The sequence below is a fragment of the Zootoca vivipara genome, chromosome 3 (genome assembly GCF_963506605.1).
Source record: "Zootoca vivipara chromosome 3, rZooViv1.1, whole genome shotgun sequence".
NCBI lineage: Eukaryota > Metazoa > Chordata > Lepidosauria > Squamata > Lacertidae > Zootoca > Zootoca vivipara.
In genome coordinates this window covers 86,385,449-86,659,246 of record NC_083278.1, presented here as the reverse complement: position 1 = coordinate 86,659,246, position 273,798 = coordinate 86,385,449, and the positions used below count along the sequence as shown (strand labels likewise).

General features: G+C 42.5%; 3 protein-coding genes across 6 annotated transcripts; 1 reads left to right on the top strand and 2 right to left on the bottom strand.

Moving 5' to 3' along the window:
• Positions 1-50,761: 50,761 nt before the first annotated feature.
• On the bottom strand, positions 50,762-182,990 carry BABAM2 (BRISC and BRCA1 A complex member 2). Its single transcript, XM_035111504.2, has 12 exons — positions 182,883-182,990; positions 180,681-180,833; positions 173,407-173,483; positions 167,273-167,367; positions 156,578-156,772; positions 155,166-155,240; positions 138,549-138,658; positions 106,266-106,365; positions 102,406-102,476; positions 100,681-100,763; positions 77,123-77,276; positions 50,762-54,730 (listed from the first exon to the last, which is right to left on the bottom strand). The coding sequence occupies exons 2-12, from the start codon at positions 180,806-180,808 to the stop codon at positions 54,667-54,669; spliced, it is 1,152 nt and encodes a 383-aa protein (XP_034967395.1). The 5' UTR covers positions 180,809-180,833; positions 182,883-182,990; the 3' UTR covers positions 50,762-54,666.
• Positions 182,991-183,122: 132 nt separating this feature from the next.
• Positions 183,123-259,566, top strand: RBKS (ribokinase). Of its 4 annotated transcripts, XR_009557383.1 has the most exons (9): positions 183,123-183,393; positions 200,227-200,359; positions 204,364-204,427; positions 208,454-208,516; positions 217,210-217,374; positions 221,644-221,735; positions 227,624-227,812; positions 249,981-253,495; positions 258,516-258,640. XR_009557383.1 is itself a non-coding variant. In XM_035111508.2 (8 exons), the coding sequence occupies exons 2-8, from the start codon at positions 200,348-200,350 to the stop codon at positions 258,687-258,689; spliced, it is 759 nt and encodes a 252-aa protein (XP_034967399.2). In that variant the 5' UTR covers positions 183,125-183,290; positions 200,227-200,347; the 3' UTR covers positions 258,690-259,566. The 4 variants fall into 4 exon arrangements, 3 of the variants coding, with proteins under 3 accessions (XP_034967399.2, XP_060128938.1, XP_034967396.2); XM_035111508.2 differs by lacking the exon at positions 249,981-253,495 and having other exon boundaries at positions 183,125-183,290; positions 258,516-259,566; XM_060272955.1 differs by lacking the exons at positions 249,981-253,495; positions 258,516-258,640 and adding an exon at positions 233,288-240,299 and having other exon boundaries at positions 183,125-183,393.
• Positions 259,567-259,612: 46 nt separating this feature from the next.
• MRPL33 (mitochondrial ribosomal protein L33) lies at positions 259,613-266,853 on the bottom strand. The gene is made up of 4 exons (XM_035111509.2): positions 266,701-266,853; positions 264,866-264,884; positions 261,896-262,002; positions 259,613-259,905 (listed from the first exon to the last, which is right to left on the bottom strand). Exons 1-4 carry the CDS (start codon positions 266,720-266,722, stop codon positions 259,856-259,858), a joined length of 198 nt encoding a protein of 65 aa, XP_034967400.1. The 5' UTR covers positions 266,723-266,853; the 3' UTR covers positions 259,613-259,855.
• Between the last annotated feature and the right edge of the window lie 6,945 nt (positions 266,854-273,798).

Here is a 273,798-nt window from a genome sequence, read left to right as displayed (position 1 = left end):
TTCCTACTTTATGCAGCAGTGTTGTCTGCCAGAGCACAACTGCTGAGTCCCATAATAACTGCTCTTTATTCTGACTCCATTGTAGCTGTATATTAGATACCTCCTTTATTGCAAAAAGTCTCTGGATAATAAACATGTGATCATTGATCCTAGAATCAAAGGATTAATCGACAGCCTTGGAGCAAAGTGTGGTGCTGATTAGCTACACAAAGACAGCATGTTCTCAGATGTCCTGAGGAAGGGAGGCCCGAGCGACGTGGACTTAAAAACAAGAGCCTGGAACTTGTTGGCACAATGGAAGCTGCAGGACAACATGCTTGCAGTTATTGTTCATTTAATTAGCAGCACTTGACTGGCAATATTTTTTTATTAACCTTAGCGACAGAGCAGAGCTGGTCTTTAACATCTCTGTATTCTAGGCAAGAGAAAGTGGCTTGCCCAAGGCCACCCAGTGAATTCTTGAACCAGCAGCTTTTCAGTATAGCAGACGAGTCTTAGGAGTAATCTGCTGCTCAAAGTTGTCAGGGTTCGATTTGGATTGGTCCAGTTTTCTCATTGTGAAAACCTTATGGGTAAAGGGGTGTAGCTCAGTGTAGGGGTTTGCAGGCAGATGGTCCCAGGTTCAGTCAACAGCATCTCCATCCAGGTAGTCTGGACCCGTCTGAAATTCTGGAGAGCCACTTGCCAGATAGTGAACAGTACTGATGAGCTTAGACTGGATCAGCAGTTGGGCCCCGTATAGAGCAATTTCCTATTTTAAGGATTACTATCAGATTAGATGCATGCTCTCGGTACAGTATGTTTTTTTGCCTGTGGGAGGTCCCAGGTTCAGTCGCTGATATCTCCAGGCAGGGCTATAAAAGGCTCCTGTCTAAAATCTCAGCAAGTCGCTGCCAATTAGTGCAGACAATACTGAACTAGATAGACACTGTATGAGTCAGCTTCCTATGCAAGGCTAAGGCCTTAAAACTGTTTGGGGCTTCCTGTTCTGTTGAATCCTAGCATGTTCCCCTTGGCTAGCCCAGACTTACAAATATTTACTTAGAAGGCGGTTGCCTGTGGCTCTGAGCACAGCTGTACCTTTCCTAGCCTCAAGAGGGAGGGGAAACTCTTGCCTGGAGCCAACTAGAACGGCTATCTTCGATTCCTGCCACTCAAGAGGCTGATTCTGGGCCAGCTGCTCTGTGCTCCAGGCAGCTTAGTGGCAATTCTATGCATAAAGGTAGCTATGTCTTTACTTAGGGTATCTACTCAAGAGTAGACCCATTGAAGTTAATGGACATGACTCACTTAGTTTCATTCATTTCAGTTGGTCGGCTCTTGAGGAGTTGAAAACAACCCTTGAGATTCCGTTTCCATTCTCCTCATTAAAACGTTTACATCCTGCTCGTCCACAACAAGCTCACAGCAGCAGCTAACAAAATTGGTGAGAAGAAGAGTAAGATAGCCATTTAGAAAGCAAACAAACCACTAAAACAGCATAAAACACTAAAACGGCAGAGAGGTGCGATTTAAAAAATAGAAACGGTTACTGCAATGGTTTGCCTAGCCAAGCTGAAAACCGTGCCAGGAGGGAGCACCCATCGTCTCTGGAAAGCCTTTTGGTTGGAAGCTGCCTAGAGTTTCTGGGGCAACCCAGTCAGATGGGCAGGGTTTAAGTAATAACTTTATTATTATGGTTAAACCAGCCTTAGAATGTAGGAATAGCCCTGCTAGATCCCACAGAGATAACCCAAAGCAGCGCGTAAGAGAAATAGCCCTCTCCCTGTGCTGTTTTCCAGTGACTGGCTTTCAGGAGTGTACTTCTCATGCTCAAGGCAGCATACAGCCTTTGCGACTAGCCAGGGGTGTTGTGTGGAGGGGGCTGGGGGGCCATGACCCCAGGTGCATTTTTGAGAGGTGGCGCAACCAGGTGCCTCCCTCCCAGTCTCCCTCATTGGAGTCTGGCTCCAGCGGGCAAGGCTCCAGCGCGCAACTAAATCCTTGCACCCAGCCACAGCTCTGCTCCTGGGTCAGGTCTGACCCAGGAGGTGGAGAAAAGGAGGAGAATTGCAGTTCCCTCTTCTCGGCTGGGCAGCGCCATACCCAACCTGGGCAGCAGGAGCCTCTGCAACTAGCAGCTGTGTCTTGCCCCTTTCATATAAAGCTGTCCAAGTTGGTGTCCATCACTAAATCCCGTGGTAGCAGATTCCATCATTTATTGAGGGAGTGCGCCCTTTTGCCTCTCCTTAATCGTTCACCATTCATCGGCCGATTCCATGCTCTAGGAACATGAGAGACGGAGATATAAGCCTTGGTCAATATCATGCATCTCTACCACATCTCACCTTTACCCCCCTGTGCTTTCCAGGCACAGGACAAGCGGAAGTGTGGATGGGCCTCAGTAGAAGGCAGCTTCCTCTGTTCCTAAGCCTAGGTCAGCCAGCCAGCCAGGACTTCCTGATAGGGTCTCCCTTGTGTTAAATGAACATGTACAATTCACACAGAACAGCGATCAGCAATGAAAGACTCCTGAGGTCCCCACCCCCACCCCAGTTGTCAAACTAGAAAGGAAAAAGTAATAGCAACTGGCAGCTATGGCAATGGCTCGCCGCTCCAAAAGGGTGTGGGAGAATGTGATGCTAACAAACAAAACCAAGATGACGATCTACCAGGCTTGTTCTGTTGAGCATGTTGCTTTATGGAAGCGAGTCTTTGGCAACTTAGAACTGCCAGGAGCAACGCCCCAACACCTGCCAAGGTTCAGGGAATCCTACCCCTCCCCCGGTGGCAGCAAAAAAAGCAGGTAACAAGAAGAGCCCTCACCACGTAATTTTTTCAGGATTTACAGAGAGAGAGAAAGGAATGTGTTGTCGTTTAGTCGTGTCCGACTCTTCATGACCCCATGGACCATAGCACGCCAGGCACTCCTGTCTTCCACTGCCTCCCGCAGTTTGGTCAGACTCACGTTGGTGGCTTCGAGAACACTGTCCAACCATCTTGTCCTCTGTCGTCCCCTTCTCCTTGTGCCCTCCATCTTTCCCAACATCAAGGTCTTTTCCAAGGATTCTTCTCTTCTGATGAGATGGCCAAAGTATTGGAGCCTCAGCTTCACGATCTGTCCTTCCTGTGAGCACTCTGCTGATTTCCTTCAGAATGGTTTGATCTTCTTGCAGTCCATGGGACTCTCAAGAGCAGGCATCCCCAAACTTCGGCCCTCCAGATGTTTTGGACTACAATTCCCATCATCCCTGACCACTGGTCCTGTTAGCTAGGGATCATGGGAGTTGTAAGCCAAAACATCTGGAGGGCTGCAGTTTGGGGATGCCTGCTCAAGAGTCTCCTCCAGCACCATAATTCAAAAGCATCAATTTTTCAGCGATCAGCCTTCTTTATGGTCCAGCTCTCACTTCCAGCTCTCACTTCTCACTTCCCTATTAATTAATGTAGTCCCTATTTATTAATGGTGTTGCTCTGAGTAATCCCCCCCCTTTTACTCTCTGCCATCTGCAGCTCCACCCCTCATACGGTGGCTGTGTAAGGCCCTTTTTCGCTTTCTGCTCTTCCACTTTAACAGCCCTCCTGGTTCTAGGAGAAGGGGGGTCGGGAATGCTTTCTAATGATAATGTGTCAAGCAGCTGTTCTGGCTCTGCTGTTTTCCCTGCCTCCCCTTCCATTATCTCCCAGCTCTGTCCTTCTTCTGTCTCAGAGTAATGACCTTCTGCAAACCACCGTTGTAAATCTATGCTGTACTGTCCTCCTCTTTTCGGGAAGGTTGGGGGGGGGGCGGCAGCCTCCACCATTCCTCTTCAGTCCCTGACAACACCTTATACATGCACTGCATCACATTCCCAGCATGTTCGCACTCCTGTCTCAGCAGCATCTACGCTGGCTTGGTCACGTCCACAGAATGGAAAATGGCAGGATCCCCAAAGATGCTGGGGAGCTGGCTTCAGGCACAAGGTCCGTTGGCCGGCCAACTCTTGTGTTACAAAGATGCCTGCAAATGAGATGTGAGGGCTGACAACATCAACCCTGCCATGTGGGAATCCCTTTCAGGTGACTGCAGTGCCTGGAGGCAGGTCATGCATCCACATCAGTAACCAGAGGAGGAACAAATGCTGGGAGGAGCGCAGAAAGAAGAAAAACCATGATACAGAAACCTGCATCAGCACAACCGGATGCCTTCATCTGCCCCAGCTGCAACAAAACATCCTTCTCCTGTATCAGTCACTGCAACCACAGCAGGCGCAGTAACCTTCCAATAGTTTGACTTCACCCCCAAAGGCACACTCCATTGTCTCTCCGAGACAGACAGATGCCAACAACAATGGAGAATTGGTGGCCCTCTAGTAACCCCTGGGAGAGTTTCAGTATCTTCATCTCCATGTAAAACTACCTCCTCCTCCACAGACCTCCAGAGCAGATGATGTTTCTGAGCTTTACAAACAGGTAATTCATCCGAGCAGGTCTCATTTAAAAGCTAAGAAGTAGAGTTTTATTGGTAAATTCTATATTTCCCTATAACCACCAGTAAACCACCCAGGCCAGAAGCATAGATCAGGGTGTACATTTAATTAACCAAGTAATAAGCTCTTTGTGTGGGGTTCCATAAATTCAAAATCTGGTGGATCAAATTAATCCCCATTTTACCCTGCGGATTGAGCAGGGAGCTGGGAATTGGATCCCACTTAATATTTCTGTCTCTTGTGCCCGGGGTTACCCTTCTGCTGGATTGGTGTATCTGTATCACCACATGAAGGTGGAGTGCCACTTAATTAATTTTTCAAAGAGCTCTGAGCAAAGGGACCCATTAGAGCACAAAGCTGTGTTAATTACGCATCTCTCATCTTAAGTATTTTAATAAACTCTCTTTCGCAGTAACAATTAACAGCATTCCTCTCGACAGACACCGCCGATTTGTTAAGAGTCGGCAAGTACAGGTCACTGCAGCATGTGGTGTGTCTGAATAGGAACCTAAAAATCAGCATTTCCCCTTCACAGCTTGGATAACAAATATAGAAACACTTGTGACACCCCCCATTAACTTTAGATGTGACTAAATCCCACAGTTTCCTGCATGTGACACGGTGCGTTGAGTACATGGATTCTGTAGGGGGAAAATATTTTCCTAAAAAGTTCTAAGCAATCAGCTGCTTTTGAACCTTTTAACAGCTTAGCATGAATATAGTAGCATTCAGTTAATCTTTCTTTCATAACATTTGTACGCTACTTGATTGTAAAAACACACACACAACCTCAAAGAGGTTTACCAAACATAAAACAGTAAAATTGATGGAGGGGGGAATCAAAAACATACTTTAAAACATACAAAAGTTAAAATACTAAAACAAATTAGAATTACCTCAACTTGTGAGGTGAGTTTGGGGAAATAATTTTAATAACAAAGAGGAATTGTTAGGCAGGTAATAATAATAAAAATTATTTATACCCTGCCCATCTAGCTGGGTTTCCCCAGCCACTCTGTGCATCTCCCAACAGAATATTAAAACCACGAGAAAACATCAAACATTGAAAGCTTCCCTAAACAGGGCTGCCTTCAGATGCCTTCTAAAAATCAGGTAGTTGCTTATTGCCTTGACCTGATGGGAGGGCGTTCCACAGGGCGGGCGCCACCATCGAGAAGGCCCTCTGCCTGGTTCCCTGTAACCTCACTTCTTGCAGGGAGGGAACCGCCGGAAGGCCCTCAGAGGAGGCCCTCAGCGTCCAGGCTGCATACCTGCCAAGTTGCTGTCCAAGAAATAAGGGTCTGGGCCGGAAGTAGCAGACCGGAAGTAGCGCTGCTGCCATTTTGGAACTGGGCGGAGCATGCTCAGAAGTGACTTTTGATGCTGCTTTGCCCAGTTCCAAAATGGCCGCCACGCGAGAAGTCACACTGCAGCCATTTTGGAACTGGGCAGAGCAGCATCAAAAGTCACTTCTGAGCATGCTCCGCCCAGTTTCAAAATGGCCGCCACGACAGAATAAACCAGGGGGGGGGGAATCCGTTTTTTCAGCTAGGAACAGCTGGAAAAACGGGGATTTCCCGGGGAATACGGGAGACTTGGCAGCTATGCCAGGCTGAATGTTGGGGGTGGAGATGCTTATCTAAACAATGTTTTTAGCAGGTGCTCCAAAAAGAGTACAGTGAAGGCACCTGCTTGATCTCAATAGTCCCCATCTCTTAACAGATGCATACCTGTTCCATTGCACATCCTATTGAGTTCAATTGACTTGACTTGCAGGAAGGTTGGCTAAGAGTGCAAGCTAAAATGAGGGTGACGTGGGGTTATTCCCTCTTACGGTTATTACTTAGAGCCTCCGTGTTAGTAGTTAATAATAAACTCAAAACTGTATGGTTCTTGAAAGCATGCCAGTTGAGAATCAAGTCTAAATCAAGTGCAGCAAATGATTAATTTTTTTTTTAAAAAAAACCCCAACAATTTGTTAAATACAAGTTCTCATAAAAACTGCAGAAAGCAAGCATCATCTTGGAAAAAAGCAGCATTCTAGGGTAAAAATAAAATAAAATGTATTTACCCAGGAGGGAAGAAAAATAAATTTGGGAAAATAACAAGTGGAAATGCAGCAGCGCTGCTACTTTGGAGACTATTAAAAAGGCCTATTAAGATGGGATGTGTATGTTTCTTAGACTTCCCCTAGAGAATCCAACTAGCACTTTGCACATCTCCTTTAACTGCTGTGCAAATTGAGAGAAGCTTAAATTCCAATGATCAAATCCCATTAGGCTGTCCTCTTCAGATGTATGGTACTTTTTCTCTGTGAGTGGAAGAAAGCAAGGTCTTTTGCCTGTTTGTTTCTATTTCTGGTGATCGCCAAAGAAAGCAACCAAGCCCGTTTGGGGAAGGCTGGTAAGAAATAGCATAAAAGCCCAAAACTTTTTAACACCTGAGGAGCCAGGCGTCCATAAGCAAAGCTCCTCCTCCTCCTCCTGCTGTCAGTTGCTTTGTTTTCCAAACCACTGAAGAAGAAGAAAGTGCCTTGGTCCAAAAGTAGCTGGCCTGTTTCATGCAGTGCCTATCTTTAGAGGAGGTGTTGGTAGAACTACAAAAATAGACCATTTTCAGCAGCCAGTTTGTGTTATATTTAGGCAGTGGGATGGTGGTGGTGGCGCTCTTAACAGGCACAGTGAGTCAGTGGCTCTTCCCCCTTTGGACTGTACATTAAACAGATAAGAGACGCATGTGCTTCAGCTATCCTAGTGGGAAAAAGAATTGGTCCAAGATGCAAAAGAAATTGGCCTGCAGTGCTTACGAGGTGCATGGGAAGAAGCATTGGGGTAAAAGTAATCTCCTTTGCAAACGCTTCTTGTTTTGGTTATCTCCTGCCTTCAGCTGTCAGTTTAATCACCGAGCTGGAAAAACTGCCTTGGAGAGAAAGTGGGGGGGGGGTGTTTATGCCAGGTGACTTCAATTGGGGCTGGCATAACGATGTTTCAGAATTCTGCTTAGAATTTGTCAGGGCTTTTAAAGAAGGGGTCTAGCCTCTGGCATTTTGGCACTCAAGGCAAAGCAGTGAAATTCTTCCCAATAGGAGAATGTGGAACTATTGAATGGTCATCCTGGGGACTGGGGTGGCACACATCATTTGCTTTCCAGCACTGCAAACCGATCACAACTTGATGGCCGTCAAGTGTCGGGCAGACAATTCCAGCAATTGGTTTAGAGCAGTGTTTCCCAACCTTGGGTCTCCAGCTGTTTTCAGACTACATTTCCCACCATCCCTAACCACTGGTCTTTCTAGCTAGGGATGGTGGGAGTTGTAGTTCCAAAAACAGCTGGAGACCCAAGGTTGGGGGATACTGGTTTAGAGCACCCACAGAGTTGCGGAGGTAGAGTGGGGTCCACAGCTGGTTGAACAGCAGTCCCCAGTGTGTGCTCACTGAAAATAAGTGCCAGGGTGTGGTTGTAGGCAGGATGAGGACCAATAAGCTGAAGCTACATCCTTTGTAGATAGAGACACTGTGGTGGCCAGGTCTGAGAATTGGGGGTTGTTCCTGTTCTGCATGGAGTTGCACTCCTTCTGAACGAACAGGTACATGGCTTGGAACTTTGTCTATGGAGGTCCAGGTAACCCTCACAAAAAAGAGTGCCTGCCACCAGCTTTGGCTGGTGCATCAACTGTGCCCCTTCCTGGACAGGGTTGGTTTAGCCTCTGTGATACATGTGCTGGTAATCTCACACTGAGACTACAGCAATGCACTCAATGTGGGACTTTCCTTATGGGTGTTCTAGAAGCTGCAGCTGTACCAGAATGCTGCAGCCTGGGTGGAAGGTGGTCCCCACTTCTAGGCACATATCACACCCATGCTAAGGGATCTGCAGCAGCTGCCTGTAAGTCACCAAGTCAGCAGTTTTAAGGTCTTCTTGTTTTACATAGGAAGCCCTAAACCACTCTGAACCAGACTACCTGACTTTGCCTGCATTGCCCAGTAAGAGCATTTAGATAAATGGAACACAGTTAGCCTTGCCATGGGCTAAGGCTTATTATCGGTTTGCAGTGATGTGAGGCAGGCCTTTTCACTGGTGCTATGGAAAGCCCTCCCTGCTGAAATATGAGAGACATTCTGCTAGCTTGGGAAGATGAACCTGCTTACATAGGCATTCCCCATCGCCTCTCAACCCAAATCTCCGGTTTCAATTACTGGGTTGTTTTATTGTGTGTGCGGTATAATTGTGTGTTTTAATGGTAGGTTTTTATATTTTAATGCTTGTGTAATTGTTTTTTAAATGTGTAAATTACTTAGAAGCCTATTTCAGCATCAAGTGATAGATAGATAGATAGATAGATAGATAGATAGATAGATAGATAGATAGATAGATAGGCTTCATACCAACCTGGGGAAGGTTCAAAGTGGAGGGTATTTTTGCTTTTCAACTTTGGTATAAATTATTTGGATGAGGGCATAGAGGGAATGCTTTTTAGATTTGCAGATGCTGTGAGGCAGGTATGGGTGGTTAATGCCATAGAAGACAGAATCTATATTCAATACAGTTTCTGACAGTCTGGAACCCTGGGCCATGAAATTCAACAGAGATAAATGTAATGTCTTGCATTTAGATTTTTGAAAAAAATCAAAGGCATGTTTAGGAATGAGGTAGACACCTCTGTAATCCAATCAGTGTTGGATTCTGCTTTGAAGCTAGAAAAAAACTGTTGTATCCATAGATGGCCTAAGATGTCTGCTATGTCAATAGGCAAAGGATATGGTTGGTATTGTGTGGGGAGCTGTGTGGCTTGCAGGCTTCCAGTGTACAGTGGTACCTCGGGTTACAGACGCTTCAGGTTACAGACTCTGCTAACCCAGATATAGTATCTCGGGTTAAGAACTTTGCTTCAGGATGAGAACAGAAATCGTGTGGCGGCGGCAGCGGGAGGCCCCACTAGCTGAAGTGGTACCTCAGGTTAAGAACAGTTTCAGGTTAAGAATGGACCTCCAGAACGAATTAAGTTCTTAACCCGAGGTACCACTGTATTGAGTGAGTGAGATCCAGGAAAAAATGCTTTCTAGAAACACCTTTAAACATGACTGTTTTCCTGCACAGGTATCATGTCTGTATCATGTATCAGAGAATATGTGCTTTTCTTCCACATGGAAATGTAGTAATGTAAGAAAATTGCAGTTGGGACGAGCCATCGGGTTACTCCTCCTCCTCTCAATTGGCACTTAAATACTATCTTGGCACTAAGCAGTTATAAATTAATAAATAGCAAAAACAGAAATATAAATTAATGCAGATGCGCTAATTGCTATCAAAAAGCTTACTAACCAGGTTTTCAAAAGAGCACTCAAAACACTGATGGCTTTTTGTTAACTGGGCGGACATGTCCTCTATAGCTATCACAGTTTTAGGGAGTGACTCTTATGGACTAGAACCACCCTTGAAAAATTGCATCGGTTTCAGCCGTTTTTGATGTATGAGCCGAAGTGGACTGTCTTACCCAATAACCAGTGCTCTTGCACGTACACACACACACACACAGAGAGAGAGAGAGAGAGAGAGAGAGAGAGAGAGAGAGAGAGAGAGAGAGAGCGCAAAATCCATTCATCCCATGAGAAAATAACCAGCAGCATGTAACATTTGAGATCTGGTGGCGATAAAGTACTTTTGCAATAAACTGCTTGGCCAAAGTAACTTTAAACAAGCCTGGTTTACAGTGCCCCAGACATACATCCAGAGCTGCTGGCATTGAGCAATAAAACAATCTGTTTCTAAAAAAATAAATAAAAAACAAGAGATAACATGCATGCTTGCTAAGTCCATTCTTGCCTGAGCATTAAGCAAGTTAAGACCAAACCAAGTTGCAGGGCAAGGGAGGATCATTGACAGGCAAATGAGCAAGGTTTTGGTGCTTCGTGTTCCAGGGACTCAGTGGCACTTTGCAGAACCGAGCAAATAACTAAAATAACACCCTCACTTTAATTTATACTCATCCCTAGGAACCAAGGACCTCGGGCCATTGGTGGGTCAGACTCTTTTTGACTATAGTAACAGAGCCAGGAATGGCAGCAGAAGCTAAACTCCCACACCCCAATGCTCTGTTATGGCAATGGTAGTTTTATGGTTCTGTGGTGCCAGGAGCAGATTACCATGCAATGCTGCAATGTAGAAATGCACAAAGGCAGATGGAAGTCCCTGTCCCCGATGAACCTTAACAGAATTTCATTTGTGTATATATTTTAGGGTCATACCTGCCAAGTTCGGGACGTAAAGATCCGGGATCGGCAGCGCGCGCATGACCGGAAGTTGCGTGACGCAACTTCTGGTGGCGCTTCGCCCTTCTATGGGTACCAGAAAATGGCGGCGCCAGCGCCGGAAGTCGCTTCCGCGCATGACCGGAAACACGTAAAAGCGACTTCCTGCGCCGCCATTTTCTGATGCCCATAGAAGGGCAAAGCGGCACCAGAAAAATGGCCGCCAGGCAGAAGCCGATTTAAGGGACAATACCGGGATTTTTCACTAAACGGGAGACCGCCAGGAAACGGTAAGACAAAAGGGGTTTTCCCGGCGGAAACGGGATACTTGGCAGCTATGTTTAGGGTGCAAATAGGCATGGAGTGTTCCAGTGGTCTTATGGGATTTGTTTTTCAGAAACATGAAAACCTTCCCCCCCTTTTTAAGGAGTTAAAAATGTGCAAGAACCCTGGCCTTAACTCGGAACCGCTGCAAAGGTAGCATCAGAAGCAACCAATTAGTTCAGCACACGGAGAGACTTGCTGAAAACATATTGTGAGCCAGAGGGCCGTACCTAATTTGCACAGCTTATTTACGTACTCCAAATATAATTCACATAATATTTGCACGAACTTGGTGGACTCCGCACTGCTGGTGGACATATGGCAACACTTCTGTGATGCCATTTGTGCAATTTCGTACGACAAGCGAGAAGTTGCAGCTATTGGGGTGGAATCCGTTGTTATATTTACACCAAAGGTTCGGCAATTAACATTTTCCTCGTAAATATATGGACAGGTGGAGACAGTAGCAGACAAAGGAAGTCCTAATGTGTGTTAGAATTAGAGCATATGTCTTCTCTTCAGCTGCGGCTGGCTGATCATCAGCGTCCTGGGATGGCTATGCCCAAATGAGCAAAGTTATCGCCAAGAAAACAGGTTGGACTAAGAAATGATGAAATGTGAAAGCATAAACAAGGAGCCTTTGAGTAGTGCAAGTTAGGGAAATTTAGACCCTGGACTTGATAGTCTTACAGGGACTCTGCTTTAGACAGCCATGTGTATTACTTCAGTTGTTATTCTCTGTACTGCAACTGCTTCTCTATTCCTGGTATGTTGGAGCAAAAACCCCTGGGAATTTTTGGTTTGTGAGGGGAATAAGGGACTCCTAATAACTCTCATCTCCTGCCCACCTAGCAGTTCGAAAGCACATCAAAGTGCAAATAGATAAATAGGGACCGCTCCGGCGGGAAGGTAAACAGCATTTCCGTGTGCTGCTCTGGTTCACCAGAAGCAGCTTTGTCATGCTGGCCACATGACCCGGAAGCTGTCTGCAGACAAACGCCGGCTCCCTCGGCCTATAGAGCGAGATGAGCGCCGCAACCCCAGAGTTGGACACGACTGGACCTGATGGTCAGGGGCCCCTTTACCTTTACCTTTAATAACTCTCAGCACCCTTAGCAAACTTCAGTTCCCAGGATTCTTTGGCAGAAGCCATGACTATTTAAAGTGGCATAATACTGCCTGAAACATACGGAACCTTAGAAATGAGGGAGAGTTAACAACAAACCATTTTCTCTTGTTGTTGTTTAGTCATTTAGTCGTGTCCAACTCTTCATGACCCCATGGACCATAGCACCATTTTCTCTAGCCACTATTATTTATTCTGTAGATTTATATCCCACTTTTCAACTCACAACATTTATAAAACACAACAAATATGCCAAGAAGAGCCACATGCACACTAAACAAAACACCGAGCCAGCACTAGATGTTTCTTCCCACAGGGCAGATGGTATCAACAGGCCCTGATGTTGTCTTCACCTGCCTCCAACTTAAGAACGTGATGACATAAAAATAGCCTGCTGGGTCATGTCAGTGGCCTATCTAGTCCAGCATCCAGTTCTCACAGTGGCCAACCAGTTGCCTGTGGGAAGCCATGGAGCAGAAGAAAAGCCCTCTCCCCTCCCGTGGCTTCCAGCAACTGGTCTTCAGAAGCATTTCTGCCATCAACTGTAGAGGCAAGAGCATAGTCATCATGACTTGTGGGCACTGATAGGTTCATCCTCCATGAAATTAGATTCATCCTCCATGAATTTGTCCAATCCTCTCTTAAAGCCATTCAAGTTGGCCGATTTTGCCCTCGACTCACTAAGACTATTTTAATGCACTGGATCATCCCAAATGACCCAAGAATTAGACAAATCTATGAAGGTTGTACTGCAGCAAAACTTTCCTGTGTAGGTGGGAAATAATGTGGACACTTCAGTAGCAAATATTGACTTTTATCTGGAACTGAGCAGAAGGGAAGGAACAAAATTAAAATTAAATTATATACATTATATATATAATGTAAGTGCTTGTCCAACCCAGTATTCTAGTTTAATAAGTATAAACCTTCCAGGTGAGAACTTTGTGCTGCTATTTAGAGATAATTTGGGGTATTGCAATAAAAAAGCCTGTTCTCTTTTGTTCAGATTTCCTGAAAAGTAAGAGTAAAATGATAAACCAACATCTTTGCCTGTGACACACCTGTTAAGGAATTGAAGGAATTTTTTTATTTTACTTCGATCCAGACCAACACGGCTACCTACCTGTAACCACACCTGTTAAAGGTACAGAAACCCTATCCGGGGGGGGGGTATTCTTGCTCTGACCAAAGGAGAGGAGCAGCCCTTTCAACTGGACCAGAAATGATGCCAACATCTCTTAGTACTGAAACACATGGTTGCTTGCCTGCTTTGTGCCAAACTAGTTGTCTGACTTTTTCTCCAAGAACAGAAGTTGACATATTTTTTTCCACCACTGCCAACTATCTAAATATGGCTTGAAGTTGCATGTTGGTACAAATGCTGCAGATTCTGCTTTTGGTGAGCAAGTCAGATGACCTGCTCCTGACTTGTAGGCAGACTCTAGTCAGCATAGGGGGGGCAGGGGGAGAGAAGCTGTCAGAAGCAGGGGGAGCAACACACATTATGAATACAGTGGCTGTATGCACACTCTTGTATCCTGCAGCAATGTGGAGAACATAGGTGCATGTATATGAATCTTTAAACAACTGGGTACACTCTGCTCAGAATTGGCTGGCCCAGTCTGGGTTCCCGGGCTGATGTGTATAGCCATCTAAAGTTGTGTCTGAACACACAAGTTTGTTGTCCATGCTGCTGTGAGAAACCCCAAAGACCACAGGAAGCTGCCTCGTACCAAGTCAGACTATTGATCCATCAGGTTTAGTGTTTCTCAAACTTGGGTCTCTGGCTGTTGTTGGACTACAACTCCCATCATCCCTCGCTAGCAGGACCAGTGGTCAAGGATGATGGGAGTTGTAGTCCAACAATAGCTGGAGACCCAAGTTTGAGAAATGCTGGCCTACACGGACTGGCAGGGGCTATCCAGGATATCAGAGAGGGTATGTTTCCTAGTGCTACCTGGCCATACTGGGAATGCCCCACCATCTAGCTATATGGCCCTTCTCCCAACTGTACACATAGCAGCCATGTTTGTTGTCACTGTGTAAGATGCATAGCTGTCAGCTCAAGACATTTCAGTGCCTCAGGTGGAGCATCAAATGGTCACAACCCGGTCAAGGGGCAGAAGGACGTGGGTGGTATTGTGGGCTAAACCACTGAGCCTCTTGGGCTTGCCGATCAGGAGGTCGGCGGTTCAAATCCCTGCAGCGGGGTGAGCTCCCATTGCTCTGTCCCAGCTTCTGCCAACCTAGCAGTTTGAAAGCATGCCAGTGCAGGTAGATAAATAGGTACCGCTGTGACAGGAAGGGAAACAGAGTTTCTCTGCGCTTTGGCACTTGTTACGGTCCTCCGTGTGCCAGAAGCGGTTTAGTCATGCTGGCCACATGACCCAGAAAGCTGTCTATGGACAAACGCTGGCTCCCTCAGCCTGAAAAGCAGATGAGCACTGCACCCCATAGTCGCCTTTGACTGGACTAACCGTCCAGGGGTCCTTTATCTTTTACCTTTACCAAGGGGCAGAGTACTCAGTCACCTCTCTCTCCTCCTAGTGGTAAAAACCCCCAATAATAATGAAATTCAAAAAGAAACAATGCACAAAATCAGCTGCTTCACTCAGCTTATTGTAGCGCCTAGCAGCTGCCCTTCATCTTGAGCGATGATTCATAGTGGGACCATGTGCAAAGCAGGGCAGGGCTCTGTGTTTTTAAACCTTTGTTTGCTTAGAAGGTAACTTACAGCACTCTTCAAACACGGGGTTATCAGAGCAAGGCAGTGGCATTACTGAGGGATTTCCTCCCAAAGCAAATACCATCTTCAGAGAAGGCACTTCCCTCAGGACTACAACAGGAAATGAAAGGGTTAATACCCACCCACCCCTCTATCTGGCTGCTTTGCCAGATGGGTCTTTGGGCTGAGGCTCGTCTTTTATTTCATTTATTTATTTCATTTATTGGATCTATATACCGTCCTTCCATCATAAGATCATAGCTGCCAAGTTATCCCCTTTTTTAAGGGATTTTCCCTTATGCTGAATAGGCTTCCTCGCGAGAAAAGGGAAAACTTGGCAGCTATGCATAAGATCTCAGGGCGGTTCACAGAATAAAACACAGGATAAGAACCAAGTAAATAATTCAAAACAAAACATGCAAAACAATACCCGGCCCCCTTCCCACAGGCACATGTAAAATGCTGCAGAATACAAATCAGCTAAAGGTCTGGTTGAAGAGGAACATTTTCTCCTGGCGCCTAAAGGTGTATAATGAAGGCGCCAGGCAGACCTCCCTGGGAAGAGCATTCCTGAAATGGGGAGCCATGGTAGAGAAGGCTGGTTCTTGTGTTGCCACCTTCCGGACCTCACATGGAGGACGCACACAAAGAAGGGCCTCAGATGATGATCACAGAGTCTGGGGTGGTTTATATGGGGGGGGGCGCTCCTTTTATCCTTACAGCTGTCATTTTTTAAAAAAAACCGTCACCAGGTATATAAGGATGCTTTTTCACCAATGGCATTTTATTAGTTTCATTTCATTTTAACCCCATCTTTTCTGCAAGGAGCTCAAGGTTGATTTACACCAGCAAGGGCGTACCCACCATGCGGCAAGTTAGGGCAGCTGCCCTACTCTAGAAGCAGGGCTGGTGGGCAGAGGCGGAGCACAGCCCGGCGGAGCGCGAGTTCGCCATTCCCGCCGCACCGCGCTGCGCCCTCCCTCCAGCTCCCCGTCGCGCCCTCTGGCAAGGCCAAGCGCGGCGGGGAACCAGAGAGCGCGGCGCGGCGGGCGGGAACGCTGAACTCGCGCTCCGCTGGGCTGGGCTCCGCCTCCGCCTACCAGCCCTGCTGCTAGGGAGGGGCACAGCCCGGCGGAGCGCGAGTTCGCCGTTCCCGCCCACTTTGTGGCCCCTCCCCTTCCGTGCCTTGGCCCCTCCCCTTGCCCCCCCCTAGTTTTGATCCTGGGTACGCCCATGCACACCAGACATCCCCTTCCCCAAACTTCGGCCCTCCAGATGTTTTGGACTACAATTCCCATCTTCCCCGACCACTGGTCCTGTTAGCTAGGGATCATGGGAATTGTAGGCCAAAATATCTGGAGGGCCGCAGTTTGGGGGTGCCTGATTTACACGATTCACCCTCTTCCCATTTTATCCTCACAACAACCCTGTGAGGTAGGCTAGGCTGGGAGACATTTAGGTCAGTATTGTCTGCACTGATTGGCAGCAGCTCCCCGGGTTTCAGTCAGGAGGCCTTCCTGGCCCCATTTGCAGACGCCAGCAGTTGAACCTGGGGCTTTTTGCATGCAAAACCACTGAGCTACTCCTCTCCCCCCAGTGATTGCTTTTCAGATAACTCAAGGTTTACTCTTCCAAGTGTGAACCAATTAAAAACCACCAGCACAAAACTTGATTATCTTCCTCACTGGTGATATTGGGTTGTGCAGTGGGAGCCCAAGAAATGTTTGCTAACTTCCTCCCACATGTCAGTGTGGCTATTAGCCACAGCCTGTTCACCCACAAAGAGCAAGTATGCATGGAATTGTTTTCGTCTATTCCTTGGCAGTGGCTCCTTGCATGACCTGCTTCTTTGACTCAGTCAACAACCATTCTAAAACCTGGAGCAAGAAAAGGCATTGCTGCTGCTGCTGTTGTTTTTGTTGCTGCTGCTGCCCTTTGTCAGGTCCCGCTAGCGAACCATACTGGGAGCTCCTGCCAGAGGATAATGTGAAAAGAGAGCCCAGTGGCGCATGCAGATCTATTCCGCACAAAGCTCAATATTTCAGGCAGTGGCTTCAAGCTATTAATTGATTGCCGCTGTCTGTTTCTGCTGGGAGCCATCCTAAGCGAGAAGCCTTGGGACAGGCAAAAAGCTCACCGATTAAACTTTTTTAAGAGTTGAAAGATGCTTACTCTACTGCCAGACTTCTCAGCATGCAGAGTCAAGATCACTTAGCAGGCATTGCCAGAAGAGAAGCTGTGCTCATCTTTCGTTGCAAAAAAATGTCAAGCTTATGCCATAATAAATTTGTTTGTCTTAAAAGATGCCACAAAACTCTTGGTTGTTTTTGCATGGATAGTACTTCTTGAGCGCTAATCTATTACACAGATATCCCGGCTTTTCTCCAAAGAGCTCAAAGTGGCACCCATGATTCTCTGCACCCCTTTCTACAGCAACACAGAGAGGTGTTACTGATTGGTCCAAGGTCCAGTTGAACAGAGATTTGAACCTGGATCTCCTTGGTACTAGTTCAGTTCTCTAACCTCTGAACCTCTGAACCAAGTGGTTCTCTTTAACCACTATGCTTTCATTATCATTTTATATTTCCAATCAGGATGGCTAAAGGGCTGAATTATTTCTACTTTTCTAACACATGTTTCTGATCTAGACTGATCAGTCTACATCCCAATCCCAAAGAAGGGCAGTGCCAAAGAATGCTCCAACTACAGCACAATTGCGCTCATTTCACACGCTAGCAAGGTTATGCTTAAAATTCTACAAGGCAGGCTTAGGCAGTATGTGGACCGAGAACTCCCAGAAGTGCAAGCTGGATTTCGAAGGGGCAGAGGAACCAGAGACCAAATAGCAAACATGCGCTGGATTATGGAGAAAGCTAGAGAGTTCCAGAAAAACATCTACTTCTGCTTCATTGACTATGCAAAAGCCTTTGACTGTGTCGACCACAGCAAACTATGGCAAGTTCTTAAAGAAATGGGAGTGCCTGATCACCTCATCTGTCTCCTGAGAAATCTCTATGTGGGACAAGAAGCTACAGTTAGAACTGGATATGGAACAACTGATTGGTTCAAAATTGGGAAAGGAGTACGACAAGGTTGTATATTGTCTCCCTACTTATTTAACTTATATGCAGAATTCATCATTCGAAAGGCTGGACTAGATGAATCCCAAGCCGGAATTAAGATTGCCGGAAGAAATATCAACAACCTCAGATATGCAGATGACACAACCTTGATGGCAGAAAGTGAGGAGGAATTAAAGAACCTTAGTGATGTATGGAAGTGAGAGCTGGACCATAAAGAAGGCTGATCGCCGAAGAATTGATGCTTTTGAATTATGGTGCTGGAGGAGACTCTTGAGAGTCCCATGGACTGCAAGAAGATCAAACCTATCCATTCTTAAGGAAATCAGCCCTGAGTGCTCACTGGAAGGACAGATCGTGAAGCTGAGGCTCCAATACTTTGGCCACCTCATGAGAAGAGAAGAATCCTTGGAAAAGACCTTGATGTTGGGAAAGATGGAGGGCACTAGGAGAAGGGGACGACAGAGGACAAGATGGTTGGACAGTGTTCTCGAAGCTACGAACATGAGTTTGACCAAACTGCGGGAGGCAGTGGAAGACAGGAGTGCCTGGCGTGCTATGGTCCATGGGGTCACGAAGAGTCGGACACGACTAAACGACTAAACAACAACAACAACACATGTTTCTAACACAGTATTGTCGACAATGCCTGGCAGCCCCTGTCAAGGTTTTTTGCCAGACTTTATTCCAATGCTACCTGGAGATGTTAAGGACTGAACCTGGGAACTTGAGTATATGCTTTATTGTCGACCTACAAAATTTTGTCCATTGCAACTAAAAGGCCTGGGAGAACAAAAGGGTCTTCAGCTGGAGCCTAAAAGACAGCAGCCAGATTTCTCTGGGGAGGGCATTTGGTAAGTGGGGTGCCACCACTGAAAAGGCCCTGCCTGTAGTAACCATCCACCATCCACCTCACATCAGTAGGCAGAGGAACTTGGAAAAGGTCCTCCACTGAGGATCTCAAGGACCAGGCGGGTATATATGGGACAAGGGAATCCTTTTATGCTGCAATATGAGTTCCTTCTCAAGGCTGGAGATTGCCAAGAGAATTCTGATGAAGATGGAAAGGGAAGTGGAAATTGTCTTTGGTCAGGAATGGAAACCAGTCCCGTGAATATGATTTGTATTAGTTCACACTGTTGTTTTCTTCTAAATCTGCAAATGATATGCAGTTAATAACTTTTAAAAACATTATTTTGACATTTCTTTTACATTGAAATGAATGTAAATCATGTAAATTGTTGCATAAGTTATGCAGTTGCCATAACACATGTTAAATAGCAGGCAGCAACACAAACAACTTAGCATTTGGTGGACCCTGAACTGCAGCAGAAACAGTGCTGATTGCGATTAACGCAGGTTGGAATAGAAATTGTGATGCCATGTTGCATCCCTAATCAAGGTTGCTTCAATTCATACATTACTATGTCTTTTTTTAGCAGAACTGCTTGATCTTTTCTCTCACATCATGCAAAAACTCTGTGCTACATTTCACATTTTATACATCTGTAGTAGCCTTTCTAGGCAGAAGCTGGAGCATTCTTCCCAAATGAAAACAAACATTCTGCATCAAGGAAAACCAGAATTGGGGCTGAAAGTAACAGATCGTACACATTTATGGTTTTTCCCCCCTGATGAGAATCAAGGATGAAGTAAACGTGCAATAATCTCGAAGAAACAAAGCTGGACAGGTTCAAAAGTGGCCAGAGGCAAGCCTAATTACACTTCATTTGCATAGATCTTAAAGCCCACACAAGATGCAAGGCGGCACAGATAATAATACCTTAGCTTAGTCCACACGTACAGTACTTACTTTCTCAGGCATTGCCACCTCCATGGATAATACCAGCAGTTAGTTAGAAACATTCTGGTTGCACTTCATTGTCCTATTTATATGATTCTTGAATTCACCATTCCTGGCTTTTGCTCTTGTTTTTCTCTTCTAAAAGCAAGGCATGGGGGTGTTGTGGTTTGTTTGTTTTTCTCAACACTTTGCCCCAATGAAAAAGAATGATTGGATGAATGCATACGACAATTTACCAAGTCCATGTAAAACCTCGTGGCAAGGCAGTCATGATATTGAGCTAACAGGATTGTCCTTTCATGGGCAGCATGTACACCATTTTTGCTTCCCCCAAAGAATCCTGGGAATTGTAGTTTACCCCCACAGAGCCACAATTCCCAACACCCTTAAGCTACATTTCCCAGGATTCTTTGGGGGAAGTCACATGGCGTATCCACCATCCTAAAGTCTGAACTTTGGGCTCCTTGAACACCAGCCTTGCCTTTGGGAAATCAGAAAGAATCCATGCCTCGCTGAAGGAGGCTCCCACATTTTCTGCAAATTTGTTCCCACACTGCCTAGGGATGCTCTCACACCCTCCGCCCAAGCTGCTTACGTCCCGATGGCGCTGGCCACAAGTGGATAATGTGAATGCAACGTCTGCCAAGGACATTGGGTAACAGAGCAGAAGGTTTCCAGCCAAATGGCACAGTGTAACTAGATCAGCTACATGCAGTGCTATCCCAACTGGGTTGCCTCTGGCTGACCCATTCCTCCTCCTATTATTTAATTTTGTTTTGCCCCTGTTGCAGGCTAGGTACTGTAGGCACAGGGACAACATGGTCCCTGCTCAGCTGGTTTGCAGAATTACACAACCTGACTCAAGTCGCGGCCTTTCCTGCATTCAGTTACATCTAATGGCTGGACGCAACCTCTGGACCAACTCTGAAAGCACCCAGAGACCTCTTAAAATCAAAGGTGCCATCAGAAGAGGACCTTGGGACAGAAGTCCAGGGCTCCTCCAAGCAGAAGGGGAAGTAATGCGCATTAGCTCATCCCTGCCCCCCCCCCCAATATCTAGTCTCTGAAATTACCTAACCACATCACTGCTTACACGTTGCAAAACAAAGTTCCAGGGGCCATAAACTTCCAGCTCTATGCTTCTATGACAACTTCCTACACCTGCAACTTTTGAAAATTCATTCTGTAATAATTTAGAATTTTTAAAATAAAAATAAAAATTGCATGCACACGAAAGCTCATACCTATGACAAACTTAGTTGGTCTCTAAGGTGCTACTGGAAGGATTTTTTATTTTTATTTTGACTGTGTCAGACCAACACGGCTACCTACCTGTAATTAGAATTTTTAGTTGGGCATCGAAGGTGAGTTGATTCTTTTTGGTTTTGTTTTGAGTTGTTGTTTTTAATAAAAAAACCATTTTTTCTGATTCCTAGTTGACAGGAGAAAATATGACACATAGACCCAGGGAACTTAAACAAAACTTATCTCTTCTGGCAAATTATATTGATTAATAGCTGAGAAATCCCTTTACAAAGGCACCTGGAGAGAGGAGACTGTAGGATTTAATACAATGAAGCCCGTTGTAAGGTAGCAGCAAAATGAAAAGGATGCTGAAAATCAGCATACAGTACTCCACTTGTGCTTTTGACAGAAGTGCCATGCTTCTTGGTATTGTAGCTCAATATTTCCATCTTTTGCACTCCAAAATTCTTCTGTAGCTATTATGTATTATTTATATTTACTCATTGCCTCGTGATAGAGATTCCTTGGGTGGCATGCAGTAGCCAAGACTGCGCCCCCCTCCCCATGAATGTAAAGGGGAAGTTAGCATGAGGCTGGGGAACCCATGGCCCCAGTTGTTGTTAGACTCCAATTCCCATCATCTCCAGCCAGCCTGGCCAATGGTCAGCCATTAACGGAGTTGTAGTCCAACCATATCTGGAAGGCCACATCCCTGCATTGGCACTAATACTATAGAGCCAACTCTACAAGTGAAGCTGGTACATTTTTTTCCAGGTGTTGAGTGGATGGCTGGCCTGTGACTGGCACATCCCGGTTCTTAAAACCCAGGCAGTCTCTCAGCTTTCCTGCCTCTAAACCTGGCCCTGTGGAGCAATATGAGGAGATCAGAAAAGCTGGACCTCAGGTGCCTCAGATGCCTTCAATCCCATTCCTACACCTGTATAGTTACTTGGATTTGTAATACACAGGTACAGTGGTACCTCGACTTACGAACGGCTTGACAACCGAATTTTTCGACTTACGAATGGGGGTAATGGCTGCGCGCTTACGAATGTCTCGACGTCTGGAAAAAAACCGCGGCAGTTTTAGATAGGGGTTTTTCGACTTACGAATTTTTAGATAGGGTTGCTTCGACTTGCGAATTTTTCCATTTTCAAGGCATTCCTATGGGAAATTTCCAATGGCGTTTTTCGACTTACGAATTTTTCAACTTATGAAGGTGCCTTCGGAACGGATTAAATTCATAAATCAAGGCACTTGTTCTCATGCTCTGCAATTTGGTTCTCAAGTTACATATGCTCTCTCACTCAGTCTGGCTGCGGTTGAAGAGTTTCAGATTTATGCTGCTGCTGTCGAGACACTAGCCAGACCCACAGGTTATAGATTTGCCTAGAATCCCACCATTCATCTTGCAAATGTCATGTAAACTGGAAATGCAAGGTGCAAACTCCAACTCTCCAACTGTTTACTTCACTGGATGTATGAAACCATCACAGCAAAAGATCCGACTTAATTTCTTAGAAAGTTAGAAAAGAAAACCCACCTATTGAATCTGTGACAGCACAAAGATTCTCTGTCTGGCTTCCACCCATCCTGCAAGGAGGAACCTGCTATCACATCCACAAGCAAAAGGGCTTTCAAACTGGTGGATTCACATTGACTTATTATTCATATTATTATATAATTTCTATTAAATTTTCTGTTTTACATTTTAGAATATTCATTTAAACAACCTTAAAATATCAGTGACCTCCCTTCTTCTCTTTCCATGGTTCATTTTGCACAACATAAATCCTTACATAAACTAAATCATTCAGTATTCCATTACTACATCCATCAAAACTTATTTACACTGTTGAATTTATCTTAATGCTGCGAACGTTTTCAAGTGTACACAACCCCCCCCAATATATTCAATAAACATTTTCCTATCTTCTTTAAACGTATGTTCTTCTTGTTCTCTTATATGTTAGTAACCCACATTGACTTAAAGTGGGTTGAACCAGTGGTAACAACACCATTATATTCTTATTTGTTTGAGGTTATTTTCACACTTCTTAAGTGAGGGAGTGGCGAAAAACACCAGAGATTTGGCCAGATACAAATGTAGGCAGGGCTCCTGAACCTTACATAGTTGCGTAGGAGAGGGGATTTTGAACTTCTTTCACTCCTCCGTGACAAGTTGCACCTGCATGAAAAGCCTCTTCTATTCAACTTTGAAAGATACAGGCCAGGACTCGGCCAGGACTCTGCCAGGAATGGTATCTTTGGGCACCAGCTGGTGCTCCAGGACTCTGGCAGGGTCTTGGACCTCCTTTAAAACAATCTGGCCGGGGGTTCCGGGTCCTGACAGGCTGCCCCGTCCTCTCTCAGGGGATGCTTACTTACTGGCTCCTCTACTAGGTTAGAGGGGTCAGATCTGTCCCAGGCGGGGGACAGATGGCTGGGGAACCAATGACTAAGCAACCACTCACATTTTATTTGTATTTTAATAAAGTTGTGGCCAAAATTAATGCCAAAAACCCTTAAACAAAATTTATGGTGTATTGTGTGAGTTATTGGGGGGACATCTTGGTACCTCGGCACGCAAGAGGACAGTAAGTGAGTTCCAGGAGGCAGCTTCCACCTCCACCTCCACCACCAACACACCTTCCTCTGGAATTGAAAAGCTGGTGAACACCTGCTTAGCTGGCCCCGCGCTGGAGTTAACCTGCCCCAGGCACAAATTGGCCAGGCTGGTTCAGAGAGGCATAATTTAGATCGCTCCACGTCTGTGGGTGAGGCTTTCTGTTTTATGGAACATGTACACCCCACACCACCCCCGCTCTCCCCCTGCTGTCTCCATGCAATTTTCAATCCCGCTATGCCTCTTTCATGGACTGAAAGCGCGCGCGCGCACACACACACACACACACACACAAACACACTGCTCTCTTTTTTACTCCTTTAACAGAAACAGGCCTTTTATTTCTTTACCTCTTTTTCTGCAGGAGCTGCTTGACAATGAGAAGTCTGAGGCCTTCGCGAGGCTACAGAAACCTGTTCTCACCCATGTGGTTGTCTGCTGCTCGCTCACGCTGCGCTGGCAATTTTCAAAGCTGTCTATTATCAGCACGTTAATAACCTTTCATAATGTTTAATTACTTGGAAAGGTAATCAGTCCTGGGGTAATTATTTAAGAGGCATGCCCACTTTGTTCGCTCCTGGCAAAGACTTCTGTTCTCTTTTCTCTTTCTCCCATTCTTCAGATGACTGGCGGTGCTTCGCGGCGGCATCCATTTGTGTACGGAGCAGGCCCAGGGAATTTCTGGCTGTAACCCTTCCCCTAACTGGCCTCCCCACTCCCACAAGCCTCCTCAAATCTACAAGCCAGCTTAACCGTAACGTCTGGACGTCTTAGCTCCTGCGGTACTGGGTTTCCGAAAAGCAGACCAAGTCAATTTTGTTTCAGTCTGGTTCTGACCTTGTGCCTCGCAAACGAAGACACCTTCCGCTGGGCCTGATCCTTCCACAGAGCCCAGCAGCTTCTATGAGGTGGTTAGGCATCAACTAACACTAAACCCAGACTTGGAGCTAAGCATGCAAAATGGGAGATGGATGCCTGCAAACACCAGGAGTCATTAATCAAAATTAATATTATATTTCACTTTTAAATGCTATATAACTACTTTGCAAGCCTTAGCTCACCCACAAGCAATAAAAAAAATTAAAACTACCCATAATTGGATAAGCCATTGTTATTTGTATTTTTTAACAGACTGGAAACTCAGGATATGTTTATTTATTTGCTTACTATTTTTTTAATCCTGCCTGTTGGAAAATTATTTTTCCCCTAAGGGGTGGGGGGTGGGGGGGAGAAGTCCTGTAATCAAGCAAAGGAGATGGGGATGAGACTCTGGCAACGTACATACCATGCATTTAAAGCACATAACTTGACCCGAAGAAGCCAGGGAACTGTAGTTTACCCGTTGACACACTACAGTTCCCAAGCTTCTTTCGGGGAAATAATGTGCTTAAATGTGTAGTGTGCGCACAGCCAGAGAGAGAGAGAAAGAGGAAGAGGAAGAGAGAGGTCATACCATCAGGCATACAAAAAATATACATACAAGCTAAGGGGAGTGGAAGAAAAAGTTAAGAGTGCCATCAGTTCTGAGAGACGGCTGAGGTACAGGGGGAAGCCAGGCTGATCTGATGGCCTTCCTTGAATAGCAGGTGGAGGCCCTTGTTCATTTGGCCAATGGATGGGGCCAGAGTCCTTTCCCCTTTGGTTCCACAATCCCAGAGTTAATGGTGGTTGCAGCAGGGTCTTCTTTGTGGAAGGGATGGGGAAGCTCCCTGCAGCTGCAACCCCGTCTGCTGATGGAGGGAGAGAAGATTGGTCTTGCCTTTCCTATGATGATCTTTCTTGGACGGAGTGGGTGCCCTTCAGATGTTTTGGACTACCATTCCCATCGGGCCCAATAGAAATTGTATTCCAAAACATCTGGTGCGCACCAGGCTGGCGAAATCTGCCGCATGGTCTTTATTTGATATCCTCGGTAGAGCTAAACCAAAAAATTGGAGAGTGCTCTGAACAACAGATCTTGGGGAAGAGCTGAATTCACAGTCAAAAGCATCATAACTTGCCGGCACAGTAGCAGCATCCAAATGAATACAGGTATTGTGAAGCATAATCCATACTGCTTAACTTTGGCTTACTCTGGGTTTTGTGGGGCAATTCTTTGCAGTCCTACCTGTAGCTGTTTTTCACTTTTGAGGACAATGTTGCCGTTGTTATTAAGGTGTTGTCTCCATGAAGGAAAGTCATTTCTTGGGAGCGATGAAATGCAGGGGTATAGATAACTCAGTCATGAGAATGAACTTGTTGGCTGTGTTTTCTTTCTCCTAGTTGTTTCACATCTGCAAGGATTTCTGTGATCCTAGAAAATGTATTTCCTCGCACAAATGTGCAAGGTTGCTGCTTATGATGGTGCCAGATTTTTTTTATGTTCATGTCAGGGGATCTCTGAAGTAATTGCCTTTGTGATTTTTCTTTAAACGTAAAGGTAAAGGTACCCCTGACCATTAGGTCCAGTCGCAGACGACTCTGGGGTTGCGGCGCTCATCTCGCTCTATAGGCTGAGGGAGCCGGCGTTTGTCCACAGACAGCTTCTGGGTCATGTGGCCAGCTCATGACTAAGCCGCTTCTGGCGAACCAGAGCAGTGCATGGAAACGGCGTCTACCTTCCCGACAGAGAGGTACCTATTTATCTACTTGCACTTTGACGTGCTTTCGAACTGTAATTGAATTAAACACTGGAATTGCTACTGTTCAAAGAGCAAATTTGGCTGGTGTTTTGGTTGCCAATTAAGTGATTAATCTGCTGCTCCCAATGAGTCCATCAATATATACTACCTATGAAAACTGAGTATGAATCTGTGTTGCAGATTAAAGTTTTCCACTGCTATCACCAAATGACTCTCACCTATTCTATGCAAGAAAAAACTGGTGCAGAAGTGTAAGATAGAGAACACACACACACACACACAGCAGACAATAAATATATAAAACAGACAACACTCGTAATTTACAGATTTATATAACAATTACCGGTATGTGGATTTATACAACTGTTTATAAAAACTTGGAAAAGTTTAGGAAAACTTTTCTTTCCTATTCCTGTGTGTTTAACATGTGTTCCACACAGCTATAATGGTTTAGAGTTTTAAGAATTCCTTTTCAATATTATAACAGTAAAAATAGCCACTCTTTCACACATATCCAGTTACAAAGCTTGGATCAAAGTTGATAAATAGCTGAACAATGAGCAAGAAGTGTGATGCTACTACAAAGAATGCTAATGCAATCTTAACAGTAACATAGCAACCAAATTATGAGAAGTGCTGGTTCTGTTTTGTTCTATTCTTGGGAGTGTAGTGTCCAGCTCTGGGTACCACATTTTAAGAAGGACATTGAAAAACTGGACTATGTCCAAGGATGATGAGGCATCTGGAATCCAAGTCCTAATAGAAATTGGTGGGAGCAGCTGGGCATGCTTAGCTTAGAGAAGATAAGATTAAAGAGAGATGTGATAGCCTTCTTCAAATATCTAAAGGCTAGGCTCATGCCAAGGATGCCAAGGTATCATTGCTTCAGCAGGCAGGACAAGGCGGAAGTGGCAAGAGAGTGGATTTCCACTAAACATCAGGACAAACTTCCTAATGCTAAAAGTTGTTTCACAGACTGGCCCTGGAGGTGATACACTTTGCTTCATGACAGGCATCGAAGTAGAAGCTGAATAGCCATCTGACATGGTTGCCATTCTCTCCTCTTTTTTCCAGGACACGTCCTCTTTTGCAAGGGTAAAATTTGAGACAATTTGCATTTATTTGCTTTGAACAGCCATCATAGCGTCCTCCTTTTTGCTCTTCAAAATATGGCACCCCTAATGGTCGCTATAGGTGCACCCTACATTAGAGGGCTGGACTAGATGACCCCTAAGATCTCTTGGAAGTTCCAATTCTAAAATTATACGATCCAACTTGCATTTCATGACCTGTGCCTGTCCTCGACTATCTATTTTTTGCATGGAAAATCGTGCTTCTTGTTGAATAGGTACAAATGTTCCTATGTAATTAGTGCAAAATAATAATAATAATAATAATAATCATCATCATCATCTTGTGTGGTGCTTCCTATCTCATCCTTCCTTCTATACACTCTCTGGAAAAGGTGCTAATATTCTCTGCTATTAAAAAACATAAAATCTGGATTCAGGATTTGCTACACTGTGATCCTGAACACTGTCTGTTTTCTCATCCTCTCAAAATCACACCCAATACAATGACATCTTGGGGTACTTCAGGATCTCTCCTCCCTCTCTTCCCCATTTCCTTTTTTTCTTTTTTTACACACTGCATGTAACTCATTAGAAAAGTGCATGAATGGAATTGCAGGAGTTGAGAGTTGCATGTAATTCCCAGGAGGGGGGGGAGCACCTGTGGACAGAGAACGCACAATTATTTCAGCCAGCAAGACACTAAAAACTGACAAGAGTGATGATGCAGACAGACACAGGCCAAGACAGGTAGATGAGAAACTGAAATCCCAGTCCTTTCGACTCCACAAAGTCTGAAGGGATCTGAAAAGGAACCTCAAATTTAGTCAAGAAAAGGCTGTATAAGCCAAATTCCCATACCATAGATTTCCAGCCAGCCTCTGCTGTAAAACGGCTGGATCAAGTTGCTTCGGGGAAAGGAAACGACAACCTTTCCCCAAAGCAACTTGATCCAGGCCTTTTCATGACTTGCAAAGGATGCCAATGTGCTGTCAATAAATGAAGTAAGCAGTTTTGCTCCACCTTCATACTAGTTCCCACTATTCTGATTGGTTCATTACAGATTTGTTACATTTTTATTCCAACTTTCCAGGAGGAGGAGGAGGAGGAGGAAAAACAAAGACACAAAGACACCAAAAAAACAAGACACATTAGAAAATAACCAATCCACATAACATAGTAAGCAGCGACATAATAAAGCCAAGTAACCGTGTTAAGGGAAAAGAAGCCAAAATAGAGTCAAGAGGGGGAGGAGCTTAAGAGGAAGCTCAGCATGCAAACTTTGCTCCATCTCCAGATAATGCAGGCTCTTTTTGTTTTCTCCCTGTAATCCAGGAAAGGCAAACATGTGGCCCTCCAGATGTTGTTGGACTCTAGCTCCCACCATCCCTGACCATTGACCATGCTGGCTGGGACTGATGGGAGTTGGAGTTCAACAGCATCTAGAGGACCACAGCTTACCCACCCTTCCCAATACAATAGGCTGCTGCAGACCAGATATCTAGGGCCATTAAAGATTGGGTGGCTGCTGAGTCATTAATATGTTCTGTTTGTGGGCTTCCCGGAGACACTTGGCTATCCACTGTGGGATACAAGATGCAGGGCTCCACAAGCCTTTGCTCTGCTGCTGCAGGGCTTGCCTTGTGTTCAAGTCAAACTTGGGGCTCACCTACATATTTACCGCTGAATTTGAACAAACATCAGTCCGCAGAAAGCCTAATCGGTGTTTGTTCCAGTTCGGTGGCAAACAGCGGGTTTCCCCAGGGAAAGCAGTGCAACAAAAGAAAAACCTCTCAGAGGAAAACATGAGGCAAATGCAGGTGTGGATGAGCCCTTAGTCACACATACACCGTGTTCCGTTTTTACAATCCTCCGCCAGGAAACAAAAATAAAATGCTTATCAATTCCCAGGGCTGGTCCACCCATCATACAAGCAGACTTCAACTGGGCACATCAGGAGTTGTGCAGAACTTTCACCTAGACCCTGGCTTCAGTTTTGCTCCGTGGCTCTGAACATTCGAGTCTACAGTATATACAAAGCAGCAACAACCCACTGCTATTTCGTTTGCCTACTTGAGCAATCTGCAGCATGTGTGCGCGCACGTGTGTTTATTAGAAGTCGTCAATTTGCAAAATAGCCCTGGGGGGGTGAGGATCACACTTTTTAAAGCGTAATGTTCACCCCATGGAAATGTAGGGACTTGCCTGTGAATGGGAACTGGCTGTCTTTGCTCTTCTTTTTGAGCTGCTGCCAGAGCCCTTGGAAAACAACATTGCTGGGTTCAGCTCCTTAATATTCGTACGCAGGAGAAGATAACCTGCACTTACATATTCAGATCCAGTTTTCTCGTGGGAGTTATTCCACCTAGAAATTCATCAAGCAGCATCAGAAAGAACCTTCTAGTCCCCTCTCTCCTTTGAATGGCAGTAGCTTTCCACACCCCTGGTTGTGGGGGGGGGCATTCCTAAACCCCCCACCTGAAAGAGTTCATTTTTAACTGAAGATACCAGGGAATGAACCTGCATGTAAAGCACCTGTTCTGTTTTGGAGCTATATATGGACCATCCCATATCCTGCACCTGGGGTTAGTCCACTAGATGCGTTCCTCTTATGAATTCTGGATTCATTGGGACCATGGTAGGATTAAACTTCCCTTCCTTACCCCTTCTGGCCTTGATGCTGTTCAACTCTTGATGCTGCTCAATTCCAAGGCTACTATTTAGTAACATAACTAAAGTGTTTGCTGTAACTGCAGTCACACAGTTAACATCAAGTTGTTTATTGGCTGCATGAACTATAGCTTCGATCTCACCCAATGTCCACGTGTTCACCGAAAATATGAAGGCAAGACCAGGGGAGCAGGATCATGTCTACAGTCCCTGTCCCCAACCTCTGTCCATCTCTGGCTTCTCCAACCTGCTTGAGTCACTGGTTTATGTCGGAACCAGAGGTCGATGGATCTTCGCAGCGGCATGGTTGAGGAGACGATCCAGCTGGGGGCTAGCCAGCTGGTCTTTCGTCCCCCGGGTGCCGATTGCAAATTGCAGGCACATTGCAAAGGGAAGCACCAGCTGAAGCTATAGCTGCCTGCCAACTTCTTTCCCCCAGAAGGCCACTGGGATCTGACACACTGGGGGCCACAGTCATTGTGGGGAAATGAAGACGAGCAGTCGCTGTGGCCTTGGCCGGCATGTTATTTCACTGTGCCTGTCAACCATTTGAGTACAAATATTGGGGGTGGGAGGGGGAAACAGAGCAAAAGGATGCTAGTGACTGCTATCAGCCTTGGTGGGCTCTCTTGGGCCCCAGCATTTGCCTGACCATGCCAGGTGACGACAGAGGGAACCCTCAACAAATGCTGGACTCTGAGGCCCTTCTAGCGGTTCCCTCACTGCAAGAAGTGAAGCTACAGGGAACCAGGCAGAGGGCCTTCTTGGTAGTGGTGCCCACCCCGTGGAACGCCCAGCCATCAGATGTCAAGGAAATAAGCAACTATCTGACTTTTAGAAGACATCTGAAGGCAGCCCTGTTTAGGGAAGTTTTTAATGTTTGATGTGGTCCCAGCTCCTGCCAACCTAGCAGTTCGAAAGCACGTCAAAATGCAAGTAGATAAATAAGTACCACTCCAAGCGTGAAGGTAAACGGCATTTCCATGCGCTGCTCTGGTTCACCAGAAGCGGCTTTGTCATGCTGGCCACATGACCCGGAAATTGTACGCCAGCTCTCTCGGCCAATAATGTGAGATGAGTGCCGCAACCCCAGAGTCGGTCACAACTGGACGTAATGGTCAGGGGTCCCTTTACCTTTAATGCAAAAGACAATGATGCTGGGAGATCACTCATTATATTCAGTTTGGGCCTGATTCAATATTCTACGAGAGCCTTAACCGCACACACTTCAGTCTAGCAAGGCCGCTAGCTGTCCAAGCATTTGTTCAACCACTTCCCCCCCCCCCCATAAAGCAGTTCCCTTTTTAAGAAACACAATAACCCTACCATTAATCTGTGTGTGATGGAGAGATGGGATTCTCTGCATGCCTGGTGCATGACATTCGCTCAGAGAAGGACTGAACAAATTCTCTTGTCAGAGTCTTTCTATTTATCACCCTCGCTTTCTGTTTCCTTGTGGTTGTTCTCCCTCGGCTTCAGAGAGTGAAGTTTGCTGCACAGCAAAGAAGATGTTGATGTACCAATGTGTGTGCGCTTTAAAATCCCACACTATGAATATACCCTTTTGTGTGCATGCACACTTCTTCAGATACTAGTGTGCATGCACACGAAAGCTCATACCAATAACAAACTTAGTTGGTCTCTAAGGTGCTACTGGAAGGAATTTTTTTTATACTACGGCAGACCAACACGGCTACCTACCTGTAACTATGAATATACCCTGTTTCTCTGCATGTGTCTGTGCTTATTTGAGGTTAGTTGGTTAGTTGGCTAGTTGGCTAGTTGGCTAGTTAGCTAGCTAGCTAGTTAGCTAGTTTGTTGCATTTATATCCCACCTTTTTTTCTCCAAGGGGCTCAATGTGGTGTACATGATTCTCCCCCATCTCATTTAATCCTCAAATGAGGATTAGGTTAGGCTGAGAGGCATTGACTGACCCACTGAGCTTCATGGCAGAGTGGGGATTTGAACCCTAGAGCCCCAGGTCCTAGTCTGACACTCTAACCCAGGCATCCCCAAACTGCGGCCCTCCAGATGTTTTGGCCTACAACTCCCATGATCCCTAGCTAACAGGACCAGTGGTCAGGGATGATGGGAATTGTAGTCCAAAACATCTGGAGGGCTGAGGTTTGGGGGTGCCTGCTCTAACCACTACACCACACTGGATCTCAAAATCCACCAGACACCTTGACTTTGCACATGCACAGGAACATAGGCAGCTGCCTTGTACTGAGTCAGACTCTTGGTCCATTTAGCTTAGTGTTGCCTACATTGGCCGGCAGCAGCTCCCCAGGATTTCAGACAGGGATTCTCTCCCAACCCTACCTGGAGATGCCAGGGTTCGAACCTGCGACCTTCTGCATGCAGAGCATATGCTCTAGCACTCAGACTCTTCTTATGTTCTTATGTTCTTCTCATAAATCTCTTTCCACAAACTCAGAACTAGGGATAGGCTTCTCTGCTTCCAGGCTGGTTTTACTGCTTAGATATTATCAGATTACTCGGAGCAGAGAGAGGCTGCATATCTTCTCCTTGGCAGTGCTACAAGGTTGAGATGACCTGGAACTTGCTCTGACTTGGAGTTCAGCCATTAAAAAAAGCAATCTGAACGCTTAAAAGCTGGGCTGAACTGCAAGCAACAGTTGATTGTCCTTAGATTTTTTTCGTGGGGAGGGGAATATTTGATTTTAGGCAGGTGTGGGTAGCCTGTGGCCCTCCTGATTATTGTTGGACTGCAACTCCCATCAGCCTCAGCCAGCATTCTCAGTGGGCTAGATTGCAAGAACATCAGGGGGGGCACATGTTCCCCACCCCAAATCTCACAGTTGCAAAACCTTTCAGGATGAAGAACCAGAACTACTCATTTGCACCCGCTGTCTCTTTTCACACTGCCCTTTAGAATTGGCCACAATGACTACCATTGAGGGAAACTAAGAATATTTATTTTTTTTAAAAAAACTGATAAAGTTAAGACTCCACCTGCTTATTTATATACACCAAGTGAAAACTATTTAAACCCATTCGGGCTCGAAATGCCTTTGCAGTGAGCTTCTTCGTCTAGAGTGCAACAGGGAATTTATGGTGCACTAAATACCAACTTGGCTGGAAACATATTATATTATTTTATTTATTCACCATCTATTATCAATTCTGAGCACAGGAAAGTTGGCAATCCAACATGGTCTCCCCTCTCCCAAGCCACTTTTTGCCTATGGAATCCCAAACACAGATTCATACAAATGTATTCGTGTTCGTAACTTCACAGCAGGATAAGAGCAGGGGATTTCCAAGCAGAGTAGCTGTGAGTGAGGAAAGGGTTAAACAAGCCCACCCCCACCTGCTGCTGCTGCTTCTCTATTCCAGATTTTCCCTCTTGGATTTATATATAATTTATATCTCACCCTTCTGCACTACCTTCTACTAAAGGCAGTTTACAATAACATACATATAATACATTCTGTTCCTGAGCTACGTTCTTGGATATCTTACCCAATACATATTTCCCTAAGGATGTCGCCATGCTGCAGTTTGCATGATGGCAAAATGAATGACAGCATGACGACAAACTGGGCTTTCAGAGCTGCTGGGCCATTGCAACAGCATCAGAGGGGAAGGGGAATGGAGACAGGGACAGGCAGGTGTTGCAGGGCAGAAAAGAAAAGAGTGGGTAGCCCAAGCTGGCAAGCGAAAAGCCAGGCAGTCCAGGCTAGTGAGTGGAAGCTTGGAAAGGTCTAAGGGGGAGGGGTGGAATGATTTTGGTGGGTTCGGGGGTGGTTTGGGCGAGATGTAAGGGGAAGGATAGCTTTGGCAAGGAGTGAGGGGAGGGGTGGCTTTGGTGAGAAGAGGGGAGAGAGGGTGGCTTTGACAAGAAGGTATGGGGAGGGGCTAGTTTTGGTGAGGAGGAAGGAGATGAGGCTTTGAAAGGGGGCTCACCCCCTAATACAGTGGGACCTCGACTTACGAGCTCCTCGACATCCGACGTTTTCGACTTACGAGCGGAGAAAGTGGCCGCGCGCTTATGATTTTCTCGACATCTGAACGGAAAACCCGTTCACGGCTAGATGCGGTTTCCTCAACTTACGAGTTTTTAGATGCGGTTTCCTCGACTTACTAATTTTTCCGTTTCCAATGCATTCCTATGGGAAACCGCTTTTCCTATGGGAAACTCGACTTACGAAGTTTTCGACCTACAACTGTGCATTCGGAATGAATTAAATTCGTAAGTCGAGGTCCCACTGTACACTTAAAAATATTTTAGGCGTGCACCTGAAGACAAAAATAGTGGAGAAAATTCATCCTCCTTAGGTCATGCCTCTAAATGAAGAATGGTTTGTAAATGAACTTTTAAAATTCAAAGACTCCCCTCTCCCCCTGGTGACTTTCCACATAATAATTGTGTTTTATGAACTACTAAAAAAAGAGAGAGAGCCTTTGATCGTAATTTGCTGACGTCTTTCCTCAGTCTCTCTCTTTTTCTAAATTATCAGTGACTCTTCTTCCTTTTGGTGCCCAGTCCCTGAATGACTGGAAATGATGTTCTCAGGAAAATGTACACATTTTGCTGAAAAGCAACCCTACAGCTTCTTTAGAGGAAGGTCATATAAACAACACAGCAATAATGGTTACAGGTTTTGTGTGGTTTACCTCAAGACGTCACATCTGTTAACCGAGGAAAATCAGGAAGTCTGTTGCAGTAACTCAGCTCTGTTTGTAAGAAGGGGAAAACATTACTACCTCTTGACTTTCACTGTCAGTTCAAAGAAACTTTCAGTCTTCCTTTTTGGCTGTACCATATAAGTGGAGAGAGACAAATACAACTTCGAAAGCAACTTTCCTCAGTTTGGTGCCCTCCGGATAGTTTGCACTATAACAACAGATGGTGGAATAATTTGATTCAGGTTGAATTTATGGTGAACCTACTCAGTTCTCACTTTCTGAAGCAATAAGTGAAACAAAACACAACTGTCCTTCAAAATTCGCACTTCTCTGAATTTTGCACTGTAGTTCTCCAGCCAAGTAATGTGCACAAAAGTGCAAATCCTGGCTTAAAGTGTTTATAGACATGCATATAATACAGTAGTGAAAATAGCATACAAAAATGCATTATATGAGAAGAAACTGCTTTGCAGAAATGTGTATACTAATTAAATTTCTATACAGTGGTACCTCGGTTTACAAACTTAATCCGTTCTGGAAGTCCGTTCTTAAACCGAAACTGTTCTTAAACTGAGGCGCGTTTTCCCTAATGAGGCCTCCTTATATATAAATCCTGCTGCTGGTGTCCTTCTAACATGCTTTTAGGAGACATCTGAAGGCAGCCCTGTTTAGGGATGCTTTTAATGGTTAATAGATATTTGTATTTTAATGTCTGTTCAAAGCCGCCCAGAGTGGCTGGGTAAAGCCAGCCAGATGGGCAGGGTATAAATAATAATTTTTTATTATTATTACAGTTGTGACATCCTGCAGAATTTGTTTTCAGTCAAGATATGTGTGCATGTGGGGGGGGGGACACGACACTTCCACCAGATTTAGGACATATGTCTCTGAAGAGACACTTATAGCCAGAGTGGGCAGCACTAGGGTAGATGGGCCAGTGATCTGACCCTTAATAGGGCAGTTCATATTAGTGGATTTTCTCTATTCCGTTTGTAATAATGCAATGTTATTTGATAAGAAAACGTAGGGCCACCTCCTGAAGGCAGCAGAAACTGAACAAAGCACTTATGCTCCCTGATTTACATTTCTCTTGTTATTTCAGAATGCACAGTCCCTACGGAAGGGATGGGGAATCTGTGGTCTTCCAGATGTTGGACTACAGTTCCCACAATCCCTGACTGTAGCCATGCTGGCTGGGACTGATGGGAGTTGGAGTCCGAAAACACCTGGAGATAGTGGAAAGAGATATAGCTGAAGGAACTGAAGGCTAAGAGCCACTGATTGTGAGCTAGAGTGAGAAAACAGCCCTTCCAGCTGGCTGGTTGATGTCACGTCTCTGGTTTTCTCCTCCCTCCCCTCCCTCCTTCACCAGGGGCTGGGTGTGTTTGGGGACTACAACTCCCATCATCCCTAGCTAACAGGACCAGTGGTCAGGGATGGTGGGAATTGTAGTCCCAAAAAATCTGGAGGGCTGAGTTTGGGGGTGCCTGCCTTAGAGCATCCTTCCCTAGGCTCATGGACTCTAACACCCATCAGCTCCAGCCAGTGTGTGCTGACAGAAGCTGCAGCCCAAAACTTCAGGAGGGCACCTACTTGGGGAAGGATGGGTGTGTGTTTGGCTCCTAATCCAGCACTACTGTACTTCACTGGGAAGCACTTCAGGCTCAGCCCATTCTCATGCTTCTCTGCACCACGCGTTCCTCTGTTTGATTAGTTAACCATTCTGGCTCTTTCCCACATGGTGATACTGATGTCATGTTGGGTGAGGTCCTGTACGATACCTCTCTGGAACTCTTTTCTCTCTGTTGGTCTTCTGCCCAGTACATACCCACTAAGCAACAAACATGCCTCCAGTGTCTGCCTTTCACCGATCAAAGGATGATGCATGTCCCCAATGCAGGGGGGATGTACAGCTCAACAAGGCCATTTAAAAAATAAACAACAAACCCTGCTTTAGTTGTGCAATCTAAGTGCAGAATTTCTTGATTTGTGATTTCATCTTGCTCTGTACTGTGCTAATAGCTCGGAGGTATTGCCTGATTACATTTTCCCAGTTCATTGATGTGCCAGCAATAACTTGTCCTCGTTTTCCAGCCTCCAAATAAGATGGAAAGCCGAACAGTTTAGTAAACGTGGGCACCTCTACAAGTTCATGTCTTTCCACAATGGGGGCACAGGGGCCTTGCATCACAAATGGGTGTGCAGATACGTACATTCTGTACATGCCTATTCCCCGCCCACAAAGTCATGGATATTGATTGCTATTCCCTGGCTTGCTGTCCACACCACAGAGTTCAACAGATTGTATCCAGAAGTCCTCCCCAGCTTAATCACTCCTTCTTCCACTGTCTTCTTCAGTTCTGGGCAGGGACACAGGTATTGCTCTACCTGTATGCACACACCTTTTAAAGAAAGAAATTCCCAGGAAGTGTACAAGAACGCAAGAGCAAATATTACCAGCCTTATCCAGATGGTTACCAAGATTCGCAATAAGCAAAATGGAAGCTTGTGCTTTTGCCGGGGTGGGGGTGCAGTATCCATTTCTATTTTTTGGATACCTCCAATAAAGGGTTTTGTATTTTTTATTATTATTATTCCTTTCTGTTATTTTCTTTCTTTTTATTTAGACGAATCTGTTTTTTAAGATTTTATTCTATGCTGAAAAGTTTCAAGAAGAAACAAATTTTAAAAAGAAAAAGCATCATACAGCATCAGACCAAAGGTCTCTCAGTGAATCTAGTTGGGGGGATGGATCCTGAACACTCTCTGTGAGCCACCTGACAGGTGGGTGGGGTCATCCTGTTGTTATCAATCACCTAATGTCACCATAACATCAGGTGATTCGACTTCAAAGGAAAACTAAGTGTGCTCCCAATTCTGGCTTTCGTGCATTGTAGGCAGGGCTTGCATTTAAAGCTGTACCTACAAAGGAAGGCAATGCATTATTATTATTATTATTTCGGGGGGGGGGGCAATGACACATTTGGTATCAGTGCCTTTGGCCTAGTTTTCACTGAAGCTGTAACCCAGTGGGCTAGGCTGTACCAAATGTCAACTCACACAAAATAACTTCCCCCAAAGAAATTGGGCACCTCAGAGGCTGAAGTCCCGTAAAGTCGAATCCATCTCGCTGGCATGCAGTTCTCTATGTGGAGGGGCTTTTATGTTTAGTACTGAGCAACATTTAGTTACGTGAGTTCCCATCTGCAATCTGAGACAGTGGAGTCCACCATCTCAACTTTCATTGGCTCTGTGTGCATATGTTTGTAATGTATAGATGTATAACCTACAGATACCCGGTATCTAAAACATTTTTAGCTTCTCACGGCCTGTTTCTGGGTGGGACTATTCCTGATCATCTGGATTTAATCTTATTTCATTCTCAAGGAAAAAAAATGCTATTTTAGTGTTTTTGCGTCTAGTGTAATGGAATCTGTGTTCCTTCATTCTGTTTCTTTTTCCACGCTCCTTTTGCTGATCAAAGGACTTTGATCCAAAACCATTCCATGACATAAAAACCAGCTTGTTTAGCCTGTAAGATGTATTATGTAAATGAGCACTCCTACTCTTCCCTTCACCCACATTTTTAAAACCTTTTTGCAGCGGGCAAAGGAAAGAACACATTTCTTTTGGATTACGTGAACATAGAGGAGGCCTGCTGGATCAGACCAAGGGAAAAATGCTATAAATCACCTTGTACACAGAGAAAACTCAATTCATGAGCTGGAACAGACCAATGAGAACTACAGCCAATGACCTGGCTCACATTTCACCTAATCACAGTTTGTATGAATTTGTGGACCTATCCAGCAGACTATAGTTTGTTTGCTGCCAGCAAACTGTGATGTGAAGCAATGGTTTGTTGTTGGTTTTCAAACTATGTCTTAGTCCAACCATAGATTGCAGTTATGTCTGAACCCAACAGCCTTGCTTAGCCATGTTTGGCAACCCAGCCCCAAACTACACAGGCACGAGGCAAAAGCAGCTGGAAAACAAAATGAGTGCCGGAGATAGAAGCCACGGCTTGTTTGCTCATTTGAGAGGTGATTTGTGGGTTGTTGAACACACCACTGTTAAAACAAAACATGCCTTAGCATTATGCACAAATGGAGCTATTAGAGAGCAATCACAATGCTTGACCCAGGAGAGGTTATAGCTGCAGGTGAAACCAGAGCGAGGGATGCCTGGAGAGATTAATCATCATAAAATGACATGAGACACATCTCTTGGACTATTGAGTAGACCGGAACAGAGCGCTCCACCAAATTTCCCACTTCTCTGAACATTGCAAGATGCAATTCTTGAAAACATATCACAATAGTTGAAAACATGGCACAAAAAGCATTTGAATGCACATTTTTAGAGAAAAAAGAGATGCAAGGTGATTGTACGCACACACACGTCTTATGGGCAGAAATAGTAACAGAGATAAGAAACAAGCAATTCACCCATCCCCTAACCATAGCTCAGTATATTATTTGCACACAGAAGGTCATTAACAGGATCTCTGGGTGGGAAAGATCTTTGCCTAGGACCCTGGAGACTCACATCCAGGTAGCTTGACCTATAATGAGGCTGGTCTTAGGATGTGGGTGTGGTCCTGTGGTTAGACAGAAGGAATTCTTTGCTCTCTTCCAATCTTAGGATTCTGTTCCCAGCTCTGCTGTTGATTAGTTCTTGTTGATGGCTTCTGGATGACTTCCCAGAGGGATTCTTTTGTTCCCCTGCATGTACAACAGGCCTGTTGGCTGCTTTGCAGGGCTGTTGTGAACTTTAATTAATCAAGGCTTGCAAAGTGCTTTGATGCTCCTGGATGAAAGGTGCTGTGTAATTGCAAAGTGTTATTAATATAATCCAGAACTTCGCACGCTGTCTTCACCTGGCAGGAGGGGTGATGAGATAGGATCAGCTTGTGATGCATACATTAACGGAAGCTGCCCAAACATGACTTTCTTCATGCTTATTAACAGCTGCTGCAGTTACTATCCATCCAAGCAGAGTCCCACCCAAATGCCCACTTCTTGTTATTGCGAGACAAGGATGAAGTTGGTCCCATGGAAAGTCAGCAACAACAATCCTCTAGCATTTCTTCAAAGTATAATGAGATACTGATATGGTGAAATTATGAGTAGTTTTCATTCAAAATTGTACCACAGTATTTTGACCTCAAATCAAACAGCATTTTAAAAATAATGATCATGCATTAAAAAACCGTTTATCCCCATGTCTGATTTTATGAACTGGGGTTTCCCTGCAATGCCCTTTCTCTTATCCGTCAGAATATGTTGGTGGGGAGAAGCCTTGATCACAACAAGAATCACAGAATTGTGGAGCTGGAAGGGACTCCAGCAGTCATCTAGTCCAGTGTTTCCCAACCTTGGGTCTCCAGCTGTTCTGGGACTACAACTCCCATCATTCCTAGCTAGTAAGACTAGTGGTCAGGGATGATGGGAACTGTAGTCTGAAAACAGCTGGAGACCCAAGGTTGGGAAACACTGATCTAGTCTAATCTCCTGCAATGCAGAAATCACAGATAAAGATGAAGGCTGGCTCCACTCCCTGTCTGTATCAATGAAGTTCATGTTTGATGTTTCACTATGTTTTATATATGCTGTAAGCCATCCAGAGTGGCAGGGGAAACCCAGCCAGATTGGCAGGGCAATAATAATAATAGTAGTAATAGTAGTAGTAGTAGTAGTAGTAGTAATTTATTATTTATACCCCGCCCATCTGGATGAGTTTCCCCAGCCACTCTGGGCGGCTTCCAACAGAACAGAACATTAAAATGCAATAATCTATTAAACATTAAAAGCTTCCCTAAACAGGGCTGCCTTCAGATGTCTTCTAAAAGCCTGGTAGTTGTTTTTCTCTTTAACATCTGGTGGGAGGGCATTCCACAGGGCGGGTGCCACTACCGAGAAGGCCCTCTGCCTAGTTCCCTGTATAATACATCATCTGTGTATTATAATATTTACGTATCGCCAATTCATACAATTCATACAATAAAACATGGCGGTGTACATTAGTACATACAACTAAGGATAAAACACAATAAAAACAACACAAAAATTATAAAAAATGACTGGCTGATCAAAAATATCAAACCACTGAACAGGCCTGCCTGTGGTGCAAGATCAGAACATGCCACAGCTTTGAGGCAAAAGCCCCCCCCCCAATAAAGGGACACAGTAGTCAAGGCTGTCCAAGTTATTTTGACACCTGTGGCTGGAAATCCCACAAGTGCGTCTCCCTGGGAATCATCATCTTCAATAAATTCATGCCCTTGCATGACACCTCAAATCAGCTCCTAAAAATAGCTGCCTCACTCTGCCTAATATTAGCGTTGGCTTGTGGTTGCCAGTCTTTATTCCCCCAGCCAGGTTAATACTTGGGTTGGAGCAAGGTGAGTTTGACTGGGGAGGCAGAAGGCTGCTGTTCTAATAAAGAATCAATCAGGCGATATGATTGCAGCTCTCTTGCATCACATATATATGTCAGCCTTAAATTCTCTAGGTTTCACAATCAGGCACCCTTCAGATGTTTTGGACCACAACTCCCACAAACCGTCTGAGGCTGATGGGAATCGTAGCCCCAAACATCTGCTGAACGTCATGGCCGTGTTCAGTTGCTGCCGTTCTTGTAGTGATTCAGAGATGTACTGTTTTTTAAAATTATTTTATTGCACGTTGCCCTGAGAATTATTACTGAATGATGTGACATATGCACCTTCAAAACAGACCCACCAAGTGCCCCTATTTTCCAGGGGTGTCTCTGATTTCGAGAAGCCACCCCAGTTCTTGATTTGATCCTGGAATGTCCTGCTTTTCCTTTGGATGTCCCTATTTTCATTGGAGAAATGTTGGAGGGGATAGAATTATCCAATCCCTGAGCTGTCTGAAGGCAGTCCTGTTTTTTTTTTAATGTTTAATGTTCTATTATGTTTTTACATATGTTGGAAGCTGCCCAGAGTGCTGGGGCAACCCAATAAGATTTGCGGGTATAAATAGTAAAATTATCATTATGGAATGGGGCATCCCTATTTTCATCAGGGAATGTTAGAGGGTATATCCAAATTCTAGGCATTGCTTGGGAATTCATGCATGGTGTTGTTTGGGTGTTCTAAGACCTAAAAAATAACAACTTCAGGTTTGAAATCACTGCTTAAAATCAGCACAGTTCTGAAAGATTCAGTCTGCCACTTCGATTCAAAATGGCGGCCAACTTTACCCAAACATAGGTAAAAACCCGCTCCTTAATCTCAGATACCATAATGCACAATTTGGTTACGGCACCTTGAGAGGTGACCAAAGGCATAGCAAGCAAAGAGAAATATGTAGTAGATATTGCTGTATTAGGAAAAGGCAATGGAAGCATGCAAAGAACGATTAATTTTGCAATAGCACTGAGCCAAGTCAGGAGATACATATAGATAGGATTGAGATCAAACTTCACCTCAGCTTTTCTTTATTGCTTTTACCTCCCAGGCCTAAGCTGAAAGACGCTGTCCCTCTAATTAATAAAAGATAAATATGTTAATTCATGTTTTGTTACGTGCGAGCGAAGGATTCATGGCAAGCGGCCAGGCAGGCAGGTGTCACAGAGTTCTGAGGTACCTGTACAGTGAGCTCCTTAGGACTGTTTACACACAGAGAGAGATCTTCGGGAAGATGCCAGCCTTCGTGTTGTGTGCAGAGGATGAGGCCTCTGTCTGCGTGCCAGTGGAAATGAGCAGCAGCATTGGCAAGGGCAAAGCCCAGAGTAAGCACTTTTTCATGGCTTCTGCCCACACACTTCTGGAAGCTGTTCAAAGGACCAGAGCAGCAGCCCTCGTAGGCTGGGTTAGTGGCGAGGAAGTGGTGAATGCAGGGCCAGCGCCCAGACCCAGCCTTACTGGCGTGCTAGGCCTGGAGAAAAAGAAAGGGAGAGGGAAGGCATGAGAGAGGGAGGGGAAGGAAGCAAAACTGGCTAGCTTCAGGTGCAAGCAGCTGGGCACAGGAATCCACCACACAATGAGAGGAAAGGACGCAGAGGCTGCTTTTGTTGTTGTTGTGTTTTTGTTTTTTTTGAGACTCGAGAGAACGCTCCAGAAAAACAAAGCACTGCTCAAGAAAGTGGGCCCTGTTTGGCCAAGCAGTTGGGCAGCAGGACAGCAGAGGCAACTTCAGGCCTACCCAAACAAGAATATTGGTTGCAGATGGCTCAGACAAATCCTTGCGAGTTACGTAGCTGCTCCAGGAATTTGTGTAGTCACCAGTCAGTGGGATCTAGAGAAGAACTCTAATGACTGACAGCGGAGAACTGGGCGTATTCACTCAGAATGAGTCCCACTGAGGGGTGCAATCTAGGACAAAGCTGGGCTCCGCATCTGGCACTCTTAGGCAGCTGTTGAGACACAGCACCCTAGCAGGGCCCGGGGCACACAGACACCTTTCCTTGGAGCGAGTGGGTCTGCCTCATGCCTTCTTAAATTTTCCACGGTGCCCCTGTGGCTGCAGGGTATTGTGGGAAATTCTAAATAGTGGTTTATTGCTGCCCACTGCTGCCATCAGTTAGACTGAGCCACAGTCAAGGCCCTACCAGCATATGAGGAGAACTCATCAGCGTTACATTGCTGAAGACCCTCCTTAAGTTGGATATAGGGCATACTTGGGAGTGCAGCACACTGATAAATAAGTAAACAAAAGGAATTTCCTAGTATGGGCGGGAAGGCTTTGCTTTTTGTCTCCTGGCAAATTAAGGTGGCTGGTAGCTGGGACCCCACCATTGCCACACTTTGTAAAAGCCCCCACAAACAAGTTATCACTTTGTTAAGTTATAAAAAGGAGGCAGAAGTGATAGAGGGCTTGCTGCCCCCCCCCCGGGCAACCTGGGCTTTAGCTGAGCCATCCTATAAGACCCAACAGTCCTATATCCACTCCCCTGGGAGTAAGCGCCATTGAACTCAACTAGGATTTACTTATGAGTAGACACATCTAGGCTTGCACAGTTATTGTAACAAGAGAACTTAATTATCATCTCATCAGAATGGATCGCATGAATAAGAAACAGGGCTGCTTTGAATTAGGGTTGCCATATTTCAAGAATCAAGAATTTCAATTTCAAGAATTTCAAGAATCAGAACAACGTGGGTAGTTGCCTCCAAATGGTCCATGGGGTCAGCACAAATATATTTTTCCTTCCACAAGCTGATGCACCATGTCATATCCTCCAACATCTTGAGTCCCAAAACTGGGAAGTGCATCTTCCCACCTCTGTTCCAGTGTGAGTCACATAACCCACACAAGATCAAGGAGTCCAAAATATGTGGGTTTTTTCCAGAGTGTGTTAGCATGGCACCCGAAAATGCACATTTTGGGGTGCTGGGTGATATCATGGCCCCAGATTTTTTTTGGGGGGGGGAGTGCTTTTTTCATGGCACCTAAAATGGCCATGAGAGAAAATGATATGTCCCTTTTTTCTGAGACACTTATGGGGTATACCATGTGATCAGGGAGAAGATATTTTGCTATGGTGCAGGAGAACCTGGGTCACACCTCTGGGGTGATTGTGAACAAGAGAGAGTATCGCAGCATCCTCGACACTGCTGAAAGTACTTCTCCAAACCCACCTGCTTCACTGGGCCTCCTTAAAAACATGCTGACTTGCTACAGAAACTGCTTGGGCATGTGTTGGTGGCTTGACTCTGCCCATTTGCACAGCAAAAGAGGACAATAACAAGTCCAAATCACACAGGCCAAAGAGGGATGTTGCTCTTGGGACTTCTGGATATCCTGGCTGACTGAAAAATGCCACATTGTAAAGAGCAGATAATAAAGTCCCCAAATGTTTATGCCTTCTGCCACTGTTGTTTTGGTCAGCCTGCTTCCTAAACAGCTGTTTTGTCTGTGCGATTAAATCTTGATACATAAAACTGAGCACACGCAGACACAAAGCTTGAAAACTAAGCATTTTAATAGAGCAAAGTGATGGAATGGCAGAAAACAAACTTGGGAGCAGAGGTGCAGCTCTGGACCCCTGACGTTTATTAGTATCTGAGGCATAGCTGCCAAGTACCCCGTTTTCCCCGGGAAACCCCCGTTTTTACTTACCTTTTCCCGGAGGCCCCCCGTATCACTTTTCGTCTCCCGTTTTTCTCCGTTATTTTCTCCTGCCGGTGGCCATTTCCCCCCCTTTCTGATTTGCCTTTCTATGGGCACAAAAATGGCCGCCAGCGGCTTCAAAAGTCGCATCTACACATGACCGGAAGTGCGTAGACGCGACTTCCGGTGTCGGCGGCGGCCATTTTTGGTGCCCATAGATGGGCAGGCCGACACCGGAAGTTGCGCAATCTCTTGTTCACAATCACCCCAGAGGTGTGACCCAGGTTCTCCTGCACCATAGCAAAATATCTTCTCCCTGATCACATGGTAGACCCCATAAGTGTCCCAGAAAAAAGGGACATATCATTTTCTCTCATGGCCATTTTAGGTGCCATGAAAAAAGCACTCCCCCCCAAAAAAAAACTTTTTCTGGGGCCATGATAACACCCAGCACCCCAAAATGTGAATTTATACATTATGTATATTATGTATATTTTGCCAATACTACAGATTTTGGTGTCAGATCAACATCTCTTTAACCAGGGTGAGTGGATGTTTCCCCTTACTTTGTTTTGCTGCTCTTGTGATTTCCTTTAGTTCTGTGGCTTTAACTTAATGGTTTTAATTAATCATACACTGTTTTAAATTTGAGTTATTCTCTGTAACGGAACAAATTAGTGACTGGCAGAATGTTTGTATAAACTCACATAATATAAGTAATATCACAGTATTTACTTATATACTATCAAGTGTGCATGGTACTTTGATTTGTGCTTGTTTTACTTTTCAGTCTGAGAGAGAGGAAATAAAGATTCTGCAGAAAAAGTAAGGGGCAAACCAGTGTTGCTGCTTTACAGAACGCAAGACGGCAGGTCTCTGCCCCCAAGAAGCCCACAATTCTAGATTTCTATACCGTTTTATTCCCTGGAGGAAGGAGAGGGAGCAGCAAACAGCAAATATGAGGTTTTAGTTACATATGCTTAGGCTGAGTTCCGGAAAAGTAGGTGAACTAGAGGGTTGTGCCAAAGGCATCGCCGAAAAGGTGAGTTTGGGGAAATAATTTTAATAACAAAGAGCAATCGTTAGGCTGGTAATAATAATAATTATTATTTATACCCTGCCCATCTGGCTGGGTTTTCCCAGCCACTCTGGACTCTCAACAAAATATTAAAAACACGATAAAACATCAAACATTCAAAACTTCCCTAAACAGGGCTGCCTTCAGATGTCTTCTAAAAGTCAAATAGTTGCTTATTTCCTTGACATCTGATGGGAGGGCGCCACTACCAAAAAGGCCCTTTGCCTGGTTCCCTGTAACCTCAGTTCTCGCAGCGAGGGAACCGCCAGAAGGCCCTCAGAGCTGGACCTCAGTCCGGGCTGAACGATGGAGGTGGAGATGCTCCTTCAGGTATACTGGGCCGAGGCCATTTAGGGCTTTAAAGGTCAGCACCAGCACTTTGAATTGTGCAATCAGGATGGGCATTCCAAGAAAATGGAGCAGCAAGGAAGAAAATACAGCCTTTTGAGGGAGCAGGACATCTTGATGGTACACAGAGCCTCTATGGTGTTTTGAGTCTTAACTTAAAAAACAAAACAAAACCCATGTTCAGTTCTGTTGAATTATTTCGGCACATCTTGATCACCTGAAAGTGTGTTCAAATTGCATTTGGTGTTGCAAAAAATGACCTCACAAACAGCCTAGCTGCCCTCAAAGCAGATTAATATGGGTTAAGAGGGAGTGTCCATTTCTGCATAAAGTGCCGCATGATTGGCTAACTAGCACCACACACAGGAAATGGAACTTGGTAGACTGACGTTGAAGTTGGCAAATCCGGTGCTTCAGTTCATTGACGAAGTAATTTTTAATTTCATTATGTTTTACATTCTCCTTTGTGCTCCATCTACATAACCAGATGTTTATATAGCTCTGCAGTGGCCAGTCTGCATGGCAATAAATGCCACTCCATTGGAAGTTGCACAGGAAGATCCAGTTACTTTGCTTTTACCTTCAAGTAGCCCATAATTAGGCTCACGCACAGGGTGAGTCATTTATCAAAACCAGTCCAAGGTGCTATTACAGCCAGACACGCCAAGGCCCGGCGTATAATTATATAATCCACCACCATGTGGAAATTGCCCTGTTAAGCCACCTGACCCCATTAGAATAAAGATGTCTTTTTTCCTTGTTGGCTAGAAGTACTGTTAGTGCTCGGCAGGAAGACGTCTCCTTTTTACTCAATACTCACCTTGTTCTTGCTGAAACCAGAAAATGCCACCCCGTTTCCCTGGTTCATCAGCAGGTTAAGGGAAACTGGGATGGGGCACCCAAGGCAAGCGGAAGATGCAGAGAGATAGTGTGAGGTCTTTTCAGATGAGGCTTTTCTGATAATGCTGCCTTGCACCACTAGAAGTGTAGCCAGAACATTAGTGTCGATGTCTTGAGCTGGACAGACTGATTGACAGTGACTCTCCAGGGTGCCTCTCTCCCAGCCATTCCTGGAGATGCTGGGGATTGAACCTGGGACCTTCTGCATGCAAAGCGGAGGTTTTACCACTGAGCCATGCCTCAGATGATATTTCTCAAATCAGCATCTCTACTGCATCAAGGGAATCCAAACTCTTTCCTCTACAGAACATGGCAGTTGTAAGGAAACCGGTTTCCCCAGGATCTAAACCTATGTTGCAGCTGCAGCTGCTGCAGGGAAAATGCAATTATTCCTCCAACGCGAGGTATATTCTGGCATATATGCCTGAGTTGCAGGCACCTACTGGATAGCGACCATGAAGTCAAAGGCGTGTTTCCCACTCTAACAGAACCTGGCTACTAACCCAATGATATGTTCTACATCTACATGTTCTACATGCCCCATGCTGTTGGGGGCAGCAAGTTTCTGAATGTCAGCTGCCAGAAACTGAAAGAGGGAGAAAGTTCTAGTGCGCTAAGGTCCTGCATGTGTGCTTCCCATAAAGGTCTGTTTGGCCATTGTGAGAACAGGATGCTGGACTAGATTGACCACTGCCCAGAGTCTCTTCTAAAGTTTGTACTATTTCCCCCAATGCCTGCATTGTTTTAATTCTGCCATAAAAAAATAAAACAATCAAATGCAGTAAACCTTTTCTCTACAAAGATGTGGGGCATATTTGGGTGTCATTTGAACATTTTGAACCCCAGCCCAGGGAGACAGAAGTTCAAATCCCTGCTGAACTCTGAACCACCCTTGACCATTTACCTGCAGCCCTGCCTACCTTCTTTGGAGGTCTTTAAGTGGAGGCTTGACAGCCATCTGTCAGGAATGCTTTGATGGTGTTTCCTGCTTGGCAGGGGGTTGGACTGGATGGCCCTTGTGGTCTCTTCCAACTCTATGATTCTACCACACAAAGCTGTTGTGAGGATAAAATGAGGAGGTGGAAGAACCATTTATGCAACTTTGGGGGATGTGGCACAGTATAACCTTTTGGGAGGAAGTGTGGGATAAAAGTGAACCAACCGAATAAGACCACCCTTTGCCAACTGCCAGCCATATTCCACCACTGATGGGACTGGTTTGTTTTCTAAATGTAACCTAATGGGGATTGGCCCATGAATGTGACAACTTTTCCTATTGACTACACCACGACCTATATCCACAGAGGCAAATTTCAAGGCATTTCTGGACGGAGCATTTTCTACATGTAGCATTTTACGAGCAGTGACTCAGAGCACTGGTCAACCACAACCCCCATGTTCTGGATTAAAATCCCCGTGCCAGCAACTGCTAAGCTGGACATGTCATCATATTCAGCACAGGTGGCATTAACTGTTGTTGCACCAAAACACTCACCATAGACCTAACCTTCCCTCCCCAGTGAGATAAACAGGAGTCCTAGCTGTAGATGTGTTAATAAGATACCTTATGCAAGCTAGCACTGCAATCTTTCCAGACACACAAACCCCCAATGTGTTTTTTTTCTTTTTCAAGGCAATTATTAACAATCTTTTAGCTGTAGGGGATGGTGGGTGAAAAGAAACAACATGTCAAACTGAAATCCAGCTCGAATTGTCATGAACAGATCCAGAGGCACGACAAAGGTATCCTGGCTCACTGGCAGACTTAACCAGTTTGCAGAAATGACTTGTCGCACTGCAATTCGAGGACTTTTACAGCTCTGCACAGTTGGAGCAGAACACCAGAGCTCTGCATTTCATTGGCACGGCTTTGCAATCCGCACAGGTGGAAACATTACGGCTTCAATACACTTTGATGAAAACATGTAGCGACCCAGAGATCAATTTTCGCTGCAGGTGGCTTGCAAAGGACATTTATTCAACAAGAACGCATTAATTCTTCAGCCAGTTCTGGAAACAAGTGCGCTCAAGAGAGCTACCCGCGTGAATAATGTTAGACTTTTGCTCTCTATTTATTCTGAAGGCACCTGCAATTAAGCACTTGCTTCCTTTCCAGCTATTTAAGATGGCGTCTATTCTTTATTGACTTATGAAAGCCCTCACATTTAGATGTTTTATTTCTTTTTAAGCGGTGCCGGGGACTCATTTGAGGGTTTGGATGGTGGCCTCGGCAAATCAGCGGGGCACCCGCTAAATATTCTATGCCTGCTTTCATTGTCCATTTTTTTGACACTTCAAACATTACGCTCAGCAATTGAACTTGGCTTCCCCTCTTGCCCACATGCCTTCTCCACAATTAGTTGCTGGGCAAATAAAACTGCTGTTTGGTGGTGGAAAAGAGTGGCGCGTGTGAACACAGGTGAACGGGAGGCTTCATAAGCCCCAAAGGCCTTGCAGCACAAGGCACGGCGAGATGTGACGGCAACAGCAGCCAACCTGCATCCTGTTGATTGTCTGTAGAACAGGGATGGGGAGCAGGAGCCACAAGGCTGGGAGGGAGGAGGAACTGATCCTCCAGTAGCCTGCGCTTTTTTCACAAGAAAACAACTGCTTGAAACTTTTCTGCTTTTCTCTCTCCACTGTAAGAATTACTGTACTTTTCCGTATATAAGACTAGGGTTTTTTTACTCAAAAAGAGAGAGAAAGGTTTAAAAAACGGGGAGCGTCTTATACATGGGTAGGGGTGACGGGTGATTGGTTGCAGCTGCGAGCTGCAGATTGTCACTGGCGATTTGTAGTGTGATTGGTGGCTGAGGCAAGGGTTTCTTTGTATTGGCTGTGGGAAATGGGTGTGTGATTGGCTGCTGTGTCAAGGGCCGCAGAGGATTGGCTGCCGCTGTGGCAGTTAGGCTTGCTATTTACTTCCGCTGTTGGCGATTGGGCAGACACTTGTAGCAGACACGAGCATTGTTAGCGAATGGCGCGAGCAATTGCAATCGTCAGGTTAGTGATTTACTGCACTCCCCCCTCCAAAAAAAGCTCAACAACCCTGGGCAATCCTCCCCCCCCCAAAAGCTCAACAACTGTGGGCCATTTTCTGAAATTGGAGTTCCCCCAAATAGTGGGCGTGTTATACACGGAAAAGTATGGTACTTGGGTGTAGTTGGGGGATGGGATGAGGAACACAGCAAAGAAAGGGCTTTCTCTTGTCCTGCTGTTTCCCCCCAGGGGCAAACAGCAATTCGGGTTTTCTCTAGTTAGACGTCTGCTCCGATTTAGCACTGAAGAGCAGGTTTCCTCTGGGAAAGGAGCAGGGTAAGGGTGAAACCACTCAGACCTGTGCCTAGAAAGCATGAATCAAGCGGAAGACTGCTTGGGCTCGTGCTTTCTAGGTGCAGGTCAATTGGAAGTATGGACGAGCTCAGAGGGATCAGCTGCCACCAGCCCATTTTATAAACTGCTCCATCCTAGGCAGGCTTAGATTTAGGGGGAGATGGGACCTGGGGTGCCAACTTTGGAGGTGCTCGTCACATACCATCCACTCATAGATGAAACAATGTGTGCAGTTTGTTTTCACTGGCAAAGCTGGAAACAACAATATGCACACTGAGTTTTCTCTTTCATTATTGTCCTCACCTGGGGGTGGGGGTGGGGAATTGACAACGTTGGTATCCTTTCAACAAACAAGGTGAATGAGAGGAATTGCAATCGGATCCCTGCATGGAAATATACGATTTTAATGACAAGAGATAAATCAAGCATGTAGATCATTCTCAAACTTGTGAAATCGGGTTACAAATCCAGCAAGAAGGTATTCAAAAATTGAACCAAGAGAGGGAGGGGGCATGGCATAGAAACTTCCTGCCAATCTTTTGGTCTCTGCAGCAGATCCAATCCTGTACAGTGCTCTGCCACCACCACACCACATATGTTTGGGCTCATAATGTACATTTAGCAATATGTATCTCCTATATTTGCATCCTTCTGACTGCTCAGAATAGCCGAGTCACCTCAATTTCTAGTTTCACAAGCCTTTGAAGGAGGTTAGGCTTAGAGATAGTGACTTCTGAAGGGGACCGCAATAGCTTCATGGCTCAAGGGTGATTTGAAACCAGTCCAATTTATTTTCCTGCAAGTCTTTTTCTTTTTTATGCATCCATGTAAATATAAAGTATAAGAGGAATATTGGCACACATGTCAAAGCATCTTATAGCTCTTCCGGTTAATAACAATAAAAGCATTTCCCCCCCATGACCTATTACTAGTGATAAACTTGATCAGCAGAGGCTGTGTATGATCAAGTTCCCACATGCTAACAATAGGCTTCTGGTTTTTATAGCCATAAGCCAAAACTTCCCTTTCACCAGGCTTTGGGAAAGAGGAGGGCAGCCTAGTCAGAAAAAGTAAAGACATGTGTGCATCAATAGTGGAGCCCACAGTACTAATTTAATGAAAAGAAATTACATGGCAGAAGTGAACCGACAAGATTTCCCTTTCACACACACTGTTGTCAGGTTCATCGGAAAACAGAAGCGAAGGTAATAAGTGAGTAGCTGCATCTGGAATAGAAGTACTTTAGGGGTGTTTTTTTTTATTAAAAAAACCCCACCGTAAACCAGCTATGAAAAAGTGATGATGCAATAGTTTGGGAGAAGGTTGTCTATCTTCGCAGTAATAAACGAGTGGCTGAATGGTGTCACTAAAAGGAGAAAAGAATAAATGTAGAAGCATGCTTGCTGGCACCTGCAGTTTACAAGTGAGACAGTTTATTTTGCAAAGAAGCAGATGGAGGTGATTAGCTTCTCACACTTATTATTCATCCGATTCTATGCATGCATAGAACTGAGAACCTGCCAATTTGTGGTTTCTTAAATGCTCATTAATGCTTGGCCGTGCCAACTCCCTGGAAAAGACCCTGATGTTGGGAAAGATTGAGGGCACAAGGAGAAGGGGATGGCAGAGGACGAGATGGTTGGACAGTGTTCTCGAAGCTACGAACATGAGTTTGACCAAAATGCGGGAAGCAGTGGAAGACAGGAGTGCCTGGCATGCTCTGGTCCATGGGGTCACGAAGTCGGACTAAACAACAACAATAATGCCAACTTGTTTTTAGACACTGATCCATCACTGATGGAACTGAACCAGAAGGAAGATGTAACCTTGCTCACTTTGGTAAGTTCTAAGCATAGGCCACGATGGGACTAAAGTTGCACTGGAGCAAATCACAAAACACATTTCCTACATGGAACTAGTCCACTGCACTTGCTATGGGAAGCAAGGGTCTCTTTGTGATCTTATATGGTACCCTGGAAAGCTTCTGGGAAGAAATGGACTTTTGAGTTCTAGATGACAATTTTTTATGTTCAGCATTGTCTTTTTCTAACTTTTTTTTTAAAAAAACCCACCCCTATATATTTGAATATTTGACCATGTAATTGACCGTTATTGGCCAACACTGACCAATCCTACCTAGAAGCAACTTCAATAGAATGTTGACTACATGCAGGATTCGTGTACGATGTAGGAAAATTGGCCTTGTGTGCACATGCCTCAAAAGATTTGAGCCCAACTTGCTGGTGTGGAGGTAGAAGGCCCTGTAAGCCACCTAGCCTGGGCGAGAAGACCTCTGCCCTCTGAGCTGTATTTAAACAAGGCTGCTCTGGACCGTGGAAGTCCTTCAGATACTTGGGACTACAATTCCCATCAGTCCCAGGTAACACAACCAGCTGTTAGGGGTGATGGGAATGGTAAGCCAGAACACTTGGAGGGCACCAGGATGGGGAAAGCAGACCTAGTCTGGTAAGAAGACCTTGCCCGCTCCAAATTGTATTTTAGCCAGCCCCTTGGAATGCATAGTTATGTGGGTTAGCATTTATTTTACCTGTCTGTTAATTTTGTTCTGAATTTGTCCCACATTAAGTCTAGATTGCTTCATTGTAATCATTTATCCTATGATTTTGGAATTGTTGACGTTGTCTTGTTTGAATTTGCTGGTGCTTTTTTTTTTTAATGTTCCGTTCCGCATTTTAATTTTTTTTATTTCAATCTGCTTTGGGCACGGTTTACAATGGAAAAATGGCATATTTTTGTTTTCGTCAGCTAACAATATCTTCTGTTAGACAGCACTAATGCACAATTGGGAGCCTTAAAGTACAAATCCTGGTAGAGCAATGGCAAGGGGAAGCAGGCTCTATCTCTACTAATGGGCAGTAGGGACAAAGCCTGGTGGATCAAGCAGCAAGATTCCCTTGTGCACACAATGCCTGCAGAAAGAGGCCTGCTGACCTGGGACAAAGTAATTGGGTTGTAATAATAAAGAGTACTGTCCACTAACATTCTAAGAATGATGTTTTATGGGTTCTATCCCACTAAGCAGCCATTCAAAGTATGACTTAGATACAACCCTATAATGTTAGTTACATTTCAAGGTATAGTGTCATACTAGGCAACTTGAGGTGTTCTGGATACAACAGCAGAAATTATTCAGTTTTGTTCTGTGAATCACAATGGAACTAAAGTATGTTTTCCACATACTATTTACGAACGTTTGATTCCCTGTTGGAAAGCACCCTGAGCTATTTACAAAATATGGGAAGTTAGTCCACGGCTAGTCAGACAAGCGGCCTCCCGGAATGCATCACAGGAAAGGAACAACAAATGGCTCAGACACTGAATGTACAATTCCTGTATAAGAAAGAATGATGCATCCAACTATGTTTTCTCATAAAGTCATCTAGATGTGAACTAAACCATACATTTTAGGTTGAAAGACTATGCATTATAAATTATTAAAGGTACTAATGACACTGTTGACGTTAAAGCCTGTTTCAACAGTGGCATTTGCGTTTCTCATCAGAGCTGTGCCGTGAAATGTGAATTCATCATAACTTACACATTTAATTTTTAGACACTACTGGTATTCAAATGGTAGACATTTGTTGGTAATAGTGACAAGATAGCTCATCTCAGATTTGGTACTGATAACAAGAGTACAAAGCAGAATTCTACAACATGGGGGACTTCCAGTTAGAAGCACTAAGAGTTATATGCCATCATACTCCCTTCTGTAGCAATTAAAATGTTTCTCTTTGTTTTGTTCTTTCAGACTTAATTGGAGATAAATCTCGAATACAAATAATTACAAAGGCATAATATGGCAGTGCTTCATCTAACAACAAGACTTATTGCTCAGCTATTTTCTGTTTACTTCTAATATGTCAAAAAGTTGAAATTCATCACAGAAAAGTTCACAGGAAAGCCTGAAACACTGGCATAGGAAAAAAAAAACATAAATAAGGCATCACTGGGGGGGGCACATATCTATGCAAATTCTTTTTAATTTCGGTCACACAGATAAAATAAGAAATGTGATTGCATGTAGGAAAAATGAGCAAAATATAGCAAAAAAATGTTTAGTCAGCCAAGGTCCTCATTATATATATGTAGAGAAGAGTAAATTCAATCTGTGGTGATCACAACAGCACCCCAGAGGCAAAACACACCAAGAGACTGAAGTCCAAACTACTTGCGGGAAGCCATCTTGCAATTTGTTGACAGGCAATGACATAAGACTCTGTTTGGCATCCTTGCAGGATGAGGTTGTCTCCCCCTTTTATGATCTTAGAGTTTTCCATTGGCAAATGCTGCCTCCTGGAACTGAGGGACAAATGTTCTGAAATGAGCCCTAGTGGAGGAAAGAAAAGGGTTGAAGTTAGTAAAGAACAAAATTATTATTATTATTAAGAACTTTTCTCAGTTAAAAATCTCCTTGTGTAACACCGGTGCCTGCCTCAGATCAAGTCTAGCAGCACGATCTCTCAGCTCCAAATAATGTATAAGGGATCTCCTTGCTACATCAGAGGGCTCTACTCCTGTTCATTAAAAAAAGAAAAAGAAACAGCATATGTCTCTCAGGTCTTGAACCATGACCAGTTTGCACACTTCAATCTTACTCTCACTGAGTTTCCCTATTATTTATACCCCAGCCACTCTTTATTGTGATTCTTTATTGGTGTTTTGTCACGGAATCTGTTACCATTCCCAATGAAATAGATTTTGCAGGCAGCTAAGTATCACTGACAATGGCTCTCTCTCCTGTCTCCCTCAGCCCAGATATAAGAACTCGAATTCTTTTAAACTAAGCAGAGCAGTATTTTGCAGCAATCAGCATGAAAAATGTGCTCCCCTCCAAAGAACCTCAAGAAATGGACATGCCTGCCATTGTCTGTCATACCATTTGCTTCAGTGTAAGGTGGTAGAGCATCTTTGATTGTCACGTTTCTGGGTTAATTGGATTCATCCATGATAATAGGGCACAGATACTTAGTAGAGCAGCCAATGGAGATAATAAATACCGTGTTTCCCCTTTTTTAAGACACCGTCTTATAACTTTTTTTCCTCAAAAAAAGACAGGTGGTGTCTTATTTTTTTATTACCACATAAGTACCGGTATGGTAAAGCAATCTACAGTACATTTATCCAGGGCTGTCTTAAGGCTGCTGCCGGCGGGGCTGGAGCTGTTGCTTGGAGGCGCAGTGTCCAGCCTCGCCTCTTCCTTGGTGCCCTCCAGAACTGCGCCTATCACTATATCTTATTGCCAAGTCTTGCGGGGGGCGGCGCGGAAGTGACACCACCCGCTTGGCCACCTCCTGCGATGCCAGAATGTTCCCAATCAGAGGGGAGGCAAAGCGTGGTGTCCAAAAGTCCCCCCCCCCAAGAGCTGGGTCTCTGAAGGTTTGTAAGTCCTACACACCAGATCCTCCTCCAGGAGAAAGGGAGAGAGAGAGAGATTATTCAGAGCCCACCAGAGCCACTCCTCCTCCAGATTTGCAGTGGGTCTGTTGGCAAAACGAGACGGGGAGGGGATGTCAGTTTTTTAAAAAGCCAGAAGGTGAAGCCATTCTGAACCACCCTATGGCCGTAGAACATCTGTAAGCAGCATTGCCCAGGAAGATACCATTACCTTCCCCATTGGGCAAATGTACACCCAACTGGAGCCACTTTATGCTTCCAAAAGCATGAGAGAAAGAGAGAGAGAGAGAGAGAGAGAGAGAGAGAGAGAGAGAGAGAGAGAGAGAGAGAGAGATGTGCACACGGGGGGGGGGGGGAGAGATACGCGCGCGCAAACACAGAGAGACAGACGTGCACACGGGGGGGGGGGGAGAGACGCGCGCGCAAACACACACACACACAGAGAGACGCGCACGCACACAGAGAGAGACAGAGAGAGACGCAAGGGGAGAGAGAGACGTGCGTGCGCACAGAGACAGAGAGACAGAGAGAGACGCAAGGGGAGAGAGACGTGCGCGCGCACAGAGACGGACGTGCACACACACACACACACACACACAGAGTGCGGCGCTGCTTTGCGCTTTGTCGGAAGCGGTGGTGGCTGCAGCGTTGACAAAGCACGAAGCAGCACCGCACTTAGGGGAAGATGCCCAGGGAGGGGTCTGCGGGGCCGAGGCAATGTGTGAAAGGGACAGATGGCGAGGAGGAAGCAGGGAGTGAACCGATTGGGGCTTTAACACGCCCGCACGCGCAAAAGGGAGGCTCGGAATGTGGAGATCGTTTCTCTTAAAGTGCCGCAAGTAACGAGCCCCTCTCTCTTTCCTCCTGCCGCTCGTGCCCTTGGTGCTCCGTGCGGCGCTGCTTCGCGCTTTGTTAGCGCTGCAGTCGCCGCCGCTTCCGGGCGCCGACCTGACCCGGCAGGCTTCCTCCTCCTGCCGCAGCCGGCATTGCAGGAGCTGGGTCCTGCTGGCTTGTGCCCTCGGTGCTCCGTGCAGCTGCTGCACGCTTTATCGGCTGCTGCGCAGCCGCTTCCAGGCACTGACCCGACCGGGCAGGCTTCCACCTCCTGTAGCGGCCGCCGTGCTGGGTCCCACTAGCTGGCTGGGGCACTTGGTGGTCTTGCTCCGCGTGGCACTGAAGTATGGCTTATTTTCAGGGTATGCCTTATATGTCTCAAATGCTTAAAAACCCTGCCCTGGCTTACTTTTTGACTATGTATTAAAAAAGGGGAAACACGGTACTGCAGCTGGTCATAAACTAAAACCTGCTTTCAGGTAAGTAGCAGAGCAGGGCTGCCAGAGGCAGTCAGAGTTGATCTTACGGGGATCAGTTAATTCAGGTTTTTGAGAAAAAACATGGCATTTTAAAGTAACTTAAAATCAGAATATTTTTTGTATGTTCTGGAACTGATGAGTGCATTAACTGAACATTTTTAAAAGGTTTAGGTTAAGAATCCTCTATTGTTCCAATAATGGACAGAGAATGTCACGTTTACTCCCAAGTTTAATAAATTCAAATAGTTTCATGATAATCTGCATCTTGTTATTGAATAAGAAGAGCAAATGTCCTCCACTACTGCTCACTTGCTAGGCTAAAATTTAAATTTGAGCAGACAGTAGCCTCCCTTTCTTTTTGTGTAGAAGAGTTATTCTACAGATTAATATTTCTATTTCCTATCATGCCCTTCTGGGTAAATTTCTGGAGAGAAGGTAGCTGTAAATTATATCCTTTGCTTTATTACAATGATTATTATGAATAAAGTTGCCAAAATCCCAGGCATTTCTTAATACAAATTCTATGCCAAGCATCCCTAAAGCAAGTAAAGGGGGGGGGGAGGGAATAGCTCTGAATGTCACAATCTGGATAGAGGCATTGGCAGCTTCTGAACTCCAATTATTCCTCTGAATGGTGGAGGTTGAAGAACCTGAGTAACCATAGAATAACAAAACTGTAATACGTCAAAAACAAAGCAGCCCACTTCCCAGCAATTCAAAACTTCCCTTGACCTAAAACAGACTCAAGAAACACTATTGACGTTATCACAAAGACACCTGACTGTATCATAGAAATGCAAATGGGATCTAGCTGTACAAACAAGCTAGCTCCTTTTGAACATTCTGCAGAAGGGGAATCCAGAAGGATGCCGTGCAAATTTCCTCATTGTCCGACGGTGTAAACAATTTGCCACCAGTTCCCTGAATGTTCACATATGTGTTGCTTGACACAAAATGAACCCAATGCTTAGACGACCCCGTTGTCCACTAGGCTTAATCAGAGCTAAGCACAATGTGTTTCTTCTTCCTTTCCTTGTTTACACAAAGCTCTGATTTTTTGTAACTTGCAGAAACTAGCTCACCAATCTTCTAATAGAGGTCCTAACCAAAACAGAATAAAATGATACCTCTGTTTACAATGTCTTGCATGCAATATACCCCGCCTTTTTTTGCAACAGCATAATATTGGCCACTTCTTGTGTTCATAATTTTCTGTAAGAGTCAGGAAGATTCAAGGTAGTGTTTTATAGAGTCATTGTATCCCCCACCCGTTCTTGGACCTGTGGGAACCATTAACAGAGACAAAGCCTTGGGCAAATTATGCCGTTGCTCACAACATTGGCTTGGTATGTAAAACAAAATATGCCACACTGCACTCTACTATCATCTTGAGGGATGGAACACAGTAAAAATCAATGTACCCCCCCCCAATTCCCTGCCTCAAACTGGCTGTTGGAACCCAATGGTACTGTCTAGGAGCAAAAGGGTAGACTGCAGAATAAAAAAAAATAAATGCAACAGGAATATCAATAAGAAACGAGGGAGTGATGCACATGTTATATCCTCCATCACCATTGCTGAAAACATAGACTCAGATTTGTCATGGTTGCCTTAAAACAGGAATACTCTGATCTGCTTTATCAGAGATACTACATTTGCAGTTAAATGTACCTGAGACGAAATAAAAGAAATGATTAAGAGAATGACAACAGCGGAGAGTGGAACTGTCAAAATGATACGCAAACTCTGTATCTTTCCTACCATGTCTCATTATATTGGTATGTCATATGGAATTGTTTGAAGATACTTTTGCTTTCAAGGAGAAGATTTTAAATAAATAAATAAATAAAATCATAGTTTAAAAACCAAACTGGATATCTGTGGAAAGGGGCACAAACCACTCTATTGGTTAAAGGTCTACAAAGTCATCTCTCTGTGTGCAGTGACCTCCACAAGAAGTGCTGAAAGCTCTTGACTGCTGTCAGTGCAGTTACCACAGGCTGGATATCAACCGAAATAGAAAAGGTGTGATCCTACAAACCCTTATGGTTGCAAAGAAACTATCCTTCCAGCCATGAGGTATAAAACACCCAGCTCCCACTGTTCAGTGGTCTGAAGAGCTCCTGCCCTTTCTACATTTGAATGTATATCTTCTAATTGTCAATCTAATTTGGATATTTATTTGGACATATGGACTCTGTGTGTGTCTGGTGTGTGTGTGTGTGTGTGTGTGTGTGTGTGAGAGAGAGAGAGAGAGAGAGAGAGAAATGATGTGCTAATGTGAGCTGAGGATGTTTAATGTTATATTTGCCAAATAAAAATAAAAGAGGAAATAAGGTGTACGCAGGAAGTAGGGCCAGGAGGAAAGAAGTGTGTGTGTGCGCGCACAAACAAGTTCAGGAAGAAGCATGCAAAGTGTAAGTGCTAATTGCACACGTGCCAGTCCAGAAGCCAAAATGTGTATGTGAAAGATTTAGTCAACTTACAACTGGGGTGCAATTTCATAAGAGTTTTAAAAATCATGCTGCAGAATATGCAAACAAGATACAGATCACCATTAAAAACAACAACAACAACAGGATTAACTGCATAATGTTATAAATGTAAAGAGAAGTTGTGTTGAGAGTTTCTTTATGGAAAAGGAGTGGGGGGGGAGCACAATTATAAACTAATTTACAGCAACTTGAGGGCAAGGGAAGGAGATGGCAGTTCACCTCCATACCATCTGGCATGCATGAAATGTGGGTAGCTGATACCAGAGTCTTACTGCTACTACGAAAGAGAGAGAGATTGAAGAAGCTATTGCCCTGCAACAGATGGAAATAGCATTCAAATGGATAAACAGTTTCACCATAATTTACAAAAGACTGCGGTGAAAGAAACAAAAAAAACCAAGTTAATCTTGAGAGGCAGCAAAACAAAAAAACGTTTCTGTACATGTGAAACGTGGAACAGAACAATTTCTATTCACATGAAGCACAGTTCTCTTTTTAGTTGTTCTAGTTTTATCTGTAAGCAGCCTTGAGTCCCTATCAGGGGGAAAGGCGGGGTATAGATAAATATAAAACAACAACAACAACAGAGACAGACGGATGCCAACAACAACAACAAAGAATGACGTGATGAAACTTAAAGAAAATGTTACACTTGCCCTATTATTAAATTAGCTTTGCAGGTGCTGCTTATATTCGCTCCTAATGTCTATCATATGCCACTGGCACTCTGGATCTTCCACTCTCACCTCCTGAACTCTGTAATAATTTGTCAAGGTACATTTCCTCCCACATGTTTTGAGCAGCTTTGCTAGGCTTGTATGCGGTGTTGATTTAAGTCACGTTATGTGTCTTCCCAGGTACCATAGCATGGGGGTGGCTGCAGATTATCTAGCATTTAGTTTTCTGTTGTGCTTGGCAGTACTAGAGTGGATAAAAGTGTCTTTGTCCTTCAAACTGGTGATAGTGTGCAGTCGGTTGTACACAAGATATGTAAATTTGTTCAGTTTGCACCAACTAGTGCAACATTTGTGCTTGGGAGTCCCCCCCCCCCAAGTTAGGGTCAACAGAGGGTATAATACTGTATGTTTCACATCCCCTTCCTTCACAAAAGAGGCACCAGCTGCTTTGGATAGTTAGAGGGAGGTATTTAAGGAACTCTTCCTATGAAACAACCCATTGTGAGGATGTTGGACCATAACCGCAGTGGAGCTCAAGGCGGGGAAAGAAAGGCACTGCATTTCAACCTATGCAGCTTACAGTGGTACCTTGGTTTACAACCATAATCCGTTCCGTAGGTCCGTTTGTAAACCAAAACAGGTTGTAACCCAAGGCGCGCTTTTGCCAATGGGACCTCCAAAAAAAATTGTTCATAATCCCCCCCGAAAAAGAAAAAGAGAAAAGAAAAAGGGTTGTAATCCAAAAATAGGTTGCAAACAGGGACATGCACTTCCGGGTTTGACGTGTTTGTAATCCAAAACGTATGCAAACCAAGGTACCACTGTATTTTTGTAATTTCGTTGTTCCCGCAAGGGGACAATGACAATAAAGATATCTTATCTTATTTAATATATTTATTTCGAATCCTCCCAAGACAGCTGACAAATGATACCTTGTTGTCACCATTTTATTAGTGTAACAATTCATTAGGATCCTTCTCACATGCTTCAGCTGCTGTTTATCCTAGTTTATAGTCAATCCTAGTTCTCATCACAGTCTAAATCCATGCAGCAAAGTTTTGTGAATTTGCAGTTAGAGGTGATGGGTGGGGGGGACTGATAGAAATGAGGTATGTCACACTCCTGTGTGTTCAACAAAATCTGTTGCAAAGGAAGAGGAAATAAAAGAAAGAAGAAATATGAATTGGGTTGGTTTTTTAAAAAAATGACCCTGTGTGGAGGAAAATACTGACTAGGTTAGCCAAATTGTGAGTCAGGGCCCTAGAGTTGTGCTATCTCCTCTTCATAATGTTCTAAGGACTGATTTTGATCCAGCAAGCAGGGGGTTCAAAGTCTCAATAAATACACTATAAGGACATATCAATACAAGGCAAATAATTAATTTATTTCACCATCCATACTCTAGAAGCTATCAAGGAAAACTTCACATTTCCCTTGTTTAAGAAGCACATTGATGCCATGCCATTTGACAGTGAGAGCCTCAAAGCCTTCTTTCCATGATGTAACTATTCATGTTGACGTACTTCTATCTGTTAATACTCTGGCTATAGTTGCCCCAGTGCCTTAAATGTCAAGAAGTGTCTTCAAGAAGAAAAAGCAAACACCAGTTGATGGTCCAAAGATGGTTGAAAGTATGAAGTGTAAAGTCAGCACCTAGAGTAGACAATTCATCGCCAGTACAGAATGGTTTGACTTAACCCCAATTTTCAATAGCAAGTGACAGGCCTTTAAGAGAAAGAAAATAAATTGCAGAGTAGTCATCAACATTATGTAATGTGCCATTTCCTTCTACAAGACCACTGAATGCTCTACAGTTATTCTTACTTGGGGGCAGTGTCAACTAATCTCACTCGTGCTTCTCTTTATTGGTGGCTTTCAAGAGATGTGCCAGTTATTTCTGGTGTGCTTACCCCTGCTAATTAGTGTTTTAGTATCAATCACTCTAAAAAAAACACACAAGCTAAAATCACAAATATTTTAGCTGCTGGGAGGGGGATAGTAAGCTATATGGATATACATCAATGAAAATGAAGGATCACAGTGGAGATTAGGGTTCGAAATTAGCAGGGCGCCAGGAGCATTTTGTGCCTAAAGATTCTCCATTTGCAAGCACCTCCAAAAGTCTGGGTGCCATTTTTTGCACCTGGCTGAAATTCAGGGATTATAGAAATGTATGGGCTTTGAAGCCTCAAAGTATATGTTAAGGATAGACAATATATCAAGGAGTTTAACAATAAAGAGTAAAGTGTTTTGAAAACTGAAGCATTGACCAATATTTTTTATTGCCAACACCAAATTAAAAATGCACTAACAATTTATGCTAAAAATGTGATATTAACAATGTATGCTAAAAATGTGATATGAACAATGTAATACTTATGTGAACTGCATATTAATTCATGCTTATCAAAATAATAAATAACAAGTATTGCTGATCTCCCCCACCCCCCAGTGGTGACTAGACATTCTGTTTTGGCGCCCACACCCCAGATCCCATAATAAACCATTTGGCTCTTAGCTTTTCTATCTGAGTTTCTAACACTGGTAGAGATTAGGAACACTGTGGCCAGTAGGCAGAGAAACAGGCAATTGGAAAGAGCCCAAAGGGCAGTTATGAGGAGTCCAGAGGCAGGAGGCATTGGATTACAAATTTGGGATGTATGGGAAGCATAGGCAAAGGGTTGCAGAGATGATAGACATATCAGGCTGGAAGATTCACATGTCTGAATAGAACCATGAATTCGAGGGCAATTCTGCATTTTTTAAAAAAAGGTTTCAGGAGAATTGGCATGGTTTCCAAAATGCATTTTAAGGTATTTATTGACCTGTTTCTTCTCTTCATCTGCACGTAGCCCAGAGTAACACTAAACTTATACAGGCCAAACTAAGAATCATAATATTAATTACAACTTCTCTTCTTACGTTTGTCTCGGCACTGCAATAAAAGGCCAAGTGATAAACGGAAAAAGGTGGAAGAAAATGCCTTTCAGAAATATTAACATGAGAACCTCATAGTAATGTGGCTTTTATCAAGCATTTCTGTTTATCTTATTAGGAGTCACTTCATCTCAACAGTGCCCAAGCATCGTGATTTATGCAAGCAGGCCAAGAGTAGACTTTCAGTATCAAAGGCTTTGCAATCCAGATCAAATCCCTTCTAATCAAAATAATTCAGACCAGGGAAAATCTGGAGAGCGTTCCACTCTCTTCCATAGACGAGATGAAAGCTAGAGCTAAACTCAAGAAAGACCAGGACAAAGATCATATGACTTTGTGTCTTTGACCTATTCATCTCAGACTGTAATTATGATGTTGCCAATTCATAATAATGTCATGTTACATAAAGGATGTCAACAGTGTGGCCACAAAGTGCATCCAAGTTCTTGTAAATCCCTCTGACTATACACTTTTTGAAGCTCAGACTGGTAATTCTAAAGGCTTTATAGTTCCCTGTTCTTGCAGCAACTTGTCCTGAAACAAAGAAAACTTGTTTTGAAAATGCTTGCCACCCACAGCAGTCTGTTCTTGGGCATTTGACGAGGAGAGGGCCAACCCTTCCCTGACCACAGATAGTCTGGCTGGCTCTTTTTGTGCAACTCCCAGTAATTAACCTTTAAAAGCACAAAAGACAGATAATAGGATGCTCTCAGAGACAGGGTTACTACCTTTCCAGATGCACTGACCCAGAGACATGCACTAGGGGTGGGGATGGTTATAAAAAACACAAGTGATTTCAAGATATTTAGTTTTATTACTACTTATATAACTGAAGTGATCAAGGCAAAAAGGTGAAATTTAAGAACGCATAGAAACTGATCCCAAAGAGGTATTTTAGCCATAGCAGTGGACAGACATCTCTGCATGACTGTTGTGGAAAGTGAAACAGAGTCACTGCATCCCGTGCCATGGGAAAACGCTTCAAAACTTTTTGGCTCCTTGTGGTTTTGGTGCAATGCCTCGTTGGAGACTGCTTTGGAATAACACACAAGGAGCTATGGGCTTTTTGGAGGAGTGGCAGAGTATTGATGTATAAAATAAAAACCACGCGCACCTTCATGTCTGAAGTTCAAACACAACACAGCATCTTTTGCCACTAGTCACTTAACTCAAAAAGTGATAGGGCGAACGTCTTTCCTAATCAACTGATTACTGCAGTGTGGCAGGAAAGAAAACTGCCTATGAAATGCTCCCCTCAAATGGTATGTTTCTAGATCACTCGGGAACAGTAACATACCCCTGCCTCCATTTCCTCCTTTCCTCTGTTTCCGTGTGTCAATTTTATATTGTAAGCCCACTGAAGTAGGGATCTGCCCTGTAAACATCATGGGGCATAGATGCCAATAAGAGGATAAATATGATGGATGATTTTTGTTCTCTGAATAAAAAAATTCAGAGAATTATTGACCTGCGCCGCAGCTCAAATGGATTATTTCAAAGCTCATGTGCAAGGTCTATGCTGGGCTTCTGCACAGCCCCACAGAGGACATACAGACTGACAGATGGACACACCCTCTTTTATTCACACATACAAGCAAGCAACACATTGAGACAGATCCTCTCACACATGTAAAGGCCCCCATCCAGAGATACTTGCTCACATGGGGGACCCTGATCCTGATCATAGACAGGCTGCTATTTCACTGCTGTACAATTTTTGAGACTGTTGTCGCCTTCTGGGACCAACCTCCATGCACTGCTCCTGTCAGACTGGTGAGCTTATCTGGTTTCTGGCAAGCTGATTCTGCCATATATGCTGGCAGTCAAGCACTGAAACTGCTGGGGGGCGGATCAGAGGCGACTGCCAGAGTTCAAAATTGCTACTTGCTGCTAGGAGCATGAGAGGGTACAGCAGGCAGGAGCTTAAGTTCTGTGAATCAGACCTTGAGCTCCTACACAGCAATGCATGAAGTCTCAATGGTGTAGCTTGTGGGATTCTTCAATTTCTGCAACAAATGGACTCAGGGGAGCCAGCTTGAGAGGAAGTAACCCACTCTACCACTGGACAATCAGACTGCATGGCTCTGGGATCCTTGGTCTCCCTCACCTCCATATCTGCCACCTCCATAGGCAGCCGCGGCATGTGCACACAGATCCTCCACTATGTGTTTATTCTAAAGTTCAGCAGCAATTTGTTGGATGTCCAATTAGCAGTACACACCTTTCTAATGCATGGTCTCTGGAAGTTGCCCAACTTTGCCAATGGCTAATGGGAGAACCTGATCATGTGTCCCCAGGTCACAGCTGGTGTGACAGTCACTCTAACTAAAAGTGGGACAAAAGAATACAATGAAATGTTTATGGACTTGTCTCATTTTAACTTATGTATGCCTAGCAGTTTTAAAGTTCTGTTTATTCAGACAAACAACGCGAATTTAAAACTGCAAATAGTTATTGTTTCAAGTGTGGTTCGGTATGTAGGTCACATTTCATAACAGGATTAGATGGAACTGTAATGTATCATTATACTCAGAAGTATCCTTATGATCTAGAAAAGAAAGTCCTACGTTAAGCATTTGCTCAATAAACAAAGTTTATGAACATCCCAAGGTCACGTAAAACATTTCAATTATGCTTAATGAAAGACGCAGGCCTTATTAAAAATAAACTTCCATTCAAATTAAGCTCTGTTTACATTCAAATGAACATTCTAAAATCTTTTTCTATTTCTAATTACTGTCATCTACAATACTTTTGTTCCAAAAACGTAAAGGAAAATTCCATGTATTTTGTTTCCTACAAAGTAGTTGTGTTTGACTGTCCTCATGGGACATAAAAGTTTACATTAAGAGATGAAAAGTTTAGTGTGTTCCAAGAGAGCATCTTGTTGTGTTGGTCCATCAAACACACTATTTTAAAATCAGACTAAATGTGTTTGTTTTTCTAAATCATTATACATGTGCCTTCCAGAATGGGCAATTATTTGTCATAAATCTAGACAGTAAGGTATTATTGACAAAGCCGCTTCTGGCGAACCAGAGCAGCACACAGAAACGCTGTTTACCTTCCCGCTGTAGTGGTACCTATTTATCTACTTGCACTTTGACGTGCTTTCGAACTGCTAGGTTGGCAGGAGCTGGGACCGAGCAACGGGAGCTCACCCCGTCGCAGGGATTCGAACCGCTGACCTTCTGATCGGCAAGCTCTAGGCTTTGTGGTTTAACCCACAGCGCCACCTGCGTCCCCAAGACAGTATCAGTTTCCAAATTCAAATGCAGAGATCAACTCATCATTTCCATTTGGTTGTGTGACGAGCTCCTATGGAATTCCAAAAAGGAACTTTCCCAATCATTTTTGGTTGGTAAACTGGTTAAAAGGGGACTAAGTATTACCATATTGGCCTGAATATAAGCCTCACTTCCCCCCCAAATTCCGACCATGGAAAGTTAAAGTGCGGCTTATATTAGCAAAACTTATGGTATGCAGCCAGGAGTGTGGGGCAAAAAGTGCCAGGAGCGTGGCAAACGGAAACAGAATACAGCATCACATCCGCTCCCGTGATTCCAACAATCTTTGCTGGAATGTGTAAACACAGTCTTCTGACTGCTGTGATTGCACAGTGAGAGGAATATAAACCCAACAAGTCCCCTGTCCTCTCCCCCAAGGCCTGGAAGGGAAAGAGTGAGGAAGGGGAAAGGTCGACAGCAACGCAGCGCGGCTCCCCCCACCCCCAGTATGGAGTCAGGAGCAGCGAGGAATGCATCGGCTTATATTTGGGATATTTTTCTTTTTTCTCTCCCCCCCCTCCAATTTTAAAGGTGTGGCTTATATTTGGGCCAATACGGTATTTCTCTCAGGTGGATCCATGGGTAGTTGTGCAACTGTACTCAAAAACTCTCTATGAAGACGGGAGTCATTGAAAGCACTGCTGCTGTTCAAGTATTTTACTGCTGGATCATATAAAATATACCAAATATTTAGCATGGCAGTATTCTAGTTTAGCATATTCTACTGCAATAGAAACCAACATTAGTTAGCAACAATTCTTCAGCTTCTTTTGGATTTCTTTCCCTCTTCCTTCAGGCCAAAAGATGCATGCTCATTTTCAAGGTGTCCACACACATATTTAGGGTGCAGAAGGAAATAGCAGAGAAGTATCTCTCACCAGATATTCAGTTCACATTCTGGAGAGCAGAAATTGTCTTGTGAAGAATTCCACTATATAGATCAATACATAATTAAAGAGTACTCATTTCTGGGCATTGGGGGGAAGCTACACTTAAAATAAAAAGTACTGTCTGTCATAAGAGATCCTATACTTTCATTGAATAAAATAATCTAAATGTAATTATATCCCTCATTTAATACTTGAAATTTGGCTATATACAACAATGCTGAGATGGAATGCTTCAATACTGCATATTCGTTATTTAGAAAACCCTGTATTCCATCAAGAATTTCACATATGCTTATCTCCCGCCATGGCATTACATCTTTAATCATTGTTTTTCCTTTGCCAAAGTCAAAGATTTAATGAGAAGTGACCAGAAATAAGTTTCCCAACCCTCCTAATTTGGCTGAAATCCACATTATGCATGACAGCACTGAAGATCCCTGGCAGGCACCTGTCAGAAACCAACATACCATGTCTTAAGAGCTGCACTCAGCTATCCAAGACGACACTTTTCAAAATGTACATGAAAAATGTGATTCAACTAGCCAGACACCACTGTAATGCCACCCACCGCCATGAACATACAGAGATTTCACTCCAATATAGATTGCTCCTCCATTACAGGCCATCATTTGCATTCGTTTTTGGTCCACTGGTTTTTTATTTGTCTCTCTCTACCACAGCATCTATCTAATTAAAGGGGATTTTGTTACAAGAGTCGTTAAGCTAATAATGCATTAAGTGTCTTAATAATAAAGCATTATGTGATATTAGAGTAAAATGCCGCTTCCTTCTACTTTCATCTTTCTGGATGTTGGCATTTTATTCCATCCAGTAACTATATATTTTATTTAGAGAACAATTCCTTGAAATTAAAGTGTGAAGATTTAAGGAGGGTAGGCTTCATTAACTCAAAGGAAGTAAATACGGACCTTTAGGGTTCTTTCCCAGAATCCACTCTACTTTCCAGCTCCCGGAATAAAATCTCACTATCAATACTTCTAATGAGATTTGCAGTGTTTAGTTAATTAATCCATTTGATTAAAAGTCATTTCAGCAGAGTTAAAATTTCTCCTTACAATTTTTTTTTTAAAAAATCAAACTACTATTTCTAACACTAAAAATATTCACAGAAAATGTGGTTGGCAGGTACTTTCATGGAAGAGGCTCTCCTGCTGGCTTCAGGTTTAAAGTGGCCCCTGAAAAGTACACATCACCGAATTCCTTCCTAAGGTTTGCCAGAAGGATAGCCTGGAACATGGCAAAGAGCGTTTTTTTCTTCAACTTTAAACTGCAAAGAATAGCAGTGGAAAGGAGTGGCAATGCAGCTCTTTGGCACCTGACATTTTCTTGTTCCTGCATGCACTGGATGTTGTCATCTATGCCACTTGGGGTGACAGGATAAGATTCCAGATGCCACAATCATATGTCAGCTGCCCCTGAAAGCCCTCTTCCCCCCCATCTGCAATGCCCTGGACTGAGTTGGCATTTGGACACTGTAGGAAGAAAATGGTAGCTTCCAGGTGAACTGTGGTCACTGGGGGATCAGAGGGTGGGCAACATCATCCGCATGGCAGAACCTAACAAGGCACTGGTGCTCCAGTACCTGCCTAACAATATAGAATATGGATACCAGGTCTGAAATTAACCATATTTGTGTTTTTGCATAATTTATCCTGCTTTTCTAATCAAGGGGAGGGGCAAGGAGTTGCCAACCACAGAGGTCTTACTTTTCAAGTATCTGAAATGGTTTATTCAGAGTTAACCACGTATTGCCCTACATGTAGTTTCTTTGCACCCAAATGAGCTAGAACAGGGGTCCCCAGACTTACCCGCCTTTGGGGCGGTGCCCGCCGCGCCGATCGCGCTGCGGGACGGAGGGTGAGGGAGTGCGCGCCAGTGCGCATGCGCACACCCATTTACTGGCGCGTTGGCGCGCTTCCAGGCCGGAAAAATTGCCGAAAATTGTTTGTGCGCATGCGTATGGCCTCCCCCGACCTGGAAGTGCACCGGAAATGACCTCTTCTGTGTCGGGAGAGGCCCATACGCATGCGCAGAAACGATTTTCAGCTATTTTTTCCGATCTGGAAGTGCGCCGCCGCGCCGCGCGCTGCAAGAGCGGGCGGCGGCAGCGGGCGGCGGGGGTCATCGCGGGCCGGATTGTGAGGCCAATTGGGCCGCAGTCTGGGGACCCCTGAGCTAGAATTTTGCCTCCTTCACTCTCCCATAGACAAGGACAAGATTCTCAAGATGCTGAAACATTTTAACTGTCCTTGCCTAAATGTGTGGGAAATGCCTAACTTGGACTTTTTAGAATTTAGACTACGATATGGAAACATGGCTAACACCAGGCCTCGCCTGCATTTCCTGAAGCCTCATGGGATTTTCTGGAACCGAACAAAGGGTAACTGAGAACAGACACTAATCGGCATGCTTCCAATAGCTAAGTATTACATGCACAAACAAGTAAGCTTTATTTACAATATTCCTACATAAAATTGCAGGCTGAGAGACTGTATGTTCTGTTTACATAGACATGAATGCCTACTTAAGAAGAGAAAAACACAACATTTTTTTCCCATGGAAACAAAAATGCTGGGTCTGCTTTATATCTATATACCATGAATAGGAGCATTGGTTGTTCACAATTAGCTATATATTTTATGCCCACCATGGATTACCATGAACTGTGTGTTTCAGTAAACTGGCTTGCAGCTGTCTCCATGCATCCCCCTTTTCTGCAAAAGCAGTTTTTGTGTTGTGAGAGTAGAACTACTCTTGATGGCTAATCTACAGATGTCCTCTTTCCCCTATTCTTCTGTTTTTCATATAGGTCATTGAAGTCAGAGAGAATTTCTGGGTCAATCCATTACAATCTACCTTCTTCTATAACTATCTCTACCCTTAAAATGGTCCTTGCTACTTTCTCATGCTTCCTTGTTTTGCTCCTATAATGCAGTTTCTCCAGCTCACAACCTTGCCAATGCACTCGCATTTTCTCCCCAGGAAGTCTCCTATTCATTAATTTGACTTGATCACAAATAGGCATATGGACGGCAATAGATAAGCACAAAAGACCCACATGTTGTTCTGTTTGCTATTTACATTTTGTTCCATACTACTTCATTCATACTCATGGAAATTTATATACGGGCCTCAAAGAAGATAGCAACTCAAACTGGGTAAGATAGAGACACAAACAGTTTCAAATCATGCCGCCATTACAGCAGACTGGCATTCATACATATTTATTTCAGGAGTGGATGTTTATTTTCGAACTAAGCATTCATAAATCTCTTTACGAGAGGAAACAAGATTTTTCAGGACAAAGTGACTGTACATTGTCCCCATTTGTAAGTATGGGACATAAATAAAGGCTTAATAAGGGGAAATATATGGAGTCCGTCTGTATATAAAAAGCAAGAGCAAAAATGGAGAAAGCTTGTGTAGAAATTACTCATCAGTTGGAGGAACACAGGTAGAGAGAATTTATAAATGGAAACAGGCAAAGAGAAAGAAGATGGGTGTTTTGAACATGAATAGGTAAATAAAGGTAAAGGTAAACAACCCCCCGATGGTTGAGTCCAGTCAAAGGCGACTATGGGGTGCAACACTCATCTCGCTTCAGGCTGAGGGAGCTGGCGTTTGTCCACAGACAGCTTTTCGGGTCATGTGGCCAGCATGACTAAACCACTTCTGGTGCAATGGAACACTGTGACAGAAGCCAGAGTGCATGGAAACACTGTTTACCTTCCTGCCACAGCGGTACCTATTTATCTACTTGCACTGGCATGCTTTCAAACAGCTAGGTTGTCAGAAGCTGGGACAGAGCCACAGGAGCTCACCCCATCGTGGGGATTCAAACTGCCAACCTTCCGATCTGCAAGCCCAAATGGCTCAGTGGTTTAGACCAGTGCTCCTCAACTTTGGGCCTCCAGATGTTTTGAGACAACAATTCCCATCATCCCTGACCACTGGTCCTGCTAGCTAGGGATCATGGGAGTTCTAGGCCAAAAACATCTGCAGGCCCAAGGTTGAGGACCACTGGTTTAGACCACAGCACCACTCAACCATTTCACTCAACAATGGCATTTAAAATTAAGTAACAAAGCGTTGATAAAATAGCCTATTAAAAAACCCAACCATTGAATTGTATTATTTTTACTAATGAAACCAGAACAAGAGATTTTATAGGTGTTTCCTAATTTTCTATGAAAAAAAAGTTTCTTAAATGAAACTGTTCCCCACATGACTTTAATGCATAATGAAAGGTAAATATGAACATTCAAGTTCCTAACAAGGGACTTAACAGAATAAACCCAACCTCTGAATATCAAGACTAACAAACAGGGCTTGGTTCCTTGCAAGCACAAATGGGATTATTTTGTGTATAGCCTTACTGTCTTAAATCCTGGCATAAGAATAACCCTGTTGGATAAGATCAAAGGTCCACCTAGTCCAGGATCTAGTCCTGATTCCAACAGTAATAGGAGAGATGCCTCTGGGGAACCCACATTTGAAGGTAAAAATGTTTGGCCTCAACCTCCAGCTGGTGGTATTAGGAGCAACACCACCATTGACCTCACATTTGAAGGCTATTGCTTGATTATATGAACAGCTTTGTCAGTCCAATGGTCAGGGTGAGAGAGCACAACCAGAAGTAGTGAAAAGGAGGGAATAAAAAATGATCTGTCCCTGGCTTTTATGATGTCTTCTCCAAACTTTTGAAGAAATTGTTAGGGCACTGCATTTTAACTTGTTCATTTTTTTTTTTAAAAAAGGTCTTATAATAAGAATTTACAGTGACCTCTGTGAATTCTTATACTACTACACCTGTCTATGCTGCCTAATATTTTGTGGGAGATGATATTGATTTATAACTGTTTCTCTTGATCTTCTGAGTAACACACATGCCAGTACCCTGGAAGGGCAAGATAAATAAAGACACACCCAACAAGACAATGAAAGGTAGGCATGTTTAAACTGGCAGCACCTCCCATGAAAGATCAATGTCTTTAAAAATTCCCACTGCAGTATATCACCATAAGGACAGGTATTATTTGACATTTCTGTATTTTATAAAACATGGGTAGGCAAACTAAGGCCCAGGGGCCGGATCCAGCCCAATCGCCTTCTAAATCCGGCCAGCGGACAGTCTGGGAATCAGCGTGTTTTTACAGGAGTAGAATGTGTGCTTTTATTTAAAATGCATCTCTGGGTTATTTGTGGGGTATAGGAATCCGTTCATCCCCACCCGTAACATAGTCCGGCTCCCCACAAGGTCTGAGGGACAGTGGACTGGCCCCCTGCTGAAAAGGTTTGCTGACACCCCTGTTATAAAAGTAGGAATTCTCAACCAAACTGGTTAACTATGCTGCGATTCACCATTGCAGATAGTTAAAAACTGTTGCATACTGCACTCCTATGTGAGAGGGTTTTTTTTAATGGTTTATTCCATGGCTATGCAACAACAAGCAAAAATCAAAACAGAATAATCAGCCAGCCAGAATTCAGAACCTGGTTGCCTTCAACAGTGAAGCAAATGCAGCTGTACATTTCCCTTCACATATTACTGAATATGTGTTTCCATAGCTGAGGCTGTGTCACAAGTTCAAGGATGTCACCTTAAATTGACAGCCTTTGTTCAAAATGACAAGGAATCTCATTCCCTTCCCAGGATGCTTTCAGATTTCCATGTGCTCACCCTGAACTGTAATCTATACCTTCATGCAATAATGACCAGCCCACATGCTTCAAAATAAAACAAAGCATGAAGTGAGAAGCCCCCTAATTATCTGGTGTCACTTCTACCAGTCGCTTTATTCATCCTTAGATTAATTTAAATCAATCATGTCACGGATCACAGACCAAACTGAGGGCAGAATTATAGTTCTTTATATTCCCCTGGCAAAAATTATTTATTTATTAACAAAATTATATACTGCTTGACTGTAAAAGCAAAACAAACAAAATGCCCTCTTAAGTGGGTTGCAAAAATATATAAAAACATCAGAATTGATTTAAAAAAAACTAATTAAAAACAGGCATTTAAACATTCAAAATATGATTGAAATCAGCAGTAGTTAAAAAGAAATAAAACACGTGTAAATTCTGTTTGTTTGGGTAGGCTTGACTAAATGAAAATGTTTTAAGCAGGTGCTGATAAGAGTACAGCGAAGGCCCCTGCCTGATGTCAATCAGCAGGGAGTTCCAAACATAGCTGCCAAGTTATCCCTTATTTTAAGGGATTTTCCCTTATGCTGAATAGGCTTCCTCGCGAGAAAAGGGAAAACTTGGCAGCTATGGTTCCAAAGTGCAGGTGCTGCCAGACTAAAACATTGAATTTTTTACCAGTGCAGAGTGAGTATTATGCAACATCTTCCATAATGCCAGTTCTGCAGATCAAAGTGGTCAAGTGGGCATATATGGATTAAGATGACCCCACAAGTAAACTGGTTCCAAGCTGTTAAGGGTTTGATGGGCTAATATTAACAACTTGAACTTGGCCTGATAGCTCAAATTGGCAACATCTGAAGAGAGATGTTATATATTGGCAGGGTCTCCCTCCTGACCGCAACTGTGCGGCAGCATTATTATTATTAATTGGATTTATATACCACCCTATACCTGGAATCTCTGGGTGGTTCACAGAAAAGATCAACATAAAAACCACAATATATAGAATCAAAATAAAAACAACAACCCAGTAACACCCCAAATGCATTCTGCACCAACTGCAGTTTCTGGATCAAATGCAATGGAGCCCCACAGAGAATGCACTAATTACATGTAGCAATCCACATGTAATGAAAACATTTCTCTTTTGCTGAGTTTATACAATGGTATCAGCATATTCATCCATTAATCACGACTAAACTAAACCAAATGATGCTTTCTGCTATATTTCAAGGAGTGATCAAACCTGCAGGTACTTCCAATAATCTAACTTCTTTATTTAGCTGAAAACATCGCCATTTAACTGATCTTCACAACTTGAGCCACATCCTTTATTTCTGAAGGCACGTCAGAATTCACACCTATTGCTTCCTTTTTCCCCTACCTACTAAATCACTTCAAGTTTGCCACTTAGATATGCTGTACTACTTTATTTTTGCAACTTGCTGATCTCTAACATGTTGCTGTTTCAACATTTTTGCAATTTTACAAGCCAAAGAAAGCACCTACAAAGGACCGCTCGGGACTTCATGGAAAGCATGGCCTCCATGGGGCTGTCCTTGAAAAAGTTTGGCCCAACTCATAGCCGCAGACATGGCTTAGAACTTGTGTTCACCTCTACTGACGTGGGTGATCTGACACTAGGTAAAAGTGAAACAAAAGAAGTGCCATGGTCAGATCACTTCCTGGTGCAACTGGACTTCTCCTTGACCTTTCCTCTCTGCTGGGAGGTGGGACTGATTTGGATGGTCTGCCTCTGCCACTTAATGGATCCAAATGGTTTCCAGAGAGTGGTAGGGGATGTTTTATCCCATGTTGATGGCCTTTCAGCTGATTCCCTGGTAGCCCGCTGGAATGTGGAGTTAACCAGGGCTATCAACTGTCTGGCTCTGAAGCGTCCTCTCCAATTGCATGAAGCCCGGGCAGCCCCATGGTTTTCCCTGGAGCTTTGGGCAAAGAAACAATCGCTGAGATGGCTAGAGCATCAGTGGCAGAAAACTCATTCTGAATTTGACCAGACACGGGTTAAGAGCTCAATGTCGAGCCTACTAAGTGGCGATAGCGGTGGAGAAGAGGACTTTTTTCACATCCCCTAAATTGCATCTGCAGAAAATAGCAGCAGGAGACTCTTTCAGATGGTTCACAATTTAACAGAACCACCTTTGCCATCGGGGCCTCGTAAAGACCCCAAGATCTCCTGCAATGATTTTGCAAAGTTTTTTTTGCAGATAAAGTCACTCAGATTCGGAAAGAGGTAGACTCCACTGTGGGAGCAGGGCCGGGGCGGGAGAGTGCTAAAGTGCTGTCTAGTCAAGCTGCATGGAATTAATCCAATGTGGACAGGCTGCTTGGACGAGTGAAACCGATCACCTGTCTCCTTGATCCTTGCCCATCCTGGCTAATAAAAGCATGCTGTGAAGCGCTGGGCAATGGGCTCTGTGGGGTGGTGAATGCTTCCCTCTGTGAGGGAGCCTTCTTAGCCTCACTGAAAGAGGTGGTTATTAAACTGCTTCTTAAAAAAAAAAAACATCTTTAGAGCCGGCCAATATGGCCAACTGTTGTCCAATCTCAAATCTTCCATTCATTTTACTTCAAATACTTTGGCCCTTGATGTAAAGTGAAACAAAGCAAAGAGTGGCTTAACAATGTAGATCTGTTCAATACTGCCAAAATAAAATGGATAAATACAATTGTATAATCCCACTACAGGTTTCAGAATAAGAAAGTAGCCAAAAGTAACAATTACATGCCTGCCTGAGCTGGTGGAGGTGGTCTTGGAGGTGGTGTGGAGAACCCCAAGGCTATAGTTTTGGGGGATTTCAACATACATGCTGAGGCAGCCTTATTTGGAACAGCTCAAAATTTCACCGCTGCCATGACAACCATGGGTCTGTCTCAGATTATATCTGGTAAAATGCATGTGGCAGGACACACTTTAGACCTGCTTTTCTGTACTAGTGTTTGGTGGGGAAGCTGACAAAGACTGCTGTCATGGATATATTACCCTCTAATCAGGCTTGGGCTATATGCTGCAGGGTATGGGACCATGTAAACATCCACCATTGGAGATGTATGGAGCCAGATAGCTTCCTAATGTCCCTGGGGGAATTTTCCACAGATCTGCCCAGTGGTCCTGCCAGAAATTGGGAGATTACTCATGCTACCAATATGGTCACATTGACATGCCTGTCAGCAAGTCACTGAGTCATGTTGGCTCCTTGGTATTTCAAGGAGCTGAGGGCAATGAAATGGCAGAGTCAACAGCCGGAGGACTTGAGAAGAATATGGCCGGACCCATTTTTATGTTTATCATTTTTATGTTGGGAACTCCCCTGAGATGTACTTGATGAAGGGTGGTATAACAACAACAACAACAACAACAACAACAACAACAACAACAACAACAACAACAACAACAATTCTGTGGCAGTGATGACAGTCTGCCCAATGCCAATCAAAAGACCTTTTTAAATTGGTAAGGGGTCTGGGTCCAGGAGGTGGGCCCATTGAGCCTGGAAAGACCAGTTGTGACAAATTTGCACTTCATTTAAGGAGGACACCTAGGAATTGGAAGGTCATGTAATGGGGAGGGGAGCTAAAAGGAAAAGTAGCTAAAGTTTGGCAGTAAGGAAAAGGTCTGGAGGGAAGAAAGTGAATGGAGCAGTGTGTATCTGCATGTAAGAAAGTAGCTTAGGCTTCATTTGCCTCACTTTCCCCTAATCACATTTCAGAGGCGGTTAGCTAGTTCAAACAGAAAGCAAACTACTGTGGCACCTCTGGTTACAAACTTCTGGAGGTCCGGAAGGTCCGTTCTTAACCTGAAACGGTTCTTAACCTGAGGTACCACTTTAGCTAATGGGGCCTCCTGCTGCCGCCGCCACACGATTTCTGTTCTCATCCTGAGGTAAAGTTCTTAACCCGAGGTACTACTTCTGGGTTAGCGGAGTCTGTAACCCAAAGTGTTTGTAACCCGAGGTGTTTGTAACCTAAGGTACCACTGAACATGTGTATAGTATCTTGCAGAACTACCCCACAGAAAGAGAGATGACTTACTTTGCCCGTTTGGCCATCTCATTGCCATCCCAACGTGGACTGTAGGGGTAGTTTTTCTGGGCCTGTGAATAGAGCTCCCCACTGTTAGTGAAGTGATAGACAGACTGAAACGTTAACGTTGGCTGGTCCCGTGGAAAATAGAGTGGGAGGTCAACTGCAAAGAAAGAAAAAGACGATGGGTTAAGGGATTTTGTTCTTTCTTGCGTTCATCTTCCACATTTGACACACAGATTAAGAAACTTCTAAGCTTATCAGTGTAACATCCACAGCAAAACTTTAACGTTATGACAACGTAAAGCTTCCTTTCACTCAACAAACTCAAATTGTTTTATAAGCTCTAGATCGGGGCCACAAATACTCTCCTTCCCTGGAGGCTTTTAAGCAGAGGCTGGATGGCCACCTGCCTTGTATGATCTAGTTGAGATTCCTGCATTGCCTAGGGTTGGACTAGATAACCCTTGTGATCCCTTCCAACTCTGTAATTCTATTATTCTATTCTTTGCTGTTTGCGCTTTGTATTTAAATTCCATTTCCTTTATGTGTTTGGTTGTTATTTTAAATTACTTTTCCCTCAAGCATCAGGTTTCTTTTAAAAGCAAAATTTCTTTGTGCAAGTGGTATAAAGCAGTGAGAGAGGATAATAAAACTTCAGTGAAGAAAGTTAACAGTATCTGTTGTGTTAGTTTCACTTGTCTTTTGACTGAAGAATCCTAAGTTTCCCATTATCTAGATTTTTAAAACCTCTGACTTACTGAGAAAGGCACTAATAGCAGTTTTCCTCTTATTAAGTAAGTCAAAAAGCTTTGTTTTAAGAGCAAAGTATATAGCACTGAAGTCATGTTTAAAAGCATAATAGAGACATGACTGTCAATTCAGAAAAGCTTTCATTTGCGGTGATTAGTCTTTCCAGTGATTGCTGAATCCCCCACCCACCCCAACCACAGGACTGTTTCAGAGAAAAAGGGAAGAAAAGGCTTCTTCCAGTTAACTAACCCCCCCCCCCAGGTTCTATTATGTCCAGTTATTGAATCAATGTGCATAATCAAGTTGACCCCCATGCCTTCTCAGCTTTCTTGCCCATAGTACATTTGTTCTTCTATAATTCCTCCTTAACGTGCAGCTTCTCCTGACCCCAAATCTCTTGTGAACAATTTCACTTCTTAGTCCCAGCTGATCTCCAATTTCTTACCGGTACAGAGCTTTCCCCTCGCTACCTGTATTCATGACCACCCCTCTAAAGATGAGAGCTCGCCCCACATCAAATATAAAAGATCAATATAACTAGATACAAAATTGAAAAGTTTAACACAAGCAGTGGCCTTGGAATGTATTTATTTATACATACAGGCATGTATTTATTTCATTAGATTTGTATCCTGCCTTCCTTCTAAAGAGTTTGAGGTAGAATAAATGTTTTGTCCCCCCAACCTGTATCCTCACAACCAGCCATAGGCCAAGATGTAGACACAGGCCAAAGTAACATAGTGAGAAGCATGGCTGAGCAGGGATCTGAACTGTGTCTGTCCCAGTTCTAATTCAACATTCTAGTTACTGCTCCACACTGACTCTCATACCACCAAATCTGAAACAGCCTACATTTCATCAATGGGAAGTCCAACAAGAGGAGGAGAGGGAAAGGAAAAGCAAGGGGGACAGGGCAAGATATGCACAGACACTCTTTATTATTTCTTTAAAATAATTAGCCTTTGTCCTAGGGCAGAAAGACATAAATTCAAAAGAAAAGGTAGCAATAAAATCAAAAATAGGAAACTAAACAGAACATTCCAGTTATAAATTAAACCAGCAGAGAGAACAAGAACTCAGATAGCCAATGCACCTCTCCCATCCCCAGAAGCCTGGGCTGATGAGATGACAGCAGCAGTTGGAATAACATGGGGATTTTTACCAGCTGAGGTTACCAGCCAAAGGCTTAACAGGTTGGAAAACGAGTGAGGTCCCAACTAAACTGATGGAATATGCACAGCTTGCGGACCTATCATATAGAATAAGAGAACAAGAAGAATATATGTTTAAAGAAGATTGGAAAATGTTTATTGAAGTTGTGTACATTTGAAAACGTTGGCAGCATTAAGACAAATTCATCAGTGTAAATAAGCTTTGATGGATGTAATAATGGAACAATGAATGGTTTAGTTTATGTAAAACATCCAGGGATTTATGTTTTGCAAAATGAACCACGGAAAGAGAAGAAGGGAAGTCATTGATATTTTAAGGTTGTTTAAATGAATATTCTAAAACATAAAATTTAATAAAAATTATAGAAAAAAGGCTTAACAGGAGAAGTCTGATGAGGGATTTTGAACAAATATTGGGAGTTAAAACTATGTAGTCCTAGGAGGGGATTCAGGGCGCAAGAAAGGAAGAAACACTTAAAAAAGCAGGACACTTGAGCAGCAGAGCCAATACAGGTGAAACACGGAAAATTAGAATATCGTCGAAAAGTGCATTTATTTCAGTAATGCAACTTATTATTATTAATTTGTCTTTTAATTTTTACAAATGCTTTCTTTTGGAAATTCCACAGTAATAAAACAAATAGTTACAATAATACAAAAATAAACATCGCTATTACATTTCATTATTTACATTCCATTTATAATTGACCCGCTTAATGACAAATAATTACAATTACAACAAATAAAGGCTTGACATATCTTGCTTTGCATGTCATGCATCTATCTTATATATTGGTTTCACCTTTTTAGTGGCATTACTGAAATAAATGCACTTTTCGACGATATTCAAATTTTCCAAGTTTCACCTGTATGTGTCTGAGGAACGAAAGTCATGGGATGGAGGACAGGGGACAGCGACAAGTCTGTGGAGGGCTTTAGCGGTATGAGTAAGGAGTTTATATACCAGATGGTGGGACGGAGCTGGGAATGCAGTGTAGAAAACTGAGGAGGGGGATCATTTGGCCTGAATGAGGCGAATGACTTTGGCACATCTCAGTTCTCTCACCTCTATCCATAATTCTCCTTCCAAAATAAGGTTGAATTAGACAAGGCAGGAGATAACCAGAGCACAAACCTTGAGTTTCAGCCAAGAGGAGAAAGAGATATTTTGCTATATAGAAGTGACAAGGTTTTGCAACAGAAAAGGGAGAGCAAAGATAAACCCAAGGCTTCTATGCAGAATTACTGGCGATCATAGATTACACCAAGGAACAACTCTAATAAAGATAGAAAATGCTGACACCAACATATGCAAACATTTCAGACAGCTTACTACACGCCCAAAGACTGCCGGAATTTGGCTTGAGAATTTGAACTTTGCAAAACCATGCTTAAGTTTTTTTTTCATGTTTTCTAGATAAAAAGTATGTTAGCATTCATGTCAATTGCGGCAAATACTATCTCCAAACAAGTTGACTCACAGATACCTTGGTACTATGTCTGTAGACAATAGATGCATGAGTCATGTCTGTAAATTCCTGGAAGTGCCAACAGACCCCTTGCTTAGTCATCTTTTAAAGGCATGATGAGTTCATGAGCTCTGTAAGTCATAATAAAGGGCTCTAGCTGTATACCATCTCTCTCCCCCCCCCCGTTACATTCTGTATAGCACAAATTAAAAGTCTAAAAATAACTTCATACATATGAGTCACTTCATCTAACACGTTTACTCAACTTGTGTTGTTAAACAGTGATATCTAGTCAGGAAGGTATAATTCTGTCGCCATGCTAAAAATAAAAAGGAAAAATGTGTCAGTGGAAGACATGAGATTTATTTGACCCCAAGAATATGAATGCTTTTTGAGGAATCTTTCCACGAAGTCTATTACAAGCCACAAAGCTTCACAATAATTAATTTTAAGGAACCTCCAGCCCATGGATCTAATTAGGCCCGCCAGGCCTCTCCATTTAAGCTAGCTGGGCCCAAAGGGGTTTCTGAAGTACCAATCAGCAGATTGTCATGGCTTCTGAAGCCAGCATGCAATTCTTCTGAAGTCCTAATGATCAGTTGATTTGTAGAGCTAAAGAAGTGCTGCACACTTGGCTTCTGAAGCACCGAAGATCAGCTGACTGAAAATAATGCAATGAACTGAAGTTCCACTGATGAGATGGTTGTTGGTGCTGCAAAGTGCTGTCCATCTCTCAAATTTGGCCCATGGGTGGTGTATGTGTGTTTGTGTGTGTGTGTGTGTGTGTGTGATATAAGAAGCAACCTGCTGGTCAGATTCAGTTCCCTTTGCACAGCTTCCAGTGTTCCCTGATGTCAAATATGAGGTGCAGAGGGGCCGATGTGTCATCAAATGCTTTGTTTGCTGGCACTACTGGAACTGTGCGACTGAAGTGCTGAACAGTTGACTGGTACCTAAGGCAGGCTCTGCAGAAAAACCCATTCTTTGTCCACACAGCTTGATGTCAAACTGCATGGGCAAAGGAAAACAGCTCATTTGATGTTATGATGAAATCAGGCAACTGACAAGTGGCCCACTGGCATTGGGGGACATGCCCACCAGTTCAAAATGGCAACAACTCTTGCTGCTGCATTCCCCCCCCTTTTTATAAGAGTGTGGTACAAAAATTAAAATTCTTGCCAGCAAAATTGAACAAAAGCAACTAGACTCAAATCCAATACCTTTTGTCTTACAGAGAGGACCACAGGGTCAAAAGATGAGTATTTCAAATTTCTCACTCTGGTATATTGCTGCTTCTTAAATTAATTAGCTATGGAATAAGGGTGATGATTTTTTTTTATGGCCCACCCTGCAGGCGAACTTTCACAGATGGGTGACACAACCTACCTGTCAATCAAATGATGCCATTATTGACACCACATGATTAACAGGTGGGTTGCCTCAAGCATGTGTCAAAATCCTATATTCAGGGCTCCCAAGTGTCTGACACCCAAATAGCTGTTAGGTGCTTGGAAACTGTAGCATAAGGGGCATTGCTGGCCCTGTGCTCTGCACTGGGCTAGCAAAGCATTTCTTGCTCCCATCTCCATCAGCTGATGGAGTGGGGGAGAAGCTGGCATTTTGAAAGCATCTGCTGTGAGACCAAAAAGTCCCTCTCTCAGCCAATACCTGCAAAAAATTGAGACTGCTTCCTTTGACTAGGTGGGACCGGTTTGGCTATGCATAGCCAACTGAGCATGGTATGCATGCAGCCAGCACACCAAGGAACCCCCCTCTCCCCATGTCACAAGTGATGCCAGCTGATTGACATGTGAGCAGGAGTTGGTCTTGCATGCCAAATTGGACACCCTACCATAGGCCATAGGCTGGAGTTTTCACACTCCTGCTACAGAAGTATTGTGAAAACCTTACTCCAGTAGGGATGACTGATCTGTGGCAAAAAAGTTGTGTGTTACAAATACAGGCAGTGGCTTATTGGTTCAAGCCAAAAGCCAGCATAGTGCTTCATTCTATTTCCAACACCAAACAGCAAGATTCCTATGGCAAGCTCACAAGAAGAGAATGACAGAAATAGAGCTCTGTGTTTGCATATCCAAAGATTTGATACTCGGGGGCATGCTACTTTTGAACATGCAAGTTCCATTTAGCCGTTATGTTTAAAAGCTGCCAAGATGTTAGGCTGTGATTCTTTGGTCACGTACAACTTCTATTGCACATAAACAATATTTGAGAAATTTGATCTTTATGAATCACAACATGAACTGAGCTGACCTTCATCTTGCCAACTAATATGCAGATCAAAATGTACATGCTGAAATGGGGCAGAACGGGATTATGAAAATTATTACTACTTATTAAATTTGCATGCCATCCTTCACCCAAAGATCACAAGGTGGTTCGCAAATGAAAATGAAAGGGAAATGGACCAGAAAGTTCATGTGAAATCCATGCAAGGTAGCTGTGATTACTAGGTACTACTGGGCAAGTTCCATAACTAAGTGAGAGACAAGAGATTGCTGACCCCCAGGCATTGCCCCTTTCTAATGCTGGCCTTGCAAAGCTTCGGAGAAGCGGCATTACCCCTCTCTGCTGCTGGTCTGGCAGTTCACCCCCCCCCCATCAAGCCTGACCCAGGGGCGGAAGCAGGGGGCTCTGGTGGCACTCATCCACCCAGCGGTGTCTCCCACCCCAGTGCGCGCATGCACCTCTGGAGGTAATCGCAGATGCTAAGCCCCTGAACACAGCCACCATGACTGATAGCCATGAATTTGTTTAATTCTCTTTTAAAGCCATCCAAGTTGATGGCCACCACTGCTTTCTATGGGAGCAACTTAACTCTCTTTTAAGGAGTTTCAATGACTGTTGGCAGCAAGCAAGACTCCACCCTAGGTTTTACTCCATTATAATTTATCACGTTGGTAAGAATGTGCGACATAGCTATGCATTTAAGACAATGACTATTTTGAAGCCCGCAAGACCTTGTTAGGTTTCCCACAATATTCTGCCGACAAACAACAGCTTCCTGGCACTTCATCTAGTTATCTGTTCCTAGTTATTCATTGATCTACTTTGAATTATTCCTTTAGGGTTCAGAATTTTAGGAGCTTGCTTAGTACGTTATGAATCAGGCGGGACACCAAGAAAGTCAGTCAATGAGGCATAAACTGATGCAGATGGCTCTAAGGAATGCTCCATATTGACATTGCTTTGCTTGAAGCTAACGTAGAACTGCATGACAGAAGAAGCAGTGTGCATGTTACACAAAGAAGACAGAAACAACAAAAAAATGTTTGCATTGGAAACTCTGTGGTATGTTGCAAGCAAGCAAACAAAACCAAAAGAAAGGAAGCAGAGAAATATAGGGGTCCAGTGTGTTAATAATTGTCTAACTGTAGGTGACCCAGCAATGCATTGCTTTCTATTACAATAGCTCTATTCATGTTTTCAACCTCCTTCTATACACTGGGCTTGTCTCCCATGTTTATAAATCCTAAGAGAAAGATAAAGTACCTTCATTAAAGGTAAACATATAGTAAGAACATAAAAAAATACAGTTTGGCTTTATCTTTCTACTAAACCTATATTTGACTAAGACCCTCCCAGTAGATTAGTTACCTATTAATTCATAAATAAATTGCTGCATGGCAAACAAACACCCTTGACAGTTCAACATATAGCAAATGAGTTCAATTCACTTTTGTGCTATGGAAAGAGGTTGGTGGCTCAGTTCTACAAGTGATTACTTGGAATGAAGTTTTACTGAGTTCAGTAGGACTTGCTCATCACAAAGTATACTTAGAAAGGTACCCTTAAGAATGCCTAATGGAGTACAGCTATCATAAAAGTACATTCAAGTATATTATAACATTTATCCCATGTTTTGAAGAAACATACTGTTGGCTAGATCTGTGCTGGGTCCAGAAGTTAAAAGGCCTGGAATCTTAATTATCACTATCTACTGAACCATATATATGTTTTGAAGAACACAACAAGGCCAGGTACTGTTATACTTCCTCTGATGTGCAGAAGCGTTTGTATTTAAATATCATACTTTTAATTCTGACTTTTAAACGTTTAATTACTATGACACCAGATGCTATGGAATGTGACTTCAGAAAGATGGGGCACACAAAAAGACACTTGATAATCTCTGCTCTACAAAGGAACATAGGAAGTTGACTTGCACCAAGTCGGACCATTGGTCTATAAGGCTCATTACTGTCTGCAGTGACTGGCAGGGGAAACTGGCAAAGTTTCCCAGCCCCACCTGGAAATGCCAGCGATTAAACCAGGGATCTTCTGCATACAAAGCAGATGCTCTGCCACTGAGCTATGGCCTGCACATTCTGCCCTATTGCATAGGGCTAAATAACAGAAGAAAGAATAATAGTCAAGAATTCCCTTACAAAAAAATTAAGTACAGGTAGGTAGCCGTGTTGGTCTGACGCAGTCACAATAAGAAGAAGATCTGAAGAAGTGTGCATGCACACGAAAGCTGATACCTACGACAAACTTAGTTGGTCTCTAAGGTGCTACTGGAAGGATTTTTTATTTTTTTAAAAAATTAAGTGTATTCATTAATCACATCCATACCATGAGCACCTGTTCAGCAGCCACTACTAACAACACTCTAGATTTTTTTAAAAAAAATCAAAGCTCTCTCTTTAATTGGGAAAGAAGTCAACATTTCTCAAGAATCAATATGCAATAGCCCAATGCCAAGTGCTGGATCCTGGTTCTGTTTGAAACACAGCAGGCCATGGTTGGGAGCAGAGGCTGGGTGATCTGTGGATCATCATTGTGGCTTTCACGGTGCAAGGTAAGTGAGCCTCTGGCAGGAGATGTTGCCACGGACCCCCAGGTGTGTTCCATGGACCCCCAGGGGTCCCCAGACCCCTAATTGGGAACCACAGATCTATGCCCTGGGAAGTTGCCTGAAAAAGGAGTTAACCTTTTTTATGGCCTCTGAAGTGCCATTTTTTGGCTTAGTATTATTTACTTTGAAAACTTCAACTGACTCAAGTAACACCTGGAACAGCATTTTATAGTTGGCAAAGCTCCTACAACCCTTCTGTATCCCTTAGTTACTTACTTTCCATGAAAAGCTATAAGAAAAAATGGACTAGTACAATTTAATATACTTGAAGAGGTGAATCAAGGACAGGATCAGCAAGAATCAATATTTCTCAATAAACTGTCCTCTCTTCATCCATATATAGCAGCCTTCTGGAGTCTGCAGCACTATAAACTCATATTTAACTTTTAAAGGAAAGAAGAGAATCAGGAACAACATTCCATTAAGGCTAACTGGGGAATATAGGTCAGCCAAATATAATTACCTGGATTGGAATTTGGCCAGTACTTTAGGGCTCACATGTTATTGACAGAAGAAACATGCTAATATTTTTAAATGCACACTGACCAAGAAGAAGCTGAATCTAGTGTATTTAAATATAATTAACAGCTGTCTGTTGTGTTTTACCTGCTCCTGTATTTCCTATTCTAATTAAGGTTTCAACCATTTCTCTACCTCATTTTTCTGTATGCAGAATAAAAAGGTAGCAAAGGAAACTCATTTAGCATCTAGACGTTAAGAATTATGATCTATTGCTCGGTAAACACATAACCCCCCCCCCAACAAAAACAAAACAAAACATAGAATCATAAAATTGGAAGATACCCCAAGGACCATCTAGTCCAACTCCCTGTGATGCAGGAATCTCATTTAAAACATCCATGACAGATGGTCACCCAACCTCTGCTGAAAAACCTCCAAGGAAGAAGAGTCCACACCCTCCTGAGGGAGACAAGTGTCACTGTCATAAAGGTCTTATGGTCAGAAAGTTCTTTCTGGTGTTAAGTTTGGATCTCCTTTCTTTCAGGTCCTACCCGCCAGAGAAGGAGAAAACAAGCCTGATCCCTCTTCCATGTGACAGCCCTTAAGATATTTGAACATGACTATCATATCTCTTCTCAGTCTCCTCTTTTCCAGGCAAAACATTCCTCATAAGGCTTGGTTTCCAGACCCTTGATCATCTTGGTTGCCCTCCTCTGCACATGTTCCAGCTGATCAGCATCCATTTTTAAATTGTGGCACCCAGAACTGGACACATACGATGTCAAATACAAAAGTCCAACTATGCCGATCAATTTGGACTTTTGTATTAAATATCCCGATCAATTTAGAGTTTTAGGACAAGTGAATGCTGATACATACCCAGTGGGCACATGCGCACTGGAAATTCATCATGACAAAACCCTCACTCCAAACTGATCACCAGTTGATAGCACTGAACTGGATCCCCAGATTGACCTTTCTTTGCAAGAAGCTGCAATGGTAGGAAAACACTCTATTGAGATATGGGCACGCTTGAGCTCCAGGTAGGCAGGGGCCCTGCCTTTCCGCATGGAGGCAGACCAGTCCAGGCAGAGAACATGGAGTATAATTCCGTTCCCTCCAAGCCTGACCAATCTGCTGCTCACTCTCTTGTTTTTGTAGAGTTTGGACACATCAGATTTGCAGGCAGCTGGCAGAAACTCTAGGCATTCACTGCCTAAAGTAATCCCCCTGCCATGAGCAGCAGCCACCCCCAGGAACTATCTGTACTATATTTGCCTTGATATATGCTGTTCCTCACGAGGACAGATAAAAAGTAATTTTTGCAGATTGCTGGGAGAGGGAGGAAAAGCAACCCATTCAGCCCAAGCTGACCCTGAATTAGGATAAACAAGCAGCAGTGCAAACTCACTTTTTTTAAGAATACATATTAAATTGTCAGGAGGCTCCCCCCCCCAAACAGATAAGATAGGGACCAGAGGTTATACAGCCACTGCCATTTTTGCTTTGTGGGGAAGATCAGATCTACCCCTTTAGTGCTGAGCTCCACTCTACCCCACTGCATGGACTCTCAGAAAAGGTTCCAGGTTGTAGGTTGGGGTTTGAGATGGGTCCCACCTCATCAAGTGCTGATCCAGTACACTGCATGTTGTCAGTGCAGAGCTTCTCCGTGCTTTGTTTAATCATTTACCATAACCTTAACAGTATTAAATTTAATACTGCTTCAGAGATGTTTCTGGAAGCAGCTTTCAGTGTGACTCAAAAGCTAGCTTGCTTCCCACATTTTATATATGTCTTACATACAAACAATCATTTTATTTGCATGTCGCCTTTCCATAGTTAAAACCATGCTCAAGGCGACTTACAACATGAAAAAATGACATTACAGCCATCACAAAAGCAGCCATAAACCATAATCAAACACATCAAAAGGACACAACCAACCAAATAATTTCCACGTATATCCATAAAATCTAAAAATAAAGATGCAGAAAGCTAATATCAACAACAGCAAAAAATAAATAAATCCCTAAACAATACACCAAATGCAAGAGCCTCTTCAGCCACCTCAGCTTTTGTAGCTGGAGTCAGTCAGGGCCCCTCCCTCGCAGACCAGGTGGAAAATGCCTGCAAGGCAGGGAGCAGGTCTTCCAGGACTGACAGCCGAGCTGGTTTAAGCAGTATTTGAATAAATTTAAAGCATTTCTTCACTTATTTTGAGATGGCTAATGCAGAGATGGCTAAATCCTGTGGTGCTCTGAATATTCAAACCCCACTGAACACGGTGGAACTTACTTCTGAGTAAATATGGCACAGGAATATCAGCAAGCAAGCGAGAAAAAACTTGCTCTCAAATGTAGCCACAGTAGAAAATTCTTTACTACTACACAGCAGTCTCAGTAACTAGCCTGAACAAGACACCCGAGAGTGCACTAAAAGGAACAATCCACTTTATCCTCTAATAAGGACCTTGGAAGTTTACTGAGTAAGAGATACAGGCCTAGTTTTAATGGCTTCTACTTTATCTTCCTTTGAGTTCTCAAGGCCTTTCTCCTAGTTCCCAGTTCTTAGCTTTGTTTCTGCTGCCTGAGTTGCTATAGCAACCCCTCCCAACAGTGATTACACTGGCACAAATACGTATTTCACCACAGAGTATTAATTATGCCAACACGAGCCATTTAGAAACCCACATTGAAGCCCAAAAGGACATGCAGCACCAGTTATGAAAGTTTGTGGGTTTTTTAAAAATCTTTTCACAGAACACAGTGTCTCTTGGTGATGAAACAGGACTGTTCTATTGTTGGTGAAACTACAACTTTGGGATGGTAGCTGAGTACTGAGAAGCCTGCTAAGGAACAAGGAGGATGGAGGCTTCTTGCCTTCAAATCCAGCTGTGGAAGACTGCTATAGTTTGGCTGCAGAGCTGGCAATAAGTAATTTAAAATTTACCGCAGAACCCCATTATATTAGGACAGTCTGTAGACGGCCAGACTCAAATGACAAAACAGAGATAGACACTTAATAGTTCCAAGACTTCCTTCCTTCCTTCCTTCCTTCCTTCCTTCCTTCCTTCCTTCCTTCCTTCCTTCCTTCCTTCCTATGGTCTGTAGTTTTGTTGTATGTCACCTCAGAACATTTTAAAGTAAAATTAAACGCAAGGAAGCGAGAAAAGGAAGGCTACTGGAACATTTTAGGCAGTTACTGGCATTGCGGGCTTAAGGCACTGGGTGCCTAAAGCAGTCCAAAGATGTCTCAGTTGGGGAAAGAGTGAGATAGGGAAGACAAATGTCTCAGACAACACATTGCTGCTTAAACTGCAGTGAGTACACATTGTTTGGATTTTGGAGGTCAAGAACGGAGGAGGCAATGACGATGAAAAAACAGCACTACAGCAGAAGCCATAGAGCCATTTACTGCTTTCTGCTGCTTTGCCATTTGAGCCTGACAGTCTTCCCCCTATGTCTTTTGCAACAGTTATGTAGTTCAGAAGGCTCCTTTCATAAATAAAGAAAATCAGAATATGATTCACTATACTATCATACTGCACCAACTTATTTCTTTTACAACACAAAAGCCAACCAAGTATTTGGGACAACATTTTGAGTGATAGGCTGCTAACTGCTTCCGCTAGCACAAGAATTTCTGCTTGTTCAATGGAACTTTCCCTATCTTTCTCTCCTTACAGCCTCCCCAACTGTGCTCCGGAGGGTTGGGGAAACTGCCAAAAGAGATTTTAGGGGGTGCGCCAAAAGTCTGTGCAGTAGTGGAAGCAGATCATTAGAAATCCCCATCAGTATTTGATAGCACTTTCTCCTCACCTCTCATAGCATTTACTAATTATGATTTCCCAGGATTTCAACACTTGAGCAAAGTTTATAAGGAAGACACTGGAATCGAACACTGGACTCGAACACTGGACCAGTCATGCAAGAAGGTCCCAGGTTCACCACAGGCATCTCCAGGTAAGATTGGCTCCTGCCTGAAGCCCTGGAAAGCCTCTGTCAGTCAGTGTAGATCAGGAGTCGGCAAGGTTTACCTCACCTGGGCCGCTTCACTCCAGTGGAGATCCCTCCGTGGGCTGGATTGCATGCCCGATTGCCCGTGTGAGCGCCCGCATCTGAGATTTCCCACGTCTGTGCAGACGTGATTTTCGGCACTGCGGAAGCGAGTCCCCACGCTGCGCTGGTTTAGTGCTGCATGTGGGGACTTGCCAAGCGGGTGGCTTGGTTATGGGGCGGCTCGTGGGCTGGTTAAAAAACCCCGGGGGCCGCTTGTGGCCCATGGGCCTCAGGTTGCCTTCCCCTAGTGTAGATAATGCTAAGCTACATAGACCTATATAGTCTAAGTCAGAATAAGTCAGATTTCTAGGTTCCTATGTGTGTTCCTGTGTTGCTAAGACTCTTTTCTCTGGGGGCAACTCCAGTCTGGATGCAAACTTACTCTTCTTCCAAGTAATTGACCTACCAAATGCAGTATTAATTTGCTTTTCAGAGGAAACCTAAAATAATACATTCATATGTGTGTCTAAGGAACTCAGGCAATAGTTACAGCTTCTGAACAAATGTACCTAAGTGCCATTTTCGCTCGCCCCCCCTAGTTGTGTGGCATGAAGGAAGCTACTGTGAAAATAATTGTCATTCAATCCATTTGTTAAAGTGCTTTCCATTTTCATTTGAGAGCAGGTGAAGCAATAGCAAGAGCAATATAAAAAAAGTTATGTGTCCATCACAATACTAATTACAGAAATGTTGATGCTTGTGCCCATCTTCACAAGAATCTTTGCCTTCAACATATCATCAAGATAAAATATTTCAGCAAAATATCATAATAAAAAGGCTTAATTGTTTATTGTAAGCTATTTGCAGTTTCCTTTTAATCAACAGGCTGATAGCAACCACTTAAGTAATTCGCAGTCAAAGAAACTGTTCTTTGAGGGGTGCTGTTATTAAAAAGTAACAGTGTTCATATTGTAACTTTTTGGTAGAGCTATTAAAAAGGTTTAGCTCACCAAGAGCTGAACTAAAATTAACATTCTGAAATCTGACAAAACCTCCAAAGAAATCTACACACAAGGACATATTTTCAGTCTTCAGGAACAAAAGTCAAACCCATTCATTAAAATATCCGCCACTAAATGTAACAGAACTTGACTACAGCCCAAAAAATTAGGTTCTTTAACATACCTGACTCAAGGTTTTTAATCTTAAACATAAATTAAAAATGATAGAGTAGTGAAAACACCTCTTTGTTCACCAGAATCAATGCCTCCCTATCTTCTTTTTGATCTGACAATTACATGCTCTACCCATATTTTAAAGACTTGCCAGACGCTAGCAGATTTCACTTGCTCCACTCATTCCCCACCCTCACTTTGAACTTCTTTCTTTTAAATAGACACCATGCACACATTTACACACGAACTATTTTAATATAAATAATTTCAGATTTGAAAACTGAAATGTTTCCCTGGAACACTATGTTGTGGTTGACAAGAGATTTCTTAACACCTGGGAAGCTTAGAGGAAAAGTTCAGTTTTGCCTTAAAAGAACACAGCGGTGGATCAAAATCATGTCTATTGGGCTATATCTGACTAAGCCAAACTAAGAATTGACCCACTGAAATCATTGGACTGAAGTTGGTCCCAACTAACTTGATTTGAGTAGGTCTACTCTGAGTATGACTTAGCTGGAAACAATTCATTACAGGGAGCCCCCAATTTGTGTGGGGGCTGCCTTCTAGATTATCTTCCAGCCACAATGCATGCATGCACAGTCAACCGTCAATTGGACGCGTATAAATTGGTCATTGCCTGTATATACATTTTGTATTTTCCACAAATAAAAAAATAGATGAATTCAATGTTTTTCTCCAGAAATGTTGGTATCATTTCATGTATGAGTGGTTTCTTTGCACTATCTTTTAATACATGGAATGGTTTGCCCTGGGTTATTCATCAAAACTAGTGATGCAACAACTTGCATGTGTAAGTTGCTGTGTGAGCTCTAAGGCTGTAGGATTAATTGATAGTGACAAGCTATTCAATTGTAATAATCTTTCTCAAGAGCTTTAAAATTAATTAAAATGAAAGCTTGAAAAATGATTTTACAGTGAAAACCTTTGGTTACTGAAGACTGAATTGACTTTGTGAAGCATGGCAATTTAAAATTTAACGAGAACATATTCCACGTTCTTTCTGACTTCAAATATTTGAATTTTAAGTAAGCTTAAATTACAATCAATAGTTTTCTTAAAAATAAAAAAAATAACCAACCAAAAATCATGAACCAACCAACCACGTGGCTTGAGGATAATGAATTAGCACATTCAAAACTGCTCCATGCAAAAACAGAAGCTCAAATCAAATCTAACAACCTACTGTTTGACTACCTACAAGGACAAGCAGTGGCAAGTCTTGGTTTGCCATTTTGTCCAGATGAAAAGAACTATGGTCTGTGCAAACCATAGTTTACTTCCTTTGTACAAAATAGAAAACTAGAAATGGAAGCTTTTAATCTCCCACAAGTAAAGAGGAAGATGGAGAATGCAAGACCAAGGCTTGCCATTTCTTATTCACATGATGTAAAAAAATTCGTTCCAGTAGCATCTTAGAGACCAACTAAGTTTGTCATTGCTATGAATTTTCGTGTGCATGCACACTTCCTCAGATACACTGAAACAGATGTCACCAGACCCTTATATATTGTGAGAGGGTGGGTAGGGGTATTACTCAGAAGGGTGGTGGGAATGGGTGATTGGCTGATAGGTGTGGTAAACCAGTTGACGGCTGTTAACGACTGCAATTGGTCTTACAGGAAAAACAAGGGGTGAGATGGCTAAAAATAGCTTTATCATGTACAATGAGATAAGAATCCAATGTCTCTATTCAGACCAGGTCTCTCCATGGTTTTAAATTTGGTAATAAGTTGCAATTCAGCAGCTTCTCTTACCAGTCTATTTCTGAAATTCTTTTGTAACAAGACAGCTACTTTGAGATCTTGTATAGAATGTCCTGGGAGATTGAAGTGTTCTCCTACTGGTTTTTCTGTTTTGTGGTTCCTGATGTCAGATTTATGTCCATTTATCCTTTGGCGTAGGGTTTGGCCTGTTTGTCCAATATAGAGAGCTGAAGGGCACTGTTGGCATTTGATGGCATACACAGTGTTAGAAGTTGAGGAATTAAATAGTCCTGAGATGGTATGTTTGATGTTGTTGGGGCCAGCAATGGTGTTGTCCGGGTGTATGCGGCAACAAAGTTGGCATCTGGGTTTTTTGCAGGCTCTGGTACCAGTGCCCATGTTAAGTCTTGTGGTTGTATTATTGTGGGTGAGGAGTTGTTTAAGTTTGGGTGACTGTCTGTAGGCAATGAAAGGTCTTCCTCCCAGAGCTTTTGTGGTTATGCCTGAATCGAATCACACTTTATCAAAGTAATGTAAATTTCTGTAGAACAAAATGCAACACCTGTAAGACCTGGACCTGGAATTAGGGTCATATGCTAAGTAGAAGAATCACAGAGGGGATAAAGACGTGCTTCATGTGGTGAACTCAATGAAAAGAACAAGAAAGTTGTGTAAAGAATCAGGAAGATCCCAACAAAAAGGAAAATGAAATTCAATGCAGATAAAGGAAAAATGATTCAAAATGGGGAAACAATAACCCTAAATGTACAATAATGGCTTCTTAATTGAGATCTTGTAGACATTGCTTGGTGAAAGTGCAATCTCAGTAAAGCTCACCACATGCACTGTATACAATTAACATATGAAATTTTGCCAAATGATGGGGTGATTGCTAAGAGTACAGGGGGATTCAAAATGACTCTCAACTATGGAGAATAAAGGATACCAGCAATCTGTCCTTACTTGTCTTTTAACCTTACTTGCCATAGGACAAAATTCTGTTTTGAATAAAGTGAAATAAAATGCTGGAGAGATTAAAAAATAGTGTCTCAGGTTAAGCTGCAACTTCACAGAACATCATTGCAAAAGATGCATAGCAGTCAGGGGAAGATGGAGCACCCTCAGAGCCAACTTGGGAGTGATGTCGCTGGGGCCACCAATGCATAAAGGAAGCAGCAGTGTGAGAAAAGAGGATGGGAAGCAGGGAGGTGAATAGGTAGGATGACTGCTGCAAGAGAACAAAGCTGCTTGCATAAAATACTTGCCCTTCTCATTACAACAGGTGACTAAATCGACTGATAAAGGCGGAGCTTCCTGTTTCCGGCAGTGAGAAATGGCTGACTCCCATACGATCGGACCTCAGCCGTGCCGGTAATTCAGGGCTGATATGGGGGTAATTAGCCCTGGCAGACTCCTCAGGGTGGGGGAGGACTGTCTCATAGACCCGCAGATTGTCCGAGATTGTCAGCTTGCATCAAGGTGCAAGCGGCAGGACACTGGGTACCAGAGCACGACATGACTGGCACTCTCTGAAGCCACTCTCATAGCCGGAAATATCTGTTTGATGAAATAATTTGATTTGGACAATAAACAGACATAGTCTGGACTGAGAAAAAACCTGCAGAATTACACAGTCCCTGGTGTTTAAGCTCGGACTTCAAAGATATTCTCATCATGGTATTTGGATTACGGAGGTGATTGGTATGTTCTTTTTTTCTTCTCAATACCTACAATTGTTTTTCTACGCCAAGCCTCATTAAGAAAACTTTTTTTTTAAAAAAAAAGTACAGATGTACTTCTATTTATAATTAAGCATCCAATTGCGCAGCTTTACTTAGACTTGAAAGACTTGATAAAGATAAAAGAAGAAACAAGATGGCGCTTGTTAATATGATGCAGCACAGAAAAATGAGAGTTCCTCCCTTTTTTCGAAGGAAGTGGGAGGTGCTTGCTGGCTGACTTTGTAGTGACTTGAGACAATAATTTGGGATAACATACAGTGCATCAGTTTGCAGAATTTCTTCATTATGAGCGAGAGAGAAGGCTAAATGGATGTCTAGCAGCCCCCCTTCTAGGGCCCAGAAAGGGGGGGGGGATTGTGTGGTCTCTGAAAGCTGATCGATCGCCAAATGACTTATATTTGTGGAATACAGTTCATTTACATTGCAATATTGCAAACAGTATGCCTAACAATTTTTCAAACGACAGGCTTGGACAACAGCCCGGACTGGAATAACGTAACAACATGGGAGTTGCTGCGTCATTAAACTCTGAACGATGGACTTGGACAACAGCCCGGATTGGAAGATTGGAACAAAGTCAGGAAAAGCTCGATGGATGAAAGGATATATGATTTCTGACATGATTAAGAATCGCATAGCCAGGGACGGAGAACTTTAAAGCAATAGAATCATAGAATCATAGAATCATAGAATCATAGAGTTGGAAGAGACCACAAGGGCCATCCAGTCCAACCCCCTGCCAAGCAGGAAACACCATCAAAGCATTCCTGACAGATGGCTGTCAAGCCTCTGCTTAAAGACCTCCAAAGAAGGAGACTCCACCACACTCCTTGGCAGCAAATTCCACTGCCGAACAGCTCTTACTGTCAGGAAGTTCTTCCTAATGTTTAGGTGGAATTTTCTTTCTTGTAGTTTGAATCCGTTGCTCCGTGTCCGCTTCTCTGGAGCAGCAGAAAACAACCGTTCTCCCTCCTCTATATGACATCCTTTTATATATTTGAACATGGTTATCATATCACCCCTTAACCTTCTCTTCTCCAGGCTAAACATACCCAGCTCCCTAAGCCGTTCCTCATAAGGCATCGTTTCCAGGCCTTTGACCATTTTGGTTGCCCTCTTCTGGACACGTTCCAGCTTATCAGTATCCTTCTTGAACTGTGGTGCCCAGAACTGGACACAATACTCCAGGTGAGGTCTGACCAGAGCAGAATACAGTGGTAATATTACTTCCCTTGATCTAGATGCTATACTCCTATTGATGCAGCCCAGAATTGCATTGGCTTTTTTAGCTGCTGCATCACACTGCTGACTCATGTCAAGTTTGTGGTCAACCAAAACTCCTAGATCCTTTTCACATGTACTGCTCTCAAGCCAGGTGTCTCCCATCCTGTATTTGTGCCTTTCATTTTTTTTGCCCAAGTGTAGTACTTTACATTTCTCCTTGTTAAAATTCATCTTGTTTGCTTTGGCCCAGTTGTCTAATCTGTTAAGGTCATTCTGAAGTGTGATCCTGTCCTCTGGGGTGTTAGCCACCCCTCCCAATTTGGTGTCATCTGCAAACTTGCTCAGGATTCCCTCAAGCCCATCATCCAAGTCATTGATAAAGATGTTGAACAAGACTGGGCCCAAGACAGAACCCTGTGGCACCCCACTAGTCACTACTCTCCAGGATGAGGAGGAGCCATTGATGAGCACCCTTTGGGTTCGGTCAGTAAGCCAGCTATAAATCCACTGAATGGTAGCATTGTCTAGCCCACATTTTACCAGCTTCTTTACAAGAATACCATGGGGCACTTTGTCAAAGGCCTTGCTGAAATCAAGATAGGCTACATCCACAGCGTTCCCTTCATCTACCAGGCTTGTAATTCTGTCAAAAAATGAGATCAGATTAGTCTGACATGACTTATTTTTCAGGAACCCATGCTGACTTTTAGTGATCACAGAGTTTCTTTCTAGGTGCTCACAGACTGTTTGCTTAATGATCTGCTCTAGAATCTTTCCTGGTATTGATGTCAGGCTGACTGGGCGGTAATTGTTTGGGTCCTCTCTTTTCCCCTTTTTGAAAATAGGGACAACATTTGCCCTCCTCCAGTCTGCTGGAACTTCGCCTGTTCTCCAGGAATTTTCAAAGATTATTGCCAGTGGTTCTGAAATCACCTCTGCCAGTTCTTTTAATACTCTTGGATGTAGTTCATCTGGCCCTGGAGACTTGAATACATCTAAACTAGCCAAGTATTCTTGTACTACCTCCTTACTTATTCTGGGCTGTGTTTCCCCTGCTGAATCATCTGCTCCATATTCTTCAGGTCGGGCGTTTTTTTCTTTCTTGCAGAAGACTGAGGCAAAGAAGGCATTGAGGAGTTCTGCCCTTTCTCTGTCCCCTGTTTGCATTTCACCATCTTCTCCTCTGAGTGACCCCACTGTTTCCTTGTTTTTCCTTTTGCTACGGACATACCCATAAAAGCCCTTTTTGTTGCTTTTAACCTCTCTGGCGAGCCTGAGTTCATTCTGTGCTTTAGCTTTTCTGACTTTGTCTCTACACGTGCTGGCTATATGTTTGAATTCCTCTCTGGAGATTTCCCCCCTTTTCCATTTTTTGTACATATCCCTTTTAAATCTTAACTCAGTCAAAAGTTCTTTAGATAGCCAGCCTGGCTTCTTTAGGCACCTTCCATGTTTCCGTCTCATTGGTATTGCCTGAAGTTGTGCTTTTAATATCTCCCTTTTAACAAACTCCCAACCATCATGAACTCCCTTCCCTTTTAGTATTACTGTCCATGGGATTTCACCCAGCGTTTCCCTAAGTTTTCTGAAGTCGGCTTTCTTAAAGTCTAGAATTTGGACCTTAGTATGCTTGGTTGCTCCTTTCCGCTGGATAATAAACTCCAGAAGAGCATGGTCACTCCCACCTAATGATCCTGCCACTTCTACCCCACTAACCAAGTCATCACTATTGGTTAGGACCAGATCTAAAATGGCTGATCCTCTTGTTGCTTCTCCCACTTTCTGGACAATGAAGTTGTCTGCAAGGCCAGTGAGGAATCTGTTCGACCTTATGCTCTTGGCTGAGTTTGACATCCAACAAATATCAGGATAGTTGAAATCCCCCATTACTACTATCTCACTTCCTTTGGAATGCTTGGCCATCTGTTCCAGGAAGGCATCATCTGTGTCCTCAGTTTGGCTTGGGGATCTATAGTAAACTCCCACAATGAGATCACTGTTGTTTTTCTCTCCCTTAATTTTGACCCAGATACTCTCAATTTGGCTTTGAAGTTTTAAATCCTGGATCTCTTCACAGGTATACATATCCCTAACATATAAAGCTACTCCTCCTCCTTTCCTGTTTGGTCTATTTCTCTTAAATAGATTGTATCCCTCTATTACTACATTCCAGTCATGAGACTCATCCCACCAGGTTTCAGTGATGCCTATTATGTCATATTTAGTTTGCTGTACCAAGAGCTCAAGTTCATCTTGTTTATTTCCCATGCTCTGTGCATTAGTATACAGACATTGAAGACCGTTGATCATTCCCCCATGTCTCTTATTTAAGGATATTTTCGTCCCACCACTAGGTCTGCATGCTGCTTGCTCCATTTGGTCCTTGACATTCGGATGATCATCTTCAGCATTAGATGGACTCCTACCTTCAGGACCACTGTCTCCCTCCCCCACATAAGTCAGTTTAAAGCCCTCCTGATGAGGTTTTTGAGTTTCGTGGCAAAAACATTCCTCCCAACTTTTGTGAGGTGCAGTCCATCACTTGCCAGAAGTCCATCTTCAAGAAACTGCAGACCGTGATCTAGGAATCCAAACCGTTCCTGTTTGCACCATTTGCGAAGCCAGTTGTTCACTTCCCCTATTTTCCCCTCTCTCCCTGGGCCATGTCGTTCAACTGGGAGGACAGAAGAGATGACAATTTGTGCATCTAATTGCTTCAACTTCCTGCCCAGAGCCTCATAATCATTTTTGATCTTCTGTAAGCTATGGCTTGCAGTGTCATTGGTTCCCACATGCACCAAAAGGAAGGGGTATTTGTCGGTGGGTTTTATGATTCCTTGCAGCCGTTCTGTTACATCTTTGATCTTGGCCCCAGGTAGACAGCACACCTCTCGAGACATCTTGTCAGGCCCACAGATTACTGCTTCTGTACCCCTCAGTAGGGAATCCCCAATCACCACTACTCGCCTCTTCATAGGCTTGGTTGGGATTTTTCCATGTGCTGTCCCTTCCAAGGTTACCTGCATATTCCCAGAGGACTGACTTGGTTGCTCGTCTTCATATTCCTCATCAACTGTGATGAGGGAGAGATCCTCAGGTGGAGTCTGTTTCTCGTCTTCCATGAGCACTTCAAAACGGTTGTGTAATTCTAAGCACTCAGAGCGATCCCTGGGCCTTCTACTTCTATGAGTCACGTTCCTCCATACATCTGGCTGCTGTGTTGGGGAACTGACCTCCTCCTCAGGGAGATCCCCTGTCTCATCCTTGGTGCAGACAGTGTGCTCTGCTGCATCCAAGAAAAGCTCCAGCTCTTTAATTCTCTGGAGCGTAGATACACGCCCCTGAAGCTGCTGCACCTTCTCTTCCAGAAGGGCAACCTTGTTTTCTAGTAGGGCAACCAACTTGCAATTGTTGCAGGTGTAGCTACCCACATCCTTTGGCAAGAAAACAAACATTGCACAGGAATTGCAGGTGACAATGCTTGTTCCCTCCACCTCCATCTTGAAAACCTTGAGGTCAAGGGGGAAAGAGGAAGAGGCCTAGGTCCCCCCTAACAAACGTGTGAGACTTGCTGCCCTAGATCAAAAACAAGGTCACAGCCAGAAACAAACACCCACACAAGCCTGAACAGTCACCCAAATCCAAGAGGCAGCAGCCCTTCTGCTCCTTCCTCAGTCGCTGCACTCCAAGCTCTGACTAGCTCCGCCCACAGCTAATCACCTGAACTTCCTGACTCACACTTCTAGGTGAAAGGTCACAGCCAGAAACAAACAAGGTCACAGCCAGAAACAAACACCCACACAAGCCTGAACAGTCACCCAAATCCAAGAGGCAGCAGCCCTTCTGCTCCTTCCTCAGTCGCTGCACTCCAAGCTCTGACTAGCTCCGCCCACAGCTAATCACCTGAACTTCCTGACTCACACTTCTAGGTGAAAGGTCACAGCCAGAAACAAACACCCACACAAGCCTGAACAGTCACCCAAATCCAAGAGGCAGCAGCCCTAGAAAACCAGCACAAGCACACAAACAAGTAAGAAAACAGATAAGCACACAAACTTACTCACACACAGCCCCAAAAGACAAAGCCACAAAACCTACAGAGTGTCTCCCAAGCTCAGCTCACCTTCTGCTCCTTCCTCAGTCGCTGCACTCCAAGCTCGGAATGTGGAAAATATGAGAACAGAAGAAGGCAGGAATGAAGATATTGAATACTTCAAGAGGTCCAGACTATGGGAAGCCCGGAAAAATTAATAATTAATGATTTGTACTGTATTTTTTTAGTTTATTGTTTTTAATTGTATTATAATTATGGATATGTTAATTGGTGGTTTTTATTGGAAAATTAATAAAAATGATTTTTTATTTTTAAAAAACCGACTGATAAAGGCTTGGATCTCAGATACACATATGCATGATCCTACTGTATTGATCCCTTTCTACACATCTGTGCTGGGTGTCTGTTAGCGTACTCACTGAGGTGAGTGGACAAACTCCAATGAATCACAGAATCATAGAACTGGTGAGTTGGAAGAGAGTCCAACCCCCTACAATGCAGGAATACTTTGCCCAACATGGGGCTCGGACGCACAACCCTGAGCATTAGTCTCATGCTCTATCCTGGACTATTTCAGCCATAAGTATCACTTGTTGGCCTTCTATTAACAGATGGACTGTCAGAGTGGTACAATCTAATTTTTCTGCCTATGACTTTTAAGTGACTTTTTGTTGCATGTGACAGTTTAAATGTGCACACAGACAAATGAATGTTCCTAATCTGCATAAAACATTTCCCCTCCTTTTTTCAGACTGCAGGTGGGATTTTGCAAGTGTGAGGGCCATATCAAAAATGCATAAACATAGAGTAAAAATAGCCCAAACCTTTAAACTGTTCTTGTAATTGGTTTTTACCCTTTTGAATGTTTTTTATCTTTAAGAGGCTAGACATCTGTGCCCAAGGCAAATAACTACTCACTGTGAACCAGGAAGCAAAAATCTTTCCACATCAGTAACAAGGTGAGTTTTGTGAAACCCTCAGCATCGTATTCTACCACGCCACTATAAAAAAGCATAGTTTTAACTATAAATATTGAAGCATAAAAATAGATTCGAATATGAGCACAAGTCAGACTGTAGGGAGCCATCTCTTCCTTCGAATACACATCTGCAGGCATGGGCTTATCGCAGGATATAATGCAGTTCCACCCTCTCTCGGCCAGGCACTAACAGTATCAAACAGTTACTCCCAATAGAAGGACCATCAGTACCTCCCACCCAGCAGCCTTTTCCAGGTCCCTGGCTCCACAATGGTCTTAGAGAATTCCTCTTACATTGTGCATCTACAGTTATAGCAGCTGCGTGCATAGGGGTTATTATAGGGGGTCCACCAGTAAGTACCCAGAGCTCCTTAACAAAAAGAATTGGGTGTTTGTGTGTGGAATAATACACTGAGGAATAAACATACATTTTTTTTAAAAAAAACATGCAGAATAAGAAAACCCCATAAGAAGCAGCAATTAACGTCATTAAGAGAGGTGGCTGAATTAAAACTTGAAAGGCTGTTTGCATAAAAATATTGTGCTGCACCTAATGAAGTCATGTGTTAGATGAAAACACATCTGCTTGTGTGAGGTGGGGCAGCCAATTTTCAATGAGCCACCCAACCTACTGTCATCACCTCAAGTATTCCTTTAAAACAGTGTTTCTCAAACTTGGGTCTCCAGCTGTTGTTGGACTACAACTCCCACCATCCCTGGTCCTGCTAGCTAGGGATGATGGGAGTTGCAGTCCAACAACAACAACTGGGAACCCAAGTTTGGGAACACACTGCTTTACAAGCTTGCTCCTGAGGCCTGGGGGATTTTCTGCGAACTGTAAGGAACATAGCTGCCAAGTTTTCCCTTTTCTCGTGAGGAAGCCTATTCAGCATAAGGGAAAATCCCTTAAAAAAAGGGATAACTTGGCAGCTACGGTAAGGGATATATTATGGAGGGTAGGTAGGAAGAAGGGGGGCATCAATGAAAAACAAGTGCCTCGCTTTGCACAAGTGATGGCGCAAAGTCATCACTGGATGCAACCTATTTTTAACCTTTGTGCAAAACTCAACAAAGTAGGAGTGAAGCAAATTTAATCTGGAATGACATTCCAAGGCGCTGGTCTTGCCCTATCCAAAGTGCAGATCACCATGGCAGAACTTACCGTGGTGAATGGGAACTGTGATGGGAAGAGAGAGAGGACTTAAAACTTTTGCCCCCACAGGTGGCTGCCACCACTGATCTCACCTTCAACAGCAGTGATATTGGCTTCAATCCTATGCAGCTTTGTCACAAATGGAAGGGGTTATATTGTTTAAGGGAAAACTTTCAAACCAAAGGAGGCTCCTGCCAGCAAAATGGTGGGCTGCGGAGAGGTGATTTCATAGACCATACCTTCCTGTCGCAGCCCCGTGTGCAACTATGCTCACTGGTCCAGAGAGTCCCCCGACCCACCACAGCAGATTGGGAGGAGAAAATGTCCTAAGAGGTATTAACCAGGGCTGCGATTCTCAACATACATTGTAAAATAAGGGTAAGTAAAAACTGGGAGCAGGCGCACACTTCTGACTTACAACTGCTAGGATTTGGTAGCGAGCTAGAGAATAAAAAACCATTTTAATATGGTTCCGTTCACTTTTTTTAAAAAAGGCTGTAGAAATACTTACGTTCCAAAGTGACTAAGAAATGCCGCAATATACTCTCTTCTCTTATGGTAACCCTGAATAACATATTGTACCTTTAATAAAAAAGAAAGAAAGAAACCAGTAAAGACACAGTGAAGCTAAATAATAGTACAAACTGTTCATCTTAGGGCATTTTTCTAGGAAAATATGCTGATTTCCAATTAATAACATAGCATACAAAGTTATGAATGCATATCCGGTGTCGCTGGTTAGTGGTATTACAAGTTTTTCTTTTCTTTCTTTTTACATCTCCTGTAGTTGTTTGGATTCTGTAGTATGGCAGATTGGTGGGGAATCAGCAAGTGGGGCGGCTTCCAACACACATCAAAATACATTAAAATATCACAGACTAAAAACTTCCCTAAACAGGGCTGCCTTTTGGTATTTTCTAAATGTCAGGTAGTTGTTTATCTCTCTGACCTCTGATGGGAGGGCGTTCTATAAAGTAAGAATGAGCTTCTGTTTGTTCATTGATGTAGAGAGATGGGGATAATGAAAGGTGGTGATTGGGTTAAGTGTCACAATGCTAGGCCGACTACCATCCTTGAGGAAGCTGACAGTGACCTGATAAGCCACTTCCTCGTATACAGTACAGTACTGTGATTTTGATATCTTATATTGCTTTGATGATTGATTTAATTATATTTATTGTACTTTTACTGTATCTTTCTTATTAATGAGCTGTTCAATGCTTTGGGGGATTCTGGGCCAAGAAGCAGTACATACCATATTTTTTCCATGTATAAGACACCCCCATGTATAAGACGCCCCCTATTTTGGGGGACCCCAACTTTAGAAAATGGGCATATGCACTATCTGTGTACAAGATGCCTCCAGATTTTTAACCTTATTTTAAAGTAAAAACAACAACAAAATCTAGTCTTATACACGGAAAAGTACGGTATATATAACAGTTCTATATTGATACAGAGTTTAACAGAATAGGATTCAAGAATATCATTTTAATATTCATATTAACAATAAGGATAGGAACTAGACTCACATAAGAGTTACCTAATGTATTTGGCACCTTAAAAACTAACAGATTTACTCATCTTGAACGTGCTATGTGACTCTGCTGTTTTTGCAATAACAGAGTGGCATGTTTCGTCCCTGGAATGTCATGTATTTAAAAACCTGTACGCTAGATACTAAAGAGTATCAATACCTAAAAGCAGCATCCTTAGATTTCCAGGCTGCTTTGTTATGCTAAAGAGGCAATTCTACATTTATTTCACATTCTTCAGATTTACTGTGCCAACATTTAATTCCTAAGTTTAGAAAATGTCAACTGCAATGCCAGTATAATATGAAAGTATATGACAAAATGTGAAATTATAAAAGCATTGTAGCTATGTTGTGCCTGTGCACAACACTCAAACAATTCTCCATTAATATCTCATAACTGCAACTTTCTACAGCTGCATTCTTAATGTAAAAAAATAAAATAAAGTATACACGTTGTTTATGTTGGCTGCGTTAATACTGGATTACCTTGGCTGGCAAACAGCTGTGCTAAATTACTTGAAATAACCATGATACAATCAGTGCTAAGAGCCATGTTACACCCTCTCAAAATAAAATAATTCTATTTATAAAATTGGATGTATTTCAGTTCATGAACAAATGCTTGTTTTGAAGGCTTTATGTGGGATCTAAAATGTTACTCTGGGAATAGGAAAAAACCAGCTAATCTAGTTTAAGCAAGCTTGAAAAAAAGTTTAAAAACAGGCACCCGCACTTGAAAAGTAAAAAACAACAACACTCAACTAACTTAAATAGAGAGCCACAACAAAAACAACCCTAAAGATAGATTCCTGCATAATTATAGAAATGCATTTTGAAAGAACGCTTCATAAAGTCATAATTTATAGGCTTCCTTTAGAAGGAAAGTTCAAATTGGAATACAGGACAAATCTGGAATATTTGATAACCAGATTGCTGAAAGCTCTGACCACAAGTTGTTGTCTCAAAAGCTACTGAGGCTGAGATTCAGGAGGCTATGCAAAAACTTTTCTGCTGTTCCATCTGGAACATTCTTTCCCCCACAAACTACCACTGAAGACTGGGAGAACCACCAGACAGGTATTTCATTAGGTAAAGGTAAAGGGACCCCTGACCAGGCGTGACCGACTCTGGGGTTGCGGCACTCATCTTGCTACGGGACCGCCTCTCCTGGTATGCCCCGCGGAGGACCTTAAGGTCCACAAACAACAATATTCTGGAGATACCGAGCCATAAGGTGGCTAGATTGGCCTCAACTAGGGCCAGGGCCTTTTCAGTATTGGCCCCAACTTGGTGGAACGCTCTTTCACAGGTGACCAGGGCCCTGCAGGATTTGTCATCTTTCCGCAGGGCCTGCAAGACAGAACTGTTCCGCCTGGCCTTTGGGTTGGATTCAGTTTGACCCCTGTGTTTTCCTCCCTCATGGTTTTGATGTATGGACTACTTAAAATGAGGCTGCATTTTAAATTTTAATATTGTATTTTAACCTGTATTTTAATTAATTCTTTTCTTTTCTTTTATGTCTTATTGCAATTTTATTGGTGTTAGCCGCCCTGAGCCTGGTTTTGACTGGGGAGAGCGGGGTATAAATAAAATTTATTATTATTATTATTATTATTATTATTATTATTATTATTATTATCATCATCATTGGCCGAGGGAGCTGGCGTACAGCTTCCAGGTCATGTGGCCAGCATGACTAAGCCGCTTCTGGCGAACCAGAGCAGCACACGGAAACGCCGTTTACCTTCCCGCCGGAGCGGTGCCTATTTATCTACTTGCACTTTGACGTACTTTTGAACTGCTAGGTTGGCAGGAGCTGGGACTGAGAAACAGGAGCTCACCCCTTCGTGGGGATTCGAACCGGCAACCTTCTGATCGGCAAGCCCTAGGCTCTGTGGTTTAACCCACAGTGCCACCCGCGTCCCAATTAGGTACTAGAAGGTAAAATCATCAGCCAATCAACACATGCATTTCAGAACTCTTTGGATCCTGCCCTACATGAAACTTCAAATATATTCAACTCATATGCATGATTGCTATCTTTTCACCTTGTTAAAGCACCACAACATGTAACAGCAGCAAAAGAAACAGTTCAAGCCTTTTGGATATGCTCGCAGAGAAAAATCCCAAAGGAGAACAGCATTTCCTTTAAAAGACAAAACAGCCAAGTGGTAATCAGCATGCATAACTCTAGTCTAGAAAGATGCATCTCCTTATCCTGAAGGTTTAAATAAGCCTTCCCCACCTGGTGCACTTCAGATATTTGTAACTACCGGTACAACTCTTATCCATCCCAGCCAGCACAGGGCTGATAAGAGCTGGAGGCCAAAGCATCTGGAAAATACCAGGTTGTGAAAAGCTTCTGGCGTTTGTTGTACAACCTGACACCTTATCAGCATTGTTTCTTAAAGAATTTGTTTTTTTTTAAAAAAATACATCTGATTTCAAGACTGTTCTTGGAAGGAACTAGCAGAATAGTTTGTCTTGCCTAAGTATGCTGCTATCTAGTCAGAAACTAATATACTCTGACTGGGATGTGAAACTTTAGGTCTGCTCAAGAGCTCAAGAATACACAATCAGATTTTGACTTTTTTTTCCAGGGAAGAACACTTCCCCAGCTCCAAATGTCATATCTACCAATTTGAAAAGCACTTTGCCATGTAGCATGGGCAGACGGACTCAAAAAGCTTGAGCCTGAAGCCCTATCAGATCATAGAGAGTTAGGTTATGCTAACATTCATAAACAAGCTTGGCTCTTTAGGGTTCCAGCCTCCATACTGGTAACATCTTAATAAAACATCTCAATAGGAAAAAAGTAATTTACAAAAATTTACCTTGTTGGTTAGGAGTTGACATACTTGGGGTACGTAATCAATGAGGCAGCCTCCACCTGGAAAAGCAGGGATGTGAAGGGCAGAAGATCCTCCAAGAGCACTAAAAAGATGAGTTCATTGAACATATTACATTTATTATTCTTAATCCTTTTTTCATATCACGTTTCACGAACAAACAAGATCACAGTCATACTATGATACAAAACATTATATAGGTATAACAGTAGCATTACTTGAGTCTCAGTAAAGTACAATAAAATAAGTGCATGGTATTAAGGAAGTGGGTAGAAAACAGTTTTTCTCCCTCTCTCATTACACTAGAACTTGCGGACATCCAATGAAGTTGAACATTGGAAGACTTTTTTATGCAACACATAGTTAAACTATGGAAGTCTCTCCCAAAGGAAGCAGAGATGGCTGCCAACCTAGACAGCTTTAAAGGAGAATTAGGCAAATTCATGGAGAAGACAGCTATCGAAGGCTTCTAGCCATGATGCCTATGCTCTGCATCCACTGTTGAAGGCAGTAATGCTTTCAGGTATGAGCTGCTGGAAGTACTCTTGTGTTCAGGTTCTGCTTGCTGGTTTCCCAAAGGAATCTGGTTGGCCAGTGTAAGAAGAGGATGCTGGACTAGATGGGCAATGGCCTGACCCAGCAGGTTCTTCTTGTGTTTTTATATTTTTTATGTACAATATGGAGTTACTGCTGAAGCGTTGTTTTGGGTACGGGGGAGTCCAACCTATGCTCAGTAACAAAGAGCACTTATTGACTTTGGACAAGTCTCTAAATGTCCTGCACACAGCTGCTGTGTGCAACCCTGTCTAGAAAAGGCTGTATTTCCACCTTCTGGATTCAAGAACTTGGAACTTTTTATACACTATATTTAGTAAACCAACAATCCAAACGAGAAGAGCAAATGTGGCAGGCAGGCAGTGGTTATAATTTATTAATCACTACTATAAGCATCCTGGGCTCTCTATTTTTCAGAAAAATACACCTATTTGATATTTTATACAAGGAAAAACATAAACACATTTCTACATACTTTAGCTTTCTCAAGTACACTGGATTTATGGTTGTCTTGGGCAATTTGCAAAGGTAGGTGAATTCCACTTAATACAATGGTTTTATGCTTATGAAATGTAAAAGGCAGTGTCTTGTCAACAGAATAAGACCTGTTTTGAAAGTTCTACAATTGTTAACAAGAGAACAATTTCCCATGTGTTGAAGGGCAATGTTTCTTCATCACTTTTAAAACATGATGCAAATATCTGCAAGAACAAGGAAATAGCATCAACACATCTAGAGGGAGTAAAGAAAAAGATTAGATTGCATAAAGCACCAATGCTGATAAGGTCTTAGCTGTAGCCATGAACAGCACGTGGCATATTTGATCTTACTATCCTTAGCGCTAACTCCTGCAACACAAATGAGTGCTTGGGACTGGTGATGTTCTATCCAGGCACGTGGAAAACAGGCTTCAAAGGGCAACACTTGAAGAGCAGAATGAGGAAATCAAGTCCCATTCCAAGTTGTCTGAAGACCTTTCAAGACTTATGTACATATGTGTTTCCATAGTTCTCTAGCCAAGGAAGAAGGACATGAAATAAACCAAACTTCTCTAGTTTCCTTATCTCACTGGTTCTCTAGGCAGCTGGGTTGTCTAGAAAGCTGGCAGTAATAATACTAGAACCCAGGATCATCCAATGAATTTGAATGCTGGAAGATTCAGGACAGGCAAACTTCCTTACGTAGTACTGTACATAGTTAAGCTATGGAACCTGCTAACACAACATTTAGTAATAACCACCAACTTGGACAGTTTTAGAAGAGCATTAGACAAATTTATGGAGGATAATGGTATCAGTAGCTAATAGTTAAGATTGCTGTTTGCTACCCCCACCTCCAGTATCATACTACTCTGCTATGAACCTCCCCATTAACTGTCATCATCTTCAAAGACCCCACTCTGACTGTTGATGCCATCAGAAGTTGGATAATGGGAAAGGCTTTTCAGTGATGATACAGATACTGTACACAGTTGGAACTGACTCCCAAACATGGCATCTCCTTTGTTATCCTTTAGGTGCCAGGTGAATTCCACCCTGCTCTCTCAAACATTTAATGATATTTAAGAGCCTTTTAACTACTCATTCAACCTTTTAAAAAACAAAACACTTCATGTAGACTCTAGGAAGACATGGCATGGTCACTGAGGGAAAGATTCTCCAAAACCGATCCCTTAAGCTGATCCTTAGACTGGGTAGACCCCCCACGTGCCTTCAGAGCCCGAACACTGCTCTTTTTGCACCTTTGTTGCAGCAAATTCTTGGACCTTGGGAAGGGGAGACACACGCAAAATCACTTAGAGGCCAGATCAGGCCTGCAGCCCAGGGAGTTCACCACCCCAGCCTGACAGATGTTGTTGTTTAGTCGTTTAGTCGTGTCCGACTCTTCGTGACCCCATGGACCATAGTACGCCAGGCACTCCTGTCTTGCACTGCCTCCCGCAGTTTAGTCAAACTCATGTTTGTAGCTTCGAGAACACTGTCCAACCATCTTGTCCTCTGTCGTCCCCTTCTCCTAGTGCCCTCAATCTTTCCCAACATCAGGGTCTTTTCCAAGGATTCTTCTCTTCTCATGAGGTGGCCAAAGTATTGGAGCCTCAGCTTCACGATCTGTCCTTCCAGGGAGCACTCAGGGCTGATTTCCTTAAGAATGGATAGGTTTGATCTTCTTGCAGTCCATGGGACTCTCAAGAGTCTCCTCCAGCACCATAATTCAAATAGTTAGCCTGAGAGATAACTATAACAATAGACTAGACTAGAATTAGTCCTCAGATCATATCAGAAGAAAGTAATAAATAAATGATCTCTGCTGCTTTATGGTGAATTCAGGATGTTTTACTTTCATATTTAATTCTTACATGATTTGTTATGTTTCAAAACGCATCAATATGGCTTGCAAAAGCTAAAGATGGAGTAAAATACCTAAATAAATGAATCAAGCACTGACTCAGTAACTTCTAATGCTTTAAAAAAATTCTGAACAGTAAATATTTAACCCAATTTATGAGTTTGTCACTATGATTACTAGTTCTGTGCTAGTTTAAGCAATCTTAAGTGACTGCACTATTCTCAGGAGGGTGGGAATGCTAAGCTTTTTAATAAACTATAACCGGAATTTCGTATTTTTTCCATCTACAATAAAATCAAGGGTGGTCTTATCAATACAAACTAGAGTCATGACTGCTTACAACCTCTATCAGGAGTATTTACAGCTATGTATGTTTTAGAAACCCCTTCATGGATTACTGCCTTGTTGTGGCGAAGGGGCTTGAATAACTCCAAGAATCTATGAGCTATGCCGTGCAGGGCCACCCAAGACGGACAGGTCATAGCCGAGAGTTTAGACTAAATATGATATACCTGGAGAAGGAACTGGAAAACCACTCCAGTATTTTGCCAAGAAAACTCCATGGAAATAAAAAAAGGAGAAGTTTTAAGAAGAAAATGAGTGTTTCCAAGGCATGCTCTGGTTCATGGGGTCACGGAGAGTCAAACATGACTAAGATGACTAAACAACAAAAATATTTTAGAAAAGATGCAAAACCACAGCTTGAGCATGGGGTGCTTCCATTCATAACTAAGGTTATGATGCATGGGGATGTGATCTGATTAAGGAAAGTTAGGTGAGCTTTTGGCCTGATCCTTCAGGGCTCTTATGTTCTTAAACATATATATTTGCTGCTTAATTAATCTGAGGCAGCTTTTCAGCAAATTAAATGTTTTTAAATCATTGACTGAATTTATATACTGCGAGGAGCACAAACTAACCTATTTAGATACTGCAACCCTAATGATGCACCACAAAAGACAGGAGGTAAGAAACACCAGCTTTAATCAAACTGTCAACGAAATAAAATACTAAATTCATAGATGGGAGGAAACCCAAAAGGAATACAGACTAATGGGCATGTTCCAGGACAGATTAAACTGCCCATTCTAAATGAATAACTATGTCAAATGTCTGGCTAAGCAAGCAGCAAATTGTATTCTTTCTGGGCCATATCTTTCAGATCCATCAAAAGGACAACAATAGCCTGAAGTTAATTATTTAGCTTTCAGGAAAGAGGTCAAGGGAAATAGTCATCTGATTTTCATTATCTCAGTGAGGTAGATTGAAGTGCCCAAAGTATGCCTTTCACAAACGAAACCTGCCTGTAAGTGGTCTTTTCTTAAGAAATGTCAGTGATACAGGAAATCATTCCTTAGGGGACATCATCAATTTTCTTGACCACACTGCCCTGTTCCTTAACTTTTCACTTTTCTACTGTCTCCCCCCCCCATGTGGTTTGAATCTATAAAATAAATACAGTACAGGTATTTCTGACCCTCCCATAAAAGCACTAAATATAAACCAATTTCCACTTTTTGAAAAACTGACTGTTTAAGACACATTCATATTTGTGATTATTCTTCCAGTATGCACTGTGTGTAAACTTTAAACCTTGACAACAAAAAGAAAAATGAAAGTCCCTAGAAGGGACAATATTTTTTTAAAAAAACATATAAATCACAACTGATACTTCATTAAATTTCATTTCATTAAATTGATTTCCCAGAGCAAAAAAAAGGCAAAGGGGGCATTTACTACAGAAGCATTTTTGTTGCATAAATGATTTTGCTGCAAAAAGGAAACCAAACGACTCCACTTTATGAACCACAAACAAGCTAAAATAATGTTTTAGGGTGAAATCCAATAGCACAGGTCTGCCAGAAGAACGGACACCGTTGATGGCAGATATTCCTCCTCCCCCTGCAGCTTCCTATGTACTTCCTGAAATCTGGTCTGGAAAGCTAGAGCCCCTCTGGAGCAGATTTGAAGGATGCAGGGAAAGGAGAGGAAGGGGAAATCTGTTGACATGACACAGGATGTCACTTGAGTGATCTGCTATCAAGTGACCCTTGTGAATGTCTGTAGAACCAATGCAACATAGTGGGAAAATGTTGCAACCTGGACCAGGCAGACCTGGCTTTGATGCCCCAAGCAGCCACAAAGGAGGGATCTGGGGCAATAATTCTCTCTTAACTTTACCTACTGAACGGAGTTGTTCTGATTATAAACATGGAGAAAATCTAGCATATGACACTCTGAACCACATTACTGCTAACCATCTTCCATCTACATTACTACCTGTTGTTTATTTAAGGACTTTTCTGCTTGCCATCATGCTGTGTTTCATAGGATATTTGAAGGCCCTGGAACCAATTCCTCGTCCTGTGAAAAAGTGTTTTTGCATTTAAAAATAATAACATTTGCGTTCTCATTGGAGGGGGAAAAACCCAGCAACAATAATGGTCAATGTTAATTATCAGTGGCTTGCTACTAATGACCACCAAGAATATAACTGCAAGCAGGACAGATATTAATTGCAGGCAAAAAAAATTGTCAGAAATGTTGAACTCCAAAGTCCTGTGCAGCTAGTTTAGCAGAACTCTCATCACACCCATAGCAGCCAAGTCTCCTGTATTTCGCGGGAAACCCCCGTATTTTGTTACCGTTTCCCGCTGTTATTCCGAATGGATTTATATCCCATAAATCCCCCGGGTTTGGAATGCAGCTCCTGCCGGCGGCCATGTCCCGGCTCCCAGCTGTTTGCACAGCGATTTCTGGTGCCCAGACATGCAGACACGGGCAGCCCGGCACCGGAAATCGCTTCTGCACATGTCTGGACATGCGTAGAAGCGACTTCCGGTGCCGCTCTGCCCATGTCTGGGCACCGAAAATCGGGCAGCGCCAGCACCAGAAGTCACTTCTACGCATGTCTGGACATGCGTAGAAGTGACTTCCAGTGCCACGCCGCTGCTGATCCCGGATTTTGGCAGCTATGATCACACCTAGTGTGAGTTTTTGAGAACATGGAGGACTGCGATAGAGAGAGTGAAACAACTACCTGCAAACAGAGAAAAAAGATTCACCTTGGGAATAAAAAGGGTCATTCCCAGTCACCACCTTGTCTGAATGAAACACACATAACTATGGGTCCAAAGAAAGGCTTCTAATTCTGAAAAGCCACTCAGCCATTGTAACAAGGTGTGTGCCCTTTATCCCAGTATGAAGGAGAGAGCTAGAGTCCTCTAGTCATTCACCTGCCTGTCTTATCTAAGTAAATGTACTCAGGAATCAGGTGTTGGTTGCTTTCTTATGTCAGAAGTTTATAGAAACTGTAGACTCTCACCAAGTTGAGAAGACTTTATGGCCCTGGGCCATTTTTAAACTTGCTCTCAGTCTCCTTCAAGCAGAACCCCACCTTCCTTTTCTTTTCCTCCTTTCAATAGCAGAAGCTTAGTTTGGGAACATCAGCTTAGTTTTCAAAACGTGAGGCAGGCCTTCCTAGGGACATCGCAGCCGTTGCCAACAAAGCATTCACTTCTTTTTGATCTTTCCCACTATGTGCCTTTTCCAAGACTGCAGACAGAGTGGCAGCCCCTCCTAACCAGTAAATGCCGTGCACATTTTTAATTATTATTTCGCGAGTGCCTACAGTAACTAGGCGTTGTACATAAAACAAATTAAGACACAGCTCCTGCGCACAGGCGTACCGTCTAAAAGCAGGAACAGACAGTTACTGCAGCCAACTTACCCACACAAGTGGGTGTAATGGAGGAGATCTGTCAAGGGTTACTACTTCTCTTCTGATATTAGGTGTGCACGAGCAGTTATTCGTGTGGCCAACTCTGTCAGAATAATGTTTGCCTTTCAACGGACAAGGTCCTTCTCCTTACAAAACAGCACAATTCAACAAGGAATTTAAGGGCTTTATGAATGTTTCTGTTGTATAAAGTACACTCCCCGGCAACTTTAAATAAAAACTATGGAACTTGTTGCCACAAGATGTGGCAATGGCCATCAACTTTCATAGCTTAAGAAATTCATGGGGAATAAGGCTATATTAATGGCAACCAGTCATGATGGTTGTGTTTTGCTGCCAGTTTCATGGGGCAGTATTATGGGAATAACAAGGATGTTGGACTAAATGGCCCTTTTGCTTGATTCCACGGGGGTCTTGTCATCTTCTTACATGAAATTATAGCGAGACTACAGGGAAGTTTAGAGGTATGGTCAGATTTTAAGGTCAGATTTTAGGGCCTGAGTGGTACACTTTAAGCTGATAGTGCACCAGAAACAGAGAGTATAATAATACGTGCTACTGCAGCCAATACTAACCTGAGATCCTCAACAGGCAGCTTGATACAATAATGTCTTAAAACCATAGGAGGTAGCAGTAAAAACATATTCTTGAAGCAAAACACAGCTCAGGAAAAAATAATCTGAGAGGATGCTTTGTAAACTCCGTGGCAGCTTAAGTGGTTTGCACTATTATTCTCCTCAATACAGGCACTGCGTGTCCATAAGAAAGTCTTTAGCTGTAACTGTGGGATTCCCAACATGGTGTCTGTGGGTGCCGTGGGGCTCTGAGCCATTTTTCTCAGCACCTGCTGAGCCCCTTGTGCCTCCGGATGTACAGTGGTACCTCGACTTACGAAGACAATCCGTTCCGTGGCCGTCTTCGTAAGTCGAAGTCTTTGGTTGTCGAAGTGCCCGTTCTGTGCATGCGTGAAACGCGATTTCGCGCTTCTGTGCATGCGCCGACCGCACATGCCGCTTCTGCGCAGGCGTAGAACGGAGAAAAGACTTCTGGGGTTGTCGACTTCAGAAGTCGAAACCTTCAGAAGTCAAGTCGTTCGGATGTTGAGGTACCACTGTATTTTTAAAGAACTGAGATGAGGGTTTCTTTGTTTTCTACTCTTGGGTGGAACTGGGCTACTCAAAAGTGAAGTGTGGTTATCCAGCCACCCCAACCTCTTCTCTCATTTTCTCCAGAATGCTTCTGGGTTCAAGTGGTCTGGAAGACATTCGTAGGAAGGGAGAGTCGGGCAGCTGAGGGAATGGCCTTGTCTTGACTTCTATTCTCCACCTGAAATTCTTCAGAAAAGGAAAAGGAAATATATGCTACTGCCTGGCAAGTTTGGAAGAACTACAGGGTGTGTGTTTGTCTTGTGTGTGTGTGTATAGGGGATGACCATGTTTTGTTTGCTTTTTTGTTATTTTATTGGGGAGGGGTAAGAAATATGTAGCAGTGCTATCCCCTCTCATTTCTACATTATTATTTTTTAATGGCAGGTACTATGACCTTTTGATCTCCATCTGTATTTCTTACTATTTCCCCTTTCATTTTTATTACTAAGCAGTTCCTTTCATCTTTTTCTTTCTTTCAGATTTCTCACTTTTTATACATTACCCCATTTTGTACAGATGACTTAAGAAACCACATCACAACAAGGAATGTGACCACAAAAACTGCCTTTGAGACTCCCTGTTCCAAATTTGTCATCCGTTTACCAGTTTCAGACGCATTTGCCCATACCTTATCCTCCATATCATATTGTTAATAGGGCCGTATTTCTTCTTTTATCTACAGTAATAACAGCAAAACAATAGAAGTCTGATCCTGTCTGTCGAAGTCAAGCATTTGCAAGTTTAGCCACAGCAAGCTTCCATGAACCAAACACATACAGGTTTGGGAGGTTCAGGCCTCCCGAATGACTGGCAACCAAAAGCATCAGGCAAGCTTTTACTTAGCCTCCCACCCTGATTCCTTCAGAAGAGGGAAACAGATCTTGAGAAAAGGGGGGTGTTGGTGGTGGTTCTAGACAAGTCAGAGCCAGGATCAATATGCAGCTGCTGGTCAGAAGTGCTGTCAGGAGGGTCAAAGAGGAGCTAATGCTTCATCTAAATCACTTTCCTCTTGTCTCTTTATAGAATCATAGAGTTGGAAGAGACCACAAGGTCCATCCAGTCCAACCCCCTGCCAAGCAGGAAACACCACCAAAGCATTCCTGACAGATGGCTGTCACGCCTCCGCTTAAAGAGCTCCAAAGAAGGAGACTCCACCACACACCTTGGCAGCAAGTTCCATTGTCGAACAGCTCTTACTGTCAGGAAGTTCTTCCTAATGTTTAGGTGGAATCTTCTTTCTTGTAGCTTGAATCCATTGCTCCGTGTCCGCTTCTCTGGAGCAGCACAAAACAACCTTTCTCCCTCCTCTATATGACATCCTTTTATATATTTGAACATGGCTATCATATCACCCCTTAACCTTCTCTTCTCCAGGCTAAACATACCCAGCTCCCTAAGCCATTCCTCATAAGACATTGTTTCCAGGCCTTTGACCATTTTGGTTGCCCTCCTCTGGACACGTTCCAGCTTGTCAGTGTCCTTCTTGAACTGTGGTGCCCAGAACTGGAGATGACCCACATCTTATTCGTGCACTTCACGGATCACAGTAAACCATCATTAATGACACCTTTATGGGCTGCTACAAATGGAGAAAACAAGCCACACTCTGTCCAAAAGAAGCATGGTTTGCTTCACTGCAACAAATACCCATCAATATGCCAAAAACAAACTTTGGTCACAGGCTATGCTTTGTTGGGTGCAAACAAATCATGACTCCTTGTTTCAGAGGTAATTCTAAACCAGGGATTGTGGTTGGTTTCCTCCATGTGCTAGCAGGAAGGAGACAATCAACACAGAAAAGTGTGATTATGGAACACGATTAACTGTGGTTTACTGTGATGTGTCAACAAGGCCACTGAGAAGCTCTGATTTACATATCCAATTTTACGATGTCTCCAGCACTCTCTCCACAAGTAGCAAATCCTATACTACAGTGGCCAGACAAAGGGGTGTCTGTGGTTTTTGGAGCTACGGTTAATTGGGTGTTGCACAATGAGGCATTCAGTGAGATATGCAGACAAAGGATTAAGATGTGTTATTAAGTTCCACTGCTGCAACTAAGAGGTCCCCCAGCTATGTGGATAGGAGAGGGAATCCCATGTATATCCCTGAATTTTAACTTTTTGTCATACAAGCAACAGTGACAGACACAGACAAACAGAAGCCAGAAAATACATCCTCAGCAAGTGGTAAACCTATATACAGGTGTTTTAGGGATATCCGTAAAATTGTTTTGATGTTACACAACATTCCAGCCCCTGATTTCTATACATAAGTATAAAAATTGAACAATTCATGTTGGTTAAACAGCCTTTTCATAGAACAGAGGCTTGTAATTTTTGGGGGGATGCCCATCCTGAAATTATCAGTAAATGTCCTAGAAGCAACAACTATGGGTTGCAGCTGAAAACTAGATGAACATGTATGTGTATGATGTACAGGTAGGAGGAAGCTGCGCAAAAACCACCTGGCAGATTCTTTTGGTCTTTTGTCACTTGTGATGATTCTGCTACTACCATTCTCTGTCAATTTGGCAATTGGTTATTAATTATTATTGAAAATGAAGGTACCTTAAACCTCTAGCCTGGCTGGCTTGTCCTTGATCAAGAACAATCCCTCCCCAGATGAGATCCGGCAGGACAGGGCAGAGATTTGGCACACCGTTCTCACAGATAGCTGACTTGATGTTGGAATCCTCGCAGGAGGGGGCTCTACAGAGTGATCCTCCTTCCTCACCAATGTCAGTGGTGGGTATTGAAAGCTCATGAAATGTATGAGGAAATTAAACAAATTAAGGTGCTCATGGGAATAAATTATTCCATGACGGAAATAGCTGCTGTAATAAAATGATATATTACATATATTTGCATGCAACTTCAAAGGAGCTTCTCGGCATATACAGGTTCTTGCTTCCCTTAAACCAGGAAATATCCAGCCAGCTGTAACCTATTTCCCTTGAAAATGCCGTATTTATTTGTTGCATTTCTTTGTATTCCTCAAGAAGTTTGTTACGGCTACACAATGACCTTGTGAACTAGGTTTTCCACATCTAAACCTAACATTCTAGCTACTAGAATAACTTGAAGCCATTCTTGTGGCACTGCAAAATAGAAGGCAGATGGGATTTATTTATGTGGTAACATTTGTGTACCACCCATAACTTCTATGATCTGAGCAGCAGGCAATATAACTTAAAAGCTATATACTGTACATATAGTTTTGGACCAGCTGAAGTTTCTAGACTGTTCTCAAAGGGAGCTTCATGTACAATTATTTGCAGCAATGCAAATGGGAGATTACCAGGGCATGGATAATGGTAGCAAGGCTAGAGTTCGCACAGCAGATCTTTCCCTTCGTCCCTCCTGCAGTGTCTTGCACCTCTAAAAAACTTCTTCAGAGGGTCATAGAGACCTACAGAACATTATGGGCTGTGTCTTATGGGGCTGCAGTGGAAGGAGAGGAATCACCTGAAATCAGGTGAAGAAATCTTGCAGAGCTCTCCTCATGCAAGATTCTTCCACCTCATTTCAGATGATTCCCCTTCCCATTTCATCCCTATACAACCCAAAACAAAATTTTCAGTAGATTCCCCCTGAGTCTCTGGAGAAGTTTTTCAGGAAATACAGGGGTCTGCAGATGAGAGGAGGAAAATATTGGCTGCATGAGCTACCATCTGCTCATGCAACCATTGGATACAACCCAATATCCTTAGAGGAAATGATAATTGATTGAGTATCACATTTTGCAGTCCGGAAGGTTGTGAACTATGTAAACCAGCAGTGCTGTTGTTTTAGGTTTGCAAATGCTGCCGTCAGATCCCCTCCAGTTTAAGTGAGGAAAAGAATGGGCATAGATATTTGTTAAAACTTTGCTAGTTAAGAAGAAAACATAGTATATGAATGTACACTGAGTGATCTTCAAATCATTTTAATTTTTCTGCTCTTCAATTCATTTTGCTGAGAAATCCCAGCAAAATTATATGAATCTTAACTATACATTATCAACATTTTGCAGTGGCAAGATAATATGTTTGTGTTTAATCTTAGGAAAGTAAAGTCCTGCAAAGTGTCCCAAAGTGTTTACTGGAAACTGACTATATTGTATTAAGCCTTGGTAAAATAGTGTGAGATACTACAAACAAAATCAAGCCTGAGGATTCTAACCCTATTTACATGCCTGATGGATATCATGTATTTCACAACTGAACTTTAAAAAACAGAAGAACAATTTAATTTTCATTAACACAGACAAACTTTAATTTTCATAGCTTCTCTCTCACCACCATAGTATTTTGATGCCTCATATGCCTGCATTCTGTCCTGATGAATCTTACAGAACAGGATGTGTGAAATGGCCTGCAGTTTAGAATACCCCATAATTCCAAATAACAACTAGAGGAAGATAAACAGATATTAAAAGGGGAGACAGCCCAATCTGATTATCTGGATAGGCCATTTTCTGGTACACAGTGAGAAGCAACTTTTCAAAGTCCCCAAGGATAGAATTGACAATTGCCAGTAGAAATCAAAAGAAACCCAAGATTTTAATGCTGCTGGAACCAGGTGACCAGTGGGCCCCCACCCTGTGCACAGCAGAGAATGCTGACTGGAGGCTTGAGGAGACAGGGACAGGATGAGACAGAAAAACAAAGAAGGGGGATTGGAAGAGATTGGTCTGAACCTTCTTTAGTAAAAGGCCAAAGATTTATATGATCTGAGGAGAAACCAGAGGCTTGGACCTTGAACAGCTGCAATATTTGGTTGCAGGACCCCCTTTGTCTAGAAATATCTACATATGATTATAGCTCCACACTATTGTATTCATCATCACCATCACCACCACCACCACCGTCACCATCATCACAAAGAAGTGCCTGACATTTTCCATGCCATGTGGCATAGAATATTTTTGAAAGACAACATGAAACATCAGCGACTCTCTAATGAGAGAGAGAATGAACTACTGATGCAATCAAAAGAACAGAAAATGAAAATTAAGTTCAGAAAATAAGCTTAACCCATTACTCATGGGACATGAAACCACCAGTAAACACTTGTCTGCTGGGTAGCATACAGCATGCCAGCAAAGTCTGTAAAATTAGCAGGGACAGCTGGAAACAGGAGAGGTACACCACAGAGTTTACCATAAAGACTTCTGCAATCTAGTCTGATGGGAAGAATGTGCTCTCTTTGTCTCTTCTTGCCTAAAAGAATGTTGACCAATAAACACACCTTTCAGGGAAATCATCACATGGAAGGTGGGCAAGGGCAAGAATAAAAACAAGGATGAAAGTCGAGAAAACACACAAACACAAGCAACAACAAAGCCCCAGTGGCCAATTTTAGTGAATGAAAACTTATTTGGAAGGGTGTATATCCACGTGGTGACAGAACCAAGGAGAAAGGGCCAGTAACTGCCCTATCTCATGTCCTACTGCCCCACACTACGAAAGGGGAACAGGAAAGCAGTTTGCTAGGGGTTGGGAGTGGGAGGTAATCTGAAGGCAGAGGAAGAGAATTCAGCACATCTTTATCAGGTGAAGTGCTGAATTTGAACACAGCGCATAACCAAGGCACAGTACATACCTAAGCACAACTAATTTGCATTATGTTGAGATACCAGCTATGAGATGGTTGCTGTATCAGATTATTTAGCATTATTTAGTGTTCATGAATAGCCTTGTAAGCAATAATAGGTATTTTGGGGGGAGGGGGAGCTCATTCCCACGCTCACCTAAAATTTTGCTAATCTTGTCAGAATTCTAATTTCCTTAAAAATTACTCATATGTTTCTCTTAAACATGAGCTTTCCAATCTGCTGCAAAAATTTTCCTCTCAAGCTTGTGAACCTTTCCCCAAGGAAAAAGAAATGTCCCCAGTCTTGGCTTAAAGCAACATTTCCCAGAACAAAAGCTTTTATTTTACCCTTGGGCAAATAATCGGGGAGAACTATCTGCATAACTGTTCTTGCATTTGTTTACAATCAATATGTATTTTACTCAACTGATTGTTTTCTATCATTTTAGGTACCATTATGCTTGACTATTGCAGCCAACAGGGCTAACTGCATACACTAGGGCTGACATTTCTTCCAAAATAAAATAAAATAAAAAATGACAAACTTTATTGCTAAGGCCACCAAGTTGCTTTTATGCCATCTGCATATACAGATGAAGAACAGAGGTCTAGAGCCCCTGAAAACTTACCACTGAAATATTTCCAGAAAGATGAGTATAGATTCTAGTGACAGATTGTAAATTAGAGAATTTATTAACTATTCTTATTTTATTGATATTCTTTGGCTGCAATCCTACACACAATGACTAGGGAGTAAGCCCCATTGAACGCAGTGAGACTTATTTCCAAGTAAACACGCAGAGGTTTGTACTGTTGTAACGTATTTCTTTGCCACACTGCCAAGAATATTACTGGTATTATTAAAGAATACCATTCCAAAAGGCCCCACTTCAGATTCCGCATCAATTTTGCATCTTTCTCTAGTCCCTTGATAATTGGGTAGTGCTGTTTGAGTAGGTTTTTTTGAATTTCAAATGGAGAATTATGTTCCAAGTGTACATACTAACTTTCTTATCCTTCTCTCAGTGCTCAAAGGAAATAAAGGTAAGTGAAATGCTTTCATCTTCTCTTCTCATCCAACACCCCCCCCTCCCCGCCCCTATGACAAAGTATCCAGAAAGATCCTCCTTCCATCAGCAGCATTAATGTTTTCAAATACTTCAACCATTTTAGAATCTGGATTACCGGGATTGCATTGAAAAACTTGCCTGCTATACTAGAATATTTTTTTAAAGGCGTTTCAGAGCAAACTTGCATTATGGATTTCCCACAGATTTCCCCTCATTTTAGAGGTCAAAACACAGGTATTGCTTAGTCTATAGTAACAATTTATTGTAATGCCAAACAATGAGATTAATAGGAGATCACTATCTTGTTTCATAAGAACTACTTGCTACTTCAATACTACAGGTGTTTCTGTAGTTGAGTTGATAAAAATTCAACTACAGACCTATCCAATGTCAGAGTAAACCCACTGAAATTGACAGGCTTCTGATTTTAATGGGTCTACTCCAAGCGTCACTTACTTGGGATATCGCTCAGAAAGGTGATAAGCAAAAGAGAGCAAGGCTTGAGATGGAAAAAGAAATTGGGAGAGGGAATTGTTTGTGACCCATTGTTTAAACTTTTTCCTTTGAAGGGAATAAATTATATGACATGCAACAGGAGGTTTTTTTGGTTTTCATTTCTCAAAGAAGTCTTTACACATTTAACAAGTTTTGCAATATATTTAGTGATCCTTATAGGACAGAAAGAATTGCAAAAGGTGCTATTAGACCTAGAATGGCACCAGAAGATCTGTCAGACAGTTTATTGGTTATATAAAATCATGCCCAGGAAAGCAATTTTAAATATATACTGTGGGAAACAATTCTCAGTCGCATTCCTCAAAAAAAATTTTTTTTTAAAGAAATAAGTATATTCTTGTTTTTCTTTACTAGTTCACAGATTTCCACAGCTCTGTGGAATATATTCCCTGAGGGCTGATTCTGGCATTTCAAATAGATGGTTAAAAAGGCTGACTTGTTTGTATGATTAGATACATCTGAAATGTGTAATTTATTGTTCTGGTTTCTCAGTTTTAATTATTTTATGGTTTTGGATTTAGCAAGCTGCCTTGAAACACATTTGAGTGAACAAATACATGTTAATAGCAGTACAGTATTTCTGGGAATATGAAAGAATACTAATCCCAAAGATACACTATAGCAGTAATGTTACAGCCCATAAGGACTCCAGAACAAGCTTCCCTGACTTTTGGTTCCCCAGAAGATCTAAAACCAAGTGATTGGCTTGTTTTTGACCACTGTGTGGTTTGTTTCTTCCACTGCTGTACTGGGGTTTTCTGTATGTTGATTATATTGGTGAGTTTTAATTGTATTTGTTAGCTTAAAGTTTTTATTATATTTTAATGTTCTATTGGGTAAACCGCTCTTGGATTCTTTTTTAAAATGAGGAGTGCTTTATAAATACAAACAAGTCCCCCAGTCTAAGCAATTTAGCTTAGAGTCCTCTACAGTAAGGACTATGGGAATATTGCAGTCAAAGTAGAAACACTTTTTAGTCACATTAGTTTCAGTGAAACAGAGCTAAGCATGGGGTTAAATCTTTTCCCATTGAAATACAGATGTGCCTTTTGAATTTGCAAATGTAAAGAATGTGTGAACATTGGTGTTTATCTCATGTTAGCTAGGAACAGTAAGACAAAGGCGAAGGCCAAGCCACAGAAAAATATGTAGTAGCGGGGGGGGGGCAATAAAGGGAGACCACCCGAAGCCTTAGATCAGTGGTGGCCAAACTTGGCCCTCCAGCTGTTTTTGGACGACAACAACAACATAATAATACAGTCATACCTCAATTTACGATCGCTGCGGTTTGCGATCGATCGGTTTGCGACCGCCGCAGACCCGGAAGTGCTTACATCTGGGTTCTGCGGCGCGCGGATGCGCAGAAGCGATCTGCGCAGAAGCGCTCTATCGGCGCTTCGTGCACACGCAGAAGAGGTGCTCCGTTTACGACCTCCTCTGGGAGCGACTGGCTCGCCGGAACCAATTGAGGTCGTAAACGGAGGTACCACTGTAATAATTTATTTATTATTTATACCCCGCCCATCTGTCTGGGCTTCTCCAGCCACTCTGGATGGCTTACAACAAAATATTAAAATACAATAAAACATCAAACATAAAGAACTTCCCTAAACAGGGCTGCCTTCAGATGTCTTCTAAAAGTCTGGTAGTTGTTTATCTCTTTGACATCTGGTGAGAGGGCATTCCACAGGGCGTGTGCCACTACCGAGAAGGACCAGTGGTCAGGGATGATGGAAGTTGTAGTCCCAAAACATCTGGAGGGCCAAGTTTGGCCATCACTGCCTTAGATGAACTTTCTCCAAAAGGTAAGTTTAGGGTAAATTCATTTATCCCTGTCATGCATGCCCTTGAAGCCCATCTAGACAGAAAAGCAACAGTGTACAGGTGTGTAGCTGACAATTTTTCATTTTTGGCAAACCTGCAAGTAACCAAGGAGCAGATTCACAATGGAATTGAGATGCTGATGCAAAAGTATCTAGTCGATGAACTCTTGCACTTCCACCCATACGTCAAACAAGCTCCTCCTGAAAAAGAATATTTCAGCCACCAAGATAAGTATCAAATAATATTCCAGGAGAAAATTCAGACAGCTTTTCCAAATGTGGAAACAATTTTCAGTTTGTTATTGTGTTTAATGGTTACAAACTATTCTGGCGAAAGATCATTTTCTAGACTAATAAGGATAAATAATGATATACAGTCAACAATGTTCCAAGATCGGTTGCCTGAGCTGTATAGGCTTGCTGATTTTAATGATACGTATAAGTAATTGATAATTTTGCATCCCAAAGAGCTTGAAAGAAGCTGTTCTGACTTTGTATATAGTGTAATGATGTAACATAACTATGATCCGCTATTAATGTTCTGTGTGAACATTGTCATTAATTCCATACTTTTGTAAATTTATTAAAGGTTATAAATGTATAAACAATGGTTTTTATCAATGCTAAAATTTCAGCAATGCTCTACTTTCATTGAGCAGTTAAAGAAGAGAACGGGCTTTTGTTTTTCATGATCAGATTTTTGGGCCTCCCAAGGTCTCCTAGTCCAGGGCCTCCATTTGCTTTAATCCAGGCTTGGCTTTGGGTGCTTAGGAGAACCCTGAGAATAGTGTGTCAATAAGGAACCATTCTGTTTGGCAAGTAGAAATGCTTGTGCGGATGTAAAGACTGAAACAGTACGATGTTAAATTCTACCCACAATTGTCTTCCATTCCATCATTTTGGTTTTTAATGAGATAGCACCCTAAAATTCTGTTGGCTCCCTTAACATTTTGTGCTGAATAATTAAACCAACACACATGAAAGCATCAGCACATATCAAATATTCTACTCAAACTTCACTCATCAGAAACTTAAAAAATGTTTTTCATGATTGTGATGACTCATGGTATTAGTTGACCCAACTAAGAATGTCCTTGCCTTCATAATCATTTGACACAATCACCAAAACTTACTTTTCATTTAGTTTTGGCATGGTAAACTTCCTTTACTGGTCCATCTAAGCTCTAAAATAGCACAAACACACTTATAAAGTTTGCTCATGGAGTAGAACACTAAACAAGAGAAATGAAATTCTGTGTCTATAGCAGAAATTCAAGTATTATGCATAGCTTATGCAAGGGGAGGGGAATATCCCAGTTGGATGATGCAAACTACAGTGGTACCTCAGTTTAAGTACACAATTGGTTCTGTAAGTCTGTATTAACCTGAAGCGTACTTAACCTGAAGCGAATTTTCCCATTGAAAGTAATGGAAAGTGGATTAATCCGTTCCAAACGGTCCGCGGAGTACTCAACCTGAAGCGTACTTAACCCGAAGTATGAGTGTAATTGGTTCTGGAAGTCTGTACTTAACCTGAAGCGTACTTAACCTGAAGTGAACTTTCCCATTGAAAGTAATGGAAAGTGGATTAATCCATTCCAAATGGGTCCGCAGAGTACTTAAACTGAAAGTACTCAAACCAAAGCGTACTTAAACCGAGGTATGACTGTACTCCATGACTGGGTTAGGAAACCTGTGGCCCTCTGCCTTATTTCAAGCAGCTCAAAAAGGCAGCAGGGATGTGGTGGCAGATAGAGTGAGCTATACAATCCTGCCATGCTTCACCTCCTAACTGACTTCTCCCATAGGACCATGACCTTTCACGTGAAAAATGTTATCCACCCCGGCTTAAAGATTGCCACAGAGAAGAAAGAAGGAGTGGAAATTTTCCTCTATTGCTACAGACAAAGCAGATTTCCTCATGCACTTGCCCAATTCCATATCCAAGCTCATTTTTTCATGCCTATCCTGAAATTGTGGCCCTTACCATGCATCAATGTACAAGCAAATGGGTGAGTCAACACCACCTAGAAAGCTGATAACATCAAAAAGAATGCACTGCCACAGGTTCTCAGAATGGCTTGCACAATTCCAACACAGCAAAACAAACAAACAAACAAACAAGCAAACACCTAACACAGCTCCATCTAGAAAAGGCAAGGTCAGCACAACACATACAAAAACAGTACTTCAACACACTAACCCAGGGGTAGTTAATGTGGTGTCATCCAGATGTGGCAGGACAACTCTCCTCATTCCTGACCGTTGGTCATTATGGCTAGAGATGATGGAAGCTGGTGCCCAATGACATTTGAAGGGTACCAGCTTGGCTACCTCTGTTCTAAAAAGGCTGAAATCTTATAAGGCCTTGGAAAATAAAAGGGTGTTGCCAAAAAGATATCAGATTCAGCATCAGGTGAACCTCACTAGGGAAGGCATTCAAAAGCCAGGATGACACAACTGAAAAAGACCACCCTCCTCACTTCTGAAGGCAGTGGGACACAAAGAATTGCCTCTGAAAATGTCATGTGGGAGAAGGTAGTCAATAAGCCAGTTGACTATGAAACACGTTGTGGGGAATTCATATTTTTTGTGACATTTGCATCCTGTTAATAAATACTGACACTTTACAAGCATCAATGGAAGGCAGAGATGGAAGTCATCCTTCCTTTCATAGAGAAAATGGTTTGGTATTGGTAAGCACACGACAGATTCCAACCTTACATATGAAGTAATCATTAGGTAAAAACGTTAGGGTTAGATCTGGGAAAATATTTTCTTAATGCAATGATAGTTCAGCAACAGAACATGAAGCAGAACAGAAGGTGTGTGTGTGTGTGTGTGTGTGTGTGTGTGTGTGTGTTTGTGTGTGTGCAATTTTTAGTTTTCCAATATAACCCCCAATATTAGCCAAATTATAAGAATAACAATTAATTCCCAAAGTATACAGTTATCAAAATGCCAATAAACTTCCAATCAATACATTTTAGTTAAAGTGGCTCCCCACATGGTGGTTTGGGTGCATTTCCGATATTATATCACTGTGTTCCATAATCTTAATGTCAGTTACATTTCAGTTATAATAATCCCTTAGTCAACAGCTACATAATTAATGATTTCCATTCGTGATGTTACAATGTAAAAATTTATAAAGCTTCAAGTGAGGAACTCAAACTATTATCTTTATTCTGCCCTGCGTGTGAAAACTATCAGGTCCATGGAGAATCCTTCTGTCCATGTATGGCGTTGTCTCTTTCACTTCCCAGCTATTGTTTTCTCCCATCGTGACTTGGGGCAGAACTGAATCTCAAAGTTTCTCAGAGGTCTTATCTCTCTGTCCCTTGCTTCGATGTCTCAGAACAGGCAACAGTCTGTTAGAAACCATTCTGTCTCACTAGTAAAACTTGTCACAGATCTTTGCCATTTCCCCCTCAGCCTAGGAAAAGGTGGGCAGTTTTTGAACACACTGAAGATTTAATATTCCTTTCCAACTCCCAGAATCTTTGCATTATTCTTATCATAGCCCCAAAATTCTTTCCCTTCCAGCTAGAGATTTATGGCCCAATTAAAATCTTAGATTACATTCTTTCAGAAGCACACACAAATCTCAGTCTCTTTTTCCTTGTCTGTTGTTTTTAAATGGTGAGGGTAATTACTCTGTCTTTCCAACACAGTCATACTTGAGCTTTCCCTCCCCATCCTTTCCTCATTTCAGATCACACGCAGTTTCCATTTTTGCTAGTTAATATCAATATTACTCCAATGTCCCTTCCTCACTTGTAAATATATTTTTTTTATCTTGTATTCCAGAGAGGGTTGTCAGATCATAAATAAAAGCAGCTTAGAATAAACAAACTGTGGGCTTCCCTCTCTCCAACCGACTCTTGCACCGAAGAAAATCTTATCTCAATTCAAACCTTTGTTCCATGTGGCTGATATATGTTACTGTATGTTGTTGCAACCCCTTCCCATCACACGGCGGTACTTTAAAGCCAATTAAAGATCCAATTAAACAGAGAACCCCTGTTTCTTAATGGTGGTGTGGGAGGGCTTTTGCCAGGTGATATGTTTTTGCACTCGGTGCTTCCCTACCTCCCACATTCCATGTCGGAGAGTCAGGTACCAAGATGAACTGCGAGTGAAGTCCATTCCCCCCTGTCCCTGGGGGAAATTTGCTAGGATGATTTACCACCCTCTGTCATCCTTGTTTTTCATTTGCGGATGATTCCCCGCTGTCTTGGGGGCTGCCTCCAGGAAGGGAGGTGGGACCGGAAGCCGAAATAAGTATTCTAAAGGGGGTTTAGCGTCAACTACCTGCTCTGTCCATCACCACCAGCTGCTACAGGAATACCTGACTATTCTAGGTTCTGTGTCCATTCTGCCTCCATTGACTCCATCAGCTCAAGATTAAGCAAAGCTGTCTCTCAAGGGTGTGTCATGAAGTTTGGAGGAGAGAAAAACCCACTATGACATGGGCGTAGTTATGATAACTGAGATACAATAGAAAAAACATTTACGATAGCTGAACAACTGGGAAACAACTTTGATTGGTAGCATATTTAAAGAGCAATCAGGATAGCACATGAAGGTTAGTCTGAGCAAGTCACCTTGGTTAATATGTGATCTTACAAGGCCAAAAGCAACTTGCAAACAAGCATCACTCTCATTCCACCCCTATCAAATATAATCACAGGGGGGAAAGAAAGCTAACCAGAAGCCAATCCAAGAGATTGCTTCGACCCAGAGAAGCAATTTATTCAATATGATTTTTTTTTAATCCCCAGATTACTGTCAAGGATGGTGGGGTGGGGTGGGGGGAGAATTCAAGCATAACACGGAGATAGGAAATCTTCCAAAGGGAATGGTACAGATGAATGCTTGAAGGCTGTTGGGAGTTACTAGCAAACAGAACAAAGGGGCATAAACTTAGAAACTGTACACAAGGCAGCCAGCCACTGGCAGAATTTTTTTGCATGCAGAACCAAACATATGGAACAAAGACTACCAAAAGCAGTGCAAGGGAACAATTAGCATAAACAGTTTTGAGACTATCTTGGAAAAATTTCAAGGAAGAAAAATACTGTGGGATACATCACATAACATAGAAGAAGGCAGGGCCCCAGACGTATTTCTCCTGGCTTGCCTATGTCCTTAAGTGACCTGGGTTTTTGTGTGTGTGTGCCTTCAACCAGTAAATAGGCTATTCAAGGTCAGAACAGTACTATAGTAGCATAACTCCCTCCAGCAAGATAAGAGCTTGACATTGCTAAGCCACACAGAAGAGCAGAGCCTCTCCTCCAGAAACGCCATGTTATCTGCAAGCAGAATTGTTTTGCTCTATTTGTACAAGTTTTGTTCCCGAAAGCACTGGTGTAACTTCATCACTAGTTCTGACAAGATTTTGCTCATTTAACAGGGTTATGTTTTTTTAAAAAATTATTATGAAAGGGGCCCAGTACTGCAACAGAACTGATCACTGCTTTTAAGTTACATATCAATAACTGCTTTTAGGTTATATACAGATACATTCAATTTCTCACTGGAGGAAAAGCAAACATTTTATACTACACTTGATGTTTAAAGCCTTGATCATACAATATATTATGTGGAACAGAGCTGTGGGTGCATGTAACAAACTGCACAATTAATTGGGCAACTGGTAGTCACTAGTCACAAAAACAAGGAAATCTGCCATATTCAAGGGTGGCCAACTTCCAGGAGACTGTGATCTTCTCACAGAGTTAAAAACTGGAAGTGATCTACCTGTTTTACTGGGGTTCAGGTCAAAGCTGTTGAGCTTTTTTTGGAGGGGGAAAATGCTCTGTTTTAGTGGGGTTCAGGGAAGAAAGTTTCATGGGGGGGCTGGCAAAATTTTAAGGGGAGCGGGATTAGCCGCTCACCAAAATGTTGCTGTGGAAGCAGTCTGCCACACAGCTACTGGTAAAACTCCCATCTTCCGTTCAAGAGAAATGGAGAAATTGCAGCAAAGGGCGAAGGGGCGGGGCCAGGTCCTCTTAGGCAAAAGCAAAGGAACAGGAGCCCGTTATTGACAGCGATCGACTAGAACAGGGGTCAGCAAACCTTTCCAGCAGGGGGTCGGTCCACTGTCCCTCAGACCTTGGGGGGGGCAGACTATATTTTGAAAAAAAACATTCCTATGTTCCACAAATAACCCAGAGGTGCATTTTAAATAAAAGGAAACATTCTACTCATGTAAAAACATGCTGATTCCCGGACCGTCCGTGGGCCGGATTTAGAAGGTGATTGGGCCGCATCCAGACCCCGGGCCTTAGTTTGGGGTCCCCTGGACTAGAACCTCAATTGACCTGTTGTACATCTCTGCCAGATCTGAACAATTTCCTTGAGCAGATCCATTGGCTACATTAGCAGGACAGACCAAACTACAAAGTGATGCCTTTTTAAGGGAAGCTGGAACACTTCTGAAGAACGTCTCGGCAAAAACCTTTCCAGCTCCTGATTTAGCAGAAGATAGTTGTCTCCTACTAGATTCACAGGCTGGCAAACTACCGGTAGGGCTCATACAAAGATGCAGAAACAAAATCAGAAATGTAAAGGGCATTGTGAAACAAAGACTGAAGTGGCACTCTCCCAACTGAGCGAGGTTTTCATGCATGTTTATTAAAAGGAAGCTAACTGCACATGAAACTGGCCACGGTAACAGTACTGAACATTCTGAATGGCAAGATTTCACATCTGAACAGGGTTTGGACTCTTACCAAGAACAAATAAATAAATAAATAAATAAATAAATAAATAAATAAATATTATGCCCGCCCGGCAACAAAAGGAGGCTTACAGAGAGGGAGTTAACCTGAAACCATGCTTGTCAAGAGCTTTGCACATTTAACCTTTTTGAACCTATTACAATCACTCTGAGGACAAATTCTAATTAGTTAATTTAAAACTACTGTTACTCACTTCATTAATTAGTGCTTGGGACTGTGTGTTTTTGGTGGGCGGTGGTGCAGGGGAAAAGAACGATACGGCAATGGCTGAAGCTTTCTTTTTGGGAACAGGAAATGTGATGCCCCAATCACACTGCAACTGTGATAAGTGCACATTTAAGGGTATAAATTGGCAAATCTGAACAGGACCCCTTGGAGAAGCATTAAACTCTATGGCACTCAATAATTTTGACATGCTTTTTTCCAGCAGGAGTCATGTTTTGTTCTAGCAGAGACATAATTTGTGTGGGTTGGGCAGTCTTTAGTGCTGCTTCAGTGTGATTTCCCAGCAATTCTTCACCCCCCTGAAACATTTTGCAAGTGTACCCAAAACACCAAAGCAAAGCTAATTAGCTTTTGATCTGTAAGCATACAGAGAACCTTAAAAAAAGAAGCTTATTATAACATTTACTTGAGATGAATTGAAAAGCTGTTTAGACATATGGGGAATGATCAACTTCTGTCTACTAGGGTGCTAGAACTACACTGAAGTAGTCATCATACCTGTTTGGTATCTTCTACTCCTAAAATCTGTGTGATCAGCTACTGAAAATGTTCTTGTCCAAGGAAACTGGGGTGCCCTTCTTGCCCCAAATGGGATGCAGATCATGGACATGCACTGAAGATGAGGTATGCCAGATACAGGTCACAAACATATTTTACGGCTTGGGCATCAGAGCCACAGAGCAACCAGATATAGTATAGAAATGACTGGATACTTTTTTTAGCTTGAAGGTTTACAAAGGTCTTCTCCCAAACGGGAGCCCATTAAAAGTTATGCTAACTTAAGCTTTCTGCAGGCATGAGGACAGCATGGAAATGCACAGAAAAGAACTGCAAAAACAAGTTCTACCCTGATTTGGAGAAAACCATCTTAAGTGAGGAGACTCCTCTATCAGCGGAGTCTTCCCATTCATTTTTAAACCTGTTTTAATGTAATATGCAGGACCCAGGTGGCGCTGTGGTTAAACCACTGAGCCTAGGGCTTGCTGACCAGAAGGTCAGCGGTTCGAATCCCTGTGACGGGGTGAGCTCCCGTTGCTTGGTCCCAGCTCCTGCCAACCTAGCAGTTCGAAAGCACGTCAAAATGCAAGTAGATAAATAGGAACCGCTACAGCGGGAAGGTAAACGGCGTTTCCATGTGCTGCTCTGGTTTGCCAGAAGCGGCTTTGTCATGCTGGCCACATGACCTGGAAGCTGTACGCCGGCTCCCTCGGCCAATAATGTGAGATGAGCGCGCAACCCCAGAGTCGGTCACGACTGGACCTAATGGTCAGGGGTCCCTTTACCTTTTAATGTAATATGCAACAGTTAAAACACATTGGAGTATCATACTTCTCAGGAGGCCACATTGTACCCTTTGATTTACAGGTTCTGATACCTCAGAACTTTCAGATATATAGCTAACACTTTCCCCATGTTTAAGCATGCTAAAGCCTCTGAGAAGATTACATATAACTTTTTTTTTGCCATGAATTGAAACTGTAACATGGGAAGCGGAACTGAGGGAGAAAATATGCCCTTATTCAATGTTAGGAGACATTTCAATGTTCATACATAAGCCATTTTCTGGCTACTTTTTCTCCAAACTTCCATGTCCCTTTGCTCAATTCTGATACATCTTCTGCTTCTCTACAGTGTTGGTTCTGAACCACTGGCTTAGTTGCCTTACAGCAGTGTTTGTATACCACTTACTGACCTTTGCCACCTTATGCATTCCAGCTGGCAGACATTGTCAGCATGGGATCCTCACCTTATAAACATTTTAATGAGCAATATGATGTAAAACTTTAAGAAATCTGATTTGTATATCAGCTGAATTATAACCAAAGCTTTTGAGAATGTATAGCAAAATAATATATCTGCAAATTCTCTCGTTTGTCAGTCAAAACAAAATAAAGTGATCTATTTACAGTTTCAAGTATTTTATCAGTTTAGAAACAGTGAATAGAGACAGCCCTATAAGAGGTGTGGGGTGGGTGGGTTTCCTGAGAAAACAAGACCATCAGCAGAAGTTTTGTTTAGTTTTCATAGAACAAAATTCATGTTTTAGCTTTTAGGGGCCAAGATGTTCTTTTTGGGGGGTCTGGGAGGAAGGCCAGGAGGGATCTGTGTGACTCAAGATGGAATTCTAAGTTCAAAATGTTTTCAACATTATGGGCAATGTTACAAACACAAACACACATATACACATACACACAGAGCCCAAAACGTATGGACTCAGCTTTTTTATTTCACACAACTTGTTAATGAAATTTTTTTTTAAAAAAAACTGATGGAGAAAAAAAATCAAGTCATGTGTGAATCTATATTGGAATTATGTATTTATGGAAACATGATGTTATATAAATGCAAACAACCCCTAAGCAAATAGTAATACTTAGATACTTTCACCTAGTTATCTTTAGAGAGATGTTTGATGAGCAAGGAGGAAAACAGTGAATGTGAAAAGGAGTCATTTATAGCTGATTGTAGGGTGACAGCTTATTGGAAATCTTGCCTAGTTTGCATGTATGTAGTGCATTATGCAATGTGTGATGAGGATGTTAGCAAAAAGGTCCTGTGCAAACAAACAATAGCAATGAATGCATTGCAGCAACTGCCTGTGTTTCAAGTAGCTGGAAAATAACAGCATCTAATGAAGGGTGGGCTATAACTAATATACTAGTTTCTAGACACTTTAGTTGGCTTGGATATGAACATGCTAACACAGCATATAGGTATAGGCTCTCGCATTTATATCTATTGCAAACAATCTCAGAGCAGATTATATTAAAGACTAGGACACAATGCTTATGCAAATGTAAATAGCCCGACATACATACGCCATATTTGTTCAGCTGCACGTAGTTTTTTAATGTCTGCATAATTTGTTTACGAAGTCCACTAAGCTCAACAAGGAACCAATTTTAAGAGAATTGTTCCGAGGTGAACCTAGCTGCCAGGGCTTTATTTCCCAGAGGAGCTAATATTACAAAAGCTCTAAAGGAGGCCTAAAATGCCAACAAAATGCAAAACAGGCCCACCCAGGGAGACATGTCCTTAGAAATCAGCATGCTTAGATCATGTCAGGCTCTCCATCTTTACTGCACAAATGCCAAACAAGGTCAAGGACTGTGTTCATAAAGCACTACAGAAACTGAGTTATTTAAATTAGCAGCAGCAGCAGCAGTTTCCTACACCGCTGAATTAGTATACATATGTGCAGCAAACCCAAAGCTCCAAATGCTTTCCCAACACTGTCTGAGAGAGACTACAAAACACACAGAAACATTTAGAGGCAGGGTCATGTGAACAACTTTGAAGTGGACTTGCTGCCACAGAGTTGAAATCCCTTCCGGCCTCCCTCACAGGACTTCCTGTGCCAGCAAATGTGGTTATGGTGGGTCTTATTTAGCAAGGACACCATTCCCACTCTGGGCAGATATACACATAATTGTGAAGCATAAGAAATCCTGGAGAACCCAAAGGGGCTATGGACTGTAAATCTTTCACTAATACCTGACTTGACCAGCAAAAAATAAAAATAAACCATTTGATTAATATTTCTGCTTACATTTCAGATTGTACTGTTGTTTAAAATTTTGTTTTATATTTTAATAAGCCCCCTCTACCTATTTCTAAAAGTTCCTCCATTTAGCTGTGATTTTTACCAGATGGATCTCCTGTTATGACACTTTTAATTACTGAAGCATACTGGAAGCCAGAGGAAGCTATAATATACTGGTAATAAAGAGAAGGCTACCAACTGGAAAGAGTTCCTTGGAGATTTATGTTCCTGAAACTGGTTCACTCTCCAAATCACTTGGAAACAAACTTCATATGCTGCTAAAATCTGGAAACAGTTGGATAGTGTGAGTCAAACAATAAATCAGTGTTTAGCGTAATAGAAATGTAAACATGCAACTCCTGTTGCTGCTAACTGTAATACACTGTGCTTTGGAAAAAATGTTTTAAAGGGAGGCAGCAGGAATTTGATGTCTCTCCATTCCCAACCTTATTGCTGAATGACTTGTTGCTCAAAATCCATGTTAGTCACTCAGACTCCTTCCTTGCCATTGCCAAATAACAGTAATGTAGTTAATCACCATGTGTGTCCAGCGCCAATTTAATAATATCAGTTTAAAGACTTGTGGTCGCTGTCTCCAAGGTACTCCTTGGACCTAACATGAGATTTTAAAAAAGAGCAGGCTGCCTGTGATCGCATTAAAATTTCCCTTTCTTCTGACTTATAAGTTGGAGAAGGAGGCCGGGGGCCACCTATTTTTAAGAGGAGACCAAGAACTTTTTTTTTCATCCTTCCTGATATGCATATTCATTCTCTTTGTTAAACGTGCCTCCATCTTGGAAGTGGGCTCTTGCTCTTTTCTGATTCACGATCGCTTGCAGCAGCTGTATCTATAAACTGCACCCAATTATTCTGTGCAACACAGGGCTGCTGGTGCGGGAAAACATAGAAGCAGGGTTTACAGCTATTATATCTGGCACAGCTCACTAAAGTTGACCCATTAAAATAATTTTGCTTGTTAAGACAGATATCAGATACATTTGCTTAATTTTGCAATAAATACCTCTCGGTTAATGTTTCAAGACTGATGAGGCAGAGCTCTTCCTTGTGAATATGTTTATATAAAGTACACAACAAGAATCTGGAAGAGCTCTAGCCACTAAAGCAGGCATCCCCAAACTTTAGCCCTCCAGATGTTTTGGACTACAATTCCCATCATCCCTGACCACTGGTCCTGTTAGCTAGGGATCGTGGGAGTTGTAGGCCAAAACATCTGGAGGGCCGCAGTTTGGGGATGCCTGCACTAAAGCATACCTTTTAGGTTTCTGGAGGCCTTCTAATGTTCTGACAAAATTACATGCAAGTAGATATATTTGTATGAGTGTCAAGTGATCACAAGTGGCAGCTTTGCTTGATAAGCCAAGGCTCCATGATGGATTAAGTTTACACTTAAACTGTTAACTTTCAGGAGGGTAAGTATACCACAGAGTTGAACACTGCAAGTGCCTACTCATGTTTCATGTAAGATGTTAAACATGAAGCCAAGATTTGCCAGTTCAGAAATACCCGATAAAAATTAAGTAAGCAATTATTCAAATTTAACAAAGTTTCTTGAGTAGTTTTCTCTCCCCGCAAAAAAAAAAGTTGTATACACTTTACCTTAAGAATTCACCAATCATAAATCTAAAAGAGATGGATCGATCTTCACAATTACCTTCTTCTACACCACAAATTACCCACCCCCAATAAAATGGTAGTATAATTTAGTGCAGGCATCCCCAAACTTCGGCCCTCCAGATGTTTTGGACTACAATTCCCATCTTCCCCGACCACTGGTCCTGTTAGCTAGGGATCATGGGAGTTGTAGGCCAAAATATTTGGAGGGCCGCAGTTTGGGAATGCCTGATTTAGTCGATAGAGGTTACACCAAAGAAGGTGACAGGCCATTAACTATCTAGAACTTTTGTATTCCTAGCAAAATTCTCAAAGTTATACTTATTCATGTGAGATAAACAACTGTGGAGATTACAATTAGCATTGTAACAAGCACTTGCTGAAGCACTGGCCTTCCTTTTCACAAATATAGTCAGCTAGCATTAAAACAATGAAATAAACTGTGTAATTTGCTTGCATTGGAAGTCAACAAAAGATTATTTCTAGTGCTCTCTTCCTTAAAAGAATCTTGATAACATGCATTGCACTTAACCTTTTCACATGAGACCATTATGACTTGTATTTAAATCTTATCACCCCATTATTGCTAAAGAATGTTTGAAGGTGTCTGAACAATATATTTTCATAAAATATGTCTAAGTGCTTAACTAGATGTTAAATTTGACAGCAGCTGTCATAGGGTCAAAGTAAATGTGATGGTAAATGCATATTTGCATTTAATGTGCCTAGTTTTAAAAATGAAAACAGCAGCTACTGGGTGTTGTGTTTGATAACTATCAGGACTACAGCACATAGAGAGGGTGAGTTTAACCCTTTCCCTCGTGCTATTTATGGGCCTGGGGCCAGAGACCTATCTTCTCAATGCAAATAGCAGCTTTTGAGAAACATTCCTTATGACTGATTAAGTTCACTTATTACAATTTTACTTATGCTGGTCTGCAGTAATGCAGATCTTAATGCATACAGAGGTGTACAGAGAAGGTGGAGTTCCTCCAAATATCTGGGGTCCAAACCACCTACGCCTTAAATGGCTAAAACCAATACTCTGAATTGGCCTTGGAAACTCTGGTAACCAGAGCAGTCATTTGTGAGTTGGAGGTATCTTGTCCTCAGCTGTAGCCAGTCAACAATGCAGTCAGCGTTCTGGACATTGTTCAAAGGTAGACTCTTAAAGGATGCCTTGCAACTAGGCTACTGGACCTTGGTAGGCAGGGACACTTATTTCTCAAGCAGACAAGATGAATATACCACAATATACCACTCAAAGTGCTTTTTTGGGGGAAGGAACATTCCTGGCTACAGTGGCCTCTCAAAGCTAGGTCCAGTGTACTCCCAAGCCCCAAAGCCTCCTTCAGTATGATCAGTATTAATCCTAATCAAAAATTAATCCTGTCTAATTACACTTTGTTCTTTTGCAAATTACTCGGCACTGCGTTCCATAGACGTTCACAATCCAAGTGTATGCACATTGAACATCTACAATAAAAACAAACCTATGGAGGATGTATTTGTCCAATCAGTTACCTGAGACCATTTCTTTCTTTCAATATCCTACACTGTCTAGACTAGGTATTTGAACAAGCAGGTCTTCCACCTTAGATACGGCGTCCATTTAAGGACACTAGAAACCTTTAAAGCCTTTGAGGTTTTCTTTCAGGTTAACAACTTGTAACTTTCTCTTTGGAAGCCTTCATCTGTTGAGACGTAAAGCAAAACAAGAGGTTTTTCCATGGATTCTTATCTCTAAGGTAAAGTACATTTAAGCCTGAAGCTCTGAAGCAGACCTTTCAAGACTGAACTACAGAGCGCGCACACGGTGGGGGGGGGGGGCTGGAAAAGGAACAGAGCTGCACTCAGCTCCAAAAATGGAAGAAAAGAAAACTAATGAAGCCAGTGCATTTCCCCCACCACTTCCAATGCTTCCATTTTAGGAGCAAAATTAGTTTATTAGCAAGTCTGCTAAATGTATTGCACAGTAACTTTCAAGTTAAATATTCCTTCATGTGCTTGGTCAAAACAGCTTTTTGGACCACAGATTCCCAACTGCACTTTAAGAAAAGCATTCTTACAGCTTGCCTAAATACTGCTTAATCTGGAACAGCCTTTTTCTATTCTCATAGGGCATAGTTTAGGGGGAAATGCTATTGAACAACAACATATAACAAAATTATTTGGTAGCTTGATCCTATTCCCTGTTAAATATTGCATTAAAAAGATGAGAATTAAATTTAACCTGTGCTCTGTCCATTTGCAAAATGAAGCTTGTTGCATTGCATTCCCCACTCCTGACTACACAGGCTGGAAGATTGGCTACCAACTTACTCACAATGCTATAATGATGCACCACCAGGCATACAGAGGCTGTGGCAGGGAAACATGCATCACTTCCTGGTTCACATTACTCTGACCCCACTCTTTCAGTAGTTGAGATTCAGAGATAAAGAAACACACAAGCTAGCACAACAGCCAGAGTTCTAGACACTTTGATTTATGCCCCTCAATAAAAATATCCACCAGCTACAGTTGAAACACGTTGCAACAATGTAGGTTCACTGCATAGGAAAACACAATGAAGGGGTTAACAAGACACCCAACCTGGGCAAAGGCATGAGTTGGGGCTGTCACTCATGCAGCTGTGACATTGCTAAATAGTAGCATTTAATTAATTTACTTTATTTCATTTTTTTGATACGTGAGTTGTGCCATTTGCTATGGTTATTCACTGCTGTTTTTCGTGTATTATTCAGTTAAAGTTGCTACTGGGATAGTGCGTTGACTGACCAGATGACTGACATACAAGCAGGGGATAGCTCAGCCAGTAGAGCATGAGACTCTTAATCTCAGGGATGTGGGTTTGAGCCCCGCGTTGGGCAAAGGATTCCTGCATTGCAGTGGGTTGGATAAGATGACCCTTGTAGTCCAGTCCAACTCAACAATTCTGTGATTCGATGATCAGCCTGTCACTGGCATTTTATATGTTTCCCCTAATGAAAAAAAATATGAGAAAAATCTCTGCACCTTAAATCCCCTTGGGTGGGGGGGGGCGTGGTCAATGGAATAAAGAGGGAAAAGATGGAACCTTCAACCAATACCATTTCAGGAAGCTACAAGCTGCTTGCAATACAGCCAGTGTTGGCTCAGCTCTAATAGTATTATATACTTAAGGATGGATCTGGCATGGGAAGCTGCATGGCTTTACCAGCATAGCCACATACAATCATACTCTTGGCTTTTGTCAATTAAAAGTCAGAGAGGTTTGATGCCCCCAAAAACTTCCTGCATGAACAGCAAGAGGTACAATTAAATGTCATGAGAACAGGAATATCCTATATGAGGTGCTGCACTTACTGTTCGATTCGTGGAGACAGATACAGTTTGGGGAAAACTTGAGTAGCTTCTGTATCCTCAAAGCTGACGGAAAGAAGAGCAACATCTTCCCCGGGGTCTTCATTTGCATCCTACAAACAAACATACACAAAAAGAAAACAACTTCAGACTGAAAGTAGACATAAGCTCAATAATAGGAGAGAGTCCAAGGCTTGTTCAAGAGGTTTGCAGTCTGCAAGTCCAACCCATTAAAAAATGTCTAGAGACAACTTGCTCAGCACTGAGGGGCACACTGGAAAACAGAACATTAGCAGGGGCAAATCTGCATATTTTAGGTGTGTGTGGTCGACATAAATTACATGTCATTGCTATGAACATGGCAGGTGTCAAACTACTGCTAGTGGGCATGTCACAGTATTCTTCTGCAGAAATTGTTGCCCTCAAAACTCAACTCAGCTCTTAATAATAATAAAAAAATTATAACTGTAACAAACAAGGAATATGGGTTGATTCTTTGCTTCATGATTTGTAATCTTGAGACATTTTGCCACCACCATTTCAATTTGCCCTTTGCAACTATGAATGCAAGATTATTTTTAAAATCAAGGAAGTGAGTTTATGGTTTCCTAGATGCCAAATGTGGCCATGTGCATGGACTATTCTGCTGACCCTCCCAAAATTTGAAAAACGTAGTTCTCCAATTGTTTCAATCAGATTGGCTTTCTTTGTTTTTGTTTTAAAAGTTGTAAGAGGACTTGTGAGCAACCAAGCAACATCTCTTTCCAATGCTGTTAACACCCCAGAGAATAAATATTCTGGCAAAAAGTCCCATGGCTCAGAAGTAGAGCACATGCTCTGCATGCAGAATGTAATCAGGTTCGTTCACTGGTAGAAAGGCTGGGAAAGGCTGAAATCCAAAAGAGCTGCTGTCCCAATACTGGGCTAGATGCAGCAATGGTCTTAATTTGGGAATAAATCAGTTTGCTCTATTTCAATAATTCAGAAGGGTATTTGCATTGCTCCTAAATGTTTGTATGTTGTTGCACACCTCCCTGATGCTTTGCAAGAGGGGGGTTATATAAATACTATGATAAATATATATACTTAATTATTTATTTGGTAAAGAGATAACAATACAACTATGTAAGCATGATGGAATCCTTTCTCTGATTATCGCAACTTGAAAGAGAAATACTCTATGGGGGGTAAACCAAGCCAGAGGTATCACAGATGACACTTGCAGGAAGAATTTGTAGCATGCCTGGACAAGAGCTGGAGGTCATGCAGGCCTGCTTATAATACTGAGTCACTTCTATATGCATGTCTGTATTTAAGTCCCACTGTCTGCTCCCTATCTGCTGGGGGGGGGGGAACACCCCAAGACATCGGGGAGCCCGGGGCTGCATATGTATTGTTTTGCACACTTAACTGCACTTTCTCTAAGCAGAGTGCACTTACTGAAGAAAGCAGATCTGACATTGGTAGTCGATGCCCTAGTGGTTTAACCACACTCAGAATGGACTATTGCAACACTTTCTATGCAGGGCTGCCTTCAAGGAGAGTTCAGAAATAATATCTGGTACAAAAAGTGGCTTGTCAGGATTTTGAACAGGCTGTGGCAACTGGAGCACAAAGATTCTATACCAAAGGCACTGGTTACCTATTAGTATACTGGCCCAGTTTAAGTTAACCACACCGTGATGGGCTGCCTTCACCCATATAAATCCACTTGATCAAAGTCTCAGCTTAGTGACTGCCCTCACTCAGCTCACATACTGCCCACACTGAAATGACAGTTGGTACGATCCAGGAGCATGGCCATTTCAGTGGTAGCACAACTTTTACAGAACTCCTAGTCTGATAGACTCTCTCTCTCTTCTTTAAGTGTATGATCACACTACCAGAGGACCACAGAACAGATTTATGGGGCACTACGGTATGGTTTATACTGTGAACAAGCCGTGTGATCATACACACTGCTCAAAATTCCCTGCCACTGTTCCAAGTTCTGAAAATGCTACTGTTCCTAGTTTTGAAAATCACAGGTTTTAAGCCGGGGGGGGGGGGGGGGATGCTTAGAACATACAACTTTTTTAAAAAACAAAAAACCCAATTTGTTATGCAGAGATTTTGATATTGTTTTTACTTGTATTTGTAAACTGCCTCCTGTGCATATTGGAGTGATGGGGATATAAGTTTCTTTTGAAAACAAATAATTTAATGCCAATGCATTTTTAAAATAATCATTTCCCCGCAACGTATAGTATGCTAAAACTCTCTTAACTGAATTTTGTGTTTTATTCATTAGGATCATTTAAACAATGTGCCAGTTTTTATTCCTTGTAGTGATGTAGATTTCAGGATACCTTTCACCATTTGTTTTTTATTTGACCATCGAAGCCATTAAACATCAGAGTAACCTTTTAAAAAATAGATTCCTGGCAACTAATGGCCAAACACATTCAAAGCACAATGCACCAACACATTGTTTTCCTGCATCCTTCTACCTACTGTAACTAAAAACTGGGGATTTACTGGAACTGAGGATTTATGATGAGTCACAGTGGCTAATAGCCAGTCCAACCAAAACATCTGCTCTACACCGTTACAACTGCTATAATTCATTTCCCCTTGTGTTTGGAGTAGAACCAAGTTGCATAGTAAGGATCTGAGAAATGAAGAATCCTAAAAAAACAGGTATAAACTCAGGAAAGGCAATATTTATGCCAACCAAGTACCCATAATTATTTGTAACTAACACCCATCTCAGAGGGTGTACATGTTCCCAGTTCAGCCCTTTGCACAAACCTACACAATTACCCTACCGTAACCATTCTTGCCCAGTTAGATTGAAGGACACCACCATTTGCCTGTCTGCCTGCCTGCGTCCCCCCCCTCCATTATTAACATTTATAGCCTCGTGTTAATTGGCAGTATTGGAGACAGCTTCCTCATTCTGGAGATATTAGATGCTAAAAATACTGTGTTGTATGCAGTGGTTGCGTGAGAGGAAGGCAGCTTGCGCAAACAATCTTTCCTTTCCCCTCCCCTCTCCAGAGGTTGTTTTTTCTTTCTGGTGGTGGTGGGGTGGGTGGGATCCTGAACAGGGAACTGCAGTGTAAGGGGGAAACTGCCTGAAATCAGATGGAGGAACCTTGCTTGAAATAGAACTCCACTGCTCGATTTTGGGCCAGTCCTCCTTTGTACTGCAGTTCTGTGCAGGAGAAGCTTAGTTAAAATAAATAGACAGGTATGAAAGATTTCCTCATGCTTCATCTTTATGACCATCTACATATGAAACAAGTTTCTGCCTTCTACAAAGACACACACCTCTTTCCATCTCAGAGAAAAGCATAGCCTGCATCTCAAGTTACCCATTAAATATGATAGCACTGAAGCTCCTCTGTACTGTATGAATAAAGATATAGCTAGCCGGACAATAGCACAGTACTATCTTAAGCAGTTGAGAGGAGGATTTTTCAGCAAAGGTACTCTACAGGGCATGGCGGGCAGACAGATGCTTCACTAGGGCTCTCCAGGAGAGAGCAGAAAAGTGAATGCCAACCACGCGAGGAGGACTGAAAAATCAATGTTTAGATGCAAACTTGTTGGAGAGCAGCAGTCCATCCTTGTGTAAAAAACAAGCCTCAAGGTTACTGACCAATGGAAAAAAGGAGAGTGGCTATATCTCCAAGGATGAATTACACAGTGGTGCCACAACACAGTTAACATACAGAACTTAAATAACTCTGCTGAAATGTGGATGTGTATTACAGTGGTACCTTGGTTCTTGAACTTAATCTGTTCCGGGAGTCCGTTCAACTCCCCAAACCATTTGGAAAGTAAGGCGCGGCTTCTGATTGGCTGCAGGAGCTTCCTGCACTCAAGTGGAAGCTGCGTCGGACATTCAGCTTCTGAAAAACGTTCGCAAACCAGAACACTTACTTCCAGGTTTGTGGTGTTTGGGAGCCAATTTGTTTCACAACTAAGCCGTTTGAGAACCAAGGTACCACTGTATGTCATACTGCCACTCTAGAAGTTGCCTGTTGAACTGCAGGCTGCTTGAAACACAAAAAACACCCCTATACACACAGATATAGTTTAAAACAATGGCACATACACACGAACATCTCTGGTCGCCTCCTCAACTCTAAAGAAGTGGTGCTTTAAAAAAATATCATTGCTTCAGTGTCTCATGTGTTTTGTGCAATACATGATCTGCCTCTTTGGAAGGTATTTTGGCTTTTCTTTTAAGTTTCTAACGCCGGAAGTGGAGCTGTCTCTTTTATTCTTCATTGTGCTAAACCTAGATGTAGGGCCTACATAAATTATAAAGCTTTTTAATGCTCTATAGAACAGGGCAGCCCAACTTTCCATACCACATGAGCTTCTACATGGAACTTGCGGGCCACACACTGCTTTGTCCTCAGTGGGGGTGGGAGGGGAAGACTAAAATTTGATGCCTCCCCCCAGCCCTCATGCTGCTTTCCCAAAGCCAGCTGTGCAAGATGCCAGGGCTTTGGGAAGGAGGTGTTAGCCTCCGACAGGGTCCTAGAGCCCTCCCACTTCCTTCACAAAACTGGGAAAGCACTAACTAGGCTTTGGGAGGGAGGTGGAGGGACACTAGGACACTGTGGGAGCCCTCATGCCTCCTTGCCAAAGTCCAGCGCCTTGCTTACCCAACTTTGGAAATGTTGCCAAAGGGCACCCAAAAAGGCATTGAGGGCTGCATGCGGCCCTTGAGCCACGTCTTGGACCCGCCCTGCTACAGAATAACTAGACATTCAATCAGATCCAATAGCTTGTTTTGGAATTTTCAACAGCAAAACCACCACAACCATTCCACCAGCTCTTGCTTGCAAACCTTATGGCAGCACCTCAGAAAATCACAACCTGGAGGTGCTCAGGCAAAAGTGCCATTTCTCTTACACAGAAATACTTTTGAATACTCTTCCTTGAGTCCAAGTTATTTTGCTCAGTCCCTGATGACAAAGGATCCAACCAAGAAAAGAAAAAGACTGTAATGAATTCCCTCCCACCCCTGCCCACAAAACATATTCTCTGCAGCTAAATGGCTCAGATCAAATCATGCCCAAATAGCAGATAAAGCTCTTGCTGAGATTGTGAAAACTCCTTTCTTGCTTACATACTGGAAGGGTTTTCTAACCACATGGATCTGCACAGCAAAGTTATTTTTGTGTCAATTTTACAGATTCCTGGGGTAAAAACCAAGATAATGAATAAAACTGATTGATAAAATCAGGATAGAGACTACACTGTTCTTTTCCAAGTTAAGTGGTTGCTTTTAGAATACATACTGAACAGCGGCAACAACTTCACTGGGAGGGAGTAAGAGTTGCTTCAGCAGCTCTCCCTCCATCTCAGGCAGCTTTCATACCCTGTGAAAGAGCCCAGCTCTCACTACTAAGTCAGGAGAGAGTTAAGAATGCCATGGGTACACCTTACTTTCTTCTTACCAGTACTTGGGTGGGTGGGGGGGACCATTTATACTGAGTCTGTTATCAGCTGCCCCAGGCCTCCTCTATCTAACCTCAATAAATGCAAGACTCACACCTCTGGAATTCCCTCAGCTGCTGTTCCCCTCCCTGGATATGATGTGATTGAAGTAAGTACTATTTAATAAAACATCCACTTTCCACAACCTGAAATCTGCTGCTTATTATACAGCCTTGGGTGGATGAAACAAGAGGATTTCTTTTGATCTAGAGTATTTCCAGCCATATATTTGGTACAACATTAACCAAGAGAGGGAAGACAGGGAGGAAGGACCATGCCAGATGACGGAGATATTTCCAACAGAAGGTACCCTGTGGGGAACATGGCCAGTTTTGTACCTTGCGCTGTGGATCCATCAGGTGTCAAGACAGATAAACAACCATTTGACTTTTAGAAGACGTCTGAAGGCAGCCCAGTTCAGGGAAGTTTTTAATGGTTGATGTTTATTGCTTTTAACACTTTGTTGGGAGCCGCCCAGAGTGGCTGGGGCAACCCAGTCAGATGGGCGGCATATAGATAATCATCATCATTCAGAATTTTCAGCTCAGCCACGAAGTTGGTCAGGCAGCAGGATTGGCAAAGGTCATTCTGGATTCGGCATTGTGAACTTCTAACATATTGGGGGTGGGGACTTCAATATTTATGGCAAATGCTCCCTTATCTGGGTCTCAGCTAAGGACTTCATGGTCACTATTACCACCATAAGATGGAAACCAATATTCAAAGCTGAATCCTTATCATCTTAAACTGAGATTGTTGGCTTTCATATTACACAAACTGGGCACAACCCAAGTTCTTATTTCCCTCTTGAAAGGAATGGAAACTGCACATGAGTCTCGCTCAGAAGAGCTTCTTGGTTATGCCCATTATTCCCATTTCATATGAACACACTGCATTATTTCCCTAAGCCTGAAAGACAGGAAGAGCTATGAATCTAAACACATACTTGGCTACATTAGATATAATCTACTGGGAAAACTACTGTCCTTTCAATAAACAGGACTCCAAAGTATTTTTTAAAGGAACATACAGTTTCACCAGATTATGTCAAAACAATATTTTAGAAAGTGACACATTGAGTTACTGTAACCCATCCGATATTGTCAAACAAAAGAGTAGAAACCCCCAAACTGATTGCAGTCTAGCTAAAGGATATTTCTACCCTTATCAACAATACTGCAGTGTGAACACCCTGCTCAGGCTCCTTCAATTCCCTTCTCCTAACCATATACACTCCATGAATACTATGAACACCTCAAGATTGAGGCGACCCAATTGAGCTCCTATGTCTTTCCTGTCCTCAACAGGACAATCATAGTTATGCCCAAAAACAAACATAGGAAGCTAAAGCAACAATGAAAAACAGTGCATCAGTTTCAGGTTCATCCATGCGGGTGGTTTCTTTGCATCATGCAATGCACACTAAAGGCATCTTTTGTTTTTATGATGGTAGTGCAGTAAGAATGAGTTGACATTACAGCCATGTGCCTATGTTTGGCCAGCAGGTAAAACCCTCAAAGCATAGTTTAGCTACATGACAAGTCTCTAAACCTATACCAAACAGTTTCGAATAAACCTTGCAGTATTATTTTGCTAACAGTGTACTTGAGCTATTCAAGACATAAAGGAAAAGATGAACTCTTGCCTGAGGAGCCTGACATCTTAATGTGAAAAGATAAGAACTGACAACATACTAAGGAATCTTGAGAATGTTATAACACAGGGCTTGATCTTGTGAAGTACAAGTAATAAACACTACTATTTAGTATTAAATTTGACATCTAATTTGCAGAAGTTAGACGCATTCTGTGTATGCTCTGTTTGCTTTAAGATCTTTCAGAGGCACATCATAATGCTATTTATATTATCAGGACTGATTCTTGGACAGCATTTTCTTTCATTGTATTTAAAATGTGCAACCTGCATCAAAATGGATTTCTTTTTCATTTCAGCTGCCCAATCTGGCACTTTTAAAAAAGCAATGTCCCTTTCAAGTGTGATCACAAGCCCAGATATCAAGGATACCTTTCTTAATAGGATCAACCCCTTGCTGCATACCTACATGGGAGGTAAAAGGACATCTTGTTCCCATAAACTATCTTAGGGTGATGCAAACATGGTATGAGCTAGTGTGTTCTATGCCAAGCTGTGCTCAACCTAGGAGGCTACCTATATTTGGTAACAAACCCTATAAACAAGCAACTAGTCCTGCCTGGCCAGGAGCACTACTCTTGACAGGCTAAAATATGAGTTTGCCAGTAGCAAGTAGGTGAGCACATTGCCTATTGCCTATTGCCTATTCTTTGTGAATTGCCTATTGCCTATTCTTTGTCTTTCTGTCTCTACCTTCAAAACTCTTTCCGCTATCTTAAACTCTTCAGCTCATCTAATAATTTTTTATTTAACATATTTATAGGCCACTTTCATGACTAAAACTCACTCATTGAGGCTAAGACAACTGATAAAAAAGAAATTTATGTTCCATTTGTTGCAAAGTTGATTTTGCTCCACCACACTTCTCTGAACATTGGCTCCCTGTTTCTTCTCACATTTGTGAACTTCTATAAGCTTTCAAATGTCTCCGTTCCCTTCCTTATCTACCTGCTCTTCACAATTCCCACGCACCTGGTGCTGCTTGTTTCCCCTTCTTGCTACTCTCTACTATTGAGATGGATGTTAGGAGGCATGTTCCAAAGTGAAGAGGCAAGTTTAACTTTCTCTTTCTCTAACAGAACTTGCAACTTTTCAGTTTTCACGACTCTTCTGCTCCATATCTCATTTTATTAAGGTTGTAGGATGGAAGACAGGATTCACTCCCCAGTTTTATATACAGCAGATGAATATTGCAATAATCCCAAGGACAAAAACGATTTGACAACCTGTATCCTTTAGTCACTTCAATGAGCACAGACGTGGCAAGGACCTTCACCACTCCCAAATGTCCCCTTGCCTTGGGTGAGCTGAAGGGTTCTACCATAATTATGGTGATAACTCCTTGGCTAGCTCAGAAGTTTGATTGTAGCTCGGGTTCAAGTGCTACCCAGGACCAACATAGTAACCTTAGTGAATGCAAAGAGGAAAGCACCACATCCTTAAGAGATGCAAGATCAAAACACACCATAGTGTATTCTAAGATACTGTAGTCTACAACAGGCTTGGGGAATCTGTGGCCCTCCAGATATTGCAGGCCACCAATTCCCTTCTTCCTGCTCATCAGCCATAAAGACATGAGTTTGAATTCAACTATATCTGGGGGGACACAGGTTCCCCACTCCCGGTCTAGACTATCTACCTGATGTAAGATCCAGTTTGGATTAATAATGCCAGATACAGACACTCTTCCTAACAGATTAGGCTTGGACAACAGCACTCCTTTAGAAAGGGATCTGAAAGGCAGTAGAAGTCTTGCCCTTCCCGCAGCCCCCGTAATAAATACACAAAATAAAAAGCATGTTGGGCATTTAAAGCAGGGTATATATGTTCTCCCAAAAGTACACAGAGCAGCTTGATGGCAATCCTGCCCCCTCCAACTTCTTCCATGAGACTGAGAAAGCCTGTTCTTTCTCACCACAAAATGTACAGTTTTCACATCATAAATTGTTTGGCTGCTGCTGTTTTTGGTTAGCATCCTCCTGCAAACTTATCCCCAAGGGAAAGGCTATCACAATGCTGCAGCACATATAAAACAAAATATTCTGCATTTGCATGTATATCTGGACACAAATGAATCATAGAACTGCAGAGTTGGAAGGGATCCGCGAAGGTCATCTAGTTCAACCCCCTGCAATGCAGGAATCACAATGCAAAATGCAATACAGGAAACAGATTCTTAGACTGGCAACATGTACCGTTCAGTTTTAAAATACTTTTTTCTCCTGCATTATACTTTTAACTGCTTCATCATCTATTAGATCACAAGTTTTGTCACTTGAAAAAAGCAGGAAACACCGTCATTTAAACTGGCTACCTAATAAACTACTCTTCAAAGTTTTCAAGCAACCACTTCAACCTATTTTGTACTTTTAAAAGACTATTCAGGAGAAACTGTTACTTATTTTGTGCGTCTTCACATGCACATATAGTAATTAGAATAGTATATAGTTGTTCATGGACTAGTATAGTAATTAGCAGCCAGAAAGTACATATTGTGAATAACAATTTGCTGCAAAGGCTCTTTTCTGGAATATTATTCTATCACATACTGTTTGAACGGAAATATTTTTCTCCAATAAAAGTTCGTTTTACTCCTTTCCCAGCCACACAAAACAGGAAGACATAACACATCGCCTTTTATGGTTAGAAAAATCAGACTGAGGTCTTAACGTTCTTGGACAAGCGATGCCCACATTACTACCAACACTTTTTTTTTTTACTTAACAATCTTTGAAGAGGAAGTCGATGCCTCGTATGCTCTAGGCTAAATAGAGTTATTAGCAAGACAGATACTGACAGAAATGCTTACCAGAATAAGGTCATTGATTAATCAGGCAAGGAGTCTGCTACAGGAAAGGAATTAATGTATTTGCCGAATGCCACTTAGGGCAAGTTCACACATTTGCAAAAATTAAGATTTTCTGTGTGGCAAGGTGAAGACCCGCATGCGACCCTCCACCACATATGACTCAGAATTTTATGATCCTTGTTTTAAAAATAAATAAATGCAGAGATCGCATAAGAGTGGGGGTATTTCTGGAGAAGCAATGTAGATACAGTCCTGGAGTCGGCTTTGTCACTGCAGCGAATGGAAGGCACTGTATGAATGAGAACTGTGTGCATCCACATGCATTCAGAATCATCTAGGTCAAATGCTTGGCTTCCATGATGGGAAGAACACAGTGACCTGGTTCACATAACATGCTAAGCCAAACTATGACATACTGTGAACTCAAAGCACGTGAGCTCCCAAAAAGGAGCTCATGGATTCTTTGCTCCTTCCCAGTCATTATGCTGCTGCGTTGCACTGAGTTAAGCCATAGTTTGGCTTACCATGACATCCACGTGGCTTAGCTCTCTAACAAGAGACTAACCATGAGCTGTAACCAAAGTTTGTCCTATGGTTTGTCCAGCAGAATTAAAAAAACAAGTCCAGGTTTATATGACATGTTAAGCCAAGCTACGACTTAGTTCACCATAGCCGCAAAATGACCGGCGAGGAGCAAACTCATCACTATCTGCTCTCTTGAAACCAGTGCATTTGTGCTAAGCTATGGTTTGGCTTAGCATGACATGCAAAATAGGGCACTGTACGAATCTGCCCATCCACAGCCATTTTGAACCAGCAGCAGGTTCCACTATTACAGTGATATTTTCATCAGCTACAGTGTTCAGGAAAATCTCTGCAGAGTCATTGCTCCTGTATCCATGGATAAGCCATTTTACACATTAACAACGTTCACAACAGTGCTGCTCCTAGGGCCATTGCTAGCTTTCTGGATGGAGCCGATCTTGTCCAGTTAAGCTGAACCCCAAACACTGATGCCATTATGAACTTAACAGCTGTTGTTTAACTCTACTTGCCTATATAAGTTTACACAATTACAGCTCAATTACACTTATCATATACAGTAGATATTGATTAGGGGGAACTTTTTTGCAGTGTTATGTGAGATAAAGATGAAGGCAGGGGCAGAACACGGTGGCCCATCTGCACTCTACCACTTCTGTCCCTTCAGCTGAAACATGAGGCAGAAGTCTCCCAGTTTCACCCACCTACTGCAACATTTTGTTTCCTGGCCTTCCTTTCATATACCGCTGTCTTCTCATGGTTTCCACGTGGTTCCCTTTTGGGGACAAAATGATGACCTTAGAATGGGAGCAGCTCCTACACAGATGTGCCTTTGCTTATGTTACGAGGCTAAACTACAAAGTACTTGCAAGGCATTTATATGCAAAGGCAACATGGAACATATGACAAAATAAGGAATATTTCAAATCTTATCAAATCAGATTCGTGGGGATATTTAACATGTCCAACTCTTCATAATCTAATTTAATAAATCAGAAAGTGGGCACATTAACATTTAAATAAGCATTGTAGAATGGCTGAAATTAAATGGAATTAATTTTTATTTGAATACTCGGCATTATGCATACTAAAAGAGTGAAAATTCTGATTGGAACAAGCTTCTGTAGCAATCACCGTTTGAGGTTAACCAACCCACCAGCCCCCAGGGTTCTCCCAAACAAGTAACTGATGGTTTATGTATCATCAGAGAGACATCAGTCAGCTAAGATGATTTTTCCCATCTGTCTAGCATTTTATACAACCTGAAAGCACTTTTCAAGAGAGGAAAGGAAATTTGCTGGCTCAAATAATAAATACATAAAGCATACAAAGAAGAGGGCATGTTTGCATGACTGGGTAGCAGAAAAAGTAAAGAAGTTTGAGAGGTGGGAAGAGAATTCTGTTATATGGTCTGAATAAAATACTTGTTGTTTTTCCAAGACCTGTGTGTTTTTCTTCTCTCTTATCAAAACACTCTTTGGCTTTTAGTCTTTTCCTCAGGAATTGTCATACTTTTCTCATTTCCCCCAATCCACTTAACTTTTTCTATCAAAACCCTAGCAGAGGAGCATCCTTACTGTCATTGTACAAACCTGAGTCATTCATTTTTCTTAACATCTTACTTCATGATCGATTACCGTGTCGCCCACAGTCAATCATTCTCAACCAATATCTTCCTCTTGGCATCCAGAAAAAAAAAAGATGACACTTAACAGTTTTCCCAACTTAGAGATGCAAGAAATCACTATCAAGTTGAGGGGTTATTTTAATTTTTTATATATAGAAAAGACAAATGAACTGAGCCATTTCTACACTTATAAGCTGTATGTACCAAGTGGAAGTGTTTGCATTACACTACTTGAATCAGATTTACCATCTTGTCAGAACCTGTAATCATGCCAATTCTGTACTGTAGCAATATAAGCACTGATTTATGATCCTGGAATGCAATGGCTATAAAAAATAATTGCAGGTTATTACTCAATGGCATCACCTATTTTCCTCTTATCCGGATCAAAGCATTTTATACAAATGCCTGGCCACACACGAGATCTAGAAAACAACCTATTTTTTTCAAATGATTTCTCTTTGCACGTCAGTAAATCATCTTTGCCTACATATAGCTCATGTTAAGCACATACGTGAATACGCTGTTTCTATCCAGTTCTCCATACTTATTTCTGGGCTATCGGATATAGCTATTATTCATAACATGAAGAGCAAATTTCAATCAAATATAGGACCCAAGTTATTCTGCTTTCAGTGACTTAGGGTTACAGCCTTAATGCCACAAATATCCAGAATCAAGGAGTCACTCAGTATGAAGGCATTTGTATTGTGTTAGGGGTATGAATTGAGTTTTTTAAAAAGGGATCTCCACATTGTGATCAATGCATGTAGCAGTTCTAGGTTACCAAGCAGGTGCTCAAATAAAGCAGCTGCTTTCCAAGATTTCAGGTGGAAGTTTTTCCTAGTCTTGTTACCCAACATCCTTTAACTAGATATTGGGGACTTAATTTGGGACATTTTACATGTCAGGGGCATGTTTTTCCTTTTGCGACTGAGCTGCCACTGTGAGTATCAAGAGAAGAGGGAGACCAGACAAGTATGTACACTTGAACATGTACAAGGAGGAGGAGGAGGAGGAGGAGGAGGAGGAAGAAGAAGAAGAAGAAGAAGAAGAACTACTGAATTGAGAGGAGCATGGGGGAATGGGTGTCTGGATTTATGTGGACTTTTGGGGCTGCCCAATAGTGATTGTTCCACCCCTGTTGCCTCTGGTTCCTTTGCCCCCTAAATAAGGCAGCCTTAAACAATTTGTAACAGTAGGGAGAGTGAAAGCAACTGAAGAACTACAGGTGAGAGTGCAAGGAGCCACTCCCATTTCTGAATTATTTTAATCAGCAGGGAAATAAAGGACTTCGGGAGAGGGGCCAATACCCTGACCCAATTATCTATAGAGTGTAGTGGGAAGAAAAAACAGGATCCCAATGTTGTGTGTTATGTTCCAAGTTGCTTCCCAACAGCCAAATACTCTGAGCACTCTGCAAAGAGTAAGGTTAAATCTGTGACTAGTTGACCATCAATATCTTTTCCTGTTCCACTGTCACTGCTACACAAAGGCTTTGCTCGTCCTTGCAAAAAAGAGACAGACGGTGGTCCCCTGCAGCCTTCAGTATCATGGGCTCAAATTTATGGAATTTCCAATTGTGGTCAGAGAGGCCTCCTCCCTGCTGCACTTTTTATAGTTTTTTAAAATAGTTTTAACTAATTTTTACATTTTCCATATTGTATTTTCTGTGCATTGCTTAGAGATGACTGTAGTTAAGAGGTATATAAATCATTTAAATAAAATAAACAGAAATGTTTGAAAACCTTACTGGCCCCCCAAATATTCAATTAAAAATTTGGCACTATAATAAGAAACTTAATAAATGGTGTTGAAGTGCTCTGACGCTTTGTCCTTTATGGATATAAAAGCACAAAACACAGGATTTCAGAAGCAAACATCAGCCACCCTGTGTCAAGGACTCAAAGGTTTTAGGAGTTGATCCAAACCATCTAACGTCAACATATGGCTTTCAAACTGCCATAAACCAAACCCAAGAGGAAATGGTAAGCATATTGTTCTTTAGCAAAAATGTTGCAAGACATTAAAGTGGTGACTCTTTAAAATTCCCAACTTATATAAGCCTCAGATTAATAGTTACAGTAAATCAAACAGTAAATCAAGTATTTAATTTCAGGCAGAAAAATATATTAAAATTTTATTGCACTTCGGAGTATTCATTTCAGCAGTCATAAAAGCATAACTTATTTGATAAGGCTGCATATATTTCTTTGAGTTGGACTGCAGACGGCATGGTTCCAATCAGTTCTCAGCAATTACAGTTGTACTGACTGCATAAATAGAATTTAGAAGAAATAGCAGGGGAAAGATATTTAATTTCTGAGGTTCTTTAAATTGTTGGACCTTTACAACTGCTGAAGAAACAATACAGTAAAAAGCTCCTTCCATGAGTTCTTTTCCCTTTGTGAAACCATCCAAAATTAGTATCTACAAAATGTGCAGGTAAGATGGCAATAGTACCTTCTACAAGCAGAAAAAATTATTGAAATTAATTCATTGTATTCTTATAGAACTGACCCCACACATTTGTAAGACCATTAATGTAAGCTTTCATTATAAAAGCATGCACTCCCACACATTATTCAGTTGGAAACATAGTTTGCACACTCAATGAACTCAATTCATATAAATGTGAAGAGTTGTTTGGACTATAATACTTATCGCTTAATTATTTCATTCTGGGGGTGAACAGAAACATTTTCAGTGTCAAGAATTTACATCTTGCCCAGTACAATAGTCCAGATTATTTCCTAAATATATATTTTGCCATCAGATTTCCTAACACTGATTTCTGATAACAGCTTAACATTAGCATCTTCCAATCTGTGTTTCAACAAAACACATTTCCTATCACTTAGATTCTACAGAATGAACTTGCTGGAGATGCCGGAAGTGATTTAAATTAATTAGAGCACAAAACTATGCATATCTACTCAGAAGTCAGCCACACTGAATTCAACTGGGATTACTCCCAGTGTCTAGAGGACTATAGACTTAGTGTCAAATGAGCACTGACAGGAATCCAGTAGTCTTGGAAGATTACAATATGTGTCCAAAACATTATGAAACTTTGCCAGCTTTCCCTCATGTCTTTCATAATTGAAAGGATAGCATGCATGCAGTTTACCAATAATCCATGAAAGCTTCCAAGTAAACTAAAAAGGCTTCAAGAGCTCTCTTCAGACCCACTCTAGAGGCTCACCTGGTACCAACCCTGTCATCATCTCAGCACCAGGTAAAGACATTTTTGTTTTGCCCGATATTGGGGGCAGCATCGTTTATATGATATTGCACTGTTAAATCTGTGATCATGGGATTTTACTTCCAACTTAATTATTGATCTTTGGTTACACCTCCTCATTTCAGTATAACATATTCTACCTAGTGTTTTTCTCCTTCACCATTAGCTCTTGGGCTGATTTGCATGCAATGTCAAGCCATGGTTTAGCCCTACATGGATGAGCCTCAGCAAGTCAAAGCACAGCATCAGAGTCAAATGATTCCTTCTCCCACTTGCATGTCTGGGAGCAGATTTTTGACTGTGTTTATTTTCAGTTTCAAATCTCAGCGTAGATGTTACAGAACCTGGCCTACAACAACTGATGACTACTTCCTATATAAGCCAACTTCATTTTGCACTTAATGCTAAGCCAAGATTCTTTGAAATGGGGGGAAAACCTCCTCCTGGTCACACAGAGAAAGTGGGGAGATGAGTGGTCCTGATGATTCAATTGCCTTTGCTGTTGCTTATCTATGTAGTGCTTAACCATGGTTCAGTGTTACATGTGAACTAGTCCTTTTGACAGTCATACTGTGTTTTATATTCCTTCATGCAAACTCCTACTCTTCCTCCAGCTCTGCAGAGTTGCCAAGCATAAGTTTGGTAATTATCTAAATTCTGTATATTCGCTCCCTGTTTACTTAAGGATATATTTAAAAGTGAACAGAGGCAATTTCCTTGGCTCTAATTCAGTAGCTTGAGCTGTAATAACGATAGGAAAGTTCCTATGGGCACCTCCCCCTCAGTTGGCTTGCTGATGCAATGACTAAATTTCAAAGGCTTAACCAGACTCTTCTGATTTTAAGTCTAGTCAGATATTAGGTGTCACGCTGAAAACTATTGAAGGCCTGTTTGTAAAATTTTAAAATACTGTATGCTCGCTCTGGAATTAAACTCATTTCATTTCTTCTTTGGGAAAGTATGCCAAAGTAGACAGCAGGGACCAGAAATGAATGTAAAATGAATTTTAAAGCGTGGCTGCAGATAGTCACTAATCACGTTGGAATCTGATTCCAATCATCAGTATTACTGCAATCCAAAATCATTCTAGTAGCAGTACCCCCATGCACAAATTAAAAATGTATTTTTAAAATGCTAGACTATACTTGTTCCAAGCAGATTAGAATAATTTGAATGCTGAATGTCTCATCAATTCAGATTATTCCACAGAATAACAGGTTAGCTAACACCATGGTGAATCATTACCTTGAGAAGGTAAGTGGGGATGTTGCTGAAGTCCACCGGCAATTTCAGAAGGAAACGAGCTGACAATTCACCAGTCTGTCAAGTGAAGAAAAAACAGTGAGACCTATGCTGAGCAATATCACTGTACAGCAGAAGCAACAGCCAGAATCGTACATCAAACTTTTTGGAAGTTTCCTAATGCTTTCCTAACAATTTAGAGAGCTCATTCTAGCCATGAATGAAGTCAAGAATGTATTTATAGTTTAGTAAGTAGTACACAAACGTGTCTTAGCACAACGGGAAAGGGAAGGTATCCGGAGCACCCTTATGACAACGAATACAGTGGTACCTTGGTTTACGAACTTAATCCGTTCCGGAAGTCCGTTCTTAAACCAAAACCGTTCTTAAACCAAGGCACGCTTTCCCTAATGAGGCCTCCCGCTGCCGGTGCCCTTCCACTGGTCGGCTTCCATTATAGACCGAGGTAAAGTTCGCAAACTGGGACACTACTTCCGGTTTTGCGGAGTTCGTAAACCGAATCGTTCGTAAACAGGGCTGTTCTTAAACCGAGGTACCACTGTAATTATATTAGACTAGGTGCCCTCCAAATGGTTTTTATTTATTTATTTGATTGACGCTGTAATCTCTCTCCCATCATCAGATAGTCCAAGGGCAAATATGTCACAGTTAAAACAATTACAACTTACACTTAAAAACAAAAAATCAACAACAAAGCAGCAGTGCACAAAAATGCAGGAGGCGGCGAGAAATTCACACGACAAAAGGTCCGAATAAAGACAACTCCCATCAGCCCTAGCAAACATGATCACTGGTCAGGGATAGAGGGAACTGCAGTTCAACAATATCGGGAGAGCAGATCATATATTATGCAGCTAGACCTTCCACATTATACTCATCATTATCTGATAATACTTTTTGCAGAGACAGGCTAAACTGAGTTGAAGCATTTGAATTCTTTGCTATGTTATTCCAACACCTATCTATGAACAGTCAACCTAAAAGAAAAACTCTGAAGGATAACTGTACATCAGACAGCCTTGTGCAAACTGCAGCCCAGTCAGTAATTCGTTTCCATAGAAAGCCACTTCATGAATGGGGGGGGGGGGGGACACTTCGACCCCATCCTCCTGAAAGTGGTTGCTTGCCAGTAACTGCTGCAATCCTTTTCTCTACATCTGTTTGCCTCTAAATTAGTAGAGCAACAGAGTTAAAGAACAAAAAGAGGGAGTAGACAGCAAGGAAGGTAAATTGAGGTCAAGGAAGTTAGGCTGAGGACAAGGAAGGTAAATTGAGGACACCTCATATACTTTAAGAGCCACACGCCTAGCACAAATAACCTTTCCAAATCAATGGTTACAGTCCCCATGAAGAAAGGATTTCTACATTTTGCTAGTAGACTTATGGCCACTTACCCAGTTGTTCTTTTTGCCAGCATAAATTTCCATGTTTTCTCCATACTGAGGTTCTTCAAGTAATGTTTGATATTCAAACATGAGGCGAGAGCTCTCACGTAGTCTGCTGCACTGGAACTGGTGATATTGTTGAACAAGTTCTTTTACAACAAGCAACAGACATTCTGGGTTTGAGGGATTCCATGAGGCCAAGTTCTGTGTAATGAATTGAGACAATGACCAAGTTAATTCGTGAAAACAGGAATACTAATATTGTTGTTTTTTCACTGCCCTACCAAGGAAAGGTTTTGAGTTAGACCAAGCCGTAGGACATTCCACTTCCTTAAAAGAGCATGGGAGCAGTTCAGTTAGAAACTCAAGTCAAAACTCCTGCTAAAATGAAAAGTTAGGGAGAATACAAGACAGATTAAAAAGATTTATCTCTCTCTACCTGAGGCTATGATATTAAAGATAAACTATGTTAGGAAGAACCTGCAGTGGCATTATACTAAAGGGAAAAACTTACTTTCAAAATTAGAAATTCAGAGAAATAAAGTGATCTTTGCAGACTTTGCTCCACTGTCTCCTATAAGGCCCTAGACAAGGAACATTGAATTTATGGGAGAAACTATAGTTTATTCAATCTTCCAAAGATAGGAAGGACTCAAGGACAAAAATAAAATATAAACCTAAATGTTTAAAAGATAAAGTAGAATTACGGTAGGTTCCATCGACAGTGTGACATTTTATGGAAAGCTGGAGAAATTGTATCTACAATATCACCAAGGAAGAAGATGAACTCCAGACAAAACGTTGGGGTGTATTCAACTATAGTAACTTGCTGCATTAGCGGAAGCCAGCACAAAGATTCTCACTGTTGCAAAGGGACTCCTCACTTCTGCCACTCCCATATATATTTCCAGAGTTGGAAGATGCTGCAGAAGTGTGTGGGGGGAAATCACATGAGAGATTGTTCTGTCAGGCAAGTAGGAATGCTTGAGCTAATGGTATAATCTCCTTAGCACTCCATTGAATACAACATATCATTATTAGTACTGTTGCTGCTGCTACTACTACTATAGTGTAATGCACATGGCACTTTGCAGAGTGAAAAGAGGACAGGCCCTTGCTCAGAAGTGCTTACAAATATAAATTTTATTAGAAGGGGAGAAAATAGGAAGGGGGAGGAAGGTATGGGGAACAGGCAATCAACATGAGTAAGTAGGCACCAAGGCTATATTTCAGTTACACATTCAGTAGAGGAGATGTCTGGAATCTTTCAGAGCGAGAAGGACTGTGATCCTTACCACATACAGTACTGTGATTTAAGAACTGGTAATTAGGTGCAATGGCTATCAAGGTGTTGTAGAGATCAACTGATCAGAAAGTTCACTTTTATCAGATTTTGTCAGCTAAGCACACAGCATATCATGTAGGAAATCAATCTTGCATCACAAGGTCAGAAATCAAGCAAGTATACATGTTCTGCGTAGCTGCTATTTCCTTCCCACAAGCCTTTCAGCAAACAGCTTTCCCAGAAAGTTGAAGGGTGGAATGTGCCAGTAGGGGCTGACATCATTTTTAATGAGAAATGGGAATGCCTTCTCCCCCCACTTTTTTCTATTGTGTTGCATCACTAGTATTGTGTTAAAGGAAGTGACCAACGTTTTAATAACTGTCCTACATTGGAGTGGAACATTTTTCCTAAGCACCAATGAGACAGAAAATCACACCCATATATGCTTTTTTTAAACAACTAACAAACATTAAGGGGAAAAAGAAAACAGAAAGAGGAAGCAGTCATTTGTTCTTGTTCCAACAGCAGGGTTTTTCTTGTCAAGCTGAACAATATTGCATCAGAACAGAGCTTTCAAATAGCTTCACCCTAACAGATCAATTTTAGACATTAAAAAAATCATCTCACAAGATAGCTGTTTTGCTCCAACATTAACTATATTTTTTTAAAGTAAGTCATAACAGAAAAATTACTTGGAGGATAAACAAAAATGATGTTGAATCTGATAAAGAAGTACAAACACATAAGAACCAAAGTTGGGGGGAATCAATGAGAATCTTTATTTTATGTCAGACTTCTATATTTTAAACATTTAAGTTAAGTGTCTCTTTGAAAAAAATATCCTGGTTTTAACTGAAGTCAGAACTTGAAATGTTGAAGTCTGCTTTTATAATCCGAAATGTATTAATTTTAAAACTGCTTTTCCATATAAAAAGAACAAACACCAGTGGGTGGGTGTATGTATAAAGATGAAGGCCAAGCATTACTGGGCAAACCACCAAGCCTTGTTTCTGTAGAGTTCTGGACAATTAAGATACAGTGGATGCTAGGGTTGCGAACGTGATCCATGTGGGAGGCACCTTCGCAACCTGAGTCTGCGCACGTGCAGGTTGTGATTTGGCGCTTCTGCGCATGCGCAAAGCGCAATTTAGTAATTCTGTGCATGCATCTGCGCTGAAACCCAGAAGTAACCCGTTCTGGTACTTCCGGGTTTGACGCGGAGCACAACCCGAAAAGACTCAACCTTAAGCGGCTGTAACCCGAGGTATGACTGTAGTCTTATCATCTCTTTCTATACAGAAAGAGAGACAAGCCAATGATCTGTTAATTTCACAATTGTTTCCCTTATCTAAAATGACACAGTTTTGTGGCACAAGAGTCATGTTGGCTGCATGGCTAAAGGTTCTGCTTATGCTACCAGGAAACAGAAAGGCTCCATGCTGCTGCTGCCAATCAGTTCAAATTGTTATAGGAACCAGGTGGCGCTGTGGTCTAAACCACAGAGCCTAGGGCTTGCAAATCAGAAGTTTGGCAGTTTGAATCCCCGCGACGGGGTGAGCTCCCGTTGTTTGGTCCCAGCACCTGCCAACCTAGAAGTTCGAAAGCACGTTAAAGTGCAAGTAGATAAATAGGTACCGCTCCGGCGGGAAGGTAAAGGGCGTTTCTGTGAGCTGCCCTGGTTCACCAGAAGCGGCTTAGTCATGCTGGCCACATGACCTGGAAAAAACTGTCTGCAGACAAATGATGGCTCCCTCGGCCACTAAAGCTAGATGAGCGCGCAACCCCAGAGTCGTCCACGACTGGACCTAATGGTCAGGGGTACCTTTACCTTTACTATGCACATTTCTTCTGGAAACGCATGATTTTAAACAATTTTCTTCTGTCTTTTTCATGTTGATTTAATTGGCTTTGATTTAAACAAAACCACCCTGTTCTTAAAACGGTCATTTAGAATTATCAGCTTATCAAGAGATTTGTGACCAGCTGCAAAACAGAAAGTTAAAGAATAAACATGGCATGCAGTAGAGAGATGACTTTCAATGAGCTCCTGTAAATCTAGGGCGGAGGAGGCAGGAATGCATTCACCATAATTGTAATATCCCCTCCCCACTACAGACAACCAAACATGCACATTTTTGGCCCCAAATATTTTGGATCCCAGCCATTACATATAACTAATTTGCTTTTGTCAAAGTAAATCAGAACAGCGGTCAGGCAGAAGGAAAACATAACACTGGAAGCACCTTTTCTTCATGTTGTCAGTTCTTATAGGCTCTTAATAAACTTTTTTTGCCCAATCTGCACACAAAAGTCACACTATACTATGTCTGGCCGAGGAGCCACACACACACTCCTGACTATACTCACATAAAACCCACCCTTAGAAGTGTAACCTCGGTTACTTATACTACTGTTCTGCCTCAGGAACAAAAGTTAGGTGCAATGAGAAACATTTGTGCCAGCATCATTATTCCAGCAAGATGAGAAAAGCAATGGTACCAGATACAGGTTAGCACAGTTTCCAGATCTTCAACACAGAGAAATACGGTATAGCTGATTGTGCAGTACCACAGATATGGCAACACACACTGGCAGAAGCATCCTGCAGATGACTACCTTCTTTCCTGGCACATTCTAGGGCAGTATGACTGAAGACAGTTTTTCTGCCTTTACCAAATGCTTTCAAGTGGGTAAGATTCCAGGAAGCATTCCATCTCTTGAATTCATACGCTAATATTAAAAAAAGAGTAAAACCACAAGTTGGGTAAAACTTTAGTTAGCTATGTTCCACCAGACTTCCATTTCCTTTAAAAAAACAAAAACAAAAAGCAAGCTAGGCATCACGGTCACAAAAGACTGTATCCTCCTTTAATGTTATACAATGGAGGTCGCCAACATGGCACCTGATAAATGTCAGGGTGTCCACCAGTTCCTCCTGTGATACCCACAAAAAGTCTCAGTAAATATCCCCTTGGAAATCCACAGTGCACAAGAGACAGTTTGCTTTCCTACTCAGTTCCTGTTTGTATTAGCTTGGCCTCTCCTCCACTGAACATGCCCTCTTAAACATGCAGTGTTTCAATGGATAATCCACCCTCCCAGCAGAGGAGAGCAGCAAGGAGTTTCTTTCTACAAATTGACTGATTGGTTTTCTATCCCACCTTTTTCTCCAAGGAACTCAGGGCGGCATACATGGTTTTCCTCCTTTCCATTTAATTCCCAGAACACCCCTATGAGGTAGGTAAGGCTGCAAAGGCAGTGACTGATCCAACGTCACCCAGTGAGTTTCATGGCTGTGCGGGGATTGGAACCCTGGTCTCCCAGGTTCTAGTCCAACATTCTTAACGACGACATTCTTAACTACCTTAAGAGCTGCTGTGGGTGATGTAACAGTTGACTTGGTTAGGTAGATGTCATAACATGATGAATTAAAAACCATCAAGGTTGGAAAACATCAGTGTAATTTCTGCCTTTTAAAAAACATACAGCAAGGAAGGAAGTGCATAGCGGCAAGTCTTAATTCATAAAACTATGCAACATTCCTATGGGAGAGTAAAGCAATTTTAGATTTGGAATGCTATTTTAATGCTGTTCCGATTAATTGCATTTAATACATATTTTACTAAGGTTGCCAATCAAATATTGTCATACCAGCAATTTAACAATATTTTACTACAGGCATGTGTTCTATGAAACAGAAAATATTCTTGCATGGGAAGCAGCCTACCATTGGGTTTGCTGTTGTATGAGACCATAAAGAAAAGTCAGAAGGAAAGGTTGCTTGGTTCTCGCACTTATGGGAGTTGCGACACACAATCACACACTGTATTGACACCCTCTCTTCTGCTCTATAGTCATATTTAAGAGTCCCCACATGCCTTTTATAGTTGCTGTGTGCGTTATTTGCCTCTAGAAGAAATTGAGGCCATTTGGGCTATCCCTTGAGTTCAAGGATACAGTGGTACCTCGGTTTAAGTACACAATTGGTTCCGGAAGTCTGTACTTAACCTGAAGTGTACTTAACCTGAAGCGAACTTTCCCATTGAAAGCAATGGAAAGTAGATTAATCCGTTCTAGATGGGTCCGCGGAGTACTTAAACTGAAAGTACTCAAACCGAAGCGTACTTAAACCAAGGTATGACTGTATATGCCATTAACTCCTCCTTTTATGCATGCATACAATATTGTTCTCTGAAAATAATTGATTTTAATCACCTACTTCTTAATATATCTGTTAACGAATGAGGGGTTACACTGAGTATCTCTCTCTTTTGGTTCTATTAGTATAACAGTTGACTGCAGTCAGGATCAGAAAATCCACTCTACCAGTGAATGGGAGCAAAAGGCATTCCGTGGAAGACTCTAATTGCTGTTTGTTTTGATTCAGCATTAAAGAGCAGGTTTTCCTGGGGACAATAGTGGGACATAGACTGGGAAAAGACAGAGCTGTGCCTAGAATGCATGTAAGGCAAAAGGAAACTGTGGATGAGCCCTAAGGCAAATAAGGTTTTTTGGTATAAATATAGAAATATTTACTGAGTTGAGCAATTGTACCTTTGCCCTGAACTGGCAGAGGGTTGGACTAGATGATATCTGAGGACACTTCCAACTTCATTCTAACATCAACCAAAATATTATGTGCACAATACAGCCAAAGATGTTAAGCACTTTCAAATCCCAGTAATTTCAAGCAAAGAGTGTTAAACATATGCTTCTTCATACCTTCAAGGAGGCTTAAAAGTGCTCAGCTGCTTTGGCTATATCACACCCCTGGTTTCCAGATACCACTTATTTTATTTATTAAATGTACATATGTTCCTATATATGCGTGCTCCTAAGCAGAATTACCTGGAAATAACACAATGAACTCATCAGGACTTCCTAACCATGTGCACTTTGGAATGTTTCAGATTACATGAGAGCCCGTATGATATGGTTATAAACAATTAACCACACCAAATACACAGTAACAACAACAACAACAATTTATTTGTGCCCCACACATCTGGCTGGGTTTCCCCAGCCACTCTGGGTGGCTTTCAACAAAATATTAAAATACAATAGTCCTTCAGATATTAAAAGTTCCCCTAAACAGGGCTGCCTTCAGATACGTTCTGTAGATAAGTTCACATATCTCGTCTTACACAGACGAAAAAACATGCTACTGGATCTTTTATTTATTTTGATTTCCAGCCCACTCCTATGACTTTGGAAAGTATCCTGAAGTGCATTCCCTCTAGCTTCCACTTTTTAAAAACCACTCAGGGCAAGAAAAGGAAAACCGAATACTTGGAGATTACTGCAGATCAATCATAGTGAGAGAACAGTACTCCATTCTAAAAGGAAGCAACCAATATTACTTATTGCAACCATGCCGGATAACACATAGTTGCAGTCCTACAACAACTGACTTCAGCAGAACTGCTGCCTGCCATCTCAACATGCTTAGCGACCACCCATTTCAATCAGCTAGTTTTGGCACATAGGCTATTTAACCAGCCCTTAGAAGTCTAGATCTGAACTGTCAACACAATGCTTGTCAGGATGGAGCTTGTATGCCTGTAAGCCATCTTTCCCATACATGTGGTATGATCTCTTTCTAAAACTAGGAACAATCTGCATAAGATGCAATTTGTTCCTGTCATTAAGAGAATAAGCAAATCGTTTCTTAATTAAATGGAACTTGTTTTTCTTAAGAATGTGCTTCAGCATCCAGGTTGCCGGAATATCTTCCAGGAACGTGACTTTGAAGAAGACAGCTTGCTACTGTTTTTTCTGGCTGTACTACAGAAAACAGCAAGATCTTCAGTTGGTGCACTCCCCCCCCCCTTTTTTTAAGGGAGTATAGAATTAAGTGCAATAATTGTCAAGGAAATAAATGTCAGGAAACACAAGAATCAAGCCCTTGATAGCGGTTAATAAGATTAAATTTATGCAGAGCCTTTCTTCATGGATTAATTGCAAACACTGTACAACATGTAAGCAAAAGAGATTTGCTATAAAAGGTCTATCGAAAACATTTTATTCTGAAGCAATTTTGATATATACTAATGCTCACAAACCAACGGAAAAATACGAATATTTATCTGATAACTGTTCCATTCTCTATCTATTCAATCACCTTCTCAGCCACAAGCATTTGTTTCCACTTATATCCAAAGTGTCCGCTTCACAGGAAGAATCAGAATCCGTTTATATCTTACTGCTTTAGGCATACACTTAAAATATTTAAGCATACACCTGAAATGTAAAAGTTACAGACAGGTGTTTGCAAACACCTGTAGCAGGCAGGCACACTGATCGGGGAATTAGGATAGGCCAACCCTTTGGCAATAAGAACATAAGAGCAGCTCTGCTGGGCTACACCAAAAGCCCATCTGGTCCAGCATTCTGTTCCCAATAGCAGTCAAACAGATGCCTATGGAATGCCCACAAGCAGGACATGAGCTCAACAGCACTCTGCTGCTTATGTTCTCCAGGAACTGGTATTCAAAAACATACTGCCTCCGAGTCTCAAAATAATATTCAGTCCTGACTACTGTAGTAGCCACTGATAGCCATATTCTTCATGAATTGGTCTAACCTCCTGTTTCAAGTTTGCAGCCGTAACTACATCCTGTAGAAGCAAATTCTGTACTGAAATGCTCTTTGTGAAATAGCACCTTCTTTTGCCCATTCTGTATTTCGCTTCATTCAGCTTCACTGGGTTTTACCATTATGAGAGGGAGGAAATTGTATCTCTATTCAGTGTCTCCGCACCAGCCATAGTTTTTATGCACCTCTAACATGTCCTCTAACCTTCCCCCTCCCCAATAAAGTCCCCTTCATCATAGAGAATAATTCCAGCTCACCGATCCTTTTAGTTGCTCTTTTCTCCAGTCTCGGAGTCTCCGTGTAATGTATGAAAGTAGCTCTGAATATACTACAAATTATTTAACATTCAAATTGTAACCCTGCAGTGTGTCCCCTTAAGTGTACTGTACACAACCAATAGTTGGCTAGTATTTCTTGTTTTCATAGTCCGAAATAGACTTGATTAACCAAACTTATACTTAAAAGTAATTGCTTTGTGCATATTCAATTGATGAGCGACCACCAATTGGCCTGGCTCCTTTTGGACCCAGAAGATGGGCTCTCCATTGATGCTCACAGGGGCCAGGAACAGAACCCCAGCACAAAATGGTCGCCGCCTGCAAATCGGCTTGCCTCTGAGTAAGCATACTTTGGATGAAAGTGTAGATGAGAAAAGTTTTACAACTTCTACCCCAATACAACATATTATTGGTTTCCTTTTCCAATTATAAAATGTCAAAAATCAAGGCAAACTGTATTGCTATATGCGGGGAAATCAAAACAAAAAGGAACCCCCGTAAGAAAGATATTTCTGTTCCAAGTAGAACAGAAGTTACAAACTGAAAAAAATATTTTAAAGGGGATTAACTACAGCTAATTATTTCCTAAATGACATGCACTAATCAGAGAAATTACATGTTTTACTTGCACATTTGCAAGCAGTTACTTTCTCTCTGGAAAAATTCTTATGGTCCAATAATTAGAACCTAAAGGGCACAGAATTGCTAATTTAAATGATTTCTCATTAAAAAATGAAATTAAAAGGCAGGAATTAGAAAGATACTTCTTTTCAACTTGCAAAATGAGCTTCTAGGAGACTAACTGCCTCCTAGCTAAGCTTCAACATTGGCTACATACACAAACTGTGGCTTAGCATAGGGCGGCTAAACTACAGCCCTCCAGATATTGCTGGATTAGAACTCCCCTCCTTGACCATTGGTCATGCTTCCTGGGGCTAATGGGAGTTGGAGTCCAACATCTGGAGAGCCACATGCTAGTTACCCCTTGCTTTGCACCAGTGTATATGGATAAGACTACTGCATTTATATAAATGTATTACTAGGGCGAGGCCAGATCCTTATCTCTAGCCATGGAGTAGTTTCTTTCCATAATATAAACATAGTGCAACAAAAACAGTTCCTCAAGGGAGGGATGATCTGTTTACCACCTTAGACAATGACACCCATTTTTTGAAGGGTTATCCATCTAGCATACTTGATTCTTGCATACTCCCTTCCTGAAAGTGTGCCTATCCTTATTACAAAACACACACTTACGGTAAATCTTCAGCTTTCAAAATATTGCCTAACATGATGAAACCTAGAGTACACCTTCACTTCACGTCCATGCTTCAAGGTATGAATACAGAACCTCACCCTCACAAATACTGTAGTACTTTCTGTACTATAGAATTAGCCCTTCTTCAAACCTATACAATGTTTATTAGAGGGAAGTCTAACCTATTATTAGGTCCACAGCAAGGCGTTTTACAATGAGAGGGCTAAAGACATCAGATGAAACGGCTCCCATGGCCTCTACTTCTATTCTTCCTGAATGAATGCTGTTCCATGCCTCTGGTCTCTACCACTCCACTCCCGGGATTGCAAGAGGTGGTTATGTGGAAAGAGTTCCTCAGAGTTTCCCACCACAATATCCTACCCATATAAGAACTAAACCCTTCTTATCCTTGAAAGGCCTGCTGTGTTAGGCAAGAACGTTGCGGTCCACAAAAATGAAAAATGGATTGATCACGGGCAGAATAGGGACAGTAGAAGTCCAGCTCAATAACAGTAGCAGGAAAAACAGATAACTCATCAGAAAAGAATAAGAATAAGAAAAATAAAAATAAAAACAAAAGATTACAATGTGATCACTTTAAGGACTATGTGGCAGCAGATTTCTCCAAAAAAAAAAAAAAGGTAGAAGTATTGAAAACCCAGAGGAATATGCAAACTTTTTCAGCAGATGTCATAATTCTGTCAGGCAGTGTAAGTCTCTCTCCAGGATTGTAGTTTTTAGCTAACTGTAATGTATTCTCTACGAAAACTAACAGCTACCACAATTATTTAATCAGTATGCTATATAAAAAAATGACCAACTATTTACAGCACCCTGATTCACGAAATTTAGGCAAAATTTAATTTACATTAGGATAATAAAAGAACGTACATGTATTAAGGGAGCAGCAAAAATACAAGACTGAAAACCTTTGTTGGGTTTGCAAATTTCAGTTTGACATTTTTAATTGGTTTTGTGCGTTTTCAGCCCGCTGCTGCAACCAATAGCTGAAGGTACTTATTAATTATAATTATAATAATTCAACCACATCATTAGCAAGATGCAATTAAAAATACAGAGCACATTATAATACATAGAATCCACTAACAACAATTAGAGCAATAAATAAGCAACTTAGCCCCACCACGAAATGCCTGCCAGAACAGGCAAGGCTTGCCAATAGGAAGGTGGGTGAACACACGTCATTCCAGAGCTTGAGGGCCATGGATAAACAGCCAGGTAAGTGTTTGTATAAATGACAGCACACAGAACACTAGAGTAGTACTCACATGTAAAGCTGAGGGATCAGGAAGGAACTCAGCATCCTCTCCAAAGATGAAGTCAGGTGGCAGTTCTGGATAGTAGGCATTAAAAATTATATCCCCTAAAACAAGCAAACAAGTAAGGAAATAGCTTAGCTACCACCATAGCAAAGAAAAGTCTATACACATTGACTGCATTCATGTGCAATGCAAGTCTAAACTATTAGCATTGTCTAAACCACCTTTTGTAAGACAACTTGTATACATAAATTCTATACTTAAAAGTCTCCCACATCTTAGTCCGGAAGATGTATTGGCTCCTTAAAATACTGTTCTAATGGGAAAATATGTTACTATGAACCTGTCATATATTATAATATAATATTGATGCTACCTTTGAAGATCATTTGGAAACTGCAGTTGGTCTAGAATTATTGTTGATATTTTTATTAACATTTATTAGACACTTTCTCTCGTCACAGGCAACTCAATGCAGAGGTCAGACTAAAACTATCCATCACAGTGACTCCCAACTGGTTTCCAGGCAAGTTGATACATGATGAGCCACCTGCTCCCAAGTGTGTACCTGTCCAGGTACGCAGGTCATCACCCAAGTGCCTGTTTCATGTTCTATAACCATAGGCTAGCTTAGGCAATCCCAGTACTGTTTCTTTTATTGCCCTCAGATTACAGAACAGCTTCCCAAGGGAGACTCAGCTGGTCCCTTTCCTGGCACCCTTTCTGATACAAGCAAAATGCTTCTCTCTTCCAGAGAACCCTTGAGATGCAAGGCCTAACCCACGTCAATGGTAACTTTCTTGTTCTCTTACTTATTACTTCTTTATGTGTGTGTTTTTGTTATCTTTTAAGACCCCTGGGTGCCTTTGAGGACAGAATTAGTCAGATATACATTTTAAACATAAGGAGCATATGGGTGCAAGGCTTTGCCTCCCCGCCCCTTTGCCCCCGTGTATTAGACTTATTTGCTATTCCAGTATAAATCAGAGGTTGCCAACCTTCCTGGACTAGTGGGAACATTATGAATTTTGAAAACATACTTTGGGAGCCAAGTGAGTGTGGCATAGCGCCAGAATAAGCTACCTGGATTTGAAGTATGACAGCTGTTGTGAATGATGATTTGGAGGAGGAAAACTGATCTCTTACAAAGAGGATGCAGTGGTTAGCCGCAAAGGAAGTAGGCACTTCAGCTTGTACTCAGCACCAATCTCACAAGACAAAACCATGAACACTTCAAAATGTTCCTGTTACGACATTCTGTGGCCATTTTTCATAGAATTATTCTGCTTTCAAAAGATAACAGCCACACATCTAGCAACAGGATGTTTGGTGTTCCTGTACACTGTTGTCTGCTTATAGTAATAATTTCCACAAGTGCCAATTATGAATGTCCTTTGCCCATCAAAAAACATTTTGTTCTGAACCACAAACACTGTCATTCATAATGCTTCGAAGCACATATTAACACTTCTCATCTGCTACTTATTTGCAGCTATATCACATCCATATTTGCTGGCTTTAAATATGCATTCTCTCTTACCATAGATTGCCATTTTTCATTTGAGTACTGTAGATCCAACTCAAAAAACATGCTGCCAATCTTGCTGGATTTGTAAAGAGAGGCATGTGTAATATTGGAAAGTTGTTATATTCAGCAGACCATAACGCTGAAGTATATTCTTTCTCAATACTGTTGCAGTCATATAAGGACCTAACAGTAATCATCATGGGGCAGATCTCACCTGTTGCTTTGTAACTGTTTTAATATTTTGTTCATCACAGTCTTGTCATCTCCAACTTCACCATCATCCTGTGCTGTAGGCTAGGTTGAAATAGCAAACATCATATAGACAGCTCCATGGATGAACAGGGTTTGAACTGAGGTCTCGCCAGTGCCTCCCTGTACAACCATGGCTGTTTGGTGACACACACACACACACACACACACACACACACACACATGTTTTAAGGCACCAGGGGAGAGAAACATGTGAACTTCTGGATATTGTTGGACTGCAACTCCCATCATCCATTGGTCATTCTGGATGAAGCTGAGAAGTATTAGTGTCTAAGTACATATGAAGAACCATAGGTTTCCCAGGCTAGTTTAAGAGTAGTACGCTTTTTTAAAAAAATCATGATGTGAAATCTTTTTTTCCATCATATATATCCAAATACATGGAACTATGCCACTGGAATTTTACCTGATATCACAGAAAAAGCCTAATGTTTTGTTTCAGACAATTCAGATACAGTGGTACCTTGACTTACGAACGACTCGATAACCAAATTTATTGACTTACGAATGGGGCAAATGGTCGCACGCTTACAAATTTCTTGACATCCGAACGGAAACCGCGGCAGTTTTAGATAGGGTTTTTTCGACTTACGAATTTTTCCGTTTCCAATGCATTCCTATGGGAAATCGCGTTTCCAATGGCGCTTTTCAACTTACGAATTTTTCGACCTACGAAGGTGCCTTCGGAACGGATTAAATTTGTAAGTCAAGGCACCACTGTACTTTTTTGTGACATAAGATGTTTAAAAAAATTATAAATTGCCTAAATAATTATTCCTTTTCAGATATAATGCGGTTAGGAAAAAGCTGCCACCCGAGTTTATGTGTACTCTCAACATTTAAACTGTATAAACATGTACTCTGGGTGATAAAACATTTCCTACATTTTAGGAACACATAGGCTTCTATGCTCTACTAAAAACATAGACTACTTGCTACTTGTTTTCCAGTTGTCTTTTACTGACAATTCAGAAAGCCAGTCTTAGCAACTAGTATAAGATGGTAGAATATAATTTTCTTCTTCTCAGCAATTACATAAGTATATATGAAATAGGGGGGGGGAACTGCAAGAGTAGCAGCTAAACAATTTATATTAGCTTACAATATGCTCCTCTTGTTCAGATATATTGGTGCAGCTTGCACAGGTCAGAGGCCACCCAGGCACCTTAGAAATAACATATCATTCTCATTGGGTGGCCATTTACAGCTGAGTACATGAATGACAGAGGCTTGTAAACACCAATACAGAGAGACCTGTGCATGTTCAGGCAACTGAGAACGAAGCCCTTGAACTAGGATGAAATAGGCTAAGGCTAAGGCAGTGTACACACCAGAATGGTAATGCGCACATGCGTCACACAGATCTGATTTTTCCATGTAAGCTTTTGCGCATGTCTGTCAACAGAAAAGCACTTTCAAATGAGCTTTGTCTCAAGAGGTTTTTGTTTTCCAGGCTAAGCCACAACAACAGGTTGTCAAACGCAACACTGTTTCTGTCAACAGAGCAACTGCTCTGAGGGGATGTATCCAAATTGTGAGGGGATGTATCCAAATTGTGTGCTGTTGTCCCTTTGCCTCAATTAGTACTTCCCCAATCACTCCAATTTCTAGAAATCTGAGGGTCACTGTGGGAATGCATGCAAGTATTTGTTCACCTGTGGGCCCAATGCATTTTTTTAAAAAAAAGATACGAGTTTTCCAATATACCTTACTTACACAAAACACTGGATTTATTTAAAGAACCCCAATTGTGTGTGCCCCACTTTATCCATCAATTGGGAATGTCTAAATTAAACAGGGGGTAGGAAGTGAAGGCTGCCACTTGGATGAGGACAATGTCACGTGGGTGTGAAAATATGCACACCTCAAATCCACTTTAAACTGCTGTGTGTACACAGCCAAAAATACTAACATCAAGCACATCAATGGCTAAACCCTCTTCCCCAGAGTAAATACTGATTTTTAAATAATTATTTCTACATGAGGCCCAAAGAAGTCACCTATGGTATCCATATCTGAATCTCCCATATGGCAGCAACTCATGAAAAATGATTCCCCTCATTAATATGGGGCTTGGTTCGTTTTGTCTATTTGATATATTTTAATAAACTTACCAGGAGAAAGAATTACGTAATGAATGCTAGTGTGTCATGAGGATATTCACACCCTGCCTTAAAGCAGAAGCTTGGATAAGATCAGCTTCATGTCCTTTGTATATGAGCTCCCTATGGATATTCCAGAATCTGATAGCTGGTTACCAAACCAAGCAATACTCATGACTGCTGGGAGGAGCACAGAGAGAAGAAATGTCATGGTGCATTTGTAACTGGGTGCCTTCATCTTCCCTAGCTGCAATAAAACATGCCTCTCTCCTATAGGTCTCTACAGCCACAGCAGGTGCTGTAATTCCCCAATGGTTTGACCTTACCCTCAATGGAACACTCTCCCATTGTTTCTTGAGAAAGACGGATGCCAACAATTCATTGCCTTTTTAGGAAATGAGCATCACATTTTGTCATTTACAGCAATAAATAAATTAAAAGCTATACTTGCTCCTTTGTTTCCTGGTGCCATTTTTCTTTCATGTGACTTGCACAATTAACAGTTTCAAAGATCTCAATCTAATATAAAACCACGCACAGGCAACAGAATGAACTCTAAAAGTGGTAAGCCACAAAACCAGATGCTAGCACATCATGTAAGAGGCCATCTTTAACTCCACTGAATTAGATGTTTCCACCACTGATGTAATAGGTTTGGATTGCATCTTAGGGGTTGATTCACTGACCACTTCCCACTTGCTTTCTCCCACTGACTTCAAAACACTTTCTTGGTTTATGGTCCACTTTAGAGTGATGTGATGTGGAGTGTGTGAGAGCGATGTAGTCCAAACTGAGATCTATCAACCAATGCCTGTACAGAAGAACAGACACTCACTAGAAAAGCTTCACCATTAGAACAACTGTCCACAAAAAGCAACCAAAAAGATCAATAGAATTATAAACTCCCCTACTCTTAAAACAGAGCCCCACATACTGACAGAGACTGATGACTGCACAGAGTTGAGACCTTTGGAAACCTGTCTGCCACCTCCCAGCACTTTATAGGACTAAGGACCTGGGCATACATCCCTCAAGGCCAAATGCCTCCCCCAGAAGGGCGCCACTGCATTTGCTGCACAGGCAGATTTTTTTTTATTCCCCAGCTGCAACAGGGACAGATCTACTAGAGTACCAACTGCCAGATCATGTCAGCTGCAGGAGGGAGGAGCCCTTGCAGTTGAAAAAAGACTGCACTGGAGGGGATAACTGCCCTTCAGTGCCTATTCCATCTTGCCTCCCCCTTCGCCACACTGCAGGAGAATGGTTGAAGCCTTTTTCTCTCCTCAAGCCAGGCATTTCTTGGATGCATAACAAGGGCTGCAATGGCTGCTGTCATGAGAGCCAGTTCCATAAAGCCTGGAAGCTTTGACAAGGCTGCTTAACAAACTGGTAAAAGGGGATCATTGCACATGCATATTTGAACTGATAAAGAAGATGCAACAGAAACACCCATTCCCATCACCCCCACCCTCCGAATATACATAAGGGTCTGGTTACTTCTGTTTCAGTGTATCTGATGAAGTGTGCATGCACACGAAAGCTCAGACCAAAATAAAAACTTAGTTGGTCTTTAAGGTGCTACGGAAGGAATTTTTTTATTTTGTTTCGACTCAGACCAACACGGCTACCTACCTGTACCTCTAATCTGTTTATTTAAAACATGTGTTACCCCACTCCTCAACTTTACAACTCCCAAGGCAGCTTAACAATACATGGGGAGGAATACAACATCATGCTAAGACCATCGCTCCATCAGGGCTATCATTTTGACTTGCCAGGTGGAAAAAAACCCCACCCCTCTTTCCCCTGTGTGCTGTTCTGGCTATTTTCCTGACACCCTCTATCTACCCTGTGAGCTGATTTCAGGGGACACGGGGGGTGGGGGGGTGGGAGGGAGAAAGCCTCATTGCGTGAGCATTGGTCATTGTGCAGGGCTTCTGCTAATGGAACTCATTCGTTCAATTATGTTCATTAAAAATACATAAATAACCAAATGATCAGCATATTAAAAATAAAGACATTGCTAAAAGCAACAGAAATGTATTTTCATAAACCACCACAATTAGAACAGAGTTAACAAACATTATCTAAAACATTTAGGGGAATAGAAATGTCTTCTATCAGTCTTGTACCAAATGAAGGTTCAGCACCATGAAAACCTCCCTGGGGAGAGCATTCCATACAGCAGGCACTTTCCCCAGTTAGTCTCAGAAGGTAGTTAACTTTAAAGTTTGAGCACTTACATTTTAGTGTTTCTCCAGCATATGGAATGTGCAACTTAAAGCGATCACAGCTGGGCCCAAGAGTCAAGGACATGCAGCTAGAAGGGAAAGAAGAGGGAACTGAAGGACCAAGATGCACACAATATCAGAGTCTGATCAATGAGCAACACATGCCCCAGATTAAATGACAAAGGCATTAGATAAAAGCATAGGAAAACCAAAGTATTTTATATCAGAAATCTGAAAGCCATGATTGGTGTCAGCTTTTATTTACTGTAAAGCGCTCAAAGTATGTAAAGTACTTTAGAAATAAAAACACAGTACAGGATCTCTTGCCCATTCCAGTGGCTCCTGTTACCAAATAAAAGTAGAAAACTGCTCCTCATCCACATTTCCTTATGTGTTCTTCAATAATGTCTCCTGTCCAAAAAGAAAAGAGCAATGGCTGCAACAGTTCCTCCATATATTGCATGTGGACTTGCTTTCTCTCAAGGAAAACATCCCCATAATACAATAAAATACCTAATACATACCTCAAATGGCTATTATGTCTGCAGTCCTATGCACCTCCAGAGGTGGGAGATCAATGAATACAGTGGGGGTTACATAAAAGTAAACATGCCTAAGATTCACTTGCTTCTTTAGTAAGATATTCAATAACCTTCTCAACCCTTTATTAACTGACTTTTATATGATACAAGGTATTATTCTGTGTCATTGTCACATTTATGCTATAGCCTTGCTTTCTTTGGGTTTTTTCCTTGAAGTTTTCATTTATAAATATGGGACGTGTGTGGCACTGTGGGTTAAACAACAGAGCCTAGGGCTTGCCGATCAGAAGGTCGGCGGTTCGAATCCCTGTGACAGGGTGAGCTCCCGTTGTTCAATCCCTGCTCCTGCCAACCTATCAGTTCGAAAGCACACAGTGCAAGTAGATAAATAGGTGCCGCTCCAGCGGGAAGGTAAACGGCATTTCTGTGTGCTGCTCTGGTTCGCCAGAAAGAGTTTAGTCATGCTGGCCACATGACCGAGAAAAACTGTCGGCGTACAAATGCCGGCTCCTTCAGCCAGTAAAGCAAGATGAGCGCCGCAACCCCAGAGTCGTCCGCAACTGGACCTAATGGTCAGGGGTCCCTTTACCTTTTATGTCTTTATTATATTATATAAAATGAGATTTCTTCCCCACCCCACTTCACACATCTGAAAAATATATATCAAAAAGGTTGATTTTAAAAAAACAAAGCCGTTTGCGGATTCTCTCTGCCAATAGGGATGATCTAAAAATAACTCCAGCGTACTGCCATGGGCACCTTTGGCCATGCTCAGTGTCACTGCTCACCACTAAACAGTCACCACATGTACCCAATATGTAGAGAGGGAGGAGAGAGTTGGCAGTGGATACAGAATCAAAATCAAGCAGTGAGTGACCACCAGTGCATGAGAGGGTTGCACCCCAGGCAGAAACATTGGCCTGTGAATACCGGTAATTTCCCTCATAGTCTACCATTAAAGGCTCCACATTTAAGTTTCACCCAGCATGGCCCGATATTCTGAACACCTATTCAAACTCATGAACAGATCCATCTTTTGCACTGAACTCCCAACATCCATTGAAACAATCACAAAGGTTCAGCTATGCATGACATTTAACTTTTCACAAGTTCCCTATAACACACCTGCAGCAGATTATTGCTTATTGGACATCATACTGAGCTGTAGCTTGACATGTGATTCCAATCATCCTTGTAAATCATAGATTTGAAGGCTGTTTAGTCCAGCCTCATGTTCAGAGCTAGAGCATCTATATATATAAAAATGTAGGCACTGCGTCCGCGGAAGTCACAGCTTTTCTCTGTAGCTGCTGAACCGTAATGTAACAAATTTGGCCACAAAGTTCCATGCCCATCAGGGAGGGATCTGGCATCATTTCCCCCCCCCCCCCAAAAAAACCCACTCCTTTCACACCTAAAATAATGATTAAACACAAAAAGTGGTGCCCAAATTAGACATCACCACCAGAAGCTCTGAAAACTCCAGCAGCATCCAATAGAAAGGCAGATTGCACCCTGCCGCCTCCAAAGCTGCGCCGCCAGATGACATCATAAAATTCCACAGCAACCAACTGAAAACAGTCCTTTTGCAGCAACAAGGCCCAGCTTTTTCAATAGGCCGCAGCATTGCCAAGCAGGGAAAACTGAGTAGGTCGCACCATTCAGTAGGCCACAGGCAAAAACAAACAGAATAGGGCCTTTCATAATGGAGGGGGGGTCACCGGGATGAGGCACAACAAAGGGAGGGGGAAACACATAGCCAAGGGGGGGGAGGAAGAACCCTGAGTCAGCCAAAGCAGTGGGGGGTGGGTTGGGACAGGGAAAACTGAGTTGTTGTTGTTGTTTAGTCGTTTAGTCGTGTCCGACTCTTCGTGACCCCATGGACCATAGCACGCCAGGCACTCCTGTCTTCCACTGCCTCCCGCAGTTTGGTCAAACTCATGTTGGTAGCTTCGAGAACACTGTCCAACCATCTTGTCCTCTGACGTCCCCTTCTCCTAGTGCCCTCAATCTTTCCCAACATCAGGGTCTTTTCCAAGGATTCTTCTCTTCTCATGAGGTGGCCAAAGTATTGGAGCCTCAGCTTCACGATCTGTCCTTCCAGGGAGCACTCAGGGCTGATTTCCTTAAGAATGGATAGGTTTGATCTTCTTGCAGTCCATGGGACTCTCAAGAGTCTCCTCCAGCACCATAATTCAAAAGCATCAATTCTTCGGCGATCAGCCTTCTTTATGGTCCAACTCTCACTTCCATACATCACTACTGGGAAAACCATAGCTTTAACTATACGGACCTTTGTCGGCAAGGTGATGTCTCTGCTTTTTAAGATGCTGTCTAGGTTTGTCATTGCTTTTCTCCCAAGAAGCAGGCGTCTTTTAATTTCGTGACTGCTGTCACCATCTGCAGTGATCAAGGAGCCCAAGAAGGTAAAATCTCTCACTGCCTCCATTTCTTCCCCTTCTATTTGCCAGGAGGTGATGGGACCAGTGGCCATGATCTTGGTTTTTTTGATGTTGAGCTTCAGACCATATTTTGCGCTCTCCTCTTTCACCCTCATTAAAAGGTTCTTTAATTCCTCCTCGCTTTCTGCCATCAAGGTTGTGTCATCTGCATATCTGAGGTTGTTGATATTTCTTCCCGCAATCTTAATTCCTGCTTGGGATTCATCTAGTCCAGCCTTTCGCATGATGAATTCTGCATATAAGTTAAATAAGCAGGGAGACAATATACAACCTTGTCGTACTCCTTTACCAATTTTGAACCACTCAGTTGTTCCATATCCAGTTCTAACTGTAGCTTCTTGTCCCACATAGAGATTTCTCAGGAGACAGATGAGGTGATCAGGCACTCCCATTTCTTTAAGAACTTGCCATAGTTTGCTGTGGTCGACACAGTCAAAGGCTTTTGCATAGTCAATGAAGCAGAAGTAGACGTTTTTCTGGAACTCTCTAGCTTTCTCCATAATCCAGCGCCAAACTGAGCATAATCCAGCATAATCCAGTGGAAAACTGAGTAGGCCACAGCATTTCCCAGCAGGGAAAAATGAGTAGGCCTCGCCATTGCCCAGTAGGCCACAGGCAAAAACAAACAGAATAGGGCCTTTCACAGGGTGGGGGAATCACAGGGATGAGGCACAACAAAGGGAGGGGAGAAACACTTAACCATGGGGGGAAGGTAGGACCCTGAGTCAGCCAAAGCAGTGGGGGGTGGGGACATTTTTAGGAACACGTGTGGGTGGGGGAGTCTTATTTTTGAAACTTACAGTAGGGGAGTCAGGGTTGGGACAGGGCAGGTGAGGGGACTCTAAAGGGAGACTATGAAGGTCCATTTAACACAAAAACCCACAGCAACACATGGCCAGGACAGCTAGTACCTAATAAAAGCTTGTCCCCACCCCTCTAAGTAATTGGGTTCCTTGTCAAACTGATCTTTCAGGTATTTCTTCCAAGGTCTCATTAAAATCTACCTTCCTATAACTTATGCCCATCAATCTAGTCCTGCTGTCTGGGGCAGCAGAGGACAAGTCTTTGCTCTCTTCATTTGACAGCCCTTCAGACATTTGAAGAATGCAGTCATGCCCACTGTCCCTGCACCCTGGTCTTCTCTTCTTCTAGATAAACATACCCAGTTTGGGGGGGGGGGAAATGTATTTCTGATTTTGCAACTGAACCACTTCATTTAGTTCACTACATAATAGCAGGGGGAGAAAGGATAATATTCTTTACAGTGTAATAGAGATAATAATAAGAGCATCCTTAAAAGCAACACTAAGTATTTTCTAGGCTGTTAAGATTCTGCCTTTTAATACACACACACAGGTCTAGAAATGAGAGCTAACAGCAGATGCAGCTACATTTTGTCAAATTACTTTTTGATAAAGCTACACAAGAGATTTCGAAAGCAGGTACACTCTAAGCAAAAAGTATTAGTTAGCAAAATACTTTTAAGGGGCTACAAATGCTGTCAAGAGAAAAGGAAATAGTAGTGAGAAAATTGATCATTAATAGTGGTTCCCAAGATATAAATCAAATAGATGCAGGCACCATATAAGAACACTTAAGCATATCCTGCAACATTTACTGGTTGTGTAAAGTCGCATCTTGCTTGCTTTTGCTCTGCCCCCCTCCACAGGGTAGAGGAAGCTTATCCACAAGTTTGCAGTATTATATTATGAGCCTTCTGTAACAGTAGTTCTAAAATATTAAACTTTGGGTGCCTTGGGGGAGAAAGTGAACAGCTAGCTTTCTTGAAGTGCCCAAGTTACACATCAAAATAATTAAAGGCAAACTCAAAATCATTTCACAAAACCAACACAACAGTGTTAGTACCAAACATAATATTTGGAAATATGACCGTCCCCCACTACTATGCCAAATAATGGCAGAAATACAGTTAGCAGGGGGTTCAGCTAATCTAGGCTAAATAGGCAGTTACATTGTTGTAGCAGAATTTCACTCTGCCTGGTGGATCAAGTTTGCAGTCTGAGAGTGCTCCTGGAGCCTGCTAGGCTCCAAGAAGCCAAGGTAGCAGCCATGGCCAGAAACATTTACATCCTGCTTTGGCTAGTGTACCAGCTGGACCGTCTCCTAGAAAAGGCCTATGCATGCCATTATCAACTTTGGACTGCGCTACTGCAATGTACTATATCTGAGGATGTTTTCAGACACTTTGTTTAGTACAGAATGCAGCAGACAGTGTTTGTGATGCAGATGAACCAGTATTATTCACTGGCTGTCAATTAATTTCCAAGACAAGTGTTTTACCTTGATGCCTGTCCCCTTTTTAATTTTTAGCCATGCCTGTAAAGCTGAATGCGCACAAGTTAAACGTGTATAAGCTGTGAGTTATCTGTATTCAAATGATACAGCCATTATGCCTAGTAGCCACTGACAGTCGTATCTTTCAAGCCACTTGCAAAGATGTGGCTATCATCACATCTTTAACTATGTGCTGTGTGCAAAAGTGCATCCTTTAGTCTGCCCTGAATTCGATGACCCTTTCTTCTAATATTATGATAGAGTATTCCAAGTGTGGTTGCACAACAGATCTTTATTTGGTATTGTTTTGCCAGTTTTATTTTATTTATTCCTTTTCTAATTATGCCCAATGTGGAATTTGTACCTTTTCAATAGCGATGCAGAGATTTGCAATTCACTGCCCACACCTGGCTCCCTCTTTACTTGTTTTTGGGGGCACCAAGTCTAGACGCTGCCATTCAGATGAACACGTATGACTTAAGGCAGTGGTCAACTTTGGTAGTTTTAAATCTCTCTACTGCTGGCGTTTCAATTTATTTATTTATTTTACTTTTTTATGAATTTGTTGGGCGGTTGTTGTTTATTTTTATCTTATTATGGGTACTGATAGTCGCCTCAGGTGTCTTTAAATAGGCTGAAAGAGGCAGCATAAAATATTTAAATAAAATAGGTTACAGGGGAGTTTCCCAGAAAAAGCAAGACCTATTCTATATTAAAATTATATGAGCAAATCCCTAGGTTAAGAACGTGCTTATTACGTTGTGTGAGCTGTGCTCAATTATTCCCCACAGCTCAGAAATGTCAGCTGTCAGAACAGACCCACTAATGAAGAAATCAGCACAGAAACATGTCATAGCGTCCGTGCTTGACAGCAGTGTCAGCCACTGAAATTTATTACTATTGCTTCTCTAGACTTGTGGTTAATACAACACCAAGTTATACTGAGGGTTCATTGGACATCAGTAATGTATGCAAAGTTACAGCTACCATCCTACATCTATTGGTGGCCTCCTGGCCAGGTATAGAAGAGTCATGTTTAGGAACATAGTTCACCTAGCTCAATACACGGTGTAGGAGCAGCATTCCAGGGTATCAGATAGGGGTATTTTCAATCCCTATGTGAAGATTTTGGAGACTGAACCTTGGGCCTTTTGCTTGCAAAGCATGCACTATATTACTAAACTGCAGTTCTTTCCTAAAATAAAAGTTCTTCCTCAGCCCAATCCTAGTCCTAAGGGAAAAAAAAAGGTAAAGGTAAAGGACCCCTGGACAGTTAAGTCTAGTCAAATATGACTATGGGCTAAACTGATTCTGGTGCACGGAATACCGTGACAAGTGACAGAGTGCATGGAAATGCAGTTTACCTTCCTGCTGCAGCGGTACCTATTTATTTATCTACTTGCGCAGGTATGCTTTTGAACTGTTAGGTTGGCAAGAGCTGGACAAAGCAACAGGAGCTCACCCCGTTGTGTGGATTTGAACTGCTGACTTTACGATCAGCAAGCCCAAGGCTCAGTGGTTTAGATCACAGCACCACCCATGTCCCTAGATCTAGTGCTAAACCCCCATCTAGCATTATTGCCAACAGCTAAAGATCAAAGGAGGTATTCAACAACAAGAAAATTCTTACACAATATAACTAGCATTCAACAGTAACATTGTAAGAAAAGTTAACTTTGGGGAGCCCTATTTTTCAAATTATGTATAGCCAAATACTTAAGACAGGCATTTAGGGTTGGTTATGAAACCAAATGTGATATGAAAATGAAATGCTCAAACACATTAGATTCATTTCTGAAATCAATTACCAAGCTCTACCAATGAATAATAATATTAAATCCAATTGTGTTGCACTACACATTAAACCATGATTTCTATAGCCTTGCTAAAAATTTCTTTAATTTCTTCATTCCAGATAAATTAAACATTGTAACTGACAACAAAAATTGGCACATAGACATTATTTGAATTAACTGAGGGCACTTACCCAGATTTCAGATCTGTAATCCTTAAACAGTTAGTTGCATCCAATCCTACTTTTCCATTCCTGACCACATTAGAAACAAAAGGAGAAAGTGCCGGAGATATTCTGTGCAAAGCAACTTCAGGGGACATACTAATCTGCAAGGTGCACTCAGTTCTGCAAGTAAAAATAATTGTGAACATATCAAAGAGTAGCCACACCATTTCTATACACATTTTAAAAGTGACTACTCTGAGACATGACAGACAAGGCAGGGCCAAAGACAAGGCAAGTAAGGAAAGGATGATGAAGGCAAGCAACTTTTAAAAAAAGACTGATGAAAGTAGGGGCCAAGGGAAAGGAAATGGAAGCAAAGCCTGCTGGGAACAGGGGGGTAGATTTGGGCTAGCTGCTGCCCATCCACTGAGCTATGGTCCACAGTTATAGCCACATGGCCATTGCACTCCTAATATTTAGTAAGCATGGTTCTCTCATTTTGTTCATTGGTCCATTATAAAATACAATGCAACTTATGACCTAACAAGATGAGAATAACCCACCACTGGCTTGATAAATCTTCTGGTTCTGCTGTTTGCTTGGGGTGACAAAAGCAGAGGTGGAGGGGTTGTTGTCAGGCACTTGGCAATTCAGCTGATGGGCTGCACTCAACTCAGTGTGTCACCAGTTGTGCAGGCCTGATAGTTACTTCAGCAGTTGGACAGTGCCCTTTTATTAATCTCTCAAAGAGTTTAGTGACCGTTAACACATTTTAAAGTTTATCAGAGTTTTAAATTTACCCACCATTCCAAACAATTTACTAAAATACCTCGTTAAGTCAGAACTGGAATCAAATATGCTGTGCTTATTATTTTTATCCAAATAAAATTGGGTAAAAAAATTGGGGGAAAGTATCTCTTAGTAACGATAGAAAACTTAACGTGCTTTGAATTTCTGCCCAAGTACTACATATGAGATCACATTAAACTTTATAAGCAGCATATTCATAAGTAGCAGAAGACTACAGTGCTGCAAACAAAACAGAACACTTCAGAAATAAGATAAATGGTTAAATGCCATTGAGTCATTTTCCAGTTTTATTGATAGATTCATAAATGTATAAATTGTTTACACAACCCTCACATGAAGCTGTCTTATCCAAAGTCAGAGCACTGGTCCATCTACCCCAGTACTGTCAACTCTGACTGGCAGCAGTTCTTCAAGCTCCTATCCTCATATCGATGGTAGGCAGCCGGCGCTTGTTTTTGGAGGGCACCCTTACCTTTGACAGCTATGTGTTGTAAAACTCAACAGTTTTCCTCAATGTGACATAAAATACTAATACTTGGCATGCAGAGATAGCTTGCTCAAGAGCCGAATGCACACTTCACACACGTCATATCACAGCAACCTTACACGGTAGACTTAGAATCATTATACCTGTTTCCCAGTTTTGAAATGTTAAAATGGTTGTAATATTAGTGAAATGTATAAACCTGAAAAGCATATATATATATTATACCCACGATTCTAGATTCAGGTAGGTAGCCGTGTTGGTCTGACGCAGTTGAAATAAATAAATAAATAAATAAATTTTGGTCCAGTAGCACCTTAGAGACCAATTAAGTTTGTTCTGTGTATAAGGTTTCGTGTGGTCTCTAAGGTGCTACTGGACCAAATTTTTATTTATTATTTATTATACCCATATTGCAGATGCAGCGGATCCAGTCAAATGGCCGCTTAAGCTCATGGCAAAGATGATGCCTGAGCCAGGGGACTTCCCAACTCAGCAGTCCCTATCCACTACAACTGGCTTTCTACCTGTAGCAAGAATGAGTGGCACGTGAGCCCAGCAAGGGCACCAGCTGCTGCAACCCTGCAGTCTATTAGAAACACAGGAAACGGGTATTATAAGCAGCAGTATTGCTTCATAAATTAGCAGGACCAACAAGTAAGGAACAGCACAAGCTCTACACACAATTGGTAGTGTTTCCTATAAAACGGTCTCCCCCCGTCTGAGGGGTTGTTGCCCCTTCTCCAGAACCCTCTCCTCAGCCAAGCCACCCCCCTTACTACATGCTTTGCTCCCCCAATAAACAGAGAAAGAGGAGGGGTGGGGAAACCCCACCAGCATCCACCCACACACCCCACACCCCACCCCACCCCCTGTTGCTGTGTGTAAAGGGAAACTGCACGGGGGCGGGAGGGGAGAAGTACGGGCAAACAAACCTCCAAGAAACCCAGCAGCTGCCACTCGCCTTGCCCCGCGCGCCTGCGTAGACCCTCCCACTCCGCCCAGCACGCTGCTGCGTGCGCGCCCGCGCGCCAACCTCCTGCAGGAAAGCCAAGCGCGCACCCGGTAGGCAGTTAAAAAAAAAAAACCGGGGCTTCCGTGGAAATATAGGCAACTAAAGCGCGCCTGGAAAAAAGAAAATTCGCGCCCGTTAGAACGGGGAGCAGAGTTATAATGGGGTGCTCCGATAACGGTGTGCTGAGCTCGCCCCGCAGTCGAAGTTCGGGAAAGCGCAGAGTAAAAACTCAGGCGCCTTGGCGGGCGCACGTATTGGGCAGGCGAAGGACCCCCTCTGGCAAAGCGGGGTGAGCGGTGGTTGGAGAGCTAGTGCCCAGGCAGCTCAGGTAGATGCGAGTCACGTTAGGTGCTGTGGTCCTAAACCTCTCTCTCTAACATGGCAGCTGCTGAGGTCGTGGTGGTGGGATCCTGTATGACTGATCTGGTGAGGTTAGTATGGCAAATGGAATCCTCCTCCTCCTGCTGCTGCTGCTGCTGCGCCCCCTGTTTTACCAGCTGCTTCGGTTTTCTTAAGGCTCCTACACCGAAGTGGCTTCAGAGTCCAGGGAGAGGAGTAGGCATGTTGGAGACTGCAGCCCTGCAAGCCCAAGCCTCTGGAAGTAGAGAGAAGGGGGTGGGGGGGGAAAGCAAATGCTGGTCTTAGTGACGAAGTTCATCATGGCCAACTGGAATGGAAAGAGTTCCAAAGAGAGATGGAGCCCCAAGTGAACTGGTTTCTCAGAAGAGCCCATGCAATTCCCTGGCTCCCCTTCTCTCTTCCCTCCACTGCAGTTTGCTTGAAGGGCTGATGCCAGGTGGCAGTTGAGGGGCAAAAGGCCAGAGGAACCTGATATTGCAGCAGAGCTGACAAAGGAATGTGCTCTCTCTCTCTCTCTCTCTCTCTGCTGCAGCCTAGTAGATGTCATGGAGGTTTCTTCTGAAGTATGCCTAAGATGTACACTTGGGAGTAAGTCCCTGTGAACTCTGTGGGTTGCATGCAGCAGTACTGATGTGAGCCATTCTGCCAGAACAATTTCTCTTTCCACAATGGAACATTCTCCTCCTCTCCACACAACCCCAACTGGTTCTGGGTCCTGTCCCACGGTGCCGCCAAACCCTCTGGAACATACGTGGAGAAGAAAGTAATGAGTAATCCTTTTTCACTTGCACCAGTTCTTGAACTAATCATTGCACTAGCACAACTATTTCATTGCATACCACTGGTGCTTTTTTTCTTAAAAAATGTTTAGGGGTACTGTACTCTAATTTTGACTCAAGAAAATCACCATTTTATAGTTCAAATCAGGAAAAATGAATACAGTAAATGGACAAAAGTACAAAGATTCACAAAATGTTTACGGGTATGAGTACCCCTGCGTCCCGCCCCCCCCAAAAAAACCAGTGCAAACCACCTAGTGTGACTTACTTCTGAGTAAATATGCTGAGAGGTGGGTTTCACTGGTGCACGCTTAGGATTGTGCTCCTAATAAGTCCAAAATAAATACTATCTTTTTGTAATTGCAGTTGCCTTTCTGCACATATTAATTGAACTGAAGAAGGGGGGGGGGACTATCCGTTTGTGTGTTGAATGTGAATACCAATTGTAGTTAAAGTACCTCCACGATTCTTTCTGTGGCAGAAACCAACTTTAATTTGTGAAAACATTCAAGCTTTTGAAGTAATTTTAGGTTCACATAGCTTTTTTTGTGCGAGAGGGGAAAAAAATTTGAAGATAAGAGTTTGCATATTCTTACAGATCAATGTATCCCAATGAAACTATCACTGTGGACTTTGCCTTTTCAGTTCTCAGGAGTTAGTACATGAATAACTCTTAGTGGGATATACAAGCAGAACTGAAGAGTTCTAATTCCCCATGCTCAGTGTGACTCAAGTAACCATATTCCTTCCAACTAAGACAAAAGTGCCTACTTTGCATCATGTGCACTGATGAAAATGAAATAACCTGCTGTTTATACTGGAAGGATAAGGTACAGTCCACAATGAATCCCATGTTCTGCCATTACATATTCTCTATTCCCTGACATTATTTACTTAGTACCGTATCCCATTTTTTTTACCAAAGTTAAAGAGAAGGTCACAACAGTCATAAGATGTAAAATACAGTATCTATCAATAGCTTTACAGTCATAACGACAAACAAAAAGACCCCCAAGAACATAGGAACCCACCTTATATCAAGTCAGGCTATTTGTCCATCTCTTCTTTCTGGGTGTGACTTTCCAGGGTTTCAGGTAGGGATGTTTTCCAGCACCTGCCACTGGGTCCTTTTAAGTGGAGATGCCTTAAGGTTGAGCCTGGGCCCTTCTGCATGTGCTCTGCCACAGAGTTATGATCCAGTGGAAACAGGAATATCTGCCTGATACGCTTTTGCCTTCCTACTGCAAATGAAAGTATTTTTCTGAGACCACTGTGACCTGCTACAGAAGTGATGGGTGACTTATTTATTTAGTCAGTAATTTCCAGGAACACTTTCCTCATTTGATGGATTGTTGATGACTGCTTCAAAATTCTTACAAGTGTCTTTCAGAGGATTCTGGAGCATGTTCTAAGGCAGCAGCCTTAAATCATTTCTAACCAGGGACCCACCTTTAGCCCAAACATACATTGGGAGACCCATTTCTTTTCTCTTTTTTGCCATCTGCTGTTGCAAATCTCCGTAGATCATGGCCTCATGTTGGGTCCCAGATCACTAGCTGAAGATCAGTGGTCTAAGGCAGAGATGGAAAACTTTGGAACACATGTCTCTATCTGGCCTTTAAGACTCTCCCTGTTCCTCTGGCCACATCTCTTACTGGCCCTGCTCAAACCCTCAAGTAATTTTGTGTGGCTAGAATGTTTCCTTGGTCTCTGATAATTTGTCCTGTTTGGATGAGGGCTGGAGAGGTGTATGTGTGTGTAGAAACCTCTGGTATTTGTGTGCCTGAAATGTAACCTGTTGTGCAAAAGTAAGACTTCCATCCATTGCTCTGCCCACTACAGACCAATGGCTCCTAGAAGGTTGTACCTGTAAGAATGCAGTGCTTGAACTGAAAAAAAATTCTCCAACCCTGATCTAGGTTGCACTCAGCTGACAAGCACACAGCCAGGTTTGTTAAGCTCACTTGTCACCCTGGAATGCTTCCATTACTTTTCTTCAACTTTGCATTTCAGGGTAAATCAGTAATAGTTCCCCAGCAGTCTTTCAGGCAGTATATCCATAATTATCTATCTTCTCATCAAAGAATCCCTGAAGAGTTTCAGTTAAATCCCAGAGTTATTAGGAACACAGTTTGCAAATACTAATTTAAGCAAATATATTGAGCAGATTATATATTGCTGCTAATGAATAGCTTTTATGTTTGTTTCCTAAAACTAATTAGACAGGGAAGAATAAAACTAAAATAAAAATAAAAATATGCCATCTTTTGTAAAATTAAAAACACTTTTGCATCCACACTGACTTTAGTACAACAAAGAACCAGAAAACACTAAACATATTGGTTTAAAATCTGAAACGTAGGGTTTATTGTGATGTTCAAACACACACTGTTTCCCCACACTGCATTCTGTTGTATTGATTGTCAATGTCAGTGACTCTATAAAGCACTCCTGAATTTCGGCATATGTAGGTTTCTTCCCCAGGAAAGTTAAGGGTATACAGTACTGTAATACCATTACATAATTACCGTACCTGGGAGTACATTTCATTGAATTCAGTGGGACATATTTGTGAGAAGAGATGCATAGTATTGCACTATAAAAATGCTAAAAGGACCTCATGAGACCTTGTTCTTTCATTTTGTATAAGAAGGCTAGCATGTTCTGTGTATTCTGTGTATGTCTGCAACTGCAGACATTGAGGATTGATGATAAGCCTTTAAATGTTCGAATTTTAAATGTCTGTTGGTGGCATTAACAGTGGGAGAGACTATGTCAGGTCTATTAACACCTGACTCTCTAGAAAAGGGATGTTAAAGCTAGAATAGGAACCTGCAGCCCTCCAGATGTTGGACTCCAACTCTCATCCACTCCACCTGCTGGTTCAAAAGCTATCTCCCCCATTTTGCTCTAGAACAGGGGTAGGCAACCTAAGGCCCAGGGGCCAGATGCGGCCCAATCACCTTCTAAATCCGGCCCGAGGACAGTCCAGGAATCAGCGTGTTTTTACATGAGTAGAATGTGTGCTTTTATTTAAAATGCATCTCTGGGTTATTTGTGGGGCATAGGAATTCGTTCATTTCTCCCCCCCAAAAAATATAGTCTGGCCCATCACAAGCTGAAAAAGGTTGCTGGCCCCGCTCTAGATTTTAGGAAACTTTATGTGGGAATAGAGGATTGGGAATGGCTTACCACAGCCCTGTCCTCCAGCATTCTGCCAGTAAGTTGACAAAACCTTAAGTCTTGAGCTCATTACATGAATCTACACACATATCCGGTATTACCTTATTCTAGTGGAATTCAATTCCGGATCAACATATATGTTCATGCAATATTGCAGGAATGCTGTAGAATGGCAGTGAAGGGAACTTACAGATGGCCAGTATTGGCTTTAGATCTGCGTAGCATTTCATGCAGCTGAGAGTTCCAGTACACAAGACTAGTGAGAATGAGACACACTAAAAATAACTGAATTTAAAATGGAAAATTGCTGTAATAGATGAAATTAAATGCAGAGAGCTATGCTGAAACAATCAGAGCAATAATATTGCTTCCTTCCTTCTAATTTATTTGAGAACAAGAGAAGTTGCAACCCTGAAACCAAGCACGTATGCTTGTTGTGGGCAAACAGTATTTCAGTTCTTACCCTCTCATGGAGATTCGTTTGCGTCTGGCTTGCTATTTTCCCCACCCAAAAATAGGAATCGCATCCTGATTTCTAGTCCTATCTTGTAGTCAGTTCTGTTAATAATAAAATTGTTAACTGGCTGAGGAGAAACAATGAAAAACATGAGCCTTAGATTTGAGGAAATGAAAAGGGCAGCATCAATCTACCAAAGCTTCACACTGAGTAACAATAAACAGTAATCATAAATACAGTGGTACCTCAGGTTACAGATGCTTCAGGTTACAGACACTTCAGGTTACAGACGCTGCTAACCCAGAAATAGTACCTCAGGTTAAGAACTTTGCTTCAGGATGAGAACAGAAATTGCGCTGCGGCGGCGCAGTGACAGTGGAAGACCCCATTAGCTAAAGTGGTACCTCAGGTTAAGAACAGTTTCAGGTTAAGAACGGACCTCCAGAACAAATTAAGTTCTTAACCCGAGGTACCACTGTACATTCAAAAGATTGGCAGAGCAATCCTATACTGTACTTTATTCTGCCAGAAATGGCTCTGCGAATGGGGCCATCTGAAAGTGTTTTGGAAGAGTTCTGCTGGCGTATTTGTCATGCCACCAGCATAGCATTTATTTTAAACATTTATACGCCATCTTGAAGAGTAAACTCTTACCAAGTGGCTTCCAACAAAATTAATATTTTATTTAATATATTTTTGCGCCGTAAGACACACCTGACCATAAGACACACTTAGTTTTCAGAGGAGGAAAGGGGGAAAGCCCCATTTTTTGGGGGGGGGGTCAGCTCACAGTTGTGCAGCTTCTTTTGCAAAGAGGAAAAGGCCCTTTTAAAAAGCATGATCTGCTTTTCGCTCCTGGGCAATTCAGCTCCAGGGACCACACATTCACTCCATAAGACGCACAGACATCTCCCCTTACTTTCTAGGAGGAAAAAAGTGTGTCTTATGGAGCGAAAAATACGGTATATAGTACAATATACTCACAAGTAAGGGACGTGGGTGGTGCTGTGAGTTAAACCATAGAGCCTAGGGCTTGCTGATCAGAAGGTCGGCGGTTCGAATCCCCGCAACGGGGTGGGCTCCCGTTGCTCGGTCCCAGCTCCTGCCAACCTAGCAATTGGAAAGCACGTCAAAGTGCAAGTAGATAAATAGGTACCGCTCCGGCGGGAAGGTAAACGCCATTCCCGTGCGCTGCTCTGGTTCGCCAGAAGCGGCTTTGTCATGCTGGCCACATGACCTGGGAGCTGTACGCCGGCTCCCTTGGCCAATAATGCGAGATGAGCGCCGCAACCCCAGAGTCGGTCATGACTGGACCTAATGGTCAGGGGTCCCTTTACCTTTACCTTTACTCACAAGTAAAATATCAGCAAACCAACAGTGGATAAAACAACCAACCCACAATTTATTAAAATATCACAGCCAACAATTGGCAGGGCAGTTTACAACATAAAAAATTACTTTAAAAAGGGGGGGATTAATACTGGTAGGTTTAAAAATGAAAGTTTCAAAAGAAGGCAGGGATGACGCCTACCAGACCTCTGCTTGCAAGGAGTTCCACAGGAGAGGGCCTGTCACTCCAAAGGCTTGATCCCTGGTGGAAGAGACCATAGCCATCAGGGGTAGTAGCCACTAACAGCCTCATCCTCTGTGAATTTGTCTAAGCCTCTTTTAAACCCATACACACATAAAAGCCGTACGTAAAAGTATATTTTAGCTTCTTATACCACCCAGACCTATTGTGAAGCTCAGTTTTTTGTGGTACATGTATTTTAGAAATTGTACTACTGTATTAGTCTAAATAATAATTAGAATTTGATTTATATCACCAGTGAATATGTAAATGTATCAAAGCCGCATGAGAGAACCTTTTGAAATAAGAACTTGAGCATTGTGGCCTAAGCCAAGATAAGTGGTTTCATACGAAGTGTAAGTACTGCCTTTGATATTTGTTTGTTTAGATGTATATTAGTAATTTAGTTCGAATACTAATAAGACCTGGTTTATACCACCAGTGAATGCATTAAACATAACTGAAAGCAGAAGGAGAAACTACTGAGGAAGCCCGTCATATGGGCGAAACAGGCGAAAAACGCCGGCAGCCTGTCTATCATTGACACTTCGTTCGACCTGCTGCCACTTTGCTGACCGCCATATAGCCTCAAAGACCATAAAGACTGGTTTGCCTTTCGGTATTTATTTGTACATGCTATCTGCTTGACGTTTGGTTTTGGCTTCTGTGTCAGTGTTTGTATATGGTTCTCTTATTGCTTTCTTTTTGTACTAATAATACTTGATTGAAACTTGATTGAATCTTGTGCCCTTGCGTGTTGCTTGTATTGTATTGGACAGTTATATGTGGTGGCACCTGGTTCCAAACATTGCAGTTTAGCAAATGGCTTAGTTTTATTATTGTTGTTGTTATTGTTGTTGTTATTACCGTATTATTATTATTATTATTATTATTATTATTATTATTAAGGGTTTTCTTGGTTTACAAAGATATCTGCAATGTCTCTCATAACATTTTTACAAATCAGTTTCATTTGTTGAGACATTGGGGAGGAAAGGGGAAGAGAGGTGGATGGTGGGGGGGGTGGGGTCGGGTGACAATGTTTCTATTTTGCTTAATGTGTGTGGGGGATTTTGTCAGCGTCGCTTGTGTAGGTTCTCTGCTGTTCACTTGTGTTCCTTCGATGGTGAGAGATGTTGGGGTTGGCCTAGGATATGGTTGTTCCTTTGTGGTTGGCTGTGGTGGTCTTTGTTTTGTGGGTGAGTGGGGTGGGTGAGTGTTTTGGATCAGGTTAGCCATATTGATTTGTATGCTGTTGGTGGATTTTTGTCATTGTCTTGTTGGGCTGTGTATGTGATAAAGGGGAACCATACCAGGGTGAAGCCGTCTTCTATTTGTCCCCGTGTGCAAATGGCTTAGTTTGTGGTAAACTCTGACTTACTAGAATTCACAAGCATGCAGGCTCCCTGAGAGAAGTTCACTGCTGCTTTGCTCCTACCCCAGTGCTTTTTTTTATTTCTCTGCCATGCTTAGCTAAGCCAAAGTTTGGCTTGGCATGTTGTCTGAACACAAGCCCTTAAGTTCTCTTCTTCCTAGCCATGAGCAGTCCCTGTAAGCAATAGTTTGTCTTACTGTGGCAGGCAAACAAGGGCAATAACTGAAGGTATTTCTTTCCCGTGAAGCCCAAGATACTGAATAGGTTGTTATTTTTCCTTCCAGGGTACCAACCCTGCTCTAAAATGTGTGTATGCAATTATCTTTCGCTTCTGTCTGCCCTGTACAACTCCTCCTTTGATGTGCAACCATGAACAGTATTGTTTTTAGAATGTTCTCTCTTGGCCTCATTATTTCTTTTTTCCAATTACAACAAGTTGTTTCCATTCCCTTCACAGATTTCCCAAAAACCTGTTTTCTAGATTTGTATCTCCCCAAGATTGGGGGGGGGGGGACTGGTTTGGGTTCTTTGAGGAGAAAATGACTTTCCTTCTCTGCACAGCCCTTATCTCTGCCTGCATTCCTCCACTCCCGACATCTGCCTAGACTTCTCCACCTTCCCTTTGTCTTTCTTTCCTCCTCTCCAGAATGCGTGCCTTCTTTCATGTTGGCAAATGTGCCTGGAGCCACCTTCCAGCTCTTTTTCTCCATCCAGCCTTAAACACATCTATAAACCCTCAGCAAAACATTTGAGTTATCATTCTGTTTCATTGTTAGTTAGCCTGTAATTAAAGCTGTTCACCCGCAAAAGAGAAAATACATTATACAGATCTCTAAGCAGGCACTTGACTAAAAGCCTTAAACCTTTAAAATGTTTCATAGTGCCCAGTTGCATTTCTGATTTTCATTTTCTAAATGGTTTGCTGCCACAGAATATACCGGTATTCATTGTAGTCACTGGGCATGTGACCCAGAGTCACTGAATGTATTATCCAAAACACCAAGATGTGTGTCAGAAGCCTGGCAGTTGTGTGTGTTGTTCATTTGGGTTCCACTAACTAAGTTCTACTTAGAGTAGATCCTTTGAAATTAAAGATCCCGAACTAGTCATGTCCATTAGTTTCAATTGTCTGGTTCACTCACAAACCATGGTTTAACATGTGGTGGTGGGGGAACTCCTAAGGAGGAGATTGTGGCTGTTTTGCTCATGCTTTAGCTCTCTCCAGGCTAACCATGACCTATTACCAAGGTTTGTCCTATGGTTTTACAGCTCATGGTTTGTTGTTGAAACGTGCTTGATGTGTGGCAGGAATGTAACAGATGGGACAAGGGGCAAAGTGGAGAGCTTAGAATCGTAGAAACAGAGAAGCAGAAAGAACCTCAAAGGTTATCTAGTTTAACTCCATGCAAGAGAAAATCTACTGTTGCAGCATTATTTGATAGATGACCAGCAATACATTAAAGGAGAGTCTATCGCAGGGGTACACAACCTAAGGCCCGGGGGCCGGATGCGGCGCAATCGCCTTCTCTATCCAGCCCATGGATGGTCCGGGAATCAGCATGTTTTTACATGAGTAGAATGTGTCCTTTTATTTAAAATGCATCTCTGGGTTATTTGTGGGGCATAGGAATTCATTCATCCCCCCCTTTCAAAATATAGTCTGGCCCATCACATGGTCTGAGAGACAGTGGATCGGCCCACGGATGAAAAAGGTTGCTGACCCCTGGACTCTTATCACTTGCAAGGCAATCCATTTCTTCCCTAAGCATTTCATACCATGAACATATATTTCCTAAAGTCTAATCAAAATCCCCTTTATTGTATTTTGGGGCTATTGGTTCATGTATTGCCCCATGGAGCAACAGAAAACAAATTTGCTCCATCATCCATGTGACAGCCTTTCAAATATTTGAAGATGGCTGTTGTGTTTGCTTATTGTTCTGTATTGTATTGTACTTATTAGTATTTTAATTCATGTATCCTATCTGAGTTGATACAGCAACCGAGAAATTTCGTTGTTCCTGCAAGGGGACAATGACAATAAATTTCTATTCTATTCTATTCTATTCTATTCTGCTGTCCTCCACAACTTTCCTTGCCCTCCAGGACCCTTGTCATCTTTGTAATGCTCCTCTGGACATGCTCCAGTTTGTTGGCAGCCTTCTTAAACTTTGGTACGCAGAACCACAATCCCAGTAAAGATCGGCTGGATGCAGGATAGTGACAACCCTAGGAGCGGGGACTGAGATTAGAGGTGTTGGCCAGCCCTGAGAGGATGAATAATAAATTCTCAGTTGTTGCAGATCCTGCAGATAGAAACAGCACAAGTGTGTGTAAGGACCCATGGACATTTCCAGAAACTTGTGTATCCTACAGTGATCCCTAGGCTAGCATGAACTGTTGGTGTGTGTTCGTCTGTGAGTATGTTTAAGCAGGCTACTTTAAATGTTTATTATATTCGAAGGCTGATTTATCCCAGCTGTCATTTCCACTCATTTTACACAGCCTTCTCTGTTTTCCATAGAGGTGAGGTCGCTGTTTGTAGTGCTAACTATTTCCATGGCAGTAGACTGTGATGCCATCAGTGGAAGATTTAGGCATTCCTCTGAGTACTGGCAATTAAAAATTATGGATTGTGAGATAAGGCTTGCCTTTACCAAACTCCATGGCATTATAGCCCACATGGGGCCTGGAAACCATTGCTTAATTCTTCGGGGCCTTAGCATGGGTAATGGAATAAATGAATTGGTGTTGTTTGATCTTAGAAGGAAAACAGTTATGTTTAAAATGAAATAAATTCAGCAACTCGAAAGCGTCTTCTGTGCCTGGGTGGAAAGAACACGTATAAATTGCAGTCTGATGACTACAGTTTCTGCACTAAAATTCCCGGGGAAATTTCTATTGCTATGCCTCAGTTGGGAGCATTTCAGTTTGCCTGTCACGTGACATTGTTTTTGTCCCTTTAGCCAACTTCAAAGAAACATGCAATGAAATAACTAGCTTTAGCCCTTATTATTACACGAAACTCAGAAGTTAGCACCACTGCATTCAGTAGAGCTTACTTCCAGGTAAGTGTGCATATGATTGTGGCCTTAACCTTTCTATCATATGCATTTAAGAAATATGTTTGCCAGAGATCAGTAACCTTTTGATATTATTGTATATTCTATCAATTACAAAAGAATTTCAGAAATAAACTGGAAAAAGAAGTTGCTAAATTACAACTTATTACCAAACTTAAAACCATGGAGAGACCTGGTCTGAATAGAGACATTGGATTCTTATCTCATTAGACATGATAAAGCTATTTTTGGCCATCTCATCCCTTGCTTTTTCCTTAAGACCAATTGCAGTCGCTAACAGTCGTCAACTGGTTTACCAGACCTATCAGCCAATCACCCATTCCCACCACCCTTCTGAGTAATACCCCTCCCCACCCTCTGACTATACATAAGGGTCTGGTGACTTCTGTTTCAGTGTATCTGAAGAAGTGTGCATGCACACGAAAGCTCATACCAATGAAAAACTTAGTTGGTCTCTAAGGTGCTACTGGAAGGAATTTTTTAATATATTTTTTTTACTGTGTCAGACCAACACGGCTACCTACCTGTATCTTTTGATATTAGATAGTATGATTGCGAAACTCTGTCAACAGGCTTTGTTCCATTCCAGTCAAAGTTATGGATTACAGATTTATGGACTACAGATCTGATCACAGCACAGACCTCCTCCTGACATCTATGGATATATCCTCCTTTTAATTACTGTACATATTTTGGGTTTTGGGCAATATTAGTCATATTCATAGTAGATCCACTGAAATTAATGGATATGACTAACTTAGGTCCTTTCATTACAGTGGATCTCCTTTGAGTAAAGCTTGCTTACCACCTAGTGTGTCTACTGCTACAGAAGCAGCCCATGAATTGGATCAATTAAAAGTTGTTATGAAATAGGAGAAGACTATATCGGTATAAACAATTTGGAGAACTGTTTTGCTGGAATTGCACCAAATGTGTTCTTTTGCGTAGAAAATTAAGGTAAAAATTAGAAAAAGGTATTATTAGCACTTGGAAAGTGGGGTAAATTTAAAAACTGTTTCTTTTCCTTAAAATATCCACTGGATGCAGCTATTTTAGCAACTGTTTAACAAAAATGGAATCATTCCAGTGGAATTTTACAGTAATCAGGTCAGGCCCTTGAGTAGGGTTAAGGAAATTTTGAGTGATAATAAGGCCGCTAGTCCGCTAGTATTTGAATATCTTCAAATAAGAGAGAGTTCGGATACAGAGTGGAATTGAGACAGTTAAATACTGTACTGTTGAAGGATTAATTTGAGAGAAACCAAGGAATATGCTGTTTGAAATTTACCAAATTATACTGAATAAGAGAGAAGACAGAAAATTGGATTACACTTGAAAATGGGAAGCAATAGGAGAGAGGGCTCTAGAGGATATGGGGGAATATATGGACAATATGAATAAGTACATTGTATTGATCCCAGTAGTGATGTATGGAAGTGAGAGCTGGACCATAAAGAAGGCTGATCGCCGAAGAATTGATGCTTTTGAATTATGCTGCTGGAGGAGACTCTTGAGAGTGCCATGGACTGCAAGAAGATCAAACCTATCCATTCTGAAGGAAATCAGCCCTGAGTGCTCACTAGAAGGACTGGTCCTGAAGCTGAGGCTCCAATACTTTGGCCACCTCATGAGAAGAGAAGATTCCTTGGGAAAAACCCTGATGTTGGGAAAGATGGAGGGCACTAGGAGAAGGGGACGACAGAGGACGAGATGGTTGGACAGTGTTCTTGAAGCTACGAACATGAGTTTGACCAAACTGCGGGAGGCAGTAGAAGACAGGAGTGCCTGGCGTGCTCTGGTCCATGGGGTCACGAAGAGTCGGACACGACTAAACAACAACAACAACAAATTGATACCATTAATATAAAATTCAAGTTATAGACTAGGTGATATTCAACTCTTTTAAAAGGGTATCTGTGATACTGCTAACAGTAACTCTTGGAAGTGTTGAACAGACAGAGTGGATGTTATCCACTGTTGGTGGACTTCCCAAAGGCAAAACATTTATTTCAAGAAATCATATTTAATATTAGCAGGATACCTTTTATATGGTGTTAGCAGTTAGGATGCTGCATGTAAAATACTGGGGAAAAGTAAATTTCTCTAAAAGAGTGGTTCACTAAACTATGGGAATTTGCAACTGTAAGTAAAATTAGGTGGAATTTAAGGGTTAGACAAGAAAAGCAGAGGATTAATATATTTGAACAAGAATGAGACCTGTTTAAGAATTTTAAGGATGATCAGGTGTAACTCTGTGAGCAGAGGGTTTCCCATGACTGGTAGAAAATGGCATGAGAAGTGGTGTGTGGCATCACATTGACATCAGTCGTCAGCCCGGTGCTAAAAATGAGTACTATGTGCCAGAGTGCAGAAATCAGGCCGTGGCTGCAGACATGGCTAATATTTAATCCTGATGAGGGTTAAGAGGGCAAGAAATAATACAATCACTTCTGGGTGCTAGAATTCTGATGATGCAGTTTCTTCTTTGCCACCAGCACCCATTATCTGGACAAAGCTAAAGTATGGCTGGCATCCTTGTCCTGCCTTTTTCATCTCTTATGTACAAGCTGCAAGAGGCTATCTTCTCATGCCTTGTCACATGTGTGCTCAGTTGCCCACACTGCTGAGATGTAGCCACTCTGAGCTTTTGTAGTCAGGTAGTGGCAGAAGAAGAACATTTCTCTCAGTGATATATCTCCTTGCATGATCATCCTACACAGATCCTCCATGGGAATGTGAAACCCGACTCACACAGGAGCCAATTTGCCCCAGATCTTGTATTATATGGACTCTGTTCATTCTTACAGCTCAGTCCAAAGATGAAATCAACAAGACATGCAAAAATAAGGTTCTTCATAGACAATATGTTGAGCCGGGCTCTTCTGTTAGCAACCTGACTACTGAGTATTTGTCCCAAGCAAGCCCTCACTCTGGTTGTCGTAACCAAAGTTGCGAGGAACCAGTGGCAAGACTTCAGTGGCAAGAATCCTGTGATGATCAGACAGCCCCTTACCCACACCACTATAGGCTAGGACTTCTGAAGGAAATCAGCCCTGAGTGCTCACTGGAAGGACAGATCCTGAAGCTGAGGCTCCAATACTTTGGCCACCTCATGAGAAGAGAAGATTCCTTGGGAAAGACCCTGATGTTGGGAAAGATTGAGGGCACAAGGAGAAGGGGACGACAGAGGACGAGATGGTTGGACAGTGTTCTCGAAGCTACGAACATGAGTTTGACCAAACTGCGGGAGGCAGTGGAAGACAGGAGTGCCTGATGTGCTCTGGTCCATGGGGTCACGAGGAGTCGGACACAACTAAACCAACTAAACAACAACAATAGGCAGGGACTCCTTCAAATGCATTATACCTTCTTGATGTGAGATAATTTTTTACAAATTACAGTACCATGAGTAAATCTGACTTCCTCCCTCTCTCCCTTATTTGGTGGTTTTATCAAACTTACTTGGACTTTGGAGGTTGAGAGACGTGCTTTGGATCCCCTGCAAAGTTTTCACTCTGTCTCACCATATTTTAAGATATTCACAAACTGAACATTGTGCTGTGTTGTCAACACCCTTATAACATTTTTTGTTGCCAGGAACAAAGTCCTGTGTAAACATCTTCTGCTATGTGGCATTTAGCATGCCTCCTTGCCAGTTCTTTTGCCCGTTTCCTTGGTTATTAAGTATTTTCTTCAAAGCAATGCATTTAAGACTTCTGCTCAAAACTCTTGATGTGTGACAAACCCAGTACACCAAGGTTTATAAGCAGATCATTCTCTGTTGAAGATTTCTCTTTAAATTCCTTTTAATTAATATGCTTCTGTATACTTTCTATACATATATGCAGAGGAGGAAGTCCTATTGAACAGACATGCTTAAAATTGCAGAATAAAGTGACAGGTTATTCCTGTATGTATTAATTGCTGAATGAACAGTGCTCCAAATAAATGAGTCACTGCTCCACTTTCCTGAATGAAACAAAAATAGGATGGGGGAAGGAGGTCATATCAGATTTTTCCAGGGGATTTTGCTTTGCGTTCACAATTCTCTCATGATGTAACATAAGTAAGGACTGATGAAGAGAGGCTATAGATGAGAATTAATTCAGTCAGTCGTACTGTGGGATTTCTGATAGTCTTTGGCAAGGCAGTAAATTCTGACCACTGAATACAAATGGTCTCAATCCATCTCTATGTTAATGTTTGGAAAAAAATACTTAAATGGGACCTTTTCTGTTATTAATTTTTAAAAAGTGCTTGGAGTTCCCTAGTAAAAACCTACCTGAGTTTTGAGATCTATGGGGAGGCCTGGCTTGTGGTACCCTCATGAGTATGAGCTGGGTCTTCTTAGTGGCAGCACCTCGTTTTTTGAGCTCCTGCCCAGTATAAATACAGCTGTCCTCCTCTTTATATTCATCCAGGTAGCAGCTGCTGACCTATCTATTTCTGCAGGTTTTTGGAGTATAGTGAGAGTAGCCCTGTTGGATTAACTGAGTGTGATAAGTGTTTTAACTTGTTTAATTTTAACTTGTTTTAACTTGTTGAATTTTACAAATGTTAGCTGCTCCGGGATCTGTATGAGGAAAAGCAAGTATTTGGGGGGGGGGGGAATTTTTGTGTCACCTACCCTTCATCAAGTCAGGTTCCTGGGTGGTGTGCCCCATATATTGTGTCAAATTTCTGAAATTGAAAGATGGCAGCTCACACACTAGGTGATCATAGAGACTGGGAGACACCATGAGACCTGCAGACACCTGTCAGTATCTCATATATATAGATAGATAGATAGATAGATAGATAGAGAGAGAGAGAGAGAGAGAGAGAGAGAGAGAGAGAGACTTTTCTCTAGGGGGATTTTTTCTTTTGTGGTTGATCCCTGATATAGTGGGGTATCCCTGATATAGGCAGAATGCATTCCTGTCTATCATTCCATCAGTCCCTCAAGAACTCAAGAGAGGCTGTGTCTCAAAGCACCATCAGCAGTGACATAGTGCCAGAAAAAGAACAGGTGGTGCAAAATAGCTATGATATTAACAAAGGTCAAGATAAATTGGTAACATGCACAATTAAACTGGGAACAAAATTGGGGAAAGAGCTGATTTCATTTAATTCCGATTACATTACAGAGTGTGCTCTATACAATGGAAAGGAAATTATGTTAACTCATCTGTAGACTATTTTAGTGGTGTGCACATACCCATTTCGCTTGCAGTGTATGTATTTCTAACCATGCTTACATCAGAATTAATTCCCACTGAGCACCGTGGGAATTATTCCTTCATAAGTCTGCATAAGGTGGCAGTCTGAATGTTTATGTCAGTTATGAATTACCGTAGAAAATGTTGTAGGCAACAATTGTGAACATCCTAACAAAGTTGTTTGGGTTTAGTTTGTAACATTAGCTGTTTCTGCGTATGTGTTCTTTTGGTCTATTATGCAGTTTTGTGGCAATGTTAGTAAAGTGTAGAATTCCGATGCTTCCTTAATCGTACAGATTACTCATCATTGTCAGTTCAAAGCAGCGGTCTGAAATGCCTTTTAAGCTAGTCTGATGAAAAGAAAAATCTAATAATTGCTTCTCATTGCAGAAATCTGTGACAAGATAATAGCATTACATTTTAACAATACTTCTATTTTATTAATAGCTGTATCGGTAAAAGTGAACCTTCCATAACTGCGTATAGATGAGTGTTTGGGAGTATGTTTAATATGCAAGGTGGAAATGTGTTTGAGGAAGAATTGTTCTTTCTGATGATTGCTGTGTGTGTGTGTGTGTGTGAGAGAGAGAGAGAGAGAGAGAGAGAGAGAGAGAGAGAGAGAGAGAATTACATAGAATTTGCTGAGTGGTTTTCATCAGATTCCTGTCATAATTGTGCAATTGCATTTTTTGTAAAAAAAAATCTAGTTAGGTTTTATTTATTTTTATAGTATATGTTATCATTATCAGCAAAGGTAACTGTCTCATCCTCTTCTATTAAGCCATGGATGGGGAAATTGTGGCCCTCCAAATGTTGGCTTCCGACTCCCAATGACCAGGGGTGATGAAAATGGTAATTCAGCAGCAGTGGGGGAGCACCAGCCTCCCTAGCCCTGTGCAAAGCTGTTGACCCGGGAACTTTAAAGCTTTATTTTGGACCTTGTGTTTCTTGGTACCACTTTCTGCTGTGACCTATCTGTTAACAACAAAGTTCAATGCATCAGTTGTGAGGCCTGTTTTTCTTTGTGATAGTTATATTGTGGTGGAGAATATTTGAATGGAGAGGCTTATAGTGAAAGAGACTACATTTACCTCTACTACTGGATTCCTATTGGAAGTACTTTTGGATGTATCCCAATAGCTTGGATTCCCCTATTACATTATGTATATGCCCAATTAGTATGAGGTTTGTAATTCTTATGATTTCAGTTGTTAATTCACTCAAACCCCAAATTATATATTTCTTTCTTTAACTGCCAGCCTTACTACACGCCTGCCAAAAGCTGGAGAAACCATACACGGTCACAGGTTTTTCTCTGGATTTGGAGGGAAAGGTGCCAACCAGTGTGTCCAAGCTGCTCGACTTGGGGCGAAAACCTCCATGATATGCATGGTAAGCGTCTACTAGGTTCACATCTGCCTCAAATATACGTATGGTTGTAAGTGTATTTTTAAAAAGCAACAGTGAAAAACAAATAAAGAACGGAGGGTTCAAGTCAGCTTTCTAGCAGTGCACCTTAAGCGTGTTCCTCAAAAGCATGGTCTTTATTGCTTTTCTTAAAAACAACAGTGGGGCAAGTGGGGCATATTTTCCTCAGGAAGGAATTTGATACAATGGGTACCCCCACTGGAAAAAGCTCTGTTTGTCAGGCTTCAGGGAATATGATCCACACACACACACCCAGTAGGCTTCCAGGAATAGACAAAACAGGGAGAGTTCTTACCAATGTATTTTATTTGATATTCACAGAGAGAGGTTTAGAAATGCTGCCTCTTAGAGTAATGGCGTTGCTCCGAGTAATCCCCAGCCACCCCCTTCTCTCCTCAATCGTCAACAGCACCACTCACTTTACGGTGGCCATTTAGGGCCATTTGTCAACGAGCCCTTTGCTCTCCTATTTTCAATGCTCGCCCGGTTCTGGGAGAAGGGGTGTGTGGAATGCTTTCTAGTGATAACGTGTCAGCCAGCTGCTCTGGCTGTTCCCCCCCCCCCAATTATTTCCCAACTCTGCCCTTCCTCTACCTCTGAACTGTGACTTTCCTCAAACCACTGTTGTAAATCTATACTGTCTTCCTCTTCTCTGGAAGGTTCAGGAGGGGGAGGCGGGTTCCACCATCCCTCCAGTCCCTGACACTGTTTGTGGTAGCAGTATTCTTACTTGAGATACTAGTGGCACCGTTAATAGCTCTGCTCAAGGGAGATGTAGGAGTGGATAGTCTTTAAGGTATCCCAGATGCAGACCATTTGAGATGGGGATAGGCCAGGCATCCCCAAACTCGGCCCTCCAGATGTTTTGGGACTACAATTCCCATCATCCCTGACCACTGGCCGTGTTAGCTAGGGATGATGGGAGTTGTAGTCCCAAAACATCTGGAGGGCCGAGTTTGGGGATGCCTGGGATAGGCTGTAGCTCAGTGGGTATAGCATGCAGAAGGTCCCAAGTTCATTTCCTAGCATCGCCAGGTAGGGCTGGGAGAGACCCCCTGGCTGACTTTCTGGAGTGCTGTTGCCAGTTATTATTTTTATTTTATTATTTATTTAATTTCTATACCAACCTATACCCGAAGGTCTCAGGGCGGTTCGTATCAAATATCAAAGACATAAAATCAGTTAGTGTCAACAATATTGAGCTAGATGAGCCTATGGTCTGACTCGGAATAAAACAGTTTCCTATGTTCTTATATTCCTATTTTCCAAATGTCATTGGACTCAGCCCAACTCCCATCAGTCCTGACCATCAGTCCCAGACAGCATGTCCAATGATCAGGGATGATGGGAGCTGTAGTCTTAACATTCGGACACAAGCTCTCCACTCCTCTTTTGAAGGCTGAAACCTGCACCTTGGACTTCTAATAATGCTGTAATGAACTAGTGAAAACCAACCAACCCACCCACCCTGTATTGCTGCATCCTGGACCAGCTGATGTTTCCAGAAATGTCTTCAAGGGCAAGCACATGTATGTCATTAGTCAAGGCAAGAGATAGCCAAATCAGGCCAGACAATGGTTCAGCCCTTCCAGAAAGGGGTCCCCCAACTAGTGAAAATAACTCCTGGCCACAGACAGACACATTAACTTAAAGGAGCAAAGCCAAATTGACTGGCACTCCTAAGGAGTGTGGCCCTACATCCACATTTAACAGACCATCCACCACCACCCACCATCTCAATTTTATCTGGCTGAGCTTCAGTTTTGTTCCTTTGCAGCACTTTAAGAATGAAAGTCACCTCTGAACCTAAGTTGTGCTTTGTTAGCGAAGGCTTGGGTTTGCTAAGTATGGAATGTAAAAAAAAGCTTTCAAATCGTAGGTCACTGCCAACTGATGTAGGAAACAATCCTCTGAAACAGCATTGCTGTTTTCGTTACATAATGGTGTGGGTGCACCTATGACAGCAATGAATTTGGAAGCTGAATTATGACCTCCTAAACTATGATTTAATCCCCCTAACCCCCAAATTGATGTTACTAGATTTTTAATTTTTGATAACAAAAGTTGAGATTCCTATGCAATAAAAATAAGAAATATACTTCTTAAAATAGTTATCAATTGAATCTACTTATGCAGAACAGATAGTTGTTGTTGTTGCTATTAATTGAAATTATATACCACCCTATACCTGGAGGTCTTAGGGTGGTTCACATAAAAAAAACACCACAAAATACATAATCAAAATAAAAACAACAACCCAGTAACCCTCCCCCAAACCCCACATTTTAAAAGGGAATAGTGCAATAATAAATGCTTGCAAATACTCCTGTCCACCCCAATATAATTAATTTGCAGGTTAACAGATTATTTTGATTCTGTAGGCCAGTCTTAGCCAACAACATCATGCTGGAACATTGGATACTAGGCTGGTGGGAGGGCAATCCAAAAATCAGGAGGGTACCATATCACTGCAAAACTAATTACTGTATCTTCCCTTTCAAAGAGTCTTGCTTTTGTTATCAAATGCTTGAAGGAAGGGGCATAAGAAAGAAATGACCCCCAAATAGAAAGTATATTCTTCCCAAAGACCTGTCCTTAGATCCTAGAATCCCTTCCAACTCTACAATTCTATGAAATTAGTACCATATTTTTTTTATCCCAGACTGACTGAAATCAGTGGCTTGAAGCAAAAAGAAAAAATTAAAAAGTCTTAGATGGTTTTATGCTGCATTCTGCACTACCGTAATGCATTGAACCACACAGAACACTCTTGGGAAGCAGAGCTAATGTCAGCTCTGTTAAAATGTTAGCAGAGGAATCCAGGACCGACTGGGAATCCTGAAACCACAAATCGCTCCTGCTCAGTTTCAAGAACCACTTGACATGTTTATTTGTCTAATTCCTCTCTGGTCTGTGACCATAACAGTCCATCTTTACCAAAATGTCCCTGATGCCTACGTTCTCCCTTAGGAACAGTGATATTATTTAATGGCATCTTAATAGCATCTTCTAAAATGGTTTGTCTTGCCATATTCTTTTGAAATCACTTTCAACCCATGGTGCTAAACACTCACTTAAAAATCTAGTTTTGTGAAACTTGTTTTATGGATATCCTATTTTTGCATTTTTAAAATACTCTTCTCCCAGAGAGACCTTACACTACATTATTTTGCAATCACTTTATACAGTGAAAGAAATCCCAAGTGGGACATTGTAGAATCCAAATATGAGTTGCAGCGATACAGCAAAATAATATGCCTATTAAACTTTCTGGGTGGAATTCAATATATGGTATGTGCATGGGGAACAAGATTCATTCCCACACTGAGATGTTTCCACCCTCTGCCTGCACCCCTCAAACCTCTTTGGAGCGTCCCCCAAACCTCCATAGCGGATTTAAGAAGAAGAAGAAGAAGAAGAGTTTGGATTTGATATCCTGCTTTATCACTACCCGAAGGAGTCTCAAAGCGGCTAACAATCTCCTTTCCCCTCCTCCCCCACAACAGACACCCTGTGAGGTGGGTGGGGCTGAGAGACTTCAAAGAAGTGTGACTAGCCTAAGGTCACCCAGCAGCTGCATGTGGAGGAGCGGAGACACGAACCCGTTTCCCCAGATTACGAGTCTACCGCTCTTAACCACTACACCACACTGGCTCTCGCCAGGGGTGAAGGAAGTCCCCCACTTTTTTGAATGGACCTTGTTATGCTCGCGGAACAACTTAGTTAAATCCCACCTCATGTATTTGAAATGGTCTTACAAAACAGGAGTGCAGATTGCTTTAATGTTAAAATTTGCTGAAACTACAGCCTCGGTGAATCAAGATGCACAAGAAGAGAGTGTATCTTTCCCCCCTTGTTGATATAGAATATTTGCATTTGGAATACAATGCTATAACACATGTGCAAAATATAGTTGCATAACATCAGCTAAATGTAAACGATCTAATGTTTTCACCTTTGCTGTGTAGGTTGGGAAGGATTCCTTTGGCAATGATTATCTTGAAAACTTTAAGAAAAATGGGATTCCTACAGGTAAATGTATCGTATTTTAACGACGTTGCACCCAACTAAATCACAGACCACCAGTGGTATGGGCGTGGGGGCAGCAGTGGCATCCTCCCAAGGCTGGTGAGATAGTACCAAGGTCAGGAAAGCTCTGGGCTGACAGTGGCTGCCTGCAGGTGCATGCCCACCTGCAGAGCCACTGCCACACTAGAGCTCCCCTGACTTCTCCATCTCCACATCCTGCTCTATACCCATCCTGATGAACACAGGCCAGCCAGAGGCTTCTGGATTAGACCCATGGAAATGAACGGGCAGGCTTCCAAGCAGTTTACAAGTATGCAAACCAATTATACAAGCATTAAAATAGAAATATCCATAATTAAAATACCCAATAAAACAGCACTGTAATTGAAGCAAGAGATCAAGGGAAGGCCTGCTTAAACAGGTATGTCTTTAAAAGCTGGCTGAATGCCAAGGCAGATGGGACCTCTCCTTTTTCAGCAGAGTGGGTCTTCCACAACTAGGCCAGCGGTGTAAATCGTTACAGTGTGGCGTGGCTAATTGGATTCCATTTGTTCATCCTAAGGCCCTTACCCTGGCAATGCAGGGGAAGTCTGACTTTCAGATAACCTGGTCCAGAGTTGTTACTTGCGCAGAAAGCCCTAAACAACACCTTCAAGCTGGTTTGGCGACTGATAGTTAGCAAGTGCAGGTCCCACAGCCTGGGTGTGACATGTACCTGGTAAGGGGCATCACCCACCACCCAAGCAACAGCCTTCTGCACCAGCTGCCATGTCCAGAATTGCCTTAAGGGAAGCCCCACACAAAGCCCATTACAGTTGCCTAAATGTACACAGGTGCCACAGTGTCCAAGCTCCATTCTGCTTTTGTGGTTTAGTCTTTTTAGAGTGGAATTCTTAATGACCTGAAAGCCTGTTTGTTTGTTTGTTTGTTTGGCTGAAGAGTGGGGAAAACATTCTTTAAATAAATAAATTATATTAACACAGGGAGTTGTTCTATAGCAAGTCAGAGACCATTGGCCCATCTGGGTCATCCTCTTATGTACCCAGCTGCCTCATCCCAGCCAGACGCAAAAGATCACTGCGTTCTGCAGGAGAGGGCATCCTCCAGATGCCATCCTATAAGGAGATCAGTTTCAAATGATGCCAGCAGCACCTACCCTTTGAAAAAACCCTCCCATTGCATACCAGATAAGTGCCTCCTCTGTGGGTTTTCAGCACCTGGTAAAGGCGTTCCCCTTTCAACAAGCCTTCAGAAAGATTTATCCCAATTGGTATCTGTCCTGGATCTGAATTGATTTTATGTGTGTAGTTGTGCCCACCCCGTGGAATGCCCTCCCATCAGATGTCAAGGAAATAAACAGCGACCTGACTTTTAGAAGACATCTGAAGGCAGCCCTGTATAGGGAAGTTTTTAATGTTTTATGTTTTAATGTTTGTTGTTTTAATTTGCTGTAAGCCGCACAGAGTGTCTGGGGCAACCCAGTTAGATGGGCGGCAAATAATAATAATAATAATAATAATAATAATAATAATAATAATAATGGTGGTGTTTTAATTGTCTTAATATGCAATTGTCTTTAAATGTTTTATATTGTATTGTAAGTTGTTTCAAGATGCCTTATGGAAGGTGATTCATAAATGAAATTATTATTATTAATATTATTATTATTAATAGTTCAGCATTGTCTACAACATTGACTTTTAGCTGCTCTCCAAGATTTCAGACAAGGACTTCTCAGAGTCCTACTTTAAGATGCCATAGTTTGATGCAAGTGCAAAGTACTTGCTCTATACCTGAGCTACAGTCTTCTCCCAAAGACAGAAGGATAAATTATAGCAATGAGACCCAAACTGTCCTCTGAATCCATCATTAGTTGAGATTTTAATCTGGAACTAAATCAACAGCCATTATAATAGTTACAATGAAATATTAACAACAAGCTAGGTGGCATTTCTAAGTATTGAGTAGGATGCTACACACAAAGAAAAAGAATCACCTGTGTGATCTCTTTCATAGTTGTTTATGGGGTCCAAAGGGGAATTTGCTTTGGAAAGACACAGAGGCTGTATTCACATCAACACCGCACTAATAATTTCTATCCAAAGTCCTCTTCCTCTGCTCAGCAAAGCAGGCCAGCAGAGGCATAGGAAGTTTGTAAAACTGTGTGCATGAAACTCAAAAAAGTAGATAAAGAAAAAGAAAATCTTCATAATGACCGTTCCTCACATAAAAGGGGAGGCGCATTTTGCGCGGTCTCTGAGGCAGCCCTGGAAGTTCGGAGGCCAACGCTGCCTTCCCGGGCTGGATACTGGTGGTCTCCGCCCACGCAGTTACCTGTCCAATCCAGCTTGGGGAGGCATTGCTGGGGGGATTGGCCAGGTAGGAGGAGGTAACCTTACCTTGCACACGGCTGAAGCAGAGTGCTCCAGAGCTTTCCCACCCTCCACTCCCCAAAAAATTAATGATTGCATTACAGGTTATTTTCTTCCACAGGCATACACGCATGCAGGCGCTGCTACAACAAGGCTGCTGTTGAGGGGCCGGAAAGGAATTTCCCTGCATTGGCAGGTTTTGCTTTTCCCGTAGCAATTCGTCACAACTTTGGTGGATGCAGGCCTTGGGTGGAATCCTTTAGTCATCTACATAAATGGGGGGGCAGTGACCCCCCCACCCTCATTGCGGCGGCGATAACAGGGTTCCTATAAATGGGGCTAAGGGGGAGGCATTGACCATACGCAATAGGCTGTCATTGCCCTCCCCCTGCAGTAGCTGCGATCGAGGGGGGGAGGGCTATCTGCTTGAACATATGTTCTCCAGAGCTCCAACCCCCGCACATGCTGGATAACCCTGAAATTACCCAGATGCCCGGCTGGGGGCTGGGAAGGATACACGCCCAATGCCTGAGCCAAGGTCTCCCTACATCTGAATTCTTAATAAAGTTGTGGCCAATTTTATTCCCATAGAACATGGTCTTGTGTCATCATTCCGCTCGGGGGCTGCCTGAGGCTTTGGGGGACTCCGCCTGGCCACGCAATATTAGAATTCTAAGTCACCCAATGAAGTTGCTTGGCAATATGTTCAAGACTGGGGAAATGTACAACTGTGTGGACAACTGCAGAAGTCACATAAATGTTTATTCTGCCATGTGTACGTGAATTAACTGTACACTGCAGCAGGGCCGTCTTAAGCCCATCAGGCGCCATGGTGCAAAGGTCCCTCCGGCGCCCGCCCCCCCCCCAAATTGCCCAGAGTTACTGACCTTTACTGAGCAGCACTTTGCCCCATGCCGTCTCGCAGCTGGGGGAACTGCTGCTGCTGCTGCCCAGGGTGGGCGCGGTGTCATGGCCACCAGGTGCCGCAAAGGCAGAGGATGACAGCGCCGCCACCGTCGCCAGCAGCCTCAGGACCCCCTGAGCCGGGAGCACTTCCCCGCCTCACAGCACAGCCAGCAGGAGGAGGAACAGCCTCGGCCACATCAGCACCTGGAGTGACCCGGCGAGGGTGCACGGCCCTTGAGCTTCCTCTTCTCTCCTCCTCTTGAAGCAGAATCAGCGAGACTCCTGCTGCCACTCTAGGCAGGAGTCTCGCTGATTCTGCTTCACGAGGAGGAGAGGAGAGGAAGCTCAAGGGCCGTGCGCTACTGCCACCGTTGGGGGGGGGGGCGCCGGCAGCAGCTGCTCCCAGCTGCTCCCAGCTGCTCCCAGACACCAGCCGTTCGGGGGCACTTCCGCACCCCTGGTGGCCAGGCGCCCTGGCGCCTTGCGCCACCTGGCCCGGGCCTAGAGACGGCCCTGCACTGCAGCTTCCAATAAAGTCTGTATTAAAAGGCCGCTTTTGCTGAGAATTAACTGCAGTTAATTAATCTGAGTTTGTTTTTTGTTGTCTTGTGGTTTTATTTTAGCACGTATGAGGTTCTCCTCACCCCCTGGTATTGCTGCAGTTCACTTTTCTTTTCTTTTTAATACCAGTGGATTTATTCTAGTTTTCACTATTCTAAATGGCATCTTATTTTATTTTATTTTATTCTAGAATTTGTGGGCCAAACAGAGGATGCTGCTACTGGAGCTGCTTCGATCATTGTCAACAAGGAAGGTGGGTATCTAAGGATATTCTGAATTCTCCCCCAACTGTTGTTCTAATGAAGTTGCTGGGTTTTGAAGGCAAAAACAAAACAAAAAATTCAATCATTTTTCTAGGATTCTGAAAGTTAAAGTGGCCTGCCCCCCATGTTCCTTAGGTTTGAGCTGCACTGTGGTTTAACGTTCACTGAAAACTAAAGTTCTCCTCACACTTGGACAATAAATAACCGTTGGGGCGGGGGTAGAGAAAAGAAAAACCAACCCAACAACATCCAAGGAGGAGAGCACTACAGTTCATTACATTAGTCAGTACAACATTACTCTTCCCATTTACACTATCCTTGCTTAGCGGAATTAGTTTGCTTGGTAACAATAAAACCTACAGTTTTATCCTGCTCTTCCTTTTCTCACAAGCCTTCATAGATAGGTTTTGTAGCATTCATATTTTCAAGAAAAGGGTTGTTTATAACAAAAGGGAGAAGAGCTGTATCTCATTGGTAGGACATCTGCTTTGCATGCAGAAGGTCCCAGGTTCAATCCCAGGTTACACAGCAGAGCTAACTGAAGCCAGGTTATCCCCATCCAAATCGGTACACAGGTGGCGCTGTGGTCTAAACCACTGAGCCTCTTGGGCTTGCCGATCGGAAGGTCGGCAGTTTGAATCCCTGCAACAGGGTGAGCTCCCGTTGCTCTGTCCTAGCTCCTGCCAACCTCCTAGCAGTTCGAAAGCACACCAGTGCAAGTAGATAAATAGGTAATGCTGTGGCGGGAAGGTAAACAGCATTTCCATGTGCTCTGGTTTCCGTCATGGTGTTCTGTTGCGCCAGAAGCGGTTTAGTCCTGCTGGCCGCATGACCCAGAAATCTGTCTGTGGACAAACACCATCTCCCTCAGCCTGAAAGCGAGATGAGCGCCACAACCCCATAGTCACCTTTGACTGGACTTAACCGTCCAGGGGTGCTTTACCTTTTACCTATTCCCATCCAGGTAGTGGTGGTAGAGAAAGTGGCAAGGCAGTCTCAGGTAGTACCAGGGCCCTTGTACTGTTTTGTTCCGCTATAAGAAACTGCCATTCCATTCTTCCTTGTTATTGTCTTTTTTTTTCTCCACCCATCATTCCTTTGAGATACAAGATGTTCCCTTGTTGCTGTTGGTTATAGATATCCTAGGAATAAGAGGGAATATTATGACAAACTTGGGGGCTTCCGGCTATTTGCTATGACATTTTACTGACCCACATACGAGTTTTTGATGGGGTGGATGCCTTGGGGTCGAGCAGATCCTGACAACATTGACAGAACTGTAGTATTCTGCAGACCCCTTCCTTGTGTTGTCTCTCCCTCCAAATGCTCTGTGCAATTTTCCGCATTGTTTGACTTGTTCTTACGTGTGAGATGTCCTCTTGTAAAGTGCAGATTAGCTCTTACAAAACCAAAGGAGAACATTCATCCCTAGTCTGGAAGAGGAAAGGATGGATGGCTGACCTGTTATCCTTGATCAAATTCCATAGCACTCTTTTCTAAGAGCTACTTCTGTTCTGAGCAAGGATTTGATGGGCTAAATAGCAGACATATCTACATCAGGTTAATTGGTACAGATAAGCTGACCCTGCCCAGAACCTATTGCTTAAGACCAAAGGTCGAACTTTGTTTTTCCCATGCATGAGTTCCACAAGAAACTAAGCAAAGATCAGCACTTGTAGACATAGGCTGGGATCTGGAGGGCAAAATTCACTTCCGCTCATGCAAAGGCTTCTTCTCTGCATGACATTCCATGACATTCTGGAGGACCTTCCTAACCTATGTTTAGTCCTGAAAGAAGCTCTCAGAATCATGCTATTCCATGATCACCTCCAATATTCACGTGCTTTCCTTGTGCCTGTCTAGTAAGATGGTGCTGAGGGGAGCATAGTAATTCTGGGTGAGAATGACATCTCTTTTGTTCCCTGGCTTGGCCTCTGATCAGGCGTGTCGGTGTGTTATGACTGTGAAGCCTCAAAGAATACTGGCCAGTCTAGCTGAGAGCACCAAAATAGGCTGCTTTACGATATATATAAAAGCCAAGACAAGTGCGTGACTTCCCTGGGTGGCTTCTGGGGGCTCAAAACCCTGGCAGGGCCCAGGGCTGTGTTAAAGACCTGGGGAGGCCATCCCAACATTTTGCTTTCCTACAGTACCTCTGATGTAGCATTGTTCTGGGACATTGTAGAAAATTTTAAAAAGCAAAGCGTAAGATGAGCCTGCTGGGACAGGCCAATAAACATTCTAGTCTGGCATCTTGTTCTCACAGTGACCAACCAGACACCTTTGAGAAGCCTGCAAACTGGACATGAGTGCAACAGCACTCTGCCCTCCTGCAATTCCCAGCAATTGATATGCAGAGGTACAATGCCTCTGTCAGTGGAGGTAGAACATAGCCATTCATAGGCTTGTCCTCCATGAACTTGTCCGATCCTCTCTTAGACAGCTCATTCGGTAGAGCATGAGACTCTTAAATCTCAGGGCTGTGGGTTCGAGCCCCACGTTGGGCAAAATATTCCTACATTGCATGGGGTTGGCCGAGATGACCCTCGTGGTCCCTTCCAACTCTGTTCTATGATTCTAAGTTGGCGGCCATCACTTCTTCCTGTGCGAGCAAGTCCCATAGTTTAACATTGCACTACTTGAAGAAGTTCTTTTATCTGTCCTTGAACGTTCAGCTTCATTTTGTTGCCGAGCAGCTTGGAGATCACTGTAGCACTGCTGCCACCCACCAACACTGCCAGGTAAGTGTTGTTCCCACCAACGCAGGAGACAGAGACAGTTTGCCAAGGGCCCCCTCAGAGTTGGAGTCAAACCAGGAAACCAGCAGAAGCCTGCTTCAGCTTAACTGTATCTTTTGCTGTTAATTAATCATTACACAAAGACTGAAGAAAGACTTTTTCCCATGCATGCGGATGCCTGAGTACAAAAGGTCTTAAGTGTACCTTGATACCAGTGAAAGCTTTTGTGTGTGTACGTGTGTGTACACTCACTCACACACACACACACACACACACGTAAAATTTAAAGAAGTAAGATTAAAGAAAAGTATGTCAAACACAAACTTTGACTCTGGAGGGGAGTGGGGAGATGTTTCATGGATCTCGTGTGTTAGCTTAATAAACTTGGCAGCTGTTGCACCGCCAGAGGGGCGCATGTTGGGCTTTTCAACATCGTAGGCAGGAGGTAAAAACAGAGGAGCTCCACCTACAGCTTGACCTTGGCTGCTTGAACACTGTCACCTAGCGAGCTGTCGTAGCTTGCTTGCCAGAGGAAAGTGGTTTAGAAAATGATACACAGGAATGCCGATTCTGCTGCTGAGGTTGTTGAGAGGGTGTGCCAGAGTGTGGTCACTGTTGTCCAGCAGCACTAGCTAGATGCTCCAGATTAAAGGACACCTGCAAATCTTGGTCTGCTTGTCACTTAATCCACTTCCTAGGGTGGAATTCTCAGTCTCACCATAAAACAGTAGCCTTCAGACTTTTCAGACCTGGGACCCGCTTAAAAAAAAAAGCAAATTAACGGTGCTTATTTTCCATTCCACAATATGTTTGCAGTTCCTTTTCTGCTTTAAGAGGGGATAATTATATTCATATCCCAGATTTTTTTGGGGGGGGGAGGGCAGGAAATAAAGAGGACAGGACTTCAGCACTTTCAATAGTCTTGCAAGATGCACCTTCTAAAATTCCCTTTTTGATACAACTTTGAAGGTGCAGGAACTTTTCCCTTTTCCCAATCTCTCCACTCTAGACCCTAATGTAATAATAATAATAATTTATTATTTATACCCCACCCATCTAGCTGGGTTTCCCCAGCCACTCTGGGCGGCTCCCAACAGATATCAATAAATGTACCACATTACCGTAATTTGGGATCTTAACAACTTGATATGGGGTCGTAATGTGTTTGTTTTGCTCCACATTCTGGATGCCCTTCTAGAATTCATTGTGTCTCAACTGTTTGGTCAGAACAAACCAATTGAGTTAGTTCTTCATGCTGTCAATAGTTATCATATTCTGTGGTGTGATATATATTTAGTAGCCACCAGCTTATTTGGACTTTATAAAAACACACACCAGGTGGATAAGTATCTTAATGGCCATTGTGGCTAAAAATGGAACCTTTATTTAGTTCAGAAATTCTGAGTTGTATCCAACAAGGTCATCCCAGTCCTGCAAGGACTTCCACTTGAGCAACAAGTTTATCCCTGCGATCCTCCCGAACTTAAAAATGGAAAGCATAATGCTGGTGGTCAACAAAAGAGGTTTAAAGACTGTCTCAAGGCAAATCTTTAAAAAATGTAGTATAAACACTGACAACTGGGAAACCCTGGCCTGCGAGCGCTCCAGTTGGAGAACAGCCTTTACCAAAGGTGTCATGGGCTTTGAAGAAACTCGATCTCAGGACGCAAGGGAGAAACATGCTAAGAGGAAGGCACGCTTGGCAAATCCACACTGTGATCAACTCCCGCCTGGAAACCAATGTCCCCACTGTGGAAGGACGTGTGGATCCAGAATTGGCCATTGTTGGACCCATTGTTAAAATCATGTTTATGACAATTATGTTTATGACAAAATCATGTTTATGACAAAATCATGTTTAAGACAATTTTACTCGGCTACGAGTGATCGCCAAAGAAGAAGAGAAGAAGGGCAGAATATAAATAAATACATAAACAGAACTTCCCTTCTTTTCTTGCTCCTTCTGCACTTCACAAATCTGTTCTGGGGTTTCCCCATCCTTTCAGAGCAAGCTTTAGGAGGGGGTGCAAGTGGAAGTCCTTCGGCACATGGGAAAACTTTGTTAGATAGACAGTATTTCTCTGATTAAAAGGCAGCACTGCAAACACTGGTAAGAGTCATCTCAGTCATGCGCTGTTTGAGAATCTCCCAGGGACAACTGGGTTGCCATTGTTGAAGATAAACCACTGGGCTTTGGTGCGATTCAACAAGTGGATTTCTTTCTTCTTAAGTCTTGCAAGCTTTGCAACAAATTGCATCATGTGCTTCATATCTAGGACTAACGTTATCTAGGACAAACTTTCACACAGTTTCTAGTACCTTCCTATTGAGGTTTTCAGAAACTAAATGATAAGAGTCCAACCCAACAATGACTCTAGGAGGAACTCATCCCAGGAAGAGGAGGGGGACTGTGAAGACCCCCCCCCCAACACCACTCAGGATCCTGAAGAAAATGCTGTCACAGTCAAGCTCTCTAGTTACCAGCCCCGAAAACAATTTGCCTGCCCCCATGACCCCTACACAAATGCTTGCCTCAGGCACAGACTCTGCCTTCACCAAAGAGCACACGTGCACACATATACAGGAGCTGCGGTGGTGTTTGGGCCAAAAGAAATCCAGAGCTGGCAGATGAATTCTTGCCTGGTGCTTCACTATGGGTGGGGAGCAGTCTAGTCAGGAGGGGGGAGGAGCCAGAGAAGAACCAGGTGTGCACTGAGATGCTGAGCTGGAATGGGGAGGAGCTTCCTGGGGGGATGTAAACCTCCTAGTCCAGGCATCCCCAAACTCAGCCCTCCAGCTGTTTTGGGACTACAACTCCCATCATCCCTAGCTAACAGGACTAGTGGTCAGGGATGATGGGAATTATAGTCCCAAAACAGCTGGAGGGCCGAGTTTGGGGGTGCCTGTCCTAGTCTCTCCTGGACTTGTGCTGGAGATGACGGCTGCTTATCGTGCTCCCATAAGCCAGCTCCAAGCTCAGCGTCCCATAAACCTGTTCCAGTTACATTTGCTCTAGCTCCAGCTCTGGTTCACGTTGTGAACAGACACTGTGCAGGGCACATTAGGTGCAACTCGGGGGCTCTTGGTGGGCATGTTAATAATACGCAGGTTTCTTTCCCCTGTTCAGACATTCACTGAGAATATGAAAAGAAGAATGCAGCTCCACCCACTGGACCGCCCATAACTCAGGCCTTGGTGCCTTGAGCAGGAGAGTCTGAATGGGGAATCAAATGGTGTTTGGCTGAATACACTTAGAATTATTCATGCAGTCAGCGACCCCAGTCATAAGTCTGCGTGAATTCAGACACGAGGATTCAAACTGCATTCTCTGCAAGGATTTGAAGTGCATTTAGCTGAATGTGTGTCCCGCTTCAGACTTTCCTGCTCAACACATGAAGTTTGGGGTTGAACCAATTAAGATACTGTAGTTATGGTTAGCATATGTGATCTTCTCCCACTGTTCCTCCACACATTTGGAGAACAGGACTTTTGTCTGATAGGGAAAAGAGAAGGGCAAAAAGCCTGGGCTTTAACCAAAATAAGCTTTAACCTGACTGTTTGAGCTATGTTACCAGTGGCGAAATTGCTTTGGAAACTTGAATTCCTCCCTGTGAGTTCATGATGTTATCTTATCACCTTATTTTTGGAGGCACTTTTTTGCACGCAAGGCACTCGGAAGTCTCATTCATGAAAAATACTGTGTTCCTAAAGCTTAGCTCTTTCTTTGCAGGCTAAGCCAACCCACAGCCAATCAGGTGACCTTTCATGATTTGTAAGCCCCAACTCTGGTGAAGCTTTCATCCCTCCAAGTGCATCCCACCCCCAAAATCAGCTTCCTGTGGCTGCAGCTATGACCCAATACATCTTCCAAATGCAGTGGGATTTACTTCCAAGAAAGAGAGGAGTCTGAAGTGCAGAATCACAGGGATGGAGTTCAAACCCTTTCTTAGCATTTCAAGCCCTGACACACAGCCGGAGTTGAAACACATCAAACCATGACATGGTGTACCGACATGGAATTGAAACACAGCCCCACTGCATTTTAAGCCTTTAATGCAGGCATAGGCAGCCTTGGCTCTCCAGATGTTTTGGAACTACAACTCCCATGATCCCTAGCTAACAGGGCCAGTGGTCAGGGATCATGGGAGTTGTGGTTCCAAAACATGTGGAGAGCCAAGGTTGCCTATGCCTGCTTTAATGTGTACATGGCCTTAGCAACACTCCCTAGCTATAGCAGTAACTTCAGGAGCAGGCATATGCTGGTGTGGAGGAAAGCCAGGCTCAGTGTAGTGTGTGGTGAAGCAGCACTGACATCTCCTTCCCTGGGGTCATGGAGACTCCAGGAATATAATCACACCAGGCAGTTGTACCATTCTCTGGCTTGGATGTGCAGTATGTGCAACAGCACCACTGTAAAACACGCCCTAAAGGCAAGGCTGCATGCTACAGTAAGCTGGAGCTATACATTAGGATAAACTCAGGCTGCTGCCGAAAGCAACAGACCCTTGTCACGTTCCCCTCCTCATCCACCCCTCTCAGAATAAAGTGTAGTGAAACATAACCGAGTTCTGATGTCATCATCAAAATACAAATCTGAAGTTGTGGTGTCTGTTCCAAGGAGCTCCGAGGAAGCGGTGGGCTCTTCTAAAATAACTTGACGCTTGCTGTTTATTTGTTTTATTTCAGAATTGTTAGTCCATTTATTTGCAAGTTCTAGTCATCACAGTACTTTTTCTCTTTTAAAAACAAACACACATGCTGAAACATTAAGTAGGTGCCTTCTGTCTCAGTTTTTAAACAGCTGTTGAAAACTGTTATATACCGTTTAAGCAGGCAATTAAGAATAACATCTTTCCATAATAGTTGGCTATTTTCTGATTTCAACATTTTATATAGTTTTAATTGAATGGTGTTGTGTATAATTGTTGTAAACTGCTCTGACACTTTTTATGAATAGTGATATGTAAATATTTTTAATTGGCAAACAAATAAAAGCACATCAGAATGATTTCTGTCCCCACACTGGCTTAATCTCAGCCTTGAAGGGCCCCTATTAGAATAACTTTGAGCAGATCATTTTTTAAAAAACGTAGGGTTGCATTCCCCTTTGACCAACGCTCTTGAGAGTCATGTGCCAGTGGTAGACAGGCGAAAGCGAGTCTCTCTCACACACACATTTTCATACATTGGGACAGGCATTCTGTACTGGGACCAAAAAGTTTTCCACTGACAAATTTCAGTTGAAGCATCCTCTTGACAAACATTAATGGACACTTAGGATTCAGTTAATGTAAGGATGTGTCCCTCCAGTGTGCTTCATGTATCTGATGAATCGGCTTGAGCCTATGGAAGCTCAAACCATAAAATTATTTTAGACTAGGGTTACCAGATGTCCCCGGGATTTGCAAATCTGTCTTCGGGCAAATTCCGTCCCCAGAATGTCCCCAGATTTGCAAATCTGTCGCCGGGAAATGTGACAGCGGCAGCCTCAGTAGCCCAGAGCCAGCCTGGTAGCGCAGTTGGCTCTGGTTGGCTTCAGGAGCTGCTCGCTCCTGTGGTGCCTGCCATTTTTCCTCTCCGGAAGTCCACATATGATGTGTCCTGTGCACATTTGTTTCACAGGGTGCGAAAGAAGGGCTTTGCACCTTTATACAATATGCATGTGTGCTTGGGCCCAAGGTCTTTTGCCTCACCATCCCCACTACTGGCTCTCTGTTGCTACTCAGCTTCAAAAAAAAAAAAAAACCATGTTCCCGGATTCATTGAAAAAATCTGGTAGCCATATTTTACACGACAACGTAGCATGAGGTTCCCCAGGTGCAAGCTCCGATTGAAGCAAAGGGGAGATGTACAGCTATGTGCGTAGAATCCATCCCTTTCCAAAAGAGACTGGTTGAATGGTTACTTGTAAACATTTTAAAAATCAGAATTGGTTTGTTTTTTAGGGGAAAACTTTATCGTCATTGTTGCAGGAGCAAATTTGCTTTTGAATTCCGATGACTTAAAGAGGGCTGCACACGTCATCTCAAACGCTAAAGTCATGGTCTGCCAACTAGAAATAAACCCAGCTATTTCTCTGGAAGCCCTGAAAATGGCACACACCAGTGGAGGTAATCTAATAATCTGTCTTAATTATTTGCTCTCTTTTTAAATGCTTTTATATCCTTTGAAGGCAGCAAGGCTTCAGGACTATTTTAAAAACTCGGTAGTGGAAAAGAAGGTGACGTGTGTTCGGCAGCTTGTGCCAGATTTGAAAAGAAGAGCGAAACTATGATTTCATTTGATTGGCATGACAAAGTTTGTATCTTAATTGTCGTAAGAGGCACATACTCACTGACTGGGTTCACGGAGCCTTCCCCAAACTGATGCCCACCATATATTTTGGACTGCCATGTCCCATCATCCCTGATCATTCTCCATGGGAATTTTAGCCCGAAAACATTTGGAGCACATAAGTTGGGAAGGCGATGTCAAACCATGGTTTAGTGTTCTGTGCACAAGCAGCAAGAAGCCACTGCAAGCCTTGGATTTCTATGCTCCTGCCTTTCCTCCTCCTCCATTACTGGAAGGGGGACTACATAGCTTCACTTTCTGCAGAACACTGCTTGTCATTATGTACGGCCCAAGAGACTGGATTTTAAAACAAACTGGTTTGTTAAACAAACCAGCTTCGAAACCCATGTAGTTTGATGTTGGCTTGTTTAGAAATTGGCCAGAGTTTGTTTGAAACCACAGTCTTTGCTTCATCCATAACAATAAGCCAAGTTTTGTGGAAAGTGAGGCTAAATTCTTCTGCATGACCCTTTACTGCAACAGTCACACCTCTGAATGTTGCTTTCGCCTACAGTCACCCTCCTTGTTTTCCTTACTTGAAACCCCAGAAGTTCCTAAAACTTCAGTCCTATACCCACTTACCTCAGAGGATGTTTCATTGAATTCAATTGGAATTACACTGAGCAAACATGCATACGACTGTGTAATCTTTTGCTTAGAAAACCCATTTGTTTCAACAGTGCACACCTGCGCTAGGCTAGGGTGACAACCTTGTGCATCTTATGAAGTGGCCATAATAAATTTGTTGTGCCATAATAAATTCATTAGTGTTGAAGGAGCTCTTTTTGTAGCAGAAAGGGCAAATTATTAAGTGTTTCATTACATCACATGTGTTAAACCAAAAAAAAAATTAGGTGAATGTGAGCAAGAAAGGCATTAGCAAGTTAAGGCAAGAGACTGCGTAATTGGAAGATCAGAACCATCCTAACTGTTCCATCTTTCGTCACAGTGTGCTCCTACTCCAGTAAATCTATGGCCACCTCTGCCCTAGATGACAGGACAAACATGTCAAACTGCCTTGTATAACCACATCCCCATAAACACTTTGCTAACACTGCACAGTATTAAACACCCTCCCAGCTGGAGTGTGTTAGTGGCATTTCCTTTCCTTTAGTCTGCAGATGCTGCATGTTTAATGCAGGGGTTTATGTTAGGAAGCACACTAGACTATTTGTGTTTAACAGATGCACACCGAGATGCCATGCTCAGAAGAAAGAGGGAAGCGAGGAAACGGAAGCTTGCGGTTGTAAGCCCCCTTGTCCCCATTCACTTACACCCGTTTTATAAGGCTGCGAACCGACAGTGTTACACTTGCCAATGTCTCATTGTCCTCCTAGTAGTCATTAAAGGTCCCTATGGCAGCTTTTGTCTGTTTTGACTGGCACAGTGCCCGGACAGGTCATTAAATCCAGCATGCCAAAGCGATTGTAGCACTCTTGACTCGAATGTTACTCTTCTTGTTCGCTTGAGTAGTTAAATGGAAGAGCTGAAGTCGCCCATTTGTGGACCCTGCTTTCTCAGAAGTGCCTAAACAAAAACATCGATTCACCCACCATTCTGCTTTTTGTAAAAAATATTATTGGTATACTGCCTTATACCCACAAGTCTCAGTGTGATTCCCCGGATAAAATCACAATATAAAATACATAATAAAAATAAGAACAAGAACAACTCAATTAACCACCACCCCAACACATTTTAAAGGGGCTTTGGGTGTCAATAAACCAAAGGTTGAAGAGGAATGTTTTTGTCTGGCGCCTTGTTGTTGTTGTTTAGTCGTTTAGTCGTGTCTGACTCTTCGTGGCGCCTAAAGGTATATAATGAAGGAGCTTCCAAGCCCCTAGGGCAGGGTTGGGCTACCTATGGCCCTGGTTTCACCTTCAGTCTAATTTCAAAAGCCTTCTGCAAGCCATCAGTTCAGATCTCAGGCAAGAGCGATCTGTGCCCCCTCCAGGTAGCCCACTGGGTGATTAGGGAGAGAGAGAAGCAGATGGCAGAAAGGGAGAGAGGGAGATAAAAGGGGGTGGCTCTGGCCCTGCCCACCACTGTCTTCGCCCCAGCCCGCCACCAGGATGTAGCTCCCTGAAGCAATATGGCCATCAATTGGGGGGGGTGACCCCTTGTCCTACCTGCTAAGGATGTCCCTCCCTCCCCAGGGGTTGACCCCTGCCCACTTTGCTTCAAAGAAAACCAGCTTGCAGGCAAGTCACCACGAGCAGACAGGGATGGGCCTTGACTCTCTTGATGTGGCCTGCAGACCTCAGATTGCCATCCCTCTGACTAAGCCAGCAGTCCTGACAGTAGAGGCTTGCATCGTTGCAACAGGAGACAGTAGGAGGCAAGCTGCTTTGCTGATGGGGCTAGAGAGCATTGTGCCAAACTACCATCACACAGTCAGCAGAATACAGGGAGTTGGTTGCCCTGTTGCATTAGATTGCTGGTAGTCACTTGAGCAGCCTTTTCTATTACTGTACGGATTTTGCAACCTGTCTTGGACCTATTCCAGCTCCTTTCCTTTAATTTGCTTGTACTCTAGCGGGACAGAAAGTGCCTCCCTATCTTCACAGCTCCTTTCTCATACTACAAAAGTGTGCTCTCAACCGTTTTGGGGGGTGGAGTGATGAAAAATCTTATTTCATTTCCAGTGTGTAAGATGTGCTTACATTTTAGTTTCTGCATAGTTTAGGCAAATCTCTCCCCCTCCATTTCCCTTTTCTTATATAACCATTTTGCTGGGTGCTGCTAGCATGATCCAGGGTCGGTTCCCCTCCCTGTGCCTCTGTGAGGAGGATGCTACTTTACAACATAGCACCCTTCCAAAGGCATTGCTGGGAGAGAGGAATGGTTGCCCCATTGAACAACACCCCCCCGCCCCCCAACAATGCCGCTGAAAGGTATCTGGGAAGAAATGGCCTCTGACTGCACTAGGACTGCCACCCCTGCTTGTCACATTGGCAGAAAGTTTATGGAAAGGAGGAGGATACGACTATGGTGTCTTGAAATCAAATTGCAAGTCCCTCTCCCTTGTCCTCAAAAAAATTAAAAAAAATCCTCCAGCTCAACAAAGCTTGAAGCACATCTTTTCCACTTGCCGCCACTTGATCATCAGAAAACATGAGAATTTGAGCCCATCTTTAGCTTATACGCAGTGCACTAGGGAGTGCTGCAGGAACACTGTGTGCTTCTGTTTCCCATATTTACTTTTATGGAGACTCAGACATCAACTTGAAGGCATTACGTGTGACCAGGGTTTTGAGGAAGGGTCTAGGTGCAACAGCTAGCTGAACGGGTAGCCTTGGTTGGGCCAAGCTTCAGAGATTCTGTGGGATGAGCCAGGCTGCTTATTTACTGAGCCACATGCTGGCAATGTGCTGCCATTTCTACTGTATGAGCTTCATTTCCTGCCATGTTCCTCATTGGAAGTATTCCTGCTGCAATAGGTAAACGTTAGCATAACCAGAATCAATTACATTTCAGTGAATTACATTTCTAATCTGGAAGAGGGTTTGTTTTATATGGAAGGCTGACAGGGCACAGGATGTTAAAGAAAAGCTGGATTCTGTATTTGGAACTTCCATTAGCTGAGTGAGTTTCCATGCACCTTTGATTTTCAAATTAAAAGCAGCAAACAGCCTTGCGATTCTTAGATCGAATAGCTTATAAAAATATTAAACAAATTAGCACTAACTCAACTCTCTGTTTTCCGAATTCAGCAGAGCTTTCATTTTGCTAATTAATTCTTCTTTTCTCACTTTGATGACAGTGGCATGATAATCAGAGCTTTAATATTCTAACAAAATTGGTTAACTAAACCATTATTATTTATTGTGAATCGGAGTTGCATTTTTGTTTTATAACATGAGAAAATAGGATATTTTCCTGAAGATTTGTGGGTTCCGCAAGTAATCTATATATCTTGGAGGGGAATGTGGAGCTGAAAATGCCTTAGCCATAACAACACAGAGTTTTTGCTGGATTCTGGCCAATTATTCATATTCAAGCATCATGTGCCATTGATTTAGACAACATTTTCCATTCTCTTACAGTGAAGACTTTATTTAATCCTGCTCCAGCCATCGCTGACCTAGATCCACGATTTTATACCTATTCTGACATCATCTGCTGCAATGAAACTGAGGTAAATAACATGTCATTACCATAATTTTGGTCGCTCTGGATTGATGCATCTTTTAAAATCTTTCTGCATCATCTTTTCTGCATTTGAATTCAAGTACAGTGGTGCCTCGCTAGACGAATTTAATTCGTTCCACGGGTCTTTTCTTATAACGAAAAATTCGTCTAGTGAATCCCATAGGAATGCATTGAATTTTTTTTGAATTTTTTTTTTTTGCCCATAGGAACGCATTAATTGAATTTCAATGCATTCCTATGGGAAACCGTGATTCGCTAGACGAATTTTTCATAAAACGAATTCGTCTAGCGAGGCAACCTCCGCTTGAAAAATCCTTTCGTTAAGCGGAAATTTCATTAAGCAGGGCATTCGTTAAGCGAGGCACCACTGTAATTGGTTCAGATTCTGAAAATGCTGTATTGTACAATGCCGACTTTACTTGGAATAGGCTGGATAGCACCTGAAACAGAACTGATAATCTACACACACACACACACACACACACACACACACACGATCTCCAGTGGCATACCAAAGAGGAAATAAACATACAGTTCATACTTCAACTCTGAAAGCTTTGTCCAATGGCTGGGTTTGTAATGCATAATCATGGATCAGAATTACAAAAACAAGAGGACTAAGTAGTTTTCTCAGGGCGGTGGAGGGTGTGTATGCTGTGTCCCCCTTGGTGTCGTGATGGTGGCACTCGCCCTTTTTCTGATAGGAAATGCTCTGCTGGTGGGGGGGGGGGAATGGGGGGTCGAGGAGGGTGTGAGAAATGTCCCTATTTTCATCTGAGGAGTGTTGGAGGGTCTGGGAGAGCACAGTGTACAAGACGGGTACAGACTGCAAGAAAGAAAGAGAAAGGAAGCAGGGCTATTCTGTCTTTTCCATGTGTCACCTCGCAGTGGCAGTGCCCATTCCAGCAGGCTACCTGAATTTTTTCCATGCCAGCTAGCCAGCCAGCCACCATTATAAGAACTGTAACTATAAGAGCTGGTACTTCCCACCTCTTTTCCCTTTTCTACTTTGTCCTTCCTTCTCCCAATCCATCCTTTCCCCCCTTTTGTGTCATGTCCTTTAGATTGTAAGTTGCTCTGCAACTTGATTTGGGAGCCTTTTCCATCGAAGAGCAGGGTAAACGTGCTTTGAATATAGGCTTGTAAACAATAAACTATAGATCCAATGCACTGCCTTTCTGAACTTACTTATCCAACTCCACTCTTGACATTTCCAGTCTAGTTTTTGTCGTTCTTGCATCATGTCTAGAAGTTCACACAGTCAGCCTGTGGCAGAGATGGGACATGCTTGCAGCTCTGCCTGATCAAAGCCCACCTCTGTGTCCATATAGATCTCTTGCACCCACATGGTCCCAAAGATGAAAAGAACGGTGTCATCTCTCATACCAGGTTTTCTCCCCTTGAGGGCCAGCATGTTGAGAGGTGAAAGATCCCACATAGCAGGGTTTATATAGATAATTTAGTAAAATTATTACCTGTATTGAAACAGATGAAGCTTGACCATATAGAACACAGCAGTATAGGGTGGGGGTGGGGGCAGAATAGCTGCCAGTCGTCATCTTGAAATATTTCTAAATTCAGAGGGCATCACAATTAACACCCGTCCAACTTTTTGCGCTGACTAGCCACCTACTTCAAAGGGAAGTGGAAATTTATGCCCCATTGTCAGCATGAGCTGTGAAGTTTCTGCCAGGTTCCTTAATAATTCATACCGTGTGCCTGTAACCGTCCATTTATGATTGGCTGATAACAGTTATGGGATTAGACAGGAAGTTTCTGTTATTTATCTTCTCGGCAGCAGAGGCATAAAACTAGTCTGTGACTTTGCAAAGCCTTGGAAGTACCCCAAGTTGCCGCAGACCCTGCCACATGGGCTGCATCCTCCAAATATCTGATGGATGGAAGCACATCCACCAAACACTTGTGGATGCTTTGACAACCACAAATACTTGGTATTATGAAACATTTTGTTCATTCTGAATTGTTGTGCTAGAATGGAGCAAAAACAGGGGTATAATATCGGTGGGCTATCTACCACAAAGGATATTTCACAAGCTGTGGTTTCAGATACATATTTTTCATTGCTTTAATAAACTTTTATTTGAGCAGCATCTGCTTCTTTGTATGTGGTTGGTGTGCAAAATACTGAGAATGCATCTTGCAAGGTTATCAGTTCCTGATTTTTTGCTTAGCTGGTAGTTTGGTCCCCGCCCCCCCGACTTTTCCCAGAAAGATCAAGCCTGTTGAAACTGGCTTGTTAATTCACTGTGCACCAGATGCAACAGAGCCTAATCCCTGAGGTTTGCCCAGGAATGTGCTGGCTCTCTGCTCTTTCTAATTCTTCTAATAAAAGAATTGCAGAATAAGTATATCAAATGTTGGTCCTGTGGAAGCCAAAACCCGAAAGTTGTGTGCCACTAAGTGATTTCAGACTTGAAGGGAAATGGTTGTAGGTGTTGCATTTATAATGTCCTTGGCACTTTAGAGAGTTATTCCAAGAAAAAGAAACAATCTCAGATGTGCAGGCCCAGCCATGTGTATGTTACTGAATGCATTTGTTGCATTCACTTATAAGGGGGGGGGGGTTGCTATTATTTACACACGCACACAAAATGCAGAGGAGTGAAGCCCAAACCTGCCCCCTTCCCATCATGCTTCTGTTCAGGGGTGAATAAAATATGGGGCGGTTCACACACAAACCATTTGAGTGACAATGTCCATCAACTTGGAGGTGGTAGCCCCCTCAAATATTTTATTGGGAGGACCGAAGCCCCCTTGGCCCCTAGGAGTTGGATCCTATGCTTCTTTAAGCTCAGGGGTAGGGAACATTTTTGCCTGAGGGCCATATTCTTTTCAGGGTAGCCCCCCCCGGGCCATTTTACAGTGGTGGGTGGAGCCAGAGACAAAGCTGGTCAGAGCAACAAATGTAAACTCAATCTATGTTCAGTAGTGTAGTCTCTACACCACTACCGCCTGCAACGTGGACCTAGCGGCAAGTGAAAAATCCCAACAATGGATGGGACTTTGCTGAGCAAAACAGGCTGGGGCTGGAAGGCACATTGCTATTTTTGCATTTTCCACGTTATGGAAAATGCATTGCTGTTTTTGCATTTTCCGTAGTAGACTTGGAACATGCCTGGTCATGTTTCTAAAGGTGTGCCAGTTTGGAGTGGGTAGAACGAAATAAGGAGTCACACCTTAGAAATTCATTTCTGCAGAATCTGAGCTTGCATATCTTTAAGCTGTTGAATTCTGCATTTCTGCCTTTTCTGCTTAGGTACTTGGTTTTGCAGCAGCAGCAGCATTACCTGTAGATCGGGGGGGGGGGGGCTTACAGATGTTGCCAGACTCCAACTCCCATCAGCCTCAGCCAGCATGGCTAATGGTCAGGGATGATGGGACCTGTAGTCCAACAACATCTGGGGGTACCACATTGACTGTATATTGACTTGTAGATTAACAATGTAAGTAATTTGGTCGTTTTATTTAAAGTATTTCCCCATCTCCCTGTGAGTGTTTTATGCCTTTTTTGCAAAATGTGGTGGTAGGAGCCAGGGGGAAGAATCTTTTCCCTTGGTCTTATGTAGAAAGCTCTTTTAAAAATATCCTCCTTGGCCTCCTGCTATTGTGTCTTCGTTTTCTTTTTTAGAGCAGCCATTAGTTATTTCCTCCAATTGTAATTTTTTTAATAAAAAAGTGATTTTATTGGAGAGAGAGGAACTTTCCAACACAGCCCAGCAGTTTTATATTTAATTTCACAACTGACACTTCATGGTACATTTTAACTTTTGGCACGTAGCATCTGTCTAGTGTCTGTTACCTTTGTGGGAAATCGACTCCTGGCCTGCCTCGCGGTGTCCTCATTTCCCCCCTCTCCCTCTGTATCTCAGCTGCAGCACAATTGTTGCATATGCAGCTGGAGGCAACTCTTTGCAGATGGCAGACGCAGCAGAGACTCCTAAAGGCATCTGTTTTTGCCTAATCAGTCCGCAACCACCTTTGTATACTGTGCACCACAGAAGAAGGGCCAGACAATAACAGTCAAGGACTGTGGGCGCTCTCTGGGATTAAAGCAAGAACACAATGTTCTCTTCTAAACAAGGTACTATCACAATCCTTGCAATCAACAGGGTGTGGCGCATACGTATTTGCATCTTGTAACCTGCCCTTCCTTCAGGGACCTCATTGTGGTATTGCCTCATTGTTGCATTGTAGCATGCCCCCCACTTGGGGGGGGGTGAGAAGGGCTAGGGCCAATGCTACAGGGTTTCATCTCTTAGATTAGAATGAAACAGTGGAAATTATTAAGGAAGCAAACTTTGGCAAGGCACTAGGAGAAACTTGCTAACAGTAGGCGGCATTTCATGGTGGAAAAGACTGAGCAGTGGACTCTCCTTAGGAGAAGATGGACAGTGATCTGTCACAGAATCATAGAGTCTTAGAGTTGGAAGGGAAGGGACCCCAAGGGTTCATCTAGTCCAACCCCCTGCAATGCAGGAATCTCTGCTAAAGCATCCATGACAGTTGATTATCCAACCTCTGCTTAAAAGCCTCCAAGGAAGGAGATTCCACAACCTCCCAAGGGAGACCTTTCCACTGCTGAACAGCTCTTACCGTCAGAAAGTTTTTCTGATGTTTAGTCGGAATCTCCTTTCTTGTAGCTTGAAGGCATTGGTTGGAGTCCTACCCTCCAGAGCGGGAGAAAACAAGCATGCTAAGTAGATTCTGTCAATGCTAAGTAGATTCAGCATTGAGCAAGAAGTTAGATTGGACAACCTCCAAGGCAACTTACAACCCAAACTGTCGCGGCCTTTGGATGAGAGAGCACTGGAGTCACTTTGAGATACATGCCACTCTGTATTTTAAGGTTTCAACAGAACCTTAAAAACAGAATAAAACTTTAAACATTAAAAACTTCAGATGTCTTCTAAAACTCGGATAGTTGTTTATTTCCTTGTCATCTGATGGGAGGGTGTTCCATAGGGTGGAACCACTATCAAGAAGGCCCTCTGCCTGGTTATATATTCCAAAACTTCTCTCTCTCTCCCTCTCCCCCCCTCTCTCTCTCTCACACACACACACTGGATTAGCTTATAAATGAACCAAGCCTTCCCCCCTCCCCCCCCCAAGGGAAAGCATGGTTATTTCCCAAACCAATCCAAATTCCTTCATTTCCCCCTAGGACAGCCCTTCCAAACAACCTCCGACGCAAAGCAACACAGACCTTTTCCCCATTGCTTTACATAGGGTCTACTCCCAAGGAAAATGTGGAAGGAACAAGAGGGAACCCCCACAGTGGTTTTCTTAGAGGTGGTTCTTCAAAGCAATTGAAAATAATTTACCTCCCTTGAACAAGGGAAGCTCATGGTGGAATCCCTGTTACGAGCAGAGCACGCAGTTGGCCACTTCACGCATTTTACTAGGGTGGGTTTTTCATGTGCACCTAAAAATGTTGCTTGTTTAATGTCTTAATGTTTCAAAAATGTGCTTTTGAGCATGTGTATCATGCACAAATCAGGAAACTGGGTTTGGCTGAACGCCAGAGCCCTGAATTAATTTGTAGAGGTTATTATATTAGATACTATGTTATTCTTCAGCTCACTACTCTGAGTCTGGTACATCAGTATGATGCCTCATTTGTGGAAATAATAAAATAAGGGCTAAGTGGTTAATCTGTGCTTCCAAAGGGATTTATTGCATCTCCCACTATATTTCCTGGTACACACAATTGACCAATTGACTCTGAATACATTTAATAGAAGCAAATATTACATATCTGTTTCACGTATCTAGTATTCTTGAAATAAATTGATGTTTTTGCTTAATCCCCCCCCTCTAATGTGGTTTTTGTGTTGTTTCAACCTTTTCTCCTAGGCAGAACTTTTAACGGGAATCTCAGTTGGCAATGTTGAAGATGCTGGGCGTGTGGGACGAATCCTGCTTGAGAGAGGCTGTAAAACAGCCATTGTAACTTTGGGTCCAGAGGGCTGTGTGTCGGTCTCCACAAAGGAACCCACCCCGAAACATATTCCCACCAAGACGGTCACCGCTGTAGACACCACGGTATGTACTTGCGATTCAAAAGCCTTGCTTTGGGGGAAGGCTGCATACACATGACCAGCTTAAAACGTACGTAGCTATGTCATTCATTCTTTCCTTCAATTCTAATAGAATCTGGTTGGGGAGGTGGGGAACACATCGAAACGCAGTATTTCATAAGAAATTACAGACTATATGTGGATCCTGGCTAATTCCCAAACCAACATTAGGATGCAGTGCTAGATGCAGAGTAAACTGGAGTGTGTACACAACTAACTGTTATTTGAGCACTAAAAGCCCAGAGTAATCAGCCACATCTTTGGACAAGGCATAATGCATGCCAGCAAACTATCACATTCCATCCCATTGCACAGTGAATGTCAGTTCACCCAAGGTTTATAGGCTGGCGTTCCATAAGCAGACCAGACCAGCATGTGCTGATGAAATCATTGTATTCCTCCTTCACCCTCCTGTCTATTCCGTATTGCGGCAAACAGTATGAGCGGCGACTCTGTTGCTACTTGTGGAAGGTGGCGACATAATCCCTCAGCACCATCACCTCGAAACACCCCTGCTCTTTCCGTGGTGGGAGAAAGGAGACGCCTAGCCATTCTCTCCTCAGACTCCCCAAAATTGAATGACTGGCTCTGTCCACACACGCCTGAGCTGTTTGTGCTGGCAAAAGCCTTTTGCTTTGTAGAGCTTAAGTAATATCAGGTGCTCAAATTCCACAGGGCATAGTTAAAAGGCAGAAGCGGCATGCCGTGCCAAATTAATTTTGTCGCGATTTGTAAGGTCAATGACCTGCATCTTTCATAAAGCCTAAGGTTGGGGTTACCCCCCCCCCTTCATTCCTTTCCTGTTTATGATCAAGCACTGACTGAACACTCCTTCAGTGGAATGTTAGGATTATTAGCTCAGCAGCAGCAGCAGCAGCTATCAAGAAAGGCAATAGTTAAGGTTCCGATAGCAATATTATCTCACCCACATTTTTACAAGAGCTGGGACATTTTGTACTCGCAGTTCTGTCTGATGTAAATCCAGAGTAGTTCTGGTAAGAGCACTGTATGTACTAGCTATACATTTTAACTGCCTGATGTCATGAAATGTAACATGTGTTCTCCTGCAGCAACCGTGACATTCCCCCCCCTCTTTTGTTAAAAGGCAAAACATACTGCTGCTATGTACCTAAAACCAGAATAGCTGGTTCAATTCAGGGGAAGGCAAAGGAAACGGATCTGTGCGCGTGCTGACTGCCTGTGCGCAGTGCCGTGGTGACTGCCTCGAAACCCTCTTTGCATCTCTCCGCCCCCCCCCCCCCCCGCAAAAAAAGCAGACCAGAATTCTGCATAGAAGCAGTTGCGGTCCAGAGGAGCAGGCAGGCATATTCATCTTGAATGTTCCTGAGGTTTCCTGCCCCCTCCCAAGCCATAAACAGCAGGCCAGGAGTCTGTGCAGAAATGGACCACGATCCAAACAGCCGTACTGTATTTGCATGCTTTGTGTGTGCAACCTAATTCTTCCTCCTCCAGAGCAACTGCTTCTGGAGTTTCCCCACTGAGTTTGTCACTGGCACCCATGCTTTCTAGTACTGTAATCAGGGTAGATAAAAATCAATGATTTTTTAAAAAATAAAATAAAAATACTGTAAATGATTTTTTAAAAAAAATTGGATTTTTTTTATTTAAAGCAGGGGTTTTTTAATTTAAATAGGATTTTTTTATAAAAAAATACTTTTGGAGGAAAAATCTATTAATATACTTTTCTGTTTAAGTTACATTATAGTCCAAAGGCTATTCATCAGGAAATAAGGATTTGTTTTTAAGTTTTTAATGTGTGCTAAAACTCAGTCTAAGTTTTGGGTTTTTACTTTATTTTTAAAAAACCTTTTAACCACATCAGTTAACAAACATGGATACATATGTTATTGTTTTAGTTAAATAAATTGTTTAAATTGTCATTAAGGAAATGATTATTTTTCTCCTTCCAGCAGAAGAGTTGTCCAAATATAAACAGTTAGCTTATTAAACCTCACAATAATTTCATAATTATTGGTCTATGTATTTCTAATAGCATAACCAAATCAGTAAGTTTTGATATAACTGTAAAAACTACTCTGAAAATTTATTATTCCAAAAATGAAACCTTCCTCTGGTTGTAAATATGATTATACCAGCAAGAATGAGTCTTTCTGTAAAAAAGAGAGAGAGAGAGAGAGAGATTTAAATCCAGTCTTACTGACTAGTGATTTAAATCCATTTGATTTAAATCAAACCCACCCCGACTGTAATGGCACAAGCGGAAGCGTGAACAAGCCCCAAGTGAGTGACCCACAGTCATGGCTGAGTGAGGATTCAAACTCTTGCCTCCTGCATCCTAATTCAACACACAAACCACTGCATGGCAATGACTCTCCATCACTCTGTCGCAGAGAACATCCACCTCCTCTCCCCGATCCACTGGGTATGGGGAGGATGTTGCCAACCTTGGACCTGGGCTACTGCCACTTCAGTGCTAAGACAAAAACCCTTTTGTCATTGTTTTCTGGGAAGGACCTCAGTCTTTTCACAGTAGATGAGAGTAACAAAGAAACAACTTCCTTACTCAGAGAAGGACAGATGTATTGGCAGAGCTGCTGCCTGTTGAAATTTCGTGGTATTTGTTAAGCTCAGGCAAGTGCTCAGTTTCCAAGAAGATAGGCTGAAAAGCCTAATCTCTGCACGTGCTTTTTCTTCACACTTCCCAGGCCAATCCTGGCACTTAATATCAGCTTCTGAGACTGAGCCGTGGTTCAGACTGAGTTCAGCTGTTGGTTTAATATAATATCAAAGTGCTGATGTTTGATTTTGTGAATGAAAGCTTCTATAATTTTGCTATTATATTTGCTATTATTTAATACATCGCTTTAAGACTTGGCTGTTTTCAGTCGGCTTCCCTTTGTTCTTATAATGTGATATTTCATTTAAACACCCCAGTCCATGCAGATTGTCTCTTTGTGGTTAGGTGAAGGGTTTTCTTAGACAGGTTTTTACTGATTAGACAATAATGAAATGCTTTATGGAAGCAATTGTATGTACGTAATAACTGTTGATTACTGTGCATTATTTGCACCTCAAGGTTTGGCTAACAATGTTATATTTGCCACATAATTTATTGCTCCATTTTTCCCCTTATACTGAAAACCATTAAAATAGTTTCACCAATATTATTATTATTATTGCCAATTTTAAAATTTGATTTTCAATATAAACCCAATTACACAAATTAGTTCCAAATTAAAACAATTTTGTTAAGAGGCCTCGTGTGCACCATTCTTGATGGGTCTTTATCATCTAATATTACTGTGTTTCATATTCTTATTTATTTCTATTATATTCCGTTTTCAAAATTATCACATAATTAACAGCTGCACTCTTAATGATTTCTCTTTGTGTTATTATATTATTTAACTTCCCCCCAAAAAAGGCTCTAAGTGAGGAACCATAGCTTTTTTCCTTTTCATCCTGCGTGTGCCACATCCCAAAGTCGGTTGTTAGTCCCTTGGCCCTATATGTCTCTCTGATGTTTTCCTTTATCCTGTACCATTTGGGGCTATCTCCTTACTCCCACTGTTGTATTATTCCAGATTGGTTGGGGCAGAGCTGCAACTTCAAGGTTAAGCCCTCTTCTTTCTCCTGCTCAGCTCCTTCCCATAATACTCAAGCAGTTCCAAATCGACAACAGCAGATCCCTCCCTTCCACTGGCACCAAATCAACAAGTACCAGAGATTTGCCATTTCTTCTTCCAGAAAGTGGTGGGGAAGGTGGCGCCATTCCTCTTCCAACATCCAAAAACCCCTCACGCCAGTTTCCTTTGCCACTACCGTAGGATTTTGCTTTAAAGGAGGGGGGAAAGGTTATATCTCAACATCTTCATGATCTCTTTCAGTCTTTCTTTTGGGGGGGGGCATAGGCTTAATTCCCAGCAACATTCTTCCAAACATATCAACCAGACTCTCCCCTCCTTTACTCCTTTCAAGCCGCAACATACATCAAACCATCCTCGCTTGTATATCTTAAAATTCAATATTAGGAGAGGGTTGCCGAATCATAAATGTAAAAACTCCCATAAAATATAGCAGAGAGCCCCACCCCTCTCCTCCATCCACCTCCAACTCAAGATAGAATCTTCTCCCAATTTCAAACCTCAGTTCCATGCAGCTGATTGTTCGCAGTTATAATGTCCATCTCCTCCGGTGCGTGCCTATTCTTAATGCCAATTAAAACCCAATTATAAGGAGAACCTCCACATCCAGTGGCTATTTGGGGGGGGGGGGTTGCATCAGGCGATGTGTGTAGCACCCAGTGCCTCCGTCCATCCCCGCTCTGATCCATGCGGGGGCGAGCCATTGAGGTGACCATGGGTCGCCAGTACCTCCCATATACCGAGAGGTTTATAGGGGATGGTTTAACTCCTTCTATCCCCCTTTTTTCAGCCTGTGCCTCTCTCCGATGTTGAGAGAGCCATCGCCATGGCGCAGGACAGAAACTGGAAGCCATTTTCACAAATATTATAAACCAGATTCCTCAGAGAAACATTGTGTCGGTATCTTTTGGGCTTCAAAAAGCTGTCAAAATCAGGTCTTGCCTTATCATGGTGAATATGAATAATACAAATAATAATAATAATAATAATAATAATAATAATAATAATAATAATAGACATAAATAATAAAATTATTGTCATTGTTATTATTATTATGATGATACTTCTTCAGCACATATAAGAAGAGTCTGTCTGGACTAAGGGCCCTTCTAGTACAGAATATTGGGTTAGATAGCCACTGGCCCATCTGCAAATGGAAGGGATACTGGAGGAAGGAGGTCGGGTGCCATACATGTAAAAGCTTGCAACCATTAATCAGCAATCTTGTGCACACTGACTAGGGAGTAAGTCCTACTGAAATCAATGAGACTTCCGAGTAAACACACATAGGATTAGTAGTCATAATTTTAGTAGTCACAATTTAAATCACATATAAGAAAATTCCACTGGGAATTGATGTGTTCAAAACTTGCCATCCATTTACTTCCACCAACACACTCACAGTTTTTTCTCTTATTTTAAACAGCAAAAACACAGGGGTGTATTTAAGTAAGCTCAGGAGATAATGGTCTTCTTAAGATAAAACCACCAGCTTTTCACCTGTTTTGTTACACCAGAATGTTGCAACAAGCATAAATGTCTCCTGTCTAATTGCCTTCCGTCTGAAATTTTGTGGTTGTCTGTAATAGGTCGTGTTGCCAGTTAAGGGGGCTACAAATGGATTTTATCTGGAATCAAAATACATGGAATTGAACGCTGAGCATGCGTTCAGTTCGGCTGGTTTTCCTGAAGTGGCTTTTATGCCATGTGAAAGCTCAGATATAATGTGATAGGTGGACTCTTGAGTTTGATAAGACGGCTACAGTGGTCTTTTTCAAATGCCATTTTCAAATTTTATTTCATACTACTTACAGTGCTGTTTAACTACTGCTTTGGGGTAGACATTCCGCTCACTTGTAACAGCAATTTCTCCACATGTCAAGTTCACCTCACCAGAAGGCTGTGACAGAAGTCAGGTCCGTTCTCCATCCCAATGACATTCCTCAGCGCTGCCCATCCTCTTCTCAAACTCCTGTCCACCCTTTACGTATAATTTTAATGTTTCTCCAAATTCTGGATGAGAACCAAGCCAGGAAATTGCAATGGCTACTAGAATAAAATGGAAGCATATGCAAATAAACCCTGAACGAGAGTCTTTTTTTAAAAAAACAACAGCAACCTTTCTTTGTTTCCCAACTTTGTGGCCTAACGGCTATGACTCAGGGGGTTATAAATACTGAACTTAATCCAGTGACTAATTGCTCAAAATTTTGTGCATCAGCAGAAGTGGAACCTGTGGTTGGTTCTAATACTATCAAATGCCTTTGCTATTCAATAATATCCCTCAGAGCTTGCTATCTAGTATGCAGTTTGCCCAAAGAACAGTGATTTTTTTTGTTTCAGTTATCCTCTTGACAATGGAGAAGAAGGCAGCTGCTAGTAAATGAAGCAGTTGGCAGACAGAGTGTCTGAGGGAAACTTCTGCAGTTCACCAAAGGAGGGTGGTTAACCTTTCTTCCTACCATAGCTGTTTGCACTATAGTGAAAAAAATGGCCTTGACCACAGTGTGAGAAGCCTGTTAGCAGTGGCAGCTGTTAGCAGTAGGCGAGCAATTGGACTCTAATTGTGGTTAATTGCACGCACCAGCGTGGTGAGGTGGAGAGTATTATTGTAAAAAATTACGCCCCAGATAGTGATAGTATAATAGCTCCCTTTATTTATCATGCAGCCAAAATAACCCTGTGACCTCCTCTCCCCGATCCACTGGGTATGGGGAGGATGTTGCCAACCTTGGACCTGGGCTACTGCCACTTCAGTGCTAAGACAAAAACCCTTTTGTCATTGTTTTCTGGGAAGGACCTCAGTCTTTTCACAGTAGATGAGAGTAACAAAGAAACAACTTCCTTACTCAGAGAAGGACAGATGTATTGGCAGAGCTGCTGCCTGTTGAAATTTCGTGGTATTTGTTAAGCTCAGGCAAGTGCTCAGTTTCCAAGAAGATAGGCTGAAAAGCCTAATCTCTGCACGTGCTTTTTCTTCACACTTCCCAGGCCAATCCTGGCACTTAATATCAGCTTCTGAGACTGAGCCGTGGTTCAGACTGAGTTCAGCTGTTGGTTTAATATAATATCAAAGTGCTGATGTTTGATTTTGTGAATGAAAGCTTCTATAATTTTGCTATTATATTTGCTATTATTTAATACATCGCTTTAAGACTTGGCTGTTTTCAGTCGGCTTCCCTTTGTTCTTATAATGTGATATTTCATTTAAACACCCCAGTCCATGCAGATTGTCTCTTTGTGGTTAGGTGAAGGGTTTTCTTAGACAGGTTTTTACTGATTAGACAATAATGAAATGCTTTATGGAAGCAATTGTATGTACGTAATAACTGTTGATTACTGTGCATTATTTGCACCTCAAGGTTTGGCTAACAATGTTATATTTGCCACATAATTTATTGCTCCATTTTTCCCCTTATACTGAAAACCATTAAAATAGTTTCACCAATATTATTATTATTATTGCCAATTTTAAAATTTGATTTTCAATATAAACCCAATTACACAAATTAGTTCCAAATTAAAACAATTTTGTTAAGAGGCCTCGTGTGCACCATTCTTGATGGGTCTTTATCATCTAATATTACTGTGTTTCATATTCTTATTTATTTCTATTATATTCCGTTTTCAAAATTATCACATAATTAACAGCTGCACTCTTAATGATTTCTCTTTGTGTTATTATATTATTTAACTTCCCCCCAAAAAAGGCTCTAAGTGAGGAACCATAGCTTTTTTCCTTTTCATCCTGCGTGTGCCACATCCCAAAGTCGGTTGTTAGTCCCTTGGCCCTATATGTCTCTCTGATGTTTTCCTTTATCCTGTACCATTTGGGGCTATCTCCTTACTCCCACTGTTGTATTATTCCAGATTGGTTGGGGCAGAGCTGCAACTTCAAGGTTAAGCCCTCTTCTTTCTCCTGCTCAGCTCCTTCCCATAATACTCAAGCAGTTCCAAATCGACAACAGCAGATCCCTCCCTTCCACTGGCACCAAATCAACAAGTACCAGAGATTTGCCATTTCTTCTTCCAGAAAGTGGTGGGGAAGGTGGCGCCATTCCTCTTCCAACATCCAAAAACCCCTCACGCCAGTTTCCTTTGCCACTACCGTAGGATTTTGCTTTAAAGGAGGGGGGAAAGGTTATATCTCAACATCTTCATGATCTCTTTCAGTCTTTCTTTTGGGGGGGGGGCATAGGCTTAATTCCCAGCAACATTCTTCCAAACATATCAACCAGACTCTCCCCTCCTTTACTCCTTTCAAGCCGCAACATACATCAAACCATCCTCGCTTGTATATCTTAAAATTCAATATTAGGAGAGGGTTGCCGAATCATAAATGTAAAAACTCCCATAAAATATAGCAGAGAGCCCCACCCCTCTCCTCCATCCACCTCCAACTCAAGATAGAATCTTCTCCCAATTTCAAACCTCAGTTCCATGCAGCTGATTGTTCGCAGTTATAATGTCCATCTCCTCCGGTGCGTGCCTATTCTTAATGCCAATTAAAACCCAATTATAAGGAGAACCTCCACATCCAGTGGCTATTTGGGGGGGGGGGTTGCATCAGGCGATGTGTGTAGCACCCAGTGCCTCCGTCCATCCCCGCTCTGATCCATGCGGGGGCGAGCCATTGAGGTGACCATGGGTCGCCAGTACCTCCCATATACCGAGAGGTTTATAGGGGATGGTTTAACTCCTTCTATCCCCCTTTTTTCAGCCTGTGCCTCTCTCCGATGTTGAGAGAGCCATCGCCATGGCGCAGGACAGAAACTGGAAGCCATTTTCACAAATATTATAAACCAGATTCCTCAGAGAAACATTGTGTCGGTATCTTTTGGGCTTCAAAAAGCTGTCAAAATCAGGTCTTGCCTTATCATGGTGAATATGAATAATACAAATAATAATAATAATAATAATAATAATAATAATAATAATAATAATAATAGACATAAATAATAAAATTATTGTCATTGTTATTATTATTATGATGATACTTCTTCAGCACATATAAGAAGAGTCTGTCTGGACTAAGGGCCCTTCTAGTACAGAATATTGGGTTAGATAGCCACTGGCCCATCTGCAAATGGAAGGGATACTGGAGGAAGGAGGTCGGGTGCCATACATGTAAAAGCTTGCAACCATTAATCAGCAATCTTGTGCACACTGACTAGGGAGTAAGTCCTACTGAAATCAATGAGACTTCCGAGTAAACACACATAGGATTAGTAGTCATAATTTTAGTAGTCACAATTTAAATCACATATAAGAAAATTCCACTGGGAATTGATGTGTTCAAAACTTGCCATCCATTTACTTCCACCAACACACTCACAGTTTTTTCTCTTATTTTAAACAGCAAAAACACAGGGGTGTATTTAAGTAAGCTCAGGAGATAATGGTCTTCTTAAGATAAAACCACCAGCTTTTCACCTGTTTTGTTACACCAGAATGTTGCAACAAGCATAAATGTCTCCTGTCTAATTGCCTTCCGTCTGAAATTTTGTGGTTGTCTGTAATAGGTCGTGTTGCCAGTTAAGGGGGCTACAAATGGATTTTATCTGGAATCAAAATACATGGAATTGAACGCTGAGCATGCGTTCAGTTCGGCTGGTTTTCCTGAAGTGGCTTTTATGCCATGTGAAAGCTCAGATATAATGTGATAGGTGGACTCTTGAGTTTGATAAGACGGCTACAGTGGTCTTTTTCAAATGCCATTTTCAAATTTTATTTCATACTACTTACAGTGCTGTTTAACTACTGCTTTGGGGTAGACATTCCGCTCACTTGTAACAGCAATTTCTCCACATGTCAAGTTCACCTCACCAGAAGGCTGTGACAGAAGTCAGGTCCGTTCTCCATCCCAATGACATTCCTCAGCGCTGCCCATCCTCTTCTCAAACTCCTGTCCACCCTTTACGTATAATTTTAATGTTTCTCCAAATTCTGGATGAGAACCAAGCCAGGAAATTGCAATGGCTACTAGAATAAAATGGAAGCATATGCAAATAAACCCTGAACGAGAGTCTTTTTTTAAAAAAACAACAGCAACCTTTCTTTGTTTCCCAACTTTGTGGCCTAACGGCTATGACTCAGGGGGTTATAAATACTGAACTTAATCCAGTGACTAATTGCTCAAAATTTTGTGCATCAGCAGAAGTGGAACCTGTGGTTGGTTCTAATACTATCAAATGCCTTTGCTATTCAATAATATCCCTCAGAGCTTGCTATCTAGTATGCAGTTTGCCCAAAGAACAGTGATTTTTTTTGTTTCAGTTATCCTCTTGACAATGGAGAAGAAGGCAGCTGCTAGTAAATGAAGCAGTTGGCAGACAGAGTGTCTGAGGGAAACTTCTGCAGTTCACCAAAGGAGGGTGGTTAACCTTTCTTCCTACCATAGCTGTTTGCACTATAGTGAAAAAAATGGCCTTGACCACAGTGTGAGAAGCCTGTTAGCAGTGGCAGCTGTTAGCAGTAGGCGAGCAATTGGACTCTAATTGTGGTTAATTGCACGCACCAGCGTGGTGAGGTGGAGAGTATTATTGTAAAAAATTACGCCCCAGATAGTGATAGTATAATAGCTCCCTTTATTTATCATGCAGCCAAAATAACCCTGTGACCTCCTCTCCCCGATCCACTGGGTATGGGGAGGATGTTGCCAACCTTGGACCTGGGCTACTGCCACTTCAGTGCTAAGACAAAAACCCTTTTGTCATTGTTTTCTGGGAAGGACCTCAGTCTTTTCACAGTAGATGAGAGTAACAAAGAAACAACTTCCTTACTCAGAGAAGGACAGATGTATTGGCAGAGCTGCTGCCTGTTGAAATTTCGTGGTATTTGTTAAGCTCAGGCAAGTGCTCAGTTTCCAAGAAGATAGGCTGAAAAGCCTAATCTCTGCACGTGCTTTTTCTTCACACTTCCCAGGCCAATCCTGGCACTTAATATCAGCTTCTGAGACTGAGCCGTGGTTCAGACTGAGTTCAGCTGTTGGTTTAATATAATATCAAAGTGCTGATGTTTGATTTTGTGAATGAAAGCTTCTATAATTTTGCTATTATATTTGCTATTATTTAATACATCGCTTTAAGACTTGGCTGTTTTCAGTCGGCTTCCCTTTGTTCTTATAATGTGATATTTCATTTAAACACCCCAGTCCATGCAGATTGTCTCTTTGTGGTTAGGTGAAGGGTTTTCTTAGACAGGTTTTTACTGATTAGACAATAATGAAATGCTTTATGGAAGCAATTGTATGTACGTAATAACTGTTGATTACTGTGCATTATTTGCACCTCAAGGTTTGGCTAACAATGTTATATTTGCCACATAATTTATTGCTCCATTTTTCCCCTTATACTGAAAACCATTAAAATAGTTTCACCAATATTATTATTATTATTGCCAATTTTAAAATTTGATTTTCAATATAAACCCAATTACACAAATTAGTTCCAAATTAAAACAATTTTGTTAAGAGGCCTCGTGTGCACCATTCTTGATGGGTCTTTATCATCTAATATTACTGTGTTTCATATTCTTATTTATTTCTATTATATTCCGTTTTCAAAATTATCACATAATTAACAGCTGCACTCTTAATGATTTCTCTTTGTGTTATTATATTATTTAACTTCCCCCCAAAAAAGGCTCTAAGTGAGGAACCATAGCTTTTTTCCTTTTCATCCTGCGTGTGCCACATCCCAAAGTCGGTTGTTAGTCCCTTGGCCCTATATGTCTCTCTGATGTTTTCCTTTATCCTGTACCATTTGGGGCTATCTCCTTACTCCCACTGTTGTATTATTCCAGATTGGTTGGGGCAGAGCTGCAACTTCAAGGTTAAGCCCTCTTCTTTCTCCTGCTCAGCTCCTTCCCATAATACTCAAGCAGTTCCAAATCGACAACAGCAGATCCCTCCCTTCCACTGGCACCAAATCAACAAGTACCAGAGATTTGCCATTTCTTCTTCCAGAAAGTGGTGGGGAAGGTGGCGCCATTCCTCTTCCAACATCCAAAAACCCCTCACGCCAGTTTCCTTTGCCACTACCGTAGGATTTTGCTTTAAAGGAGGGGGGAAAGGTTATATCTCAACATCTTCATGATCTCTTTCAGTCTTTCTTTTGGGGGGGGGGCATAGGCTTAATTCCCAGCAACATTCTTCCAAACATATCAACCAGACTCTCCCCTCCTTTACTCCTTTCAAGCCGCAACATACATCAAACCATCCTCGCTTGTATATCTTAAAATTCAATATTAGGAGAGGGTTGCCGAATCATAAATGTAAAAACTCCCATAAAATATAGCAGAGAGCCCCACCCCTCTCCTCCATCCACCTTCAACTCAAGATAGAATCTTCTCCCAATTTCAAACCTCAGTTCCATGCAGCTGATTGTTCGCAGTTATAATGTCCATCTCCTCCGGTGCGTGCCTATTCTTAATGCCAATTAAAACCCAATTATAAGGAGAACCTCCACATCCAGTGGCTATTTGGGGGGGGGGGGTTGCATCAGGCGATGTGTGTAGCACCCAGTGCCTCCGTCCATCCCCGCTCTGATCCATGCGGGGGCGAGCCATTGAGGTGACCATGGGTCGCCAGTACCTCCCATATACCGAGAGGTTTATAGGGGATGGTTTAACTCCTTCTATCCCCCTTTTTTCAGCCTGTGCCTCTCTCCGATGTTGAGAGAGCCATCGCCATGGCGCAGGACAGAAACTGGAAGCCATTTTCACAAATATTATAAACCAGATTCCTCAGAGAAACATTGTGTCGGTATCTTTTGGGCTTCAAAAAGCTGTCAAAATCAGGTCTTGCCTTATCATGGTGAATATGAATAATACAAATAATAATAATAATAATAATAATAATAATAATAGACATAAATAATAAAATTATTGTCATTGTTATTATTATTATGATGATACTTCTTCAGCACATATAAGAAGAGTCTGTCTGGACTAAGGGCCCTTCTAGTACAGAATATTGGGTTAGATAGCCACTGGCCCATCTGCAAATGGAAGGGATACTGGAGGAAGGAGGTCGGGTGCCATACATGTAAAAGCTTGCAACCATTAATCAGCAATCTTGTGCACACTGACTAGGGAGTAAGTCCTACTGAAATCAATGAGACTTCCGAGTAAACACACATAGGATTAGTAGTCATAATTTTAGTAGTCACAATTTAAATCACATATAAGAAAATTCCACTGGGAATTGATGTGTTCAAAACTTGCCATCCATTTACTTCCACCAACACACTCACAGTTTTTTCTCTTATTTTAAACAGCAAAAACACAGGGGTGTATTTAAGTAAGCTCAGGAGATAATGGTCTTCTTAAGATAAAACCACCAGCTTTTCACCTGTTTTGTTACACCAGAATGTTGCAACAAGCATAAATGTCTCCTGTCTAATTGCCTTCCGTCTGAAATTTTGTGGTTGTCTGTAATAGGTCGTGTTGCCAGTTAAGGGGGCTACAAATGGATTTTATCTGGAATCAAAATACATGGAATTGAACGCTGAGCATGCGTTCAGTTCGGCTGGTTTTCCTGAAGTGGCTTTTATGCCATGTGAAAGCTCAGATATAATGTGATAGGTGGACTCTTGAGTTTGATAAGACGGCTACAGTGGTCTTTTTCAAATGCCATTTTCAAATTTTATTTCATACTACTTACAGTGCTGTTTAACTACTGCTTTGGGGTAGACATTCCGCTCACTTGTAACAGCAATTTCTCCACATGTCAAGTTCACCTCACCAGAAGGCTGTGACAGAAGTCAGGTCCGTTCTCCATCCCAATGACATTCCTCAGCGCTGCCCATCCTCTTCTCAAACTCCTGTCCACCCTTTACGTATAATTTTAATGTTTCTCCAAATTCTGGATGAGAACCAAGCCAGGAAATTGCAATGGCTACTAGAATAAAATGGAAGCATATGCAAATAAACCCTGAACGAGAGTCTTTTTTTAAAAAAACAACAGCAACCTTTCTTTGTTTCCCAACTTTGTGGCCTAACGGCTATGACTCAGGGGGTTATAAATACTGAACTTAATCCAGTGACTAATTGCTCAAAATTTTGTGCATCAGCAGAAGTGGAACCTGTGGTTGGTTCTAATACTATCAAATGCCTTTGCTATTCAATAATATCCCTCAGAGCTTGCTATCTAGTATGCAGTTTGCCCAAAGAACAGTGATTTTTTTTGTTTCAGTTATCCTCTTGACAATGGAGAAGAAGGCAGCTGCTAGTAAATGAAGCAGTTGGCAGACAGAGTGTCTGAGGGAAACTTCTGCAGTTCACCAAAGGAGGGTGGTTAACCTTTCTTCCTACCATAGCTGTTTGCACTATAGTGAAAAAAATGGCCTTGACCACAGTGTGAGAAGCCTGTTAGCAGTGGCAGCTGTTAGCAGTAGGCGAGCAATTGGACTCTAATTGTGGTTAATTGCACGCACCAGCGTGGTGAGGTGGAGAGTATTATTGTAAAAAATTACGCCCCAGATAGTGATAGTATAATAGCTCCCTTTATTTATCATGCAGCCAAAATAACCCTGTGACTTAGCCTTCTGCTTTCTCGCCTACAAATATGCAATCCAATGAATTTTTTGTAATACAAAGAGCCTTACAGAATAAATTAACCCACCAGCTGCTCCAATCAGCAGCTATTAAATTTTATTTAACACTGCATCTATTATTTCCTAAAGTTCAGGCTGGCCGCGAACGTCGCATGACTCGAAATCATCCCCTCTGACTTGACTCACTTTATAGTAGACCGAGGTCCCTTAGATCATCCCAGCTTCTGATCCTGATACAGACCCCTCAGGGCCTTTCCGGATGATCTTTTCTTTCCACACAATAAACATGCACTTGTTGCTCATGGGTTGCAGGGGATCTGGATGTCTTTCCTTCGGGAAGTGTTTCTGTTGCCTGGGGCATTTGCATTGGTCGCTAGGAAAGCGACCTTCTAGATCACAGGTGTCAAACACAAGGCCCAGGGGCCAAATCCGGCCCGCCAGACCTCGTCATGTGGCCCGCCGAGCGCCCCAGCCAGCGGGACCCAGCAGCGGGACCTTGCTGCTGAAGCGCTGCGCCAACAACGCGCCGACAAACAGCTAGGGCCGGGGGGGGGCTAGAAAGGCGGCCGGAGCAGCGCTGCGTGGAGCGCCCCGAGCCACAGCAGGAGAAGGAGGAGGCAGCTTGCCGGGTCAGCGCCCGGCAGCGCCGCACGGAGAGTCCCGTGCCTCTGCGACGCAGCAGTGCTCTGTAGCACTTTGAATCCTCCTCCTCCTGCCACGGCTCGGCGCCTGGAAATGGCTGCTGCTGCTGCTGCTGCTGCTGAAGCACAGACAAAGCACCCAGCAGCGCCGTGTGGAGGAGGAGGAGTATTCAAAGTGCTACAGAGCACTGCTGCGTCCCGACCCGGGAAGCCGCCTCCTCCTCTTGCCTCACCTCCTCCTCCTCCTGCCGCGGCTCAGCCTCATGAACGTGAGCTCAGCAGCGGCTCAACCTCACGAACGTGCTTTACGCACTTCTCCTAAAACGGACACCCACTGCCTCACGCTGCACGGGAAATGCTTTTTGCCCCTGGGTCCCTTCGCGCTCTTTTCTGGCGCTGAATCAAGGCGGCGACCCCCCCTTCCCTTTCTTTCTTCCTCTCTCTCGTTCTTATTCTTTCTTTCCCTCTCCTTCCTTCCTTCTTTATCTCTGTCTTCTCTCCCTCTTTCTTTTTCTTTCCTTCTTTATTCCTTCTTTCCTACTCTTCTTTCTCTCACCCCTTTCCTTCCTCTCTCCCTCCTGCTCCCTCTTTTCTTTCTTTCTTCCTTCCTTCCTTCCTTCCTTCCTTCCTTCCTTCCTTCCTTCCTTCCTTCCTTCCTTTCTTCCTTCCGCCCTTCCCATCTTTCTTCCTCTCCCTCATTCTTATTCTTTCTTTCCCTCTACTTCCTTCCTTCTTTCTCCCTTTCCGTCTTCTCTCCCTCTTTTTCTTTCCTTCTTTATTCCCTTCCTTATTTCCTACTCTTCTGTCTCTCCCCTCTTTCCTTCCTTCCTTCCTCTCTCCCTCCCACTCCCTCTTTTCTTCCTTCCTCCCTTCCTCCCTCCCTCCCCTCCCTCTCCCTCTCCTCAGAAACATAGGGTGCTGCTTTATACTTCTGGCCCTTAAACCCTGGAACCAGGAGAGCAGCTCCAGTGAGTCAACCTCAGCCAGTCCCTTTGGTGAAGGGTGGTGGCTCACTGGCAGAACTAATGTCCTGCATGCAGAAGGACCCCAGCATCTCCAGGTACTAGTAGCTCTGCAAAGGTCCTGCATGAAACCCTAGCGAGCCTCCACCACCCAGTGCAGTTACCAAAAATCATTTTTCAATAAATTGTACAATAATTGTACATTTGAATATCTACTTGCCATTATTCTAACTATGTTTCTGCTTTCAGAGCTAGTTATTACTTACATTATTACAAAAAAACAGTAATAATTGAATGCAGTGACAATAATTTATGATAATAAAGAGTGGACACATAGTCCTACAGATACAACCGGCCCTTTGAGGGTGACCAAACTGCTGATGCGGCCCCCGATGAATTTGAGTTTGACACCCCTGTTCTAGATAGTGCATCGTTTGCAGTGAGACGTACAGTGGAAAGTGGCGGTGTTGGGTATCGTGGCTACTACTGCAGCAGGGCCTTTTTCCACAGAAGGGGTGGGGATGGAGAACCCGTGGCCTTCCAGGGATTGAAGGACATCAACTCCCATCAGGATGGACAGTGTTTAGGGATGATGATAATAAATAATAATAATAATAATAATAATAATTTTATTATTTATACCCAGCCCATCTGACTGGATTTCCCCAGCCACCCTGACCGGCTCCCAACAGAATATTAAAAACACGATAAAAGATCAAACATTAAAAACTTCCCTAAGCAGGGAGTTGTGGTTCAATACCTTCTGGAAGGTCTCAGGCTCTTCATCCCTGCTATCCGGCCTCAAATCTACAGTTACTTGGGACTGTGCTAAAAGAAAAAAGAAATCGGCAATGGATGCAGACTTCCTAGCCAGCTATCAGGTCCATTTCCAGCCTTCCATTTTTTTAGGAAACAATTTTTAGTAAGTGATTGCCCTCCCATTCCAGACACAACTGGATATCATCAGTCTCCTGGACTCCTGCCATTGTTCCATCACAACCTTTCAGAGCAGCTGAGAGCGCTTGCTTGACTGTAGCATCTGTTTGCCAAGTCTGAGCAGCAAAGAGAAGCTTGCTCAGTGAATGCTCCATGATTGTTCCTCATCCAATCAGCTCACCAAATAATAATAATAATAATAATAATAATTTTTTATTTGTACCCCGCCCATCCGGCTGAGTCTCCCCAGCCACTCTGGGCGGCTTCCAGTCGAATATCAAAACAATACAGCAATAGTACAATTACAAAAGTCACAAAAAATACATAAACCACATCAAAAAATACACAACCTAATAGAAAACAATTTCGACATAAATCAAAATCTAAAACTAAGAATACATCCTTAATACAGTTTAAAATAACATAGGTAAAAAATAACAGGAATTTAAACAAAAAAACAAAATGGCTTTCCTGCTACATAGCAAGGCTACCGGTCCCTCGCTTTCCTTTATATGGGAACTGGACCTGGCGCCATATTGATGTTGCATTGGGGCTAACATAAGTATAGCTTTAAGAATAGAATCTGAGCGGCCAGAGGGATTAGTCAGGCTCTGTGCATGCAGATGGTTCTTAGCAGGATGAGAGATGCTGGTGTCAATATGTTTTGCAGGTATTCCTGTGGACGAGGAGCCAAATGTGAAGGAGAATGAGTAATTGTCACATGCATTTGCAGTGTTGTGTAGGAGCTCCTTGTCATGCACTAGGGCTGTTCTGGGCACCATCCCAGAAGAAAGCGGGGGATTTTCTCTGCTTCTATTTGCTAACAGTCCTGTATTGTGCATTTGAGGATTTTCAAAGCCCCTTGCAAACCTTGGGGCATCTGACTACCCTTTGAGATCAGAAGGCATCATTATCCCTAATTTGCAGAGAGGATAAATGAAGCATTGGGAGGTGCACAGATTTTTCAAAGATCATCTCGACATAATGAAGCAACGGGTGCGTTGCCAAAGGTTGCTCTTTGATTCACTGCCACGCAGCCAGATACTAAGCCTCGTAATACTGGATCCCAAGGGCCTGCCCTGACTAGTTCAAGACAGCACCATATGATTAAAAAAAGGCATTTTCCCCACTTAGTATAAATGGCTTTTTGATCAATGAATGGAAATGTAATTTAAGCAAATTGAGCAAATGTAAACAAGGGTTTGTACGGTGCTGCTTGCAATCTTAACATATGTAGCGGGAGAGCTGGAAGACCACCCAGGTCATGGTCTGGTCTTATTTCTAAGCCTCCCAGCTCCCTAATTAAATCCCTTTCTATTTCTCATTTTAAGGGGGAGAGGGCCTGCAAGCCTTTCATAGTCTCCTTCCAGATGGGAACGAAACATTTAATGGAGATCCAGCTGTTGGAGGGATGGGAATTGTGAGCAATGCCATAAAATCAAGACAGTGATGAAAATCAATATCTCACCATGCTCTCCCTCTGAGTTTAAAGGGAGCCTTGTAGCTCAAACACAAGACAATCCTAGGCCTTAATTTGACCAGGGCTCGGCCGCAGAACATTGCATTCACTGCCAGGGCTATCCTGGGGTGTGTGTGATATACCGTAATAAAAATAGAATGCCTATGGGGATGTGCAGAGGGCCTTCCCCTCATTACTGAGTCACTGGAATCAGGCACTGTATATGTAGAACAAGGGAGAAGAGCTGTCACAGCAGAAGGTGGAACTTCTCATAGCTTCAGGCGCTTCTCTTTAGACATGTTAAGCACAGGACATGTCTAATGGCTCAGTGCTCTGCTTCTGCTTGTCATCAGTCAGGTGAGACCATGCAGCTTCTGCACTGATACCTAGCCGATGTGATGAGGCCTAATAAATTGAAATTAAATCCTGGTAAGATGGAGGTGCTGTGGCATAGTTGCTCTCAGGTCCAGGAATCAGGGGAACGGGCTCCTTTTGGTGGAGCTGGGCTCTCCCTGAAAGAGCAGGTGCACATTCTGAGAGTGTTTGACAACAGTTTCTGAACCAGGATGGCTTGCCCATAGTAATCCATGCTTCTGATAACCTCCTGCTTGGATTGCTGCAATGCACTCTACATAGGGATGCTCTTGAAGATGACTTGTAACTTGGGCAAAATGTGGCGGCCTTCTTTTTGAGTGGAGTGACCAACCAGAACCATGTTACAACGATTCTCAAAGGAGGCTTGGCTTAGGATTCCACTCCAGAAACTGCGCACTTAGCAATGACGCATGGGTGGGCTTTGTCCGTAGTGGCACCCTAAACCCGCAATGCCCTTGCCCTTGAAATTTAAATGGCACCCACACTGCTGGCTCTCTGACCTGGCTATTTCTTAACCCCCTTTTAAACGGAGATGTTTTGTTTGTTTGTTTGTTTTATTAATGCAATAGTTACTCACCCCAAGATCTTTGTATACAGGGAAAGATAAAAACTGGCAAAATACATAATGACTATCTCTTCCCACAGAAATGTATACCAGGGAACTGGGCTTTTTCCCAATGCATGTTCTGTGGTGCACATGGAGTGATAATCAGACCTATAGCTGCTCATCTTTTGTGGGGAGGATGTTGGTGCTCCCAGGGGCCTAGAGATCAAGTGCTGACCATCTGAATTTGGAGCATGAAATATACTCGGAGTTGAGAGTGAATTTCATGCTCTTTATTCAGCTCATAGTCATCAAGGAGAAGAAGAGAAGAATGCCCTTTCCCCCAAACCATCTGCTTATATACATTATTTAAACAATGGGCTTTGCGTGATTGGCTACTTCAGGGCTACACCTGTGGGCCAATCAGTTTGTGGATTGACTTCTGCCAGCAGCCTGATTGGCTGCTCCTGCAGGCCAATCAGGTTGTGGATTTACTTCTGCCAGCCGCCTGATTGGCTGCTCCTGCAGGCCAATCAGGTTGCGGATTCACTTCCACCTGGAGTTGGATTGGGTGGCTCCTGCGGACCAATCAGACTGCTGATTCTGGATCCTATTGTTCTATGATTCAGCTCAGTACATAACAGAGCATTTGTTTGAATTTCCATTGCACCAAACCTTTTGGTGCACCAAAGTGAAACATCACCTCACCTGTGCAGTCAAAATTATAATAATGAATTAAACAGCTGGAAATTTGCTGCCCTCTGGCTGCCTTCCTCTGCCTGGTGGTAAAGCCAGGCCCAGTTTTAGGCTGGTATCCGCAAATTGGGCAATGAAATATTTGTACTGCCTTCTAGTTCATACACTGCTTCCAGCATGATGCGTACCACTACAAATCTTCCGAAAGTGACAAACAGGATAGCACCCTTTGTTTTTATAATCCACTCCAAACTTCTCCAAGCTGGTGTCCTCCTATCAGCCCCAGCCTAGCAGAAGTAGGGGTTGCCCAATTAAACTGATTAGCTTTAGACTCAGGACAGGCAAAAGAATGTTCTTCAAACAGTTCATGATTTGTGTATGAAATACACTAGCACAAGATGTTTTGATGACCATGGACTTCATTAGACCAGTCCTGGATATGTCTGATAAACAGCTATCACTGGCAACCCAGCCAAATGGGAGGCATATAAATAATAAAATGCTTATTATTATTATTAACCTATGAGAGTGGGGTTACTATTTAGAGTCAGTGTCCCTCTGAATACCAGCTTCTGAGACAAAATGATACTTGATCCTTGGCCTGATTCCCCATAAGTCTGTTCTTAATGATCAGATCAGCAAGTCAGAGGAAAAGAGGATTCACTATGAGAGATGACACAACCGTAGTTTTCTGAAAGACTGACTCAGAAGCAAAGTGATCGTAACCAGGAATGCATGAACAATTCCACACATGCGCGCACACACACACACTTCTTAGCAAATATTTCACAAAGATTCTTCAGTACTTGGATAAAAGAAGGTAACTTCTTTTGTGGATCACAGTACAAATTAATGTAAATGAATACTGAGGTCCCCCCCCCCCCCGGAAAAAGACAGTGCAGAGTTCCTGAACATCAGCCATTATTAAAAAACAAAACAAAACGATATTATTCAGCACTGGGCAAATCAACTACCCAACTGGAAACAGAATAATTGACTGCTTGAAGTACTGAGTGCTCAGTTCCAACAACAAGGTTGAAGGTTGGGAGTTTGCACAGCATCACACCTTTTTAGTTCTTATCTGTCTAATGAAGCAGGCATCTTCTGTCCAACAATTCTAACAGGTTATCCCATGGTCAGTAGGCCTGTGCCACACAGATGAGAACAAGATCACCATGCCAGAAATCTCAGCTGGCAAGTTTGGTAAATTACAACCAGGTGAATCAACCAAGGACCATGCACACACTTACAGTGAACAGCATGTAAAGCCTTCATGAATGTCCCATAAAATGTGCTGCAAGACAAGAGTTGCACTAACTAGTTAGAAATCAGAGATGTATGATAGTCTGGATCCTCAAAACCAGTTGACACTTCCAAAAAATGTATGCTTTATTGCTGTGCCTGTTCTCAAGTCTGTTAAAAATGAGACCTTTCCTATCTTCTGGGTGATTGATGGGCCTTGAGAATGCAAAGTGTTACAGAGATTACAAGAATTATCAGGCTACAGAGCTCTTTTTAGGTCAATGTACAGAAGGGAGGGCAGAGATTGCCCAGGATTGATAGTTGCCTATCTCTTCAGTTCTTTCGCAAGGTACACCACAAGCTAGATAACTCTCCAGATCCCTGTCCTGCTTTGATCTTGAATGGCTTTGTGGAGTAGGATGTTTTCAAGACACGCTATCTGGGCTCATCTCTCAGGAATGCATGGGGTTAACAGTCAGCACCATTTAATCGTTTGCAAATAACCCATCAGGAAATCTGTCAGGAAGTGGGTACAAATTCCTGAGGATTGATGCAAAGTATTGCACTAGCATACTCTCCTAGCAACAGTCCGTGGTCTGGTTGTATCTGACTGATATACATGCCCTCCACAGATATGAAGGACAATGTAGTCGCTGCCTATCTGTCGAGTTCTAACAGAAATCCAAATATTTGACTATACTTGAACCAATCTGAAGTCAATGAAATATATAACCTTGTGAGCTCTTGAAAGATAGATAGACCTCCAGCAACCTGCCAGTAGGGGGGGAAAAACTATGTCTATGGTGCCTGGGGCTGATGGGATTTGTAGTCCCAAACATCTATCTATGGTGCATTTGGAACAGATCACACCAAGCTTGTAAGCTGTCACATGGATTGGCAGGAAGTTATTCGCAGTTGTTTTATTGAAGATTCAGTGCAGTTTGACGCTGGCATGAATCACTTGGAGTAAAGATATGCATGTCTTATTTGCAGATGCTAGAAAATTGGGTGGAATGACAGGTACTGCAAAGATTCAAAAATAATCATAATAAACTCTGTGAGTAGTAATACAGAATTTTGCTGTCGCAAATATAAGGATATCAATGACCGAAAAGCAAAAAAAGAAGAGGCTAAAGGAACTGAAGAAAAGAATGAGAGAACAGCAAGGAACAAATAGAGGGAGAAGAGCTGTTGGCTGAGGCCATTGAAAGAAAAATTGAGAAGCGGATTGTCAGAATTGAAACAGGCCAGATGCATGTTTTACCTTTACTTCTACTGTTGAGGAATGAAACAAGTTGAAACATAATTTATGGACACTTTCCCTGGGTCCTTTGGCTATGAAACTACACAAGCCTATAAAAGTAAGGAACTAAGTGGCGAAAGAGCACAAGGACATACAGCTACAGGAGACCAACAAAACATGATGGTGTTCTGGATTTAATTTCCATTCCACCATACTATATGTCAGCCTTCCCAAAATATCTATTTTTTTGTTATTCAGGGAAACCTGCCACTGGAAATATTGAACAGTGCAAACTCAGATCTAAAGTTGTTTGTGCTACTAAAAAAAAAACAGCACCCATGTAGTCAAAATATTGTACCGTATGTGTGATAAAATACATAATGAGAATAAGTAATGCAAAGTTAGCCAAGGTGCAAACTTTTGCATGATATATTCTGATATTTGGGGATGGGAGCAGCTCTGCAGGGCACTGGAGCCCCACCAGAAACCAGCTTCAGCCACACCTCTGGGTTCAAAGGTTTTAGGCCAGGGTAAGCCACCTCAGGGCTGGGTGTCAAATGTGGTCTACCAGGCCTCTCAGCCAGATCCTCAGGATTCTCCGCAGGCCACAGCCCTCACAGGTCCTACTTCGCACCCAATTGTTTTAGCCTGACTAGAATTGCACCCTTGGCCCCCGATGATGCCTCCTGCTTGTCTGGATGGAAGATAAAGAGGGGTGTGTGAATGTGTGTCGAAACTAGTAGCTCTGCCTGCTCTTGCCTCTGACCCCCCACCGCCACTGGCAAGTGACCCTTGGAAGGGAAGTGTCCCCATTCCTGTTTTAGTCATTGCCCCACACACTTTCAACCATTTCTCCAGAGCCAAAAAGTCTAGAAGTGTACATTATAAAAATAAAAGTGTGCTACTGAGGAAGCTAGATTATGTGCCTGTACTGCTCTTCTCTGGAAAAACTGCAGTTAGGAGTGTCTCGCATTGATCTGACTTCCAGATCTGATACCCAGACTACACTTTACATGCAAGTGTTTAACGGCCATTACAAACGCACACATTTGTATTTGTTGGGGGAGAGAGACACTGGAACTAATTGTATCCCTCTCTTGCCTGCTGATCACTCCCATCAAAGCCAACTTTTTCTGCCTTTAACCATGAACGCACATGGACACAGAAAGGATAGAACAGTATCATTTAAAGTAAATTCCCTTTCTTTTTTTTCTGCTGCTTTTTCCACTGAGTGCAGTGGCTCTGGTCTTGTCCACGACTTTATTACATCACTTTGTTAAAGCTGTCGTTTTTCCCTTGATGTCTTTAAACATATTTCATCGCTTTCAGCATTTGCTATCATTTTAAATGCAATTAGTGCGACAAAGCAGAAAAAGTACCTAAATCGACAATTGGGGTCACCAGAGCAGAATTTGACTTGCACATTGATTTCACACTTCTGGGTTCCAGTTCCATATTCTTTTTTTAAATGACTGATGAATATTATTAGAGATTTGCACAATGACTCTTCCCTAAGAGGAAATAACTCTGAAAAAAGAGGTTGGCAGAGGTTGCCACTGCTGGCTTGAGTGTTGTTGTTGAGGGAACGTGTAGCATACCCTTATCTTTGCAGTCCAAAGTGTCCTTTTGGCAAAGTGTTTTATTTTGTACAATGAAGAATATCCTTTTATTTTTAAAGTGGACTGGCTGGCATGCTCTTCACAGAAGGGAAGTGAGGCTGTCCCATAAGACTATTTCTAGTTATAATGCACTTGTCCTTAAAGAGCTTCTTAGACTGTTATATAAAGCCATCATGGCTTCATGAGCCGCTGACTAACCCGTTATATTTGCAGTGTCTACATGTTCGAGTCCACTCAGCTTTGTCCCTCACAAGTCTATTCCGCCTAACACTTCAGAATTCTGAAAAGCCGAAAGGCTGTGTGCCCATTCGACAGTGGAAGCCAAAGATCACCTTACCTCACCTTCAGGGGGACGTAAGAAGAGACTGCTGGATCCGGCCACTGGCCCATCTAGTCCAGCATCCTGTTCTCCCAGTGGCCAACCAGCAGCCCATGAGAAACCTGCAAGCAGGCAGAAGAAGAAGAAGAAGAAGAAGAAGAAGAAGAAGAAGAAGAAGAAGAAGAAGAAGAAGAAGAAGAAGAAGAAGAGTTTGGATTTGATATCCCGCTTTATCACTACCCGAAGGAGTCTCAAAGCGGCTAACAATCTCCTTTCCCTTCCTCCCCCACAACAAACACTCTGTGAGGTGAGCGAGGCTGAGAGACTTCAGAGAAGTGTGACTAGCCCAAGGTCACCCAGCAGCTGCATGTGGAGGAGCGGAGACTCGAAACTGGTCCACCAGATTAGGAGTCTACCGCTCTTCACCACTACACCACACTGGCTCCTCTCCTGTGTTTTCCAGCCACTGCTATTCAGGAGCACTGCTGCCTCCAACCATGAAGGCAGAGCATGGCCATTATAGCTAGTAGCCATCAAGAGCCCTCTCTCCCGTGAATTTGTCTAATCCTCTTTTAAAGGTTTGTGGCAGTCACCGTTTCCTGTGAGAGCAAGTTCCGTATGTGCTGCGTGAAGAAGTATTTTCCTTTAACCTTTAATGAAGGGAGGGCCATAGCTCAGTAGTAGAGCATCTGTTCTGCATGCAGGTTCAATCATCAGCATCTTCAGATAGGGCTGGAAGAGATCCGTCTCTGTAACTGTGGAGAGCCACTGGCAGCCAGTGTAGCAGGCAATAGTGGGAAGACAGGCGAACTAAATACCAGTGTACTGGAAGAAGCAAATATCACCAGTGTTGAAGCAGTGATTCTTCAACATCAACTTCGTTGGACTGGTCATGTTGTGCGGATGCCTGATGATCACCTTCCAAAGCAACTATATTCCGAACTTAAAAATGGAAAGCGTAATGCTGGTGGTCAACAAAAGAGTTTTAAAGGCTGTCTCAAGGCAAGTTTTTAAAAAATGTAGTATAAACACCAACAATTGGAAAACACTTGCCTGCGAGCGCTCCAGTTGGAGAACAGCCTTTACCAAAGGTGTCATGGGCTTTGAAGACACTTGAACTCAGGAAGCAAGGGAGAAACGTGCTAAGAGAAAGGCACGCTTGGCAAATCCACACCGTGATCAACTTCCACCCGGTAACCAGAATTGGCCTCCACAGTCACTTACGGACTCATTGTTAAAACCATGTTTATGGAAGACACTCTTACTAGGCTATGAGTGATCGAAGAAGAAGAAGAAGAAGAAGAAGAAGAAGAAGGGGGGGGGAGATAGATGGACCAAAAGTCTGACTCTGTATAAGGAACATTTTGTGCCGGTATTGATTCAAGGCCATTAGGAAAGACATCACCTCTCCAGAGTAACTGAGAAAGAAGGTGGGATTTTATTATTATTATTATTATTATTATTATTATTATTATTATTATTTTTAAAACATATTTGCTGTCCTTTCCCTCCAAAAAGCTCAAAATGGTTGGCAACAAAGATAAAACATCCCTTAAAAGTTGATGCTAAAGCTGCAGCAGGAAATAAAATACAGCTACTAAATAAGGGCAGGAAAATAAAAAGCGCCCCACCCACCCTTAACATGAGAGAGAGATTGTCTCTGTATATGAAGGATCCATTCTTAGCTGCAGTGACTAAAAAAGATTTTGCTAGGGATTGTCCTTTATGATTTTGTCTACGCCTTTAAAAAAAAGTAAAAATTGCAGCTAAGCAAGTGGCCACCAGCAAATCTTGTGGGAAATGCATTCCATAATTTTGTGGTTTCCAAAAATTCCCTTTCGTCAGTCTTGAACCTGCTGCCAAGGAATCTTGATGTGAAAATCCAGCTGTTCTTTTGAGAGAGAATAATTTCTCTCTGTACATATATTCCACATCTTTATAAGCTGCACTTTCATTTTAAAAGCACAGGCATATTGGACTTTCCCCACAGGGAAATGTCAGAGTGCCTTATCTGCACCCCACGACTCCAACCGGAATTCCCAGGGCATTCCAGAAACGGTGAGGGAAATAGGTGCCTCCCAACAATTCTCAACACCCTTCACAAACTACATTTCCCAGGATCCTTTGGGGAAAGCCAAGACTGTTCAAAGTGGTATGATACTACAGTGCTTAGAACAGAATCATTGGACTCAATGGGCTTTGTTGTTGCAAGGCTGCAGAATGATTTTCACCCCAGGGGCCACATTTGCTTCTGGGCAATCTTCCAAGGGCCACATGCCAGTGGTGTGTGGGCCAGAGGCAAAGGGGAGGGGGCAGAGCAAAAGATGTAAAGCTTACCTTTGTGCAATAGGCTGGCTCCTATACACCCACTCATCTCTAACCTCCATCCAGGTAAGCAAGAAGCATTATTAGAATGCGAGGACACATTCCAAAACACAGGCAAAAACACTCACGGCCTGAAGCAGGGTTGATGAGAGGGTGCAGCCTGGAAAGAGTGCCAGGGGCTTACTCAGAGGCCTGTTAGGGCTGCATTTTGCCCCTGGGTCTGAGGTTCCCCACTCCTGTGTTGGTGGAAGGTGGATCAAGTTTTCGTGGAGAGCTAACTAAAACAGTAGCTCCCAACGTTTTTTGGTATGGCAGCCCACAAGTCCAAATTTGCTTGGCATGGTGACCCATCATTCTATTATCACATGAATTTTTGATTTTTAGTCTTCAGCAGCTGTCAGTTTCATGCATCTTAAATGTAAGTTGGCCTATTTATAACCATTTCCCAAGGCATCCGAATTTACTTAACACCTCTATTAACGTAGAATTCGTTAAACTATTTATAGTACTTAGAAAGTTATTAACAGTTTTTAATGGGAATGTAAGAATACCAGTCTTCTGATTGCAAGATATTGCTTCATAAGTTATAAAAAATCTGGTCCAAAAATATGGTTATACAAGTGGTGTTAAATATAACAAACTGAATATTTTAAATAGTTTTCCCACAATAAAGAGAGTTTGGGCAAGTATTAGTGGGATGGCTGAGCTTGCTTTTTGACAATGTGTAGGGTTTGATGGTTGTCAGGCATAGCCTCAGATCATTATTGATACATAGCCTTTTATTTCATCTTCATAGCAGTCTCTGCAGAAAAAGCTGCCTCTCAAAAATATGTACCACCAAATAAAAGCACGACAAGCATTGCTTCCGCCACAAGTTCAGGCTACTCAGTAACTAAGTTGTCTGTGTGTGTGTAAAATGAAGCCAAAATTCAGAAAACCTCACTTCCAAAAAATTGTCTTTGAGGGTCAAATCACATGGCTATTCGATAAGCTGTTCCTTTTGAACAGATAAAAAAAAACTTTGAGGCATCAGCTGCAAGTGGGTTTTCTACCCACTCAAACATCTGTTTCTTCAGCAGAAAAGTAGTGGACACATTCTGACTAAGCAGTTCCCAAGTGTTAACGCGAGCGTTTCCTACATTTGGTTACAAGTGTCAACACAGCATTATAATATGACGACAAATCAAAAAGTTCTAAGAGGTATTATCATACAAGTTGCGGATTAAAAGCAAGAATTGTTTGGGGTTTATTTATGAAGCCTGCCTGCTGTCTCCTTGCACAGGCTTTAAGACCCATAGGCTGGGAACTAAAACTTCCCCCTCTTCCCCTTCTCTGATTATAAGACCAGCGGAGGGTGCCTTGGTAGTTCCACCACCCTCAGACACAAGGGTGGTGGCAGCCCAGCAGAGCGCATTCATTGAAGGGATCCAAAGGGTCATCTAGTCCAACCCCTGCAATGCAGGAATCTCAACTAAAGCATCCATGGCAGATGGCCATCCAACCTCTGCTTAAAAACCTCCAGGAAAGTAGAGCCCACCACCTTCCAAGGTAGTCCATTCCACTGTCGAACAGCTCTTAGCATCAGAAAGTTCTTCCTGATGTTTAGTCGGAATCTCCTTTCTTGTAACTTGAAGCCATTGGTTTGGGTCCTCCCCCTCCAGAGCAGGAGAAAACATGCTTATTCCATCTTCCACGTTACAGCCCTTTTAGGCATTTGAAGATGGCTATCATATCTCCTCTTACTCTCCTCTTTTCCAGGCTAAACATACCCAACTGCCTCAACCCTTTCTCATAAGGCTTGGTTTCCAGGCCCTTGATCATCTTGGTCACCCTCCTCTACACCCTCCTCTAGCTTGTTAATGTTCTTCTTAAATTGTGGCACCCCAAACTGGACACAGTACTCCAGGTGTGGTCTGACCTAGGCATAATAGATTACTACAGTAGTACCTCGGGTTATGAGCACGATCCGTTCCGGATCGCGGTTTGTAACCCGAAAAGGTCGCAAACCGAGCGCCGCTTCTGCGCATGCGCAAAGCGTGCGCGCCGAAAACACTTCCGGGTTAGCGGAGTTCGTCACCCGAAGTGTTTGCAACCTGAGCGGGTCGTAAACCGAGGTACGACTGTACTGTTACTTCCCTTGAGCTGGACACTATATTTCTGTTGATGCAACCTGGAATAGCATTAGCATTTTTAATTTTTTTGCTGCCACATCAATGAGTACTAGTAGGGACAGGAGGCAGCCAGCACAGGGCTTACATTTCCAGCTGTATAAACTGAAGGAAGTAGAAGTGCATCAAACAGCTTTTTAGAACCTGCAGCTGTACAGAAACACAGCTGGATTTCAGAATTAAAGAACTACACATGGAAAGCAGGATGAAGGCACTTCTGCTACAAACATGGTGTGTGGGTAGGCACGTATTAATACATTGGGCTGCAGAACTTTAAAGACTAAGGATGACTCCTAGAAAGTAACCAGGGGAATGTGGGTTGTACAAGTTTGAAGTCTGAAATACCTTTGTCAAGGTGCTCCTCAAAGCACCTTGAAGACTAATCTTGTACAGATTCCACTATTGTGAGAGATTGCTAATCCTTTCACTAAGCCACCGTTTCATATTTGTCCCTGCTACTCACATTATATCTTACAAATTTGTACAGCAGAGTTTGGAGAATGTCCACTTCAATAAATGGTGATCATTTGACACAAAATTTTGTGAATAAGAACATAATACATAAGGAGAGCCCTGCTGGGTCAGACTAAAAAAAAAAAAACCCACCTAGTCCAACAGCCTGTTCTCACAACTTGCTGAAAATTCAAAAAACCAAACTTGCTTTCATGTAAAAAAATGTATAAAAAATGATAGAAATGTAAATAAGGAAAAAGACAAGCATAGGAAATTTTATAGTATCACATTCCACTGCATCTTTACAATCCAAACATGAAGAATTTCTTACACATTAAGAGCAGAAAGAATTCTCTGTGCAAAAAAGTTGAGACAACCTACTACCCTCTCTATTAAAGTATGAGAACTTTTTACAATGGCTAGGTTAACTTATTATCTGAGAAGGGAATGCTTTGATGGTGTTTCCTGCTTGGCAGGGGGTTGGACTGGATGGCCCTTGTGGTCTCTTCCAACATTATGATTCTATGATTCAAACAACATCATCTTATGAATAGATGGATAAACTTCATTTCTCATTGTAGCAGGAGGTGGGTCTCAAGCACAAGGCTGTCGATTTACAGTATTTTAATATGTAATCAGAGGTTGAAACTTTACTGTATTGTGAGTTATAAAACATTTATGAGAATTTTATAACATAGAATAAGGCAATCCAGCAGAATAGAAAGAATGTTGTACTTGTAATTTTGTCACACTAAGTTGTATATGATATAGAACATTCTCATATACAAGACTTTCAATGCAGTTATGTACAGACTATATCACAGTATCTCTGTATGCACACATAGCATACACATTTAAAAGGGGGAGATCTTGTTCAGTAGCCAACTAGATGCCTATGGGAAATCTGCAAACAGGACATGAGCACAAAGCATTTTTTCCATCCATGATTCACAGCAACTGGTATTCAGAGTCATACTGCTTCCATTGGAGGTCTCTTTCTCTTTGGCAGTCACTCATAGCCGAGTAAGATTGTCTTCCATAAACACGGTTTTAACAATGAGTCCGTAAGTGACTGTGGATGCCAATTCTGGATCCACACATCCTTCCACAGTGGGGACAGTACATAGCTGTCATGGGTAGCAGCCACTGATCACTTTATTCTCCATGTCCACAAGCTCAGAAATATACCAGTGAATTTAAGTCACTTATACAGGAGAGTCAGCATTTACTACTGTGTTCTTAAGGTAGGGAAATAAAATCAACAAGTGTCTGAAAATAGTAATCCAAGATCATCAGTTTATATGCCAACCTTCACCAAATTCTAGCCAGTCACTGCGGAGCACACATGTACATAAATAAGTGTATTTTCGTGAAATTTGTGTTTAAAATGTATATTCAAACTCAGATTTCATGAAAATATTTATTTAGGCAAACTGTTTTCCTTTGCAGGACTTTCTACGTAACTACATTTGAAGGAGCAGTAACTTTGGTTTGTCTCTTTCAGGGAGCCGGTGACAGCTTTGTGGGGGCACTGGCTTTCTACCTGGCTTACTATCCCAACCTGCCTCTAGAAGAAATGCTGAGGAACAGTAACTTCATTGCGACTATTAGTGTCCAAGCAACAGGGACACAGACTTCCTATCCCTATAGAAAGGACTTGCCCCAAGGCCTATTCTAAACCTGCCCACTGCACTGTCACAATGGTGGTCCACTGATTTTCAATCTGTTCAATCTGCAAGATAATGTTGCAATTCAACAACTTCTACATATATTTGAAAGGAGACAACTGTATAGAACACATTCTGATACTTAGGTCCTGGCCCCTAATAGAGGGTGCAAGGTACCATTCACTGCAGTGTCATTCCAGGACACTGTAAAATCCTTGACTTCAGATTCAGAGCTGTGAATGAGACACTCCCATTCCTCAGTTAAGGGATGTGAAGAGATGCAGTTAGGTTTGATGTTTTTATGATGCCTTAATTATAATAAATGTTTCACAAAGTCATTTCTGAAGTTGTGATCTCAATATGGCAAGGGTGTTTTTTTTTAAAGAAAAAAGATTCTTAGGTAACTGAATTTTCTTTGTTGGCAAACACACCTGACAAATTTGGAAACACTGTTGTTCACTGTTTACACTGGACCTGCTAGCACAACAAATACTTAACGACAGGCTAGCTGACTAGGCAATGGAGTATTGTAGCAGCTCGCTCTGTCTGTCTCTCTGTCAAGTATGTGTGTGTGTGTGTGTGTGTGTGTGTGTGGAATGGCTGCTTTAGGCAAAATTAATTAGCTGTTCCCCCCCAAAAAGCCTTCAGTGAAGTTAAATTTAATACTGGCTTCATTGGAAACATTTTCAAGTAGGACAAGATGCTTGGATATAATTATGTACCCAGTAAGCTGTAGCTGTAAAGGAACATCCCCTTGAAGTTGGCTGCTGATTATTTGTGTGCCTTCTGTGGTTGGATGCCTAAGAAAACTTTGGAAACTGTTCGACTAAGGTCCTACTAGAGGTTTTAATATTATTGCTATGTGAAACAAACATTTCAAGACTGCAGGCAGTTCCATAGTGGTGGTAAAATGAAACACACAGAGACAAGGGAATTCGATTTTTTTTTTAATTGAGAGCTGTAAAATTAACTATAAATATGTTGCTGCCTATGATGATCCATGGCTAGACACCAAAAACTTTCTTTTCCTACATTGTTCTCTTTCACAATGGTCTTCAAATTACAGGAGACAGCCATCTCAGTCCATTTCCTCTCCTTTCTGAGAACACTGCGGGGCTAGCATTTCCTCCTATGAGTGTGCCTCATGTATGAATCAATAATTTTTGCCAGTTGTCGTCTACAGGGAACGGACCTTTTTCAGCTCTTTGAAGAGGACACGCTGTTTAACTATAAACAGAAAAGGAAAGAAAGTTAGTTGAGGTTTTCAAAAGGCCTTATCAAACCTACATACCTGACCACTGACTGGCTAAGTCATGTGTATCTTGCTATATGAAAATTAACACTTTCATCAGTAGAAATACAAATGTCTGTGTACAAACGGAATCACTTTCAATTTTGATTTTTTTTTTTTTGGAAGCATGAATAATCTACACCACAGTTTAAAACAACAACAACAACAACAGAGCAGTCAAAAATACAGATGGGGATCTGTTCTTATGAATTAGAACACTGCAGGGGGGGAAATAGAATTTTAGGAAGAAAACATAGTCTGTGTTTACAATTCTAGTCCGGTTTGAATCACTGACATACTGTACTTGGGGCTGCCTCTAAAAATGGTTTGGAAGCTTCAGCTGGTGCAATATTTGAAGGCCAAGTTGCTCACCAGAACAAGATGGTTTGAGAATATAACGCCGATCCTGGCTGCCAATTAATTTCTGGGCCCAGTTCAAAGTGCAGGTGCTAACAAACCTATAAAACCTTACATAGCTCAAGACCTCAATGCCTGAGCCTGCCTCCATATTAACAGACCCAGACATGCACTCATCATCCGAGGCTGTTCTCTATGTCCTCCATCCCTGAGAAGTACGGTGGATGAAAATACAAGAATGGCTCTTTTCTCTGGTGGCTCCCCATCTGTAGAATGCTCTCCCCCAAAAAGTTTCACCTGGTGCCATCATTATATGTCTTTAGGCACCAGGCAAAAACATTCCTCTTTATCCAGGCCTTTGGACATTAAATAATCTATGGCTTGTTAAATATGGGAGGATCGTTATTGTGATTCTTTATTATGTTGTGTATTGTTACGCTCTGTATTATTATTTTTTATTATGCTGCATAAATTATGTTCTTAAAGTACACTGCCCAGGGATTTTCGCATAAACGGTGGTATGTAAATGAATAATAATAACTTCTAAAATAGCTTTTTCAATTACCTTATATAAGCAATGAGGCCTGCAGTTTGTTCTAAACATACCCACATCCTCTTCATATTCATCTTTAATGTGCATGTTCCTAGCTCTTTAAATGCTGAGTCTAATATGGTGGGGCAGGGACAGTTGCACAAGGAGCAAGGTAGATGACCAGCTCCTGAATTTCTATTTTCAAAGCTGATCAATATTGTCTACTGTTAATATTCTAACTGATTGAGATTGTGTCACTAAATCTCTCTCAGCACCACAGCATTTTCCTGTTATAGTGAAATGAATGCATTTTAAGATGTCAATGCAATGTCTAAATATTGTATGTGTAATTACATGTTCCTGGACTCATCACATAGACGCGTGCATCAATTAAAAAAAAAGAATAACAATGGGAAAGACAAGCTTCCAGGTGCACTTAAGGCCACTGTGTGGCTTTTGAGCTAGTAAATAAGCTGCTGAATTGGCCAGTTTGCTTTTTAGCCAATAAATAAGCTGGTGAATTCAAGTGTTCTGGAGTCTTCTGTATGCTCTTTTCTTAAGTGAAAGCTAAAATCCTTGCAGTTTTTACAGCTTCCCTTGGGGAAAAAAGGGAAGCAATTGCACCAGTCACTCACAACTGAAGAATAAAAACAACTTTTATATTTGAAAAAGCTTCCTCTAAAAACAAGCTACTATTTCATATAAAATTTAATTTTTACCTTTGATAAAAAAAAAGACTTAAAGTTAATATAATTTTAATTTCAAGCCATCTTATAAAGCAGCACTAGAGTTCACGCAGCTTGGAACAGGTCTTGATTTCATCCACTGTTATGTGCCACTCCACACTCTGTCACTGTCATCCATACAGCTCAGATTTTTTAAGAAAACACTATGACCCACTGTTCCTTCTAAAACTGCCAGGATATTTCAAGAATGGATGCTGGTAATATAATTTGAATATACATATTATTCACATTCAATAAGTGGTTAAGATAAAATATTTATACCCCTTGTAAAGCACCCCCCCAACTTCTTACCTATAGGATCGTATCTCAATCTAACTAACTTTTCTGCAAGTCGGCTTCTTATCGTGTTGTAAGCAAAACCTGTTCCTGCTTCACTCAACATCCTCACAAGGATATACCTAGAACGAGAAACAAAAAGTGGAACTACTGCCTGCCATTTATTCTTACTGCTTTATCTTAATTCATAATATAATTTCTAGAGGCATTAAGTTGGGCTATCAGCTGATTAACAATTTTAGTTTATTTTCTTCCTACTATGTTTAGATAAAGTTACATGTTGCCAAAACTTCACTATAATTATATTTGCAAAAGATTTTGTTTAATAAACTGTAAACTACCAGTGTTATAAATATTAAAGATAACAATTCCTTCTATTTCATTGCTTATTACACTAAAACAAAAGTAAAACAGCATTTGGAAAACACACACAACAGCTGTGCTTTCTAAAAAGAAGAAGAAAAAGACAACAACACGGTTAAGCCCCTTGTTGGCATCCATCAGACTTGAGATACGTACAATGGAGTGCACCTCTAGGAGTGAAGTCAGATCACACTGGAGAATCATAGCACCTGCTGTAGCTGCAGAGATGGGTAACTCCTAACTAACTACTGCCCCCCACATTGTTTTTGCTGCATTAGCAGCACCAAAGTGACCTCTCTGGGGTGCAAGCCTGGGCAGTGTGCATGGAGGTTCTGGGCTGCCCAGATGACAAGACTCTCCTCTTGGCCTCACTTATTGGCCCAAAGGAAAGGAAAGGAAAGCAATATGTTTGGCTGCACTCTCCATTATTTTATTATTAAGACAGGCTTACATTTACACTCTTAACACAGCAATCCTTTGTATGTCTATTCAAAAATAAGTCCCACTTACGTCAATGAGGCTTTCTCACAGGTAAGTGTGTTAAACATTGCAGACCTCATCTTCTGAACCACAAATGATTTTTCACCATCCAACAGATGGGGTGGTTGTTATTAAGTCTCTTTATTTGGATGCTGTTGAGGCTGAGATCAGTTTATTCCCTTAAAACCTGTCTTTAAGTATGCATGCTAGTAATTTGATTAAACTATTAGAATTAAAGGGATATTTTCAGAGCTGCAGGGGCTTAGCAACAGCTCCACTGAAGGCTGATTTTTTTCAAACTCTACAAGACTGTTTAGCTTCTCCCCATCATTACCACTATTAGCAATCTGCATGCAAGGGTTTGTGCCCTCCAAAAATAAAAGCAACTTTAATATCACTCCTTCCAGAAGGAGGGAGTCTTCCCTTGAATTTACCCAGCAGCTTAAGTGGTCAAAGTTCTGCAGCAATATTCATGATCTACCATATATAGTTTCACAGCAGAGCTCTCTATAGGCCTGAACCGCTGGTATAACAAACGAAGCATAACTTAAGCATTTAATCTTCAAAAATCAAACAGAGAGTATCTGTAAACCATTCTTGAAGTCATTACTCCAAATTTTAATTTGATGTGGCAATAATGGTAATAACCATTAATTAATGTTTTAACACTATGAGAATTTTCATGTGTTTTGGAAGTTCAGATTAAATTTCAGTCAGGGAATAGAAACCCAAGACAGCATTGCCATTATTTATTTCATGAAATTTATATACTACTGAACTGTAAAAAACACAAGAACCTCCAAGCGGTTGAAACATGGAGATGAGTGCTTCCATGAGTGTCAGAGGTTGTCTTCAACCATTTGAAAGACACACTGCTAACTGCAAGCAAAGTGCAATCAAACTATACAGTCATACCTCGGAAGTTGAATGCCTTGCAAGACGAATGTTTTGGCTCCCAAACGCTGCAAACCCGGAAGTGATTGTTCCAGTTTGCAAACGTTCTTTGGAACATCCATCATGGCTTCTGATTGGCTGCAGGAGCCATGCCTTGGTTCCCGAACATTTTGGAAGTCAAATGGACTTCCGTAACAGATTCTGTTCAACTTAAGACTGTACTTAATTTTAAAGCTGAAGTAGACTTGTCTCTGATCCATGAAATCCTGTTTTTCAGAGTCATGAGTACCACTCCCAATTCAGAGCTGCATCTAATTAACAGGGCAATCCTATCAGAAGCAAGTCCTAGTGTTCAATGGGCCAACTCTTGAGTATGACTTTACTACAGTAGCATTTTGTGTTTCTCTCTTCAGGCTTCAAGATTTCACTGCATATTCCTCATGAGCCCATTGTCACTATTACTCACAAGTGAACAGTACCTCGCTCAAACAATTCAAAGCCCAAATATCCTGCTACAATAGGTACCTGCCTAACTAGCCAATCTGTTTAGCAAAATCATTTTCAGGCAAGATTGTTACTGAGTTCTTAAGCAGCACTATCAAGCCCCAACTCCTCATATACAGTGGTACCTCGGTTTATGAACACAATTGGTTCCGGAAGTCTGTTCATAAACTGAAGTGTTCATAAACTGAAGCGAATTTTCCCATTGAAAGTAATGGAAAGTGGATTAATCTGTTCCAGACGGTCCGCGGAGTACTTAAACTGAAGCGTTCATAAACTGAAGCGAACTTTCCCATTGAAAGTAATGGAAAGTGGATTAATCCGTTCCAGACGGTTCCGCGGAGTACTCAACCTGAAGCGTACTTAAACCGAAGCAGGGGTGTAATTGGTTCCGGAAGTCTGTTCATAAACTGAAGCGTTCATAAACTGAAGCGAGCTTTCCCATTGAAAGTAATGGGAAGTTAATTAATCCGTTCCAGATGGGTCTGCGGCGTTCGTAAACTGAAAATTCATAAACCGAGGTGTTCATAAACCAAGGTTCCACTGTACATTGCTCACATGAAATCTTCTGTGGACAAGTCCTTCCAGTTGTAGAAGAATGGAATTGAGACATCTACATAAGCAAGTCTACTGCAGAAAATCCACAATCTCCATAGACAAAAGCACCAAGACCGCACTGGGACACTGATAACTGCAACTACAATGCTAAGCAAAACACAACCATAGTAGTAGGGAGTTTTCACTTACTTTGATTTGCTCTTGGCCACTGGTTTTGCAGAATAGGAAAGAAAAAGAGAAATTATTTTACCACCATGTTTCTTACCAAAATTATACCTGCTGAGAAATGGTTTTGTTATTTAAATGCATTTCTAAATGCAGAAAGATACACCAAGATAGAACTACTGTAGAGTTGTTTGTGTAAGAGTTTTTCCATCTGAAGCAGATGGGTCAGAAAGCTGGAACAGAAGCTGGGTTCCAAAGCTCTAAACTCTTATCATCATCAATTAGCATGGCCAGTGGCCAGCATAGCTGCCAAGTTTTCCCTTTTCTCGCGAGGAAGCCTATTCAGCATAAGGGAATTTCCCTTAATAAAAGGGAGAACTTGGCAGCTATGGTGGCCAGGGATAACAAGCTGTAGCCCAACATCTGGACAGGCACAGGTTCCCCCATCCCTCTTCTAAAGCAATAATGCTATGCCATTCTAATTCTTTTCACTAAGGAAAAGAATGGCATTTCATCAATGGCGCTACAACATTCTGCCACACAGCTTTACTTCAGACCTTCCCCAATTTATGCCTTGCCTTCGTTAATCTCTTATTCTATCTTCTAACACAATTCACTGGAAAGAGTTCCTATTTGCCTGCCAATATATATACTTTTCAGTAGGCATATTTTCTATTTATTTTTACTGCATATATATCCCACCTTTTCTCCAATTAGCCCAAGGTAGTATACATGGTCCTCCCCCTCATTTAATCCCCACAACAACCCTGTGAGGCAGGTTGGGCTGAGAAGTAGTGACACTAAGAGGCATGTTCTGCATTCATAATACTTCAATCTATCCCAAAACAAAATCCTGATGTGGAAAACAAACTGCAGCAAGCTGTCATTCACTGGATAACATGAATACAAACTGAGCTGCTGGGCTTTTCTCTAGTTGTGAAAACCACAGGGGAATGATGAAAATTAGTGCTATGTAAAACAATCTTGTATTTCCCCCCCAACTGCTGGTGAATGAGGCTAAAGGGATCTAGGCACACTTAAATTTTTAGGTACGACCTAAAAATGTGAACATGAAAATGTGTAGGTCAGGAAAACTCACTAAGGAGCTAATGTTGGCTATGGTTCCCTGACAGAGCATGCTCAATAGCAAACTTGGGTTTTCCTTTTTCTAACGCCTAATGGACTTATCTGCCAGGGGTCCTTTACCTTTAATGCGATATTTAGAAGAAACTGCATCCTACCCATCTGAGTGAGCAATACATGAACCTTCAAAGAACTCTGGCCGTCAGCGTCAGCATCTTGCTTACAGATTTTGCCTTGATGTGTATAGCACAGTACGTTAGCTACCTTTTTAAAATACAGGGAGCTCGAGTGAAAATGGGGTGAAAATGTTAATTAGGTTGGGGGGCCGTGTTCAAATCCCCACTCGGGTGAGTCAGCCACCGATTGCTTCTCAGCCTAACCCTCCCCGTTGGACTGTCATGAGGATAAAATGGGGAGGAGGGAAAAGAGAGGGAGCAGGAGAACCACGTAAGCTGTTTGGAGGAAAGGCAGGGGGAAGCATTTAACGGAAGACGAGAGTGCTTTCCAGGGGAAAGTAATACAAGGGGTCGCATCGAGCTGCCGTTTCATCGTCAAGTGAAGTACTGAAAAGGTAAGGAACTCTCACTGTAAGGAACTACAAGCCCCGGACCACCCAACCCTTCTCCATCCCAGTAGCGGCGCTTTCTCTACCCAGGTACCCCCGGAACCATGGCGCCTCGGCTCAGGCCCATCCATCCCGAGGGCGCGACAGGCAGCCGTTTCCCCATAGCGGCCCTTCCGCCTTTCCCCGCGGCCGGCCTCCCGCGCCCACTCACAATTGGCCACGGTCAGAAACATGGCAGCGGCAACAACGACAGCCGGGCTCAGTCACCCACGAAGGCCTAGCCAGCCGTCCACCTTAGAGCAACCGCCACCCTTTAGCGCTTCCGGGGCGTGCGCATTTCCACTTCCGGGTCCCAAGCAACCCCCTGAGTCGGGAAAGAGAAAGCGCTCGATGAAGTTCCTCCCCCTTGCTTCCCATTCGCGCTTCTCCGGCGTTGGCCCCGCCCCTAAGCCTCATCTTCTTGCCTTCTAGGGCCTGTTCCCGCCTCCTTCACGACGTCGTCGCTTTACGGCTCTTAGGAACAAACGGTCCCAGCAGATCCTTTTGACAGGCGTCCCTCCAAGCAGCCTCTGTGTTGAGCTGTATAAATAGTGTGATCTTCGTGTGTTTTGAGTAAATGACCATGCAGGTCAGCTTGTGTCGGAGGCAGGGGGTTGCAGACCTTTGTATTGCGACGCTCCAGTCATTTGTCTTCCATCTATGTAGAACTGTATTGTCCACAGTTGGGGGCCATGAACGTTTTGCTAAATTTTCTCTCCTTTTTATCTCATTGTCGCACCGTCATCTGCCTCGCTAAGACTTGCCTGCTTCACTCACCTTTAGGGTTGCATAAACCCAGACTGGGGTTGTATCTGTCCCTGAGTTTTAGAAGCACCTAAAAATAGGGTTAATAAATTGCCATGCCATACCATGCAAGAACTGCATTTTCCAGGCAGGCAGTAATAATGGGAGGAGGGAAACATGTGGCTTGAAGCCTATGGAAGCATGTCTGCCATTGTAACTCATAGCCGCCCTTTAACAATAATTATTTTTTGGCCAGAATGTGAGGGTGGCAGATGAAGTTGTTGAAAATGCCAGTGCCCGTTTCTCTGCTTTGATAGTGGAAAGCCAAGACCTACACACTTTTTAACTGATTTCTTCCTGTGGTTTTCCACTGCTGGTGATACACGCAAGATCATTGCACCCTTTCAACTTGTACTGAAAAGCACAGCTTCTCCACATCAGAGACTGAGATCATTGGGCAGATTGAGGCCCAAAGAGAGGCAGGATTATGCAAGGAACTATCAATCCAGACAGAATGAAATCTGTCCCTCAGGCTGCAGCAGAGAGAGAGATGGGAAGTCGGTCACATTGCTGGTTCTTCAGAGACACCAGCTTCATCAGGCTTCTCCTTCAACTTATTCCATTCATGTTATTCTTTGTATCTGAAGAAGTGTGCATGCACACAAAAGCTCATACCAATGACAAACTTAGTTGGTCTCTAAGGTGCTATTGGAAGGATTTTCTTTATTCCATTCACATTAGTTGTTGGTATTGTTATGAAAAATGTACCCCAAAATGCGTTGCCTTTTAAGAAGGACAGACGCGGGTCGGAAGCTCCAAAATTTGCACTAAGTTCAGCTCCGCCGGGAAAATGACAGAGACCACACGATGCTGTCAGGAAAAACAAACTGATCCCTTTATTGCAGAATGCAAAGCTACAGCTGTAGGGTCCCTGCCTCTGGAAAGAAGGAAGGAACCCCGGGAAATGGTGAAGTCCCCCTATATACCCTCCTGTTCATGCATGGAAATCTCTGGACTAGGAGGGAGGGGGAGACAAGGGCGACGGGTGGGAGATCGGATTAGCTGGGTGCGGAGATGACTTCTCCTTTCAGATGGAGAGATGTCAATCTCTCTTCTCCTGTCGTTGATGGTGCTCCCTGTTGTTTGGCAGGAAGGGCAATCAGTCGAGATGGGTACAGAGGTGGGGCAGTTCCTGGCGATTTCCATGGGGTGGAAGTCCGCCCGGCAGTGTTTTCCTCCAGGCCATGGAAGGGTGGGCTACGTTGAGGATGGCAATTTATTTGAATAAAGTTGTTCCAGCTAATCCCTCTATTGTCCGTGTGTCCTTGAATGGGTATAGGGTGGTAGTAGGGCAAGGTTCAGGTGGGTTGGGATCATACAGGGTTCATACAGAAAATATACCTGGAAAACATACCTAATGCAGGGATTTCTAATTAAAAGGTAGCAGTCCTGACATATACAGTTCTAAGATATAAAACAGCAATTCTAATACAGAGGCAGCGGATAGAGATTTCATGGTAAGAGAACATATAATAGGCTGTATTATTAACTTGAGTAGAAAAGTTTAACTTTGGATTTGGGCGGTTTCCCCCCCCCCCTTCTTCTGGAAACATTGTTTTGTTCTGGGCGGAGGGGAGGTGGAGAGGGGAAATGTGTGAGTTTATGCTAACTGTTGTGCATATGCAGATCCTTAAGCCTTCCTTCAGGCAGGGTCGAGTCCTAGCTGGAGGGGTGGGGAGACAGGGAAGATGGCATTGAACAGGATTCTGGGTATTGCAGCTGTCAAATTCTGTCACCCCTCTCTGTTCATTAATAATGGTGTCCTGCAAACCCCCCCCTTAATATGATTTTATAACAATTTTATAACAGCATGTTGTTGTCGTTTAGTCGTGTCCGACTCTTCGTGACCCCATGGACCATAGCATGCCAGGCACTCCTGTCTTCCACTGCCTCCCGCAGTTTGGTCATACTCATGTTTGTAGCTTCAAGAACACTGTCCAGCCATCTCGTCCTATATTATTATTTTGTATATACAGTACCTTCTATTGAATTTTAAACCTATACCACACTTTGACCAAAATAACCCCTGCAATACAGCAGAATATTACATCACAAAAATTCAGCCCCGAGAAGGTCAGCATGCAGAAAAGAAATGTTCAAAGCAACCCAAAAAAATGACTGTCTTCAGGAATCCAGGATTGTCCTTCTTTTCATAGGGGTAATAAAGCTACACCAGTGTGTTTTAAATAGGTCTTTAGGTCTTTGTCTTTTTGTTAGACACACTTTATTAGCAAATTTCTCAAACAAGAGCCAATTCCAATGTTTTATTGAGCCAGTAGTTAAATATATTCCTTTTAAGTCCTTCCAAGCTTTAGCTATCACTAGTCTAGCTGCCAGCAGGAGGTAACCAATATGAGGTTTAAAGAAGATGTCTGCTTTTTGCCCTTGGAACATATTCATTAATGGATCTTGACAATCTTTTGTCCAGTGATATTACACTAGGCCAAAGCTGCTCTATTCACTCTTCCTGATCCATTCAACAGCTGATTGGTGTGGTGAGGGGTGTCAGCCCCTCCCAGTGCTACTACACTTTGGTGGACTGAGATGTTGCCTTCCCAAAGCTCAGTAGATCTTTGGGAGTGTCAGCAGCTGGTAGTAGCATGTGGTTTTATTTTCCCCATCACATGCACCTGTCCTTTATGCCACTTTAGAAACATATGGCATATGTGTTTGCCAGTATTATGGAGCTTAGAAATGCATAAAATATACTTTTGTCCAAATATCTGGCCTCTGTGTTTATTCCATATCACCGCAGGATCACTGTGCAACTGCAGAATGTGAGCAGGCGGCACAGCAATCAGCTCCCCAAAGCTCTCATTCTGGTCACACCAGGGAATAAATTTGACTGAACTCAGTGGGTTTGCTTCTGCATAAATATGCTTAGAACTGGACTGTAAGAAGCAGGATTTTTCCCTTTTAAAAGTTTCAAAAATATGCAAGTGGATTGCTGCTCTTCTCTCTACAATACCATTTATCTCTAAACTCTTCCCAATCCCTATTACCTTTCCTTCTTGCCCTCTGTTGCCTCACTCTTTGAGTTTTCAAGTAATTTGAAACCACATATTGGGAACTTTTAAAGTCATTATAATTAAATAGAGGCAAATGTGTTTCTTGTGCACATTTCTGAACACAGCACATGGCATCATAGACTGACATTTTTGTGTAGCCCCATAAGGGCATTTTGACTAGTGACAATGTGAATATAAAATTGACACTGACTAGAAGGTGCTTTTGACTTTAAAATTAAATGGTTCTCTTTTACATTTTAGCTTGCATCAACAACATTCACAAGCTGCGAAAGCCACATGAGAGAAACTTAAAGGGCTGTCTGCCAGTAAAATGGTGCCCCTCAAGAGGTGGTAGACTCTCCTTCCTTGGAGGTTTTTAAGCAGTGGGTTGGATGGCCATCTGTCATGGATGCTTTACAAAAGCACTCACAATTCTAAGTTGGTGAATGTTAGAAATGATTGAATGCTAGAAATTACTAAATGCTTGGAGTCTTCCCTTGGGATTGAAGTTGTAATGCATGACAAAGGTTGTTGATGAGCCATCATATAAGAAGATGCTTTGGTCTGAGAGATGGAGGCTGCTGGGTTAATATGGGCGTGATGACACACAGGAAAAATGTTGTCCTTCTGAAGAAGCGGACCAGCAGACAGAAGGGGAGGGGCTGTGTATGGCAAGGTGTTCGGGGAACAAGAAGGAGGAAGTAGGAGAACGCCATATTGCACCTGCTGGACAAGGCTGCACCAAGAGAGCAGACTGGTTGCTGCTTTGGACCCAAGCTTGCTGAAGCTATGAAGAGAGCAATGAGAGTCTCTTGGGATGTAATGTTCTGCACCCCCTCCATTGAAGGCTTTAGGTGTAGCAATTTGTAAAATAAACCATTTTTCTTACAGACACTGGTGTCCACTGTGCCTTGATTTCCCGATGGAAACACAACCCTGGGTGAATGTCTGGAGCCCCCTGGAATCTTGTCACCACTCAGCAGAGATTGCAGGTGGCACTGTGGTCTAAACCACTGAGCCTCTTGGGCTTGCTGATTGGAAGGTTGGTGGTTCGAATCCTTGTGAAGGGGTGAGCTCCCCTTGCTCTGTCCCAGCTTCTACCAACCTAGCAGTACAAAAGCACACCAGTGCAAGTAGATAAATAGGTACCACTGCGGCAGGAAGGTAAACGGCATTTCCGTGAACTCTGGCTTCCGTCACGGTGTTCCATTGTGCCAAAAGTGGTGATGAAGAAGAAGAAGAAGAAGAAGAAGAAGAAGAAGAAGAAGAAGAAGAAGAAGAAGAAGAAGAGGAGTTTGGATTTGATATCCCGCTTTATCACTACCCGAAGGAGTCTCAAAGCGCCTAACAATCTCCTTTTCCCTTCCTCCCCCACAACAAACACTCTGTGAGGTGAGTGGGGCTGAGAGACTTCAAAGAAGTGTGACTAGCCCAAGGTCACCCAGCAGCTGCATGTGGAGGAGCGGAGACACGAACCCAGTTCCCCAGATTACGAGTCTACTGCTCTTAACCACTACACCACACTAGTCATGCTGGCCACATGACCCGGAAAAGCTGTCTGCAGACAAACGCCAGTTCCCTCAGCCTGAAAAGCGTGATGAGCGTCGCACCCCATAGTTGCCTTTGACTGAACCTAACCGTCCAGGGGTCCTTTACCTCTACTTTATAATGCTACTATGGCAGGAGATTATTGTACAGACAATAGGAGACAGGAGTTATTTCTCTTCTCCCTTTCATTTTAGAGAAACGTAATGTAGGAATTAATATTGATGCACCAGGCCTTTGAATGTTCTGCAGTTATCAATGCAACAAATATATGTCAGCTTGACATGCTGAAAGCACATTAATGAGGCCAAGAATGAATGCATAATAACAGCTAGTTAATGTGATATTATGTGGCATGAAAACAAATGGCTGACAGTAAAACCGAGTTCTGGAGTAACATGACATCCTCATTGGGAGTTGATTTGACAGGCCTGTTGGTGGCCCTGCTGATTTTGTTTTACATGTTCTGCCTTGTTTCCATTTCAGCTATATACAAGCTAAACTTATTACCAGTGTTCTGAACAGTCCTTTAGAAACCCATACCCATTGTGCAAAAAACAGGCTTTCCAGGAACATGTTAAAGAGGAGAGGGAACATTTGGGGTGATCAGATAGTGCTGCCATTAGGATACTTTTGTCTGATCCGCTTCCGTTGCCTCATTTGGAGCAAAACCTGAAATGAGATCTGACTGCAGAATTTGTAGAATCTTAAAGCAACACTCAAGATGGTTTATTTCAGCCAAGTTGGGAGTTAAACTCCTTTGCATCTTAAGACATCATCAACCAATTTCATCAACCCGTCTGCAAAGAGTTGGATATTTCACTACCTAGCCGCCCTCCCATTCATGGCAAAGAATGAATAAGAACAAAGAGTTGTGATGGGAATTTGGCACATCTTCTCAAAAGGGATTGAATTGTATTTTACTTTTTCTTCAGCCTCAAAGGGCACATATCCACATTTATTTAAATTCTTTTTTTAAAAAAAATTTTAAATACTTTATTATATATTCCAACATTACAAATCATATAAACACAAAGAAAAAAAAGAAAATAATAATATTAATATTAATCCATAAATTTTGATAATACAAATCATATAAAATTCAAAATAATATATACTGTATATAAGAAAATCATATAAGCAATCATAAGGCTAAAAGAAATGCATATATAGAATAAATCATATAAGTCATACAAATCATATAAATGTAAACAGAAAAAATAAGGCTAAATAAGACAAATCAAAACAACACAAAACACAATAACAATTTTTTTTAATTGCAATATTTTCTGTATCCCACCACCCTTCCCACCACCCACCATGAGTGCTTTAGTACTTCCAGCCACAACAACAACACAACAAAACAAAATATTTAAATTCTTTATACTGTATGCTGCTTTTGAGACAAACCTCACAAGGTGGTTTCACAAAAGATGGTTACAACAAGAAGCATCTATTGAAAAGATGTTACAGTAAAGTGAACAAGCCTCCTTCTCAACACCCTGCAGGGCAAGATGGTTCTGCAGAAGTTTCTGTGGTGACACTTGGATAAGGGAGGAGCCACCACATCTGGGAGCTAGGGAATGGCAGTTCAGCAGGCAATTTTCCTTTTCCTTTTCCTCCTCTCATGTTTGGGGGATATGAATGGTGTTGATATAATACTGACTGTGAGGTTGTTGGGTTGGGTTGGGTTGGGTTGGGTTGAGTTGAGTTGAGTTGAGTTGAGTTGGGTTGGGTTTAGAAGATAGTATTCTACAATTGGATAAGGCATGTACCATATATATATATGGAACTGGGAGCGTCTTTGCGTCTTTCATGGCCCATATCTGCTTTGGCAAAGCACTCAGACATTCAAATTCAAGTTCCCTCAGCTTTGTCACTCACAGACCTTTGGTCTGACTCAGTATAAGGCT

Coding starts and splice junctions, on each gene's coding strand:
- RBKS (XM_035111505.2), top strand. CDS start 183,341: ATGGCAGCTGCTGAGGTCGTGGTGGTGGGATCCTGTATGACTGATCTG. Junction 200,360..204,363: donor AAACCTCCATGATATGCATG/GTAAGCGTCTAC, acceptor TTTGCTGTGTAG/GTTGGGAAGGATTCCTTTGG. Junction 227,813..258,515: donor TCACCGCTGTAGACACCACG/GTATGTACTTGC, acceptor TGTCTCTTTCAG/GGAGCCGGTGACAGCTTTGT.
- BABAM2 (XM_035111504.2), bottom strand. CDS start 180,808: ATGTCCCCTGAAGTTGCTTTGCACAGAATATCTCCGGCACTTTCTCCT. Junction 156,773..167,272: donor CTGATCCCTCAGCTTTACAT/GTGAGTACTACT, acceptor TTCATTACACAG/AACTTGGCCTCATGGAATCC. Junction 54,731..77,122: donor GAGATGGCCAAACGGGCAAA/GTAAGTCATCTC, acceptor TTCCTCCACTAG/GGCTCATTTCAGAACATTTG.
- MRPL33 (XM_035111509.2), bottom strand. CDS start 266,722: ATGTTTCTGACCGTGGCCAATT. Junction 259,906..261,895: donor ATTGAGATACGATCCTATAG/GTAAGAAGTTGG, acceptor TTCTGTTTATAG/TTAAACAGCGTGTCCTCTTC.